Here is a 288358-nt window from a genome sequence, read left to right on the forward strand (position 1 = left end):
CATGGCCACTGATGGAAATTTGCATGGAGTTTTTAAGGATCCCTGTGCACTGATTTGTTCAGGGTTTTACATATGCAGCCTGGGGCTATCAAAACAAATGGCATTGTTGTCATATGGGAAGGGGAAAAGAAATTCCTCAAACCTGATACAGAAGAAGGTATCAATGCATGAAAAGGTGTGTAATCCTCTCTGAGAGTCATTTACCTGTCTGATACCTGATAGGGATCTGGAACATCTAGTACTATCAGCCTTGGGGTTTATTTACTAACCGTCATAGTTATTCTTTTCATTACCTCCACAGTGTAATGGTTATTTTATGAAGGCTCATTAAATTTAATGAGACACCACCAGATTTTATTGCCTTCTAATAAAATGGGTAGGGGGAGCTGTTTTCTTTCTGATTCATGCAGCTCCAGAGTACCTTAAAATAGTCAGGTATTCAGCTGGGTTATGAGCAGGGCCCCTAACATTCTTTCTGCTGGTCTCCTCAGGGGATGTCAGAGATTAACATCTATTCAAATAAAGATGTGTACAGGGAAATGCCTGGACAGGTAAAGGTTTATTTTACATACACACTCATTTTATATATTTACATATATATATATATTAGACCTGGGCACTTTTTTTTTTTCCAGTGGAAGATGTTTCTACCAAAATAGAAAGGTATTGTTGGAGTATCTGGTCAGGAGCTTGTCAGCTCCCAGAAAAAAGACACTTGCCAAGGTCATCAAGGTGACCAGCATATAACCTGACAAAGCAAGGATAGTTTCTCCTAGCAGAGAATCAGATTCATGACTGCTTGGCTCATTCATTTATTTGTTGCATAGTTGTCCAATGCAAGTATTAATTTTATTTTTTTGTTTCTGGAGGTTTTTTTTGGTTGGTTGGTTGGTTTGCATTTTTTTTTTTTAATTGTGGGAGGTAGATCTTGGAAAACTTTGTGGAAAAAATGCCTAAACCTAAGGAAGAAACCAAGCAACATCTTCTATGAATATCTTCTCGTGACTTGAGCAAGAAGACGGACCATAGAGCTCCTCTTCCAATGCGATATTGACGGAGAACATCATGTCACTTAAATAGGCAAAAAACCAAACTCACAAAAAACTGAAGTGAGTTTCTTGATAAGCTTCTTGATAAGCTAAGCTGACTGGGAATGGAAAGTGCAATCCGTGGCTTGTGTCTGAATCACCTGCACTACAGGGAAAACAGAACGTGGGGCAAGTGCTCATTTGGATTAGTCCTGATGGATATATTTGGGAAGAATTTGGCTGGCTCAGCCAGAAGCTAACTCTGGTCTGCAAAGGGTCTCAGGGTGAGATGAGAGTCTCAAGGGTGGTTGTGGGGGCACAGCAAGAGGAAACAGTGATGTAGCATGCAGGGATAGCAGGACACCAGCAGCATCTAGCAATAATACTGTTTTAATAAAGCAATACATTTAAAAAAAAAAGGGCAAACCCCAAAAATGCTACTACAGCAAGTCCCTCTCCTACTGATGTTTTATGCTGTAGTTGGAAGCTATGAGTGTCTGAAATCACTGCATCAAGACAGAAAAATATATACATAAAATAGCTTGGAATCTGGTGTTTGTATTGTAACTTAAGTAACAGAACAACCAGATTTAGGAATTGAAGGCTCTCTGAAAAATGTGTAGTGATGCAGCCTTGCTGCCTCCCAAGTGAGCAGCCTGAGGAAATTAAACTCTTTCATATAAAACTGGTTGAATTATTCATTATAAATAAATTATCCAATAAATGTAGCCCTTTCAGTGATCATAAATAACTAACAACCCAATCCTGATTTCAGTAGATGTTTTTGGTACCCAGAGGTATGTGAAGAAGGGGCTGTTCCCAGGCTGTTTCTTTTGAGGGTACCTCACTAGGTATTGCTGTGCCGTTCACACTCTCTTCTTTTAAGATTAAAATAACACTAGTGACCACATGCTGTGAAGTGATAATTCAGATTTTTCATTGTTTAGTCTGGCACATAAGCTCCCCAGATCTCTCTTATTCACCTCTTTCCCTCTGGTGACTTGCCTGGTGCTCCAGCACCTTCCTGTGTCTCAGTATTTCTCAGCCCTCAGATGGTTTGCTTTTCCTGGTGACTCCAGTCACGCTTCCATGGTGAGTCACAGTGGGAGCTTTAGAGTATGTTCTGGTGCTCCTGGGCAATTGTTCTGGTGAAATGGTCATATTGGGAACATAAGTCACACCCTTATCCCTGCATATCAGTGATTCATCCAATACCTGTAGTTTAATAATCAATTAACCCTCATTTCTAGCCTGATGTTCTGGCTTGATTTTATATGTTGAACTGATTATGAATTTTCACTACAATGCTGGATTTTGCTGGGAAAAATATCTGCCAAGCCACATTTTTCCCCTAGGAACCATAATTTGGGTTAAATTCTCCCATAGAAAGTGTGCATGAAGGAGATTGGAATTATGCATACAGTTTGGGAAGACATCAGGGATGAGAGTCTTGGTCAGCTAGAGGCCTGGCAGTGAGGGTATTTCCCTGAAAAAAAGGATATCTGGCCTCTCTACTCAGCTCTGATGTAGCTGCTGACTCAAAGATGAACAGCTCCATCCAGAGAGAAGTACACACCAGAGTATCCTGCAGCCCAGCAGATGGGGGATTGCATGGGAGAAAAGAGACACAGGTAGAGATCTTTACTTTTTCTCAGAGGAAAAATGGGATTCAAACCAAGGTCACTCATTTCCACGGTCTCTTCTGTCTGGATTTTTTTTTTAAAGTAAACTTCTGGGGAAAAAAAAAAAAAAATCTGGATTTTTCAAGTGCAAAGTGCAAACTCACAAACGCTTTCCAGATCAGGACCTGCATTCCCATTTGGTTCAGCACTCCTGAGCGAAGTGTTGTGGAGTTTTCCAAACTTGGCTTGTTGGCTCTGTGAGTTGGCAGTATCAGTCCTGGGAAAGTGCCTCACGGACCATGAGCCCTGCTGACTTCAATGATCACACCTCCAGCATGCACATGTGGACATTGAGGCTGGTGTTCCGCAGAGCAGAGCAGAACCCTGGGATCTCTGTGAGGGGACAGAGGAAAGAGCAGCAGGAAGCCCAGATGCCCAACCTTGCAAGCAAAAAAAGAATTCAAACGAACCAAGAGCTGTATTTATACCTTTCCAATGTAAAGCCAGAGGAGCTCCTGCAACTTGATTTGTGGAACTGACAAGGTTTCTTCTCTGATACATACCCCGTATCCTTATCATAAAAGGGAGCAGTTAAGAGATGTGAAAAAAAACAAACCTGTCTCTCCTCATTAAAGTTGAGCATAGTCTATTTTTGCTTTAATGCAGTAATCTAATTAACCTTTAGCCAGAATTAAAATGACCTTGAATTGGCCTTCTGACCTCCAATGCTTAATGTTGTTAACTTTAAACAAGCTTTTTGGGGTGGTCAGAAGCAGCATCTGTTAAAATGGCCAAAAGGTCGAATCCATTTACTTAAATACACCTCCTGCACACATTGCTGGTGGGCGTGCTGCCTGCGTTTATAAAGGGGATAGACGATGTACCTTTGAGGAGAAAGGACAGTTTTTCTATGAGAAACCATATGAGGAGGGTGAAAAACAGCTCTGAAGATGTGTTTTCACCATCTCGTTTTGTTTTCTCGAGCAGTAAGCTTCTTCGGGTTTCAGTTCCGAGTTCTGCTATGTGCAGATGATTACAGTGTGGAAAATGCTGCTGCTCGGTGGGCTCTGCAGCTGAGGTTACTGTTTGCAGAGGAAGGTGTGAGGCCGGTGGCCACTTTTCAGGGGCAGGAGGTGCCCGGTGTAGCAGCAGTGTCACATTTTTGGCTGAGGTTTATGTTCCAGTGGCGTCCGAGAAATATCTGTTCATATTTAAAAAGAAGAAGATGGCCAGTGTCTAAGAAGAAGTAGATGCCCGGCAGATTTCCTGGACTACAAGGTCACTGGTGGAAATTACTTTAAAAAACCAAAATCAAACCACACCGTCAGGGCGAGGAATTTAAAAGGCAGCATGTAAGGATTTAAATGAGAACAGTCTGTTCAGGCGCCTCCTCTGATGGATATTAAGGTTCCGGGACGTTCTGTACAGAAGTCGTTTTGGCTCTCGGCGCGGTGCACGGCCCCGCGTGTGCCGATGCCGAGGCCGGGCGGGGGTCCCGGGAATGGTGCCCCGAGTGGGGCCGCAGCGGGGTCATCTCTCCCGTCACCGCCACAGCGACATTACTGTCGGTAACGCTGTGGGTAACGCTGTCGGTATTGCTGCGGTCATCCCGGTTCCCGGAGCGCTTCCCGAGGCTGCTCCTTTCTTTCCCTGCGCAGCGCCGGCCCTCGCACGCAGGCTGTCTGCAGTGCATTACCATAGTACATTAACATTTGTAATGCGGAGATTATTTTACATAATCGATACCATCAAGTTCCTTTTCTTGGGGACCCTCGTGTTTATTTACACTTATTCCACACACGTCAGTTCCCATCAGGAGCAAAACCGATTTTCTTGTCCTACATCTGCTGTCGGGATAACCTTAACTCACGGTAAATCTGTCGGCGCTCCCGCCGCCGCAAACCCGCTGCGATTTGGGGGCGTGGGGAGCGCCCCGGCCCCTCCGGCCCGAAACCGGCCCAGAGCGCAGCCGGACGGGAGGGAACGGGGCGACTGCGATATTAATTGTTGTTATTATTGTTCATTATTATTTTTATTGCGGCAGTTTCTGTTTATGGCGTGATGCATTTGAGCCCAAACACATTAGGTGCGTTATTCATTGGGTACATTTGTCAGAACATGCATGTGTATAAAGAACTAATGATCCATATTAAATTAATGACACTATAAAAAAGAAAAATACCCCATACACGCAGTTTATGACGGCAACTCCCGACTTTGATAAACCATAGAAAAGACTTAATCAGATGAAGCATTGGACTGTTCCGTCTCCAAAATTACATTTCTCGAGATGTGCTTGTACACAGTGTTGGTTTTATTAAAACAAATTAATTCAGTCATTAAGGAATCATACGGCAAGTGTCTCATAAGTCAGGACCTCCAGTGTAACAAATTGATTAAATGACTGTGTAATAGTCTCTTTAAACAAATCTAGTGTAACAAGTTAATAGATCTGCTCAATTACCATGCTGGGGTGATGAGGATGTGGGCAACTCTCTCATGAAATCCGGGATAGACTTGGGGGGTGCGGAGGGGGGCGGCGCGGAGGTGCGTGTCGGTGGGGCAGGGCTGCGCTCCCGCAGCCACGGCCAGGAAGGGAGCTGGGAAGGTGCTGGAGCTGGGGCCGGGCGGGGATGGCTGCGGGCTCTGGGCAAGACCGCCCCACGATCGCCCCGGCGGGGTCCTTCTGACACCCCAGAGCCGGGGGAGCGGGCGGAAAATCTATTACCCCACTGCCATTTTGTTAAGTGTTTGCTCCCCGTTGTGACCCTGCCACTTTATCTGTTGATTTTTATTTTCTGAGTGCATGTTGCCCATATGTTACTCTAATAGTTGCTATAATTCTTGAGCAATAGGGCTCGTATTTTGCTGAGCTGAATTTAAAAGAATGCACTTTAATAAAAAACCCGAGCAATACACTAATGGCTTGACATTGATGTATTTGCATAAAGATGAATTATATGGGCTCGCTTGACACGACTTTTAATAAATGATCGAGGACGTTATTACAGGGATGCACTTGGGTGTGCGGAAGCGGGTTATTGCCGCGGGGCCGGTGCCAGGCACTCCCCGCAGCCCGCCGGCCCCGGAGGGCAGTGCAGGCACCGGCCGGCACCGCCGAGCGCCTCCCGCTAGCCCCGGGCCTCCGGACAAGGCTTGAACCGCCGGGAGCTATGGAGAGGAGCTCTGCTGCCTGCTCGTGCCCTTGCATCAATAACTTTATCCATATCGAGAACGTCGGCTGAGGCGCGGAGCCGCTGCCGGGCCCGCGGAGGGTGCGGGGTGGTGCGGGGTGTCCGCTGCTCCCCGCCGCAGCGCCGCCTCCTCCTCTTCCTCCTCCTCCTCCTCCTCCCCGGCAGATGTTTGCAGCCCTCACGGAGACTTGTAACCGCTGTTGGAGACAGCTGGCAAACGGCGCCAGAAACGTGTATCTGGGAAATACCTATCCGTGCAGAAGGTAAAGGCGGAGCTGCAATTAGGAGGGAGCAGTTCATCTTACTTTTTAATTTGCGGCTAGCGACGCCGGCTCTTAAACGGTGGATCCCGCAGCAGCAAGCGCCTCTCCCAGCGGTGCCTCTACGGGAAAGGACTCGGAGTGTCCAGGCCGGGGGTAAAAGCCCATCACCCTCATTTTAAGCCCCGGGTTCTCTGTCCTGCGGGACGACTCATGTCCCGAGGGAAGGGCTGCCTGAAGCAAAGCCTCGGCGCGGCTGGCAGGGGTACAACGAAAGTCTTGCACGAAACAACATCACGGCAGCAAAGGGAGGGAGAGCGAAGGGAAGATGGCGTGTGTGTAATATGAGAAGTGTTAAAAATTAATAGCACTGAGAAGTGATGAGCGATAGGGGGGATTTCAGGAGCTCCTCAGAGGAGACAACGCGTGAGGGAAAGGGCGGGAGAAGCCATCGCTCGCTGGAGTGGTCGCTCTGTCCCCCGCATGGCTGTCCGTCTGGCCATCCCTCTGGCAGGGTGTAGGCACTGCTTTGCCTGCTGCCTACACCGGGGGCTCTGGGTGGAAGTTGCCGAAGGAATGAGAGAGCCCGAAGGCCTCCGGGCCGTGACAGGCTGGTGTAGGCCCTTGTCAGGGGCCGGGTGACAGTGGCCTACGGACTGAGCTTCCCCCCAGGGCACACGCCCCGAGTAGAGCGACCCCTTCACTACCCCACGGGCGAAGAGCTCTTCATTTTCCCCCTCCCTGCGGCCGCTCCCGCCCGCTCGCCGGCCGTGGGCTTCCCTTTGTAACCAGCCGTGCGGAGCCTGCCCGTGCCCGTGTGTCCACATCCATGCGCGTATGTCCCGCAGACAGCAGCTGAAGGCCGGGAGCGGGGTACCGGGGACGGGGTGGTTCCCGGCCTCTCTTTTGCTTCCCGAACCTCCCCTGCCTCCCTCCCTGCATCTCTCCCCGGCGTCCCGCGGTGCCCACGGCTATTGCAGGGCGCGGAGCAGGTCCTGCGCCTGGGGCGCTTCCACGGGGAAGAAAAAGTTTTTTCTCTGCCCACTGTGATGCTCGCTGGAGCTGGAGGCGGACGGCAGCGAGTTCCCTTTGCGGAGTACTTCGACAAAGCAGAGGCGTTGGAAAAGCAGGGAGGATGCTTTGGGCACTCTGGGTTTGCACAGCCGGGTACTTCTGTACCACAGAGAAGACACATGGCAGGGACCGAGACAGGGTAAACCCAGAGCAGCCGCCTCTATTTCCCCTGGGCCGGGAAATCCCAGAAACAGCCTCTTTTTTTTTTTTCCGCTGAGCCTGGAAATCCCGCTCACGGAAGGGAGTAGGGTTTAAAGCCGATGGCTCTGTGACAGGAGAGAGCCAAAAGCTGTGTGCGAAGGGAGCTGTCGGGACCGGCCTGCCGTGGTCTCTCACTGCTTAGGCAGGGACCCGCCCGCCCAGCTCCGCGCCCGCCGCTCCCCCACGCGTGTTCGTGGCCGCTTACTCCCCGTGGGGTTTCGGCCCGGGCCCGGGCTCGGGGCGGATGTCGGGAAGCGGCTCCGCCGGTCCCATTCCCTATGGACATGGTTGTGCAGCGCTTTTTAAATGTCGTTATCCCGGAGTTCACCCAGCTCCGCCACAAATTCCTGCCTGCACGAAGGACTGAGCCCAAACTGCGGCTGATCGCAGCCGGGCCCTGGCTCACGGGGGGGCCCCCGAAGCCCGCTGACATTTGTCTTTGAATTGTACACCGTGCTGTCCGTGGAAGCGATCCCGAGGTTAGCCATTGAATCTCTTCCTAAAAAGTCCTTTCCTGGAGGAGAGAGAGCCCAGCCGGTTTTGGCATCCAAAACATGTCCCGAAAAGGGGGGCCGTGAGCTCGTGTGAATCCCCTGCTCTTTCTTCCAGCGCCCCAGACAAAATCAGCCTAACCAAGCGGGCAGTGCTGGGCTCTTTTCCCTGCGATTCTTCTTTGACGGTGCCAACTGCAACTGGTGGCCAACTGGGTCTCTGTGCAGAAGTAAATTAACTGGAAAGCCTCAGTCGGTGCTGCGGTGAACTGGAAAAGAGGCCGGGGAGAGCCCGAGCACCCGCGGCACGTCCGGGGGCACTCGGGAGGGAGCGGGCAGAGGCTGGGACCGGGCTGCAGGGGAGTGGGGCCGGCCCAGTGGCCGCCGGGGGAAGGGACTGAGGGTGTACGGGCGGTTCTGTCCCGGCCCAGACCCCAGCCGGGCTCCGGCAGGTCCCCACCCCTGCCGGTGATCCGGGAGCCGTGCTATTCTGATTTCTCTCCCGCCGCCCCGCAAAACCCGCGGGGAGACCGTAAAGGTGTGAACCGGCAGGGCCGAATCAGCTCTCCGGGAAAGGACCGGCCTTTCCCTTCCTGCCCTTACAAGCATTCGGGAAAGACGGGGGTAGGGGTGGGAGTGTATATGGACTATGGGCAGCCCCCGGTACCCCGGCCACGGAGAGCTGAGCTAACCGAGCCGAGGCAGCCGCAGAGCGCCGGGCTCGTTCCTTCCTCCCGGCCCCGGCATTGTGTACGCCAAAGAGGAATAAAACCCTGCTCTAATTTTTTTTCTTTTTTTTTTTTTCTTTTTTTTTCTTTTTTTTTCTTTTTTTTTTTTTTTTTTAATTTTCCCAAATAGACTATTGGGTTGCTTTTTTTTCCTCCAGAATAACTAGCCCTTTTTCTCTCTCAGCGATTCTGTTTGCTCTGCTGGTCCTTGGAAAAAAAAAAAAAAAAAAAAAAAAAAAAAAAAAAAAGCGATTGTTTCTGGACAGTTTAGATATGGAAATGATCGTGTCGGATAATGAGTTTCAATTTAAACCAGTTGTTCTGGTATTTGGTCTATTTGTTTAGATGCTTAGCCGGGCTCTTATTTTATCCACTGTTTTCTTGTTGAAAAGTGGCTTCTTTCCCATAATAACGGTAACACTGCCGTTAATAAAACCCTGCGTCGCCCGCCTCCAAGAAAGTTGAAACAGCCTAATTTAGGTTGAGCCGAACAGCTCCAGTGGTGGAAACTGCCTGCCCGCTCACATCCCCAAACAACCAGCGGCTTATTTTATTCGTATCCTTCTTCAACTCCCACAGCAAAATGGTCAACTTCTATTCTTAAAAAAAAAAAAAACCCAAACAAAACAAAAAGAAAAAAAAAAAACAAAAACCCGCCCAAACAACAAAAATCTTCCAACAAAACAAACAACAGAAAACCCTACTACTAAGAATCAATAAAAAAACATGAAAATTATCTCTTCTTTTGTTTTCCTCCCCCTGTACTGTGGTTTCATTATTTAATCTCTGATCAAATGAGATTATCTGTACCCTTTAGTGAAGGCAGCAGACGTCTTTAAACTGGTTTAATTGATTTATCGTTTTGTTGTTTTGTTTTGTTTTTTTAAACAGAAAGTGCATTACATTTAACTGGTCTTGCAAAGGGCTTTTCTTCTCTTTACAAACCGAATTATTTTTAATATAAATTAATAAATGTTAAGATGCTATATCACGATATATCATCGTTATTATCTTAAAAAAGAAAGAATGAAAACAATTTACATTCTCTAGTATTCCGTATGATACAAAAGAAAGCACACTTTAAATTCAAATACAGCAACTAAATGAATTTTATATTTTGACTGACAGTGGCTGTGACAATTCCCACCAGCTACTTTTTCAACACGCAGTTGATTGGAAACGGTGTAAATGAAAGCAAACTTTGTCCCTCCGCCCTCTCCCACACCCCCTCCCCCGCACGACGACCGCAACAGAAAGTGTTTCAAAAATACTAATAAATAGCACGTGGGGCCGCCGCAGTTTCGGCCCGCGGGAGGAACCGCTGGCGACCACGGCGGCTTTTTCCTCGGCGGTGCCGCTGCCGCCGTCTCGGGGGCTCCTGCGGTGCCCCCGCTGCTGCCAGGGGCGGGCGGGGCGGCTGCGCCCCCGGCCCCCGCTGTACAAAAAAAAGAAGGTATTTTACATTTTAAATATTCACAGTAAGGAACGCCTATGGTCGCGGTGACTCACGGTTTATTTACAAAGAGCCGGCAAAGACGCGGCCGCCGCACGGCCGGGAGCGGGGCCGGGGGTCAGGGCAGCCCCCGCCGCTCCCCTCCGCCCGCCACCCTACAACAACACGCGGCGCCGGGGACCGGGCGCGCCCGCCGGGGCCCGCTGCCCGCAGTCCTCTCTGCTCCCCCTCCGGCGTCTCCTCCTCCTCCTCCCGGGCGCGTAGAGTCTAGAAAAATAGATCTGTACATCTCCGAAAGCGGCGGCGGGCGAAGCGGGCTAGACGGAGGCCTCCCCTTCCGGGGGATGCAGCAACAGCCCGCCGCCCCCCGGCTTGTGTTTCTTCAGGAGCTGCGTTATCTTCTCGTCGTCCGAATTGGGGTCCAGGGGCTTATTGTAGTCGTCGTCCTCCTCCTCGTTCTCCGAGGAGCCCTTCAGCCGCTCCGTCTCCGAGTCCTGCTTCTTCTTTGCGGTCGCCATCTCCGCCGCGTGCTTCTTCCGCCACTTGGTCCGTCGGTTCTGGAACCAGACCTGCCCCCGCCGCCACCGTCACCACCACCGGCACGGCCACCCGCGGCGGCTGGACCAGGCCGCTCCCGCCCCGCTGCCCCCCAGTCCCCATCCCCGGCGTGCGGCAGCGACTCCCGCTTCGCCGCCCTTCGGGCAATTTCCCCACAACGAAAGCGGCCGAGCCCCGCTCCCGGCAGCCTCCGACACCCAGCGTAAGCCGACAGCCGTCCCCCGCTCCCCCGGGGCCCGCGTCGGGCCTGGGCAGCTCCCTGCCATCCTGTCTGAGGCGGGGAACACACATTCGGGGCCGATCCCTCTCCCTGCCCCCCTGCCCCGCCAGATGTATTTACTCTCCGGCAGGGCGCTGCCAGAGGAGGGGGGCATTTTCATTGTAGAAGCTGCAATAATTTATTCGCAGCCATCGGGACGTATTTGCAGTGACAAAGGAGGCTCTGAGGATCAGACTGAAAGCGTGAGCACCTCCAAGGGGCCCCTCTGGCCCGGTCCGCCGGGCAAACGCCCCTGCATGTCCTCGGGGAGCTCAGCCCACTCTCCCAACCCCTCACACCTCCGCTTTGCCCAAAGCGCAGAGTTTTTAACCAAAAAGTATGAGTGCGGGTGCGACAGCGCAACATCTCAACATCACCCTTTCTCTGGCTTTCCCAGTAAGCTGGCCACCCCCATGGTGTTCAGGGCTTCTCAGTTTCGCTTGGGTTTATTTGGTTCAGTTTGTTTGGTTTTTAAAATGCTTTAAAATAACCTTCTCGGCCCCGCAGTAAGACCATAAGGGGAGAAGTGCCGGTGGCTGCCGGGGAAGCCCTCGCCGTGTGCCCGCAGGCTCGGCCACGCCAGCCCGCAGCATCTCCGGCCGGTTCAGACGGACCCCGTTTCCGCGGTGGGGCCCTTTTGTTCCCCGCTCCTCCAGCCCCGCACCGCTCGGTGCGTGAGCCGCCTCTCTCACCTTGACTTGGCTCTCCGTCATCCCCAGGGAATAGGCCAGCCGGGCTCGCTCCGGGCCCGCCAGGTATTTCGTCTGTTCGAAAGTCTTTTCCAGAGCGAAAATCTGCTGGCCAGAAAAAGTGGGTCTTGTATGTTTTCTCTTTCCGTCCTTATCCAGCAAAATTGAGCCTTGATCTGGCGAAGGGAAGGAGGAAAGAAAGGGAAGGCAGGGACAGACAAGTTAATCTACGGATTTGGGAAAGCGCTTCATTCTCAAGCAGCCGCAGGGGACAGAAGGGTCTATACGCGGCGGGTGCGTATGTGAGAAAACTACTGCCTAAGCAAGGCGACAGCTCTGGCCTTTCGGCTCTCCCTGATTATTTTTCCTGTAAGGATCAAAAAATCTGAGCGGGAAAATGATATTTAAAAAAAAAAAAAAAAGGCCGCGGCCGGTGCGAGCGGGCGGTAAGAGAAAGTCCTGCTCGGGGAAAGTTTGTGCGCGCCCCTAAAGCCAACCCCGAGAGCGCCCAGCAGCGACGGTGGCAGCGCGGCCACCTTCCCCTCGGAGAGCTCCGCTCTTCGCAGGCGATAACCGGCGACATATTACAGAGTTTTGCTCTGACCGAGGGGACAGAGAAGGCAAAACGAACTTAAGAAACGAAAACAAATTAAATCGAGGCAAAGCCAGCCCCCTAGGCTACGGCCGGGCCCTGGGTGGAGGGGCAGGAGGGTGTCACAGCGATGCCGGGGCGCGGGGACTGCCCAGCAATGGGAGCGGACTCCCGCCGGGGCTTCCCGGACTCTCTCCCCCCGCTGCCCCGCGGCGCTGGGTACTCACGGGGGGCGCAGGCGAGGCGGGCATCCCTCCAGGGTGGGGTCTGCATTACCCCCGGCCAGAAGATGGGCGTCCGGCCGGGCAGCTCGGCCAGCGGCTTGGGGTAGCGCCCGGCGGCCACGGCGGCGGCGGCGGCGGCGGCCCCAGGGCTGAAGTAGAGGGCGGGCGGCGGCGGCGGCGGCGGGCTGAGGCTGCCGAAGCGGGGCAGCCCGGCCAGCAGCCCGGCGGGCGCCGCCGAGGAAGCGGAGGGCGAGGCGGAGGCGAGCGCGGCGCCCGGCAGGGGCATGGAGGGTCGGCTGAGGATGTCGTTGATGCCGTGTGGGGTGGCGGCCGAGAGCTGCGGCGGGGCCGTGCCCAGCGCCGAGAGCCCGCCCGCGGCGGCGGCGGAGGCGGCGGGCGCCTTGAGGCCGGGGGAGCCGAGCGGCGGCGAGGGAGAGGCGGAGGCTGGCGAGGCGGAGGCGGAGGAGGAGGAGGCGGGCCCGGCGGGCAGGGGGTACGCGGAATACAGCGGCGCCTTCATCTCGGCCATGCTGTGCAGGGCGGCCAGCGGCGGGCTGCCCAGCAGGAAGGCGCCCTGCCGGGGCGCGCCGTCCATCTGCCCCAGCGCCAGCATCCCCGCGCCGCCGCCGCCGGCCCGGGGCGGGGGGCCCGGACGGCCCCTAGCGCCGCGGGGCCCCGGCGGCCGGCCCGGGGGTGCCGCCCGCACCGGCGACGAGCATCCAGCCCGCGGGGGCCGCCGCCTCTAGCGGGGAGCTACGCACCCGAGCGGCGGCCCCGCCGTCCCGCCGGGCATCGGGGCTGCGCCTCGGAGGACGCTCTCGGGGCGGAAAGCGGCGCTGCTGTCGGACGGCGGCTGTATGCGTCTGTCCGCGCAGAGGCCGTGCGCCTACACGGAGGTACCGCCGCTCCCGCTGCCCGCCGGGGGCTCACAGCGGCGCGGGGGCCGCGCTCGCCGCCCCTGCCTCCTCCCCGGCGCCCCGCATCCCTCCCAGCGCGGTTCCCGCTGGCTGCTGTCGGGGCTGCGGGCGCGGCTCAGGGCGCACTGCCGCGCCGCCCCGCTCCCTGCCTCCTTTAGCGGGGGCACGGCCGGCAGCGGGCGCGGCGGCGGTGGCGGCGGCGGGACGGGGGCGGGGCGGCCGCCGGCCCTGCCCACCCGCGCCGCGCCCGCCCGGCCGCCAACTTCGGGCTCGCCTGGCTCCCCTCTCCTCTCTTCTCCCAGCTTTTCTTTTATTTCCCCCTCTTCTCTCTTCTCCTTTTCCCCTCTCCCTTTTCGTCTTTTTCCTTTCTATTTTTTCTTTTCCCTCTTCCTTTTTCTTTTCCCCTTTCTTTCCTCTTTTTCCTCTCCTCTTTCTTCTCCCTCTTTTTCTCCCTTTTGCTCTCCCTTTTTTCCCCCCTCTCCTTTTTTCTTTTATTTTTAATTTTCTTCCTTGCTTTCCTTTTATCTTTCTTTTCTCCTTTTCCTTTCACATTTTATTTTTATTTTTAAAATTTTAATTTGTTTTTCTACATTTTATTTATTTTCCCTTCACTTTCTCCTTTCCCTTTCCTCTTTCCTTTTCTCTCTTCTTTTTTTCTTTCCCTTTTCTCATTTAGTTTTTCGTATACCTGTATTCACCTGTCTTCTTTCTTTCTTTCTTTCTTTCTTTCTTTCTTTCTTTCTTTCTTTCTTTCTTTCTTTCTTTCTTTCTTTCTTTCTTTCTTTCTTTCTTTCTTTCTTTCTTTCTTTCTTTCTTTCTTTCTTTCTGTCTTTCTTTCTTTCTTTCTTTCTTTCTTTCTTTCTTTCTTTCTTTCTTTCTTTCTTTCTTTCTTTCTTTCTTTCTTTCTTTCTTTCTTTCTTTCTTTCTTTCTTTCTTTCTTTCTTTCTTTCTTTCTTTCTGTCTTTCTTTCTGTCTTTCTTTCTGTCTTTCTTTCTGTCTTTCTGTCTTTCTGTCTCTTTCTCTTCCTTCCCTTCTTCCTTCCTTTCTCTCTCTCTCTCTCTCTCTCTCATTTTCTCTCTCTGTCCCTGTCTCTGTGCCTCGGGAGCGCCTCCAGAGAGTGGAGCCGCTCGAGTCCCGCTCGGGCCGGGCCTGCCCCGGCGCTTCCTTGGGATGCGGGTGGTGTGAGCTGACTCTGCCCTTCCCGCACGCCTCTGGACCATGTGGATGCTCTCTGTCCCCGCTGGAACCGGGGTGCTGGTGCAGCCGGGCCCGGCCGCTCCGGCCCGGGCACTGCCCGGTGCTGTACACCCGAGGCCCTCGGTGACAGCGATCCCCCAGGACCTTTGTGCCCAGCGCCCCCGGCTGCTCACGGCTCTTCCCGTAGCCTAAAGCTGTAAGGGAAAAAAAATCCCATGTGTCCCTTCCAAGGAAGACTGAAGCGAAATCACCCTGAACATTTTTTTTCCACTGTGCTGTCTGTACGAGGAAAAACAGCATGGTGTGAAAATTAATTTCATTTTAATTACGAATCTTAGCTAAAGTGGAGGCACGTCGGTCCTCTACCTGCAACGATGTTTCCTTCTATTTCTAAATAATCTCTTGTTGCTATGAATTGTTTTAGTTTAAATTATAAAGCTGTGGAATACACTTGATGAAAGGGTGCGTAGGATCTTGTCTTGCTTTAATTTTGGCACAGTCACACAAAGGGCACCTCCGGGAAGCTCGAGTTAAATCTCCTAGTTTGAATTTTTAAAAAAAAATTATTTCGTCCTCTGACTTCGCCAATAGTCTAAAAGTAAAACCAAAAAAAGTGCTCTCCTGCTGGTTGCAGAGGAGCCAGCCAGTTCTTGGTCGCGGCAGCCCCGCACGGCCAACCCCGCAGCCCCGGCCGCGCCCAGGCTGGCTCCGGCAGCAGGCGTGGGGAGGGGGGAGCCGCCTCTGAAAGACACCGATTTGCATTTGAATTAGGGGGGAGAGAAATGCTAAACCGCGTTTGGAAGTGCTGAGGCAGGCGTGGGGCAGCCCCGCTGTGTGTCCAGCACCCAGGGGAGTCTCTTTTCCTCCCTCCTGCAGAGGAAATGGTGCGGAGGCAGGGGCTCCCCCGGGCCCGGACCTGCTGTCCCCCTCCTCGCAGCGTCCCGAGGGGCTCTGTCAGGGCCGGCTACCGGCAGCAGTGGCAGCTTCAGCCGCGGGTCCGCTCTGGCACGGGAGAAGCGGGCCCTAAGGCCCCAGCGCGGTCGTGCCGGGCCGGGCCGAGCTGGGGTACCGCCCGGGGCTGTGCTCGGCCCGGCCGTACCGCCGGTATCGGCCCTGCTCCCTCGCTCCGCGCCTCCTTCCCAGCCCGGCCAGGAGTTCGCCGCCAGGCTTGCCTTCTAGCTGAAGAAAAACAAAACAATCCCTCCAGCACAAGCGCTTTTCTTCCCTCTCTACTGTAAGGAACTGATGGCTTATTGGGAGAAAAAAACCCCGAGTGTTTGCTTGGCTGACTCCTCGCACAACTTCTTCCCTAAAGATAGCATCGCAGGTGGGATGGCGCCCATAGGGCTGCCCCTACATGAGAAACGGATTCAAAAGCAGAGGCCAGAATTACCTCCTCTCTGTCTTTAATAAACGAAATATTAATTTTTGGTTCTTTTTCCATACTCAGCTTCTGTTCTCCCTAAGTTAGGGCAGCCAGTCCCTAAGCTAAAATATTCAGGCAAAGTAACTCAGGAGGCAGCCGGTGGGGGACACGGTGAGCACCTCAGGCAGCGGTGGGGGTGAAACCCACCCCAGCAACAAACTTCACTGACGGGGTGAGCAGGGCGCAGCCTGGAAACGCCGCAGCCGAAGCAGATGGGGTTACTGACCGGAGTCGCTGCAGGCGGGGCTGCTCACCAATACCCGGCTGCGTTTCACCAGTTTCACGGGGTCACATCGTCAGCGCTTCGCCGCTTCAGATCGAACAACGACCAAGTCCAATAATGAACGAGAGAACAGCCGCCAGGGCGAGCGAGAGGTGCGGGCGGAGAGGAGGAGCGAGCGGCCGGCCCGAGCCGGGGCAGCGGAGAGCAGGGGCGGCCGGCATCCCGGAGGATGCAAAGCCGCCAGAGGGGGACAGCTCCTCTAGAATCCCCTCGGGGCCTCGGGGAAGCAGCCCGCAGAGCCCCGGGGACGGCAGGGTAGCAGGGACAGTGGGTCCTGGGCTGAGAGGGGTGGGGGCTGTGGCCAGGGAGGGGCCGAGGTGCGATGGGGAGCCCGGCCTCCCCGGACGAAACGAAGACGTGTGAATGAATTCACAGGTACACAGCAGAAACGTTGTCAGAAAACAAAAAAACAAAACAAAAAACGAAAAACAAAAGAAAACAAAGACCCAACAACAACAAAGCGCTGCAGTTATTAGTTTGCTTGTTCGTAGGAAGTACGAGTGCTGGGAGCAGCTGTGCCTCCAAAATTGACTTCCAGTGGAATGGTCCCAACGTATCTGAAAGGAAAAAAAAAAAAAAAAAAAAAATAAACCAAAAATAAAACCCCAACCAAACCATAAGGACACCTAAAATGAAAAGGTCGAACCTGCATTGCAGGGTCAGATGTTCTTCAAGAAGAAGAGACGGAACTCGCACTGCAGCTCCGTGCCGCCCGCAGGGTCCAGCTGTGCTCGGGGTGCTGCCCTGGAGGGAAGGACTGGCTCTGCCCCACAGAGCTCTTCCAGGTCCCCAGCAGCGGAGACAGCGAACCCCACCTTGCCCAGCTTTCTCCCTACTAAGTCATCGTGGCTGTGAGAGAGGAGCCTGTCTGAACTAAATCAGTCACTTTATTTAGCAAATAAAATATTTTTCCACTACCATATGTTCCTTATTGCAAGCAAGCAGCCGGCTACTTTCCTGAAGCGGTGTCTAGGTATACAGACACCTTTTTTATGTTGTAGCAGCACTGTAAAGCCACTGAATCATTTGTTGCCTGCCCCACATGGTGGGAAGGAGCCAGGAAAGCATAATGTTCTTCTGTGTGCTAATTCGAACTCTTAATCAAGATCTGATTACCAAAAAGGAAGACAGAGCATAAAAGCACTATAAAGATTTAAATTATTTTTCTATCTTGGCCATAACTCAGCCCACAAATGTGTCCATTATGGCATTCACTCTAGCAGGAAAATTGTGATGTTGTTCCAAGATTCCCTACAGCAGAACTGCTGTCAATGATGATGAATAATCTTGGTCCATATGCTAGCTCTATACATCTCTACAGCACCAGCCTGCTCTCGTCCTCTTTCTGCTTCCTCAAATACACGGGATATTTGAAGAAGAGTAAAAGCTAATTAAAAACAGTTACTAGGTTAATCAGACTTGGTCTTATATTTATCTAATGCAGAACACTGACTCTTTAGTGATGTAGTCTGAGGCATTACCACGAGCCAAGAAAATGAATCAGACATCTAATGGAGATATAGAAACGGAAATTTCTTGTAAGACTACAAAATCGCACGCCAATAATACACTAAAATATAATAAAATTATCATTAAAATTCCACGCATGAAATGCCATCCTGTGTCCTCTTGCAAGGCGATAAACTGAGACAAAGCTGGCCAGAAAAGTTTTCGGGAGACGGGCCTGTGGGTACATCTCACCTGCCTTTTAGCATTCGTGTCCCAGAGTGTCTGCCTGCAGACCTTTGGTGACAGCTAAAGTCAGAGGCGTCACTTCTCGTCCGACCCCACTGCGGACTCCCTGGGTTGCTCTTCAGAGCGCCAAGGACCGTGGAACGCTGCCAGCTCTCTCTGGGGTGTGCTGGAGGCACGGCGCCAGGACCGGCACCGCTCTGCTTTGCCTGTTCTGACCGCGCAGGAATGGTTCGTGCGGAAAGCAGCTTGCCCTCCCCGGCGGGCGGCAGATGCTGCGAGCTCTGCCTTTCCCGGGGGCTTCCAGTCATTTCTGAGGACACGCTCCCACCACTTTGCAGCTCTAACGCTGTGGTCTGCACAGTCTGTCCGAATTTCTCTTCGCATTTACACTGAAGCGTATCCAGAGGAACAGGGAGCAGAGGCTGAGACAGTGGGAACAGGACACGGACACAACCTTTTGGAAACCGCTGCAAAGAGGAGAGTGTTGCAGACTGCTGCCTGCACTCACTTCTGTTACCACTTCAATATTTCTTTTGCTTTTCTTAAGTGAAATGTTCAAGCATTTTCCATATCCTCAGGAAGGAAAAAAAAAATCTCCTTTCTGGAACATTGAGAATATTTGCTGCTGAAGCGGAGTAGTTACTTTTACTTTTGATTTGTGATCGCTGGTTCAGCCTGACCCCTGCTGGGGGAAAGCCAGGAGGAGAGGATTACAAGTGCAGAGTGTCTATCCAGAATCCACAGGTTCACCGGAGACCATTCCTGATGCAGTCCTGCTCCGAGCCCCATTCCCACCCCAGGCCCATGCCCTGCTCAGGCTCTGCCCACACTGCACTCTCCCCTCTGGGAAGCACAAACCTTACCTGAAGTTTGTCCAGCTTACTCCACCGCTGTTACACTGCCCTGTGGAAACATCACATAACAATTTCATATGGACACAGGGGTCTGCTGCAGGTGCAGCCACCCCTCTGCTGGCATCCCAGCTCCAAAGCCCTGCTAGCAGCAGCCCTGTGGCATTACTGATTACCAGACCTCTATCTATCCTAATTAGTGCACAACAGATTTCTCAACTTTCCCATGTTTGTGTATTCCTGTGTGGTGCTACTGACCACTGCAGCCAGCACAGATGTGCCTGTGATGTGACCTGGCACTCAGACAAGGCATTTCCCTCTAACTTGCTAAGGACTGAAGTCCTTGAGGTAGGGGTGGTCCTTCTCTCCACCTGAGAGCAGCAGTAACGGGACTGCTGCTGCCTCTGCACTCCTCAGTCTGTGGTGTGATGGCTGGTGAGACGCCGGCTCTATTTCCAGCTGGGAACTCCGTGGGGACTGGATGCATGTAGCTGATGGCCTCAGGCAAGGAAACTGTTTTGGAAACCTGCTGTTAACGGTGTTGCCAAAGTGTGTGTGCTGTAGGCCAGCTGTGCAACAGCAGAGACAAGAAACAATGGTGCTCCATCTCTCTCATTCATCTTTGCCTAAGGGCTGCGAAGGTGCCACTCTTCCAAAGCTACCTTCCTTTTCCCTTCCATTGGGCATTGCTGCGCAGAAAATTCCCACTCTGCAGTGTGTGTGCATAAGAGATGTGGATAAAGACACCAGTTTAGATCCAGAAGTTCATGAACAGAAGTTCACCCATCATCCCCCAGCCCTGGCTGACCAGCTGAGCCTCCCAAGCACCTGCAGGACAGTGAGTGCCCCCACACCTGTTGGACAGGGATCCAGGAACTGCCCTGGAATCCACGTGAGGGATTTCTTGATGTGGATAACCACATACCCCCTATGGCTAAAACTAATGCCTGCCTTTACTTTCGTCCCACATTAGCAGCAAAAATGTATGGAAATCTAATTGGCAGAACTGGAGTTTCTTTCACTCTGACACAAATCTATGTACACTAGGCCATCGCTGCTATTGATCTTTAAGCAGCCCCACCATGGAAATCAGCAGTGAGAGCTTTGCTTAGAAATTGTTGGCAAAGCGTGGTCCAGTGTCAGGGAACTGAAAATCATTAAACTGATTATCTAAATGGGGATGGGAGAGCGAAAGCGGTGGCTATCATTATGTGCATAATTTTATGATTTTTAGAAAATCATATTTCAGCATTTTACATCACATCAAAGGCTGGCAGGGCCGCACTGATTTGCGGATTCAGCCCAAAGGATGGAGAAAACCACTGGCATCAGTATACTTCGTATCACGACTTTGAGAAAAGATTTTGCTCTCTTCGTTTCGGTTTCAGCGGAACCGAAATGAGTGGAGGGATATGGGCAGTGTCAGGAGCACGGGGAGCTCGGGAAGCAGGGCTGGGATGCGGTGCGCCTCGGGGAGAGCCCGGCCATCCTGCGGCTGGTTCCTGGTCCTGCCGTGCTCGCTCCGGCAGCTCCACCTAGCGAGGAGCGCTCGCCGGCCGCTGGAAACCACTGCAAGGTACCAATCCACTCGTCCAGGAAGGACATCTGCCTGCCCCATGCCGGTGGAGGCTGGTGTGAAGTAATGGAACGGGCAAGAGCATCTCCCTGGGTGGGCCAGGGCTGGAGCATCCACCTCTGCTTTTGGTGCGCACAATTCCTGCCTTTGGGACTTCCTAGAGCAGAACAGCCTGGCAGTACACTGAGCAGCAGGAAGGAGCTGCTCCCCTCCCTCCCTCCCTCCCTCCCTCCCTCCCTCCCTCCCTCCCTCCCTCCCTCCCTCCCTCCCTCCCTCCCTCCCTCCCTCCCTCCCTCCCTCCCTCCCTCCCTCCCTCCCTCCCTCCCTCCCTCCCTCCCTCCCTCCTTCCCTCCAAGGTGCGGTGCCTTCCAGCCCTGCAAACTCCACCTTCCTGGCCCCAGCAAGAGCACGTGTGTTTGTTAAAGGGAATTGTGAGTGCTATGCCATAGACTCAGGGGATGTGGTGGCTTCTGTCAGGCTCAACCCCGTTCTCTGGCAGAGGATGAAGTGTTACACACGGCAGAGGCAGCAGGGGATGACTGTGCAGGAAAGCACAGGATGGTTGGACCTGTTCTCCAGAGGTGTGAGGGAGCTGCTGAGGGAGCAGGAAAACCAGTGGTCAGATTTTTCTGTAAGAAGCTGAATCCTTAGGGGAACAGTTCAGAGGTTTAGGGTTATTTTTTCCCCCATGCTTTTCCTTTTCTAGTGAAGGATCAGAGATGTAGACCATTGAAAAGCCTGCATCCAGAAGGGGCAATTTCCCACTATGTGAGTTTGAATCCCAGTTCTTGACTCAGTTTGCAGTGGCAATGCCAAGAACTCCTGGGGTAAAGCATATGGCTGTTTCTTGCCCGACAGAGGAAACTGACATTTTTCTACAGGTCTCTCAGTCATCTCTATCAGCTTCTGCACTGATTACATTCACACTTTCCTTTTCATCTCTCATAACCAGTGATGTCAAATCATGTTCTACAGCTTGCATGAACCTCTAGTGGCATTGGGGACAGGACAGCAGGGAATTCTTGGCTGTAATAAGATATCCAGGTAAATTCTTCCAGTGCTATCTTTGGCTAGGTGTCATGAGGGCATAAAGGATGCTGTTCAGAAAGCACTGTGCTGGTACAGCAGCTGGCTGAAACTGAGTCTTCTTGTGCTGGCAAACAGGGAATTTCTTTAGTTTGCAATTACATGAAAAAAAGTTACCTGGATTGAAGAGAGAGTGAGCCTGAAGATACATTTCTGGACTTCTTTCTCTTGTTTTGGCTTTAGACTGCAGGCTTTAGGCAAGCAGACATTTGTCTGGCACAAAAGTAGAAGCAGGAGAAAGCCACTTGCTATGGTTGCTTTCCATTCCCCTTTTGTGTCCTGCTCTTCTGGTCATAGCTGACTGAGGACCAGCCAGTTTGGTCAGAGCCCCCAGAAGAGTTAAAAATGCTGAAAAGCAGAACTGGTGCCTCTTCTGGGCAACTAGTACCCATTCCTCCTGGAGTTGCAGACCTCTCCTTCACTCTGATCAAGGCAGACAGCCAGCTGAGGGGCTTGGGCAACAGGCAGTAGGCTGATGGAGCCAAGATGCCTTTGTCCATTTAGCACACAGACCAAGTCTCTAGAAGAAGCTTTCCAGGATCAAGTGCTTTCCCAATAAATCTGACACCTTCAGGTAAGGAAAAGAGGCATAAGAAGAACTTTCTGGGAGCTGCCTCTGCATGTGCTGGTGACTTAGGGGGGAGAAAAGTGATATCAGGAAAGGGAGTGCTGTGGCATATATCCAAAAGTCACCAGTCAAGATTTATTGAAAGGCTTTCAACCACAAACGTGGAAACACAGAGGAAAAAAGAGAGAAGGCCATGAGTCTCTGCCTTTTGAAGTTCACTTTGTCTTGGCTCCTCAAGTAAGGAGAAGATGCTTCTCTCAACATGTATCTCCCTAGTAAAAACCTCAGGATCTTGTGTAACACAGTTCCAGTTCACAGGGTTTGGAGAAAGATGGAAAAGATGTATAACCAGCTGGTAATTTCTACTGTATTTTTACAGCTATACCACTGGAAGGTAACTTTCAGAGAATTCATCTAAGTAAATATGTAGCAGCACCTCTGTAAAGTACAAGATGTACCTCAGTCTGAAGACTACCACAACAAAATGGCAGCAAACCAAGACTTTACAGGGCAGCCTTTCCAGATCGTGACTGTAATACTTGGCTTAATTGCATCCTGTCGGCTGCTCACCACTTATAAAATATGCTCTGAGTGTGCCATAATGCTCCTCCTGTCCCTTGAGATAAGATAGTTAGATTGTATTGCTGGCAAAACAGAGTGATATTTCATAAACTGCTAAAAATCAATGGTGATATGCCTGATCATACCTTAGATGAACTTTTCTCATGAACTGAAATGTAATAGAGTGGGTAATACTGGAGCTCAATTAAATGAAATGATATAAAACTTATTGAAAGCAACACAAAGAGGAGAGGAACAAATCCAGTGACAAAGAGCAGAGACAAGTGCAGGCTTGTGTGCTCTGCACCACAAATCCAGTAAATAGTAAATATTTCCCGTGGAAGTTACTCTGTCCTGATATTGCTGAAACTGTCAAAGAGATTTTGCCTTGGCCTAAGATGGCAAAATTCCCTTATGATGGGGCCAGGGCTCAGCCTAATTTCTGACATGTCAGGGAGCACATGACTGTTTTCAGAGGATAAAATGGGGATTGCTCATAGTGTGGTGGGAGAGTCCATTTCCTGAGAGTCATTCACCAGAGAGCATCGTGGTCTGCTCAGTTATGTAGGAAGAGCCAGAGAGACCTGGGACTGAAGAGGGCAGTGAGGTTCGGGCACAAACACTGCTTCCTTGACATCATACAGAAGGGATTATCTCCTGCAGCTTTCTGTAAATTGCAGGCAGTTGTGGTTTAAGGCTGGTGCCAGTCATATATGTGTTAACATAAATGGTCTCCACCTTGAGGGAAACCACTGGGAAGTGACACTGGGTACAATCAGTTTGCTTGGCCTGTTAAGGAGGTGTTGCCAGACAGAGTGATGAGAGCTGTGTAAGAGGCAATCTCCCTCCTGCCTTTCCAGCTGCAAGCTGTGGGTTAGGGCTCTAACCTTGTCCTGTGAAGGATCAGGTGTCTCAGCACCCCGTGAATCTCCACCAGGCTGGTACCACTCTGAAGGTGCTGGGAATCTACCATGCATGGGGTCACCTGAAGGATTTGTTGTGTATTTACTGAGGCCTTTTTAAAAGCATCTTATGAAACCTTTTGCAGAATGGTTTGCTCTTCAGTCCTGCTCAAAGCACACAGAGGGTAAACTAGTTTGTCCAAATACTTTAGACTGAATTTTTTGGGGGACAGCTGATTCTGCCAGTGCTACATTTTGTGGGACTTGTCTAGAATGGAGCCAGCTCCTCTATTTTCTCTGGCAGCCGCCTGTGTTTTGACAAAGTAGTGCCATTTGTCCCTTTAAACAATCCAGTGGTTATCCCTTTAGCCTTTCCCAGCTGGAATTGCAAATGTATAGTACTTACCCTTGGCAAGTCTGTTTCCTTATCAGGCTTGTCTCCACCTTTTTCTGTGCCCACAGCTCCTTGCGAAAAGAAGAGTTGCAAGTTATGGTATTCCAAAGGGAAGCTTGTATAAAAATAAAAGGTCTCTATGGATAATATAACATATAGTGCACGTGTGATTGCACAAGGAGGGTCTGTTGCAATTTCATGGCATGTTCAGACAGCCTCAACAAGCTCAAGAATTAATTATCACGTCTTATGCAAAAATAGCGGCACCCTGCCAAGCATCCACCACATATGAACCCTGTTTTATTTGTTTTGGGTTTTTGGGGTTTTTTTGAGAAAGCATGACCATCCCTGGGATTATGGTAGGAATAAAGGAACAAGAATAACTCAGTAGCTGTGCAATACTCAGTCACTTGGACCAAACAGAAGGTGACAGCTGCCTAGGGCAAAGGTTTCTGCTGCCAGAGCTTTCACAGAGGTCACTAGATTATGTTCCTCAGACTTTGGTGTATAACTTGGAAATAATGAGGTCAGTTTGTTTTGTTGCTTTGTTTTTTCTGGCATACAAGTGGCCTATTTTATAAAGTTCAAATGTACAACTAATAAGCAAATAGTCAACCACAAATGCCACAGACTACGAGGTTTTTATGCCAGACTGGTAAATGTAAACAGATTACACGACATATTAACTAAACACAAAAGAACAATTCAGTGCAGTCAGTGGATTTAAATTACTAAAATATAGATATGTATGCTGTCTTCAGGATGCCTTGGCAAAGTATCACTAGTTCTTGACCCCTGTTAAACCCAGTAAGACAGTATTAGAGTTCAGGCTGTATTCATTTGAAGGGGGGAAAAGCAGCTTCTTTATTGACTCATACAAGCCCATATTTCAATGCGGCTTTCCTTTTTTCTAGCATCTGAGTCTAGCACCTAGAGCTGGAGGAGGATTCATCCCAGAGTGCACAGGTTGTGCAGTAAAGAGCTTCTGACCTGGAATTTCAGCTTTAAGCATATCCTGAACACCTGGGCTTCTGTGCACTGTCTCAAGGCAGCACCAGGCAGTGTTTTGCAGCTCTTGGTTTTGTCAGGGGAGCACAGGGTATTAATAGCTAGCCTTGTGCTCTGGAGAGTAATCATACAGTCTGATTGAGACTGTTGTATCGCTGTTTCCTCCACCTCTTTCTGACTTGGGGTTAACCTCTTTTAAATTATTTAGGGATGCAAAATGATTATAAATTGATTGAATTCAGCATATTAAAATATTTTTCATAATTTATATTATTTAAATGGACACTGAACAGTTGCTGACAAGGCCTGGCATTGCTATCTGTGCTAACCAGTAGGTATTGACATTTTCCACTTGTCACACTTCTGTACATTAGTAGGAATCCATTAAAAAGAAACCCCAAACCCTGCAAACCACTTCTGTTTCTGAAACCACTGGCAATAGAGATCCTCAGTGTTATGACTGCAGACACGCCGTTCTCTCACATGTTTTTTTCACATGTTTCGAGCCAGATACTTTCTGTTCCCCAGGCTCTGAGCGGACAGAGAACCAGTTCCTTCCATTTCCTTCTGCTGCTGCAGCCATGAAGCAGCCCCACTCTGCCTCTTCGCCATGCAAGGGGCTTACTGCTGCTCAGGGGAGCCAGCAGCAGCTCCATGCTGGCTGCCTTTCCAGGAGGCTGCAGCTTGTGTAAGGGCTTATATAACTCTTTTAATGTCAGGGCTCCAGTTTTGCGTCTGTCTGCAGAAAACTCCTCCTTTTGTACGTAGGTCGAGGCAGAGAGCAGAGGCAGCTCCGGGCTCAGCCGGCAGCAGCGAGGCAGACCTGCCTGCTGTGGATAACCGGAGAGCAGGGCAGGGGGCAGCATAGCCGGGGTAGGTGATGTGTCCTACCTGGGGGCAGCTGGGGGAAGTGCAGGGATATTCCTGTTAGAGGCTTCCCTGTGTTGCAGGTAATGTAGAGTAGATAGATGAGTTTTGGGTTTTTTACTGGCAGCTTTGAGCCACTAAATTCAAGTGGGAATACAAGGTAAGACAAAGCAGCAGAAACCTCTGAGGTCTCACACATCAAGACACTGAAATCCATTCAGGAGAGGTGATAATATTTGAATATTAAGGAGAGTCATCAGCTTACATGCTAATCCCTCTGTCCTCGGAGCCCATGGAAGTTTCTGCCACACATTGTGAAACCATGCCCAGTCACAGCATTTGGAGAAGTGATGTTACATTCCAGCCAGTGTAGTTACTTGCCCCAAAGGAACCTGAGTAACAGGGTGTTGACTTGGAAAATTCCCATCTGACCAGTCTAACCGGGTACTGAGTTCCCATGGCTGCAAGGTGCTGCAGCTGAGAAGCAGGACAACCACACTGCCACGATCTGCTTAATCCCTAAGCCCCCTGCCCCACAGCTCTTCTGGGAGCCCCTCGCCTCTTTCCTCTGAGCTGGAGAGACTTGAAATGCTTTGCTGTGATACAGCTGGTTTTGCTGTCCCTCTTCACATTGCTGAGCACTCCGTGGGTGAAAAGGTGCGTGACAGGAGCAGGAGCACCCGGCTGGGAGAGAGGAGTGAAGCTAGGGCTGGATTCCTGCCTGATTCCACTGGGGCCTAGTCCTTGTTTACAATCTTCTCTCTCCCAGTGGCCATGCCCAGAGGATTGTTCAGTCCCTCACCCCACTGTCACCTCATTGCTTGCTGTGCACTGACTCATGTTCTTGAATTTGCCTTGCCTCTGCTCATTAATATGCATCGAGTACTTCACCTTTTCCTTCTTTGACATTATTGCTACTTTCTTCCAACACACCATTTGCTAAACCATTTTTTTTTTCCTCTGAGCTTTTCTAAACAAATTCTTTCCCCCTTCACTGTTTAGGTTAAGGATGGATCACAGATGTAGAAGAAATGGAGGTTCTTAGTCTTCTCCTAGATGGGATGTAAAGATCTGCCTAATGATCTTTACATAGGTATTGAAGGATAGTCTCTGTCTCATCACCACAGAAAGGTTTTTTTGTGGCAAAAGAAATCTAGTCATTCCAGCCCTATATTTTTCACTCCAGGTTTTCCAGGAAGGGCTGTAAGAAGGCATGTACTTCTTCAGCTAGACACATGGTGGAAACAGAGCAGTTTGTGTCCACCCCAATCCGAGCTAGTGACGGATGTGTGGTACCTGCATGCTGGGGGAAACAGCCTGGATGTCTGCTCCACGTGCTGCAGCAGCCATAGGTGGCAAAGCTGTGGGGACCAGACAAACCCCTTCTTATTCTCTCTGCACAGAGAAAATAAATGTTCATGCTTTCCCCCAGACAGCTCCCTGCCTTTGTGGGCCAACAGGGTAAATGCACACCTTGCACTTGAAGTAAGGGCAACTGGTTTCTTCTGAGAGCTTTGCTGGAGGGACACTCACAGGGGAAATTTCTCAACAGGAGAAATATACTGACAGAAGAGAGAGTAGAAAGGATGCCCATTATTCATTGGGGTCCCCTCTGCTCACCCCATATGGTTTAGGTTTCTGACCTGCTGGGGATCTGTTTCCCACTCTCTCATATTTTGAGCAAGGAGAGCTGACTTTTTCCAACTTTATTTATCCCATAATATTTCACTTATGGAGAAATACATCAAAATTATATTTAGCAAGAGCAAAGTGCTGGAGACACCTGGCCATATCACTGACCTGCAGGGGGCTGCTGCTTTCACCTTTGTCCATAAGGGACACAATGCCAGAAACTGTGCTTCTGTGGCCTGGCTTTGGGTCTCTGCTTTGCCTTCTGCTGGACCAGCCCTTCTCTTAGGTTTTTCTCACGTTTTTGCAGTTTTTCTGGGGATACTGAAGACATACTGCCCCCTGACACTGTCAGCAGTGCACAGGTAAAATCTTTCACATAAATTGCTGGTTTTCCAGGATATTGGGGTGTCCACACTTCCTGGCAGCAAGAGTGGAATTGTTTTACTAATGTCATAATCCATGTCCACCCACAGCATCTGTTCTGAACTGGGGCATTTACATTAAAAACATGCCAAGCATACTTTTGGAGAGACATAATAATAATCTTGTTATTGTAATAAAACTAAAAAAAGTGAAATAAAACCAATCAAGCTCAGTGAAGCCAGTCACCATATGGATAATGCAAATGCCAGCAGGAGTGCCTCGACACTGCCTCACAAGAGGTGCTGGCCCTGTGTTTGCAGGCACAGTAAGCCAGTGTGTAGACATGGAGGTGACATCCAGACCGTCTTTCAGGAGTGCTCCCAGGCAGCCCGCTGTTGCCATGGCCAGGCCGAGAGTAGCCATACAAACACGCTGGAGTGGCACAATCACCAGGGTGCTGCAGGAATTCAGCACAGTAGCTGGCCTGGCAGAGCGCTTTTCTCCACTGGGAGCTCCTGGGCAGGTGTATTTCGTTTCTGTGCAGGCTGCTGGCACCACACTCGGCAGGGCACATGGCACGGTGGGGCAGGGACGAGCCTAGCTAGCACCGCACCTGCCTTTACAAATGGACATAGAGCAGGTGGGCATGAGCGTCCCAGAAGGAGACTGCAGATACCCCGGGCTGCAGCAGGGGCGCCGACACGAAGCTAATACCGGGGCTATCCGGAGATGCGTGTCCCAGGCTCCCTGGGGGTTCCACCGCAGTGCTGCGGGCACGCAACGTCCCGCAGCCATTCGGGCATCCAGAAGAGAACAAGCTGGAGCTCCGCGCCCGTGTCACGGGGCTTCGCGGGTGCCCACGGCCTCGGCCCGACGGGACGCACCGGCCCGAAAGCCTCGCGGTCCCGGGCAGTCCCTCCCCGCCCCCGGGGGCGGTGCCGGCGGCGGGGGCGGAGTGCCGGCCGCACCTGGGCGACACCGCCCTCCCGCTCCTCCCCGGCTGCGGCGGCGCGGCCGCTTCTCCGCTCCCGGGGCGCCGGGTCCGGCCGCGCCCCCGAGCTGCGGCGGCGTCCGCAGCCGGAGCGCCGCCTCCTCGGCGGTGGGGACAGCTCCGCGTTCCGAGCGGGAGGAGGAGGAAGGAGAGCCGGCGGGCGGGCTCCGCGGCGCGGCCTCCGCGCCCTCCCCGTCCCGATCGCGGCCCCGCCTGCGCCCGCTCCCCGCCGGCTGCGCTCCCGCGGCGCGATGTCGGCGAGGCGGCGGCGGAGGGCGGCCGCCGAGCAGGAGCAGGAGGAGGAGGAAGAGGAGGAGGAGGAGGCGGCGGCGGAGGCGGGTAGCGACAAGGTGAGGACGCGCGGGGGCGGCACCGCCGGCTTTTGGGTCAGGGGGGCAGCGCTGCCTCCCCCCACGGGCCCGGACCGCGCCTGGGGCTCCGCTCCTGGCTCCGGCATCGGGGACCCTCCCGGTGCCTCTCGGGCTGTAACGCGGCCGCGCTCTCGGGTGGCGACAGTAGAGAAAGGGCCAGGTGCCAAGTTAGGGGTTGTGGGCCCACGCGTGTTTTACCTCCTTGCCATTCTCCCGTGGCGAGACCGAAATGGGAGCGGCCGCGCTCCCTCTGGGCCCGCAGCGAAAGCTCAGCGCCGTAGCTGCGTGTCGTGTCTCACCCCTTGAGGAGGGAGCTGATGGCGTGGTGTAACCACAGCCGCTCCCTCACACCCCTCACTCCTTCCCGCCCGGTGGGATGGGGAGGAGAGTCGGGAAAAATGTAAAATTCGTTAGTTGGGGTAAGGACAGTTGAATAATTTAGATGAAAAAGTAATATTAATGAAAAGGAAGATGGCGAAAAGGTATATAAAAGCCAAGGAAGTGCCAGTGGTGCAGAATACAATTGCTTCACCACCTGCCCAACAACGAGCAGCAATCAGCCTTTCTCAGCCAATACCCCCCAGAAGAGCCTTTGGCCAGGTCGAATCGGCTACTCTGGCCATGCTTCCTCCTGGCTTCTTGTGCACCTCCTCACTGTCAGAGCACGGGAAACAGAAAAGTCCTTGACTTGGGCCAAGCACTGCTCAGCAAAGCCAACACATCAGTGTGTTATCAATATTATTCTCCTGCTAAATCCAAAACACTAGCACTGTTAGCATCTACTAGGAAGAAAATTAACTATCCCAGATGAAACTAGGACATCGGCTCAGGCACAGAGCACACTCCAGTGTGGTTGGGCCAGACCAGTAGCACTGAAACTAACTCAGAACAGTGATCTGCTCTATTTAAAGGCTGTGTCAGCATTTCCTCAGCAGCTCTTTCTGCTTTATGGCCTGTTAAGTGATAGGCATTCACCTCTGGCCTGTAAAGGACTTACAGTATGACATTTCTGCTAAGGCAAGAGGTTTTTGAAATACTAAGTCTGTGCATCAGGTTCATTACAGTGGCAAAACAGCCACAGTGCTGTTCTTTTGTGCTGTGGAGTTAAGGCTTATCTCTACAAAAGCTAAGCACATCACCACATCACAATTGCTAATCATTTGAATAAAATGAAAGAGAAGGTCTCATTTGGGTAACTGGAACTGAAGTTTTAAAAAGAGCTTTCTGATTACTAAATTGAGGTAGCAATACGTGTGTTTTGACTTGAATGGGTAACTGCTTAAATTTGCATGGATGTTGATGCTGCCGAGTGTGTAGTCTGCCTTAGGCATTGTGGCAAGGAACTGGAACGTGGAACTAAAGACTTTTTATTCCTTGTTTTGGTTGCTTTAACTCAAAGCCAATGAACTTGCAAATTTGTAGTGCTGTGCTGTATTGAGGGTTGTGATCACATAAGATAGCATTTAGATTATAGCTGTGCACAGTATTTCTCTGTGGATTAGAATTAACTTTTAAACATAATTTCTCTTCACAGTGTGCTCTAAAACCTTTTTTCTGTGGAGATACTCTGGTTTGCTTTATTTTGCAGAGTAAGTTTATTTCTGAGATGTGAAGTGAGCTGCCTTCAAAGAATTGTTGCTGTTCAAAGCCTCTGCTACCCAGACCTCCAAAGAGTGTCCCTAATCTTGGTTTACCTGTGTGATTTTCAGAGAGAAAAGTGCTGTTCTTACTTTCAGGCCTACTGTGGTTTTGCTCTAGCTGCTTGACAGCCTAGTGTTTCATCCCAGTTTGGATGGTGTTGAGCAGACAGGAGGCTGGTGCTATGTATGCAGCCAGGATGCTGGTTACAGATGGATTTCAATGTGCATTCATTTGTGTTCACTTGAGCAACAGATAAGGAAAGCCTTTTCCACTGCACAAGAGACACGGATTACTTGTGAGACCCTCCGTGTTCCCACTGGGGTTGTTTCACCTATCTGCAATGTGTCCAGCACTGGTGACCTTTAGAGTGGCTCACAAGTGACAGTAAGGATAGATTTTACATGTTAAGCTGGCTTTAGTGCCATTGGTAGCTGTAGAAATAAACTGGTATTTTGTACTGAGGTTTCAATTAGTGGGTCACAGTTTGGGGATCTCTTTTGAATATGAGCACACAATGTCTGCTGTAGGTGATTTGATGAGCAGCATCTGGTCATCAGGATTCACAGGTGTTGTATTATACAGCTTCCTAGATGGTTATCACTCTGCTCTCTCTTGCCTGGGCTTTACAACAAGTGGATACTTTTATTGTCCTCTGGCTATTTTTAGATTACCTTTTTGGTGTGGTGATCCTGTATTTGGACTCAAAACTAGTTCTTTGGTTGATAAGTCATGATGCAGAGGGCTTGCACTGCTTTCTGGAATGCAGCTCAGGAATATCTCTGTCTTCATCACTTGTAATGAAGGAGAAAACTTTTCTTCCTTTGGATCGTATATGCTTCATTCTGCTTCTTCTCTTGTCGGCCCAAACCAAGCCTTCCAGATATATAAAGGCAACATGCACCTTTTTTTTGCCCAAGTAGAGAAGTCCTTTGTGTTTGTTGAAGAACTCCAAAAACACTAAATACATCTGAAAGTTTTTCTGTATTCTACTTCGAGCACTGTTTTCAGTGTGCTATCTGGTACTTTGTATGTTGCACTATGTCCATAGATGCTCATTTCCTACTGAATTTAATTGAAGCTCTTGGGTTTTTTTTTCCTCATTTGCATGCCTTTTTGTCACTAATTGGTGAATTGTAAAACAACTATTTCTGTATTGATGTAGTTTCAAAGGAAAGCTAAATTCCTTGGTTTTGTATGAAGGAATACGATATACCCTTTGTGGAAACTTGAAGTTCCCAAGCTCTGCAAGTCTTGGTGTCTCCAGTTGCTCACTAGCTTGTTGAGCTGGTGACAATTTGCAAAATTGCTGTGAACATGCCTTTGCCTTGAAGGGCTCTGCAATTTCACAAGTTTGTTGTTTTCTTTGTATTGTCCTGTGGCATGCAGGAGTGATTTTTTTGGTTGTCACTTTCTTACTTCCTGCTGCTTGCCCTGGCTGCTCTTTTTCTAAGAACCTTTGGTCAAAGTGCCTTCATAAATACTCTGTGAGCACTGGGAGAAAGAGGAATGACTTGGCATTCAGATACTTAATATGTGTAAATCAATTAAAGATTTACAGGCTGATCTGCATGTGTTCATGATTCTTTTAAAATTTCAACTGTTTGCATTTTTTGCTAAAAAGTAATACAGTGCTTTCAAATGCTTCCAAAACAATTAGTGTATCCTGGAAAAAAATCATACAGTTATTCCTCTTTGTACTGCACAGAGTTGTCACAGTAGGATAGGGAGGGAGAAGTGTGATCATATTGCATTGCTGGCTGTTAATTATTTGTAACTATATCAAGCTTGGAATCACTGAATGGTGCTTCTCTTGTGGTATTGAAAAAGTGGTTTCTGTTCTATGGGAGAGCCCTTCCAGGGAATCAATTGTCAGATAAGTTGCTCAGACCTGTGGAGCTCAGTTTGGCACTTGGACCTTTGATGTCCAAAACTTCACAAACCTGCTGGTAGATAAATGAAATTCCTAATTGCAATATAGCTTATTGTGGATCTGTCTGCCTGCCATGGATCACTTATATACTTCATTGGGATTACTTCTCTTGGACTACCTCAAAAATTGATTTAATTTTCACAGAGAACTCTGACCTCTATGATTTCTTCTACAAGAATGGTAATAATAGTAAGGGCAGAATATTTCAAAAACTCTGTTTTCTTGGAAATGGTGGTGGATTGGTACTAATGCAGAGAGAGAAGGGTCTGTAGTTTCTAGTCATTCATTCAGTATGTGCAGGTCTCTCACCTGTGTTTCTGCATATGTCAGGCTTTAATAGTTTGGAAAAAAAGCTTTCATTATTCAGGATCTTCTGATACTTTGATATCTTGGCTTCAGAGGAAGGTATCAGGGTACACCTAATTCAATACTCTACAGTGTGTCCTAACTGAACTATTGACTTTACTATGGAACTTGTGAGAGAGACTGCAGAAAGTTCAAAGATGGAGGAGTTACCTTCAAGTAACAGACTTATAAAATGACAATTACCGAACTCTTTTGCTCATTAACTTTTTCACATAAGTTGTTGGACAATGGCTTCATTTTTTCAGTTGCTCTTCGTGGAGATGCTACATTCTCAAAGAACATATTTGCTGTCTATTTCGGAGTTCCTTACGGTGTCCTGGAAAAATGCCGTACAAGAGGAGCATTGCAAGTGCCTTTGTAACCAGAATAATTCTGGTGCGTGGTTTGCTTGGCATGTATTAATTGTAGTGGAGGGCGTGTGGTACAAAACAGCAATTCAGAAGTGTGTGGCCTTTTAGATGATGAAAGATGGAGCTGTCTATTTTTTTCTCCATGACACATGGCTGTATTTCATGAGCTGTTGCAAAATAGTTGTCAAGCAGAAATCCACATGGAAGCTTAATTTATGGCAAGATGTCACATGTTCTAAATTCCTGCTATGGAGGCTCAAGCTCTTGACTGGCCGAGTTTCCCCCTTTTTATGGCCAAGTATTTGTGGTCCTGTACAGAAGATTAAGCACAAGGGTGAAAGTCTTGTCTTTTGAGAATACCAAACTTAAGCCATCTACTCCTTACAGACACTTTTGGTGTGAATCAAGCAGCCAGGAGTAGCTCTCTGTGTATAAATGGTTCTGTCACCTGCAGTTTGAAAACTCTAGGAAAAAATCCGAACACCTTGGATAAAACACTCAATTTGGAGTTGGTGTTCCTAGTTCCTAGGCACTTAGGACAGTACAACCTGTGCTGGTTTCAATTAACCTTTGAAAACCTCATAAATACCTGCTGACAATGTGGAACCCACGGCATTTCCCACACACCTTCACAGGTCCTTGATGTTACTGTGTACTAAGCTTGGCCACATCTCAAATCTGAAGAGCAGAAGGAGGAAGGGCTGCTGGGGTTTGTGCTGAACTCCAAAACTGCTTCTACAAAGTCAAGCTGCAGTAGTAAGGCTCTTGGTTTGGTTTTTTTGGGGGTTTCTCTTTTTTTGGTGTTGTTTTTGGGTTTTTGTGGTTTTTTTGTTTTTTGGGAGGGGTTGTTGTTTTTGTTTTTTGTTTTTTGGTGGGTTTTTTGAGTGCTTTTATTACTGATTAATTTAGTGTTTTCCACCATAATGTTTGTTATTATTTGTGGGATCTTTGTAATCAATCATGTAAAATAATTTGGAAAATGATTAGCAAGAAGGTCTCATTCCCCAGTGATGGGGTTCTAAGCACTTAAAGATGCAGAAGATAATTAACTAGTTTTTAGTGAGCAATGTCCTCTTTGGCACCTGACTTTACAAATTAAATGTCTTATTCAAGAAATTGCTGTGGCTGTGATAGCAGTTAACTGGAAAATAAAGCATTCATGGTAATTTTTGAGGTATGTTGCATAGGGAAATTGAAGATAGCTGAGGTGTTGATTCCCACTGGTTATTTTAGTAGTGTGAAAAACTGCACCAAGTTTTAAACAACTTGCAGGTTGCACCAGCCAAACTCCCATGAGCCACTGAAAATCACATTAGATAAACACGGACTCCTACTTCAGGTAGGTTAGATACTCTGAAGAAAGCTGTGCACTTGTGAGTTCAGATGTTAGAAGTAGCAAATTTAAAATATTGCAAATAATGAGGTGCTTTTAAGTGATAGTTTAAGTGTGTTAAAGATCAGAGGGACAAAAGTATGATTTTTTTTCTTTTAATTGTTTAAGCACAATCATTTTCTACAACACCAAAGTGGAATAAAAAAGTTTGGGGATATTCTTAGTTCTGCGTGCTTAGACAAGAGAACATCTCTGCCATCTGCAAGCAGGGATTAATATTAAAGACGCTAAGTCATGGTCTTAGGGCCAGGATTACTGCCTGTCATCTGTGCAGTGAGTAGCGTTTCCTAGGACTGTACAGACAGCTTGCTGCACTCCAGAGCAGCCCTTGGAACACGGCTTTGGGAGAGAGCTGTCATCCCCCCAACTGCATCTATGGTTCATTTCCTAGGCTATGGTACAACACTGAGAAACATCTCAGAATAGCAGGGTTGTGTGTGCGCTAATTTTTAATTTATTTATGTGCTTTTTCAGGTGTTCTACAGACTTTCTGAAGTCTGGACTGCAGCTTATTTGCTCTTGTTACTTGTATTAATTATAGGGAGAGTCTGCCTAATAATTATTCAGCTGTGGAGTTTGAAGGTCTGGGGAAACATTGATCACCTTTTTCAAAGAAATAAATGGTGTAAAATCGAGAATTTCATCTTGGGCATGTGTGTGGTATATCAAGTGAATGAGAAAAGCCCAGGCCTAACTTAAAAAAAGAGGATTTAACCACTTGTCTTGTGCATGTGTATAGTGCCAGCTCACTGTCTCAGGCTCTAAAAGGTTAAGAGCACTGTCTAAGTGGAAAGGTTGATGTTTTCCCCTCGGATCAGTGTCCCTGGAGAGTCTGAGGTTGGATCCTGCCTGCAGCACCCTGGTCAGCTCCTGACCCCTGGCCCCCTCCATGGCCACCTCTGCCCAACCACAGGTTCACCCGTGGCTTTGGGCAACCAACTTTGGAAAACCTTATCTTCTGCCTGTATTGTTTGCAGAGGCCAGACTCTGGGACAGAGGTTACACCCAAGTGCAGTTGCAGGGAAAAGGCCATGGATTAGAAGCAGAGTAACAATGCTGGGCTTGGGTGGGATGGCTGGGGGTGTAGGCACCTAAATTCTGAGGTGTCTTGTAGCGGGGGAGAAAGAGATGATATACCTCTGCTGGCTTAGAAAAAGTGACAAAAATACTCAGAACAAGGGAAGAAAATAATATTGTAAAGGAAAAGTAGGAAAGAAAAGCAGAAATTTCTAATTAATGGAAATAGAGGAGAATGGAAATAGAGAAGAAAGAACGGAGATGAGGAAGTTGGAAAGAGAGGGAGATGGAGAAATAGCATATAGCAATGGGAAAGTTTTAAGGCACAGTTACTTAGCAGTCCCCAGAACTGTTAAGAGCTGGTGAACTTGAGGCAGCAGGGCAGGCTGGAAGCTATTGGAGATTGTAAGGTGAGGTGAGTCAGGGAGGTCAGGAGGAAGTTCATGTCTCAAGAGAGCCAGACACTGAGCTAGAGATTGCTCTCTGCATTACTGCTGTGCCAGGGCTGAGTGCAGATTTCCAGCTCCCTGCTCACTGCTGGAGCCATGGTGTTTGCAACTTTAGAACAAGTGAAGTCACCCTTAGTGTTGGCTTTAACTGAGGGAAAAATAGTCCTGACAGTGTGCTCTGAGAGTTGGTGACAATTTGTACCAAAATATGTAGTGCCTGTTTTGCATTCGGGTTAGACACACAGTCTGTCTACATGACATCTTCTCTAGCAGTCCTCAGCAAATACTGAAGGAAAAATCATAGTGTTGCAGTCACACACAAAATTATTTTAAGTAATACTGTGTCCATGGGACGCTTGGTCCCTTCACAGCTTGGTTTTGGATTGCTCTTTTCAAGCCTGAGGCTTCAAGCCCTACCATATATAAAACTGCCAGCAACCTCTTCTCATTGTAAAGGGACTGTTTTTTCATGCATTACTTTTTTCTTTTTTTTTTTTTTTCTTCTTAACGTGACATTAAATCTTCCCCTTATTCCATAGAAGGGTAGTTTGAGATATAGATGAGGGAACATGTTAGAGGCTTGGAGATTTCTGCCAAACTCCCATAATCTGTCAGCTGGAGTATTTCTGAAAACAGATAGCCATGAAAAAGTGATGCCCAGAATGGGAAGTTTCTTGAATACAGCAGGTACTTCACAACATCCAAGCACGGGCCTTCCTGTAAACATTTACTGGCATACATTTGTCTCCTACAACATCTGCAGTTTCACTAGTTACACCATTGTTGTCTTTAAAAAGGTAATGCAGATATTACCACTTCCTAAAGTAATGTTTGACTCAGAATACTGCTGTCTGACAAAATAGCTGATAATCTTTCATTTTGTATTGAGTTTTCTGATAGTTGTATTTTTTCTTTTTTTGTGATAGGAAGTGGATTTGGAAGAAAGACTTCATGAGTTGGACCTTAGAAGTGATTCAGATATTCCTGATGTTCCTCCACCAACAGACAGCACTCCAGAAATCCTCAAGAAGGCTTTGTCAGGCTTGTCTGCCAGGTACAGTGAAACAAAGAGCTCTCAAATTTAATTTCAGTTCAGTTGGTGGCTAAAATTCATACCAATTATATTGCAGTTTTAGGTCTTACAAATTGTACTGCAGTTTTAAGTTTCATACGGTAGATGTGAAAATTTCAAGGATAAATTGTTTCTGGATGTTATTGATTTATCTATGCTTTGATAGTCCCTTGAGTGGAATGGTTTTTTGCGTACACCTGTATTTACCCATTGTATGCTTTTCTAAGTAAACACAATTTACATAAATATCTACTGAGTCTGAGCATTGCAGTAACATGGGCTAAAGAATTTGAATTACAGAATGATTATTTCTGTAGGTTGCTATAAACTGATTTCCTACTTCCAAGACTGAGAGGGGGATTGGTTTATGAATGACAAGATGTGTAAATTTTCAAGATAAGGTTTGCTAGATTTTTGTGATATTTCCACTTCTAAATAATTTACTGTCCAGTTAAATACATCATAGCTGATAATTCCATACTTTTTTTAAGCAATGCTTATTTTTTTCCTGCTGTTTCTTTTCAAACTTAGGTTTCTACCTCCAGCCTCCCTGGAGCTTGATGGCCAACAAATGTGGGGGGATGTGTATGTGTACAGATAGACAGATAATTGTGTGGACCTGCATATTCATGAAGGCTGTTGGATAAAGTTCCTTGTATAATTTTTTATGCAGTCTCATTACAATACCTGATCAGCCAAACCCTTTCGGGGCAAGCAAGTTGCATTATTTTTTTTTACTAATGCAATAGAAGAGCATTTAGCTGATAGATACCAAAAAACTACCTACTAAAATGAATATGGTTGTCATATATGCATTATGCCCAGAATAACAAATCAGGCAATATACAGTGTATATTTTAGAAGCAATTAGGTCTTGCAAGAGTTGGAAGAAGGATCTCTAATCCAGACTATAATTAAGAACTTCCAAATCCTTGTAAAAAAGCTGGTCTCCTGCAGTTATCTCCAATAGCACCGTGAAATGAGTTTTTTTGCCTTGCTCATTTTCTAATCTGTTGTCTGTTTCTGTTATGTCCATGACCTATAAGAAGCTGTCATGTTTCGAATTTTAAAAAGCCTGTGCCTAAACTGCACCAGCTGTGAGCAGAATGTGATATTCTCCATTGCTATCACACTGCAAGGAGTGTCTGTTTCAGAGTTCTGTCATTGTGTTAAATGTGGAAGTCTTAAGTTTCCAAATCAGACTTGTTCCAAAGGGTATGGTGATATCTCAAAGCCTGCAACTAAGAGGTGCAGATGAACCTTTCCTGTTTCATGTGCTTGAAATTCTTTATTGGAGTGTTTGCACAAAGGTGTACAAATGGTGCTTTGAATGAAAAATTAAATTCTTGGTGTTTTATGAGTGTTAGAGTTGAAATTACCTGCTAATTCTGTAGCCAGCAGTCCCAGCAGAGCCCTTGTCATCATGTGCAACATGAGTGAGTTGCACTGTAACTCTCAGAAATATGGATACTCCTTGTAATTGACCTCTGGATGAAATAGTATCTATAACTTTCTAGAAGAGAGTTAGGATACAATAAATTTGTCAAGTCTGGAGCTTCTTGTCTTACTGAAGTTGTCCTTTCAGTGGTGTGCTTGTCAACACCCTCAAGACACCATGTGGTATTTTAACATTGCTCTTAAAGGAAGCTGAAGCCTTCTGGAGGAGGCTTGCTTACTATGGATGTGCCACCAGGACCAAGCTGCTACTGTGTATCCCACATGTAGAGCAACATAAAATATGTTGTGATAAAGCCTCTTCTGCCTCTCTTCTGATACTTAAGGCAAATCCAGTGGTAGCTGCCATTAACCTGTCAATGAGTCGCGTCCTAGAAAATCAAATTACTGTAGTTAAAGTTTACATTAGAAGTGGAGTCCGGTTCAAAACTAATACTGAATCAGGTGTATCTCCTGATGAAGCAGTGAAACACAAGACTGATGCAAAGCAAAACATCAGAAAGAATGTCTTCGGGCTATAGTAGGGGGCTTTGTGTTTAGCAGTAACTTGTGATTAGTTGCTTCAGCGGACGCTTACAGAAAATGGCCTCAAATTGTGACAAAGGATGTTTAGGTTGGATGTTGCAAAAATTTAATTTAGGGAAAAGGTTTGGAATTAAACCTTTGGAGAGGTTTAGTTTAGGAAAGAGGTCAAGCATTGGAACAAGTTGCCTGGGGAACTGGTACAATCACCATCCCTGGAGGTATTTCAGAGATATGTAGACGTGGCAGTCAGGGACATGATTTAGTGGTGGACTTGGCAGTCCTAGGCTAACAGTTGGCCTTCATGATCTTAGATGTTTTTCCAGCTTAAATGATTCTATAATTCTGTAGTAACAGAAGCTTTTATTCAGTTTTCCTGAGGTGTCCACTCCTGCAAAGGTCTACAAGGACAAAACAGTACACCTAGTTTGATCCATCAACCCCCACTGTCACATATTCTCCTCTCCTGGTTCGAGTGCTCACAAGAGCACAGGGCTGCTTCCAATAGATAATCCTCTACCTGGCAAAAGACCTGCTTTGCTGCTGTAGAAAGTTGGTGGTCACTTGTTCAGGGGTTTTGTTGTGTGTCTGTTACTCCTCAAAGAATCATTTGCTTTTTACCTGTCCATTTACCTTTTTACCAGCCCTGCTTTCCTATGCCAGCCTTTGCATGGTTGGGTCCCCGTCAGTCTTGCAGCTGAGGTGATGCTTGTGGAGGGTCCTGATGTATTTTCACAGCAGCTGCAGTGTGGGGTTGTACCAGTTCATTGCAAATGACATTTGTCAGGGTTGAGGCAGCACAGGGGAAGAAGAAAGGTGTTTAATTTCTTTTACTGTGCATCCTGTTTAGTTGGACAGTTGCTTGATTCTGTGCTTCTTGCTATGCATTGATTAAACACAAAAATTTCTGCTATTCCCACTGTTTCTAACACAGTTTTATCCTAGTTATCAGAGGAAGTGGAATTTATTTTCATTTATAACTGCTTACTTTTTACTTTTATTTTTTAATAGATGGAAAAATTGGTGGATTCGTGGAATTCTCTCCCTAGCTATGATTTCTGGGTTTTTTCTGATTATCTATCTGGGATCATTTATGCTGATGCTTCTGGTAAGTTTATTTAAAAGCATTTTTCTGTTCAAGAATTATTTAATCTCTTCATTCACTATGCCTAAGCTGAAAGGAATCAACTGCATCGACAATTCAGAGCAATTGGTTTTTATTTCTGTAAATGTAAATACTTTTGAAAAACACTTGAGGGATTCAAAACTGGACCTTAGAGATTAAGGACTTCCTATATAGTGTAATTACTTTCTCTTTTTTTTAGGAATTAAAGTAACTCCAAGAAGCTGAATTATTTTTGCCTTACTTAACTACTATCATCAGTTTTATTGACTAGTTTGTATCACCTACTGTTGCACATTGAGGTTGTTTTAAAAATGAAACAAACAAAAAACAGACCAAAACCAACTCAATAAAAACCCCAGACCCACTAACAACAGCAAAAATCTTAAAAAACAAAAATTAAGAGACAGGTGCAATTTTGAGACTAAGGAATGCAGGCAGCCCTGGCCTCCTGTCTGCAACTGGCACTGAAAGGCTTTCCTCAGACATGCTCCTTTAATTCCACATTTCTCTATGGGGCTTCATTGTGGCCTTGCATTTATCTGTAGATTAGAGCTAAATCCCTTTCTGAGGTACGAAGTGCATTTTTAGGTCATGAAGTAAAATTCTGATGAAGATAACAACAAAAAGGAAGTTATAATGTTCTTCATACATGCTATATAGGAAGTCAGCCTTTAGTGCTTCTTTGCACCATTTTAATTGCTGGTATTTTTATGGAATGATGGTTTAACTATATTTTCCAGTCTTGGCAAGGAACAGACAGGAATTTAGCTTTTAATGCGCTGAAATTGGTCCTTCCAGGTAACTGCTTCAATTTCTGACTCTGTTTGTTCAAGTATCAAAATTTATCTTACTTTTGTCTTGGCCTCCTATGAGGCAATTTTAGGATTGTATTCCTAGAAACATTTAGGTTGGAAAATGCCTTTAAAATAATTGAGTTGAACTGTTAACCTAGCATTGCCAAGTCCACCACTAAACAATGTCCTCAAGTCTCCCATCTACCCATCCTTTAAATATCTGCAGGGATGGTGACTCAACCACTGTCCTGGACAACATCTTGCAATGCTTGACAGCCTTTTTGGTGAAGAAATTTTTGTTAATATCCAGTCTAAACCTCTGCTTCCATCTAAATTGAGGCCATTTTCTTTCACTTGTTACTCAGAAGAGATGAACCTGCTCAGGGGACAGGGTAACCAGCTCAACACCTGGTCTAACCATTAAAGAGGCAAAGAAAACATTAATCCTTTTCCTCATTCTTTGTCACTGTGTTTCCTCCTGCATCCAACGAAGGATGGAGCTTCTCCTTAGCCCCACTTTTGCTTCTGATGTATTTATAGGTGTGTTTTTTATTGTCTTTTATGGCAGTAGCAGGATTAAGTTCTTATTGGGCTTTGGCCCTTCTGCTTTTCTTCCTGCATAGCCTCACAACATCCTTGTAGTCATTCTGAGTCACCTGCCCCTTCTTCCAAAGGTCATAAAATCTAGTGTCTTGAGAGACTGGAATGCTGTTTCACCAGCATTATGGTCTGCATTACAGTTTCTACACCTGAATTAGTCTGGTTAATATTTCCTGTTTTCAGATGAATGACATAACAAACTACTAATTCATTGTCTCTTCCATGGAGGATTTTCTTTTTGTGTGTGTGAAGAAACAACAAAAAGAGCAGTTTTGAAGTGCAGGTTTCTGTAAAAAGATTTTTTTTTCCCCCCTGCAATCCTTTCCTTAGTAGTCTGTTACATTTGAGAATTATGATTATGAACAAAAAGGAACTAATTAATTTGCAGGGTGATTTTGTGTATCCATGGTATACTGTGAGATTGCAATCATGGGCAAGCTGTTAAGACATGAACCAAAAAGTAATTGAAGTTAGTTTATAATTGTAACAGAGTTCTTCTTTTGTGCCATAAAGCAAAAAGTCTGTCTTCTAATATAATGAGCTGGTAATTAAGTTTATATTTCAGACTACATAAAAAGGAGAATGGAGGGAAAAAACAGTCTTGTTCAAGAATTATTTAATTTGACTGGGATAAAATAGCTTGTATTTAAATAACAGTTGTCATATTAAAACCAAATCTCAATACTTGGACTGAAAATGCCCAGAGAATTGTAGGAAGAGTAATCCAGTGAGGTTTGGAGGACAAGACCTGAGACGGCTCTAAAGAGCTGGGATGTATGTTCTGCATTTGCTGGCTACTTGGGTAACAGCCTTCCATGGCTTGGACCCTGGCGCCCTTTTCCACTGTAAGGTGCAATCCTGTAATGTTGCTCTCGCCTGTAGCATTTAAGTTTTATAAGGCTGGCCAAGCAGAAGAAAGAACGCAAGGTAAGGGGAGCTTCAAAATTGACTCACTGAGGTTGTGTAAGAGTTTGTGTTCACACGTTGAGCAAGATGAAATGCATTGATGAGTGCAGGCAGTAAGAGGGGTGCTGCAAAGCATGATGTGTTGACACCCGCCAGATGCGTGGGCCAGTTCTTGCTCCAGCCCCTGCACGGGATTGCATCTGACAATTCCATGTCTGGGTAGGGTGATGTGCTCAGAGACTGTGGATTGCACAGAAGTGGCAGAGTCCTTTGAAGCCCAAAGGCATGACAGGACATACTGCCCGACTCAGGCTGGCAACACAGGGGAAGCAGTGAGGTCAGCAAAGCAAAATGAAGGCCTAGGAGGGTGTGACATTCAGACCTGGGTTAGATAACCTTTGTCTTTAATCATAAATGCTAATTATCTTCAAGGAGATGCTTGCAAGTGAAAGACCTGGGTGTCTAAGCTGTGTTGCACAGCTAGGTTTTTTTCCATTGGACCCAGAAAATATTTCTAGAATTAAATGTAAAGATAAAATTTAGCCAAAAGAAATAGGAGAGCTTTCTTTACAGGAAGTGCTTCTGACCTGCTGCTCTCAAACTGTTTTAATGCAGAAAGGTGAGGAGGCTTCCCTTGTTTCATGAGTATATTCTTGAAGCTAGTACAATGTGGGGTTTTTTTCCTTCATGTACAATGGTATGGAGATTTTTTTAAAGTCTTAGATGGAGCTTAGTTTTTCCTTGGATTTGCTTTGAAGCTCTTTTCTGAGTGGAATTTTACTTCAGAATAATGTCTTCCATTAATTCAGGCTGAAGTGCTCTTTACTGCCTGTAAGAAACAACTGCATCATATTTACAGAGTTTTTTACTTTCTTATTTTAGGTCTTAAGCATCCAAGTGAAGTGTTATCATGAAATCATTACTATTGGTTACAGAGTCTACCACTCGTATGATTTACCATGGTTTAGATCTCTCAGCTGGTGAGTAGCAAGCTAAAATATCAGTAAGCCAGGATGTGAAATTGAAATCATCTTCTTGCTCTCCTGTTGTGGTGGAATGACAGCTTTGTGGGTCATGTGCAGACATAAAATCTGACATCAGTCTCTAATACAGAATTTTCTAGTTGTGTTCCCCCTGTGAGCTTAGACAAATAAGTTGGCCTTTTATTACTTATTTTTTTAACTTGTTATAAATAAATCAGTGGGTTTTTTTTTTGTTTTTAAGAATTACATTTAATATATATTGTTTTTTTAAAATAACTTTTAGCTGTTGCATATTGCAGGTACTTTTTGCTGTGTGTGAACTACTTCTTTTATGGAGAGACTGTAGCTGATTACTTTGCTACATTTGTGCAAAGAAGAGAACAGCTGCAATTCCTCATTCGTTACCACAGGTTTATATCTTTTGCACTCTATTTAATAGGTAAGTGCAGGAAATCACAAAAATGAAAGAACTTTGTGCTGCTTTTTCTCATTTAATTAAAAAATATATTTAACTGCTCCCCATCTTTATGCACTTCCAGTTTCTTTTTCCTCTTAATGCTTGAGGAAATTAGATGTTTGCAGTTACATTTTTTTCCTGTGAAAAGATGAGTACAAATTTTGCATTCACTGAGAAGAAAAAAGAATCCTAAACAAGGAGATGATCTTGAGAGAGTTGAGATAATAGTGCTCAAAAGAGGTTGGCAAGCATTACTTTTGATTGCTGAAGACCTGGTGCTGTTTTGGCAGACTGCAGAGATAACTTCTGTGTGTAATTGCTGTGCTGGGTTGATTCTTCACTGTGCAAATGTTCTCCTAGGTCTCCAGTAATAGGATTTACTAATATGTATTTTTAACTGATTAGTCAAAATGCCTGAGTCTTAATTTTGTCTGCAAGATATTCAGATACTTACCTCATGGAAAAATTTCCTCCCTGTCCAAAGAAAAAAAATTTAAAAGCTTTTTTTCGAGGAAGAAGAGACACAAGTTGGCCTTCTTGTGTGGTATAGCTTTGTGAACACATAAATATGTTTTTTTCAGCAATGCAGTTTAGCACAAAATTAAATCAGCTGAAGACTCAGATTGGCTTAGGGGACAGGAGCCTACTGTGCTGCAAATACTTCTAAAGTCTACTAAGAAATCTGATCTTTGTGATGATCTGTCAGTTTTTCTATTGTTTTGTTTGTTTGTTTTTGTCTTAAATAAAAATTCTGCTCAGTGCTTAGATCATAATCTTGAAACCAGCTTTGCAGAAGTTGACCTTTTGCACCTGGCTTTGGCTTGGGGAAACTAACTTAAATTAGCCTTGTGAGCCTCACAAGGCTAAAACAGCCTTGTGAGCTGGTGAGGGGCGACATGACACAAGCCAAGCATGAGCAAAAGAAGGAGGCAGAGCATAGCAGAGCCCCCGGGCATTGGGGTTGTGGGGTCACTTAGGGGCTATCCCCCAGGTTCAGGGTCTTTTGAGGCCCTCTGGCCCCTTGTTGGTGCAGGAAGTTGCCATAAGAGAGAAGAGGTGCTCAATCAGCTACCCAGAAAATTCTTTTTGGTCAGCTGAATTCTCCAACACCTGTGCCTCACACTTGCATTGCATGCAGCCATATGCCTGTCTGGGGGAAAGGGGAAAGCTGGTCTTTTCCTTTCATTTATTTCTGTTAATTATTCAAAACTTATTTGTTGACCTGGCTTTCGAGTGGTTTTTAAAAGTGATGATTTCCTTTGCTAAAAATTGTTGTCCAAAATGGGACCTTGTCTGTGCCTAGATGGATGTTCCTTACTATTGGTTTACTGTTGGTGTTCTTTACTGATGTTAGCTAAACCTGTCCTAAGTCATAATCTTGTATGAGAATAACTCTATATGTACTTTTAACTGAATATAGGCCAACACTTGTAGCAGCAGAGGGATTAAAAACTGCTTCAAAGGAAGAGAATTGCTGGTATATCACAGTTCAGTGTCATTAAATGTGAGATGGTACAAACCACACTTTCTTTGTTTTACAGGATTCTGCATGTTTGTTTTGAGTTTAGTGAAGAAACATTATCGTCTGCAGTTTTATATGGTGTGTATTACCCACTTTGCTGTGGTCATTCATATCATGAATTTCACTAGAAACACTCATGCCCATATGCTCATAAAATAGTTCAGAAGAGGGGTGTGGAAAATGTGCTTAAATTGAGAGTAACATGAAATCAAGTCATGCTGGACTGTATCTGTCCACCTTCTGGATGATGATAGTTAGTATTATTATCATTATTATTTCTATATCCCGGGATGTGGCCTCTCAGTGAGTACAAGCTGTCCTTGGTGAGGCCTTGTGCATGTCCAACATGATATGTTTCCCTTAGTGATAGGCTGATATGAAAGAGGTTGCTAGAGAAGGGGCATGCAACCCCCTGCCAGGTCTGAAGCCAAACAGTTCAGCATTGTGTGGAAAGTGGTTCTTGTGACTCAAGTGTTGCTTTCTAGAGGCTCCACTGAAGTACCATGAGGGGAACTTGATCTTAACTCCTGCGTGGAATATTTATTCTGTGACACTTCACAGCTGTTCTGGTCTTCTGCTCTGCAGTGTCTCAGCAGATCATTGATGTATTAAAAGAAAACAAAATTCTCATCTCTCATACTTGCCTACCTAATAATCTGCATAGTAGCTAAGCAACAGCTTGAACTTTTTTTATGTGTATCATATACTTTGAAAACAAATTCTGTAATATTACTGGTTAAAACCAAAGCAAATAAAACACCCAAAACACCCCATTGACAATACCCCACTTCTATATAAGAGCAATTAGAAATCACAAGGAAAGAGCAGTGCAGTACAGCTCCTGTCTTGAAAGAACTTGAGTAATCAGGCATTGCACAGTTTAAAGATTTCCTAAAGCTTTGGGAATGTGATTAACCCTGCTGTTCCTGCACTGCTTTAGGTAGCCTGTGCCTCAGACTCTAACATTTACCACTGAGGAGCCCCAATTCTAGACTAGGACTTAATTAAGCCTTATAATAACATGTAAAAAAATCTTTTACTCAAAATAATGTACCCTCCTTGTAGGAAAGCTTACCTGACAGTGAGATGCAGCTCTTCTAGGAGGTATAGTCTTTATCTTCTAATGTGCAAAAAAACCCCCTTCTTATCTTCAGATTGGCACAACCTAAATATATTAACTTGCCATGATTTTTTTCCTTTTTCCCTTTCTGGAAAGAAAGTGAAATTGTGTAGTGTCAGTCATGTGACTTGGTGTCTGCCCAGAAAACATTAAAATGTGACTAGCTAGGAATTGCAACAAAACAGAGCAAAGCCACGTATACTGTGTGGCCACACAGTGCTTAGGAAGAAAAGGAGAGTCTATCCCATCCCTGGAAGTGTCCAAAGCCAGGCTGGATGGGGCCCTGAGCAACATGGTCTAGTGAAAGGTGTCCCTGCCTGTGGTGAGGGAGCTGGACCTGTGTGATCTTTAAGGTCCTTTCCAACCAAACTGTTCCATGATTCTAGTAGAGTAGGTATTTGGGTTTAGGTGGTGTTCCAATGTCACTGTACAAATACTAAAAACTTTGCTGCAGAGCTGCGTTAATTAACCAGCAGGCAAAGTTTTCAGAAACCTTTTGCTGTTTCTTGTGCCCTCCCTCCCCACCTTTAAGGCTTCTTGAGTTGTCTTATATGGAAGTAGAGTCTGGCTGCCATAGGTAAACACATGTGATTAGAGAATTAAAGAATTAGAACATTTTGAGTATAAATAGCCTGGACATTTAGAGTGCTTAAGTTTGGTGTATCATGTGAAAACTACCAGTTCTTGATTTAAAAGTGTTTGGAAAACAAAATCTATTGCAGAATCTTTACTCATAACCTACTTGGAAACCACTTTATTGTACGCTGGCTCTACAGATTGAACACCAAGTGCAAACAGTAGTACTGGACTAAATCACCATGCCCTTAAAAACAAACACTTTATTTTTGCGTATCCTGGGATTTTTCATGTTTCATAACAGTATTCTGAGAAAGATCCACATCTGTGTAACATGACTCTTTCATGAGTAGTTCATTGCCATTTTATTGTTACAGTTCTAACATGTCAGTTATATGTATATACAGAATATCACATTGCTTAAACTTCTTTGCTGCTTTCATGCTGGAGGTGTATGTCTTATTAAATCAGATGTTAAAACTGCATGTTAAAAAATTCTGGGTGGAGGTAAGTGATGAAGAGACCTGCTGAAGTTTCAGAACTTGCTTCAGAAAGCCAGCTCACTTGTGATATACTGTATGCACACATTTCTTGCATTATCACTAGACCTGGTCTTCTCGGGGAGCTCCTCAGATGTGCCAGGATTTATGGAGGTGTACAGGTCGGTGTTTTCACTAACTGTTGTGTTGTTGCATTGTTAACAGTTCGCATGGACTCATGTCACTTTGCTGATCACTGTAACTCAATCTCATCTTGTCATCCAAAATCTCTTTGAAGGCATGATCTGGTAAGGGGACAGTAATAAACTGATTTGTACCTCTATCGCACTGGAAGGTTGGTTCGTTTGCATAGATCTGGTTAGGGAATAATTGTGGGAACAGTTAAAGCAGTACAAATTATAGGAGCATTAATGTCTAATAGAAGACAGATCAGAGGAATTGGGAGTGATGAGGTAAAGCATGCAAGAGAGGAAGCAGAAACCTCTTTATCTAGACTGACAGACATAAGTCTGATAGTTTTGAACAACCACTTCATTTGCTTACAGGGAATAGGATCGATTGCATGCTAGGTCAAATAGTTTCCACATCATTTTGCTGAATAGATGAATATCCAGCAATTCTTTTGCAATTACTTGGGAGCTTTGGGTTGCTCAGAGCTATTGAAGTTAGACCATTTAATTTGAAATCCCCAATCTGGCTGTGTTCCCTGCAGCCTGTCCTGTCCAAATAAATTCAGAATACTTAAAATATTTTAAGAGTTTTAATCTTGGTTGTGGTTGGGCAATCTTTGTGTCCCATTTTCAGTGATACATTAAATTTTGGCAGTGCAGTGAAACTTGATTATGTAAAGCCACTCCTCAGAGAGAGGGTGTGTTTTCCTACCCCTCTATTTCTTCAGGGACAGAATAAATTTCAAGTTGAGAAAGAAGGAAGAAGCACATGGAAGATGTTTTGTGTTCTTCCAAGGACATAATGCTGTATGTTCTCCTCTTCCTGATATATGTACATCTGGGGAGATTATGGCAGACAAGGCATACTTACAGTTAGAAAGCCCAAGGTCTTTGACAAAGTTTATATATACAAATTCTTTTTGTAGTGATTATGTTTATTTATCAAAAACTGAACCTTGTTGCTTTGCTAGCCTATTTCTTATTTCTGCTTTTGCTAGACAGTTTGGCAGATGATCAAAAAATCTGACTCTGTCTTATTTAGACTTATTAGTATGTCCCTGCTTTGAAAAGGAGAAAAAAAAAGAGAGCTTAATAGACTTGAATAACAACTTCAGATGCACTCTGCATGCAAAGAACACTTAAAAAGCCTCTCCAAACTGACAAGAGGGGGAAAAAAGTATAAGGAAAACTATTTTTTTTTTTAATTTAGCTGTCATTTAAAATTTTTGAGTAATTTGCTTGTTTTTATGTTACCAAGAACATTAACATGTTTATGTATCTTGATTTCTTCTTACCTATGGTACCAGTCTTTAAGCTTGATAGGAAAAAGCCAGCCTGTTCATGCTTTAAGCTCATGCACCAAAATAACACTTTAACTTGAACTAACATGAATCTGTTATGATCTAGTTTGGCTGAAGACTAAAACCAGTATAGCTAAGTGTGGTGCTCATGGGGGAACAAGGCAAACACATTATGAAACATAATTCCTTCTAAATACTGCAGAAAAAGTTCCCAGAAAGAAATTCTACCCTTTCAATTTTTGTCCTATGTTTAGGTTCAGGCAGTTTTTCTTTGTGAAACTTTTAATGTCTTTCTCTAGGTTTCTGGTTCCAATTTCAAGTGTTATCTGCAATGACATTACTGCTTATATTTTTGGATTCTTCTTTGGCAGAACTCCATTAATTAAGGTAGGTGCTTAGGCACTTCCTCGCTAACAAGCTTTTACAATTTATAGCAATTTTGTTACTTGTTCAAAAACATGTTAATGGAAAAAAATACTTTACTCTGCACTGCATGAGTCATATCTTTGCTAAAGAAGCTGAAACTGACTATCCTGTTCCTGAAAGTTTGTATATGGGAAAGTGGGATTAATGTGAATGTGATATTGGCATTACAGGATAATGCAGTTTGAGCCTATTGCATCATCATTTATAATTGCATTGTTTTTGGATTTCAGATGCAGGTTTGGCTGCATACTTACTGCACAGAAACTGTAATTTGAAATAAGCCACTAGGTCATATATACCTGCTCCTCTTGTTGACCAAGAAGGGCTCAAGCATTAATCTTCCTATTCTGGTAGAATATGCAAGACCCCACAGAAAGCCGTGAATTCTTTTCATGATGTTGCCATGTTAACTTTTGGGGATTTCGTTGGTTCTGATACTAAAATGCTCTTAAATTGAAAATGTGATAGAATTTGGTGACACCTTGGCACACTGTTCTCTCTAGTTATTTGCTGCATTAGTTACCCAGTCTGTCTGCAGAAAGCTGGTATCTCCTGAGAAGCATTCCCAGCAGTGGTTGTGTCACACCCAGGTTCCTGGCACTATCTAAATGGGCACTTGCTTGCAGAGCTCTCCAACTGAGCTGAGGTGTGCTTGTGCAGGTCTCCCAGCCTTCTGCTTGAAGTGACTTCAGCTGCTTAATCTGGGTCAGATGCAGCCAGAGGCCAGCAGCAGCAGAGGGGATGGAAGCTCTCCCTTCCCTCAAACTGGCCAGTGGCACCAACCAGAGCGTGGCTTTTCCCTACCTTGCCTGGGACGGGTCATGGCCATACTCTTCTCTTTATCACATTTGGTGGCTGCAGCTGCTGACATCCAGTATTTCACGCAAACCTTTGAAAAACAAAGTAGGAGCTTAATTTTCACAAACAAGATCAAGAAATAGAGTAAAAAAGGGTGCAGTGATTTTACCGATGGACTAACACTATCTCTTTTGTGCCTAGCTCTCTCCCAAGAAGACCTGGGAAGGGTTCATTGGAGGTTTCTTTTCCACTGTTGTATTTGGATTTATTGTAAGTAACCACAGGACATTCCTAGAACCAAAAAATGCTTGTGTTTGGAAGGACAACCTTTAAGATCATCTCATTACAAACCCTCTGCCATGGACAAGAACTCCTTCCACTACCCTAGGTTGTTCAGAGCCCATCTGACTAACTTGAACATTTCAAGGCATGGGAATTTCCTTGTATAGATTAAGTCTTTGTATTTTGATGTGAAATAACCAAGTTCATCACTAATTTTACCTCAGACTCCTGAAAGCCTCACAGTTAGGGTGGTTTTTTGCCTACAGAATTCTGCCAATTCATAACTGGCTGGAAAGGATAGGCAAGGTTAACCCTCTCCTGAATAGATTATATTGACCTTTTTTTGCTGTTTCTGTTACAGTATCTGGAATAGTTTTATCTATTACTTGCATCCCTATTTTGGAATTGAATTTTATCAATAGCATTATTTATGCTTTGTGAAGTAGTCCTTCTGTGTTACATGCTTTATAATGACATGTCTCTTGGAATCTAATGATAAGTACAGGTGATAATACCAGGATAAGTAATTTGTCACCAAGGTCAGCAAAACTCATAATAGCCAAGCTTAGTAGAAGAGATATTTAAGTTTTAATGGACAAGTGAACTACAAAAAGTTGAGTGGATTACACTTTTGGATTTTCTAATGCAGAAGATACAGTAGATACAAATCTGAGAGATGGAGAACAATTTGGGAAATCATCACTAAACTCATTGAACATCTGCCTTGTTGAGGCATTCCCTAGTTTAAGTAGGCTGATTTTTTTCCATTCTATGTCCCTTATTAGAAAGATTTTTATTACCCTGAGCTAGTGGTGATAAAGACATTCATTAAAGCATGATTTTTGAGTGTAATAACAAATGCCTAATTCAAGAGTTCTTGCTTTGTTTTTCAGTTTTCCTATTTTTTGGCTCAACATCAGTATTTTGTCTGCCCTGTGGAATACAACAGTGAAACCAACAGATTTGTGACAGAGTGTGAACCTTCAGAGCTCTTCCAAATGAAGAAATACTCTGTGCCACCATTGCTTCAGGCTGTGTTGGGATGGGTAAGGAAAAGAACCCAGGCTTTGGTTAAAATTGAAATCATGCCTCCCAGCTTTAGCGGGTTCCCAAACCATTTTAGAAGGGTATGCTGGTAAAGCTTAGGGTTAAGAACTGATTCAATACCATAAGGCTCTCTGTTGCTCATATGAGGGACGTGGTCACACACTCAGAATCACTGCTGGAGTCACCCGAGGGAACGTGCCTGTGTTCTTGCAGCCTGCGTTCCCTTTGTGATGCGTGTGGATGCCACTTAAGCATTTTGCAGACTTATTTTTGAGGAGCAACCTTTGAAATTTTTGTGGGAAGTGGATAAAGGTTTGTTATGGCCTGAATTAGTGGCAACCTGATGTAAGAACTGTAGAAGCTGTAGAACTTAATTCGCTTTTCAGCAACTGTGTAATTGCCCTTAGGATTGGAGTTTTATTCTCTTCACCACACAGCACCATGTTTATTAGTGCCATTACTTCCATGCTGAGTGAAGAAATACTACCAGCAATAGTTACATGCAATGTACTCTCTAACCCTTTAAATATGTAAGCTAAAAATGCCTACAATTGAACATATTGAAACACAGTGTTAATTATTTTTCGTGTAGGAAACAGTGAATATGTACCCATTTCAGATGCACAGCTTTGCGCTGTCAACATTTGCCTCATTAATTGGGCCATTTGGGGGATTCTTTGCAAGTGGATTTAAAAGAGCTTTCAAAATCAAGGTATGTAATGAATCCTGTAAGCCTCTAAGTTTTGTTTTGGTTTTCTCTTTGGATTAGATAAATTGGTAGATTAGGGGTTTTTGAAATCCTTCATTGTAGTTGTGTTTCTACTAAGTTGCAACAATGTTTTGGCTGTTTTTTAGTATCAGAGGCAGGACTTAGGTTTATCAGATCTGTCTCTATGTGTGATATTCTTCAAACTTTGCATAGTCAGCATGTGACTTCAGTGCTGGAAATCTTAAGAATAATTTGGTTACACAGTTTGGTCAATAATTACTCTTACAAATCATGTTGCAGAAGTGGTTTAGACAAGCAAGATGTGAGACATTATACTTGACATAAAAGACAATCTGTAGATGCTTCAGAAGTGCTGACAGTGGCTTACCCTTCAGATTTTGGCTGGCTGGTTTTTACCAGTGGCACTGGGGTCACAGGCAGATGCTGGTGTGTCAGGCTCACCAAAGCATGAGATGTTTGGCTGTCTTTGCCAATACACTGCTGCCTTGTGCATATTGACAAATTATGTGACCTGCTACCCCCTGTTTATTGCAAGGTGTGCACTGTCACTTGTGGCAGTGCTGTCCTTGGCTGGTATGAAATGGCAGCAGGAGTGTGGCAAGAGGGCAGCCCCAAATTTCTCCTGACCTCCTTTATGTCTTGGTAGGACTGCTGTAATTCTTATCCTGTTGTTACCTGGCATGTGCTTTGTACAGAAGTGTGTAAACCTCTCTGTTTGTGCTGAACTCCTGTACATGTGCTTGTACTTACCCCTCTTTGTCATGCTGGTCCCAGCAGCTTGACCAGCACTTTTCTGGCCACATCACTCTTGTACCTGTAGGGCCACACAGCAAAAGACTGTTCGTGTGAAGAAGGAGTTTGGGATGAAAAAAAATGCTGCTGAAAAGCAGCACTTATTCTTAAAGTAGAACATAAAAAATTAGATTCCTTTTAAAACTTCTGGGCCCCAAAGTGATGGGGACTTTAGGACTGTTGGGAAGTCAGGGATATTGTGGAATTGCTGCTGAAGGCAGTGCACTCCATGCCTGCCCTGCACTGGGCAGGATGAGTTTAACTTGCTGGCAGTCACCCCATGTGGCTGACAGCAAGGATGTCTGAACGTATTTTGATTGATAAAGCTGTTATATAGACAAGATAGGTAACACAAAGGTAGTGTATGGAGCTTTGTTTGCATCAGAAATATATATTTTTAAAAAGTGATCATTTTTCACAGTGTTTTTTGATTCTGTTAGATAAATTTATATTGTTTGCACATTTTATGGTCCATGGTAGAGGGTAAAGCAAAAAAGGTATTACAGAGGAGAATTAGCTTCTACAGAGGCAAGGAACAACAGCCAGCAGCTTAAGAGATCTGCCATAAAATGAAGTGTATATAGGCACACAAGTGTTCTCAGTACTGGCACACCTGCACCTGACTTACTGCTGTCTTCTTGTGCGATACTGTGGACAAATTGCTGCTTCTCTTCTTTCTCATTTCGCCTTTGGCTCGCCTTTGTGGTTAAAAACTCCTTCAGCAAAGGAGCCTCTTGCTAACTTTTGGCTCCATGAAGTGAAACCATGGCTTCCTTGCAGCCCTAATGTGCTGCTGCCAAATGATACATCCTGTTTCCTGGGAATCACTGACCATCTTTGGTTTGTTTTTTTTTTCTTCTTTCCCCTTCTTGTCCTTCACACCCAAAAGGATTTTGCAGACACAATCCCTGGGCATGGCGGGATAATGGATCGCTTTGATTGTCAGTACTTGATGGCCACCTTTGTTCATGTCTATATCACCAGTTTCATAAGGTATGGACTTCTTACAATATTAACTACTGAAGCATGCACAGGAGCTGCCATAAAGAATACATAGGAGTTATGTTAGCCTAGCAGAGATTGCAGGATGCTAAATAGGATTTATCCAATCACTTAAAATACAGGACTATTAAGAAAACAATGTCCCTGCCTAGGATTTGTGTTGGGTTCAATGTTTCTCTGACTGCTGTTGAAGGTAACAGAATGTTGAAGGTACATTTCTGTGTACCTGAAATACCAGAAAGTTTTGTGTAGCAGCCTATTAGAAGTTTTACTAGAATTTACTGATTACAGAAAGGTGTAGTATGGGGTTTCAGGCAGGAGGGTTGTTCAGCATCTGCTTTCCCTGTGTGGTTCCTAAAGAGCCTATAGGTTGTGAGACTGCAGCTCTTCCCATGAGTTTCAATATTTCTCAGTTGCTTGGCTTGGGACTTTCTGTTTAAGATGAAAAAGCTTTCAAGAAGAAATCATGGGAATCGCAATTCTCTTACAACAGACATTTTAGCTTCTGAGGCTGGGGTGGTTCAAGGGACTGAATCAAGACATGCCCTTAGTTTTGTAAATGCATATGGCTAAATAATTATTAGATACCTAATTAGCAAGAGATTCTTTGCCTTATATTTGGTTCATTTTGGAAGTAGATTGTAAGTAAGTGGCTAGCTAAAAATGAGGCTGATATTTAGAAAACCTTGTTTTAATTTGCAGTTTTCTTTACTGACTTGGCCAATTTCCCTTTTAGTTCAGTAGTGCATAGCTTATCTGGCAGGCAACAGATACGAAATGAAGATCTGCTAATAAAAAACAGTAATTGCAGTGATAAAGGATGAATCAAGGAATCTTACTTGTCATAAGCCTTTTTAATATCCCCATTTGACAGAAAATAGAAATGCTTTTTGGTTTCTGTTTATATTGAGCTAAGAGTATGCTTTCCTAGTAATGCTGGCCTGTGCATCGTGAGGAGACAGACTGGGAGAAATCCATAACTTGGCACCATCAAGAAAGGGAAGGCATTGTTTTGGAAGAAAGAAGAAATCTAAAAGACTCCTTAGAGCTGTGGTCACTAAAAAAATTTATTTTTTTTCATTAACAGGGGTCCAAATCCTAGCAAATTACTAAAACAGCTGTTGATACTTCAGCCTGAACAACAATTAAGTGTATATAAAACCCTGAAATCTCACCTCGTTGAAAAAGGGATCTTGCAGCCATCTCTAAGAGGGTAGTTTGTCAAAACAGAGGACTAGAAGAAAACTCCATCTACAAGAAACCTGTGGAAAAATGTTGCAGAAGTGCACATAAATAATGGCTAAAGGAAGAGTAGTCTGTGTTCTGAAGAAGGTGAATGTTTGCTGAAATTAATGTGAATGCTATGACTTCCTACTGGGACAGTAAAAGTCTCTTACTCCTAGAATAATTCAAATGCCTACAAAGTAATGGTACACAGGCTGTGTATTTACTTCCTGAGGTGGATGGCAGCAGTCTTTGTTCAGCACCCAGCCTGACACTATTTAAGAAAAAAATAATGAAATCCACTGTAAGTTTTTAATGAATTATTTAAAGCTGTATATCTTAGAAATACCTTTTTGATCTCAAATAGTTACCGAAGAGTAAACACATCAGGGAGGCAGTAACTTCTATATAGGCTGATACTGAAATTACTGTTGACCAGAAAACACTTGTTAGCCTGATCAAAGAAGTGCTTAGAGCCTGCTGTATCAGACTACTTGTATTTACTTACTTGTTATGAAGATTAAACCTAGCTGTATTTTTAATTTAACAGCTTTCTTATGAAGCCATTTCATGCTTTCAAGAGAAAAGTACATTTATGAAAATAAGGTGGGCATTGAAATACAGTTGGGCAGTTTGGGCTGTGCGGCTGCTTTGTTGTTGTTGTTGTTACCCTTACAGATAATAAACAAGTGTGTACCTCCAGGAGTAGAGATTACCTGAGAAAACAGAATTCTTCAGCTCAATAAACAGATCAGGGAGAATCTGAAGCATAAGTCCCTAGTTTCCATGGTGAGGTCAGTGTCTGAAGACAGTAATTCAAGCCTTATTCCTTGTGCCTCTTAAACGTTGTGTAGAATCGGGATATTTCCTTCTTTTTAAAAGCACTTTGAGGTCCTGAGTAAAAAGTGAGGTTTAAGTGGTGTGTATCAGTGTGTTACTCAGTGAAGGCAGAAACTTTTATCTCATGAATGTGCACAGTGCAAGATAGGATGTGTGGTTCTTCTGCTGTGTGTTATTATTTATTAAGAAGACCCTCAGGCAAACTTGGGTAACCACAGAGGGGTTTGAATGGAGAATTTTTATAGAAAGCAGCTATTCTGTAGGCTTGGTGGGGTATATGAGGAGAATTAGTGCTCTATTATTCTCAGTCCTAGTTGTTTTACAACTTTTTTCATCATGTAACATGTCTTGAGGCAAATAAAAATATGAACTTTTTTTGAAATGATGAAAATTACTGCTGTACAAACAGAAAGCACAAATGCTGTTTTCATATACTGTAAATTAATACAATTGCATTTTTCCAATTAACTGTAAATAAGTTTCTCCATGTACCGATGCAACATCTATGTGTGTGTATATAAATTATTAAAAGATGTATGTATATATACTAAAGATTAAATTTAAATGGTTGGTGCTACCTGAGGATACAACCATGGAGAAAATCACTTGGGTGGGTGATAAGATGTATCTGCAAAATTCAAACTGCTTTTTGTTGAACACCATGTAGCTGAGACCACTGTGCACTCTGTTTTGCTCTTGGGCTCGTACAGCTTTTATATGGAAAGGCACACCCTTGTGAAGTCAGCAAAATCCATGTCTAAAGTAAGTCCTGTTGATGTCAAGTACTGACAGAGTTAAATTACGTCTGATCTGGAGATTGCTGTACCTGTATTGAAGGAACACTCCAAGAGGTGAAAAACATCACCTGCTGCTTGTCCATCAGTGGCTCTGTGACTTGACTTATTTAGTTGGAGAGGCTGAAGTTCAGCCCTCACTCCAGATAGAGCATAACCTGAAGTTAAAAGGTAGCACAGCTACCTTTGGAAAGAAGGGAAGAGAAAATGAGAGGGAAACTAAAGTAGAATATCTTCAAAACTAGCTTTTAGATGAGGCTTTGGTTATGTATGGGACTCTGGTAGATGTTATGATAAAACACAGCCATACTGGAGCTAGTATAGCTTTATCCTGGGTATTCAATAAAAATCAAAATATTTAAAAAGTATATAGAGAATATATATGTAAAAGGGTAATTGCTACTTCAGAAACTTGAAATTTTTAGTGTAATTTTATAGCATGTACAATAAGGAAGTTAAAATATATTTTAGTATTTAATACAACAGAGCATTTGAAATTAATTGCTATTTATGTGCACAATAGAAAATTCAACACTGCAATTCCGCTTTTCAATGTTAAAATGAAGATGGTATTCCCTGTGAACTCACTCATCAATTTTTTAGATAGAGTAATAGCTTCCTTCTGGTTTAAGCTTGGTGTAAATATGGCTGAGCAGGATCCATCACTGTGATGTGACATCTGTGCTTGGTTACTATAAAGAGAATTTACCACACTGGCTACTTCTGTTAGTTCAAGCATTGCAACATTATCAACAGGGAACTTTAACTTTTTACACCACTGATTCTTTTCACTTGCACTTTTTTCCAACTGGCTATAATTACCTGCTGAGCAAAAAAGAAAAATGTATATTCTGTAAATATTGTAAATGGTATGAGCACATAATGTCTGTTTTAGTTTGACTGTTTCAATCTTTCATTGAAGCAGGTGTTATAAAAAAAATAAAATAAAATTGGGACAGAAGTCCTCCTGTCTTTTATTTCCTATAGCATGTACGGTGCGTGTAGTTTTCTTAACAAGATTTTTTTATTCCTTTAGATTCCTTACATTTGTGTTCTTAATAGAAAGTCTGCTATTAATTTCCAACCTTTCACCCCTCAAGGCTTCAGACCATCCATGTCTATTGCTAAAACTTGTACAATGTCCCTCATGTCCAAAGATATACAAGCTTATCATCTTTTCCTAAAGGTGTTTACTCCAACAATACTGATATAGACCTGTTAGTATTCACCATTTGTGGTGCTGATGGGATGGCAACTGGCAACTAACTCTCCCTGCTTTCCTTTTCCTTCCCTTTTAAGTCTTGGATTTGACTTCACCTCCTGCAGCCTCAAACAAGCCAGGTAAGACATTAGTCTTATTTCTAAATTACACAGACTATAACATCTGTTAAACACTCACCCTCAGCTAATTGTGTGTCTGCTGTTCACCTCCTTGGGTTTTAGAAAACTTGTGGAGAAGCACAGAGCTTTCCTGTGGTCTGCATCTACTTCCTCATGGTTTTCTGAGGAAAGGAAGGGGAAAATTAGCAGTGAGTTTTCTCCTGCTAGATAGATAATGTAGATACTCTGTGCAAGTAACAGACAGGGACTGTTACTTGCAGAGAATCCTTTTGTCCAGCTACTACTACTACCTGCACATAGCTAAGCTGCCATTTCCCTTTCTCTTGCAAGTAGTTTCTCAATTACAAAATGGATATCTAGTTCCTTGTTTAGCAATTTCAAACTGATGAACTTAGGTGTGAGTCCTGTATCTGAGAGGATGCCAGAAATAAGTGTGAATGTGTCACCCATAAACTCACACCAAATTTAGGTTGGAAAATACCCTTGAGATGATCAAGTCTAGCCATTAGCCCAGCACTCCAAGTCCTCCATTATTGTACAGCTTAGTACTACAGACACTGGGATTGGTTCACTGAATGCACACTGCACCCTGACTTCGCAATACCGATGCTTGTTCCTTGATGAATTACAGAGACAAGTTTTGATCCCTAAAGGAACAGGTGACAAAGACTGGTATTATAAGGATTTTGTTAGCATTCACATACCCATTGCAAGTAATTGTGTAAAGGCAACATATTTTCACAGGGAAGTCAAGGTGTGAAGCTTCAGCCCCCTTTAATTGCCACCAGGTGTCTTGCACTTGTCTGTGTTGAGGTGCAATAGAAGCAATTTGCTTCCTCAAGTGATTGCTGTTCCCAGATGAAGTGACTGGGCCAGTTGTCCCCAGCTCAACAGGAACTTGAGTTTTGAGCTAGTTCCACTCAGAGTTTTCAGAGCAAGAGGCTGGATTTTCTCTTCTGCTGCTGGGACCCCCTCTTTGATTGCAGGAAGTTAAATACTTGTGCTATCTGGCAGATATCATGCACACCTCTAAAGAAAACATACCGAGAGCTCTAATTGCCCAATAGTGGCTTATATTACCTACCTAGCTGGGGCTTATCATTGGGGGTTGTATGTACTTGAAGGGTGTAGCTCTGCATACTTTGACCTTATTTCTAATGTGACAATCTATGATACAAGTATAGGCTATTCTGGGACAGGGAGAAAAGCAAGCTCTTCCAGACTCCATGCTGTGTCATGTCCAGCTGCACAAAACAAGTTTCTGACTAAATTCAGATGGAAGCAAACCTACAAGAGCATGTCTGTTGGCTCCGCTGGTCCCATGGGCACCAAGGATGAGCCAGCCACATCCCTGAGTCAGCATTGTTCGGCCATCACGGGGAGGAGCACCCAGGCCAGCTCAGCACCACCACACCCACAAGCACTGGCCAGGCACCATCTGCTCCTTCCTGGAAAGTGCCCTCAGTGCCAGAAGTGCAGGCAGAAGCTTGTCTGATGTCCACACAGCCCTCTGGAGACAGATCTCCTCTCCTGTCCCTGGCAGGATGGCAACAAAAATCCCTGTCCAGGAGGGCACTCAGGGCTGTGTGCAGGGCATTCCTTGGTACCCACCGACCACGGGAGCAGGAGCAGCAGTGCCCTGCTCCCAGCACCAGGCAGGTGCCTGGAGATGGCTGCTGTGAGCCTCAGCAGCATCCTCTGACAGAGTGACACCGGGAAGCACAGCAGGGAGGAATGCAGGGATAGTGCCTCAGGCATCTGGCTGTCCTGAGGCCATTCTGCTGCCAGACTGTTCTTGGCCATGTCTTCATAACACCAGCCCATGATTCCCCTTCTGACACACTATAATTAAATCTGGTTCATTGTTTCACCACACACATTTTGCAAATAGACTGTGTTTTATATCTATTTGAATATAATAGGTTATACATTTTTCAATAAAACTGTCCGTTTAGCCAAATTAACTGATTTGTGTGTATTAAAAAGAATTGATCCAAAACCAAAAATAATGGTTTTATATGGTTTCTTATATCTTCCATGGAACACCTGCACTGGGAATGGAATCAGGGTCAGGTGCCAGGGCTTTGTGATGAGGGGCTGCATGGTGCCCAGAGACCACTGTGACACTGCAGGACCCTGCCTTGGCCATGGGGCTTTGATGGAGCACTGAGCCGTGGGGTGCCCGCTCTCAGGAGAGCACTTCCCTGCATCTCCCCTGGAGCCCCTGGCAGCTTTACAGCAGAGACTGTCAAGGACAGACATGGAGAACCATTTGAAGAAAGCCAGCACCCGTATGCACAAGAAGCTGCCACGCCTGGACTGGATGCGCCAGGTGGGGGACACGCTGCTGATGGGGCCGCATGGAGCTGCCTGGGGGCTGGGGCTGGGTTTGCTGGCACTGTGAGGGATGCTGTGCCAAGGCAGCTGCCTCCATCCCACTCCTCTTCCTTCCTGGAGGTGGGACAAAGGGAGTCAGAGGCAGCATCTCAGGAGAGCCAGGCCCAGACTTCACCCATCCATGGGGACAGGCTGCCACTGCTCCCACGGAGCTCTCAGGATGGTGAGAACCACCCAAGCACCCTGCCAAGCAAGAAGAGCCCTCCTCAGTGGCTGCAGTGGAATGGCCGGGCCCGTCCCAAGCGCAGGGCTCCGAGGAGAAATGCCACTCTGCCATGGCAGCAGGAGACACTGGAAGAGAACTCCCACAGCAGGAGGAACAGCTTCCAACCCTAACACAGATGCAGGTTGTGATGTGTTGATGACAGCCTGGCCATCCCACTGCCAGACTACTCTTGCCCATGGCTTTGTGAGACCAGCCTATGATTCCCCTTCAGACATGCTATGATTAGATCTGTTTCATATTTTTATTACAAATACTTCACAAATAAAATTCATTGCACTTATCTATACAATAAGTATTAGGTTTTCCTTTTGAATAGGAACCTAAACTGTCAATTTACCCAGTTTATCTGAGTTGTGTGCATACAAAAAAATTAGTTCAAGCCCAAAAAGCTGAGATAAAGTAGTTTTAAATTTCACAGAGTATTTTTATTACCTCTAAAGCAGGTTACAACTTCTTCAGGTATCAGAACTATCAGTCTTATAGTTCTTATATCTGCTTAAGGTGTAAGAACTAAGGGATAAAATGCTTTTGTATAATTTCTTCTGTCTGCCATGGAATATGCGCACTGGGAACGGGATCTAGGCTCATCTGCCAGGGCTTTATGATGAGGGGCTGCATGGTGCCCAGAGACCACTGTGACACTGCGGGACCCTGCCTTGGCCATGGGGCTTTGATGGAGCACTGAGCCGTGGGGTGCCCACTCTCAGGAGAGCACTTCCCTGCATCTCCCCTGGAGCCCCTGGCAGCTTTGCAGCAGAGGCTGTCAAGGACAGACATGGAGAACCATTTGAAGAAAGCCAGCACCCGTATGCACAAGAAGCTGCCACGCCTGGACTGGATGCGCCAGGTGGGGGACACGCTGCTGATGGGGCCGCATGGAGCTGCCTGGGGGCTGGGGCTGGGTTTGCTGGCACTGTGAGGGATGCTGTGCCAAGGCAGCTGCCTCCATCCCACTCTTCCTCCTCCTGATCTTGCTTCCCAAGGGTGTGTTACAGGCAGCCAGAGGCAGCATCTCTGGAGAGCCAGGCCCAGGCCTTCTCCCTCCACGGGACAGGCTCAGACCTCTCCTCCACCCACAGAGCTCGCAGAATGGAGGGAGTCCCCCAGCCATCATGTGAAGCAAGTGGAAGCCTCTGCAAGGGCTGGAGAAAACTGGCCAGGCCCATCACAGGTGCAGGGCTCTGCAGAGGAATGACATCCTGCCATGGCAGCAGGACAGCCTGGAGGGAAAAACTCCTAAAGCAGGAAGGCAAGGAGCAGCTTGTCTCCCTGACGTGATCTTGGTGGCTCTGTGGCAGACCTGGGCAGGTGACTGCCAAGGACAGGATGGGACAGGAGGGGATGGCACCAGATGGGACAGAGGGATGAGCCTCCCTCTGACCAGGGCCAGCTGCTGCACTCTACCACTGCAGCCCCATCATCTCCCACAGCCCTGTCCCAGCAGCTGCTGCTGCCAGGTCTTCAGCAGGAATTTCCTGGAGGGAGCCAGGTGACCTTTACAAATAACAGAATCACTGAACCACATAGAATCACAAATATTAGAATTGTAAGGGATCTCATTAGGTCATCCAGTCCAACACCCTGCCAAGGGAGGGTCACCTTGAGCAGGTTACACACATAAAAGTTCAGGTGGCTTTGGAATTTGTCCAGAGGGGGAGACTCCACAACCTCCCTGGGTATCCTATTCCAGGGCTCTGCCACCTCACTGTAAAGGAGTTCTTCCTCAAGCTGAGGAAGAACTCCTTAAGAAATGCCCCTCTCTCCTTTCTCACCTACCAGGGGAATGCATTTCTCAAACGTGGGCAGCCATTGCCAACAGGCTTGGAGGGATTGGAGGCCATTTCGAGCATGCAGAAGGTGCTACATTGGCTTGAAGTCCATGTTCCCAGTGATCCAGAGCCTCTGGCTGAGGAGGACGAGGACTGTGAAAACAAGATTGACAAGGAGCAGTCCCATGAGATATTGGAAGAGGATATCCCATGTCCAGTGCCCTCAGAGAAGTGGGAAGACAGCAGCCAAAGCCAGGAGTCCCAAGCCACGTTAGAAGAGTACATTGACCAAGAGCTGTTTCAAGGGGAAGAGGATGAGAGCAGAGAAGCAACAGGAGAGGCTTTCAGCAAACTGCAGAGCACATCTCCTGCCCTGACTGGTCCCATGGACACCAAGGATGAGCCAGCCATGTCCCCAAGTCCAGCATCACACCAGCAAGGGAAGGCTGACAGCATCACACCCACAAGCACTGGACAGGCACCATCTGCTCCTTCCTGGAAAGCGCCTTCAGTGCCAGAAGTGCAGGCAGAAGCTTGTCTGACGTCCACACAGCCCTCTGGAGACAGATCTCCTTCCCTCACAGCCATTCATGCCCCAGAGCAACTGCAGCGGCAATCCCTGTTCAGGAGGGCACTCAGGGCTGTGTGCAGGGCATTCCTTGGCACCCACCGACCACAGGAGCAGGAGCAGCAGTGCCCTGCTCCCAGCACCAGGCAGGTGCCTGGAGATGGCTGCTGTGAGCCTCAGCAGCGTCCTCTGACAGAGTGACACAGGGAAGCACAGCAGGGAGGAATGCAGGGACAGTGCCTCAGGCATCTGGCTGTCCTGAGGCCATTCTGCTGCCAGACTGTTCTTGGCCATGTCTTCATAACACCAGCCCATGATTCCCCTTCCAACGTTATCAATAGATCTAGCTCATTTGTATCACACACATTTTGCAAATAGACTGTGTTTTATATGTATTTGTATATAATAGGTTACAATTTTTCTTCAATAAAGTTTAGCCCAATTAACTGACTCGTATGCGTACAAAAACCTGCATTAACACAAAAAGCTGAGAAAAAGTTTTAAATTTCAGAGGGTATTTTTATTACCTCTAAGCAGCAGATAGCTCCTGCAGGCATCAGAATTATCTGTCTTCTAGTTCTTGTATTTGCTTAAGAAAGACCTACAGCAGGAGGGCAAGGAACAGCTCTTGCCTCCCTGACATGGTCTTGGTGGCTCCACGGCAGACCCAGGCAGGTGAGTGCTGAGGATGGGATGGGATGGGATGGGATGGGATGGGATGGGATGGGATGGGATGGGATGGGATGGGATGGGATGGGATGGGATGGGATGGGATGGGATGGGATGGGATGGGATGGGATGGGATGGGATGGGATGGGATGGGATGGGATGGGATGGGATGGGATGGGACGGGACGGGGATGGGTCTCCCTCTGCCCAGGGCCAGCCACTGTGCCCCACCATTGCAGCCCCATGACTGTAAGGCATGTCTGCATAATGTTGAGACATCCTAAATAGACAGCACCAGTACCTGGCCTAGCATGAGCTGAAAATTATGAAGTCAGAAGAGTATTTGGAGTATCCTAAGGAAGGCTCTGGCCTTATACTCTTGGTGTCAACTGCTTAATGTCAATGTTAGTCACAGGACACCAAGCTGAGGCTTGATTGGATTGAATACATCCCGTTTTTGAACGGACCCTCCTTCTAACAGTTCACCTCCCTCCTTAAGCTCAGTTTATAAGACTTTAGAGTGTTAGGCTAAATAATAAGTGTGTGTTACCTGCAAACAGCCACACTTCGTGGACCGGTTTTGTTGCAATTATTCACACTGAACTTGTTTTTTTCCCTCTTTTGAACAGAGTGGTCCAAAGAAACAGACTTTACTTTTTTCAGCAAGCATTTCACCAGATATCTGCGTGAGGCAGCAGATCTAAAACCTCTCCCGGCCGGGCCTCGGTGCCACTAGGGGTCCCCGCGGTCCGCGCATCCCGCCGCATTCCTCCTCATCCCGCCGCCGCGGGAGGACGCGCCTGGCGGCCGAGCTGCGGGATCGGGAGATATGGGAGACCTTATCACTCTCTACAGCTACCTGAGAAAAGGATGCACTGAGGTGGGGGTGAGTCTCTTCTCCCAAGTGGTAAGCAATAGCTAGGATGAGCTACATCAGCGGAACTTGGGTATTAGGAAACTTTCTTCACCGAAAGGATAGCAAGGGACAGCCAGCTGTGGTAGAGGTCACAGGAATAAAGGACAGCTTCTACTGGGCAAAGCTGTGTCTCAGCAGACTTCCAGTTGCACCAGGGATACACCGTTTTGAGGCTAGAAATCTGGATGTCCTAATGTGCTTGGGGATTCCAGGATAATCTTGGTAACAGACATTTTTAAAAATGTTTATAAGAACTGGGTGTTCCAGAATGAGGAGCTGGCAGAGTCAGCTGCAGACAACTTCCTGTACTTCCTAGAGCCCCTTAAATTTCTGGACATAATACAGTGCCTTTTGATACTGTGATTTATGGTGAGGTACCTCCTGCTACTGAAGAGAGAGAACAAATGACTCTCTTGAGAGCCAGGCGAGGACCATCATTCCTTCCACATCCAGCAGTGGGGCAGGGATGCAGCCATCACCCCTCATCTACTCCAGCATACAACAGTGGCCAGCTCAGGTTCCAGGCTCCTTGTTGTCTCTAGAAAACACCTCCATACTGGGTCAGGAATGAGACCCTGTCTTCCACAGTGGCTGTTTGTAGCAGAATCCTGTGATGCAGAGATTGTCTGAGAAGGAAACTCCATGTTTAGTTATCCTAAAGGGCAAGGCACAGACCTCCAAAGCTGCAGGTCCCAACTCCCGGTGCTCTCTATGTCTTGGGAAGCAATCATGTCTTTCTGGTCTCTTCTGGAAAAAGCTGCCATTGGCAGACACTGCATGCCAAGCACCTTAGGCGGGGAGGATGTGGCAGGCCATTGTCTGGTTTTGGTGCTTTCAGGATAAGCATGGATATGCAGGCTAGTCCTCAGGCTGAAAGAGACTCATGTTTTGAGTTGTCCCAGAAGCAGAATTTGGTGAACCTGGAGAGCATTAATTTGATGAAAGCTTGTGGGTATTTGTGCTGTCAAAAACCTTCAGGACCGGTTAGCAGGAATCCTGCAGAACATATATCTGGATCTGGGTACTTAAATACCCCCTAACCTTTCTGTTTGTCTGAGCAAAAGTGACTTCAAATGTATTTTGAGATTATGGCTTCCCAAACATTCAGCAAAGACTGAATGAAACTCTAGATTTCACATTAACTGGAACAGGCTTAATCGAAACATATTGTGTTGATCTGAAAGATTTTTTTTTTATCTTGATGGATTTTCTTCTAAAGGCTTTTATACCCAGGCATTTGAGCAAAGTGGCCAAATTGCTCTTGCCCCATGCAATCAGTACTGATTCAAGGCTAAGCATAGTTGGCAAATAGAAAGGAACAATTTAGGTTTTCAACTTGGGCTCAAAGCTATCTGACACCTTGTTACTAAAGAGTTTTTCCCACACTTGAATGGCCCTCCTCTCTTCAGCAAAAATGAATTTCCAAATCAGTCCCAAGCTAGCTAATTTCAGCCTCAAACAAAAACTAGGGAAGCTACTTGGCAAAGTGAATAGAGGTATTTTTTCTTCAGTTTGCAGCGTCCTTGGCTCTTCTAATGCCAGATGTACTTTCAAAAGCAGCATGTAAATTTGACCTTAGCCTGGTCTGTTGTAAAGTGGCAAATTATAGTCATTACATGACTAAAGTAATTTCACATTGCAAAAATACGTGTTTACAAGCACTTCCTATTCAAAGGGAAAAAGCAGGCACAGATAGAAAAGAAGTTGTAAAATATTTGTGGGCAACATGGAGAGTGGGATTGAGTGCAGCCTCAGGAATTTTGCCAATGACACCAAGCTGTGTGGTGTGGTGGACAGGCTGGAGGGATGAATGCCATCCAAAGGGACCTTAACAGATTTGAGAGGTGAACATAATGTGAACATTATGAAGTTCAACAAGGCCAAGTGCAAGATTCTGCACTTGGATCAGGGCAATCCCAAGCACAGGTAGAGCCTGGGCAGTGAAGGGATTGGGAGCAGCCCTGAGAAGAACTGAGGTTGTTGGTGGATGGGAAGCTTGATGTGACCCAGCAAAGTGCGCTTGCAGCCCAGAAAGCCAAATGTGTTCTGGGCTGCATGAAAAGTGACATGAGAAGCAGGTAAAGGGAGGTTATTCTGTCCCTCTACTCTGTTCTCCTAAGACCCCACCTTGAGTAGCGTGTCCCCAATATGAGAAGGACATGGGACTGTTGGAGGGAGTCTGGAGATCATTGGAGGGCTGGAGCACCTCTCCTATGAAAACAGGCTAAGAGAGTTTGGGTGATTCAGCCTGGAGAAGAGAAGGCTCTGAAGAGGCCTTCTAGCAGCCTTCCAATATCAAAAAGGGCTACAAGAGAGATGAAGAGGGACTTTTTATAAGGGCATAGAGTGATAGAAAAAGGAAGAATGGTTTTAAACTTCCCATGTCTGGAAGCAGTCAAGGCCAGGTTGGATGGGACTTTGAGTCCCTTGCTAGGGTAGCTTTGAAAAGAGTAATAGTCTGTAGGCATTGGTGTATTTGACCTCATTTTTAAACCAAGGACACAGTCCTCTGAAGCTTTGGCTAGAAGACAATGTAGTATTTGCCTTCTGTCTTCTCTTAAACAATTTGTCAGCACTGAGGTTATCATGTTTATTCATCTGGTATGCAGCAAGTATAATGCCACCCTTTTTGAACAGAGACTGTAAGAAAAAACAGCTTGTAGATTTCTGCTGCTTTGAAGCTTTCTTTCTGTGAAAACACCTGTACAGCAAAACAAAAGAATGACCTTCCTGCTGCAGGTGGCATCATCCCTAGCCACAAGATCATAAAGTGTAACTCTCTAGGAGAAAGCCATAAATCATTTTTTATTTATTTACAGTGTAGAAATTCACCACAAAAGGTCAGAAGAAAGTGTTTTTCAGAATCAGACAAGGTCCCTTTGTGTACTTCATGGTTGGTTTTTAATTTGTGCAGAGATTTGGCATGTCTTCAGCACAAGGATGATTTATTCAAGCCACTGATAACACCAACTACAAACAAATTCTGGTTCATGGTTGGTTGGTTTTGTTTTGTGGCCAGAGCATCTGTATACTCACTATATGTGAAAAAGGTCCCAATTATCTGATAATTCAAATGTTCCTGAGGTAAAAGCTTCAAAAACTTGTAAAACAGATTTAAGGCAATTTTGTCCACTCTCTTTCATTCCTGTCCCTTGCCTGTTTGAAGGGCTCATTTAAAAACAGTCAAAAAGAGAATGTTTCCCAAGACACCAAGAAAAACACCAGGTTTTTCTTAACTGCCTCACCTGGAAGTTATCTGCCTTTAGCTGTGCTGTAAGACAGAAACAGCTTCCAATTTATACACTTCCATGCTTGGAAACTTCCACAGGTGAGCATTTATTCTCAGTGATTTATTTTTTTTTAAGCTACTGCCAGACAAAGGTATTTGGAAGGTGAGAACATTGAAAACCTCCCTGGAAGAATCCTAAGAGGTAAGAAGCTAAGCAGTGTAACTGAGCAATAATTTTTACAAGATGTAGCCCTGCAGTGTTAGAATTCAAGGCAGGCAAACCACCACGAGGGTGCAGTGGTAAGGCAGCCTTTGCTGGCAGTGGCAGAAGGCTTTCATTTGCTGCTCCTCTTCTAAGAGGTCAGATGATGATCTTTACACCGTCTCACTGAAGGAAATAATTTAAACATCATTAACTTGAGTTTACACTGAAACTCTTGGGAACATGATGATGTTCAGTTCAAGGGGAGGTTTAACTTGCTCTTTATCAGGGATGTGATATTACTGTTTGAATTAAGACAATTCTTAATTAAACTTGACCTAAGTGAGAACACAGTTGGGTGAATAATATTCCATTTTCTCAGACTGTAGTTTAGTGTATTTCTAGAGTGGAGAAGGACTAATCTATTGTTTTACTAAGGAATAATATGGCAATTTAAAATTATTATTAAATATAAATTTTATATGTATTATATATACTATATAATATATAGTATATATTATTTTATATTTAAAATATTTATATTTAAAATATTTATCTTGTGCCATTCTCCATTGTTTAAGCCTGGTTCTCACATTCTTCTTTCAATAATTGTTTTTTAGAAAATGCATTCTAAATCAACCTTCTCACCATTCAGCTTTGTTCTCTATCTAGCCATCAGTAAACAGGTTATTTTATGTTTGCCTTTTTTAGATATGCTGTAAAGATGGACGTTTGTTTGGGCAGGTTAATTGTGTTTATTTTAAAAAACACACACAAAACCCTAAAGTAGAAATCTCTACAGCTAGACTTTTGAGGAGTGCATTCACATAGGAAGAGACTGACAGCTGAATGCAGCATTTTGAAAACCAGTCCTTGTGTCCTGGACTAAAAAACTAGAATATATTTCGGTAGTTCAAATGAAATTTTAGATGTCTGTAAATGAAGCCAAATGTCTCCTTTAGACAAAAGGACCAAACTAGATGCTTTCCCTGCTCCCAATGTCTTTAGAGAACAAAAAAACCAGACTAGTTTTTTTGAACACTGTCAGATTTGACAAGTACAGTAAGAGAGGAGGAAGTTTGTGTGCCCGCCCCCAGAAGAAGCTGCTTGCAGCTTCATAGAAGATACTGATTTCCTCCCCTCCTGTACTGTCTGTAACCTACAGCTCTCCTGCAGGATCCACCTTCTTGGCTATGAAACACAGATTGTGCCAGGCAATTCCTCTGCAAGGTATTGTAAAAAAAACCTCTTGAAGAAGAGGCAGACGCTTGAGAATGGGGTTTTTTTTGGGTGATTAGGTGACATTCTCATGTTCCAGTCACTCTGAAGGCAAGCCTGCAGACCTTGGCATTTAGGATGGCCTTGAAGAGTGCACCTACCTGGTGATTCCACAGAGCCACGAACAGCTGATCCAGCAGCCACCTGGCCAAGAGAACGCAGTATAATGCCTAAATTAGCTGTATTCACAGACCAAACTCCCCAAACCTGAGGGAACAATGACACTGCCAGAACCAGCTATTTAAAACACCGAGTGAGTTTCTACCGTATGACTCCATACAGGCGCAACAACTTGAAAATCAAGTAATCTACTGAGGTGCTACATCTTTTTCACAAGAGCATGCAAATGTCTCCTGCAGTTTTGGGACAGACCATATTTCTGAATTGGCCACATGCTTCTCACCTGCTCATTGAGCCAAAAAAAAAAAAAAAAAAAAAAAAAAAAAGGCTTTTCTGTATTTTGGGAAGAGAATGATGGAGGAAGAAGTCAAAGGTTTTTCTGTATGGACTGAGATGACCTGAAATGAAAGCAGTTGTACAAAACAGACAGCTCTGAGATCTGTCTCCATGATCAAGAAGAAGCATGCAGCATTTCCCAGCTGAAGCTGGCCAGCCTGGTTGGACATGCTCAAGCACACAAATTATATTCTTCAGGCCATCTCCATTAGAAAACACTGCCATCCCCCAAAAGCTCTGTCCCCTTCCTGGCACCTGTCTCTGACCCCCTGCAATCCACCTTCAAAAAAATCCCCTCTGCAGCCTGCTGGACACAATTCCTCTTGCTCTGAACCACTTTCTGCAATTAAGACAGGGTGAGTCTGGCCTGAGTTTAGCCTTCTGACTGGCAGTGAGAACGTGCTGGGACGCTGTGTAGGCTGGAGATGCTGTTTTGGTGAGCTGGGGCTACTGTGTGGCCATGTTGCATTGCCCTGGAAACAGTGAGAAAGCCCTGCTCTGGAGGCTGCTTCACAAGCGGCTGCTGGTGGCAATAGGACATCTGGAAACCACGTGGAAGCTGCAGATGGTGGAAATGTGGTACGTGGGAAGCATGTGAATTGCTCAGTAAGCCTCTAGGAACAGTGATGGAAACTCCTACATGGCAGAGACCTTCCCCGGGTGTCTCAGGAAGGATTTTATCATCACACTGCAAGCTAGAGCTTATACTCATGCAAAAAATATCAATGTTATTTCTGGATAGGGAGATTGAGTCACCTTTCAATTTTAGGAATTCTGCTGGGCAGTTTGTGTGACAGAGAAGTAGGAATAGAATGGTAATCATAGGTCATGTAATACAATCCCCTACAGCAGGTACAACTACACAACCAAGTCCTGATGACTAAGCAATCTCACCTTTAATTTAGAAGCTTTTTTACTGCTGGAAAATTGTCACAGAAATGTGATTCTCAGACTATTAGGAATCAGCATGTCAGCCAATAATATTTGAGTTTTTTGGTTTTTCTTGCTTTCACCCAGTCTTTAGACAGTCATGGAGGAAAAGACAAATCATGTAACTTAACATTATGTGGATTTTTTTTCCTCAATTAATATTTCTTGTTTAAAATTACATATAAAGGTTAAAATCCCCTAAATTAATCCAATACTGTGATTCTACCACAAATTCTGTTCTTAGTACGAATTCTGCTGTGAACACAGGATGTTGTTCTACGCTTTAGTCCTATATTTGTTTAAATTGTCTTCATTTATCCCTTTCAGTCCTTGTGCCAGTAGAATCTGAACTGATGGCCACTTCCATAGGAGTCTTATCCACAGACTTGCAATAGGTAGGCTTAAGAACCAGCTGTGATTCCCAGGTGAGGAGAATAAGAAGACTGTATCTGGGGGTGATTCCATGGTGAGGGGAAATGAGAAGAATCTGGTGAGTCTATAGCTCAGAGGTTGAAGGCCAGCAGTTTTCTCCTGCAGTCCTTGTCTCTAACCAAAGGTGAGTCATTTTCATAATAATAAAACATTGTGTTACAAATCACAGAATAAACTAGATCCAAGACTTCCTTATGAGGGATAACTGAGGTCTTGGTGGCCAAAAGATTGGCACCTATTGAAGATGCTGGAGAATGGAATTACTGCAACAACTGTTTCTGCAAACATTACCTTCTACTTCTTTGGCTTTAGCAAGAGCAGCTAAGCAGGGCATTCCTCCTAAAAATGTGGTTTGTGGCTTTCCTTCAAAAGGGAGAGAAAAATCTCCTTGCATGATTTGTCATTAGGCAATAGCGAAAAGGAAGAACTCAAGTGTTTTCTGCACAGGTCCATCTCTGTAATAATTAGAAGCAATTTAATTGACATTCATTACTTTCCTCATAAATATCAGTCCTTTACCTTGATTTCCTTACTGTAGCCTCTGCTGAAAAATGTAATGTTTCAGATGTACTAGTAGATACTCCCACTGATCAGCTAGGAGAGGTTATCCCAGCTCTGTTGGCCACTTCCCAGAACACAGATTTTACAGAAACTGCCATCTCTTTGCTCCATTGTGACAGTCAGCATTTTATGCTGATGACTCAACAAGAGAATATCCCCATGCCTTTCTGGTCAGTGCCTGAATGAGGAAATAAAAGCCAGTTGCAGGGTTTGCAGTTTATCTCTTCAGAGGGCAAAGGAGGAAATGATGAGGAGAGCAAGCAAATCTGTTGACAGGAAAGATTTGTGCTACAAATGAAGGAATATACTCTCAGGAAGAGTTTATGGGAAGGGACTGTTTTCCAAGAGTCTTCACTGGATGTTTTGAGAGAGCAGGGTGGCTCTTGCAGAGAAAACAAGTGTGCAATAACGCTCAGGACTGCCTTCTGTCAAAGGCCCGTGAAATTCTGGAGAGTCCTGCACTTGGTTTCTTACTGCTGACAGTGTACAAAGCTGTTGGGTGTTTTGAGGAAGAAAGGATCACATGATGGAGGAGAATAGATGAGAGGATTAAAATGAACATGCAAGCTTGTTTGTGTACTTTTTGATCAGCTTATTTAATGGGGGGAAAAAAACAAGCTTAAAATCATGCAGGAAACTGCTGCCTTTCAGACCCAAGACTTATTTTCAGACATGTTATCCATCTGCAATAAAATAAGTGCATGTGATAACCATAAACATTGTTGGGATGAATGTGCATCTGGCAAAGCGGTGTTCAAACCCCATCCTGTGTGATCGGCCATGTGGCTGACTTGAACTTCAGAAGCGGATTTCATCAAGCTGCAAACACTTCTTCTGCTTCAGGGGGTAGCTGAGGGGTCTGCTTCATTTTCAGAAGCTGACATTCTACATCTGACAGTGGCAGTTGGGTGTTGAAAGATGAAGCCATTCTTTTAGGCAGTGTTTATGTATGAAAAATTTTTAAAAAAGCCTAAGGAAACTGACACCCGCATACTCAGCTGGTGATAGTTTTACTATGGGATATTTGCACGTGTCTTCTTCCAGAACTGGCTAAGCATCCATTTTGTGTATCAAGAAAAACTTCTTTGCAAAAGCTGGTTGGCTAAAGTGATGACATAAAAAAGCCAGGAGTCACTGTTTTCCGCCTGTGACTGAAGGCAAAGTGCCATTTTTACATGTTTAAAGTAGCATATACTGGTGCACAGATGGACAATGGTGCTGACAGATTATCTGCACCTGTCTGCATAAATCAAGGGAAAACTAAGACATGCTACATCTTTTTCTTAGCCCTGCATCGAAAGTTTTGAAATGCATGAGTGCACTGAGCAATGATTGTAGGCCGATGGCTAAAACATTCAGAGGAATTAATTTGGTTTGTAAGGAAATCTCGTGGTATCGTGGCAGCCTGGGCCCAGAGGTTAATGCATCTAGTCATTTGGAAAGCATTGGGCAAGTAATTTTAGAGAGCATGAACTGTGTTTTGTTATCCTCAAGACTCCACATATACACCAGAGCTGCAGCTTATCCCTACTGTAATTCCACTTCTCTGGGCCATGGATATCTGGACCTCTGCTTGCTTTAGCCTGGTGTTTTCCCACTCTTCCCAAAAGGCAGGAACCTAGAGAGTGATCCTGTGGAGATGTGGACCCCGTAGACTGGGTTAATATAAGCCCGCTGACACGGCACGGGCTCTTCCCAGCCATGTTTCCCATGGCTTCCTCAGAAGATTGATTAGTCACTGTCAATCTACTACAGAAAATTCTCATCATCTCCCTTGGGAATAGCCAGAAGTTTGGCTACTAAGAAATCTTTTTGGATCACCTTGCTGGCGTGATTCAGTTACTCAACTTGGAGGTGGAAATTGTGCAAAACCACTTTCATGTGTGAAATAAAATGCCCTTCCCAGACTGTAACTTGAAGGGAGACTGACAATTGAAGTTGCTGTTAATAAGGCTGCCACAGGCACTGACAAAACTTTTTTGTTGTTTCTTAAACCTAGTTTTATATGACATGGCTAAGAATATTAGAAGGGCTTCAAGTTGCCTGATTTCTTCATGGTCAAGGGATTGTCAAAGAAATTACTCCTGTACCGTAAGTTTTGTACACATCTAAAAAATCTAGATTCCCTCCATGTACCCACAAGCAATTCCAATGCTGTTGGAGAGAAAGAAACTCTAAGTTCCTCCAATGCAACATTAGTGATAAAAGGGTCTAGCTCTGTTTTGAATGAAAATGTGGGATTTTTTTAGGAAAAACATGTATAAAGTGGCTAGATACATTAAAGCTATGAACCAAATGGAACATATTCCTTTTCTTTGGTCAGCAGAGCTGTACAATAAATCCTTGGCAAGACTCTGGTCCTTGGGTTACTCCATGAGTTTGAAGCTGTTCTTAGATAAGATTATCCTCCTAGGAAACCGATGGTGTTGCGGGAGTTAGTTCATCTGCAAGAGTGAATTTCATTCCTGGGGTTTTGTGACCACTTTGTTACAAAAATGCTCTGTCTGAAAATGAATATGGTATATGAACCACTTTACTCAGTTTACTTCCAGTGGGAAGCTGACCTGTGGCCCTCAGATTTTCCCTTAGTCAAGGGATAAACAAATTTAAGTTCCCAGAAAGAGCTATCTTTATTACATCTAAAATAGAGCAATGTATGGGGTTTAATTTAATCAGTAATTTCAACCTCTCCAAGCTACCATTATGGCTTTCTGTGAAAGCTTGTAAAAATAAAAATATCATAGACAAAAATAACACTCCCTCATTCTAACACTGTGGAGTGTCTCAGTACATATTTGGCACATCCTCTGAGGCTCTATCAACAACAATCCAAAATAGGCTGATGTAAAAGGCGAATTATAAAAGTAAGTGGTGTTTAGTGTCTGGTCCTGTATCCTCTGAGGCTTCTGACATGCACTCAGTATAATCTACAATGCTCATAAAATAAAATAGTGGGCATTAGAGGCTGGGCACCAATGGTCAAGGTCAAAATCAGTTCTGCAAAAGAAATGCATTGAATTCCTGTTTTGTTAAACTTTTTCACTCAATTTGATAGCAAAAACCCAGCATCTTCATTCTTTCTCAGATATATTTTACAGATTACAAGTTTCTTCTGCTAAATAATAATAATAAATTAATAATAATATATATACATATATGTACATGATTTGTGATAGGAGAGCATTTTGCAATCTGTTGGTGGGAATATGTATAACTTCATCAGAATAAATAAGGTCTATGTTCTTCTCAGATGTGACTTTGTTTGAAGCCATCTTTCCTAAAATTGCCTTAATGACTACATTAATACTTAACGATATCCCTCTTGCGGGCAAACCACAGTAAAATGCACTTTTTCAGCTTGTTTGTTTAAAGAATGGTAGCACCTCCTAACAACCAAAAGACAGCTGCAGGTCTGCATGACTGAACCAGAAGCACCGATACCACTGCAGATGAAGCACACCATCAACATAATCCTTTTTCTTTTTTTTCTTTTCTTTTTTTTTTTTTTTTTCCTCTCTCCAGAGGCACCAGATGGCAGCATTTTTCCCTCACTGAGTGTGATCTCATCCTCTCGGATTCACTCCTGGGATCATCAGGCTTTGAGGCTGTGTAAGCCACAATGACCTCAGCTGAACTGCACCTTCCCTGTTGCCACCTGCTCCTTTTTCCTACTTTTATTGGACGTGCAGAGTCACATTCAGGTGGCCTGAACACAATCCAGGCCCCTTCTGCCTGTGCAGGTCTGAGAGTCCAAAAAGAATCATTAGCATACAGGTACGCAAAAATTTAGACCCAGAGAATATGGCTCTGACCTTTAAATTTTCCATATCCTCTAAATAATAAGCATCATGAAGTTTATTTGATATTCTTGCTAACTACATGCTCTTTTCCATATGCACACAGGCACAATGTAATAATACTTGTTTACAAGCAAGTTTGCAGTGTGTCCATTTCTATCAATGCTTTATTCCTTGAATAATATTTCATTGTACACAAGTTATGTATGACAAGTTATGCACTACTAGATTTGTAACCTCCATAGCAAGAACTCTGTTCTGGACAAATAATCTGAAGCAGGGCAGGGATTTTGAGAACTAAATTGCAAGCTCTGGGGTTTTTTTACAGTTACAGATGTGGCCTAAAGCTTTGTGGGCTGGGAATTCTGTTATCTCACCGACCTCTGTTCTGTTTCTTCCCTTCATCCTCATATTCTTGCTTTCAATGCTGCTTTGTTAGTAGTTTTGTCTTGGAAGAAAAATACCCACACATTATGTCCATCTGTAACAAACTATTCTTAAAACATCCACCTTTAAACTGGGATTCTACAGCACTGGGATGCAAATGTTTATTTATTTGAACTATGTGACTAACATTGACAGCAGAAGAAAGGCTCCTTATCCAAAGTGGGGCTGGATTGCTGGGCCCCAGTGGGTGAAGGAATAGCAGCCCTGGCTGCTGCTTTCTTTGACTCTTACTCCATCAGGTTGCTGGTGTTTCTGCTGTAGTGACTGTGTTAATGCTTTACAAATGCTATGAGCTCAGCAGTAGACTATTTGGGGATTGTATAATTTATTAACTTGTGACAAGCATGACATTATTTTTCTGAAGAACATGTGTGACAGGGGAATTTACTTTTTTAAAATTTTTCGAATTTCAGCCAAATTCAACATGACTGTCACAGGACAGGGGCACTAGACCCTTGACAGCCCCACCCTTCCTCTTATTTAATACCAAAACCTATCTGTAAACAAGCAAGAAGGAGGAAGGGAAGAGTAATTCTCAGAGGAAGTATTAAGAATCCTGTATGATTAAAACATTAGGCTGTGTAAACTTGGGAAGCAGTGCTATTTTCTTATGTTAAAAAAATTCTAATTTAAAAAAAAAAAAAAAAAAAAAGGACTAAAATTCCTTCCATTTTATTTCACTTTCTTGTAGCAATTTCTTTCCAGTTCTGGATTTGCCTGTACTTTGCCACAAACTGGTATATGCAAAGAGGACAGATGTAGCTTTATGCCCAAGATGTGTGAAATAAATGCAATGGAAGTATATGAGCATCTCACCTGAAAGCAGAGTGACATTACACCACTGGAAGACAATTGTGTTGGTTTCACCTTACCCTCTAAAAAAGGACGCAAAGAAATTTAAATATATCTCCACATTTTTTAATGATTGATGCAATCCCTTGTGCACAGTTGCTTCACAAAGTGGAAGAAAGATTAACTGTAAATACTTTCTTTTGTCTAACTATAGCACTGTAATTACTATTTCGCACCTTCTCTGAGACAGACAAGCAGGTGCCTGTGATGAGCTTCGCAAGAGGAGAGATGCTGAGAAGGTAAAAAGAGTGTCTGGTGTCACTCAGTATGGAACATTACAGTTTGCCATTATTTATTTTGGAACTGTGACAACTGACTGAAAAATGGGAACTATAAATAGGAATGCAATGAGCATTAGCTGCACAAGAAGAAAAAACCAGCGTAACTTGCCGTGCAGCAAAACATGTATCTGGCATAGCATACAGCTGTCCCTACAACTCCCACTGCCATCCTGGGGGATTTTGCTGATTTCCCACTACTTACAAGGAATTAGGAACAGCACCATCTCTGTTATCTTTGATTCTTACTCAGTAGAGCTGGCTCACATAAGTCCTGCTAAACCTTTACCTAAGAAAGATGCAAGTCTCCTCCTACACATAAATTACAGGGAGAAGATTGTTTGTTTTGTGAACTGTAACTGCTATGTACCGTTCACAGGCTGCATCTTGCACAGTAAGTGAAATAACTGTTGGAACAAGCTGATGGAATCAGTGCTTCCCTTTGCTGCAGTTCAGAATGAAAACACCAAACGGGGCCAAATTCTGCCTAGCAGAGTTCATTGTGTTTTTGCTTCTAGACTGGCATGGCTGGAGGATGTACCTGTAAAAATTCAGTGCATGTTAGCTTTGAATGGACTGAGATAGAGACCTTGGTGGTTTTGCAGCAGAAACACATTGACTCCTAAGCTTAGCCTTCACTCTAGGGGTAAATTATGTCAATCTGGCATGTGATAGCATGCAACTCAACACACATACCTTTCCTTCTGTGTATACATTGCTACAAGATGCATACAAAACATGGTGAGTGCCCTCAGAACATCATGCCCTGAAAGAAAGTATGTAGTTGAGTGTTTTGGCCATCCTCATTTTCCCTTCTTATCCTTGTAGCATTTCTTATATGGCCTTAGCCACAGACAAACGTATTTTTTTTTTCCATAGCAGACAGTGACAATTACAGGCGTTAGCATATGATGTTGGAATAGGAGGCTGCAAAGAGTGGCTGGGAAGAAGTTGTTACCATGCTCTGTCCAAAAAAATAAGCAAAAGTAAACATTTGATTAGGAGAGGCAAAACAAGATATACATGGAATAAAATTTAAGTTTTCTTGAGAGGCACAAGAATGCTGTCTTAAGAACTTCTGCCACTGATCATATTACAGGTGTTGTGATAGGACTATGGCTGATATACTGTGTGTGATTTCTCTCTTGGTGCCTGTTCTTCATGGATTGTCCTGCACAGAAAAGCTACAGGTATTGTAAAGGGACAGTTGGCTCCATTCCAACCCAAACTATAGCCTGGACTGTTCTCCTGAGCTGGGCTAGATGTGGCTCCTGTCCACACAGTGAATTTTGAATGCCTGAAGATGTCTTTAACAAGTAACAGTAGCACTGTATTGTGTAGGCAAGGATGTTACACGCTTGTCCTTGCTTATTTTGTTTCTCAGTTGGGAGAAGTAGGCTTTCTTTGTTTGGAATTATACTTTTGTCTTCAGTGAGTGCTTCAGTGAATGCTTCTTAGGAGCTGAAGTAGAGCTAGCCTCATTCATGACATACATAAGTTTTAAACAGAGTTTTTCCCACCTGAATGGGACCAGATCATTTCCACTGCCAGCTGAACAGCAGAACATCAGCCAGAAAAAACATTAAGTGCATTTACATGTTTGATGCTAACGGCCAGAGAAGGAAAAACGGATAAATGGTGTTTACTCCATTTGTCCTCAAGCACAACAGAGTACACAGCTTCCTTTAATAAACCTCTGTAGCACAGGCAAGAGGCAATGGTTCTGGTCCCTGGGGCTCATGATAATTTGCCAAAATGAAACATAGAGGTCTCGGATGGTTTGTGCATTGTTTATTGTAGCTTTTACCCCTGTAGCCAGATTCTCCAAACTACTATTCTGTTTTTTCGGTGAAGGCTTCAGAAGAGATTTTATAAACAAAAAAATACCCCAAACAAAACTGCTAGAGGGTGAATGGCTGCTAGCAGCTGATTTCTTAGAGGAGGTACGTTTATAAGTGATTGGAAAAAGGCAAAGGGTCTCTGGTTACACACGTGTGGACACACCTTTGCACTGCTCCTCAGGAGTGTCCACATGGATGAAGGTTGCCTTGGGGTTGCAGTGACCCCCTGCGCTGTGTGCCCAGCACCTGGCTAAACTGATGTCTTGTCCTGCAGACAAAAAGGTGTCCTTCAGCTGCTGGGAATTTAACACAACTTCTGGATTAAGTAGGAAAAGGGTAACTATTTCTGTTTAAACATCTGGATCATTCAGTCTTCTATTCAGTCTATTCAGATTCAGATGAGAACGGTTGGTCAGCACAGACACACAATCCTCCTCCTGGTCGGCACTAGGGATATCCAGTGGACTTTCCCTAGATGCACACTTGACAAAGAGCGAAAAGGAAAGCAACTCAAGCCCTGCTCAAGGGTGGGTTACTTGCTCCGGCATCGACCTGCATTCCCTTCCTCATCACACATCCAAGTTCCTGCCCGGGACGGCTTCTTCTCGCGTGTCAGCTGCTCGGGCCTGTGGCAGCGGGGTAGAGGGCAGAGGACACGGGCGGTCAGCGCTAGAGGAGCAGGAATTCTGTCAGAGAACGGGGAGAACCCAAAGCCACCACTGCAAAAAGTAAGATAATTGCACAAAGCCCCAAAACTAAGGAACGGGCCCGCGGCCTGCCAGCACCAACCGGCTCACCGCGGGCGGCCTCGCCGGGCTGCGGGAGCGACCGCAGCCAGCCGGGAGCAGTGGGAGGAGGAGGAGGAGGAGCGGAGGGAGGAGGCAGCGCTGGCAGCCGGGCGGGGAGGGGGCACTCAGCGCCGAGGAGGAGGACTAAGATGGCCACCAGCCGCCGCGGGGAGCGGCCCCGCTCCCTCCGCGGCCCCCTCGGTGCGGCCCGGCCTTGATGGGGCCGGGACGACCCCGGCGCCCGGACGGTGCAGCAGCGGCGGCGGCGCTGCCTCCCGCCGGAGCCCGCCCGGGGGGAGCCGCCCTCCCGGCCCGGCCCGCACCGCCTGGCCGCGGCCGCCGCGCCGCGTAACCCCCCGAGCCGAGCTCTGCTGGCGGAGAGAGCACAGCGGAGAGAGGAGAACGAGGAGGGACGGAGCGCCCGCCGCCCCCTCCCCGGGCCGGCACAGCGGCACCGCCGGGACCCCGCCGCCCCCCGGTGAGTGCCCGCCGGCGTTTCCCGCCGCCCCCCGGGCCCCGCCGCTTTGTTGCGCCGCCGGCGGGCCCGGGGAGACCCGGCGCCCCTTCGGCCCTGCTCGGCCCGGCCGCAGGCCCCGCTCCCCGGGGATACCGAGCGGCCGGGCCGGGCTGGAGGAGGGGGCGGCGGCGCAGGTGCCGGGGGCGGCCGATCATTGTCACTGCGCGGGCACCCCCCCTCCGGCTCCAATGCACGGGCTGCGCCGGGGCCGCGGTGAGGAGGGGCCCGGGTGAAGCCCGAGGGTCGCGGAGGAGCCCCGCGGGCGCTGGGCCGCTCCGGCCGCCTTTGTTGTGGCTGGGGCGGGTGGATTTCCCGCGGGAGCCCCGGCGGGGTGCGGGAGGGGCCCGCCTGCCCAGCTCCGGGAGGGCCTGCAGGGAGCGTAGGGGGTCGCCCCGTGCAGCCGCAGGCACTGGGCGGCTCACGGGCGGTGGGTCGGGTCGGCTTTTTCACCCCCGCGTTTTATTTTGATTTTTCATGCGAGTACTGATTTTGGCGGCAGCCTCGAGGTGTTGACCCTGCGGTGCTGCAGGGACACTGAAGTTACAGAACCCGACAGGTTTATTCCCGGTGCGTCCCCGGGGACAGGGGGGTCGTGGCTCTCGGAGGGTTCTGAACATAGTGTTGGGGGGATTTGCGGGGTTGCTGAAGTACCTGCCCCTTGTCTTGAGCGTGGTTTTTGCCCTGCAGTTCTGGGAGGTGGTCCACGCAAATGGAGAGGTTTGCATAGAGACCAGTCAGTAATGCTCGGTGCTGAAACCCTGTGTGATGTTCACCTTGAAAGATTAGGACTATAATTTCTAGCTGTGCCTGCATAGCAAAACACTTATGGAAGAGGTGCGGAGGACTATATGTATTTAATTTGGCCTATAGTTTCATAAATGATTTAACTGAATTTTTTTGGTTAACTAGAGTAACTTGCAAGATTTCAGTGTAGAGCTGTGAATCCTGGCCTTATTTTAATGACTGAATTTTGGTTTCTTGCTAATGTAGGTTTGTGATGAGGTCTATGTGTGTCCACATATTGGACCATGAAATTTTACTATGGAAAACAAGGGGTGGGTTTCCTGTTAAGAAAAGTAAATTTTGCGTGTTTTAGCTAACAGAAGTTATTTTTCTCCACCAGAGCTGGGTTGCTGCCTGATGCCTGTGCATGCCTCTGTGCTCTGTTATGGCTGTATAGCTATAGGATGTTCCTGAGCTCACAGACTCTATGGATCCAGTCAGGCTCTGCAGAGAGCCAGCCTTATTGTATCCTTGGCACATTTTGGTGATAAGCTAGCAGTATCTTGAAGTAGGCTATGTAAACAAACTGTACGGTTTGCGTGAACTGACATTTCTGCAATATCTCACTCATCCTGTGCAATCTTTGTAGACATACAGCATTTGAAGATATGAACTTACCTGCTGTGGGAACTGGTCAATGGCAGTAAGCCAGCCAAGTCCATTTCTTTGCTTTTAGCTTATAGGCAGTCAGGCATTGTGTCCTGGGAGTGTGTCCATGTTAGCGTGGCATTGAGTCTTTGTTCCATGGCCCTGGTCAAAAAGTGCTGGCAGTCTAACTTTGGCTGCACGTTTGGACTCTGAGTGGGTGTCTCCTCGCTATGTGGTGCGGGTCTGTTGAGCTCAACTGGAGCCAGCTTTGGCTGGTGTTATCAACACCTTGTTGATAACTAGGTGTTTTGGGTAGAAGAATCCCTCAAATATCAGATTAGAGGATAGTGAATGGTATTCTTCAGTTTGGTATGTGTTTTTAAGGAACTGGACACATTTGCTTTTCTAGTTTGTTGGGCAATTTTAGGCTGTTCGACTTGGAATAAAAATACTGTATGTTTTGGGTTTTGTGGTCATATTGCATCTCTTAGCCAGCTGATTACCTAGTTGAAGCAAGTTAAGCACAGTGCTGCTGGGACTTAATATCTTCAGCACCCACTTGAAAATGTATTACAACTATTCTATATCAAGGTTTAAGTAAGGGTTGGTGTGTCCAGCTCCGTACATCAAGATCACCTACTTGGTAGTACTGGTGCCACACAGTACTATGGGAAAATAATGCTTATCTTTTTATTCAGAATGGTAACAGAAAGATGCTAAGTAAAAAAAAAATACAGTTCTTGATAATTTCAACCTTGACGTAACAAGGCTATATTATCTTGTTGCATCTTGGTACAGGAGTGGTCTGAGAAGGTGATCTGACAGCCATCTGCATGGCTACACAAACCTTGGTACTTAGCTCTGGTTTAGTGGAGCTAAACTGCCAGAAGTGTGCAAGGCAAGCGGGTCTTTAGGATGTAACAGTGTGCTGCTCTTAGAGGAATGCAGCAGTATGTTTCACATCCACCAGCCTTGCATTAACTAATTCATAGTTTTCCACAAGTGCTCTGTGGGATTTTTAGCATTCAGGAAACTTCATTGGTGCTTTATGAGCGGGGAATGGGAGTGAGTGTGGGCAGATGTTCTGCTTGCCCTTTGAAATGCTCAGGACTGTCATGAGATTGTTTGGAAACTTTGGTGTTGGAACATAGTGTTTCACTTCCCAAATGTTGATATTAACTGTTATGTTGCTGGGTTCTGGGCATTCACTTGGGTTTCTGAAGATGCACTAAGCTGAAAAATATAAAGAGAAGAAGACAGTGGTTCCCTCTCGGATGGTTAAATTGCCAAAGGACAAATCTGTTCATGTTAATTAGCCGTTTTGTTCACGTTTGTAAGTGATTTTAAGTCCCTATTGCAAAATAGTGGAAATACTGTTTCAGCAGTGGCCTTTGACTTGCAGGACTTCCTGCCATGAGGAAGTCTTATGTCATTTGTCCAAAATAAACAGATTTTGAAGAATACAGATAAAGTATGCTGCGAGAAACTATACATCTAAGTCACAATTTACCCCCTATTGCTCACTTGCTCTTCTGATAATTCGTACCATGGAAGTCTATTCTTATGATATGTTACTAAAATGTAACTTGCATTTTGTAAGGGGAGATAGAATTTTCTGTTGGTCCACAGTACAATTTCTGGATATGTGTGTAGGTGGAAAACAAATTATTTCCTCATGGCTTTAATACAGAAGCTTTTAACTTCACTGGTTTCGTTCTTGATTCTTTTTTCATGCTTGGTGGTATTGCTGATTGCAATAGTACTCTATTCAAAATGTCCAAGTTATGACACATACTTAACAGTATTAGTTTCTTTGATGTATTTGGGATGCTGATTGCTTTAAAAAGTGCTTTTTTTGTTACTTATCTGTCCTAAGTGACCAACTGCTTGAGTCTGTAAGCCTTCATGTGTCCTAGGACTGAGGTGCATTGGTGTAAGATTGTCACATCTCCTGGAACAGCTCTCTTCAACTTTGTAATTTTGTTTACAGTTTTGTAATAAAGGAGCATTACAAAGGTGAAACAGTTTATCTTTTATCGGAGACTTTGCATCCTGCTGCTAGGCTGTTCATACCTTGTCCAGGCCGGGGAGGAGAAAACAGGACATAATTATAAAGTCCCTGTGCTGTTTATTCGAAGCTGCTGTCCCACAGACAGTGCGGAAAGTGTTGCCGTATCCTTTTGTTGGGTACGAAATCCTGCTGGCAGGATGTAATATTTTAGCTGAAGTCATTGGTGGAGAGGTGAGAGCAGCTTCTTGGCTCAGGTGAGAGCACTGCAAGCTTTTCAGGACTGAGTATGTGTTCGTGGTGATCCAGCCTTGAGAGCATCTGTTTGGCAAGCAACCCATGTTTGACGAGACACTAGTGTAAGGCTTTTTGGTCACATCCTCTGTTCTTCTGGATATTACAGGTAAGTGTGTACAGCACCTCCCTGGTACAAACAGGGGCTTGGTGGCTGCTCTGAGGACTGGATGGCAACATCTTGCTGAGGAGGCCATGGTGTGGTCTCAGGTGTTGGTGTCACTGTTGGGGGAACTTTTCTTACACCTGCTAGGAACTCTTGGCTGGTATCAAGGCTTTCAAAACAAGTGTGAAGGGCAGCTTTGTCCAGTCCAAAGAAGTAAGAATATGGCTTGTTCCTTTTCTATTTGCTTTGCTCTAAGTATGCAGGAGTTTAGGTTTCTTTTTTCTTTCCTATAAGTCTTTTATGAGTGAAGATGAATTATATCTTTTGTTTTTTTCCCATGAAGAGCTCTGGGGCAAAAATTTCTGATTTTTGTTCTGTGTGGAAATGTGTAATTGACATGATTTTTGACAATTGTGCTGATGTTTTTGAAATTTTGAATGACAGCAGAGAATATTTGTGGCTTTTTTTAATGGTGTAATTTTTTCTTTTTTCTCTCCCTACCTGATGAGCAAAGCTGTGATATTGGAAGTAAAACTATATTGAGATTTGAGGGAAAAAATGTTTGATGTTTCTTTGGGATTACTTTATTCAAGTGAGAGCTACACGCCAGCTTTTAGGATCTTTCCCATTTGAGGGAAGAGGAGTTGGACTGCTTTGCTGGTTTTGGTGTTTCATCACTATCCTGTGATGGATTTCTCCTGTCTTAAACATGTGACTTGTAATGCTTCTCACATATCGCAGAATAGGAACAGATTTGCAGAACTTGCACATGTAAAAAAATATCTTCTGAAATTTCAAATACAGTAGAGTTACGGTAGAGTTCAGATACAGTGTTGTGCTAGGAAGGAGGGAATTGTGTGGGAACCATAAACAATAAGGGATGTTGAGTGGTACGAGGGCACGTGGCTTCTAATTTCTGGGCAAATGTTAAGAAATGTCAGCGAAAGATGAGATTGATGCATCTGAATTATAACAGTCAGATATGCATTAATAGAATGTTTAGTTCTTACACCTTCACAAAATTGTTATTTCCATGTGTTTTTGTTACAGTATGGCATGGAAAAAGCTTTGATCAGGTTGGCTAACCTAAGGTACAGACAGTATGTAAATTCGAAAACATATGGAAGAAGTGGATTTCCAGGGTGGCTTATTTAATCCCTTTCTCTCTTGCTCTGCAGAAATTTTTTGTTGCGCTGGAAGCAAGATGAATTCCTGCTTTTTCAGGCTGGATGGGTATTCATCAGTTACGTGGGTAACTTAAGCTTCTTTTTCCCATTCTAAGACACCTACCTTAGAGAAGTCAGACCCTTTTAACTATAAAGCTGGTCCCTCTATTGAATCATCTGTTTTCTTACTAATGGCTGTGACAGTTTTGGTTTTGAATGTGCATTTGATGATTTGTAGTGAAGGATTTCAGAGTTAAGGGGGAGTTAGCAAAATTGATCCTTATCTTAAACCAGCTATATCAAATAAGCAAATGGGAAAAAAACCCCAAACCTTCAGAGCTGACAGTTTGGTAGTGCTAAGATAGACACATGGCTATGGTTAGAAGGAGAAGATACTCCTACACTTTCTTAGGTGTTTTGCTTTTTTTTGGGGTCTTTCAAATTTGGAACGTGATGAATTCAGTGAGAGTGTGGATCAGTAGCTCTTGGGGAAAAACGTACATCGGGCTTTCTATGTCACTGCAGCTTTTGTCAGTTATCACCATGCATTGGGTATGAGAGAGTAGCTCTACCTAATGCTACTTTTCTCAGTATCATCCTGACAGGTGGAATGTGGGTGCAAGTGAACCACGTTTTATGTTCTTGTATTACCAGATGATTTATTATTTTCATATGAAGACATGGTAAAAATCTCAGTGTTGTCCAAAGCAGGATGGTTTAATTTGTGTGAAGTAATGGATGATGGGATGTTGCTTCAAAAAGTGGAATGTGTTTGAATGCCATGGTGATAAATAGTGTTGGTTCTTATCCCTGGTTCTTGTTGAGAACTAAAATCTGAGCTTATAGATGGGAAGTAACAGGAAGAGGGGGTTTGTACAGCAGGAACTTCCTAAAGTTTGTGTTTGGTTATTTGACACTGTAAGCATATCCTTTTTTTTGTGTGTGTTTAATTCAAGATAAGCGGAATAGAAAGAGAAATTGCAGGGCTAGGCAAATACTTACGATATCCAAAAGGTATGTTTAAAGGATACAGAGGGATAAAATATGACAAAATATGAACTTGGCTTGGTAATAAAACTTTCTAAAGACTTTTCAAGTGCTTGGATGATGGGCAATCCCGAAAGGAAGAAAGACTGTTCAGACTGCCTTAGGTAAAGATCCCTGAGAAGGTTAATCAGATGCAAATGCACGTGGCATAATGAGCCTGAGCTTATGTCTGAGGTTTATTATACCAGTGGGGAGTATTGGCCTGTGGTAGGAGAGCTGTTCTAGGGGAAGCTTATTTTTATGGTATGGAGGCATCAGTGGCAGTACCAGTTCATGTGATTCCTGCAGCCAAAGTATGCAGAACAGGGGTGAGCAATTCATGGAAGCAAGCTCAGAAGTTTGGGGAAAAGCCCCAAAAAATGAACAAAAAACCACCCCCAAAATGCCCCAACAAAAAAACCCTAAAATAATGAAAAATCAAACTGAGCACTTGCCTGAGGACAACCAAAGGAGTAATGGGAACCAAGGGACAGGAATTCACCATGTTGATAGCATTCAGAGTGCTATTGATGGTCTTAGCATTTGGTTTTGCATTTGTATGCTTGCCAAGGCTTGTGTACTTCTAATGGGATTTTAAGGAAGTCCTTGGGTCTTCAGGTGAGAGCCAGGGATGAGATGAGGCCTTAGTTTGTATTTGTGTGAGTGTACGTAGTACAGAATTTATCACATGGCAGAATGACAGACTAAACAGTTAAAGATTGCATTTCTTAATGTAAAAGTTGGGTTTTTTGATGTTCTCAGAGTTGAAATGTCATGGTCTAGGCCCTCAGTAGTGAGATTGGTTCAAGTTACAGCTTTTAAAGCATTGAAAACACAAACGAATTTGATTACTTTTTCAATTTTGAGACTTAAGTATGCAGTAGACATTTTTTCCCCACAACTGTGAGGGTTACATCATCTTTGGAATCTTCGCACGGCAAGATGTTCTGGGCTGGGGTGCCACAGGTACAATGAGATTGAGAAAGCTGTGATCAAAGCTGGTAATATTCTTGTCATCACTGGTTTCCTGTCAGATAAAGTGACTGAGAAGGAGTGAAATTTATTTCATTTGGAAGTTTCTTTACACTTGCAGAAGAAAGAATGTCTCTCTGATCAGGCAGAAGTAAACATTTGTTATAATTTTATAAGCAGTCATGTGGAATAAGGCATAGAAACCATTTTGGTATTGCATTACAAGTTAAATACTAATACTTGAGTCAGCAGTTGAGCAGTGACCCACAGTACAAATGCAAAAACAAAGCCTCTGTGGATGTGATCTAAGAGAATGCTAATTTGCTTGTTCATTAGGTTTGCAAAAGTTTCTTTTTAACAGTTTTGAGCAGTGAGCCTAAGCTAGTGACGAATACTTAATTTAGGTTTTGAGTGGGTCATGAAGTAACCAGGGAGTATCTTTTCAAGCTTTTCTTTATTAGAGTGTGTAAAGGCACCATAGCAACATGTCTTACTTTGACTGTAGCAATTTCTGGAGACAGAAATATGTTGCTTTCATTTCTTTCCAGCAACATAGCCAGCCACCTTCCCAGCAGTGTTGGATCAGGATAGGAGAGACCATGGCTTCCCTGCTGTCTGTTGAAAGCTCTCGTAGTCTGACTGGTGATGTTTTTGTACAGACAGGACTCTGGATGTGCTGTATTAAGTAGCAGGATTTTTTTTTTTTTTTTTGTAATTACTTGTACAGTGTCAGGGTTTGTCCCCAGGCAGCAACCAAGCTCTATGTAGCCACTTACACGCACTGCACCAAGAATAGGGAGGGAATCAGAAGGGTAAAAGCTGGGAAACCTGAGCTGTGCTGAGATAAAGACAGTTTAACAGGGAAAGCAAAAGCCACAGGCACAAGCAAGGTGAAACAAGGAATGATTTCCCTGCTTCCCATGGTAGCTGTTCAGCCATCTCCAGGAGAGCAGAGCACACATCACAGACAACCATTTCTTGGGAAGACAAACACCATCACTCCAAAAGTATCCCCTTTCCTTCTTCTTCCCCTCACTTTATATACTGGGCATGGTGCCACATGGTCTGGAATATCCCTTTGGTGAGTTGGGGTCACCTTCTGGGCTGTGTCTCCTCCCACCATCCCAGGCACCCTCAGCTTCCTTGCTGGCATGGCTGGTACAAAGAGCAGAAAAGGCCTTGGCTCTGTCTAAGCCCTGCTCAGCAATAACAATAACATCTCTATATTGTCAACCCTGAGTTCAGAATAAATCCAAAACACACCCCCATACCAGCCACTGTGAATAAAATTAACTCTACCCCAGCCAATATCAGGACATAGAGTTTCTTGGTGTGAATTGGGATAACCTACTGCTCAGTTAAACCCTTAAAGCTACTATAACCTGTTTTTATTTCAGTAAAGCACATAAGTATATATTATATGCTTCAAATACAGATGATGTTATGAATGTTTAGGTTTTTGTTTGTTTGGGTTTGTTTGGGGTTTCTTTTCCCTCATTTTTTTATAAAAGGAAGCAGAGGAGGTGTGTGTGCTGCAAACAATGTACTTGGAAAAATCTTTTTAGTCTAGCTGTGTGTCTTTCCATTGTGATCTTTCTTTATAGAAGGAGATAAATATAGTTGATGTTTTTCTGAAGTAGCTCAGACAGAGTAGAGGATATACCAAGGTGAGGGTTTAGGTTCCTCTGGCACAGACAGAATAAATTTGAAAGATGAAAACTCTCCTTTCCTGTCTATCCTCTTTTCCATCATCCTTTGCAGAATGAAGTTGGAACTTGCCACCTGAGTAAGGATGAACATTTCAAATGAAAACGTGATAGCACAAACTATGATAATAACCTTATTTAATAGTTTAGGATAGTTTAGGAAAAGAAAAGGTTACCATCATTATTAGATGTTCATATTGTGTGGAATTCATCTTAGAATTGTCTTTTTGCATTAAGGTGAGGGTTGTGGTGCTGAGGTGGAAATCCCTAGACCTGCTTTTGTAGTACTCCTAACAATGAGTAGGAAAGTGGAGCACCTCAAGCGCTGCAGGATTGAAATAAATTGAAATACATTTTTTTGACTTGGGTTGTACAGACTGAATGTTGCTGTCTCTGAATACTCTTCTTTATTATGTGATGTGAGGAAGGACTCATCTTAAATTTTAAGTTCACCTGGAAAAGTTTGAACATACCAGACAAATTTTGGTTGGAAGGGACATCTGTAATCGTGATTGAAGCAGGACATTTGCAGAGGCTGGCAGCACAGCACGGTGCTTTTAAAGTCCTGGCTTTTTACAGAAAGAGGTAAGGATATGGGACAAGCTTTTTGTATGCTTTACATGGCAAATGAAAACATGGGAGTCTTTTATCTCCACTGTGAAGGAACAGTGGAACTGAAGCCCAGTGGCAGATAGGCAGAGAGTGATTTTTTTATCTTTTTTTTTTTTTTTTTTTTTTTTTTTTTTATGTGATACTGAAGATAGTAAGATAATTTTTAATGTAGTAGGCTATGAAAGTACTGGATATTTTATTGTAACTGGTTTTTTGTCCACTGTTGGGTTTATAACTGGTCTGTTACTCAGACTTCCGTGTTTGCTCTTGGTGTGGCGGGCAGCAGCGATGTGCCAGCAGCTGTGAGGTCCCGGTAGTGGCTGAGGGAAACCTTGTTGGAAAGTCAGCACAGCTTGTAGAGGGCTCTTACCTCTACCCAGGAGAAAGCAAGCTGCTTTTGTGAATTTAAACAAATTAATTACAAAAAGGTGCCCTTTGACTCTTTTACTTGGGTTAGGGTGGATGTTCAAAGAAGTGACCCTTCACTTAATCATGTGAAGGACAGGAGCTCCATCAGGAGCACCCTGACTTGACTGAAAGTTTACTATTAACTTGGAACATACAAAGAACATTGGTCAGAAGTCGCACTTTATTGTTAAAGCATTAAATAATGTTGGACGAAAAGTCTGTGAACAACCCATGTTTTAAAATGAATTGCACTGTTTAGGGATCATGAATGGTCTTGATATTTAAAGAAGAGAAGTAGGTGCACAGTGTTGCATTTACATACTAACATATGAAGACTCTCCTTGAGTAGTTTTCTGTATAAATGTTTCAGGAAGATTGCCTACATGAATGGAAAATAGATGTGTGATGAAGACTTCTATATTTTCTATGGTTTTTTTCTCTTTAATTCAAATATTGCTGTTATTTTTTAGTCCGGACAAGAGGTATTTGTCTGCATGTATCTTGAATTTTGTAGAATTCTTTTCATCTTCTTTTTAATTACTGTTTATGTGGTGATGTCCAGTTTTCTAGTTAACAAGTAAAAATCTACCAATAAAAAGTAAAACCAGCAAAATAGATCCTTTTCCCTCTGTGCCTAGTTTCTTTCTTAACAACATATAAGTACTAGAAGAAAAAACCTAGTCTGGCAAACAAGACATGAGGATTTTGTTTTGACCATTTTATTGTGACTCTTAGTGTTTGGGTTAAACACAAGTTTTGAGTTGCCCTCCAGGTCTCTCCTCAGGTACTGTTAGAGTAATGCTCAGGCTGAGCTGTGTGGAGTGCATTTGCTTACAGATATTGCATTAATACTGTTTCTTATTCCTCTCTTGCAGAAGGAAAGTAGCATTCTTGCCCTCCCTTTCTTTTTTTCATTGCTATGCTGAAGTATTTTGGTGCTATTTTATAGCATTTTTAATGAGTGCTCACCATCATCTCAGAGATGGGACTCCTCAGACCTCACAGAGGATGTTGAAAAGGTCTGGTAGGAGGATGGCAAAACTTCATCGTGAGCTGAAGGCTTGTACTGAGTGTGTAGGCTTGTACTACTGTGTCAAAATTTATACCTCTTAATAGGTTACTCTCATTTTCTGCTTGTTTTGAAACGTCATGTTGATTCATCTTGAAGAATAGCTAGCCCAGTCTAAATTAATTTTTATTTCAATAAAAAGACATGGTAAAGGAGGAGGAGAGGAAGAGATAAGGACAGAGAGCATGGACATTCCAGAGCAATATCTAAAAAACATGTGCACTGGAGCACTATTATTACAGTACTTGACATCTTTTCTCTCTATGTGGTATCCTTTCTTAGTTGAAAACAACTGCCTTTTGAAGAATCTGTTGCTTCAGTGGTGATGATCAACTTTGGATGACTGAAATGTTTTTTGCAGTAAGAAATGATTATCCACATAAGCAATGCTGCATTGGTTGCAATGTCTTTTATTTCAATGGAGGTCTCCCTTTTTAAAGTGTTCTGTGTAATTAATGGCTATGAGTTAAGGGGGAATCTTACATGCTTAATAATATGTTCTCCTGGCCAGTTACCACTCCTGAGAAGTTTCATTTTCATACTGAAAGTGAGTTTGCTCACCTTTCAGTGTGTGTTGTACATGTTGCCATTATCTGCTTTGCCCAAGAGCCCTGAGCTGTGTAAATATGATCTCCATGCAGAGATGATGACCCAGGCTCTTTTTAACTTTATCTTGACCTTCAATAATAAATTTAGCTTTCAGTAATGAAATATATTTAAGTGTTTGGTAGTCATTTGTATTCTGGTTGCTCTCTTGAGCTATAAGAAGGCTGACCTTTAGATGTCTCAGAGTAAGTAGTCTGGCGTGCTGGTTTATGCCATAATATTTCTTCCCTTCTTTGAAACCCTCCCCTCCTTCCCCAGTTCAGGGATGCCTCCTGCTGCATCTGAGAGTCACGTAACTTTTGTTGCCATGGGCTTGCTGGTTCTTTTGGGATTTGTGCTCGGCGTGTTCAGATCCCTTCTTCCCATTCTGGTTTCTAGCACGTAGTCATGCATTTGGAGGTAGTAAAATGGGTGTCATTGGAAGGTGCCCTGTCTGCAAAGAGGTGCAAATAATTGTATCCAAAAAACTGATTCATAATTACCACCTGCTCCCCTAGTGTGCTCATCCAGGTGCATGAATTACTGGCTTCTGTTTCTTGTATTAGTTGGTGTCCCTTTAATGTGATTAAATGGAGGTTGCTGAGCTGAAGGTATCAGTTTAATGATGCTGAGCAGCACGTGCCGTATCTGGTAGTGAATGAGTATATTCATGTGGAAATACTATGCTTATCTCAAAGTGATCAATTTAATAATACAGGTAAGATAGCAAATATCAAGTCTTTGAGAATGATGAAGACATCTGAACTAAGGTAGCTTGTCTAAATAGTATTATCATAGTCACAATTCAGTCTCAAAATGGTAGAAATTTCATTATTTGTAAGGAGTTGTGATTTTGTGTCTGTTTGGTTTGTGGGATTTTGGTATTGTTTTGGTATATGTTTTCTGTGGTGCTGTGTTTTGTTTTGTTGATATCGGTGTGTGGTTTTTTGTTTTAATTTCCCCTCAATAGTTCAAGCATGTCAGACTATTTCAAAATATGAGGTCCTCCCAGTACTAAATAAGTTTTTCTTTTTGGCTTCCAGCATGCTGGTTGTATTGTCAACAGGGCAGGGAGATGGAAGTGGCAACAAAGCAGTGCCACAGTAGGTCTTGAAAGACAGTTTCTTTTCTGAACTGTCTTTATAGATCTACAAGCTTAAGAAAATTGTGTTGCAATCATCATGCAATACTATTTTCTCATCATCTGATACTAATAATAAAACTAATAAATAATAAATGATAATCTAATACTCATCATCTTTCAGTTTCAGGAAATAGCGCTAGTCAGTCTCACTTGGACATAGGTAGAGAATTGTCACTGCTTTTTAATTGGATGAGAAAGTTTGGTAAATTTAAGAGGCAATATTTCTTTCCTACCTCTGACACTGTTTACTCTTGAGTCACACAGTATTTATTTGTACTCATTGTTGCCTTCCTCCTTCTTGTGGCTGGTTAGTGACACCTTGTTACCCTTGTGCCTGTGGGACGCTTCTTGCTGGATGGTGGAGTTCTCCTTTTGGGCTGATAGAGGAGGAGGTGCTCTCTGAATGTACTTTACATTATCAACATGGCTATAGGTTTTTCAGCCACTTCCAAGCGGAATGCTGACAGGTCTGGACAGGCAGATGGAAGGAATGTGTCAGCTTGCCACAAGTGAGAGAGCCTAGCTTAGTGACCCGTCTGTTTCACAGTTAGTGTTTCTCTTGCAGTGTTTGTTCTTGTAAGTCTGGCATGTAAGTGCTACTGTTGCTCCTGGGAGTGTTTTAAATGAAACAAATGCATTAATTCTCTTTCCTGGGTCAGTGTTTTTGGTTTTTTTTTAATACTTGGCTCTTGCAAAAAATGCTACTTAATGAGAGAAAGCAAATGAGAGTTGTGTGTGTGTCTGTGCTGTTTTAAAGCATTCATTTATCCATTCTGATGGTTTGTGAGATTTTTTTGAGTCTTTTTTTTGTGCAGCATAATCTCAATTGTATGCTGATCCTGATATGCCCTTGAAAGAAAATTATGCTTTATGGACTTTCTGCAGGTCTGTTGCTGATCCAGACTGCTGGGCTTCTGTTTTAAAACAAATGCTTTGGATTCATGCCAAAATATTGCTTGGAAAACGATTGCTACAGAGAATTCCTCTGGTGTCCTCCTGGAAATGCGTCAGAGCAGGGGAGAAACCACACATAGCAGCATGGGCCTGATGCACTTGGACCCATCTCAGAACTTGCTCCTCCTCCCTATTAATTTTTCTTTTTTTAAAATATGTAGATCTTATTAATTATCATTAAAAATCAAAGGGAGAATACACTGAAGACTAAACAGATTTTTTCCCCCTCTTAATTGCTTCTAGTAATTTCGGTTCATCTAAATTCAGGATATCTTTGATGTTCTAAATATTACTGCTTTTTTAAACAAATCATTTGGTGTTGTTTTTGTTTCAGCATATACATGAACAGGTAATTTGGGATCAGCATAATTATTTCTGATTAATAGAATCTGGAATGGCTCCCTTTTGTCCATAGGACTGGTGATCAGTGAGTTAACTTCAGTTTAATGCAAGATATGTAAATCCTAAATCCTAATATTGTTTCTTTGTGTTCATTTCTTGTTGACTGAGGGGATGATGTAAGGATGAAAGTTTCATGATTCTTTTTCCTTGTTTTTTTTTTTTTTTTAAGTTTTATTTTGTTAGGCCAAAACACAGTAAGCTTTGGGATTTCCTAGATTATGCTACTGACAAAGCAGGCAAAAGCCTTTTAATGATTTAAAGAGAAAAAACAAATTACAGTTATTTTCATTATTTTATGCTATTGTTGCCTTCATTTTTTGACCTCTTCTGAAACTAAGCTTTAGGGTTATAAAGCAGGAATAATCAGATTTGAACATCTGTGTTTGAGCTTCTCATGGTTGAAGTAAATAGGTTTTCAGGACTTATATGTTCACAGAATTGTAATCTGTCTTCCATTTTGCATCCCCTTCATGTCTTCTGGATGCATCTCCTTTTTTCCTCCTGCATCCAGAACATGCCTGTTCAATTTTGTAATTTTTTTCCAAGTCACTGATAATTGTGTTTTGGGTTTTTTCCCTCTTTCTTTCTAGTTTGCTCTTTTCTTTCTTCCCTCTTTGATGAAAGAGATAGATTTAATGTAATGGGGAAAATTTTTCAGGACCTAGAATGAACCTCAATTATATTTGTGAAGCCTGAAGACAAATCACCTGGATGTAAAAAGCCTGGAGTCTTAGGAGGGGTTCTGCAGTGAGTCTGAGTTAGTTGTGTGTCCATTCTTCATTGGAAAAGAGATCATTATAGACTTGAAGTATCTGATAGTGGATGTGGGTGATTAAGTTAGGAGAAACTGCTCATCAGCTGAGCTACACAGAGGGTGGAATTCACCTCTCACAAGTGTGCGAACCCAGCTGTCCAAAATCAAGACAGAGTGTGGAATGCCCTTACAGCCTTGGGAGGAAATAGTTGTCTTTTGCAAGTACTTAATTCCCATTACCTTAGGTGTTGTTTTGAAGATCATACTTCCAGAGAGCAGTTCAGTCAGAAATTGTCAACTCTAGAGCAACCCTAGCCACCTAAGAAGTTGCTTTTGAGTCAATTGTCTGTTTGATCTGTGAGTTTACTAATAAGACACATTTTTATGTAAACCATTTCTAATGAAAGGGAGTAGAAGAGTGAGGAGCTTTGGAAGCTTAGCTGTGAAATTTACTATTTACTTAGCTTTTAGCATTTTAAGTATCTGTTTTACGAGTAAATTTTTTACACTGCCAGATTTTTCTTGTTGGAGTCCTGGAGCATTTTGTATTTGTGTTTTTTTTCTTTCTGCTCCTTCGTTAGCACCAAGTCCAAAAGGAATGGGAGAGTGGGTGAGATTTTCAGATCTTCCTTTGTTTTCCACAGGGAAGGGCATTCCACTTTTTAGCCACAATAGCTGTTCCAATTGCACTTGGATTAGTGTACAGTAGTGTCTTGAGAGTTGCCTTGTGTTGCTTTACTCTTTGAGCAGGTGAAATGACTCCATATTCAACTCCCTGAATATGAGAATTATTCAAAGCATTTGCCAGAGCCAGGAGGGGAGTGAGGGGACTGCTGATGAAGTTGGTGTAAGGGGTGCATTTTGCAGAGCAGGTCATTAATCAAAATTGTGAGTTGTTGCAGAAGCATTAGGAGAGGTAAGTGGCTTACTTAATTCAGAACTGAGACATTATGGATAAAGCTATGCTGTTTTGTAGCATATTCACAATAAGGGGTTTTAAGTATTATATTATTGCCATCTGCATCAGCCCCTGATAGGAAAAAAAAACCCAGAAAAAAAGTATAAGAAAGGTGGAGTTGGAATGTGCTGCTTTCCTGTTAAGGTGTTTGCTAATGGAATGCTGCTGTGACCTGGCCACTGCTTCTGGAGTTGTAACTGGTCAAGGCAATCTGCTGAGTGTAGTGAGCCTGGTGAGGCAGAGCAGCAGCTGCTGCATTTTCCTGAGGCAAGTTCAGCACTCGTGAGTTACGAAGAGAGGAGTGGGACTTTCTCTAATTGCTGGTCGATATCTTGTATATCAGGGCGTGGCCAGCATATTCCTTTGCGCAGGCTTTCAGGTTAGCAATTTCCTTTCCCTTCACTAGGGATGGTGCCATTCTCATTCTGTCTGCTTATCCAGGAGCTGACAGGTTGGCATTAGAGGCAAGAGGAATACAGGTTAAGGTATTTCATTCTAAAATTGGTCTGTGCTTCCACTGCAATACAGATCCTCATATTTCCACTTCTCTGCTAATCCCTGCAGTCGTTTCTGGAAGTGGTGTGTGCTGAGCACAGGAGGTAATGCTTGGGGTTGTAGGGGTGAGTAGCAGAGTGAATATTTGTTCTGTCTTTGCACAATCAGTGAATTTTGCAGTGTTCTAGACACTAGCTGGAAAATAACAGCAGGACATAAAGTGTCAAGAGGCTATCTTAGTTGTCATCATTGTGGGTTCTTAAAACTTTTTTCTGAAATGCCATGGGCTTCTGAATTTTATCTGGATGGCTTTCAAAGATTGGCAGCAATGACATGTACATCCACATCAAAAGAAATTCAGGAATATTGCTGCATCATGTCTTTGCTGATTCTGCAATGCAGTGGCTTTGGGCTGTGAGCCCAAATCGTGGTGAAAAGATGCAAAACTTCTGACCCAGAGGTAAGAAGAACCAAATGGACAAGACTTGGAGCAGAAGAGAGATAGTCACAGGGAAATGCAAATTTTAGATGAGGAGATAGAGCTTTTTGTTCTTTTGGCCCAAGTCCTTAATGAGAGAGCTATATAATTAGGCTAGAATTAACTTTATGGATTCAGTGCTGGCAAACTGAAATTCAACTGCCTCTTAATTAGCATGCAGTATCTTTGTGGCCTTTCACTCTTGAATCAAACTTCGCTTTCAGACTTCATGTGATGCCTCAGTGTCAGGTCTGCACAATACATGACCACTCAGGAAAACCTCTTTCCTGCTCATTCTTCAGTGATGTCATTCCTCATAAGTTGATTTGTCTTCATTTCTCTAATATTACACTGGTTCTCCTGTAAGCTATCTGCAAAATACCCAGTTGGACAATTAGAATCATCTTAGTGCTCGGGATATTTTTGTAGTTTAGAGCTTTGGTTCAAATGCCATAATATCCACAGAGTTCATAAAGTTCTAGAGCAGCAGGAGACGTGACATGTCATGCAAGCTGGCCTTAAGGACAGCTTTCACACATGCAGACATGTCTTCTGAGAGCAGGGCTGGAAAAGCCAGGTTGTAAATTCTTGTGGCTTGGCACTGGCTTTAGGACATGTTGCTTTTAGAAGAAATAGATGTTTTCAGCAGCATAAAGTCAACATAGAGTTTGATGTTTAATGTTTCAGTAAGCTAAAAAGTAATGTTTGAAACTACGGAGCACTTTCTCTTTAGTAGACTTCACACGTGGTATTTAATTTATTAGCTTCCGTGCCCTAAAAAGACTTTTGTTGCTTATTTGTTTTCTTAATTATGAGAAGGGCAGACATTGTATAACTTCTCAGGCAGCAGCGATTATGCAATTGATCCTGTTATTGTGGAGCCAAAGTCCTTCCTAGTCCCTGAGCACCAGCTGCTTGAGTTCTGGTTGCTGCATTTTCCTTTTCTTTCTACCCCCCCTTCCCCCCCTCTCCCCAGGCCCCCACCCCCCTTCTGATTTATTTGTGAACAAGTTTGGCTTTTTTTCCCATGTTGCTGTTTCCTTCTCTTTCCAGTGCCAGTGAGACAGTGGCTTGTTTGGGTTCATTCTTCAATTCACTATGCTGCAAAATCAAACTGCCCTTATACATCATGGGAAATATTAAATGTATAAGGAAATAAAATAGTTTGATACTTTATGGGTACATAAGAAAAGGCATTTGCTTGGATCTAAATGAAATACTGCAGATGGCCTTCGCTGGAATTCAGGTCAAAAGTTACAAGTTCATGTTCTCATGATTTTAGAAACATGTAAATAACTGGTGTTTGTTTAGTTTGTTGGTTGTTTTCCTCTTCCTTCTATGGGTGGGCCTGAGAGAAATTTTAATTCTCCCCCCTGGCCCTGCCCTGAGATCATCAAAAAAAATTAAGTACTTCTGTGTATAAGATGAAGTAGTTGTAAATCTCATGCTTTTACAGCCAAGTCTCACTTCAGTATAATAAAGGCAGTTAATATATTGTAAAAATGTTTGCCCTATTCATACTTCATTTTCAATTCCCAGTTTTATGTCATGTCATTTCCATTTTGTGTTACATGGCTTCCTGTGAGCGTTAGTGACCAAGGCAGGCTGTTTTGATCCTTGATAAAACATTTAGGCATGGGAGAAGAGATGGTAGACTTGTAGACTACAGTGCTATTCCCTGCTTACAGATGAACTGAGTATACCATCTACAGGTCCCAGCAGAGGAGAAATAAGAGTTGATCTGTGATACCTGTGCACTGTTGGCTGCACTGCTTGTTGTCGTGTCAAGTGTGATCTGCATCAGTCATAAATAGGCTCTAGTGCTTAGTGTCCTATATCAGGAAATAAATTGGGGTTAAGGGTTTAAGATCCTTACTTAGTTTATAAGTCTTATGCTAAAGATGTTATAGGGAGTGCAGAGATTGTGTTTTCTTGCTCACAGTATCTGTACTGTAGATTGAATATTTGGAGAGGTGGCAAGGTCCTGTCATTTGTAGGAAATTTGGATCCTTTCTTCTGGGCTCTTTTTGATGGAATTTCTTTTCCTTCAGTGGCAGTCTGCCCCTGTCTGCTTTAAATAGACCAGGCACAGAGAAGATACTCTCTTTTGCCACCAAAAGACTGGATGTATAGCATGTATGCTTCAGACTTGTCAACTTATACCTCTCCCCTCCAGTTTCCTATGACAGAGACATCGAGTTCTGGCTTGGAAGAGACTGTATGCTGTAGCCACGTTTATGACAGACTTACTTGATTATTTCCTTCGTTAGTGAAGGTTCTGCTAGAATTCTTGCCTCAGCCTTGCAGTTCTGGCACTGTGAATATGAGAATGTTGTATTTTATCAGAGACCCTGGTATTCGAGAAACCCAAAAAGTAGTGATGAGAAGGGAAGGTTTGTAAAGATTTTTCTGGAAAAATACATAAAACCAAAAAACCAACCCCCCCAAAAAACAAACAAACAAACCACCAACAAACAAACAAACAAAAAAAACCACCAACAAACAAACAAAAGCCAAAACAAAAAACAACAACAACAAAACCCCAAAAAATCACCAACTTGATATTGTGTCTAATTCTTTGCCAGCATGGTGGTGGTAATGTCTTGGTCTAATGCAAAGTTCACAAAAGCAGTGCTTTTGTAAGGTAGAAAACTTGATTGGGAATTTTGAAATTGCTTTCCACACCTTAATGAAATATTCTGTGCTCTTAATAGCAGCATGTTCCTGGAGTATTTATTGCTTGCCTCCATGTCTCTGCTTTTTATATGTAGTTTTTCCAACTGATCCATCAAGGGTTTAAGTGATATGAACCCTGAGAAGCATTTAACAACTGTTCAGCTGTTTCACTGAATATGTGCATAAATTATTGTGTGACTAGATGACAAGGTCTGGTGTAGACTGGTAACTTAAAAGACTTGCTTTTTCTTACTATTGTTTTCAAAAGATGGTCAACAGTTGAGTTAGAAATCCTACAAATTGAACAATTTAGGAGGAAGATCTTTCTTTCCTTTTTACTTTGGAGACAAGATTTCTTGTTTGTTTTTGTTTTTAAATCTGGTGGTTACTTTTTATTTTTGCCATTGCCTAAATCTCCCCTTACTGCAGTGCTGAGTTTGGTTACTGGAGAGTTTCTCTTCTGTTGAAGGCAATGAAAAATGATAATTCTACACATGCTTCTATTGAATTGCGAGTAAGGGTTGGTTCCAATTTACAGTGATATTAAGAGCACTTTGAAAATGAACAGCAGCTCAAGTTCATTAATATTCTTGAAGAATTTATTTTTCAGTCTGTACTGTCTTCCCTATTAAGCACTATTTAGATTTTCTAATTACCTGCTAAGGATATATTCATGAAATGTTAATTCTCTTAAAAGATATTTCAGACTAATCTGTCCATTGTACCTTTACTGTTACAAGAGGTAAATCTCAATTGTGTTACCTGGTAAGGAGAGACCTGAGGAGAATTTTGATCATGAGTGGTACTTGATCACACTATTTAAAGACTGTTTGCACTTTAAACCTAGATCAAGAAGAGAACTAAGGTGGTAACTTTTCACTGCAAATACAGCAAAATATTATTGCTGGAATTGGCCTCTCTAAAGAAACTAACTCCAACATGACATCTCCTGACAGACTTGGTTGCAATATGAAAAATGATTTTATTTGGACATTGAGAAGCATGAAGGTCTAGTATCTTATCTTGATTCATCTCCTTTTTCTAAAGAAGAACTGAAGCTCTTATAAGCTTGGAAGGTGATGACATCAATAAGCTTAATGACTTGTCTCATACAAGAGAAATATATATCGTGTTTCCTGATACTGTTCTTGAGTTCAGTCTTTAAATGTATTTGACACCCCACAGTGTTCAGCACTGCTCCTCATTTTGTCAGACCAAACCTAAATATTTCTGATTGTGTCATGAAAAGCTCAGTTCCTTCAAAATAAGATCACATGAAGTTTGTTTTTCAATGACATGGACAGCAAGCCAAATACTACATTTCTTTACAGAATGGATAGCAATATAGAGTCATCAAATTATGTCTACCTGGTGTCATTAATGGTATTTTTGAGAGTAACTGTAAAGACACTTCCTTTCCCCTGGAAAAATATATCCAAACACAAATAAACAACAGTTTACTGTTAACAGGTGGCTAAACCTCATCAAGTTTTAGGGTTTAACTTCTTCACTTATTTCTCATGTAGCAGAATGGTAATTAAACTTCATTATTGATTTGAGGGTTTGTTTCTTTTTTTTCTCCATTAGGGACATGGTTTTTTGTACACTTTTTTATGGCACACACAATTTTAGGTAGAATCATACTTTTCTGGTTTACTTTGATTATTCTAGTGCAGATTTTTCAAATGGTTTTAACTTTTCCATAGGAAGAATAATTATGAACAACTTAGATTGCATTTAATATAAGTAGTAGGATTTCTCCATTTGGGAAATACTCCAGACAGGTAATAGAGGAAAAAATTGTAAAAGAGTGATACTGTTGATAGCTCACAGGCAGAGGAAGAATAAGTTCTTTAAGTTGCATTTGCAGCAAGTTGACTAAGAATGGGTTAAGAGCAAGGAAGGATCAAGATGTATCATCAAGTAGCTGTTAGAGTCCTCTTCCTAAATGTTGTCCTCTTTCCCTTCCTTAGGAAAAATCCCTAAATCAAACCAGGCCACCTGCCCCCAATAAAGAGTAAGACAGAAAATCCAGATGGAAACAAAAACTTCATGCATACACAAACTCAGTAACTACAAATCTGTTAGAAATATTTACTAATGAAGATATGATTCTGTGCTTGTGTAAGAGGGAGAGCTGCAACTCTCCCTCTTACACATATTAACATTTCCACAATAACTGTGGAAAATGAGTTAAATTTCCGATTTGTTGATATTTTCTCTTACATGCCTTCATGTCTATCATGTCTTCATGACTGGTCATGCAGACCACACAAATATTGAGGTTACTGCATGAGTGAAATGACATTGTAATTTCATATTGGCAAGTGACACTTCCTTAAGTCATTCAGTATCTGTAACTTTTTTTTCCCCCCTGTGTGTTAAATATAGGCATTGAAAATGGTCTGGATCTGAAGTTTACGTCCATGTGTTTTTACAGATTTTGCTCTGAATATTTACTCATGGTATTTTATGTAAAGACATCATGTGTGAAGTCTTGGCAGGAAGATTTTTATGTGGAATGTCAAAAAGAAAACATGGAAAACTAAATCTATTATCTGCTTTCTTACAATTTCAGCTTCTTAGGACTGCTAGGCAATACATCAAGTTATACTGTTACTTGGAGGATAAAAATGGATATTACTTACTCATCTGAATCTGATTTAAGTTAATAATGATCAGGAGTGGATATTGTGACATCTTTATTGGCCTATGATCTCTCTTGGATCTAACATTTCAGAAAAAAGGGAAAAAGGAATGAATGAGTTGAGGAATGAAGGAATAGTCATGGGAGACACTTTTGAGAAGCAGACTGGCATGTTTCAAGTAGTGAGTGCTGCTTTCTGAAAGAAGTACAATTTTTGCAGATGATTTTAAGAGTGACTCTGTTCAGACACTTATTTTTTCTTGTAGGACCTGTTCTGAAGTACCTTATTTTCCCTTTGGTTCAAGGAAAAAGAGAAGTCAATTACCTCAGTTTATTAAGTGGCAGTGTTGAGCTGTATGGGGAGGTCTGACCCCCATTTGTGGGGAGATGTCTGTCCAACTTGGGGGTCACTAAATAAAAAGGTGACTTTTTACTTTGGATACTCCTTGGTATCACATTGCAGACTGAAGCAGTTTTTGGGATACTCTATCATTTTAGTCTGCTGATGTTTATTGAGATTTTTAAAAATTTTACTTCTAACCCTTGTATTAGCTGGGCAAGGCAGAAGTTTGATTCAAAATGAGATCCCGGATGGCTGCCAAAAAGGCAGAATCCAAATATGTGAGGACTTTGCAGGCAGTCTGCAGAACAAGCTCTCCCAGGAACACCATAAATGATCTTGGATGATATTCAGAATATCTGTCTTCTCTCAGGGTGGTGGCTGTAGTTGAGTGAATTTCTTTGTTTCCATGCAGTTACTAGAATAAGGCATCATCTCATTTACTGTCAGGTGCTGCTAAACTGTGCAATAAAATCGGCATTTGTTCAAATCGTTGTCCTAATGTTTCTTTTCCAACATGCCTTATTACCTCTTTTAAGTTGGAAACTGGACCTGGAGAGAGCTGCCCAAATGTATAGCAGTCTTGCAAACTTGCAGAGTACAAACAACTGGTTATAGGTGGGAGTTCAAGGTGAGTAAAAGGAGGTGAGATGAGAATCAGAGTTCTGCAGCACTTTCTTGAGAGGTGAAGGCTGGCAAATTGTGGTGGTATGATTATTACCACAATGACTACAAAACATTTTATAGCTGTACGTGGGCCTTGGAAACAGAATCTGGGAGCTTAAGATTCATAGTGGAGTGTGTGATGGAATAAACAAATCTTTATTATTAGGATCAACTTTGACTTGTTCAGTTGCAGTGTTGGACAGAATCCTTAGGCTGTTCATAAGCATTTAAATACATACCAATCTGTTCTTTTGGTGGACAGACTACTTACTGCCTTAATTCTTATCTGAGCTGGCAAAATTCTCTGTCAAAAAGAGACGTGACCCACAGACCTTTTCAGAACAGTAACATTTAATTTAACAACAGGGAAACAATTTATTGAAATACATGCCCTTCAAGGCTTGGAGTTGAGGGTCACTGACCAAAAGAGAGTTCTTGCAGAACAGGAATAGCTATCTGGAAACACAGAAATGGAAGCTCTGCAGCAAATCTGTTTCTTCTGATCGCTGGATATACCTGGATACCAGCTGTGCAGCACACAGCCTGGGAACTGTGTGCTGAGCCCAGGGCAGGAGCGCTGGTGGGTTGTGTGAAGTGGCTGGACAGTTACCTGGAATTCATCTTGCTCTCTGCCAGCTGCCCTAATTTTCCTTTCTTTCAGCACCCTGAGCAAGCGGCCCAGGGCTGTGCATGCTGTGAGTGGCTCAGTGCTGTGTTTGAGGGTGAGGACACTGTTGAGGAGGTGCATGTGGGCTAAAGCTGCTCTCCAGGAAGCACAGCTACAGCTCCATTAGCTGTGGGACGATTTCTCCATGTCGCAGATGTACAAAAGCAGACATTCACAGATGCAAGAATTAACTTGATGCAAGACAGCTCTTGCCTTTATTAAAATGTTACCTGAAGTACAGCACCATGCAAATGTTTTTGCTGCTGTCAAAAGCAGCTCCCCAGGACAGGTGCTTTTGGGTAGTACCCTAGTCTTGACTCCAGGCAGGACCACCAAAATGTTGTCATGCGGAGATTCTCTGTGATCCTTGTTAAGAAAGGGTTGTTAGCACAGGCCAAAATGTTGCTCCTACACTGCAGGTGCTGGAGAAAAACTTGTCACAGGACTCATGTGCTGGTCTGGGTGATTGGTAGAGCTCTGGAGGAACCTGCTTGGAACTTGTAGAGCTGGATGTGAAAAAGACAAAAGACACTGCTAGTCAGGAGGTCTGTATGCTTGGGGAGGGCCTGTCCTCTGTCCAGTTCTATAGTCTGTCTGCTTTCTGACTTTTTCCTCCTGTTTTTCATGTACTGCAGATTTAGTGACTGGTTTTCTGGCCCTCAAGTAGATGTCTGGAGAGAAAATTGTGTCCACTCATGAAGGGTTACATTCCCTGTTGTAAAGTGTCAGGATAGGCAGGAAGCAGAAGGCTGCAGAGTGAAAAGAATCCATGCAGTTGGGAGCTGTGGGAAAGCAAGGCAGCAGGTCAGCTGACTTTGCATGTTAAATGTTAGAATGGGACTGCAGTTAAGACTCACTCTGTACATGACAGTGGGGAAGAGAACCTCTCCAGGCCTCTCAGGTTGGGAGGAGGTTTGGCAGGGCTGTAGTCCAACCTCCTGCTCGCAGCTGGACCAGCTCTCAGATGAGACCAAGTTGTACTGGGCTTGATCCTGTCATGTCTTGAAAACCTCCAAATCTGGAGACAGCACAACCTCTCTGGGTCCCATTCTGGTGCCTCTCTGTCCTCAGTGGGGGAATAAAGCTTCTCTTATGTGCAGTCTGAACCTCTCTTGTATCAATTTGTTTCTGTTGTCTTTTTTCCTCCCACCATGCAGTGCTGTGAAAAGCTTGTCTTCATCTTTGGTTTGCCAATAGCCTTTGGCACCTTTAATATAGGTCAGCCTTCAGTCCTTGTTAGGAAATCGTAACTTTGTGATTAATTAAAGTGAATAAAAATGCATATGAGCTTGGAATTAATGGCAGGAATAACGTAGGGATAACATATTGATTACATTATGCAATATAGCATCAGTGAGTGTAGCTATATTGAGCCAGCTAGCATGTAGACACTAATTGAGAGGGGAAAAAAATCTTTATTTACTTTTGACTGTACTGTTTACAACAACTTATACACTTATCTTTGTAAAAGAAACAAATAACTATACACCCACGTAGTGGTTTAAATTCACCAATTTGAGTTTCCCAGCCAAAACACCAGATAATGTGGGGGGTTTTAGCACTGGCTAAAATCACCAGGGCACTTACTCATTTTTTGCTGTAAGATATGGATTAAGAGATGGGCAAAACAGGCTTAAAACTTAAAAGGTATAAAGAAACTTTATTAACAGGGCTGCAAGAATGAGAAGCATCAGGATAAAACCTCCAGAACACCTTTCTTCCTCCTGCCCAACTTTTTCCTTTCCCAACTGACAACATGGAGACAAAACCTGGGATGATAAACCAGTACCAACTGTACAACAGTCTTTCATCAGTTCTTGTAGGGAGAGGAGTTTTCTCATGCTATGGAAACGTCTCCACAAGAAACAGTTTTCTTGTGGCTTTTCATTTCCATGAATAGCAGCTGCCCGAGCAAAAAGTTCTGCATCATGACATTTCCTCCCATTTTCACAGCCCTCCCAGAGCTGTGTCCATGGGCCATGAACTCATGGGGTATTATTTTAAGGATGAGCTGTTCAAAGGCAAGGGTTCTCTTCAACTGTCTCTGTGATCATATTTGGGAATAGAGGTTTTCTTCTTCTCTGCCTGGGGGAAAGGGTCTTCATCAATTCTCATCTCTCTGTTCAGGTGTTTCATGGGATCACAGCTACTCCAACATCTGCTTGGCTTTATTAATGGATGCCTCTCCTCACATCTACAGTTTGAATGCTTCATCCCCCCCATACTCTCTCATGAATTGAAGGAGATATTTTGTCCATCTCCATGGTACTGCCAAAAGAATTTTCAGCCCATTAGAGCATCTCCTCATCCTCTTTCCATCTGAGGCTTGACTCCTTTTACTGACCTTGGTGTTTTCATGTTGTCCTTCTATGTGTTGATCGCTCTTTTCTCTCCCTGGGGGTAAAACCAGTTCTGCAGGTCTCATCTGTGTAGTGAAAGGGTTAAATCTCTTGTTCAGACCTGCGGATGGTTATGTGATCTCTGCCAGGGCAGCGGCCGGAGCTGTTTATGCTGGATGATTTTGGGTGGCTGCACTGGGATCTCAGCAGCCAGGCCAGCCCTCAGAGGCAGCACACCGCGGGCCGATGGCTTCTCCTCCCCTACCCGGCACTTTCTGGTGAAACTCAGCGGCAGCAGAATTTCAGCCGAGCCGGGGCCGGCCTGGCCCGGCAGTGCCGCTGGAAAGGGCTCGGCTCCCCTGGGAAGGGGCTTCTGCCACCCTGCTGGAGCGGGACCCAGAGGGCTCCCCGGGAGGGGCCAGCACCACATCAGAGCCCGACCTGGCCTAGCAGGGGCCAGCCCCAAGTTACCTGTTCAAGGCTGGAAGCTAAGAGAGAAAAGTTCCTGGGTTTGTGGTTTTTAAAAGGTGGAATTCAGAGAGGTGGATCTAATTTCTAAATGGTGCAAAATGTTGTCAGGTCTCAGAACTAGCCAGCTATTGGCCTGTCCTAGGCATAGAGGAAGCTTCCAGCAGCCTCTCTTAGAGAAATCACTCCTGTGGTGTTTTTTTTTTACTCCTTTCCCAAATGTCCCAGACCACCACCATCTGTGGGGGAATTGAATATAGTATTTAAAATTGTGTTGCAAGCCTCCAAATACCAAGGTAACTGATTTGTTCTTAGGAATGCCAGAGCATTTGTCCTCCAGGCAGGTATTTGCCTTTTGGATTTCAGAATTTTAGAATTATTTTTTCAGTCATTTAGATAATCAGGGTTTGTCTCTATATCTGGAGGGTTTTGTTCATCCTGTGGCAACCTAAAGAGCCAGGCATTAGCTTCCTGAACTAAACAAAGAACCCCACTCTATTATTCTGGTCTTTATTTCCCATTTGATTAAGCAAAATGTTATGTATGTTCATGTCGGTTTATATTACTAGTTCATAAATAAAATAGTGGCTTGCATAAAAAATACTTGCACTATTTCAGTGTGTACCTGACTGATCTGATTAAGGGCCCTGTCCTCGGATATCTGATCAACTTATAAAGTATCTCTATGGTCACTAATCTGTAATTCAGAAGAGATGACCACTGTAGAAAGTTTGACTATCTTCTCGGAGATGCACAGGGATAGGAAAAGAGGTGTTGGACACAAACAGCACAAGGCCAGTTACAAGTAGAGTAGAAATACATACCATGAAGGTAAACAGCACAGCTGGTTTCTCAAAGGGGCAGTGGGATTTCCACTCTTGGAGATGCTCAGAGCTCATGTGAGCCACTGATCTAAGCTGCCCCTGTGCTGAGCAGAGGTTGGACCACACTGAGCTTCACACAAGTCTTCCATCCTATGTCATTCTGTATTTACATTCAAACAACATCCGGTATTTCAGTGACAGAGATCATCGTGCTATTACATTAAGACCCAGTTTCTTAATTTGAAAACCTCTATGTAAAAAAGGCAATACTTCTTATCAAGCAATATAAGTAATAAAATTTTATATCACAGGTGACCTGCAAGCCAGTTCAGCATGTCTATGTAGGGAGCATCTGGAGTTTAGCACTGACACATTGTGATTTATTTCTACAAGAAGCACTTTTCTTTGCTATTAAGAGCAGAAGATTGTTTATGTGTGACTGAATTGCATCCTTGGCAAAGACTTTTGTAAATTGAGGATTGAGTACAGTAGGTGAGAGAATTCTGAAGATAACTTGAAATAAATTTTACTAATCTATTTAGATGTACGTGGTTTTGATGTTCGTTTGCAGAGGGAATTAGCATTTATTTCCATTTGGAGCATCAACTTATGATAGTAGATATTATCAAAGCATGCAAATTTAATTAGGGAGTAATTAAAAGGTGAAGTAACATGAAGTGTGTGTGACAATTTCTTGTTCCTCTTTCAGACTAATTTTGGCTTTGACTTAACATAAATGCAGTTTATGGAACATTTTTCTTTCCAGTGGAATAGAAAGCAGGTGTTCCATTAAGTCTTCCAGACTTCCAAATGATTGCAGTTATACTGAAGCAAGATTTGGGCTGCCCAACAGAGCTTGCTCGCAACAAATGAGACTAGATTTATTTCGTTGACTTAACCATTGTCTTGCTTTAAAAAACTTTGAATTGTTGGTGTTAAACTTTCCTTGCTTTTAAATTGTACCCAGTGCCAGATTGTTGAAGTTCTTAGTTTGCATTCTGCCTCTCTGTATAGAGGATGCTTCTGGAGGAGATGTGAATGCAGCTGCTGCTCAAGCAGTTTCTCTAGGGTGATGTCTCCTTTTATTGTATCTGGTTGGCCATTTGCATCTACATCTTAAGCTTTGCTGTATTGAGAAGCTCCTGGCTGAAGGGCAACACTAGAATTTTTTAGTGTAAGGAGGAGCTTTTTTACAGATGTAGAGTGCATGGTGCCCAAGAATCTGTCAGGAGTTTCTGGTGTTTGTGTTTGGCTCTTGGACAACTTCAGGGAAGAGGAGCAACATTTAAGAGTTGTATATAGTAGGGTGGCTGTAATAGTCTGTCATTAACACCCCTTTTGTGAGGATCCTTCCCTTTGCTCTTGAGTGTGAGGGTATTTTGTGGGTTGCCTTGGAACTTGGCATGTTGTTGCACAGAGTGGGGTATCTTCTTTTTTTTCCCACCCAATTATTTTTTATCTGTCTAAACATGATTAGTTGTGGTTATATATTCCCCTTCCACCTCCAGAAAGTTGTATTTAATCTGCGGTGGTGTTGCCTCTGTGCTCACCACTGGTATCATCTTTCTGTTATTTCCAAGCTGTGTTACACTGGGTCTTGGGGACAACAAGGACACAGAGTTATGGGTGTTCAACCATATTCTAATTTGAAAATGGATGGAATAATAGTGAAAAATTTTTAAGAAGTCTGTTGTGACAAGGTGTCTGTAGACTTGGATATGCCATTTTTTCTGTTTTTTACTGTGAACCTCTGGGGCTGATGTCGAGATGAAATACAAGGGATGGGACGATGATTGAGATTGAGATGATTTATTGCTCAAGTAGCTCGATAAGGTGTCAGTCTCGAGGCATGAGGTTTGGAAGCAATACGTCAGCCATAGGCTTAAGAAGTCACGAGTTTCTTCTCCACATGGAAATATGTAACTTTTTAGTCCAACAGACGGTTGACACGAACTTTGTTTTCACTTATTAACCTATCACTGTTACTTAATTTTGCTGCACTGCATCTGTCTTTTAACTAATAAGCGGACAGGTCACATATTCACACACACTTCTGTTATAGTTCCTAGATTTTTAACTTACTCTGTAAATCACACTATTACAGTTTAAACTTCAAACTATTTAACCTAATATCATTTCTTTCTTACTCTAGGCATATTCTTACTTGAACCTATAGGAATAAAAATTTATAATTTCTCTACCCAATGTCTGTGTACTTTCATTACTGCATCAATCCAAGTTCTTTCCAAGGCTGCAAATTGAACTCTTCAGTATATGTAGAAGTTTCTATTCCTCGGTTTCCAACAGGCTGATCTCTGAAAAGGTGAAGTGCATGCCTTAATGCATTCCTTCATCCTTTCTGAGCAGGAGGAGGTTAGTGGAGTCTTCACTAGGGAGTATGCATTCATTTGGAAGTATGACAAGATTGCTGAGAGTTGGATTTATAAACAAAAAGCAAAAGAATCCAGGAATACTGGTGAGGAGAAGTACTCAGGTGCTGAAGTAGTGAACTTTACTAGAAACATATGTGGTACCTTTCTTATTCCTGGATGCAGTTTTACAATACTACAGCTTGTTTTAGCAGAAATAGTGAAGAAGAAACAGTAATGACAAGACAGTTTTGGAGAGAGCCAGAAAATCAAGTTTTTTACTTCTTTGAGGTTTTTGTTTGTTTTTTACAAATGGGGCTGACTCTTATGTTGGCTTTTAAGGTCCTGTCTTTGTCAGAGGGAATCATCTGTCTCTTTCATCCTGATCCTACTGTTAAAACAGCTGTAAGCACTTATTGCTCACATTTGTATTTCTTCTCTCAGATTTTATGTACAGGAGAAATATGTTGTTGCCAAAGTTATTTCTCATCATAGTAGGCAGTGTGAATTCAGATCCAGGCTCCTGCTGGTCTGTGGTCCTGACCTCTGACCTCATCAGGCTAAAGGCAGGCTTTGACATCACATCCCTTGCAGTGTGTCTGAAAGTGAACCAGTGAGACTGAGAAAGCAGAAGTACACATCTCTGCTAGAAAAGGCAGAAAAAGTACTTGGCTCACATAATATTTATGATCCCTTTGATTTCTTTCCATCAGAGGCAGGATTTTTATCTCTATCGGATGTGGAGTAAGTGCTAGCACTTAGCTACTGTAGTTCCTATCAACAACAGTTTATATGTAATATCTTCCTTGACTCCTCTTTGATGTAACATGTGAGTTTTGTAACTTTGCAAAGCATGGAAGCAGGGTGGAAAATGACTGGTTAGGTATGAATAGGTTTCTGTTGAACACCTGTGTTGTGTGTAGGCACAGAAGAAACCTTATGCTTTTGTAGGGCTTTCATTTTTTAATATTTTGATGGCACCAGTATGGTATACATTAAGTTGATAAACATAGTTTGTCCACAGAGAAGTACTTGGAAAATAAAATAAGGGGTAAGCATTTAAGATGGAAATCTGCATAACATTTGTATTTCTTTTTCAGAAATAAGATGTACATAGAAGCAAATTTTAGTGGTGTTATTTGATCAGGTTTCTTCTTTGCAGGAACCAAGTAGTTTGTGATTGCTGAGGTTTTGTTATATAGCACTTTTTGTATGATGTCTGGTGGGGGTAGCAATCAAATTCTATTTGATTTGTTAAGCTCTAGAAGTAGAGAGTACTGAGCTACTGAGGCAAAATAAAGAGACCTAAAACACCTGGTTGAATACCTTGTGGGATGCAGGTCTGGAAACGTTTGTTACAGCAAACAAATTATTTAAAGGACAAGAACAAAGGATGGCAAGAATGGCAGCTAAAAGAAGTTATTCAAGTCATAAATACATATTATTAGAGCTTGATTTAAACTTTTTAATGTTAGTTCTGAAGAAGTATGTTTGGATAAGAAATAGTTCAGGTTCTGCTGACACTGAAACAAAAACATGCTCATGCAAAAAAACCAACTTAGAATGCAAGAGTGCATTTGTTATAAAATGCATGCTGACTCAATGGACTTTGCATTTAGAAAAGCCAAAAAGCTTTTATTCATATGATGGAAAAATATTTTTAATTACCTATGTAAGTATGCAGATTACCTAAATAAACTCTTCAGAAATGCCTGTAGATTGGGACTCATCTGAAAAAGAAGATGTCTGTTAAAATTGATGGTAACTGCTATGAAGTGTCACTTAGGTTTTTATTGGTCACGCTCAAACTGGCCACCCTAATATTACATTTTGAGAAAATAGTTGCAAATTATATGTTCCAACTCTTTGAACTAAAGGAAGGCCCTTCAGTGCAGCAGGGAACTTTATGTAAGACATGGGTGGGGGTGTTTTTGGTGGCTGAAACTTGTTTGCTGAATGACACTTGGATTCTGGAAAATAATAGATGTGGCTGCTGCCAGGGTTCAGTGGTGGGTCATGAGGTGACGCAGAGCTGGCGTCGGCTGAATCAGATGCTGCCTGTGCGTGCAGCATTCTGGGGAGGAGAAATCACCACCCATTTTGTTTTGAACTGCAAGTGGAACCACCATAACTCCCTGTTGTTACTTATGGTGAACTTTTTCGTGAGGTATTGCCACTTGGGATGCTTTTGAAGTAGTCAGAAGCAGACACCAAATATGGAATGGGCAGTTTGGTTCTTTGCTCTGCTGCTTTTCCATTGTGGGTTTGAGCAGTCTTTGGATAGTGTGTGATCTGCAAATGGGAAAGCCATTAGCCAGAGAACAAGGTGCTGCCTGTCTGGAGAGGTTCAGGGTGTGTTTACATTCCTTTCTGTACCCTTTCAGTGGGCAGAGGTGGGTGAGGAAGCCTGTAGCAGCACAGCCATGGAGTACCATATTGCCTGTGTGCCACCAAGAGATCCATTGTCCCTATGGAATGTCAGGAACTATCAACCTTCAGATGTAGAGAGGGTGAATGCCCTTAGAAATCATGTAGTAAATTAATCTTATTTGAAAAACATAGATACTTTCCTCCAGGAAAAGTTTTGTTGAACATGCCAGTCAGTATACTTCCCAGAGATATTTCTCCATTACACTGGATACTCAATAAGGCAGGAAGGGTGACTAAGCTATGCTGCCCCCTTGACAGTGACCAGAACTGGTTCTCCTTTCTCAGAACTTGCAAAACTGACAGGTTCTGTCAGAGTAGCTGCCAGTTCTTCTTGAGGGGTTCTGTGCCTTCAGTAGGCTGGGTGATGTGAGGAGACTGGAGTCATTTGGGCTGTCTTTGGTGCTTCCAGAGTTTTGCTCTTTGTGACTGGTGGGTTCAAAACAAACCTATTTTGTTACTTAGTTTAGTTACATTTCTTTGGAGGATGTTGGTGTTTTGGGATATTCAACGTTGAAAACATCTTCCTTTTTCTCATAGCTGCAGTATAGATGATGTGTGCTATTGGTCTTGCAATCACTTTTGCTAACTGATGACCACAGGGAAAATTAAAATTTGGGCAATACTGAAGATTTGATGATGAAAGTAAAGTAGGAGTGCTTTATTTATTTGGCACCGCAGAAGGCATTTAGTTCTTGTTAGCTATGTTTAAACAGGACCTCCTGCTCCCCTGTGTTTATTGGTTTTGAGGCTGCAAGTCAAAACAATTCACTTTGTGTAGATACATTTAATAAAGTCTTTCTCAAGCTATTGTGACCCTGACAAAATATGGAAGTAGGATAAATTTAAGGGAATCAGGACTTTGAGACAAGGCATTCCAAATATACTGTGGGAATATAGATAAACTTTTGGTTCAGGACCAAGTAAATAACACATATGAAAGAGGGTTGAAAGCTGTCTTCAGGGTTGTACTTCCTTATGGCCTTTTTTACAGTTTTACCTGGAAAACATGCTGCTACTACCCTTTAATTTCTGTTCAAGGAAGCTTGTAAGTTTTGAGTACTTGTAGTGTAACTGGTCATTTAAGCTTTACAAATATAGTAAGTGTTAATTTAGTGCAATCATGGTCTGATCTGATTTGGAGCCTGAGACCTCCATTGTCTGTATTTAAAAACAAAAATCTATCATTTCGAACTTGAAAGGCAGTTGGTTATATAATAAATTTCTTAATAGGGTGAAATGAAGATAGCTGAAACTGCAGTTCCTTATTTGTTTTAGGGTTTGTCCAGTAACTGTTCCTATGACAAAAGGACCATTAGTTTATCATCTTAGTTTAAATATTTACTTGCTTCTGCAGAGATAAAATCAAAGTGCTCTCCCTACTTTTGGTATTTCATGGTCCAATTTCTACAGTTTTATGTGCTGTGCACACATCTGGTATTTGGTTCTGGCTGGTAGCTCCTTATTTTTCCCCATAAACAGATGGAACTGGAGGGAGAAGGTTTCATACTCATGGATGTTGGAGTTAGGTGAGAAATTCTCCTTTAGTTGTTAATGCTGGACACTTGAACTTGCCAGCAAGTTATTTAAGCTTTAAAGCATAGAACAACATCGTAACAAAATTTTATGTTGTTTTAACCTCTGCAACATCTCTGTGAGCAAGATTTTCAAATTAGTTCCACCTTTCTTAGAAAGCCTTTCAAAGGTACCTGATGCTGTGCTTTTTTTACCTAAGTCAATTTCCCCCCACCAAAATATTATCTGCTCCTATTATGGACAAAATAATAAAACAATAAATTATATAAATTATATTATAAAGTTTTTCCAGTTGCTTTAGGTATGCCTGTAGTGTGTAGTGCACGGGAGTGAAGGAATGCTGTAGTAATAGTGCCAGATGGGGCTGACTGGAAATCAGAGGTGAAATTCTCAGAGGTCTGCCATCTCATGGCTTATAATCAAGGTACAGCTTTTCACCTAGTTATTTGCCAGGTCCTATTTGCCAGCAGTGGCCACTGCTGGGTTTATTGCTTCTACCACTTGCCTAGGTTATCTGAAAACCTTGTGATGGATTCATGGAGTTGTTCTGAAGTGAGCTCAGACTCATGCTCTTGTTGGCTTGAGTGTGTCTGCTTGCAAATTCTAATATGAATATTTTGTAACTCTGAAAATAACAGGCAGACAAACTAGGGGAGAGGCTGGGGAAAAGTTCGGTAGCTTCACAGTTGCTCTGCTGGGTTAGTGTGAATGTAGCTTAGTTCTTATTCCCCTGCTGTAATCATCAGAAATCACTTGGTTCCTCAGAGGGATGTTCTTGCGGATCATGGGCTGTCAGTGCATTAATTACTGGATTTGCACTTTGTATTAACTCTTTTAGCAGTTCATGTGCTCTCAGTGAGTATCATTTAATCAGAGAAATACTGCTGTGTGTCAGTTTCTAGTTTGCTACAGTTCCTTTTCACAGTGCTATTTAAAAGATTTCTTAGTTTCTGAAAGTCCAGTTGTCATAGGAATGACTCCTCTTTCATTTCAGAAGAGCTGAGCTCTGTGACTTTATTGTCACATTTATATTCTAACCTTTTTCTCTTTTACCTAGTGAGAGAGCAGCTTTGGTGTTGAAGAGAAACCTCGGAAAGGAATGGGCCCTGTTCTCTTGAAGCTGTTTGCCCTGATCCCAGGAATGCTGTAGAGGTTAGTGATGTGAATGTTGAAGAGCTTTTGTGGAAATTGTCTTTTGATTTGTAATTGGCACACTCTTCAATAAGTTCTGTGTGAAGCAGTTAATTTGCCTGTCACAGAAAGGGAGTTAATTGAGGCACTGTCAGGACATAGTCAGCTTAAAATTGCTCTACCCAAACAAAATTTAGGATTCTGTTTATCTGTGGAGATGATGTGGAAATACATTGCCGGTGGTCACAAAGTTGTGTGGGTGTGATGCATGCTCAGAGACAAGCTGCATTGAACTTGGAGGTTTTAATCAATAGGTTAAAAGGAAGGGTAAGAATGATAGTAATACATGAGGCTGTAGTGCCTGATTCTTCTTTGAATTTCTCAAGTCTCATTTTTACTTTGAGAGAAGAATACTACTGATCTTCAGTAGAATTTAGAAGCTAGGAAGAGTTCATTCTGTACCTACACAGAGATAGTGTCATCTCCACTTCTGCCTCAAGTGACTTGTATTTCAGTCACTTATATCCTAGTTTATTTGGGTTTGTACAAACTGTATAGACTGCTTGCTGTGAATGTTTTTCCCCAGAGCTCTATAGGCCTGCTACAAATATTGTGGCCTACAAGAGGCTTCCTTTTGCAACTAGGACATTCAGTCTAGTTTACCTCCATGTTTTTTGGAAAGCTGGCAAGGATTAAGTAGATTTATCACCTAGTGGGTTACTTTTTGACTAGTGAAGTAAAAAAAAAAAAGCTTGTATTACTGCTAAATTCAGTAAGGGTTGGTTTTGATGATGAGAAATTAATGTAGCAAGTAAAATTAGATGGAGTAGTGGGAGGGGAAGGGGGAAGAGATAGGCCTGTTGAAGTGCTCCTAAAGCAGAGAGGTGAATTTCCATAGGAGCAGTTGAGTTAAAATCTATTAAATCTGGTTTAATGTAAAGGATTCTAATCTTTGTTAGCTTACTTACAAGCATAGGTGCGTGAGTGTGGTGTGGCTACTGAAGAGTAACGTCCAAGCTTTGCTAGGACACCCTTTGACATACAGACCCGTTTGGAGCAAATAGAAAAACAACACAGTGAAAAAAAGGCTTCAGCATGTCACAGACACTGAAAGTGAAGAGGTGACTCAGTGGGAAAAGACAAGGAAATGTTAGTTGGCATCTCTCTTTGAGGCATGTAGAGCTCAACAACTGCAAGTGCTGCCACTTCTTATCAAGAGCTTTAGTCATTGATGTATTCTCACCATCTTTATCTTGTTTCATATAAAACTGAGAGTTGTAAAATGTTCAAGGGTGCAGTATCACTTCTAATTTAACAAAATTTAATTTAACAAAAGCATACAGAAAGACAGAAACCCCAAAAGCACATTTCCATGTGAAATCCTGCACTCCAGCATCAATGCTTTCATTCTAGCACTGTCCTGCTGCTTTTGTTTCCAATGTTTTATTCATTAACAAAAAGCACAAACCTGACCACAAAGAGGTCTGACAGAAATATGCCTATTTTTTACTTTAATAGAAAATACCTAGTTAATTTCAACCTATTGTGTTTTGATTTTTTTTGAGACATACATACTACTTTATGGAGAATAAAAGAGGATGAAAGATTAATCTCCTCTCATGGTAGTCTTCCTCTTGACTTGGTAAAAGCAGTTGGTTTCAAGCAGCCTGTTGAATGCAGACTATTTTGTGAATCTGTGAAGACTGTCTTGTTAGAATCCCAATCTGCTATTCAGATACTTATGTAGGAAATATTTCCTTGGCACTTCATGCATCCTGTTCTTCCAGTTCTGAGGACATGCAAGAACTGGCAGAGCTTAACAGCTTAGTTTTAGGGTTGTACTTATGCTCCTTTCAGACCTGAACCTGCTATATTTGATTTGGTTAAGCTCTCTGTAGGGCCATGTCGAGTTTCTCTCCAGCTGTGGCATGACTTAACTGCAGCTACATGGATAATAGTAAAAATTGTGGTGCAGTTTGTGAGCACATAGGAGATAATGAGATAAGGGAAGACAGCCAACCAACATAAATTTGTGAGGGAGAAAATTGTGTCAAACTGATTAGTTTGCTTCCTTGATGGATGAATTAGATTAGTGCATAAGGAAGGCAAAGGATTGAAGCGGTACAAATAGAAGTGTATAAGGTTTTGAAGGATGTTCTCTTGAGTGTAATATGTGCAGTGTTTTGGTTTTTTTAAGTGGGAATCTTCCTTGAATTATTATATTGCAGGAGCAAAATTTATTAAAAATGGTTCTGTGGAGCACTTAATAGGGATTTGGGATCACTTGGAAAGGCATTTGAGGGAGGCTTCCATACTAGGTTGTCATGGTTCAATTTGTCAACAACATCCATGATTTAGAGTTTAGTACATGGAGTAGAGTTTACTTAAGAGCTGTGCAGGTGATGTCAGTTTGGGAGTAGACAGAATGGGCAGCCCAGCGTGTTGATACAAAGCTGTTTGTCACTGGGGTAAGCAAAGTGTGTGAGTTTGCTTTACCTGACTCACCCTGTGCTTATTTGTTACACCACATGAGCTCAGTCAGTGTATATAACCTAATTATGCTGAGTTTACTTTGTTGGATGGCCTCTTCCAACACTCACAGCACAGCTTGTGGTACTTTTCTATCCTTTAGTAAACTGCAGCACTGAAACATACAACTTGAAAGGAAGCGTTTAGTTGTAGCAGTTTTCTTTATTTTGCCACAGGGAGAAAATTTATGAGCAAGAAGAAGTCACCATATTTTTTAAGAGCTTTTGTAGAATAAGATGAAATACGGAAATAATTGTCATCTTGGGATGGTGCTGAAGAAGTCTGTCATACTGCTTTGTTTTAAATTCCCTGTGATAGAAAGGGTGTTTGTGTGCCATGCTCTTGTATACACAATGCTCTTCTCATAGCTGTCAGGTTATCATGAAAGATTCATTTCATGGCTCCCTTAGAGGTAAACACCAATATTTCACATTGGGTCAGTAATTTTTGCTAGCAGTAGATTAATACCTGAAACTCCCTTTGACATGTTCCCATCTGTGATGCCATAGTTTCTTACAGATGGAAGCATAGTGAGGCAAAAAAATTTAAAAAAATAAAAATATCTATTTAGGTTGTCTCTGTGGGGATGCTATTCTCTTTTCTGTGATCCCTGCTGCTGTTTTCCTGACTTCTTGGGCGTATGGCTTTCTCCTTGGTATCCTAGCAAATGTTTTTCTAGCAAAACTACAAATTAAGAAGGTACACCTTAGCAGCAGAGGGTGGTGCACCAGTGGTGTAATTGGAATTACAAGAACGCTGTGAAAGTTTTGTGCCTCATCTTCTGTCCCAAAGGGAGGGGGGATATTGGAAGAGCTACTGCTGATAAGCCATAGCCTGTGAAAGGCAAGCCTTAGGCAGTCCCTTGGAAGGACTTTTAAGTCCCATGAATTGAAACAAACTGGAGGCACAGCAAACCTAGTTTTAGAACTTTCCCTTGTTTGATTTTAATTTCAAGAAGCTGCCTGGGAGAAATCTCAAAGGCACATTCTTGTAGATGCAGGAATAGCTGTTCAAAGTGCTGGGAGATGAAACTGATGTGCAGCAATTTTTAAAAGTGAGGAAATGATAGTGCTGAAGTGGGCTACCACCTGCCTGTGTTGAAGTACTGTTTACTCTTTGGTATTGCTGAGAGGTCACCTTAGAAGAAGACAGAGAAGTAAAATCAAATTAAAGAGAGAAATGCATGATAAAATTGTGAAGGAATATATGGATGTATAATAGAAGAAGCCTTTGCTGTGACTTTTATTGCAATTAAATCTTAGTATTCAACATTTATTTACCTAATTCTTTCATGTGCCTTTGTCAGCATATTGCTGGGTTTCACTTTGTTTGTTGCGTTGTGTTTGTCTTAAAAAGAGTAGTTTTCCTTATTCTGTACACTGCTTACTGTCAAAGCTTAAAAGGGATACAAAACCAGAGAAAAGGGTGAAAAGGTCTTGTTTTCTCTCTTGTGGGAAGCAAGTTCTGTCCCCAGGTTCTCTGCATCCAGGAGCAGCCAAGCACGGTGCAGGTCATCTAAGTGAGCCCATACACTTTCACAGATGCACTGCAGAAGCAAGGACTTGCATTAAATAACTACTCAGAGATTTCTGTACCTGTAGATGACGTTACAGTGCATTTGATAGATAATTACTGTCTCTCTTTTTGTTTTCTTCTTGATGTATTTTCCTCCAGCAATGAAGTCTATTTCCTTAGTGTGAGTATTGTGTATCTATATATGTGTAGGTGAATCCAACAGAAAAATATGAATAAACTCCATGTCAGTAGTCGCGTTTTTACTAAGTGGATATTCAAGCTCTCTTCTGGGATAAACTTAGTTGTAAAGCAGTGTCCACTGTAGTCATGTGGGTATCATTCTGGGAGAATTCTTTTCAGAGAACTGCAGCTTCAATCATAATTTGTTTTCTGTACTCTTAGTTAGTACTAGGGGAATTGACAAGTGTAGTGGTGAGACAACATGTGAGTTTGGATAACATAATGTATTTCCTTGGAAAATACTACCACTTCTGAATAGTTTTTGGTATTAAAACAAAACACCTGGCAGTCCTAGGTTGTATGGTGCTGTGCATGAAAATAGCATTGCAAGCTAGAATAGTGAACAGTGTTAAAAAACACAACAAAACAAACTCCTAAAAAGCAGAAGAGTTAATCAAGAAAATAATCATTACATCTGATCTAGTTTCTAGTAAGGAGTGTCTCTTGTCCTTCATTTATTTTTTTCCCCAGAATAATTAGTTCTACTGTAACCCAAAGTGAAACGTATTTACTTTCCTGTGAGATAAGAGAAGCAGGAAAGTGTCATCTTGCAAATTAATTTGTAAGCCACGATGCATCATTCTCCTTTGCAGTGATTGTGCTCCTGACCAGATGTCGTTTTGCTCAAGCACACAGTTTTTCATCTTGATCCAGCTCTTGTGTGATTTTGATTTTTTCTTTGTGAAGCAGCTGTGTCAGTGACTGGGGCCTGTGCATTGCAAGGAGGAGGGATCCCTTCCCTTGGTGTCCCAGCCTGCCGGGAGGGAGCAGCTGCTCCTTGCGCACAATCTCTCCCGCCTGGGCACTGGTACAGTCGGCGCGGGAGGCTGGCAGCGCAAAGCTCGGCAGAGCTGCCTGACTGCCGCAGGGATGTTTACTGATCAAGGGCTGGCAGCGCCTTGGAGACATGGGAGCTTGTCTCCTGTCTCTAGTGTCTTACAAGGGGAGGACTTGGAAACTAAGATGCTGGCACTGGACTTTAGGAATTCAAGGTAGGATGAGACCTAGATGAGTCCCAGCTACTCTTTACTTCTTTCCATGATACTTCTACCCCCCTAGACTAATTCCACAACTAGCACATGTGAAGTTGTACCTCTTATCAGACTTGCTGTTATAGGAGAAGCTGAACCAAAGCTGAGATTGATCAGAGATTTAATCAAATTCTAGTGGTATTTTTGAATAAAATGAGTAATGTACCAGTGCATAATTTTCTGTGTTTAGAATGTTGGCTCTAGAGAAATAAGGCAAAAGTAGGTAGTTTACATTTAGCATCCCAGCTAAGGAAGAAAGTAATTGATTTTAGTTTGTCATGTGTGTAGTTTTCAAAATACAGCTAATATGAGCCTTGAGTGCAGTAGTTACACTGTGAAGTAAGCTTGTCATTGAGTTATGTTACACACATTCTAAGAAATCTAAGAAAGTTGGAGAAAATAGTATTAAGGTTGTATTTTCCCTGTCTCTTGAGTGCTATAGGCTTCTTTTTTTCCCTTTGAATAAGAGAAACTCACTTTTGGAGAGATTTCTAGCTGTCCTGTTTAATCTTGTAATACACTGCAAACTGGTGTAGAGAAATCATTTATTCACTGTGAAATACAGCTTTTATTTTGGCACTATTGCCAAGCAGGACTAGAACATGAGTAATGAAGAGAAAAAAAAATAGTCTTGAAAGTAGTTATGGTAAATAGTAAATATACCAACCTCTTTGTTGGAAATCAAAAATAAGCAAAATAAGTATGGGTTTTCTAAAATGTTGCAGCTTTTTCCCTTTATGAGAGACACCAACTTTGGTCATTTAATAAGTGTGCCATTGAAAAAAGAATTCTCCAGAGAGCTGGAAAAATCCATTCATTTGAGTAATTAATATTGTTTTAAAAGTCTGCAGTTTCAGTCTGCTTTGTAGGTTTGTGGGTTTTTTTGTTAAATGTTTATTTTGTGGGGGGTGTTTTGTCTTTTCCTTCCCCTCTTTTATTTTTTCCTGTTTAATCTTTTATCTGACCCATTCCCTGCTGGGGGTGGAAACCTTGTAGCTCTGATGGGCTACTTTTAAATCCAAGTATCTCAGTCCTGCTTTGGATCTGTCCCACACTTTCTCTGCAGGACAGTGTTCTGGGAGAAAGTCTCCCGTGTTACTGGGGAGCTAGGGCTGTTTTCTGTAAGGAAAGATTCACAATCAGCTCTTTTGTCTTTACTCTTTGCTCCATGTGAGACTCCTGAGAAGTGTTTCCATGTGCAGTCTGGTGGAGCTGGATCCAAAACCAGGCTGGGAGCCCAAGATGTAATCTAGCGCTACCTGCAATCCTCAGGTGTTTGAAGACTGAAGATGAGTCTGAGGGGGGTTGAACTGCTTTTACTTGCAATTTGTGACTGTCATCCCCAGAGGATCTTCTGCCACCCAACAGAGAGGGGTCAGGAGAAGGAGAAGCAGAAGAGAGGGAAGGTGAAGAGAAAAAGACAGTACTTTTCTCCCATTATTACAATACTTGCTTAGTTACACAAAGCATAGGAGTCTTCACTGTTTTTCCCAGTGGTGGTACCTCTTATGAGGAGCAGCTGAGGGAAGTGGGATTGTTTAGCCTGGGGAAAAGAGGCTTGGAGAGGACCTTACTGCTCTCTGCAACTACCTGAAAGGAGGTGCTAGTGAGGTGGGTGTCAGTCTCTTATCCCAAGTAACAGGATGAGAAGAAATCACAGAATCATTAGGGTTGGAAGAGACCTCTGGAGATCATCCAGTCCAACCCCCCTGCCAAGGCAGGGTCACCTGGAGCAAGTGACACAGGACCATGTCCAGGTGGATTTGGAATGTCATCAGAGAAGGAGACTCCACAATCTCCCTGGGCAGCCTGTTCCAGGGCTCTGCCACCCTCAGTGTAAAGAAATTCTTCCTCCATGTTGACTTGGAACTTCTTGTGTTTTAATTTATGGCCATTGCTCCACATCCTGTCACTGCCAGAGAGCCTGGCACCATTCTCTGTGCACCCATCTTTGTGATATTTGTGGGCATTAATGAGATCCCCTTCAGTCTTCTCTTCCCCAGACTAAACAGGTCCAGCTTCTGCAGTCCCTCCTTATGTGAGAGGTGATCCATACCCCTCATCATCTTTGTGTCTCTCCTCTGCAACCTCTATAGTAGCTCCTTGTCTTTCTTGTCCTAAGGAGTCAAGAATTGAACTCAGCACTCCAGATGTGGCCTCACTAGGGCTGAGTAGAGGGGCAGGATCACCTCCCCCAATCTGCCGGATGCACCCCAGGATCCCATTGGCCCCAGCCGTCAAATGTCCTCAAACTGTGTTGGGGAAAGCTTTGATTGGCTGTTAGGAAAAAAATTCTTCACAGAAGGGATTATCAAGCATTTTAATAGGCTGCCCAGAGAAGAAGGCTGCTCCAGTCACCATCCTTGGAGGTATTTAAAAGATGTGCAGATGAGGCAGTTGGGAACATGGTTTAGTGGTGGAGTTAGCAGTGCTGGGTTAGATGTTGGATTTGGTGATCTTATGGGTCTTTTCCAACCTAAATGGTCCCTCGGTTCTGTACTGTATGGTATGCAGAACTTGATTCCAGTGGAGCTCAGTGGATGCCTTTGGACCATCCTAATTTCAGGCACTAGATATGTGTATGCAAATATTTCTGCTGTTTTTCCATTCATCTCTGGTCTGAATTGCTAATTATCAGGTCTTGGGCTGTTGTATTTTGTTTTGCACTTAGGAATACTATGAACATGCAGTGTAAAACATTGGGATTATTCGCCCTTATTTACTTCCTATTGCTTCAGAAATAAACAAGCATTTGTGCCCAGGCTTTAATGCTGATTTAAATACAGATACGCTGCTGGTTTTGTTACAATCTTTCTGCCTCAGTGCTAGCAGAGAGGAATTTTATTACATCAGCCAAACATGTGCTGGTAGGATCATTTTGTTGTTTTTCTTATCCATGTTGTTAGAAACAAGGGTGGCTCTATGGAGACAAATTTTACAGGTAATGGGCTTCTACTTATTGCTCCTTCATATGCAAATTTCCTGAAGGCAGAATAAATATTTTCAGTGTATAAATGGCTGGTTTACATGGTTGCAGGAAGTTTTTGCTTTAGATTGCCGTTGAGAGGAAAACCCACTACCACCAGCACCACAAATGCGGACCATGTTCCTGTTAAAAAAGTTTGTTAGCTTTTTTAGTTAAATATGAGAACTGTGCTTAGAGTCACTGTTCTTATTACTGAATATGTCCTGTTTGGGGCTACTTTGTTTCCTGCATGGTCTTACTGTGAGGATGTACAGGCTCTCTGTCTCCTGTTCCAGTTTTGCTGTTTTCCTTTCCCATCTTCCTCACTGCACCCTCTCACTCCACATTACTCTGAAAGGTGAATAGACCAAAGCTCTCTTCCCCATGCTTGATGGTGGCTCATTGTTTCACAATTGATTCAAATGCAATAGCTTTCCTAGGGAGGCTTTTTTGCTTTCCTTGTTTATTGCGCGTGCAAGATCCACTCTCCAGAGCAGTATTTTTATTCCTCTGCATTTGTTGATGTCTGCATGCCAACCAAGCACAGCTTGTCTCTTCAAATCCCAGATTATTTTGCTTTTTTGTTTGTTTTTGTGTGTGTGTGTCCCCTCCCCTCTCATTCTCTCACCCCTCTTTTGTTTTCTAGGGGCTTCTTACCACCATTTTCTCTCCTGAATTTCATGGTTTGTCATTGCCATGCAGTTTAGATCATCAAGCTAAAATTTCAGTTCTGCTCTATTCCCAATGGGCTGTTTGTCCAGTTAATAAAAATCAGTTTATTTAGGCCTTTTGAAAACAAAACAAAACCAGAAAACCAACTTTCAAAGATACTCGAGATATTTTACCACAGAACACGTAAAGAATTCAATTAGAAGTTGCTCTCCAAGAATATTGACAAAGCAAATATTCTGTTCTGTTTTGGTTTGAGTTTTTTAACCAGTTGTTACCTATTTTCATAGTATTTTGCATAGTTTTCCTCATGCTGCATAGGTTAGTTGGTTCATAAGCTTCCGATAAAATGTTCTGATTGATTCCTCCATTTCAGATGATTTTGCTGAGGTGCAAATGTTTCTGAGATGTTTCAACTCTGCCAGCATATGTTCAAAACCAAAATGATGTTTCAGTACTTACTTTTCCTCAGTGTGTTTTGCAGCTCTGGGTGTTTATAGCAGCACTGAGGTTTGCAGGATGAGTTTGCTTATCTACTGTCTTGCCAACCAGCAGGTGTGAATGGGGATCATTCCCACCTCAAATGTCCAGTTTCAAAGTTCCAGATTAACATTTATCTGACAAATTTTAGGTTCCAGAAGTAATCTGCGGGGTTTATAATGTATTCATACTGGTTACACTGAAGAACAGAATTTCTGTTCTCTCAGTCCAAAACCTGTTAACTTACTAGGCATCATTTTTCTATAAATAAGTGCTTCAAAAATATATGTTGGTGAGAAAAGTCTCTATTTTTGTCATGTTCTGTGTCTGCTCCAGCCAAGTTGGACTTCGCTTCTGCCTGTCAGGATTTTTGTGTTACACATATTTTTGTCTCTGGTTAGCATATTTTTCTGGTTAAAAATGTCCTTTGCATTCCTTGAGTAGAGGAGGAATAGTATGTCCAGAGCTAGTTCAGACTTTGTGGCAGTCAGAGCTGGATTGCCGGCTTCCAGACCACACTGTAACAAGCCAGAAGAGTGGAAAAAATGCCTCAGTGGTATGCTTGCACAAGCATGGGCTAAAGGTTTCTTGGAGCCTGGATGTCTATGAATGAACCACCTGAAGGTGCTAATGCTGGTGTCTCCTTTCTAACATAATACCTGTACAGAGCCCTGTACTTTGATCTTCACTGTAACTGATGATTAGGGATAATGAAACATGGCAAGATTGATTTCCTTTCTGGAATGACCATTCCTCATCTCATAAAGCAGAAAGGCTTCTTTTATACATGAAGAGTTTTATTTGGTCCTCAGCCCTGCAATGGAAATATATTTCTGCCTTGCACAAATTATTGAAAACCTTTTTCTGGTATAAATATTGTCCTTTTTCTCCAACCTAAGCAGATACCATGGAGCAAGAGCAGTTTGAAGTATGGAATTTTCCACCTTCTTTGACAGATAGCAAACCTAAACTGGTTTTTGGAGATCAGATCTGTGTTTGTATGCAGATGAGGTGGTTTTAGACTTTGCATTGAAATTCAGAGATGAAAGTGTGTAGAACCCAGCAGTCAAGTATGGATTTCTGGTAGCCTTAGGGTTGGTTGGATGGTATTTCTTGGTCTTTTGTGAAAAGATGAAGGACCATCTGTTACAGGTACCTCATAGATGAGGTTTTCTGCACCTCCTAGTTGGATGCAATATTCATTATGTGCCATTTGGCTTCTGGAAAGTCAAAATTACTCTTTCAGTTCTCCTGACCTTTTTCAAATGCTGCCTTTAAACAAGTGGTGGATATAACTATTCAAATGTTACAACAGCAGATTTACCTTTTGGTTCTCAGGATTATGTGTGATAGTTCAAGACAAAATAAGAATCTGTCTTTCATTTTAGTTGAAAAAGATGTAAAGTGTAAAAAGACACCTTAAATCAACATGTCTCCAGTCTAAATAGTCTGTATTTGAGCTTTCTGGCAGTTTGCTTTTTTGGCATTTTCAGTTGTTAAGCTTGGTTGTCAGTTTATTATTGAGCTGAGAAAATGGAAGTCCTTAAGTCTTCCTTAAAGAAAAGCAGTACTTAGAATTGGGTTCATGGTGATGACAGATCACAATGAGTGCTAAATAAAGATGTAGGAAGTGGAATTATCATCATCCAGACAAAAATCACATTCTAGGTGCAGTGGCACAGATTTGTTCCTCATGGGAAAAGGTGGCACACATTTGCTGCCTTGTGCACTGTTTAATCTTTATGCTCTGTCAAAGTAACTTGTAGCTCCCTTCTGCTTCATCAAGGTGTGAGTTTTGTGCACCATCCCCAGTTGTCTGTGAGCAATGATTGCAGTCACATGCTTTGCCTCCACATGTGCATGGCTAGTCCTTCATGCTCTGAACAATGATGTTGAAGCAGGTTCTTCAGTCGCGAGGGCAGTCTGGATGGTGGGACTGCACTTGAGGTATTGGAGTTGTCTGTGCTTTTCTTGCTCGGAAATAGCAACGAAGAAAAGTGATGCAACTTCAGCTGCAGTTTGGAGGTTTTCAGCTGGGGTAGGATTTAATACTTTGGTTTCCAGGCTTTATTTTTTAGAGGTGGCAGAAGAAGTATTTGTAGTTGGGAAATGTTTTGTTATAGTAGTGCAAGTAATTTTGGGAAATGTGGTTATTAAAGCATTAGAAAATGCAATGACAGAGTTATCTTCTAGATACAAGCTTTGCATGGTAATTCAGGAGAAGAATAGGCTATTTGTAGAAGTTGAAAGCAGTACTTTATTTTCTTATTTGAACAAAATGAAGTGCAAAAAATTTGTTTGTAAAGGTCATTTTCGTTTAAGTTATTACTAAGTAAGAATATGTGCATTATGAGTCTTAGCAAGACAGCTCTCCTCCATCCCTGCAGCATAGGTCAAAAGTATCACTGTTATTTAATTGTTGTCCTTTACACTGAATATAAAACATTAACCTTCAGGAAATCTACTCTATCAGTATTTGCTATTATGTGTCATCATGAATAATTTGTGGGAAATGGAAGAAGACTGATAGTCCATGTTTTATATCTTTATCTTTCTCAATAAACAGTTACTAAAGTTCTTCATATTTGTTGAAGCACTAGGAATTTTTGTTTGCAGAGATTTCAAGGCATTAAGGTCAGATTGAGCATAAGAATGGCATTTATATTATTGCAAATAACAGAAAAATTGTATCTTTAGCTGTTATCTGACTGGAGTCAGAGAACAAGAAAAACATGTCCTGAATCAGGATAACAAGACATTTTTGTTTGTTTGTTTTTTCCTTAGAGATGTTAAAGCAAAAAATAGCTGCATTGAATTCTCAGGTTTGGATACTACACTGTGAACTGAGGCATCTCTGTAAGCAGCTCTTCAACCTGTAGAAACAGACTAGTATTAGCTCTTCTGTTCATCTAAAAAAGTCAAGATTAAGTTTTAAGGTGGTAACATAAAGTTCCTCAAGATAAGTTTTGAATTATTTCAGTGCAAAGGAGGAAAAAATCAAGCCATACACACAAAAGTCATGACCTTGAAATAATAGTGTGACCTTGAAAATCCTTGCCTGCACACCTACCTTAACTTCCTTAATGATACTTAGCAATGCAAAAAAGTGGAGTGGGAGTTACTGGTGTTTTCCTGTTGGGGGGATTTCTCAGTGAAATAGTTCCTGTTTCAGCCAGATGACTGGATGTTTAACAAGAGGAAATAATAGTGTGGGAATAGGCACTTTTATTACTGGGGCAGAATATGGGATTTGCTTCAGGCTGTCTCTTAGAAGGACCAGGCAATATTCCCCAGAGGCGAGTGTGCCAGTCCAGTCTGTCAGGGAGAGCTCATGGCATCCTTTTCAGCAACACAGCTTGCTTGTGCATGATTTTCTTTGTGTGTGAGTAGTTGTTTTGTGTTTGGTGGCAGGATTGGTGGGGGGAAGGGAATGGGAGGAAGTAGTTGTGTTACTCGCTGATGTTTTTGTCTACAAAGAGAATTTTTTCATTCCTGCTCAGCTCTAAGCACAAATGGATATGTATCTAGCCAGTAACAGCTCTTTATTGTTTCCTTTGAAGGCCAGACAATGTCTTTTTGAATAGTGCATATTGGTGATCATCTTTAGAATGTTAGTATTTACTACGTGGGTAGGGAATCTGAAATTCAGGAAAGAGGTAACAGACCTAGTGGGGAGGGAACTAATAGGTGTGGAATTTACTGATCCTAGTGGACTTGTGTGATTGAATATGGCAAGAAGACTTAAATTTTATTTTCCTGAGATAGTTGGGGTGGAGGTGTCCCATTATAATCTGCAAAGAAAGAAGTTGATTCCTGTTTCACTGCTAAGCTGCTGATGTAATACCAATATAGTGCCTGGAGAAACACTTGTGACTGTAATTACTAAGCAGATAATTACCTTGCTGCTTATTTAAATAACATCCTTTTGGAACTAGATGCGCAGCTTGGACCTATAATAGCTGTTGTGAAAATGAGTGTGTCTCATGAAGCTTCTGTCTGTCTACTTTTTTTTTTCACAAATGTTTTGATAGCTGTAGTACTATTACCCATACATTATCATACCCTAACTCAAGTTAATGATTATGTGTGTGTGTTGTTTTTCTTGAAGTGTCTTTGAGCTGTGTGAGTTGATATTTTCTGTAATGTAATTTATGACCATTTTTCCCACAGCTTCTACTAACAGTAGAAAACACTTTAAAATATTTTGAAGGGTAGAAGTTAGCTCTTACACTAACTCCAGTGAAATTTCTGGAGAATCTCATGAGTTCATCTTGTGGGATTCCCATATAAATTTAACAGAAAAGTGAAGAACCTTGGTGAATGGCTTTATATCAGAGCTGCTCAAATAGGTCAGCCTTGCTTATGCTCATGGGGAAATAAATGTGCAGCCATCCGACAGCCTGTGGAAAAAACTAAAGGACTGTTTTTAAAGTTAGGATGCTTATGCTGTGCTTTCACTGCTTCATTTCTTCTCACATGGAAGATTCTTCTGCTTTTACTGCTAAGAGAAAACTGTAATGTTTATTACAAGAGCAGTGGTTTTATTGTGCATATTTGTAATCTACTTATCAAGTGTCTTAGTTTTGTTCTGTACAGAACATGATGCTCTGCAACCACCATTAGTTAACATTTTTAGCTCTAGTAGAAGAAAGTGGGTACAATAGACTGAAATGCTTCAACTCTTGATAAACTATGTGCCTGTCACAGTGGGGCTGTGTCACAGAACTTCCACTTGCTTTGTTTGTTTTTTCAAAATAACTTCTAACTTCTTCCTCAGCTTAATAAAGCCATACACCCAACAGCTGGAGTGTTCAACTGGTGTGCCTGCTTGGACCTGCTGGGGGAAGAAAGTCATTAGGGCTGTGTAGTAAAGAATGCGGGGCAGCAGTGGGATGTACATGCCAGAAGAGGGAATGCGAGGCAGGGAAGAGACTCCTGTGCTGAGAACTGGTTTCTGTCCTTGCTATTTCCACAAAACTCCTCTTGAGGTTTTTGGAGCTGCCCTCTAATTGCATCCTTTGTGCACTGGGTGTTTAGCTCTGAGATCACACGCTGAGAGGAGAAGGACATCAGCTGGTCTCTAAGGGACACAGCGCAAGCAAGCAGAAAGATTCATGCATTACAAGGTTGTAGGATTAGCTGCTCTTCAAAGTATCTTCCAATAGATACCATATTATTAGACATCATCAGTTTTAGCACAAGGGAGGATGCGTGTGTTCATTGTGTGGATATTGAAGCTTTTGCAATGCCTGTGCTGTGGGGCATATCTGTGAAAGGAAGTTGGTTTATTAGTTGTGATGCATTCTGATCTGGCAGAGCTGAGTGGGACAGAATCCCTGAGGAAATGCACTGCTGGGTGTGCACAGCAGCATTTCAGTCCAGGTTGTAAGAACCAAAGTGTAGCATCTTGCTCAGAGGGATGAAGTAACAAAATATTGACCAGCTGCTCATGAAGCATCTGTGGAAAGAGGCAGGAGCCTCTTTGAGGGCTGTAGGAAGTGAGCGTGCAGTGTAAGACTCTACTGCAATGCATGTGCAGAGCCAGGCCAAAATCAAGCTCTACAATAATTTACAAGACTGTTGTTCCCTAACTTTGGGGTTTGCTTCTCTTAATTACTGTGCAGGGTGCTTGATTGTCATGTGCTGTAAAGAAGCAGCTGTGAACAGGTCAAGTGACTGTTACTGAAAATATTGGAATATTTTCATTTTTGGCATTAAGGAGTCTGCCAGGTCTTACTGCTGAATTGAAGTCACATGTGATGGTTGCAACTGACTGAGGATTGTGCAGATGCTTTCACTTAGTAGAATAGGAAGACTCTTTTCTATTAACTTTTTGTTCATAGGAAAAGATTTAGGTGTACTGCTTTCTCTTCTGCAGGTCTTATTCTAACCAAAGAAAACCTCAGTCAAAATGATTGTAAAGGACAAAGTAGCAGTATAACACTGTTCTTTCACTGTTTATTTTCACATGTCTAAGATTTGGGCCTAATGCTAGAGGTCCCAGAGCTGACAGCTTTCTTCCCTAGATAGATAATCTGTGCTGTGATAATCAGAGAAAATATCACTGGATTTGGGCAGACAAAGATAAATCACAGAAATTCTTTCAGCTTTCATGTACAATGTATTTCAGATGACATTGCATAGCTAGCCCACACTAGTGTTTTTTTCTAATAGGAGAGAAACATAGGAGGAGATAACTCTGGAATAATTCCAGAAGTAGTATCTACTTTGGAATTAGGTTACTTCAGGCAGGGGGGTGGGAGGAAAGTTAGGGTTAGCTCCCTCCCCTCCCCTATATTTTATGAATATTTTTTATGAACATGTTCCAGAAAGATACCTCTTTCTTGGGTTAGAGAGATAGTATTTTTCTTTTATTAATATTTCTTATTGATAGTTAATTGCCTTCACTTTTACAGCTCCAGTTTGTTATTGATATTTTCCTGGCTTTAACATCCAGTTACTCTTTCATCACAACTTAATCTTTGGGTTGGAGTTCTTCAGTAATGTCTACTTTCCCTTCGTTGCTCTAATTACAGCATCTTTGGAATCATCACTTCTCATTTTATTAATTGACCCTCTGTGGTAACCTCTCTTTTTGATAATTTAAATAATTAAGTTCTTTAAATTTCTTGCTGCAAGGCATTTTCTACTCTTGAATAATTTTTACAGCTGTTACTGCCCTTTGGTTTTTCAGCTGCATTTAAGCAGTGAGATGTAGGCATTGCAGTTCAGTGGAGAATTTCATTGTTGGTGGCATTTATATATGGAGCAGAAACTGTTTTCCATGTACTCCCCTTACTCCTTCCCTAACATGAACATGGTTGTGAGATTAGTCCATTTTGCTGCAGTGTCCAATTGGCTACATTCATTTCAGGAATTTTTCTGCTCTGACCCTCACACCTTTCATGCAAGGTTCTGCTTAACAGACTTGAGTCGCACAGTTGGAAGACTTTGTCTGTGTTGTTTTGAAGACAGAGGTGTTATTCTGCAAAGCCAGTAGCTGAGGGGTGAGATGAATGGTAGCTCCACTGGATAGTTTTGTCTGTTTGGCATAGAAAAGTCTGGAAAAAAAATCTATGCTTGTCTGTATGATAAAGCCAATGTCTGAGAGAGTTGGAAGATCTTGTGTGATTATATTTTAAAGTCCTGTTTTTATTCTAGAATTAATTTGAGAATAGTTTGCATTATGTAGATAACACTGTTGTAAATGCTGTAGGATGTGCACTAAAGGATCATAGAACTCATCCAATAAAACATACCAAAGCATTTTGCAGTGTTCAAAGCCTGGCCAGCTGTGCTTTCTGCAGAGAGTATTGGATATTTTTCTCTTTCAAGTTGTTGGCTTTAAATCCTCCAGGCACATCCTAATCAATGCCTGGCATATAAAATTAGCTAATGCTCTTAACTGCAGTGTAGTACTTATTGTGAGAGAGGGTGCCATGTATTTAAAGGCTTTGATGGAATAATGCCTCAGTCTCTTGTACTCAGCAAGTTCCTTTTCCTTTCTGAACAGGATACGAGGGAGCTTCCAGAAGTCAGCCAAGATGAATATGGTGAAGAGGATCATGGGCCGGCCCCGGCAGGAAGAGTGCAGCCCCCAGGACAATGCACTGGGCCTGATGCATCTTCGGCGCCTCTTCACAGAGCTCTGTCATCCTCCACGGCACATGACCCAGAAAGAGCAGGAAGAAAAACTTTACATGATGTTGCCGGTGTTCAACAGGGTAAGCTAGGCAATTTGCAGGAAGTGTTTCCTTTATTTGAATTGTCTGTTCATATTTCGTATTCCCAAGACCTTTTGGTTCTAGCACAAGAAGTTTTCTTCCACTGCATCCTTTCAGTTTTCCCCTTTTCCTCACACAGTGCTGTGTTAGGGCATAAACTTACGTTGGAGATTTCCTTTTTATCACTTTTTCTCAAGTGCAATCCACAGATGCATGTAAACTGATGGCTTTTCTGCAGTGCTCACTGCTATTGCAGTCATCTGATTTCCAACCTAAACTTTGGGAACAAGTTTATACCCACTCTTTTTGTGTGACAGTACTCTCCTTGAGTCTAAATAGCTCTTCTCCTTTCTTTGCATTTATTCTACTGATGCATATTTTTAGAGATAGCAATCATAGTATGTCTTGTCAACTTTGTTTGTCTGGGCTACATGAGCTGAACAATTTTAATTTGTCATGTGATGTATTTTCTATGTTCTTACCACCCTTACAGGCCTTTTTCTATGTATTGAGTGTGAACCCACCTTTGTGGACAAAGGAGATTTTGAACAAACAGTCTGTAGGGAGGGTATACAGCCACGTTTACTGTATCACTCGTATTTCACTACTCCCTTGTACTCAGGCACTGAGATTTTGTTTGGAGGCAAAACTATGGTAACTGTCACTGGAATTAATAGGAACTAAATCCTCCTGATGTCTTATATCACTCAGTTACCCTGCCAGGTTATTGTGAATAATAATTTTGATGGTAGTTTAAGGTAGAGATCTAGCTTTCTTTTTTTTTTTTCCCTGCTGTGTGCTCTTACTCGTTACTTTTGGGTGATGGATTTGTGCTTGTATATGCTACCCCAGAGAACTGGAACAATCCAAAAACTAAAAGGATGTTTTGTTGAAAGTGTGGCTTATGAAGGTGTTAGAGGCTGAGCAGCTTGCATGCTTGTGCTGGTTTTGCTGGGATAGATAGAGTTAATTTTCTCTATAGTAGCTAGTGTGGGCTGTGTTTTAGACTTGTGCTGGAAATAATGCTGATAATATAGGGATGGTTTAGTTATTGCTGAGCAGTGCTTACACAGGGGCAAAGCCTTTCTGCTCCTCACCCCACTCCACCAGTGAAGAGGCTGGGAGTGCAAATGGAACTGGTAGGAGACACAGTGACCCCAGCTGACCCAGTGGATATCCCCTACATATGATGTCGGCCTCAGCATATAAAACAGGAGGAAGAAGGAGAAGGAGGTGGGGGGATGTTCAAAGTGATTTGTCTTCCCAAGTCACTGTTACCCGTGATGGGGCCCTGCTCTCCTGGAGAAGAGAAGGCTGGGCACCTGCTTGCCCATGGAAAGTAGTGACTTAATTCCTTGTTTTGCTTTGCTTGCTTATGTGGCTTTTGCTTTCCCTGTTAAACTGTCTTTATCTCAATTCCTGAGTTTTCTACCTTTCACCCTGCTGTTTCTCTGCCCTGTTCCACCTGAGAGCAATGAGCCAGCATGGTGCTTAACTGCCAGCTGAGGCTAAACTACAACAGTACTGTGTAGAAAAATTAATCCTAATGGAGACATAGTATTACTAGGACTTTCAGTCTACTAGGTAGTGTGCTTTAGTGGATGGATTACTTGAGTGCCATTCTGTTGCTCTAGGCCTTATTTCTACTGGTAACCTGTTGTGTGAGTTTGGGAGAAGTAAGCTCAGTTCATATGCCTCCTCTTTAATTTATCTTCTTGGATTATATGCCTCTTAGTTATGGACTTTCTTGATTTGTTTTTACAAATTAGCACAGTAGAATTTTAATCTTGCCTTGAGCCCATGAAGGTTATTTTGATGCAGTTGTGCTTAGAAATCTCCCTCTGGTGGTTACATGAGGCTGATGTTTCTGGAAAATAGAAGTCCCCCACTTGAGCTTCTTCAGCACTTAACTCTGATATGCAGGTGGAGAAGAATTTTTTCTTAGCCTTTGTGGTAACTACTGGCAGAAGCATTATATCTATAGAAATTGCAGTTGGTGATACTACTGGGTTTAAGTAAAACTAGTGTAACAATGCACGTACAGCAATCTAAAGAAAGACTTTGATTAGACTTCTGAGATAAAAAAACACAACAGTTAAGTGTTAATTTCTCCATTGTTTCTGCCTTTTCTCTTTTCTGTTTTCTTTCTTAATACACATCCCCCCCTCTCTTTATGCCACATACTGGCTTGGTCCTAATTCTCAGCTCCTCCTCTGGACTCTGCTGAAGCCTAGTTGAAGTTACTTCATGTCTTTGCACCACTTGTTCTAACTGTCCTTCATTCAGCTCATGTGCTGAAGCATTCTGAAAACCAAATCAGTAGCCCCAAGTTTTCCTTTTACTTCATCAAAATCAGCTTTTGTCTAAATAATCTCAGGTACCATTTATATTTTTGAACAGATTGATGGTTTCTCTGATTTCTATTTGTGTGAATGCATCTTGGCTACTCTTTTCCTCAGTTTTCTCCTTTTTTGTAGTAGCTTTTCCTTCCCCAGGTTCCCCATGTCTCTTCTATTCTTTGCAGAATCCATCTAGTTTTGTTGCTGGGCTCTTTTCTCTGAGTCCTAGAGACTCTTCTGTACCCTTCTTCACTGTGAAGTGAACATGCTGAAGGCACATTCTTATGCCAGATATTTTGTTTTTCAGTCCTGCTTCTGGTTGTTTTCTTCTTCTTTCTTCTTCTCCCCCCACAGTTTCCTTGTTTAGTTTAAACATCACTGTCCTCAAGCTCTACCTGCTTTAAGCTTGTGAACTTCTTGGAGCTGTCCTTCAGGACACAAATACAGGCTGTTACCAGATGTTGTCACTTCAGTTTTCAGTTACAAAAATCTGGATCATAGCTTGGCATACTGAGGAAAGCAGCTGTTGTTTCTGCTCTTTCACTGCCTTTCTTGCAGACCTTGACAACTATTATCAGTCATGGATGAACTGGGATAGTGTACCCCAACAAAACTGATTTTTCTTGATCAGTCAGGTCCTATCCTGTCTCTGTTATAGGGGGATCATGTAAAGGCATTCTTGTTTTCTTGTATTCAAGAGACTGAGCAGTTGTGATGCCATCTATTTCTGCTTTTGCAGTTTGCCTCTTTAGATTCCTGGTTAATGCCACCTTCTTCTTTTGATGTTCACATACGGAGTCGGCTGTGGTTTCCTCGGCTTACCTAGTTTTATGTCTTCAGGAGTGTCAACTCTTTTTGGTACAGCTTGTTTTGGAACAATCCTGCTAGCTTAGTAACTGCAGGTCACAGCAGGACAAGCTCTGATTGGAATAAAAAATAGTATAAGAAAAAAATCTCATTTTCTAAAGAGTCTTGGAAGCTATTTTCAGTGGCAGATACGGTAAATTTTGGTTCACTCTAGAGTTCTGACACAACTTTTCTCTGAGGAGGGACACTTTTGCTGTCAGGAAACACGAGAACATTATTAGAAGTTCCTTTCTAATTTTTTTTCTTGTTTCTCAAACATAATCTTTAGCTGCATATGTTTTAAATGATCCTTAAATAATTTGATTCAAATTCAGACTGCATCCATCCATCAGTTACTTTGCATGGCTATCTTTATTCTGGTCAGGAATTTTAAATGTGATTGAGTACTTTTTCTGTTACTGCCTTAAGAAAAGATTATGAGGGTGTATCATAAGAGCATTTTCTCTCACAAGATTGGGATGTCTGTATTAGGAGGAGAAACTTCAAACAAATTGTGACTCTCAGATCAAAACTTTATGCCATTCTTTAATGTGTAATCCAGAATGTCTCCTGTATGAGAGTGGTGAGCTTTTGGAAGTGGGAGCTGCATGTGTTTGGCTGGAATCAGTGTGTGAGTGTGTGTGCACACAAAATGCAGTAAGGAGTCCTGAGAGAAGTGTTATTTTGGCTGAGCGCAGAGCTCTAGAGTGAAGAAAGTAACTCTGCTTCCCAGAGGCATCCAAGTGGGCAGTAGCAGACAGCCAGTTAAATAACCAGGGTATCCAGGAGCTTTTTTTAGGCTTTCTTGCTTAGCAATGGAGTTGAGGTTTTTTTCCTTTCATCAGAGGTATCTCAAGTTTTGTGCAAAATGCAGCTTCATCTCCTTTTTACTTTTTTTTATTTTGAGGATTATTAATCAGTAAATTCAGTAGAGCTAAAGCATTAAGTCTGGTTTATAGATAGAGCATGTCTCAAACCTGCTGTGCATAAAACCATCTTGATAGTTCTGGTAACGAGTGGGTTTACAAACCATTTATTTTTCTTCATTGTTCAGGGAGGCTTATGAAATGATGAATCACATAGTAATGAAAAGCTAAATTGGTGCATAATTAACAAAAGATCAGCCCCATGGAAGAGCAGTCAAAAGGCTTCTTTCAGAGTTCAGTGAGTTTGTGGAAGCATTGCTTTACCAATGTGGTGGTAATGCTCGTGCAGTGTGTGAGAAAAGTGGATGGAATGATGAAGAGGCTGGTTTTGAATAAGTGGTAATATCATTACATTATCTTGAAAGAGCCTTGCTTTTCCTTATTAAAAAGACGATTTACTGCTAAAATGTGTAAATCCTGCTTCTGGTTTTTACTACTACTTTTAGTCAAAGGGTATATAAATATCCTATGGAGATGCTTATTCTACATTGTGCAAATTTGGTCATGGGGAAACTAATTAAAATTCACTTTACCTCAGTTAACCTTTTACTGTAACTTTGAGTTATCTGCATTTCCTAGGAACTGCTGACAAATCTGAGCAAGCTCAAGACGGGTAACAGGGCCAATAGTTTTTCCTCTTCACTTGGTCTAGGTGTGAAAGAGCTTTAAACAATTAGTGAAGACTAATGTGCATTCTGGTCTAGATAATCTTGTTTATGTTATGTGAACATGCAAACCTCAAGGCCCTCTTCCCTTTTTACAGCCTTGTGGAAGTTAGGGGCTCTTGGATAAATTGGGGGCTTATGCAGACAACTGCAAAAGGAGGTCTTGTGAAATATTCAGGGACACTAGGCATGTTGTGTAGCCTGTAATTCAAATAAGGGGTGTTTTTCTTGGTCTGCAGAAAACAGTTGTCTGGTAATGTAATGTCTGGTCTCCCATTTGCTTGCTTTAATGATAATGGTGGTTGAAATTTCCAGTATGAGAAATATTTAAACCTTTGGTGAAAACTATTTTTATTTTGAGGAAACTGAGCGTTCCATTTCAATGTTTTATTTTTGGCTCCATTTTATCATGACTTTGCAATGGAAGTAGACAGGAAAAATATTTTTGGCTGTTTTGTGATGTGCCAGAGCAACTGATACTAAGCGAGGTAAGAAGTCAAACTTCAACAAAGGTTATTCTCCCTTCTGCCTTTTAAGCCTTCTTCAGTGACTTAGGGCTGGCACCACAGTTACCTTGCATAAGCCAACCGTACCTGTTGGCTGTAATCATGGATTTCACTGAATGTCCCTACACTTGAGAATGACCTCAGCCGAGTATGTCAGCAGCTCAGCTGTAGTAGGATAATTGGGTCACCCAGAGAAGGGATACAAGGGTGAAGCAGATGCTGAGTCCAAATCAACTGTACTGTTGTAGAGCACATCCTCCTTCAGGGAGGCCGACATAACCTGGAGAAGCTGTAGAACTTAACTTTTGCTAGAAAAATACTGTCATCTTTTATGCTCATCAGAGACATTCCTGAATGTTACATAAATATCTATAAGAGAGAAAAATTTATCCAAGCAGAGACTGTTCAGGTGTTTAGCAGGCTATTCTATTTCTTCAGCACTAACACAAGTGATGATACCATATTTGGATAGCATGCTTTGTTTGATAATTAATATCATGGGTTATTGTGACCCCCCCCCCCCCCCCCCCCCCCCCCCCCCCCCATTTTTAGTGCAAGTTTTACATTGGAAACATGGATAAAGACTCCTTTTTTGTGCAGTCTTGAATGAAGAGTAAATTATTGTAGCACCTAGCTAATCCATTTTGAGATAATGTGTTCCACAGCTTAGTGCAATACCACAGAGTTAACACATTTCTCCCTGTTATATGTGATCTAATGCATTATTTAATAACAAAATCAATACTTAATCATTAAAATTAAGTGACAATTTATTTAAAAAAGCCTGTTATGTTCAGGAGGATCTCAAAAGAGGAGAGTAAGTCCTTGATATCAGCAACATGGGAGGCTTCCTGGTATTGTCAGTTTATTGAGGAAGGACATTGCAGGGCAGTTCGAATTCTTAGTCCTTTTAAAAGACTTTACACATGTCATTCTATTGAGGTCCAATAGATGGTAAAGGAGCTGATCTTAAAAACAGAAGTCCTGTTGGAGAATTTGGTCTGGTGCCTGTTCTTGACCCCATTAGGTGCAATCTCAGTCTTCTGGGGTTCTGCAGGGCTTTTGTCTTGCAAGAAAACTTAAAACTTTCTTTTCCCCTCCATTCATCAGATTTTACCTCCTTGAATGAGATCTGAATTCCAACTCTGAACATATCTTAGAGCATGCACTGTGCAAACCACTGCAGTGATGATTGCTGCGGCATGTAAAGAAAAACCTGTAATCTCCATAGCAATATTTCTTCACAGAGGAACATGGTGGTTTGTAGTGATCCTCGTAAAGTGAATGATTTTAATGCATCCATTTTTCTCTTGGTTTAGGTGTTTGGAAATGCTCCTCCAAGTACAATGACAGAGAAATTTTCTGACCTCCTGCAGTTTACTACTCAAGTGTCACGATTGATGGTGACTGAAATTCGACGAAGAGCATCGAATAAGTCCACAGGTATTGCATGGGGCATGAGGGTGGCCTTTTCTACATCAGTGCATCATGATTTTCAGGTTGGTCAGAATGCTATGAGCTGCCATTCACAGCAACTGTACAGGCTCAGAAACGGAATTTTCAGTAAAGAAAATGTATTGTTTTTTGTTCCTTTGGACTGAAAGAGAGGAGGAGAAAGAAGTTTCTTCCCTGGGTTATGGAGAAAGCTGAGTTCCACAAAATTCCATCAGATGAGAGAGAGAGAGGCATGAGCTGAGTTGCATGACCTACTGGGAGAAGGAGGCCGAGAACATGCATGTGAACAGCTTCTTTATCTTGCCTGAGGTGCCTGTTGGTGGTGTGTTGTGTCACTTGGATATGTTAACAATCCAAAACTATGCATTTTAAATTATCTGCTGGCCAGGAAGCTAATAAGATGTGAAAGTACACCAAGTCCCACATTGGGACCAAACAGTGCCAGTCCTAGAAAAATGTCAGTGGACTCCTCCTCTGATTATTAAATGTCAGGGTGAGATTTGGTTCTGTTGACCCCTGAATGTATCAGAACCTGATCTTGTACAGGCAGTTGTGTAACTGAGGACAATGCACCAAGAGGGCAGTTTCATTAGCTTTCCTCTTAGACTTCCTTTTCTGAAGAGGAGTGCTTCCAAGAAGTATCAAGTCTTTGCCTACTAGATAATTTTAAGATCTGTGCTGTGTTCTCAGTTTGGATTTGGTGGTAAATGAGGACTGGAAAAGGCTGTGAAAATTACTGTGCAAGAAGTCAGGAGTCACAAACTGTGCCAATTACAATATATTTCCATTTTAAGTAGAGTGACTAACAGTGAAGCAGTGAAACATTCCAGATGGCTAAACAGATATCATAGACAAAACCTGTTCTTTATGGGTAAACAGCCACAAAATGTCTTTTCTTTGAGTATTAGGGGGAAATAAATGTCCAACAGCCGTGCTGGCAGAACAGAGGTGTTGGCTTGACCTTTTTTCGTGGGGAACATCTGTTATGCCTGCTAGTCAATTGGATTCTGCCGGGAATAACCATTTTTGTGTGTTTATTACTTCAGCCATAGCTCTGCTTGTTGCTCCAAGATAATCCTATCCTTAAAACCTCACAAGTCAGAGGTAGATTTTTTGTTGATGGTGGTGGTTTGGGGTTTTTTTTGTGTTTTCCGGCCCACTTAGAACCTTGACCACAATGACTAAAAAGACACTTTAGTGCTCTTCTAAGCTTCAGTGTAATGAATACCAATATTTCTGTTAAAACAGAAAGCAGTCATTTTTCCTCTGTTATCAGGATTGCTGTTACTCTGCTCAGTAAACCCTTTTTAGACCTCAAAAAAGCCTGATGTGTCCATGTTCTGCAATTGCATTGTGACTCTTGGTGGGACTAGTGAGTTGCAGTTTCCTCTCCAGAAATAACCGATTAACAAGATGTTAAAATTCAGTTTCTAGACTTCTGTGTTAAAATTATTAGAGCTAGATACATACTTCCTGTGATGCTGATTTAAAAAACTATTAATTATTGGCTTTTTAGAATATGTTTTATGTTAGAGACATCATACTGTGTCTGTGGATTGTGAGGACTTTTGCATAATTATTTTTTTTTTTTAAACTTCCATTCTTTTTGTGTCTCAGAGAAAAAGATATAACAGATCTTAATAGTTGTTGACAGATAATTGTATCTCCTAGCATGTTTTTAAAAGTAAAAATATTCAGCAATGACAACATGCAGGAAATGTGTCTCATAAAGCACAAGGGCAACTTCCTGATGGTGTGAAGTGCTCCATGTAAGCCAACAAAATAGCTAAGCCTGTGTTAGAGACAAGCTTTCCATACAATCGAAAGTCAACTTTCGATAGTTAATGACAGGGAAGAAATTTTGCAAGAACTTGATTTCTCTAAGTGTGTTGGCAGTATTTTACTGTGGGAAATGTGGTATGGTTAAATCTTGCCTTCAGTATGTTGGTTGTTGTTTTGTTGTTTTTTTTTCCTTTGCTTTTTATTTTATTTTTTTCCTAATCCATCTGATAATGGAACACAGGGCAATTATTTTCATCAGGCCTTTCAATATTTATGCTAATAGCTATGTGAGTAATGCCTGCCATGGTGGAGGCATATCTCAGTTATTCTTGGCAGACTGTAGTAGTTTTCTCAGAACAGTATTTTGTAATTCAGTAGTAACTGTGCCAGCACCCTGTTTTAAGTGGTCTCTGAACATTGCCATTGTAGTTGTGTGTTCAGCTACAATTTCAGCTGCCTTATTTCTCTGGTAGGGATAGTAAGAAAAATGAAGAAGTTAAATCTGAGTTAAATTATCTTGAAGGTTTCAGTCTTTGCTGTACAACAGTGATGAATTTCAGGTGACAGCAGTAACTGTTTATGAGGATTAGTGAATAGTTTCCCTTACCATGGAGTAACTAGTCTGTTTAGAAGATGGTGCGGTCATGGGTGAGATAGCTCTATATGCTTGAGATTTTCAGCTGCCCCATTTGCCACAAATAAGTCAAATCTTGTGTCTGAATTGATCAAAAAGTTGTGATAGTACTATGTAAAACACATGTTCAAACATCTGTTTCTAGTGTAGTCTCAGTTCTGAAATTAACCTTTCTTTGGGGAGCAAGTGCATCTGGCTCAGAGTTGAAAACAACTTCTGAAAAAAGGGGCAGGGACAGCTGAAACTTGGTAGAACCAATGTGGCCACTAATGGCTACTGTGGCTGGAGAGGAAGCAACACTTCCATTTAATGAATTTTTCTAAAGACATACTCTGGATGCAGTTGGTGGTTCTGTGATTTTGCAGATAATCCAACAGCACATCTTTAAAGTTGCTGGGGAAGGAATTGGAGAATATTCTGAGTTGGAAGGGTGCCACAAGGATCATCGAGTCCAGCTCTTAAGTCAGTGGCCCCTACATGAACTGAACCCACAACCTTGGTGTTATTAGCACAAGGCTCTGACCAACACCTCTCTTTTACTCTAAACAGCTTCTCATCTTTCATCAGTTGAGGGTGTGCAAACCTGTGATTTGGTACCTGATAGCAGTTATTCCATTTTTACTAAAATGAGTTTATAACTCAGTCCTTTCCATTGTCTGCATCTTGAGCACACCAAATGACATCCAGTCAGGGCCTATTATTTAATGCATTAACATTTATCCCAAGGAGATTGAGAATGACTCCCTAAGCAATGGCCAGTCCTGCTACCTGGAAACTCATACTGTAGACAGAGGATGATTAAGTGGTTGTGAGGACTGGAGAAAATGAAGAAGGGTAGAAAACTGAATAATGAGAAAGCAAAGTGGTACATCCCAGGTCTGGAACTTTTTTGCTTCCTTTTGAAGACAGTTTCAAAAGTTTGGTTTCTTTTATGATTTTATTTGGCTAGTTAGTGTACATCACTGTTTTGTGCACCTTATAAGTTCAGTTAAATTGTTTCTCTATTAATTTCAGTCAGTTTTTCATTTCATATTTACAGCATTTTCTGTTTGTTTTTGTTTCAGTATTTAATACTGAGTGCTAAATTTATTTTTAATGTTCTGCTAGGCTTTTCTGTTAATCCTTCCTACCTCCAGCACTTTCAGTTGTTGTTTATACCCTCTGAATGGTGTAGTGATTTTTTCTTTCTAAAAGGTTTTTTTTGGGGGGGGAATGAGGGGTGGGTTGGTTTGTTTTCAGTTTGGGGTTTTTTTTCACCCTTCTTTTTATTTTTTAGGGAATTTTTTCTTTGGTTTTTTTTTTTTTAATTTTTTAGTTTGTAGGTTTTTTTGTGGGGGGAGGGGTTCTGCCCGCAGTTTCTTTCTTTTCCTTTTAATTTCACAGATCTACTCAAACTGTTTCACCACTGAAAATGCTTTTAACCTCCTCAGGCATTTTTCTAGCAGATCTGCTGAAAGAATATCATTATCTCATCTTCAAATCATTTTGGAAGATCAAGTTGATAAAAATTCATCATCATCGCAGAAAACCACATCAGTGGTTTGTATTTGGCCTCTGACAATGCCTGCCTTTATTCTTCTTAAAGTTCCATTAATCTGCAAACTCTGTTTTTATTGTTTTGGGTTTTTTTTTGCAGTTTATCTCTGTCAGTCAGCAGAACTAATTTTCTGTTTGTCCTCAATCCATAGAAGTTAGTATAATTCGTTTAGGTGCATCTTGCATTTGGGTGAATTACAGATGATAGTTGAAGGAATTTTCTGCTACTAAGGTACCTTTCAGGCTCTTCCTCTAATGAAACTAAAGTTTTCCTATAGGGGGGATCTTTGTCAATAAAATAAGTGTACTTAGGGACTGCTTTCAGACTTCTTTGGGTATGTTAACTTTTATTCTGCTGAGAATGAAAGTTGGAAATGATTTCACCTGCTGGGATTGCACATCTTGTTTTTTTCATTACATATGCATGTTTTTCCTGCTCTGTCTGGGACTTTGCTATATGTGGTGACTGTGGTTTGTGTTTATTGAAATTGCTCTGAAAGGGAAAAAGAAGTGTCCTGTCAGCTACTATTCATCAGGAGCCAGTTCTGATCAACAACTTATATATCTTACTGCTTTTGGTCAACTTTCTGTCTCTTACTTTTAGTGCTTTCTACCAGATCTTATGCAAGGCAAGTGTAGTGCAATATAGAGCATTTCCAAGGGATCCAAAAAGGCCTGTTCTTTTATCATCTGTGTTAGTGAGGCTAAAAGCTGGCACAGTCGAGTTGTTTTATCTCTGGATGAGTAGCTCTCCAATTCTGCCCACTGCAAAGGCATCAGCCACTTCATATCTGCCACGTGTGATGACAGCCCAACTCTGCTCCTGGTGATGGAAGGCAGGCTTTGTGCCATCACATTTTTATTTGGTTGATACTTTGTCACAGTATTGTCACAGTACAGCTGGCCTGGACCGGACAAAGTGAATCTGACCATAACACTAATCCAATTCAGCTAGTTCATGCCTGAACATGTCCCTGGATAAGTTACAGAGGACCCTTGGCCAGCCCCATCCAAGCTGAGAGGAAAGCACACCACTGGCCAGGAAGCTGGGCAGGGAGGAAGATCTCAGCCAGTGGCCATCTAGCCCAGGAGATTTGAACTGGGTATTTAAGTGAGTTCTGAATAATAAACGAGGCTGTTTTGTCTCATGAGCACCTGGAGCACGAGTTGTGGATTTTTGTCTCCCCACCCACAACCGTTGTGTTACAGATACTTCTCTCTTGCTATCTAGGTATTTGGAATTATTTGTACTCTGTAACTTTAGGTACCTGACTGTGTCTTGAGGTATTTCCCAAAAGAAGTAGCAAAGACTTCTAGAAGGCTCCATTAGAGAAGGGATCCTTGACTTCAGTTTCACCTTCACTACCCCCTGACACACCCATCCATACCTTTTACTGCACCTCCCCTCCCATCCTTGGCACACGCACAGATATTTTTTCACTAATATTCCCCTCCAGAATAAGCCATCCAGAGGTCTGATGATGGTACTATATGCTGTTTATGGTTCTAGACGATCTAATTAAAAGCTTCTTGTACTGAATTTGCCCTTAGTGCTGTTGCTATAGGAAGCAACACTGTTTGCAGTGCTTGGAGCACTCATTTTTGCTACACATCTGAATGAGTCTAATCCCACTGATTGCTACCTGTTGATTTTCTGATGTCCAGGATGTAATGCATCTCTTACACGTGAAACAAATTTTGTTGTTTGATTCTACGAAGCCTCTATCCCATATATACTGAATCCATGAAAATCTCATTCCATGTTAACCATGTAACCACACAATCATGGTCATACTCATGTGTACATGCTTGCACAGTTGTCACAAAAGGTATCTTGACATATTATTTTATAGGTTTTTCTCTTTGCCTTTTTGCTGGTTTTACTAGTTAGCATATCTCGCTCCTGAATTGGCTTTCTTCTGCAGCAGAAGTGGAAGGGCTAAGGCCATCAGAGTAGGGCACATAGAGGATGTAATATTAAATGATGACTAGGACACTTCAAAAACAGGGAAAAGGTACAAAGAATAAATTAAGTCTAGTGCTGATGATAGAAGTTAATCTTAAATGATAGTGCTATCAAATTTGCTCAGAGCAGATGAGAAGAGAACGTCTTCCAGCACTTAAAATGCTGTCTGTGTTTTAGGTAGTGCTTAATGAAGAGTGACAGTTTTAAAACTGCTATTTATAGTGTTCAACTGCTATGCCAGGATGCCAGCAGCATGGCAACTTTTTCAGAAGCATGGACTTAACCTCTTAGTCTCACTTTCAAAGATGACTGAACGAGCCCTTGTTCCACAGGTGGCTTTGGAGACTCTGCCCAAAGGAGGCTGTGCACACCCAGTTTGCCCAGCTCTGTCTGTGGTGGGATTGAAAGAGAACAGGCCTACAAAATCACACCTCGTGTTGGGCTGGTGGAGCACTGTCCTTGTAGCAGCAGTGCATGGCTTTAGACATGTGTGGCTCTCAGAACTGAGGAAAAATGGCTTTTGTCAGGAATTCTGGCACTTGCCAATGCCTTTAGTGTAGGAAGTGCAGCTATTTCATGGCTGTTGTGCTTTCTAAATTGGCCTGTTCATATTCCCAACCACCTGATCAGTGCTTTGCGCTGATAGTTTCAGGTCAGCATGCTGGGAAGTTCCTACTTGTCTGTGTTTGTGTGAGTTTTATAAACTGGCTTAACTTTCACCTTGGTATTTCAAGCTTTATCTCAGTCTCACGGAGGGAAGTGGTAGGGTCCTTACCTTAAGGAAAAGCCAGTGGTTTGTACAAAAGTCTGTTATGGGAAAAAGTCTGCCAGACAAAAACCTGAGAGAGGAGCCATTGCACAAATGAACCAAACCTGCACAGCTTTGAGTTAAGAAAATTAAGTAATTAAGATTTTAGCTAAAATAGGGGCAACTTAAAAAAATTTAAAGTAAAAGAAACATTTTAAAATTTAAGGTAGGAGCAATATAGGTAGTTAATGATTACTAGATGTAGTTAGTTAAAAGCAAGGCTACATACCTCTTGCTTGTAAAAAAAAAAGTAAAGTAGTAGTAGATTGCCAAAATGAAATGAACAGCCCAAGGATATATATCATTCTGCTTGTCTTCAGTTGTATTTGTAGGAGACAAGAAGGATGGACTATTGTGTAAGAGAAAAGAACCATGTCCATACCTGCAAGCAAGGGATCTGAACTGTGTCCAAGAGAGCCAGGAGAGCTGCCAACAGGACACAGTTGAAAAGTTCAAACCCGAGGAAAAGAAAGGTTTCATTAAAAAGACCCCAGACCCATTTTAAAAGAAGAACTGAGCATGCCCAGAGAGGCATGAAGCTCATTACCATATGGGATGAGAGCAGGAGTCAAGCAATGAATATGTAAAGCTGTATTGTGTAATCCTATGCATATGTAATACTTTGGGGAATAAATAGAGAATAAGGGGCAGTGGGGGACATGCACATCTTTGGGAGATGACTATGGAGTGCTGCCCAGCCATAATAAAGTGTACCACTTTCTAACTTCAAGTAGATAGAGAGTCCTTTGTCCGTATCTTTATTGCTTCAGCTTACAGTGTGATGCTTCAGAAAATTATCTTCTCAATGTAGTTGATCCTACAAGTTTGAGAAGTACGTTGCCATATGAAATGTGCCACCTTTCAAATAAATTCCTTCCCAGATATGTGCTGGGGAATCTTAACAGCAGATGAAGCAAACAAGCCAATATTGAAATCAGATTTTTCTTCAGTTGCAGATTTATTCCTCCATTAGTAATTCCTTTGTAATTTGTTTTTTATGTGATATTATTCACATTCACCTTCCTTTTCTTTCCTAGTTGATGCTAGAAATGCAGGAGAAGATCGATACACAGTTATTAATGAAAAATGTTTTTAGATGTCTCTTAAAGGTAATGGGCAGATATCACAACTGGCATTATAGACTTCTTACATAAGTGTGTATTCAGGCAGCAGTGAAGTAGGGTTGCATTTTCTCTTTATTTATTGAGGCTGATAACTTGTTTGCTAGGCTGAGTATTTGTCTTTGGCTCTGATTGATACAGAATAGCATCCAGAAGTGGCTCTTGATCATAAGAATTATCCATAAGCTATTACTGTTTTCGTTCTCGAAAAATGTAGGATGGGGATGTGGAAATTGCTGATCATAGTCTTAATGTTGCTTTTTTATCTGGTTTTTTATTCCTTTTGTCTTTCAGCACCTCTCCTTCCCTACAATACCCATTATCCTCCATACTGTTGTTTCAGTGCAGTGCTTTTTTTTCAGAAATTTCAGCTATTCCTACGGAGGCCACTAATTGATGATGATTTCATGTCTTTGGAAAAAAGTATGTTGTATTTGATAAAGCAAAACTACTCAAACAAAAGTTGCTGCAGGTTACTGGAATCTCTCTGCTGGTCAAAGGATGATGCATGACCAAAGAATGTACTTTTTGCAGCCTTGCCAGTGTCAAAGCCAAGTGTGTGTTTAAGACTGGAATGTGTGTCTGGAAAGCATAGGCCCAAGCCTAGTTTTTTTTCAAGTGGTGCTGTAAAGGTGAATTTATGCTCAGTGCTTGAGGCTGCTGTGAGGATAAGTTCCCTTCTGCAGACTAGCAGACTGAATTCTTACTGTTTTTTTTCTTTTTACTGTCTCCTACAGAGGCTGCGAGTCGTGCCATAGTCCAGTTTCTGGAGGTCAATCAAAGTGAAGAAGCAAGTAGAGGTTGGATGCTGCTCACCACAATCAATTTACTAGCTTCATCAGGACAGGTTAGTCTGAAACAGCAAAGTTAAAAATAAATTTTGGGGGTGGAAGAGACAAAAACAATAATAAAATGTACTGCATGAACACTCACTAAAAGATGCAACTATATTCTGCTTTTCTGTGTTAAGATCCTCTTTCTCTTATACTGCTACAGGACTTCTGCTTTAGCTCCTTGTGGTTTCAGTTGCCTGAAAAAAAAAAAGTAGTTTTGAGGTTTTAATTTGTAATGTTCTTTTGAATAATGCATGCAACTTTTATTGCTGCCCACAGGCTTCTCTTGCATACTGCTGCTTAGTGCCCCATGAGATACAGGTCACATACAGCACCTAAATAGGCCTTGAACTTTGCACAACTCAGTGGAGGAGGGCCACAGCAGTTGCAAAAAGCAAGGCCAGCAGCAGTGATGAGTGCGTGGTAGTGAATCTTTCTGCCTCTGCTTCTGGTGCTGCCCTCCATCAGAGAGCTGTCTCTGGGCAGCTGTGTGGTTTGTTATTTCTGCTCTAATCTGCCTTTGTAATTCAGCACATCATCTTATCTCTGTTTTAGTATGTCACCAGCCACCATGCCAGTTTGTCTTTTCCTCCCACTGATGCTTTCATATTTTCTTCTACCTTGCTTTCTTAAAGCTTTTTATACCTTCTTGCCAAGTGAGAGCTTATATTGAATAGTCCTCCTCCCACTCCCATTTCTCCTGCTACAAAGAATTGATAGCTGATGAGGGCTTGGCTGAAGGTCTTGTAATTAACTTGTTAACTTCTGTTGGCAGAGATTGACAGGGTTTGTTTGTCCTGTGCAATGACTTTTCTGAACTTCGGCTATGAGGTGGTGTTGTCATGTAAATAAATCAATCTATTTTTAAAATTACTGTTTGGGTAGGCACTCAGGAATAGATGGTGAATCTGTATTGCTGTGTCAACACCTTGCCAAAGGTGTGAGAAAAAAAAGCGTTTCAATCAACTGCATTATTATTATTGATGTTTTGAATATATAATATGCTGAACTGGTATTTTTCGCTGTGTTTTCTTCTTCCTCAGAAAACTGTGGACTGCATGACTACAATGTCAGTGCCTTCCACACTTGTTAAATGTCTATATCTGTTTTTTGACCTTCCGCACGTGCCTGAGGTAGTTGGAGGAGCACAGAATGAGCTACCTCTCGCAGAGCGTCGAGCGCTACTACAGAAAGTCTTTGTACAGGTAAGAAAGGTAAAGTAGATCAGGGAATTTGCAGGAGGAATGCAAATACTTCATGTGAGCAAAGTCTAGAAACTTTTTACTTGAGCCAGGTTCTACTCTTCCTTGATTCTCAAAAAACTGATGGTTAGGAGAGAGGTGCATTTTCCTGCAAGCACAGTTGAGGTTAAATTTCCACTCCTACACTAGTTTTTGTTTTTGACAAATACCTCCTGCAAAGAAATGCATGCAGCGCTTCTGCACAGATACTTCAAAGGAGCAACATGTAGACTGCTATTCTGTTTTCATCTATCTGTCCTAGTACTTGTTATCTTTGGCTGTTACTGATTGAAATAGACATAGCAAAATATGTAAGTATTGATAATAAAGCAGCGCTCTTAAATGAACTGACTGGAATGGGTGATGTTTTAGACCTCCCTGTCCAGTTGCAGACAGACCTCCCCTCCAGTTTCCTGAGATGGAGCCTGAGTTTTTCCTGCAAAAGATGCAAAAGATCAGACATCCTCAAAACATGCAGAAATGGGAGTGCAACATAGTAGCTTCACCTGTATGGCTGCATTTTGTCTTGGTTTTAGTAATTACAAAATTCAGATCCAAGTGCCAGTTACTCAGGTAGGTCTGCAGTTTTGCTGTAGCCTTTCCTGACAAACTTAATTTGACCAAGATGTTATGGTTACTGCTCTGCCAAGAACCCATCAATAGCCTTCTTCCTGCATGAGGAAGGGATACAGCAGTTTGCCTTACAGAGCTTCTCCCCCAGTGCAGAATTTAGACCTGCAAATTAGGCAACTGGCAGGTTCTTCAAGAATGGAATATCATGGTATCCTTGCAAATATGCTGTGTCAGCCTAAGATTTTTAAACTCTGCTTCCAGTCTTCTGGGTAAGCATTTTAAACTGAACTGGGACTTGAAATAATCACGTGTTGAATAACCTTGTCTTATGTTCAAAGTTAAGAAATACACAAAGGGAAAACAGCACATTACCTTTTTTAATATGTTTCTTAATGGAGGAATGTTTCACCTTTTACTAAGTCTATGCAAAATTAGCAATGATAAAGGTATTAATGCTAGTTGTTTAATGACTTCCTGTTTCAGATCCTAGTAAAATTGTGCAGTTTTGTGTCCCCGGCGGAAGAACTGGCTCAGAAGGATGATCTTCAGCTTCTATTCAGTGCAATAACCTCATGGTGCCCTCCCTATAACCTGCCTTGGAGGAAGAGTGCAGGAGAAGTACTAATGACCATATCTCGTCATGGCCTTAGTGTCAATGTAGTGAAATACATCCATGGTATGTGTCTTTCTTCAGTATTATTTATTGGGATTTTTTTCTGCTCTTCTTTGATAATTTTTTATTTGGGAAATAGGCATGAGAATAATAGGGAAGCTTCTAGACTTTCAGTTTGGACATGTACTTATTTACGTACATGTAACATTTCTAAACCCTTGTGCAGTGAGAGAGATGATCTTAGCTGAGCCTGTCTCATTCACATTTCAGTTTGACCTGGAAGGATAGTTTTCTCTCATTTGGTGTAAAGTTTGTGAAAAGCAAAAGGAAAGGCTTTCAGTGACTTCAGTAACTGCCTGTATTGAAAAATATTTGCTGTGAAGATGCATTAATTCTTAACAGGCAGCTGTCTTCCTCCCCTGTGGTCCAGCCCAGCTTTCCCAGCCCAAGGATGTTGTTTTTAGAGCCTGGCCCATGGAGGCTCTTTGTTTGGCTGAGAACCATATCTATGCTGGATGGGTTTGGAGCCCATTTCTCTGTTCTCTCACTGACTGGATTGCTCGCACTTCAGTCAGCCTTTCTTCTGTCATTTCTTCTGCCAGACCCTCATCTTCCCCACCTTGCCTTACAGATTACAGATTGAAGATTTTGTGCATCCTAAAGGCCATGTTAAAGTTATCTCATGGGCTTAATCCAGCCTGTAAGTCACCAAGTGAATGAAACATCCAGAATCATTCCAGTTTCTCTCCTGTCCATTTTTTTAAGACAAGTAGATCCTGGATGTTGCTAGCATGGAAACTGTAGTGTACAGGGACATTTCTGTAGCTGATTACAGATTTTGGTAGCTAATAAAAGTACTCATCATCTGTCTTTGCAAGGAGCTGGTAAAGAGACAGGTGCCAAGCTGGTTCACAACAACTTACAGATGAAAAGCAGTGTTGGAGAGGATATTAGCTGCTTAGAAGCAGCTTTCCATACAAATTCTTCTTTTTGCATTAATTGAAAACTTTATGGGTGTTTAGGTATGTAGGACTAGAGGTAAGAAATCTGATAAAATATGTTTCTAATATTATATTTAAGGCTTTTAGACTGTAGGGCCAAATAGGAAGCATTTGTAGTTTCTAAATTGGACTGACTGTTGGAGTCAACTAACATCCTTATACGTTTTAGCAGTGTACACCTACTGGAAAAAAAGAAACCCACAATTTTGTGTTGCTCACACCCTGAGAAGCAAGTAGCTACAAGGCTCGGCAGAACCATTTTGAGGGTTTATTAAATACATCACCCTGCTCCCACATACTTTACAGAAAATTTCAGTCTGTGTTTTTTCTTGTGTCAGCAGTGTGTTTCTAATTCCAGTCAAAAAGATGTGAATGTACAGTATCACTCCAAAGCACAGCATAGTCACCAGTTGAGTGTTTTTAGACAGGCCTTATAAGATGATAGGCTTCTGGTGGGCTTTTGATGAGTGTAGAAGGTGTACGTATATGTGTGAAAATGTTATTAAGTCCAACAAAAAAAACAACTGGAGTTTTGACTGTCATTTGGCATATTACAGCTGCTACCATTATTGCTTCATCCATAGAGGAGTGAAATTGGCATGTGAAAAGGTACTCTCTAGGCTCCTAAAAAAGTGTAATGGAGTCTTAAAAAGAAAACCAGTCAGCATTGCCTCCTGCTTTTTGATTTAAAAAGTGAACCTGACTTAAGAGATAACAACATAGGTCACAAGGCTCATCTTATAGTCAGGAAAAATTTAAGATATTTCATCATATGCAAAGGAGCATCCTTTCGCCCTCTCATGCTCTGATTTAATATCTGGGAAATTTTGTTATCAGTCTAGCTAGAAGGATTTGTGCTTGTGTTGTGCATGCTGCAAAGTTAAAGTAGGAATTAATTGAAGGAAACATCTTTAAAACAGAGTGCAACTTAAAATCTCACTATAGATTTGAGAAAATCTTTTGTTACTGACATAATGAACTGATGGAATGTGAGAATTATGGAGGGCAAGACAAGCTGTCTGTCTTTGATGCCAGCCAGTGAAATGCTAACCAGAGTAGGACTAAGATGACATCGTGTAAAGGTTTCTATGTAGGGTTTTAGTAACTCTTCAAGTCAGTGCTTTGTATAACTGTGTTTTAAAAGAAAAAAATACAGTTCAGAATTACTTACAGTTGCCATATTAACTTTTTATTCTGTTGAGTTATTTGATCAGACTTTTTAGGTAAAAATTAGTATTTATCTGCACAGTTTCTTCCTTATAAGAGTAAAGGTTGTAAAAGGGAGGAAGGGGTTGGCAAAAAGTGATTAGGATTCTGATCCAAAGCCACTTGAGAATCCTTCTCTTCCTCAAGTGATATTAAGTGTTCTGTGACAAGGGATACTTGAATAAGTTACTTTATTGCTGTGTTTTGTATGTTGGTTATGCCTCTTGCTGTCATTAATGTCAGTAAAATCCTAAATTTCTCCACTGCAATTCTTTTCAGAAAAGGAATGTTTGTCCACTTGTGTCCAGAACATGCAGCAGTCTGATGACCTTTCTCCCCTAGAAATAGTTGAGATGTTTGCTGGACTTTCTTGTTTTCTCAAAGACTCCAGTGATGTATCCCAAACGTTGTTGGATGATTTTAGGATATGGCAAGGATACAACTTTCTCTGTGACCTCCTTCTCAGGTAGGCAAAAGTGCTTGAAGAAATGCAGACAGATCACTGAGCTTTTTTCAAAGAAGTTTTCTTAATGAAGAGTAGATGAATAGGTTTAAACAAATAAGTGATTATAGATCATTATGGAATTATATTAGGACCAAACATTGAATTCTGTGCTTCTCTCCAGTTATGATGTTTAAGTCCTTGTTCTCTAGTACTGGTTTATTACTAAATGTTTCTTGCTTTGTAAAGAAAGCAGTTGCTTAAAAACAACTGGTACTAAATGTTTAGAGAGAATCCAGAACATAAAATTTTGGCTGCAACTAGTGATTTTTCAGTTTAGTTGGAGTTTGTTTTGTTTTTTCTAAGGAGATGGTTTAGTGGTGGGCTTGGCAGTGTTGGGTTAGCAGCTGGACTCAATAATTTTGAAGGTCTTTCCCAACCTAAGTAATTCTATAATTACATTACTGTCTTGTCATGCTATCATAATGAAAAATCATGTATGTAAATGTGGTACATGCTATGAAGGATTTTTTCTTGAATTAAAAGTACTTCTAAGCTGCTAATGGATTAAAAAAATATGGTAATGAAAATGCCTGTCCCCAAAAAATCTTGGGTGTATGATCTATCCATGATCTTTTTTTTCTTTCCATGAAAGAAACACCTTTAATTTTCTGGCTGAGAAAGAAAAGAGTGTCTGTTGCTTTATTTGTGTAAAATCTATGGGCAGTCTGTGTTACTTTGTTTGGATATGAAGTTCTGAAGAAGAATGCTTAGCTGTTGCTGTTGTAAAATATATATATTTTACAAATCCAGGGTACATACTGGGTAACTATAAGTGTACACCTTACAAAGCATATTTGGGTCAAAGACGCCTAAGACATTATTACTGAGAAATGTTAATGATGTTTTCTCCCTATTTTTGGTGTTAGTATGCTGAGTTCGGCACCCAAATGTTTGAACTAAATTTTCCACTATACTGTATACCTCTGAGGGGGATTTTTGTTTGTTTTAAATGGATACCAGACATAGACATGGCATTTGAAATTTTTAATCACACTTTAAATTACTCATAAGTTACCTTTAGTGCCACTAAGGCTAAAGCACCTGTTAAGGAACTGCTATTTTTCTTGTTCTATAAGTGGAGTTTTGGAGTATGTTATATTCACTAATGCATTAATGTAACGCAGTTTAATTCAAATGCAGTTGTTTTCCAGAAACTTTCAGCCAGAGTTTAGGGGAAACATGAGGGGAACGTGCTGTCATGTTATACATTGCAGTACAAAAGTGATTCTCCGTAGGTTATGTGCTTTAAACAAATTCTTTCCTGAGCTTGCTCATCCTTAAATCAAAGAATGGGGGATCCCTGCCAAATGCATAGGAAGAATAGGGATTTGCATGTCATATTGAGAAAGGAGGACACCTGGGATCATCAGGTGACATCAGTAAAGGTTAATAGCATAGGAATGTGTTACCCTCATTTCTTCCTGAGACGGTTTTCTAGGAGAAAATAGTTCCTTTCAAAAAGCAGTGATCTTGAGTAAGCCCATGTATTGGTCAGTGATGGACCACAGTAATGTATTCTCCCTGTTTTGGCTCAAACTTACCCACAGAGACTTGTTCAGCTCTGGGGCACTTTTGTGAAGATAACTGTCATGTGAAGGTATGAAACCTGGACACTGGGTCTCAAGCTGCAAACAGGAAAGGCTTTGGAGCTGGAAAAGCAGAAGGATGTGTGAAGAAGGTGTCTCAGTAAGAAATTGCAGAAGATCTGTGAGGGCAAGAGGAGCACTTTGGTAATTTCACCTGGATAATGTGAAAGGGCAGGGCATGTGGAGGATTAGTAGAATGATAATAGGTGAGCTCAGTGCTTCTGTAGTGACTGTTTGCAGGAAGTTGTTGTTTGAAGGAGGTTCCTTCCTCAGCCAAGTCTGACTGAGAGGAAGATAGAGGATGCAGAATGAGCTGTTTGTAAAGGGCTCCCACAATCACCTGCCAGCAAGAAGCAAAACAGAGCTGGGTAGAAGAATGTGATCCCCAGTTTACTCCTGAGATGTACAGAGTTAGTAAATAATTGAACATGGTTTTATTTGTGGCCAAGTAGCAGGAAAATGAGGATGGTTTTGTGATTCAGAGTTAGTTTTTAGGGTTTGGTCTGACGGTGTGTTCCTGTCAGTACACAGTGGTTGGAATGGGATGATAACAGTTCCATTCTCTTGTGTTCAAAGGTGGTAAGAATTCGTAGTTCTAGTGAGGGTACTTCATCCCAAGCTTCTGTGTGCTAGGTATTTACCAAGATACTACTTCATTAGCACAAATTACTCGCTCTCAAAGTGGCAGATGTAGTCTAGCAAGTTAATTACAGATCTATTTAATTACAGACTAGCCATGTACTTTCCTATACAGTATCTTCATGTCTGTGAGAGGATTTTTAATGTAATTTTCGTGTCCCTTGGTATTTAAGCAGACTGTTAAGTTCAAGGAGAGATTTATGAAGTGAATTCCTGTGGCAAGTAACTGTTTGCTCTTGTAAGTCCAGTGTTGACTGACCTAATGGTATGACATATGAACATGGAAAATACTGCATAATAATGGAAAATACTGAATAAGGCAGTAAAACTGCCTCTAACTGGTCTCTAAACTGATAGGATAAAACAGATCTTACTAAAGTGATTTGAGTTCAGATAAACTACTGCTGCTAACTTGATCCTATTGTATTTTTTTTAGATTAGAACAAGCAAAAGAAGCTGAATCTAAGGATGCTTTGAAGGACTTAGTGAATTTGATAACTTCCTTAACAACATACGGTGTCAATGAATTAAAGCCAGCTGGTGTTACCACAGGAGTACCTTTCCTGCTACCTGGATTTGCAGTCCCACAGCCTGCAGGCAAAGGTGAGTGTGCTTTCTTTTTCTCTCTGTTTGCTTTTTTGTTGTTCTAAATGCAGACAACAAGATAAAGAACAGCTGTATATTGCACAAACCCTTTGCAGCCGAGTCTAGGTTCTTTATCTAAGATTGTGTATCAAATACTCAGTTATTTTGGTCTCAAAGATTTTATTTTGTTGTTGGTACCCAAAGAAGAAAGCTTAGGGTTTTTGGCTTTAAGAACAGGTCCAGCCTCTTCACTGCAAAGCTTAGTTTTCTACATGGAGATTTGAAGAGATTATCTTATTGGAGATATGCGCTGATTTGATTTATGGTGTTTTTAAGCTGCTCTTACTGAACTGATAAGAAAGGATGATGTGCTAATCCTTCCCCCACCCCAGTTTGCTTTTGGCTTTTGTCAGCTCAGGCAAATGTAACTTGTGAGCTGAAATCTGTTATTTCATTACCAGTGTGATCAGACTGATAAAATCTGTGGTGCACTTGAAACCACAGTCAGTTACAATTTGGAGATAAGGTTGAGGAAGTCTTGGGGGAGAAAGGGTTGTATAAAAATAAACTTCAGTTTCATATCCTGTGCCTAAACTTGAAATTCAGGTTAGTCTTGTATGTAACTAAGGAATTTGTAATTTAATAGTGACAGTAGAGCTAGATTGTTGAACATTTTATGGGATATACCACTTCACAAGAAAAGTTTGTTACAAGATGGCATTAACAGATATATAGGCTAATGAATGTACATCCTAGGTTCCATGGATGGTGACTTCTTTTCTCTGGTATAGAGAGAGTTCATTGTTCTTAGGAGTTGTTTTTTCTTTTGCACTAAATAGAGAAAGAAGGTGAACACTCAGAGTTTAATTTCTCTGTGTTTTGATAATAATATCAATTTTTTTTTTTTAGGCTAATCAGCTTTTCTGATACAATATTATGAGAGAACCATGGTCTGTTGCAATCTGCAAAAGAGTTTTTTAACTTTGTGGTATTTGTCAGGACATCTCTGTTCCTTTTACCTGCTTTTCATAATGTTGTCAAATTGTCTTTTTATGAAGAATGTGTTTTCTTAATTTACTCATTTTATCAATTACTCCTATTTAAATCCTTTTCATTTTCGAACTCTGAAGAGCTGGTTAGAATTTGGTTTCTTCGGGGGTCCTCCTAATAATCAAAAATAATTTATTAATCTGCTTGATTGCCTGAAACAACTGTTGGTGCTAACTTAGGATATAAATAGTTATATCTGACACTACTATGTTCCTGTCACATTTAATAAGCCCTAAATCCCCTCATCTGAACATTTTTCATAATAAAGAAAGCATGTAAAGAAGTCCATTCAGAAACAACTTAGTGTGACTCATAATGTAACTAATATTCTTGCAGATGTGAAATTGTTCCATGTTCATTTACAAGGGAGTTTTCTATTGCCTTCTGGAGAAATACTGACATGGAAGGTGGGGAGGCTAGGCATGAAGATAATTGAATTTACTGTTCAACTGGACAGCTTAGTTTACAAAAATGGAGTAGTGTGCCATAGAGAATATGTAATAAATAAGAATTTTTTGTTTATGAAAGAGTTTTCAAATCAGGTTCACAGTTTGCATATACTTGTATTTGAAAAAAATAAAATAAGCTTTTATTCTTAAACATCCTAAATGCTTTGTTTGGAATGTCTTTAAAGTTCTCACTCTTGATTGTTCATTTTGGTTTTTTTTACTGTTTTTTGTATCATGGGATCTGTCCACCATGTCTTGTACTGTTCCTACAGAAGTTTAAAAAGTTGAATTTAAGGCATCTTTTGAGTAGAAAAAGAATAATATCTGCCCATAGAAAAATTTGGGGAGCACTCATAAATGATGCATTCTTTAGCGGAATGAATGAAATTTTAATCAACTTGAAGGTATTTACAAGAAGAAATGTGACTGAGCTTCAAAGATGTGAGATGTTTGTGTGCTAGTATTAGAGCTACTTTGTGCTTTACAGCTCTTTCCCTGTGTTTTAATTCCTTAATTGTTAATAGTTTTGGACTCTGCCAAAGCTTTTTTATTCCCATCTGCAGGGATTGCATTCTGCATTACGGAATACAGAACATATCACTGTTGCTATAGTGAGTTCTCCTATGGCCTGGGTACATGATGGGCAGGCTTTGTTTTGTCTCTAGAACTGTATCACACATACATTTTAACACTGAATCAGTGTACTTATCTATTTTAAAGAAATTATCTTTGATCAGCATCTTTAGCTGCTTACATAAACTCTAACTGTCAAAGATGAAGATGCCATCCTAAAGAAAGTTGTGGAATTTGCAGTGTAAGTGGTTGTACAGAGGCTTTTTTGAAGTTAGTTTTAGTGATATTTTTTTTTAATTAAAAGTGACATCATACACTGTTATTTTATTCCCACTTATTAAAATGTATGGATCATTATTAAAAGTCCATTCATTGTTTATGATGATTAAGAACTTTCTCTTTCCTTTTTTCCTCCCATCCCACTTTGTTTCCTGATTTAGGTCATAGTGTGAGGAATATTCAAGCCTTTTCTGTCCTCCAGAATGCATTTTTGAGAGCAAAAACCAACTATCTAGCACAAATCATCCTTGATGCCATCACGAATATTTATATGGCGGACAATGCCAACTACTTCATTTTGGAATCGCAGCACACATTGTCTCAGTTTGCAGAGAAAATTCCTAAACTTCCAGAAGTGCAGACCAAATACTTCGAGATGCTGGAATTGGTTGTCTTCAGCTTGAATTACATACCCTGTAAAGAACTGATCAGTGTGAGCATCCTTTTAAAATCCAGCACTTCTTTTCAGTGTAGCATCATTGCCATGAAGACACTCCTGAAGTTCACCCGTCATGACTACATCTTTAAGGATGTCTTCAGGGAAGTGGGTCTTCTGGAGGTGATGGTAAATCTTCTTCATAAATATGCAGCCCTTTTGAAAGATCCCACTCAGGCATTGAATGATCAAGGTAGTGTGTCCTTTTCCGTTTTTCTAATACTTGTCTTTTTTGGCTGGAAATAATGGAGTCTAGCATTTAGGAAAAACGAAAGAATCTGAACACGTACCTCAGGGGCTGAATTCTGCTGAGGACTGCTGTGCCATCTTGAAAGCTCATTGAAATTCCTTCTCTCAGTTTAACAAGAGGAGCTCGAGGCTTACTTTAATGAATGATGCTGTACGAATGCAAAGTAGATGGAGCTTGTATTTTCCTTTTTAAATGTTTTTTTGATGTAGTGGTTCAATATTTGTTACTTAACATGAAAAAAGTAAAGGAGCAATACATAGCATCAGTGTTCTTCCTAACAAAAGTACTTTGTACCTTCGTGTTTAGACCCAGCTTTGAAAAAATACTATAGAGTGCATATCTGAACTCTTAAAAGGAGGCTTTTTTATAAGCTGGGTCTACGTTTTTCTAAGCACTAACAAAAGTAAATTAAGATCAGTTCTCTGTAGACTGGAGCATCCCAGATAAGCTGCACAGCTGCTAGGCCTGCAAAGCAGGCTGTGCCACGTGCCGTAGGAGCGTACATGCACGCACAAACAATTTTTTTTACATTCTTCATTCAAACTGCAATTGAGCTTGTGTGCATCAGTGCCACTTAATTTTTAACCACAACTGCTGGATGTTTCACTTGAGTTTAATTGTATGAAGCTTCATTACTGAGTGATAGCTGTAGGTTGGTTAGAAAGCTTTGTTCCCCTCAACTCCATTGAAAAACACATTATGTTCCGGTAAATAAATGGACCAAACTGTCATCTAATCTAATCTGGGTGCATATGTCCTTGTGTTGGGGTTTACTTTTTATTGGAGTAATTTAAAATAACCAAAACCCCACTGTTTTTCCTGGAGTGTTACTGTGTGTACTATGTCACTTGCAGTGTTGGTCTGTTATGCCTGTTGAGCAATCAGCACATTTGCTGATTTGTAGTTATCTGAGTGCAGTTTTCTGGCTGTTGTGTGGAATTTCTCTTTTCAAGTACTGAAGACTGAACAAGAATAGATGCAGTTAATCTTCAGCTGGTGTAGTTTTGTGGCTTGAAGAAACAATAGCTACCATGTCAGGCACTCACAGTGGAGCTCACAATGCTCTAAAACTTCTGTTCAAATTCTTGTCTTCATAAAATTAACTTTTAATATGATTCATGATTAAGCTTTCCCAGGAATGCATGTGTAGACTAAATCTCAACTTACTTTGGAAAATGGTGGGGCTGCATGCTCTCTGGGGAAGCAAGGAAAATAAAAGTATTGGTGGAAAGTATCAAGACGCATCTCTGAAAAGAGGGATATTTTCTGTGACTTTAGCTTTTGAAATTTTTTTGTAGTGGATTCAAGAAACAGTTCATTTGAGGACCAAAAGCACTTGGCTTTATTAGTTATGGAGACCCTGACAGTACTACTACAAGGATCAAATACAAATGCAGGTGAGTAAAGATATGTATAAGAAAATAGCTCAGAAAGTCATGTCTTGGCTTTCTGTCTTCAGGCCAGTTTACAAATACACTGAAATACCCTTTCTCTCTGGCCAAGTTTTCCCAGGAAAGAGAATAGACAGCATAACCTAGAGTGCATAAAATAAAGGAGAACAAGATAGTGTTTAACTTAAATTTCTTTGGTATTGTTTACTTGAAGGCAAGCACCAGACCCCATCACTCTTCAACAGTTCTATAACAGTAGTAATATAATAAGTAATATAAAGAGTTCTATAATAGTAGTACTTGTAACACTGGATATTTAAAAATTTAAGCATATAATTAGAAATATGGTTCAGTGTTCACAGTGTCATGTCTACTTAATGTAATGCCTGTATCTTTAGTTAAAGATGTTTTTTCATTTTTAAAGAGTTATTCCCAGTCAGTAGGTACAAACAGGGCTCTTTTAAAATTGTCTTTTTCTAAATCAGGCAGTTTCTTATTATGCTTCATTAATGAAGACTTAGTGATTTTGGAACCATGGTAGTGTCCACCTGCATTGTGACAAATCCTTGGCTGCTGTTAGATGGCATCCCTGACCTCACCTAGGAAGCATCAATCAGCCATCAGGACCTCCTTGCTGCTTCTCAGGACTGATTTAACCTCTGAATATGCACTGGAGAAACAAAAAAAGGAGTATAAAAACATCAGCACTTTGGGATGATGCCCCAGATGTTTTTGAGGAATCTTGGAGAGTTCAAGGGCCTCATTTCATCAGTAGCTCTTCTCCCAGTTCAGGAGCAGGATAGACCATACAGGGGGAGCTGAGAAACTATTTCTCAAAAAGTTTTGCTGTACTGTCTGTACTGGGATGTGTCCAGAGGCCAGCAGAAGTTATAGGTCAACACAGAAGCATAAGTAGGCACAGCCTTGCAGTGATTCATACCACATTCAGTGCTTGGTTTCTGATCTAAAACCAGTGTCTCTGATAAGGTTTTCAGAGTATTGCATAACTGCTAACTACATTTCAACAGGAAATCTGGGTGTCCAAAGCCACACAGGTTCACCAGATAACTGAGAACCTACACTGAGAGTGAGAGAAATAAAAAATGTTACCTCAGTCTCTGTGAAAACCTGACCACAAAGGAGATGGGCTTTACCTGTGAAGAGGTGCAACAAACTTACCTGTCTCAAGGTCTGAGGCATCTCGTTTTGCACTGAATCCATCTCTGATCCAAAGGACATCAGAGAAAGCAGGAGACAGGAAATGGATAGTAGGATTAGTGTTTGTATATATATATATGTTAAAGGGAATCAACTTGTTAATCCTGAACTTGGTCATTTAAACTGTTCTTTGAGTTTATAGTCACATGGAAAATCATCCCTTTTGATGCAGTAGTTCAGCATTGATCCATTTCCCCTGTCAGTTTTCATCTTCATTAACATAGGGCAATGCCCTAGCTGCTGACACTGTACTAAACACACATTATATATGCCATATGATCTACTTTGGGGTTTGTAATGTCTTCAGAATTTTCATATAATTTTTGGTTATATGCTTACTGGCAGTAGCTAGTAAGCATGAAAGCCATTGTTTGACTTAAGCTTAATCTCTACAGAGATAGATCTTGCCACAAAAAATCTTCTGCAGAATCTTAAAAATTATGTGGATAGACTGAACCACTTCTCAAACAGTGCTCCTATCCAGAAACAGCCCAGTTATATTTTCAGTTCATATTGCATTTAGGTAGTTGCTAAATGTAAGATAAAGAAAACTTAGTAACCTCAGATGAGAAGACAGAAGTGCTCAATGCCTTCTTTGCCTCAGTCTTTAGTGGGAAGATGGCTTGTCCTCAGGACAACTGTCCTGCTGGGTTGGTAGATGGTGTCAAGGAGCAGAATGGCCCCTCTGTTATCCAGGAGGAGGCAGCCAGAAACCTGCTGAGCAGCTTGAGTGTTTATAAATCTATGGGAGCAGATGGGATCCATCCCAGGGTGATGAGGGAGATGGCAGATGAGATTGTGAAGCCGCTCTCCATCATTTACCAACACTCCTGGCTCACTGCTGAGGTTCCAGATGACTGGAAGCTGGCCAGTGTGACGCCCATTCACAAAAAGGGTAGGAAGGAGGATCCTGGTAATTATAGGCCAGTCAGCCCCACCTCAGTGCCCAGCAAGGTAATGGAGCAGTTTATACTGAGCGTCATCACTCACAGGATGGCCAGGGCATCAGATCCAGCCAGGTAGGAGGGGTAGGTCATGTTTGACCAACCTGATCTCCTTTTATGACCAGGTGATCCACCTGGTGGATGCAGGAGAAGCTGTGGATGTTGTGTATTTGGACTTCAGCAAGGCCTTTGACACTGTCTCCCACAGCACACTCCTGGAAAAGCTGGCAGCCCAGTCCTGCTTGGACAGGAGCATTCTTTGCTGGGTTAGGAACTGTCTGGATGGCCAGGCCCAGAGAATGGTGGTGAATGGTGCTGCATCCAGCTGGGGGCCAGTCACCAGTGGTGTCCCTCAGGGGTCTGTGCTGGGGTCAGTTCTGGTCAATATTTGTATTGATGACATGGATGAGGGTATTGAGTCCTTCCGTAGTAAATTTGCAGATACCACTAAGCAGGAAGTGTGTGTTGATCCATTGGAAGGGAGGAGGGCTCTGCAGAGAGATCTGGAAGGGTTGGATGGATGGGCAGAGTCCAGTGGGGATGAAGCTTTAATAGATCCAAGTGCCAAGTCCTGCATTTTGGCCACAAAAGCTTCCTGCAGCATTATAGGCTGGGGACAGTGTGGCTGGACAGTGCTCAGGTGGAAAGGGACCTGGGGGTACTGGTCCACAGCCAGCTGAACATGAGCCAGCAGTGTGCCCTGGTGGCCAAGAAGGCCAGTGGCTCCTGGCCTGTATCAGGAGTAGTGTGGCCAGCAGGAGCAGGGAGGTCATTCTTCCCCTGTACTCAGAACTGGTGAGGCCACACCTTGAGTGCTGTGTCCAGTTCTGGGCCCCTCAGTTTAGGAAGGACGTTGAGATGCTTGAGTGGGTCCAGAGGAGGGCAACAAGGCTGGTGAAGGGTTTGGAACACAAACCCTGTGAGGAATGTCTGAGGGAGCTGGGGTTGTTTAGCCTGGACAAAAGGAGACTCAGAGGTGACCTGATCACTCTCTACAACTTCCTGAAAGGAGGTTGTAGTCAGGTGGGGATTGGTCTCTTTCACCAGGCAGCAACTGACAATGAAAGGACACAGTCTCGAGCTGCACCAAGAAAAATACAGGTTGGATATCAGGAAAAGAAAGGGTGATGAAGTGTTGGAATGGTTTGCCTGGGGAGGTGGTGGAGTCACCATCTCTGGATGTGTTTATAAAAAGACTGGATGTGGTACTCAGTGCCATGGTCTAGTTGAAGTGTTAGGGCTGGATTGGACTTGATGTTCTTGAAGGTCTCTACCAACCTCGTCATTTTGTGATAATTCTGTGATAAACACTACCCTAAACCAGAACAGTATATGGTCTTGACAAAACATGGAGGGTTTGGTAAATCTTTTATTTCATCCTGAGATACTTTGGCCTCTAGCATGGAAAGAGTAACTGCTGTTGGAGTAACAAAATTATTGAGGAAATACTTAGAGCTGACATCCATCCTTGTACACAATGCCTTTAGTGAAAAATTTTGTCAGAAGACATTGAAGTTCTATTTTTATTTGTGTTAGGGGAAAAAAATAGTAGTAAATGATTACACATTTATAGAGCTGAAACTCTGCCCTTCATTCTGTAGAAATGAAAATAAATGCCTTTGTGTTTTGTTGTCATTATTTGCCACTGGTTATATTTTGCTTACTGTTAAAGCACTGACCCTGCCGCCCTCTTTCCGAGCAGGCATTTTCAGGGAGTTTGGTGGTGCCAGATGTGTGCACAACATTGTGAAGTATCCTCAGTGCCGCCAGCACGCCCTGATGATCATCCAGCAGCTGGTGTTGTCACCCAGTGGAGAGGACGATATGGGCACTCTGCTGGGGCTGATGCACTCAGCTCCACCTACAGAACTGCAGCTGAAAACCGACATCCTAAGGGTAGGTGAAGGGTTCTTCTTCAGCGCTCCTGCTCCTAAGGTGTGCTTCCAAGAGAGAAAACACTGAGAAGGGCATTGGATTGAGCTGGATTGGATGGTTGGTGTTAAGCTACTCTATGTAGATTCTCTCTGGAGATGAAATCAAAAAACCTGGATCAAATATATGTATTTTTTATCATCTATCCATGGTAGGCTTCAGAACTGGAGAGTATGTTTTTAGCATCATCACTTTTGTGGGTAGAAAATGACGTTCTCTAGTTATGATAATTTTTCCTCGTGGGGTCTTATTCAGTTAAAAATAATGGGAATATGTATGGGGAAAAAGTGCAAGCAAGCAACATGCATTTATTTTCAGCACTGGTTTGCATTTTCTGTGGCATCTTACTTTACCAATTTGTATCTATGAATGCTGAAATAATTAATATAAATGCAAATTGTAATGATCACTGTAGAAGATCACAAATTGTAATGATCAAAAGCTGAGGAACTTGCTTGCTTAAGCAAAATAGTGGAATAGTAAGAAAGTAAGTCTGGGAGTGGAAAAAAAAGCAAGAAAACTCCTGTCTGTTTCCTGTTGTATTAGGTGCTTTGTTTGCTAATCTAGACCCACAGTTTCCTCTCAGAGGAGCTAATGTTACTTTTTTAAATCGACAGAATACTGATTTATTTTAGGGTAGAAAAGCTAAGGCAAATAGTAGAAAGCAAATGAATCTTAATTGAGACAACTCAGACATCTAGGTTCATCTCTCTTCAAAGGAACTGTAGAATTTCTCTGGCAGAACAGCGTCATAATATTTGAAAAGAGAGAAAGGAAAGCCAGTAATGAAAATATTCATTTATTGTGTAATGTCTATGAAAGTCTTCAGTAATTTTTGAGCATATGTTATTCACCATATTTAAGGGGAGAGAAAAGATATTGCAGTTTCCCAGAGGATTTAACAGAAAATCAGGATTTCTGTCTTTCCCTTGACCTGTTGTACTTGTCTTCCGTTGGTGCTGTTCTCAGTTTTGGTTGTGGAACTGACAGCCCAGAACGGTGTGGTGATGTGTCTCTTAGTGTTCGTTCAAGTTTGTCAGGAAAGGAGATACTGCCTTCAGAGGAATGACAGTCTTGCTATTTCACTACCCATCTTCTGAGTGCTTAAAAAAGCAGCCTGTTTCTGAAGAAGTAAACTTTTGGTCATGGAAAATTCACCCTGGCCTATTTTTCTCTATCAAGAACATTTTTCTGTTGTTAATGATGCTTTCTGTAGGGAGGCTTTTTTCTTCTATATTCTATATTCACATGTGGATAAAACTTCCCCTTACAGATGTTCTTTTTGTTTGTTTTTGGCTGTGTGGAGGGGCTTCTCCACCCCCTGATTTCTTAGATAATGAGTATTATTGTCTAGTACCTAAGTTCATGTATTTTCTGCTGTTTATACATGTTTATATATGGCTTTGCAATTATTTGTACAGCAAGTAAGGTTTTATCCACTTTTGTTTCTCTATGGCTTATTTTTTAACAGAAACTCTTAAAATATATTCTCAGTCTCAATTCAGGGATTTATAGAGGAAAGCTAAAAACAAGTGGGCTTATTTAGCTAATTTTTACTGCCTGAATTTGCTAACCGAGTTGTTATATTTGAGTGGCTTCATAGCTGCCAGGTGCTTCCATGTGTTGATTTCTAGGAGAATTTTATGATACCCCAAGGTTTAGATTTCTCATTGCTGCAAGAAGTCATTTGCCTGCTCTTGTTTGAAATTGTTTATGAAATGTGATGGCAGAGAGGATTCCTTTCTAACACAGATATTCTCTACCTCGTCATTAAGAGAATTACCTGGCAATTTTGGGTTCCATTCTGGGCTTGGTCAAGTCTTTTCTGTTGGAAGATAACGTCTTATTTCTAAATAAGGGGCAGTGTTCTGCTTTTCCCCCTGCTCTTTTTCTTTATTTTGTAAACTTTTGAGTATGAGAATTTTTGTAGTACAAAGTTGATCTTCAGAGACTTTAGGCATTACTAACTTCTGACAAATAACGCAAGGATTTTGCTAGCACAACAATGTTTTGTGGACAAAAATGTTCAACCTTTTTCCAAGCTGTTTGTAATGCTGCTGCTTGTTGTTGCTGTTGTTTCCCTGTTTTGATTGTTTGTTTTGTCCACAGGCCCTGCTCTTGGTGCTGAGAGAGAGTCACCGCACAAGAACTGTTTTTAGGAAAGTCGGTGGATTTGTGTACGTCACATCTTTACTCGTTGCCATGGAAAGATCTTTGTGCTCTCCACCTAAGAATGGCTGGGAAAAAGTAAACCAGAACCAAGTGTTTGAACTGCTTCACACTGTGTTCTGCACATTGACTGCAGCAATGCGCTACGAGCCAGCCAACTCTCACTTCTTCAAGACAGAGATCCAGTATGAAAAACTGGCAGATGCTGTTCGATTACTTGGCTGCTTCTCAGACTTGAGGAAAATAAGTCCTTTGAATGTCTTCCCTTCAAATACACAACTGTTTCAAAGACTTTTGGATGATGACCTAATATCCCTGGATTCTGTATCACCTACTCTAAGACACTGCAGCAAGCTTTTTATTTACCTCTACAAGGTAGCAACAGATTCTTTTGACAGGTATGAACTTTGCTTTTTTTTTTGTTTGTTTTCTTTCATCTTCTCTTCCTGCCCTACACCAGTGTTCCTCAAAATAGTTCTCTTCAGATATCTTCATTGCAAGCTTTTGTTTTTCCATTTTAATCTACTTCTTTCTTCCTTCACTCCACTGAGAGGAGGATAAGTTATCAGCATCTGACTAAATAATGACTTAGCTTGCTGGTGTTCTCCAGGGTGTGCAGCGTTCTCTCTGATGTTGGATGTTTTATTGTGGCAGCAGTTAAGACAGAGATATCAGTTCATGGTTATATTTGATGTGTTGAAGCAACCTATTGGTTGATTGGCTGACAAGCTGCATTATCATCATTAGAACAATTAGATTTTTATGCTTTTATTAAGTGAAATGAAAATTTGCTTGTTTATTGTCATATCTTAACTTCATGTTTCATTTGATACGGAGCTTTAAAGTAAATGATTAAATAATACCAAGATTAATTTAGAAACATATGATCATTTCAGTTGGAAGATACTCTTAAGACCAGGTCTAACTGTAACTTTGGCACTACCAAGTCAATCACTAAACCATGTCCTTGAGTGCCACATCTATATATCTTTTAAAGACCCCCGGGGATGATGACTCAGCTACATCTGAGGGCAGCCTGTTCCAATGCTTGATAACCCTTTTGGTGAAAATTTTTTTCCAAATATCAAATCTAAGCTTCCTCTGGTTCAACTTGAGGCCATTTCCTCTTGCTTTTTGGCTAGTTATTTAGGAGAGGAGATGGATGTTCTACTGCTATGACCATCTCTCAAGTAGTTTTAGAGACTGATAAGGCCTTCCCTGTGCCTCTTTTTCTCCATGCTAGCACATAAGACTGACATCTTGTTTTACATGGATTTGCTTGTTCTTTAAAGTTCTAGGTAGTCTCTAAATTGTTATTTTTTTAAATTTAACTAGGAAACAGTCCCAGAGTTAAGCAACTAGAATTTAAATTATAATGAGACTCAAAATGAACAGAAATGTGTCTTAAAGTTGGTTCAAAACTACAACAAAACTTTGTGAAGTATGTATTGAAGATTGACTTGTCATAAAACTTGTCAGTTTTTGCCCACAATTTAAGGTACAAAATGTAAAACAGAGACCTAAACTTCATATCTGGGACCTTGAAGCTATTTATACCCCAGCCTTTGGTTGCATGTGACCCTGTTCTAATAAGACTTGCCGTCTTGCCCCCAAAGGAGCAGATCTTAATGCTTTTCTCTTCTTTAAAGAAAATTTAAAAAACTAACAGACCAACAAAAAACCCCACCCTAACACACACACAAACACACACTCACACTGTCACACACTCACCTAAAAGCCAACTGCAGAAACCAGTTTATTTGATCTCATTTAAAGCATTATTAAAGCATTCAGGTAGCAGGAGGACAGTTTGTATTGAGAATGTGGTACTCATACTGTAGAAGTTGACATGGGCTAACAGTAGAGAATGAGGAAACAATGGGGTAAGTAAATCCCATGGTGATGTTGCATAAGATACGTCACTAAGTTGTTTTTTTTTGTTATTTTCAGTGATTTTTCTTCCTTTAAATTTTCTATTCATCTTTCATTATTGAATTTACATTGACTTTATTTCTTACCCTGCTGGTTATACCTAATTTACTGAAGCTTTACTTTCTCCTCTGACATTGTGGTGTTGAACATTTTTCTGCTTTGTTGGTATCAGTAAATCTCACCAGAGCAATGAATAAGCAGTGCAGTCACACCACAAGCCACAAGACCTGTGTACTTTTTGCATGTCTGTGTGTTCACCTGAGGCTGTCATTCAGTTTGTCCTTTGTCATCCATGTTGTTTCTGAAGGATGGATCCAAGTAATGATTTTATTGGTGCTTTTGTAAAACTAACAAGCTTATGGCCTCTGGTTTCTTCTCTAACCTCTCTGTACTACCCCTGTCTGTTTTGTCTGTAGTCGTGCAGAACAGATCCCTCCTTGCCTGACAAATGAGACTTCTCTCCCCTCTCCTTGGGGTACGCCAGCTTTGTCCAGGAAAAGGTACCGACCCTTCAAAGAGAAGCTGATCTTTTTTCCGATTTTTCTCTCTTGCTGTTGTGTTTCTTAGTTTTGGGGGGAGGGATGTTACTCTTAAGTTGCTGTTCTGAGGAGTGCATTTTCACTTGTGTATTTACTGGATAAAAAAATGTAAAGGCATGTTTCATAGTGAACCCTAGGCGGTGGTGAGATTAGAGACATCTCCAGATTCCTGTAGCACTTAAAGTTAGGCTTGTATTTCAAAACCAAATAAAGCCTAGTAAAAGAAATTATCTAAGGGAGACGTATATGACACTCTCAGGAGCAGTTTAAAGACATTCAGACTATGCTAATAGATCAATGAATACAGAAGGATTTCTTTTTTCCTGACTAATTTTTCAAGGAAGCTTACTTTTGGTGGAAGGTGAATGGCTTGTGAAGGTGCTCATTTGTTAGTAATTGCAGAGAATAAAAAGGAAAGAATGAAACTGTCAGTACTTGACTACCAAAATGATGCAGAGACATGCTGAATTAAAATGTTTGGAAAGAAAGCACAAATGGCTCAATTCAGAAATCCAAGTACCCACTTTCACTCCCAAGCTACAGTCTTTTCTTATGCATCTTAATGTGTCTGGTAGATTTTAAATTTTTTTTTCCATTTTTTTTTTTTCTTTTTAAATAAAGGTTACTGTCTGAACGATGTTACTTACAGGCTTGTGCAAATGCCAAAAAAATTTTTCCTGGACTCCCAATGGAAGGGAGCAGCCCTTCACTATCTACAGATGTAGGTTAGACAGAGATTTGCATTTGAAAGCTAAAAAGGCATTTAAAAGACACAGGGTTATCTAAAATGCAAGTGCCATGTGTAGAAAATACCATCATTCTTGAGTGGTATACTGCTAAGATATGCCATCAAGCTTTATGGTTGGAATGTAAAATATTGTGCAAAGGAAAACAACCAAAGATGCTTTTGGAAACTGATATGAAAGGAATGTTTATACTAAAGCAGGTTAGTAAAGAGAACCTTTTTTCTTTACTTAGTGATGTTGCCCAAGTCAAACCTGGGTATTCTACGAAGAGTGGCTTGGACAAAGGCACCCTCACAGTAACCCAGAACCTCTTAAACTGTCATTTTCTTTCTTTTCTGACACTGAGGCATTAAAGAACAAATGTTATAGTTTATAGAGAAAAACCTTAGCTGCTGCAGTCTTTTCTGTCATTTACTCTGAAGAAACATGTAAGAAAACAGTGTTTCCCATGGAGGCTCTTTACAGCTTCAGCCCTGCATTAACCTCTAGTGTTGCAGATTGCCCATCCCTTTGCTACAGTTTGCTGTTCTCCCAGGTGTAGCTGGCAGGGCTGCTCAGGTTCACGGAATTATTCAAGCACACAGATATGCAAAGGCTTGCAGCAGAACACAAGCAGTGCTTGCCAAACAGGAGCTGATTCCAGGGTGTGATGAACAAGAGTGCCAGATGGGTGGCTGACGCAGCCTGGAAATTAAACTATAAATACAGTTATATATGAATAGATATGTTAGGCTTCCCTCGGGTTTTTTTGTAGTATTGAAAATGCAAGCAGTTGCTTGAAAACCCGAGGTAAAGGTTGGGTTGTTTAAAAAGTCATTATCCCTGTGGGGTGCTTTCAGCAATTCAGGTAAGCTCCAGTACAATAATGTAGGTACTTGCTGGGGTTAAGTGCCTTTGGAATGAATTTTCACAAACAAAAAAGGCCTTTGGGTTGTAACAAATTGTGTAAGACTCAAAGTAAAAGTGGACAGAAAATAATTATTTTGCCTGGGTGACTTTCAGATCTTTTCTGAAAAGCATGTTTTAAGTAAAAAAATAGAACTAGGCTTTCCAAAAAGTCTGTTTGAACAGCTGTCTGCTTTCTCACAGCATCATGTTTGTCATTCCTAGTGAATTCAGTGGCAGTAGCTGTGATCTTTCTGCTTTCAAAAATAAGCAGCTTGGGGTTTGTAGCCCAATATTATTTTTTTCTCCTCCTAAATGTCAGATACGGTCAGATTCTGTCGAAGTTGACTCTTCCCAGAGAAGTGTTTGCTCTTCTCGTATTGTTTTCTGTCTCCTTTGCTTTGCATCCCTGGGATCTCCCTTATTGTTGTGGCCTGGTTTTTCTGCCTTTTGACTTGTAAGACAGATGCCTGAGGGAGAGCTCTGTTGTTTGGCTAAAAGAGCAAGCAGACACTGTGCACACAAATAATTCTTATAAACAAAAATAGAACAGTTCTGGTTTCTCACACAGTCTAGAACAGTTTTGGATGCACTTATACGCTAATATTCTCTCTCAGACATGTCTGTCACTTCTCAAAGCTGTGTTTCCATGTGGAGTGCTGCTCTCCAAGTGTTCTTCTTTATGGAAGCAGAATAGGTGGGATTCCTGCAGCACGTGTTGGAATGGCAGTACATGGCTGGTCCTCCCTGTTACCTGGAATGCATTGTTCTTCCACACCTTTGTAATTTGAATCAAGAACTACAGCTTTTTCAACTCTTTGATTGTTGTAAATTTTGGCATTCTCTCCTTTTTTTTTTTTTTTTTTTAAGAATATTTTGGTCCTGACAGGTTACAGTAGAGAATAGAATGTAGCTTTGGCTTTGCAATATTTTTAGCCATTGTTTTAAAAGAGTTTGGATGGTGATCACTCTTGGGGAATGATATGCAGAGGGTTTATCTACAGCAAATCTAACTTACTTCTTTCCAGATCAAAATGCTGCTGTAATTTTCATCAAGAATTGTAGCTAATTATAGAACTAAAGTTATATTAATTAACTAATTTTTCTTCAATTTAATTTTTTTATTTAATTAATTAGACAGATTAGACGTATAGATGCATGTCACTGTGTATACACCGCCTTTTTCCATTATCCACTTCTTTTCTTCTTCCTTAAAGGAGTCATATAAGAATGTAGAAGCATGGCTAAATCAATTTATTGCAAGTTCTACCCTGACCCGTAGAACTATAGCATTTAATTAATATTTTGGAAGGACTTTGTAAGATCTGTTTTCTTTTTTCTGTATATAGATATCTTTACAAACTGGGTTTTTTTCCCCTGTTGAATTGATACAAGTATTCCTTATATGGAAAAACTAAAAATACAAGGTATTTTAAAATTTGTGAAAAACTTTCAATAATATATGCTTTAAGATGGTAATTTTTCCTTAGACTTCTAACAGGAGGCCTATTGCCTGTGTTGCCTTTTCAGTTGTATGGAATGTTTCAGTCCAGGTGATTTGAGATCAGGATCATATTTGTGTTTGTGACTCACACTAAGCAGTGTTTTTGTTATGCTCTTCATGTACTATCATTTTATAACCTCACAATTTACCTTACAAGGTGAAGTGCAGACCAGTGTGCTTAAAATTTGTACTTAAAAGTGGGCAGAATGTCTTAGGGAATGGAATTTCACTAGACTGAAGAGAATTCTTAAACATAAATGGATATTTAGGTTTTTTAATTGCATCCTGTTAAACTTGCAGTGAGATGCTCAAGGTGACATTGGAAAGAGGCTGCAGCTTTCTCCTTCAGATGAAGAGCTGTGCTTTTAGGATGCATAAGAAACAATTACCAGTGTTCCAATCTCTGCAGTAAGTCAGGGCAGAGGACAGAGGCTTGAGATAACATCTCTCAGTATTACCAGTTGGTACACTGTTCTTAATTCCATTTATTTTTAGAAGAAACCAGGAAGCTTTCCTTACCTGCTACATGTTTCCATAGGTGGTGGGGCTGACAGAAAAGTTTGGAAAATTAATGGCTTCAGTGTTTGTAAAAAAGACTAGTAAAATTAATTCAGGAAGATCTTTTTCTTAGTGCTGGGTTTCAGTATAATTGCCATATTATTTTCTGTTTCCTGTAAGCATTAGCTGAATGAGCTGAATGAAGCATCAGTAATCTAAATTTTCTTAAAAACTCTCTTTAGAATGGTACTCTTCGGTTGTTCAGGTGCCAAGTTTTTGCTGATCTGCCACAAAGCTTTTAAGTGGGACCTTTTTGTTGGAACATTATTTATTGAACCCATTTTCCAGTCAGCACAAGAAGATTGTGCTGTGGTTCCTGTTGTCCCGTCTTTGGCTGAATAATCCGATGTCTCAGCCTTCCCCCACAGTTGTGTTTCTTGCTGGGGGATTGGGCTTGGTGGCTGTGTTTAGGGCAGAATTATGTTTGCAGCCTTCCTCATCTCCCATCTATGTCCAGTTTTTTCCAGGAGGATGAGATTGCCTTGTTGGAAGTGTCTAAAGGGTGAGGCACAGCAAGTCACTAAGTCTTAACTTGTGTTAGGGTCAGGCTTTGGGTAAATTTCTGTCACTGAGAACAGAAGAGAGGAAATACCTCTTTCAACTGATTTGATAAGAAGAAACCCTTTTCCTTTTGCCATATTCAGCTGTAAAACAAAAGACAATATGTGATCAAAACAAAATTCTTACACAGAGTTTGTTCTATTTCTTCTTACAAATAAGCGTATATGATAAATACCATGAGCTACAGGTGATTTGGGTTGGGATTTTTTTGGGGTTTATGGGCTTTTTTCTTGTGGAGGTTTCTTGTGTGTTTTGGTTTGGTTTTTTTTTTTGTGGTGAGCATGAGTCTTTCAATCTTGCTTTTGCTTCTAATGCATCATCTTGGAAGCATATGTTCAGTAAGCTGCTCATGCTGTTTGTGTGTTGAAACCCTTGCTGAAAGAAGACTGGCATCAAGCTGATACCCCCAAGAGTTTAAATGAAGAATATGTCTGCATTTCTCAGGACAAGTGGTTGGTTCTAAGTCAGCATGTCAAATCCTCTTTTTCCTGGATCAGACTAAAGCATATTAATGTAAAACCAAATTGCCATTGCAGTTATGGAAGGACTGAGAACATACAGATTGCTGGCATGAGTAAACACAGAGACCACCTTTCTATTCCCCTAGGCTGATTAGAGATCGCTGAGAGTTTTGTGATAGCACATTACATAATCAGTTGCTAATGAAAATCAAATGGGGAGACATATATCCAGAGAATAGGAGCAGTGGTAGGTTGCACACTGCAGTTGCCTGCTGCTGCTGCAACTAGAATAAAAAGGAGGCAATAAAAACAAGATCTTTTAAGTTTTGAAACTGTAGCACCTAGGAAACCTGGGGAAGACACTTGCAAGTTCAAGAATATTTGAGAAACTGAAACCTCTTCCGGCTTTAGAGAAACATGCCCAGCAGGTTTGAGAAGAGGAACACTTGTTCTGTCTAGCTGAGGGAAGAGAAAGGAAAATGGAGTAACATCTATAGGCCAGTACAATTTTACAGCTGTTTGAAAAATGCAGAGCTCATAATAGCTGGGTGTTGTAATCATGGGATGTTTTCTGTCCTGCAGGCACGCATATCATTCTGTTTCAACACCTCCTGTTTGCCCTCAGAAAAACATAGCTGATGTGAAACTCCAAGCAGGACCCACATCCATGCAAAGCTCTGATGCAGTCATTATTCACCCTGGTGCTATGCTTGCAATGCTGGATCTTCTGGCCTCTGTTGGATCAGCTACACACCCAGAGGTAGGGGAAAAAAAAAATGCGGTCTGAAGCTTTGAGAATGGCTGGGGAAAAGGATGGCTGTGAGAAACAGGAAAGCTGATGGTGTCCTCTCATTTTGTGCTGAAAAACTAATAAATTTCACAGGCTGAGTTGAATAACTGGTGGCACAGAAGTCTGACAGGAACTGCTTTATTTCATAGGCTTTCTTTTATTTCTCTCTTTAAAACTCTTGGTAGTAATGTAAGTTTAAAGAAAGGTCTGAAGTGGCCATCACATAAGTTTCCAAGCACTGTCATTAATTCATGTTTTCCCTGATGTATCAGGTATTAATTAGTAGTATGAGGAGGACACAGGACTGAACATCATCGTTTGGGCTATACACTGTTTGAAGTAGCTGGAATATGTTCTAGTTCCAAAGTTGTACTAACTGCTTTGTACAATTCCCAACCCAAAATATCTGCTGGTATTTTGTATATGAAGGATTTTTTGGACATTTTTGGAGGTTGCTTATGTGTTTTTTGTTTGAGATGTCTTCCCTGAAGAATACTTGCTATTAAAAAAAAAAAAAAAAAGTTCTGAAAATTTGCAAGAATTACTAGATTCCTCTTTCTTTGTCTCTACTGGGTGATGGGTGTGGTAACTTTCTGTCTTCACAACATAAATTTTGCAATAACGTTGCATATGTCTTCAGTTTCGTAGAAGTTATGGTGGTGGTAGGTAGCAGAATGAAGCCCATGTAATCCAAGGGGAAGTAGTTAGCAACCTGATACACTAGTTAAACACTCACAAATCTATGGGGCTGATGGAATATGTCCAAAGGTGTTGATGGAGCTGGTGGAAGTGCTCACTGAGCTACTTTCCATCATTTACCAGCAGTCCTGAGTAATCAGGAAGATGACAGCTGCCTGGAAATAAGTCAATGTGATCCGCATCTACAAGAATGGCCAGGAAGATCAGGAGAGTCACAGGCCCATCAGTCTGACCCCAGTGCTGGGGAAGGCTGTGGAGCAGATCATTACACGTCCCATGCTGCAGCACTTACAGAACAGTTGTGAAATCTGGCCCAGGCAGCATGGCTTTATGAAAGGCAGGTCCTGCCTAACTAACCTGGTCTTCTGTGACAAGGTGACCCTCTTGGTTGATGAGGGAAAGGCTGTGGATATTGTTTACCTGGACATTAGTAAAGCTTTTGACACTGTTTCCCACTGCATTCTCATGGGGAAACTGGCTGCTCATGGCTTGAGTTGGTGGACTCTTTGCTAGGTTAAAAAATGGCTGGGTGGCTGGGCCCAGAGTGGTGGTGAATGGATTACACCCATCTGGCAGATGGTCACCAGTGGTATTCCACAGGGCTCAGAACTGGGCCAGCTCTGTTTAGTATCTGTATTGATCTGGATGAGGGAATCAAATACACCCTCAAGTCAGTTCATGGATGGCACCAAGTTCAGCTGGTATTGGTCTGCTGGAGTGCAGAAAGGCTCTGCAGAGGGATCTGGGCAGGCTGGATTTATGGGCTGAGGTTCAACAAAGACAAGTGCTGAGCCCTGCTCTTGGGTCACAATATCCCCAGGCAGTGCTGCAGGCCGGGGAAAGAGTGGCTGGAAAAGACCTGGGAGTGCTGGTCTACAGTATGAGCCAGCTGTGCCCAGGAGGCCAAGAAGGCCAATGGCTTCCTGGCCTGGATCAGCAATAGTGTGGCCAGCAGGACCAGGGCAGGGATCATCCCCCTGTACTCAGCACTGCTAAGGCTGCACCCCAAATCCTGTGTTCAGTTCTGGGCTCCTCATTACAAAAAAGACATAAGGGTGCTGGAGTGTGTCCAGAGAAAGGCAGAGGAGCTGAGGAAGGGTCTGGAGCACAGGTCCTGTGAGGAGCAACTGAGGGAGCTGGGGGTGTTCAGCCTGGAGAAAAGGAGGCTCAGGGAGGTTCCTTATCTCTCTCTAAAACTCTCACCAAGTAAAACAAGTGATAGGGTGAGAGGAAATGGCATCAAGTTGTGCCAGGGGAAGTTTAGGTTTCACCAAAAGGGTTGTTAAGCACTTGAATGGGCTGCCCAGGGCACTGTTGGAGTCACCAGGCCTGGAAGTCCTTAAAAGACATGTAGATATGGCACCTGGGGACATGGTTTAGTGGTGGGCTAGACCATGCTGGATTAAGAGTTCAGCTCAGTGATCTTAAAGGTCTTTTCCAACCTAAATGATTATGTTTCTAAGTTAACTTACTAGGAATAGTTTAATAGTCATAAAATTAAGAGTTCCTATTTCTCTTTAAGCTGGCTGTCATTGCTGGTGAAAAGTAGAGCTTAGAGCTTAGTTTAACCATTCTTACCTGAATTATTTTTCTTGACCATAGTTACCAGTTCTGGTAATCCTTTGCCTAACTAGTTACCCTTTTTCGTACAGTGTTTCTTCACATAGACACGTGCACACACATCCCCCAAAACCACACAAATGCATGCATATATATTTAAATATAGATAATTTTGTGTATTTATTGCTAATGGTAGTTTCTTTTCTAATATTATGTATAAAGCCTTTGTTCCATTTTCCTCCTCAGTTTGCACTTTCTCAAGCCCTGTGCGGTTCTCTTTTTCAGCATGCGCTGGATCTCCAGCTGGCAGTGGCCAACATCCTGCAATCTCTGGTTCATACAGAGAGAAACCAGCAAGTCATGTGTGAAGCTGGGCTCCATGCACGACTTCTGCAAAGATGCAGCGCTGCTCTGGCAGATGAGGACCACTCCTTGCATCCACCGCTCCAAAGGATGTTTGAAAGGCTGGCCTCCCAGGCTCTGCAGCCCATGGTGTTGAGGTCAGAAGGATTGCCCTGAAGTTCAGTTGGACTGAGCCCTACAGCCTGCACTGTCCCTGGCTCACTCTAAATGGCTGGCCATGGTAGAGAGCCTTAGTGACCTGATGTGGTAGTGATAACACAGCATCCCATTTTATTTTTCATCAAATAGATTGTCTCTTGACAGAGAGATACTTTTTACCAGAGCCTGTAGTGACAGGGCCAATGCCACGGGTTTTAAACTGCAAGAGGCTGGATTTAAATTAGACATGAGGAAGACATTTTTTACAGTGAAGGAGATGAGACACTGGAAGAGGTTGTCCAGAGAATCTGTGGATGCCACATTACTGGAACTGCTCAGGAAAGGTCAGGTTAGACAGGGCTTTAAACCACCTAGTGTAAGTGAAAGCTGTACCAGCCCACAGCAGAGGGCTTAGACCAAATGACCTTTAAAGGTCCCTTCAAACCCAAACCGTCCTGGGATTCTGTGATCTCAGCTGTAAGAAGGAATGTAATTGTATTATCTCCTGTGGATCACTGGCTGGCTGACCTGCAGTCAGGACAGCTGCTCAGTTCCCTTCACTGGCATGTAGCTGTGTCAGAAGGGATTCTTCAAGGAGCTGTCTTGCTGGTAGTCACATTACAGGGACTTCAGCTTCCCTAAGCATAGACACTGATAGCCTGGGTAGCTCTATGGAGAGATACTATAGTTATCTAGAGATACGGGTATTGATAGCTGTGAAACGATTCCCCCAACCAAACACACTGGGAAAACAAAACTGAGGTCACTTACTTCAGCCTACGATCTACCTCTCCAGAACAGTTCAGCTTGCTGAACATGCATCATCAAATGTCCTGAATGGCCTCCTGCCAGGTTTTTAAATAAGGAGAAGGGAATCATCAAAATTCCTATATTTTATGATAAATTACTTTATTAAAATTGCTTATTTAAAATAGTGTCAACTTTTGAGAACGTGTGTTGCAAAATTAAATCATTTTGAATGGATCAAATATGTTATGGATCATAATTATGCATTGGTTTATTTTCTTAGTTAAAATATATGTTTATTACAAGCAATTAGTCTCTTTTTTAAAATTGCTATTAGATTTGGTGCCACCATAAGCAAATAAATAGAGAAAATTACTTCCAAATTTTTTTATTTTCTCTCTTAGGGAATTTTTACGCTTGGGAAATCCTTTGAATTGTGGAGCCTGGGACAAAAAGCTGTTGAAACAGTACCGAGTGCACAAACCCAGCTCACTGAGTTTTGAACCAGAAATGAGAAGTAGGTGCTGATGTGCTAAAAATGTGTGTAAAGAATGTTTCACTAATGTCCCCCAATTGCATACTTATCCATATAAACCTATCTTTACCCCAGCTTTGTATGAATGTGAAATCATGAGAACAGTTGGACTAGAAAAATTCTAAAACCAGAGGGAATGTAGTACTTATATTGAATATATATTCAGCAAGGTAATTATAGGTTTTTATTTTAAAACAGTAGCTGTTAAATATGGTAACAGTTTGGTTTTAAGTCTTGAGTAGGTCCTGCATTTGTAGTTATTTAATTTTATTTTTTCTCAGCTACATTCATGCGCACAAGTCATTATATATGTGTAGTATCTCTCATGGGTTCAATAAGGTGTCAGATAAAATAACTGCTCAATCTTCTATTATTATCCATGAGTTGTAGAGCTTGGGAGTGGCTATTCATGTAGTATAAGAGAGTCTCAGTAAATTATAATACAAAGAAATTGTTGAAAAGTTTCCAAAGCATGAGATGTTTATTTCTGTGTCAGTTTGGTCATTGTATGGCTGGCTGTAACATATCATTAAAAATACCTTAGTTGAAATTTTTGAGTTATTTAAAAGTAACAAAAAAGTATCTTAGATGAAACTGATTAAGCATTAAATCATGAAATAAAATAACAAAATAAATTAACTGAATTCATGTTATATTATTGTGTTCAGTAAATTTTGAAAGAAGGAAGAAGAGATTAAATTTATCTCTTGGCCACTGCTATACATATATATTTATATTATATATATATGTATGTATATATTTGCATTAGGGTATTATTACTTGGAAAAATAAACAATGAAAATTATGAAAATGTGAGACTAGAAAGTTTTTAGCTTAGGAAAGAGAGACTGCAAAGCGCCCTCTTGAATACCACACGTTATGTTAAATTGCCTAACCTAAGTTTGCTGAGCTGTTCTCCTTACTAAGAGTTCTGAGACTTCTAGCTCAGAGTTATTGCATCTAAAAAGCATGAAGCAGAATTTTCCCTGCCTATTAAGTCAGGTAGCAGGAATACATCTGAAGAGGAGCCTCTGCAAAAAGGATACTGTGTTGGCATTAGGTAATGGGATGGCCTCTTGGCTTTACCACAAACTTTCCTTGGTGTGTTGCACAAGACACTTGTCTTTCTGCCTTGGTTGAGCATTTTTATAATCAAAGCAAATCTGCCCAGCTCATTATCTTTTGAGAGGCTGAACTAGCTGACAGTGAAGACAATCCAGCTATTCCACTGGACTTGAAAGGTCCAGATAAAGAGCCTGAAAATGCCTCCCTTTTTCAATGCTGTGTTGTTTCTTGGTTTCTCCTGTAGATAGCATAGTCACGTCCATGGAAGGTCTGGGTCCAGACAGTGTCTTCGGTGTGCACGAGGACAGCCACTATCGGATAAGCAAGAGCCTGCTGAAGCCGGCAGAAGGGAGCACAGTGCCCCTGACCAGAGTCAAGTGCTTGGTCTCCATGACAACCCCACATGATATCAGGCTTCACGGCTCATCGGTGACGCCAGCGTTCATCGAGTTTGACACATCTCTGGAAGGGTTCGGGTAAGGTCCTGCAGTGCTCTCGAGTAGCGTGGGGCACAGTGCAGCGTTTGCTTACTTCCTTTTTTTCCAAAGGAATGCTTGTAATTTTTAATAGACTGTTTGCAAGAAAGGAACAAATGAACTCTTTAAAGAGGAGAAAGAAATGCTTCAAGTCACATAAATTTCCACCTTCTCATTCATTAATACCTTAATAAAAAATGCCTTCTTGCCCTGTGTGAAAGTGAAAAAATTAATTTATTAATTAATCAATTAACCCATTGATAAGACCCTATCAGTTCTGGGTTTCACATCCCTTTTAAAAGGGAGTAAAGGAATCCAAACATACCCTTGAAGCGTTGCTGGGATTTACTATGACATTTGGATGGCGCAGGTATTCTGAGACCCACTTAAAATTGCTGAAGAAAATGAAAATGTGAAAGTGGGCACATCAGAAGTACAAGTAAAGCAGACAAGGCAGCTGTGATGAGTTCAAATAACTGAATCCCAGTGTTATCAACTGGAGGCATAGCCTGGATATCATGCTTAGCTCATTTTTTCTTTCAGCACCACTTACTTGTTTTTCTCTCTCTAATTAACACCTGCTGAGTGAGGCATTTTATGAGGATCATGTAATGTGATTTAACTATTCAGAAGATGAAAACATGACACCATTCTCAACATCTGTTTAAGGAAAATGTTTGGTCTATTGGTTATAAAAATGGAATAGAATGCTCTCTACATTCTCTTTCCAGCTCTGCAAAGCAAGGATGTAGCTCCCATTCTCCATCTAGCCCTAAGAGCCAATGCAGTCAGGGACAGACTTTTTTTTTTTTAATAAAACAAATGTTCCTCTGAGCTGTGTTCTACATCCTTAGTAAGAGAAAAGAAAAGAAAATTGTCTGGACCTAAGAACTTGAAGTAGACCGGCAAAATGAATTTTCATTATGTTTGCTTCAGGAGATTTGTGGGTGCTGCTAACATGTCCAGAAGTAACTCACATAATGCAGCTGTGACTTCTTGTAGTTTCAGCAAGTCAACTAAGAAGACTTCTATAATAAATTAAAAAAAAATAAAGAACTTTTTTCCTTATATTGATTTCCATTGTGTCCACAGCCTCAGTGGCTCTTTTAAGGACCAAACACAGCTAAATAGGTGGAATATGATGGCAATGTGAGAGCATACTTTCTTAAGATAAGAACATCATTGTCTACAGTTGCTAAATCCTTTGACTATTTAGCTGATCCAATCTCTTCAGAAGGTTCAGAACAACTCAAAGGCTGCTGAAATATGTGGGTGCCCACAAGGGAACATCTTAGGCTATAGAGCCACGTGGGCATGGTCACACCAAAGGCATACACTGCCAAAGCTGTTTGTGCTAGAGGTAATTCAGACTCATCATGAGCAATCTTGAGAATTAATTCCTGTTTTTCATTACTACAGAAAGACACAAAGCATGTGTGCTTACGGTATATTTTCCTAAGCTGTGTTTTGTTTGTATTGAGCTCTGCTTACATTGACTTCTATAAACTCCAGTGTCTCACTGGTCTTGTGTTTAACAGCTGCCTGTTCTTGCCAAGTCTGGCTCCCCACAATGCACCTACAAATAATGCTGTTACTACAGGACTTGTTGATGGCGCTGTTGTGAGTGGAATTGGAACTGGTGAGTACTCCAGTATGACTGGTAACAAGCTGATTTGTATCTGATGTTTAGTTCTCTTAGACTTCTTGGTTAGCCATAAACTGATAGTAAGGTGTTGCGCTGTGCACTCACAATCAAGAACTTCTTGTGTCTTGTTTTTGTGTGTTTTTGTTGCCTGTTGCCCTCAAGACAATGAAAAGCAATATAAAATATAAATGTTTGATTGCTTTAAAATGCAAAGCTTAAAGTAGAAGGCTAAATGGTAATCAACCAAGGTGCATGAATAATAACCCAGAAGGAAGAGGTTGAAGTAGTAGTGTCCCTTAGTTAAAAAAATTAAGTCTAAAAACTAAGGTGAAGGCTTACTGCAGTGAAATAGAATTAGTGGGAGCATCCCGGGATTTTATGTGATATCCTGGGAGTCATATGTGTGTTGTAGAGAGATATTCCCTCAACGGAGGCTTCTTCAGCATCTGAGAAAACACAGCTGATATTACCTGAGCTGATATGAAAAAAGAACAGGATCAAGTAGGCATCCTAAGTACTACCTACTGCAGCTATGTAGTGGGCTTTCTTTTTATTTTTAGGTGAAAGATTTTTCCCACCACCATCTGGTTTAAGCTACTCAACTTGGTTTTGTATTGAACACTTTAGTACACCTCCCAATAATCATCCTGTGAGACTCCTCACTGTAGTGCGGCGTGCGAACTCCTCAGAGCAGCATTACGTCTGCCTTGCCATTGTCCTCTCAGCAAAAGACCGCTCACTGATTGTTTCAACTAAAGAAGAATTGCTTCAGAATTATGGTAAGAGTTGTGCCACATCATCGGCTAATGCTGACCATATAATATAGGGATGCAACAGCAAGTTTATTTTAAACCCAGTATCCAAAAGAATTGTGTGTGCTGGAACTTTCATTGCTGCCTCACCAGTTCCTGATGGGTTTTGATAATGGAAAATGCAAAATGTAAATATTAATTTATGGCGCTTTTATAATTTCCGAAGATTCAATGTCTGTATATAAAAGAAAAATTTTTGCCAAAACCGCAGGTATCATGTATTCAGAGTGGGGATTATATCATTGGTTTTGAAAGGTTTTGCCTTTGATTTGTCTTGTGTCATTCATTTTAGACATCATCTCTTGAGGTCTTGAGGTGCAAATTTTAACTGTCTTTGCTTTGTAGAAGTTTAGAAATAGTAAAGTAATAGGTTGAAGGCTTTTCCAGTCTGTATAGTCCCAGTACTGGGGGGTTTTTTGAAGGCAGTCATTCACTTCATGCTTTCATGCTGCAATCAGTTTTCAGAAACAGTTTGTATCTCCATTCAATATCTGTGACCAAAGGAGCTGAAGATCTAAGTGAAGCTGGTGATACCAGTAAATTTGCTAGAGAGAGCTGTCAGTGCACTTAGGGTCTTGAGGATGAGCTGTCTCCTGTCTCCAGCCTTGTCCTCCATCGGAGCCTCCAAAAGTGGTTGTTTTTGACAGGCTGTTACACACTGAGTCTGTGGAGGAGCTGAGAGGAGCAGGGCAACCTTCTGCTCATGTTTCAGGCTTAACTCTTCACCAGACCAGCCCAAATATCAAAAACCTGTTCCTGCTTCTGTTCTTTACTTTTGAGTAGGCAGACTAATAAAGAATGTATACAACTGTTGTTATTAAAAAAACCTCCCACAAACAGCTAAGCGGACTGTTACCATGAAAATAAGGAATAATCTGTAAGCAGACATTCACATCATTAACTGCAGCAGTCTCTCTTAGTAGAAGTCAGGTTCAAAACCTGAAACTTGAGAGCTGAAAATATATAATATAAATTAGAAATTAAATCTCCTAAATGATGAAGATACTGTCAGTGCTTTCTTTCTTCAAGGACCAAATTCTTAGAGACTGAAGCAAGTTTATCTTCACACTAATTGCTTTAACCTGCACTGAAGCTATAGTTCATGTTTTTAGTTTAGTGAGCACCCTATAATCAAACTCCTCAAAAGAGATTGGATTTGAAAAGGCTTTTTTCAGAGAAGATCTGAAGGTGTCTGTAAAGACTGGTTTTTAATTGAACCAGGATACTTTGCTTCACTCAAGTGCTACCCTGTTGTGTCTAAATCATAGTTGGTGGTGTACTGTTGAGTGCTGAGCAGGTAGGGAGCTGAAGAACTGAGACTGGAATTGCTGTGCACAGCACAGACAGTCTCTTGTAAGAGTAAATGAGGTGATTTAAGGACCCTTCTTGAGAGCAAGAATTGTGCTCAGAGATGTTTGGCCAAGAAAAAGAACTTGAGATTATTTTTGTATCTGAACGTTAGTTCTAAGTGCTCTGCTTTTAACATTTTCCTTGTGCAGTTTCTAAAGAAATGAGTGTTCTCCCTGTGCAGGCAGCTGTTGTGGTAAGAGGATTAATGGATTTTTTTCCTTCAGTATGAAAGAATGAAGAGGAATCTGAAAAGTACCTGGGTTCTATTGAAACATTCCCTGGGTTTTGGGGGATTTTTAAAAATCTTTTTTTCTTTTTTTTCTTTTTCTTTCTTTTTTTTCTGTTAGGACAGCTTTTAAGTAGAGTAAGGGTCATTTTTGTGATGCAAAATTTGGAATAAAAAAGGTGTGACTGTGGGTGTCATCCTCTCCACAGTGTGAGAAAAGTGGAAAATAGCTCTGTTGGTTTGGGGAGACATTGTTTCTTGGTGACTGCTGCTGGAGAAACTTGTTTAGGGAAACAACAAAAGAGCTTTCTGTGACTTGTATGGCAGGATGAGAAAATAAGAACTTGACCCAACTAGTAATTCCAGATAAAATTTTGAAGGGAAGGGGGAAGGTGAAAAGTAAAATACAATTGTCAAAAGTCTGAGTATATCCTGAGATTTTTGACTCCTGTAACATTTCTGCTGGTGCCCACTAACTGGTCCTTTTCTTTAGTTGATGACTTCAGTGAGGAATCATCATTTTACGAAATTCTTCCCTGTTGTGCCCGTTTCCGCTGCGGTGATCTCATTGTGGAAGGCCAGTGGCATCACCTAGTTCTGGTCATGAGTAAAGGCATGCTGAAGAACAGCACAGCTGCACTTTACCTCGATGGACAGCTTGTTAACACTGTTAAGGTAAAATGAATCTCTCAATTGTCATTTTTACTGGTTGGAGTGATTTTTCTCTCTGTGCAATAAAAAAAACTTACAAGACAGAAGAACAAAATAAGCCACTACCACCCCATCCAAAAACAAAACCCCCAACAGAATAGGAAAAAAACCCAACTCAAGCAACAAAAAAAGAACAACGAGCAAGCACCATATTTATTTACAAAGTTCAATACCTCATTGTTAGGTGGAAGAAACTGCAGAGAGCAGCGACGAGCACTGTGGACCTGTCCACTGAGCACAAAATATTCCCAAGCTGTAACAGATACCCAAACATCATTTGACACCTGGCACATGTGGGCTTTAAACTAGATTTTAAGCTGGTGTGGGGTTTTACCTACACATGGTGTAGGTAAAACAGCATGTTGACTTGAAAGTTTACCTCCCAGTATTCCTTTTGCAAGAGGGAGGACTACAGTAACTAGTTATGCTGACAGCTGTAATGCATGAGTGTCTATCTAGCCATCTCTCTGGCTATGCATGACTACATTCAACAGCTGCTAACAAAATTTTTACAAGGCAAATAGAAAAAAGCTGTGTGGTTGTTCCTGTCTTTATATATAGGCCAGGATCTTACTCATGTATTTGTTTAATTACTTGAAAAGTCTTGCTGAAATTAGTTCATCACGTTTGCACTTTAGCTTGAGATGGTGTCATTTCCAAAGGCTAAGAAAGGAGTGAACACTACTTTGAGCACCATGTCTTTAGAATCAAGATACAGCCTCTTTAGGCACAGAATTCTCATGTTCTCCTCCTGTGTTTCCATACACACCTTCATCTTTTGATAGCTACTTCTGGTCTTCTCATTTCCTTTCTGTTTAATGTTCTTCCCTATTTAGTTCAGTACAGGATCAGAATACCCTGTGTTACACAGCAATCATTTGATACCTCCCCTGGCTTGCAAAACCATTTTTGGACAAAATTTCTGATCTTGCCAGCTTACTCTTGATCCCTCACTAACTTGCCTGTGTTTTGCTCCCTCACAGCTTCACTACATCCACAGCAGCCCCAGTGGCTCTGGCTCTGCCAACCCCCCCGTGGTCAGCACAGTGTACGCCTACATCGGCACGCCGCCTGCACAGCGCCAGCTCTCCTCCCTGGTGTGGCGCCTGGGCCCCACACACTTCCTGGAGGAAGTACTGCCTGTCCCAGGGGTCAGCACCATTTATGAGCTGGGACCCAACTATGTTGGGAGCTTCCAAGCAGTTTATATTCCATGTGAGTACATGTCAGGTGGCACCTGGTAACTTGGTCTGGCTGTGCTGGAATCTTTGTGTGCATACTGGCAGAAGAGGTGAGAGAGTATGCAGGAGCAGAGAGGAAAAGCTTGCTGTTCATAGAAAGATTAGCAGCTGCTAAGATCAGCAGCTGCTGAAGAGGAGGATAGAAGTCCAAATTCTTGTACAGAACTATGGTGGAAATGCTTTTATTCTTCACTTTGGTTTTAAACCAGTTAGAAATTTTTAAAGCTGTCATTATTCATACTGTATGCTATATTTATCTGTAGAAAGTAAAATTAGAAAGGATACAAAATTCTAAAGATATGGTTATATATTCTCTTTGAATCTTGAATCTTTCATAGGATTCCAAGGCAATTTTCCTAGCAAACTGTAGTAAAAAAGTAGCCAGTTGTCACAAGCGAAGATGCAGATTTACCAAATGCTTCTCTGGTTTTTGATTGCTTTGTTTTTCCTTCAGAAAGGAAGGGAAGTTTACAGCCCTTAGGCTGGACTATATCACATCTCAGCTATTTGTAAAATCTTCCTTTTGTACCTATTCTGCAGTATAAGTTGCTTAAGATTTTATTCTTCAATTTTAAAAGAAAAACAATGCCATTAGTGAAGGGAACTCCTGTTTTGTCTTTAAGGTAAAGATTCGAAGTCTGAAGGAATCAATCCATCTCCAGTATCTTTGGTACCGGAAGAGAAGGTCTCCTTTGGTCTCTATGCACTTTCAGTTTCTTCATTTACAGTGGCAAAAATAAGGAAAGTTTACAACAAGTTGGATAGTAAAGCTATTGCCAAACAGGTATGTTGGGAAATCAGCTGGTTAATGTGTATGACTTCTTCCTTTCTTTTAACTTACTTCAAGACAATTTACTCAGTGCAGCCAGGAGCAATCTAGTCCAATCCCCGTCCTGTGGGCAAGGACATCTTTCATTGTATCAGGCTGCTCTAAGTGCATTCCAGCCTAACCTTAAGTACTTCCTGAGAGTTTACAGCTTCTCTAGGCCCTAGATGGCCAATCTTAGGGCTTTCTATGGTGGGCTGACTGCATCTGTGGACAAGGGAAGAGTTACAGAAGTCATTTATCTGGACTGCTGTAAAGCCTTTGACATGATCCCCCACAACATCCTTTTCTCCAAACTGGAGAAAGATGAATTCCATGGGTGGGCTGTTAAGATGGATTAGAAAGTGGTTGGACAGTTGCATGCACTGGGTAGTGGTCAGTCGCTCAGAGTCCCAGTGGAAACTGGTGACAAGTGCTGTCCCTCAGGAGTCCATGTGGAGACCAGTATTATTTAATACCTTCATTAATGACAAAGAGGGATCAAGTGTACCCTCAGCACATTCACTGATGAAACCTAAGCTGAGTGGTGCTGTTGGCACACTTCAGGGACAGGATTTTATTTTGAGGGATCTGGATGAGTTCCAGGGTTAGGTGGGCCCAGAGAAGTGAGCTAATTGGAAGTTCATGAGGTTTAACAAGACCAAGTACAAGGTTCTGCAACCGGGTCAGGGCAATCCCTGGTACCAATCCAGCCTGGGGATGAGCAGGTTGAGGGCAGTCCTGCCACGAAGGACTTTAGGTGCTGGTGGAAGAGAGGCTGGACATGACCCAGCCATGAACGCTCACAACCCAGAAAGCCAAACATGAGGGAGGGCCTCACCTGCTCTGCTCTGGTGAGACCCTACCTGCAGTGCTGCATCCAGCTCTGGGGTCCCCAGCACAAGAAAGACATGGACCTGTTGGAGTGATTCCAGAGAAGTCCACCAAGATTATCAGAGGGATGGAGTATCTCTTCTGAGAAGAAAGGCTTAATCTGGATTTGTTGTATGTTACTCCTTATCACAGTAGAAAAATTCATAAGGGTTTTAGGCTTGCATAAAAAGAAACCTCTTCCCTTCAACCCTTGCTTTTTTTTCTTGTTTGCTTCAGCTGGCAATTTCTTCTCATGAAAATGCCACACCTGTGAAGCTGCTACATAACTCAGCAGGGCATTTGAATGGACCAGCACGCTCCATTGGTGCAGCTTTGATAGGGTATCTGGGTGAGTTGAGTACTTTAGAATTATTATGCTTTACAGTTATTAATTATTTGTGAATAAGAACTTAGGTCTGGAAGATAAATCATGTGACTGATGAGTGTTAATAGTGAATCATTGTATTTATTGAACATTTTTATATTTTATGGATAAATTATAAACTTTTTTTTTTCTCACATGGGATGCTTGTTTCAGTTTATGATTCATCATTATGAAATTATATTTAATTACTTTACCTTAGTTTATAAAATATTGTGCTATTTTCTTCACTTCCTCTTCTGAGGTGTCAGAATTCTTCTAGTAACATTCTTTTTAAAATTCAAGTAATGCTAAAATGAAAATTGCTTTCATGTTTTCACAATTATGTCTTGCAAAAATTAATATTTGAATATATTTTAATTCATTTTCTCTGTCTGTGTTCAGGAGTAAGAACATTTGTCCCCAAACCTGTTGCCACTACACTGCAGTACATCGGTGGGGCTGCTGCTATTTTGGGACTTGTAGCCATGGCATCAGATGTGGAAGGGCTCTATGCAGCTGTGAAAGCCTTGGTCTGTGTGGTAAAGAGCAATCCACTGGCCAGCAAAGAGATGGAAAGAATCAAAGGTTATCAGGTGTGCAAGAAATGTCTTAACACAGACCAGGCTGATTGAACTTAATTTCACTGTTTGTCATCACAGTTCCCATGGAAATCTCTAGTTGTGTTGTAACCCAAGTTTCTCTTTTAAAGTTGCTTGAGCTCTTGGTTAATTAACATAGATGAGTTATTTAGGACATCTTTTAAAGTAGAGGGTGAAAAGTTTTTCTGCGAAGCTGTTGTGCACATTTGGCTGCATTGCTGAAACTGAGCCTTCAGTAACAGCACGGAAGAGCACAACATCGTGCTTCAATGATTCTTTTCTTGTGATACTGAACACACCCCTGCAAGCCTTGCAAGTTTGTGTCTCTGATGTACCAGCAAGAGACAGGATAAGGACATATAAAGAAACCCAAACAAGTGAACTCCTAGAAGGATTCTTTTAAGGACACTGCACAGATTTTGTTGTTAGAGCTGTTTCCTTTCAAGCTGAAGACATTAATTCTTCATTGGAATGGGGAAAAGGCAATCAGTTATGCAGAAGGATTGGTTGACTGATTTGAAAACGTCTTCACATGAGCAATGCATTTTATGTTTCTCATGGAGGCTGCTTTACTGAAATGGAAAGTTCTGTGGTTTGGGCTGTGTATTTACAAACCTTGTAATGCTAATGCCTGGTGCAGTTACATCAAAACATACCATTCCAAGGAGCCTGGTGCAGACCTTGGCTTACTGTCACCGAACAAGTCTAGACAGTGTCCTTCTTGTACCATGAGTAGTCAGTGGATCATCACAAATGACTTTACATTCCACTTGTATTGACATCAGCAAATAGTGTGGCTTGAAGGAGATACCCAGAAATCTGTGTTGCTGTAGTGTTTCAATAAAGATGGTAAAGCTGATCAGGCCAGGAATGTTGAGTGTTTAAACAAGTTGACTTCAGAAGACAAGAAACTGTAAGAGTAAATCTGGCAAATGGTTCTTTCCCAGCCCAGATTATAAGAAGTTAGAGTAGAAGTGGGGACTGTAGTCATGCCTAGGGGAGCAAAACGTAGCAAGAAAAAAAAAAAGGCTTATTCAGATTTTATGTTACCTTTTTTCAGGACCAACATATCTCTCATTTGGGCATGCAGTGCTCTAGGCCTGCTCCATTTGTCTGCCATGTCCATGTTTGCTGTCCAGGAACCCAACGGTTTGAGGAATGTGTTGTCCTAAACTGTGACTGACTGCTAGAGAGCTGCAAGGGTGGTGTGTGTCCCTAATACTCAGGGCCTAGATTCTGTCTGTGGTATAAACAGATGTTTTATGAGATGGAGAGTGTCCTGGATATGCCGCTTTTGTAATGAACTGTAATGCCACTTTCAAACTGTTCCATCAAGAGTATCAACCAGCAGACATACTTTAAGGGCTTTCTCAAAAGGGCCACAGATATTTCATCTGGTCTCCTTCATGCTTAGACAACATTGCTGTGTGCTCACAGGACTAATTAATGTTCTGTTTACTTGTTCAAGCTGCTGGCAATGCTGTTAAAGAAGAAACGGTCCCTTCTGAACAGCCACATACTCCACCTGACCTTTTCCTTGGTGGGAACTGTTGACAGTGGGCACGAGACATCTATTATCCCAAATTCTGCTGCCTTCCAGGACCTGCTATGTGATTTTGAAGTATGTAGAGCTGCATGGAAAAGTGATTATGTTGCTGGATAATGATGCTAGATAGTGTCAGGAGCTGATAGTGTACCTTAAATATTCAACAATAGCAAATTAGGTTGTTATCCTGAGAACTTCCTATTTCTTATATAGTACAGTAAAGCAGCTGAGCAACAAGGTTATTGGTAACTTTTCATTTTGAAATGGCTTGAATCACTGCACAAGCAATGGATGGATGCCACAGGTGTTTCTGCTTTTTGTTGTTTTAAAAGATAATATTCTGTAGTTTTCTGCTCATCAATTACTTTCCATCTCTATGCTCTACCGCAGTACATATATCAAGGCATGAAAAATGCCCTGAAAATAAAAGTGGGAAATAAACTTTCAACATAGCACATGGGAATCACTTTATCACACATTTCCTGCAAGGTTAATAGTAAGGGAGTTAAAATTCTGTTTGCATAACCTATGAAATATTTAAATGTTGTGTTGTGTTAAAGTAAGGAAAGTAGCAAACATCAGAGGGAAATGCAAATGCAGTAGAAGCTGATAAAAGATTCCAAGAACTTAACCTTCTGTGTGTGCTTCTTTGGCATTATCTGTACCTGACATAGACTGACTAAAAGAATTTTGACTCAGGTACATTAAAGTAAATAAGTAAAAACCCTACTACTACTGTGAAGCCAGCTATAAGATGCCGACAATATATTGCAAGTCAGTTTTGCAGAAATGACTTAATAGACTTCACTATTTCCTTTTTTAGCTGTCTATTCAAATATTTCAAAGCACTCTTGGAAACCTTATTTAGGAAGAAACTTTCCAAAAGTCTGAGATTTTGGCTGTTGTTTTTTTCAGTTTTTTTAGGTTTATTTAATTATTTTCCTTATTCAGAAATCAGCGACCCAAGTATTTCACTCAATTTGGATAAATTAGATGTTCTTACACATGCAGAACAGGAAAATTAAATTATTTGTTCTCATAATTTTAAATTATAAGATTAGAAGAAAAGCAAAAGCTAGAAAGTTTTTCATTTAAGCCATATTTATACACCAGAGCACAGGTATTAATTATGCTTTGTTCAATAGCAAATCAATTTTAAGATTTGCAGCTGTGACTGTGGGTTTTCTGGCTTTTATATCTTCTATTACTTCTATTGATTGAACAATTGATATTTTGGGTTTTTTGATAGAGAAAATAATTTATTTTGGTAGAGAAAATAAAAAATAATTTAAGTGCAGGAAATACTGGGTAAAAAATAAAATCAGGATAGACCTTGAGTTTAGTATTGGTGGAAGGTAGTAAGTTAATTTTACGAAGATGTAAACCTTCACTTAAACCAAATAAATTTAACACAGCCTTGTAAACCCCAGTAGCTCCTTTGGAGTCATTGCATGGTCTGTTTTAAAGTTGTACAAAAAGACAGTGTGTGACCTTTTGTCTAGATCCCTTTATATGTTTTCAGTATGGTACCCTTACAGAGTGTTTTTGGAGCCAATGGGTCATTCTTCACTGACAGGTAAACAGTCATGTGTATGAATGATTTTAATCTCTTCATAACTTTTGATTTATTAATGCTTGTTTTTAACCTACAAGTTGATTTGTGTACAAAAAATACTGGTTTTTCTGTATTTCAGGTCTGGCTTCATGCACCATATGAGCTTCATCTGTCATTATTTGAGCACTTCATTGAACTCCTCACTGAGTCAAGGTATGCAAGCCTAGTAATGGGATTTACAGGATTAGGTGATATTTAGAGGATACTCCAATTTTAAATGGCCATCTCATTTCTTTTCTTCTTCCAGCGAAGCAGCAAAGAATGCAAAGTTAATGAGGGAATTCCAGCTCATCCCAAGACTGCTGTTGACTCTTCGAGACATGTCCCTGTCTCAGCCCACTATTGCTGCAATTAGCAATGTGCTGAGCTTTCTGCTTCAGGGCTTCCCCAGCAGCTATGACCTACTCAGGTATCCCACACCTGGATAATTCTGTCTTTCTTTGTTCTGTTACCTTGGTCAAAAGTACTTTATGGTCATACTGCTGAGGAGTGTGTGCTCATGTACTGATTTTTGTTTTTTTTCTCTGTGAACTAGATTGAACTAGACATCAGCAATATGTTGAAGCCTTGATTTGCATATGATTTTCAGTTTGCATCTGCCAAAGCATGGTTGAATGATCAAACTAGTTTAATGTTCTACAGGTGAAAAGAGAAGGTGCTGAATTGAAGCCCTTTTGTTCATGTAAAGCACTGAGCACTCCTCCTGAATACCATTTAATATTATTTGAAATGGGCTAAAAAAATACTTCTGGTTAAAATGCTGTTTTGATTACTATCTTGAATGCAAGGTTTAGTTCTAGATTTTTTCTTAATCATCACTGTGTAAAAAGGTACTTAAGGCTGTCAGATATAGTACTACTAATTCTGACTGATGAAAATTACACTAGTTACTGCAATTCATATGTACAGGAGTATTTGAAATGCTTTAAAAATAGTTTAACTCCTTGATAACTTGATTTTTTTCATCTCTCATTTCATTATAATGGTAATGGATAAAATACTGCAGGGTTTTGGAGCTCTTTGCATATGAGTGGACATGTTTTCAGCTTCTTACTTTTAAGCACTACTAGAAGTATCAGAAGCCTCAACCTGAGCATCTTACCTGTCTTTGTTTTAATTATACAGGACAAAAAAATGATTCAAGAATAAAACTATTGATTTTATGCTTAAATGGTTACAGAACAGATTGGAGACCAGTGTTCCCTCTTCTCCTTCCTGGAAATAAAAAATGAAAAATGTTGCATAACTTGGGAGAAGTTGCACTAGCTAGGGATCATTTCAGGCTAGCTGCAGAGGAAAGAGGAATATATTGCATCTCCTTTCTTGGAGTGGTACATCAGTGTCTTGTCATGGAAAACCATGACCCTGTGTTACATAACCTCAAGCTATAGGCATAAATGTTCTTCCAGTGTTGAGTAACCACTGTCTTGATGTAATAATCGTTCAGCTGTAAGGGGTCGAGAATAATGTTTTGTTCTCCTTTAACTTGAGCTGTTTCTTTTACTTGGACTCAGTGGTATCTCCCAGTTCCCTTTCCCAAATCTTAGCATTTTTAGGGTCCCTTACCTTCAGACTTGTCTGCAAATATTCCATTAATTACTATGAGTTAATTTATGTTTTGGCTAGTAACTTTAAATGAAGACCATTTTCATCAATTTTCAGATGTGAAAAAGCAGACATTTTTGAGTATCTCCCTGTCACTGGTGTCATGTCTATATTTAAGGTGAATTATTGGTAGATGAGAATGCATCTGTCGTATCAATGAGTGATGTTTTTTCTTTATATATCAAGGTTTGGACAGTTCATCTCTTCCACTTTACCTACATTTGCAGTCTGTGAGAAGTTTGTGGTCATGGAAATCAACAATGAAGAAAAGCTTGACAGTGGTAAGTGTTGACAGTACTTACAAGCAATAGAATAAAATACTTTGTGGTTTCTTCTATGCTTGAATTTAAAAAAATGTGGATAGTGTCATTAACAATGTTAGTTTACAGTATTGAGTGCAAAGCAGAGCAAAACATTTTTTTTTTGTTTCCTTCATTTAACACTGTATGGTTTTGTTGTCTTTCCTCCACCTGCTCCTTCCAATCAGCTGTGAACCTCTGCTTCTTTATGGGAAAAGAAAGAAAAAAAAAAAAGACAAAAGACTGGTTACTAGGTGCATCAGCCCTCCAGGTGTGGAGGAAGTGAAAGAATTAAGTAAGACAGCCTAGTAACTTTTTTTAGGCAAAAGAAATGTTACCATCCTTCAATAATTCTTACACTGAATTGTTTTGAGACCATTTCACCCTCTGTTTACCTTGTGCAAGTGCATTTTCATTCAGTCTCCCTGAACAGATATGTTTTAGTCCCACAGTGGATATGTGCCAAATGAATAAACAGATTATCTAAAGAAACTCTGTTTCTACATCTCTTGGGAACATACTGGTGCAGAGGGACAAGTGAGAGAGAAGTTTCTTCTTTTACAGTTAGTGATATTGGTCTGGTGTCAAAAAAACAAGGTTTGGGCAGTCTGCACATTCTGGACTTTTGACAAGAGCATGTAGTGCTAGGATAAGGGGGAATGGCTTCAAAGTGAGAGTAGTTTAAGATTGGATATTGAAGAAATTCCTTGCTGTGAGAGTGGTGAGGTACTGGAACAGATTGCTCAGAGAAACTGTGGATACCCCATCCCTGGATGTGTTCACAGCCGGTTTGGATGGAGCTCTGAGCTACCAGAGAAAATCCAGTGGAAGGTGACGCTGCCCATGGCATGCAGGGTAGGAACTCTATCATCTTTAAGATCCCTTCCAACCCAAACCATTCCAGTGGGATTCATTGTTATCTCCCTGTGGCTCACCTGTTCCTTCTGAATACTTTTTCTTTTTGTGCTCTCAAAGACAATTAAATTTGAACTTTTTAGTGAAGAAGACAGTACGGGTATTGGAGAGAGATCCAGATTGGTGTTCTCACTACAGGCCATCAGTTTTTTGTTTTGGTTTGGGGCTTTTTCTCAGTCTAACAGCAGCCTGATCTGTTTCTTGCCTTTGTGGAGGACTGAAGAACCTTGAGGAGAAATTTGGGATGGGGCAGAAATGGGAAGAGAAGCTTTTGAGGCAAAGGGCATGAGATTTTTAGGCTACTGATGTTCACCAGTTCTGTTGTATTTCTGCCATAGAAGATCCTTTGTGTGTGTATCTTGTGCACAAAACCTTGGCCCAGAAATTGTCCATTTGTCTGTCTTAATTTTTACATATGTTGCCTCAAGCTGTGCTTTTTTTTTTTTTTTTTTAAATAATATAAAAGCAGGGTCCTCCTTTGACAGCATAAGGTACAGGAAGAGGGATTTGCAAAGTAGCTGCAAAGTTAGTCCTGAGCTGCATGGATTGGCTTGGTTTCAGTAAATGTGTTTTTCAACTGGTGATGAGCTTGGGCATCTGTTGAAAGAAGGAAACTAATTTTTCTCTCAATTTCTTAGATTTGGGGGGATTTGGGAAGTATCAAGGTATTTTCTCTACAATTTCCACATGCTCCCAACCACTCATTTTTCAAAATGCTTGTTTAGTTGCCATATTTCACAGTTTGGAGAGAATGGAGAGATGGAAAGTGATGGTGTTTTATTGTTTCTGTGTGTCTACCTGCCAGACAGTGACCACCTCAGTTCAGATTATTGTCTCTATGATTCTCTTTTACCTGTTCTTCAAACTACCCAAAGTCTGTGTGACAGTGACCAGGGGGCACCAGACATTTTTCAGCACCATATAACAGGCTGCTTGCGCTTCAGCACGGCTTCCTTGCAGCCTGAGTGGGGATCAGGTTGTATTTACTTATGTATGGAATTTATTAATAGCCTTTAAAATGCACAAGTTCCGAAATCCTAATTTTGCCTTTGTTATTTGTTTGTGGTTTTTTCAATATTTAGGAACAGAGGATGATTTTGGAGGACTTGTTTCAGCTAATCTTATTCTACTACGAAACAGGCTTTTAGATATCCTTCTGAAACTTCTATATACATCTAAAGAAAAGACAACTGTTAATTTGCAGTAAGTACAAGAAAACCCTTGAGGCAGAGAAAGGATATATTTTTTTATTTCAAGGGTAAGAATTACACAGCCTCCATTCAATTCACTAGTTGAATCACATCATTTTATAGGAATTGTTGAGTGATTTATGCAGATGTCACTGAATTACTCTCAGGTATGCTAGTAGAAATGGGATACATGATTAATTTTGTCGTTTTCTCTTAACTTCATGCATGGCTATAGAAAACTGTCAAAGAGAAAACTTTCATTTTTAGGGAAGTGGGTATAGTCAGCTTCTCATTTAAGATATAAAGGCTTCAGTAGAGGTTATTATTAATTAGAATGCTCCTTAAAATTGAAAAAAAAAAAAACAACTTTCAAATGTTCCCAAGTAACTCTTCCCTTAATAAAAACAAATAAAAAAACAACCTTCCTTCATTTTTTAATATCAGTTCATTAAGACGACTTGTGAAAACTTTCTGTTCAACAAAAATATTTCAGTTCAGAATTCCATATTTGTTATCAAAAGCAGCAAGCTGGAGAAATCTTGTGCAAGGGAATTAGTCCCAGAAGCTGTATTTAGTCTTCCCTTTCTTCTAAACAAATGCACATTACCTATTTAATTTAACAAATGTTGATAAGTGGTATTTCTTGTTTGTAGCAAACTTAACTAGGAATTTGCTCCTAAGGTTTGCCCTGCAGTGGAGGACATTGATTTTTGCTGTTTAGAAGGAAACTAAATGCTGTAAAATGTGACCTTTTTTTCCCTCTCACTTTCCATAGGGCTTGTGAAGAACTGGTCAAGACCCTGGGTTTTGACTGGATTATGATGTTTATGGAAGAACATCTGCATTCCACCACAGTCACAGCAGCCATGCGAATTCTTGTGGTCCTGTTGAGTAATCAGTCTATCCTTATCAAGTTTAAGGAGGGTCTCAGTGGTGGAGGCTGGCTGGATCAGACGGATTCTGTCCTGACCAATAAGATTGGCACTGTGCTAGGTAGGCATCTGAGTCCTGCAGGGCCCAGGAATTCCTGAGAGCACCTGTGCTGGGGTGTTGAGCTATGGGTTACTGTGGGGGTGCTGTCTGGCTGAGGCTTTTGTGTTACACTTGTATGTGCTGCCATCAGAGCTGCACCAGTGATTTTATAGAGCCGCCTTTAGCTGACATGATGCAGATGTCATTGTAGGTCAGCTTTGGCTCATCTGCACAAAGCCCAGGTAGCTAATTGGTGTTTTCTTTTACCATCATGGTACGGTTAAGTGTGTCCCATGGGCAGGCATGGCTGAGCTACATGCAAAGCTCATGTACACATGAGCACACAGCTAATAAAGATTCAGTAGAATTTTCTTCTTTGCTTACTTTTAATAGAGCATTGTGCGGTGTTGTATCTGAGCTGCTTTGACTAGTGAGTGCTGTGTCCATCAGATTTACCAGTTTGGATTTTTGCTGTCTTGGAAATTTCTGTGTTCACGGTATCATCTCAGCATATTTTCTTTCCCTCTCCTGCATTCTTGTGTACACAAACACGCTTTCTATTAAAGACTTTTTTTTCCAGGTTCTTAAATCCTCAGTTATCTAGGTTATCAGACCTTTCAGTTACCCCTTGTGACCTAGAATTTTGTATAAGGCTTTAGTGCTACAGGACCTGTTTTGAGCATCTGAGCTATCTGAGATGTATCTCCAAGTGTTTGAAATAACATTTGTCAGTTCTTTATAGAGAGGTGTAGAGGCAATTTCCCACTGACCTATTTTTTTTTTCCAAAAAAAGTAAAACAGTGCTTTTCAGATGAATGTCTATTCAGGCCCTGGTGCAAACTCATTGACATTAAATGAGGGTCTTTCATAAGCCTCAGTAGCCTTTAGATCAGAGCAGTGATATCCATAGGGCTTTTAACTTCATTGTTGTTTCTAAAATAACTGTTTAAGGAGCCACCTGTCTGTTTTGCAGCAGTACATGATCTTTACTGCACTAAAAGTTTTTCTGGATTGGTTTACTATAAGAAAGTAATTGAAGTGTCATTGAAGCGATCTTCCTGCAGGAAGAGGGCTTTTCCTGAAGTGAAAATACAAAAATATAGAAAATATTTCTTTCTGCTTTGTATCTTTGATAGATTTCAAATATAGTATCTTGTTATTTTTTGCTTAAAGAAAACTCTCTTTTTACTGTTTCCCACAATATATCCCTCAGGATATTCAGCTCCGAGCATAGGTTGGCTCTTTGCATCGCCAATGAATTAGAAGGATTAAGGAAAACAACTTTTCAGAAGCTGTAAAACACATGCAAATTTTTATTGTTAAAATAAAAAGCATCTGTTGTTTGGCTCATTCTGATTGAGGTTCTGTGTTTTATTTGAGAAACAATTTTGCGCATGCATTTTCCTTGCATGGTTGGGCTTTAAAAACTTGAAAACCATTGTCATTTTAAGGAATAGATTATTCTTTATTTAATATGTTCTTTAAATGTCCCATAGCATAAACATTTTCTTCAGTCAAAAAATCTTTCTGAAGTAAGTTTTTGATTTACATTTGAAAGCATTTTTCAAATTTCCCTATTTTTCCTATTATAGTATCACTTTAATTGAATCCAAGCTAGACTGTGGTGAAAAAGGTACTTTTAAACTTGAGTCTCATAACCTGATAGTGACAGATTATCTCATTTTTGTACGCTGTGTTTTTTAATAAGTCTTAACATACTGGCTCCAAGATTCACATGAAACGAAGTAGGATGTATTTTTGTTGAAGATTACTGATGGAATTTCCGCAACTGTGTAGCAGATTTTCATTAGTCTGATTCCTGATAGATGTTTTCTGTTTAAAAAGTCAATTTCTGGTGGAAAGTGTATCTATATTTGAGCCTCAGAAAAACCACCTGACCTCTGGCAGTGTCAGAACAATGGTTCACGGTGCTGATGTGGAGACTGAACTGTCATCCTGCCTTTTTCCTTGCTTGAAAATAAGTGTTAATGCCACCCAGGTGTATTGTTGTTTTTTTTCTTTAAGTGGGAAGTTGAAATACATAGGTATAAGCACAGTCAAAAAAGGTGGTTCTGGCAGCACTTACATAAAATAAGACTATTTAATGCTTACTACCAGTTAATTTTATCATTAACAAAACATCTGAAACAAGAGGCTCCTGAGACTTCTCTGATCACAAATTACCTGCCCATAGACCTAAATGGACCATGGGTTGCTGCTTCATTATATAAATCTGTAATTCAGATTAAGGTGATATTTCACGCTCAGCCAGCAAAATACCTATTTTCAGAGACCTGGGTGTTTTAAAAGTCATAAATTGTGGTCATAGCCAGAGAATGGATCTGTGTGTGTGAGCAGTTATATTAAGCAATCTGTAGGAACAGTGTCATCTATGTGCTACTGGACAGCAGTCATTTCCTTTATTTTTTAATTGTTTTTAAAAAATGTGACGTCTGAAGCAGAATGATGTGGTGTGTGTGATAGTCTGTAAGCACACGTTTGTTTTTTACAGCATTAGTTTCTGAGGAGGTACCCTTTGAATCTCACCAGGTGAGCAAGAAGGGTCCTCGCAGGTAATTCCCTCCTAACACTTGGCTTTGTGTCCTGTTTTCTGTCGTAGGGTTCAATGTTGGCCGGAGTGCTGGTGGCAGATCAACAGTGCGGGAGATTAACCGGGATGCTTGTCACTTCCCAGGCTTCCCTGTTCTGCAGTCCCTTCTCCCAAAGCACACTAACGTGCCTGCACTCTATTTCCTCCTTATGGCCCTTTTCCTGCAGCAGCCAGTCACTGAACTGCCTGAAAACCTGCAGGTCAGTGCGCCTGTCATCAGCAGCCAGTGTAATCAGGGTGCCAAGGTAGGGATTATCCAGTAAGATGTGAGTGCAATTCTGTCTGTCATGAAAGAAAATAATGGATTAACCAGGCCCTCTCCTTCTCTGCAGCTGACTCAAGTCATGATGTGTTGTTTAGTGCTAAGCTCTTTGGGGTGGGAGTGTGTAGAAGCCAGCCTCCTGTGGTTTAGTTGCCACTGGTGTCACTCTGGTCCATTATGGGATCAAACGAGAGGCAGATCCCTAGTTCAAGCTGGCATCCCGTTGGCGCTGAAGCAAACATAATCTTTTGCTTGCTTTCTTTGTTTGTGAGGTGGGTTTTTTGTGTTTTTTTGTTTTAAGGAGCGGGCAGTTGCTGTGTTAAAGAGAGTTCATGGGTTACTGACAAAACAAAGTTGCTTTTATTTCAGAAATTCTCTGTGGTTTTATAGGGAGACAACTCAGTTGTTGCTGAAAAATATTGGTAGTTCTTATTCTGAACAGGTTATTTTGGACTTTTTTCAAGTGAGTGAGTAGATATTATATGACCTACAACAGTCCTAGGAAACCCCAGGGTAGTGCTTTATGAAGAAAAGTCACACACACTCCTGATAGACAAGGTGCCTATTTAGAATGGGTGCAGTGGTGACATTTATTTATGAGTGAGAACTTCGAGTAAAACTTTCAAACCTGAAGGTGCCTACCTCCTTTCTCAAGAGGAATACTTGACAGCACATTCAGCACTCTGCTATGGTGAGGTAGAACTCACTCTTCTGCCTACAGTGTTGAAGTATGATGCTGTTAAACTGAAACTAAATTTGACTACTTAGTAGCACTCTTAATGCAAGAGGTGGACATTTGGTCCCTTTTTATTTTTAATTGATTTGATTATTTAGATTTGCTGGAAAATACAACTTGATTTGTTTGTGTTGTTCATATCTTTTTTTTTTTCTGTGGGATACCATGTGGGTTTTACTGCTAGATGTGAGTCAAGTAAGTTGATTGTGCGCACATGTGCTGACAATTCTTTTGTTTCAAAACACATGCATACTTCATGAGAAGTGAGAAGATGAGAGTTGCAGTTTCATTAGGTCATGGTTGAAAGAAATTTTCTTCTTATGACTTATGACCATGTGAAGTTCAGTGATAAATTTTGGAGGATGTAAAACAACTAATTTTTTATCTATTGCCAAATGAGTATATAAATTATACTCTGTAATAAAATAGCAATATACAGTTGCACAGGAGAAAGGGATTATTTCATGACTTTTCTTCTCTTTCACCTCTTACAGTTTGACTTAGACTCCATTTGGACATTCATATTTGGAGTTCCTGCCTCCTGTGGCACTGTTACCTCCTCAATACACAGTGTTTGCACAGAAGCTGCCTTCTTGTTACTGGGAATGCTGAGGAGCATGCTGAATTCTGTAAGCATAAACAATTTTTCTTGTATTTCATTACTGTGTTGTTCAAGTTTTCCATGTGGTCAAAAGCCAAATTAGGAAGGTCAAGGTTTTGTTATGTAATATATATTTTGTTACATAATATATATATGAGATATATAGATATAGATATAGATATGTCATGAAAAAATAAGCTGTGAGCGAGGCTCATAATACTTGTGTGAAAATTGTAATTTTCTTGGGATTCTTTATGTTGCTTTTTCCCAGTATTTGTAAAAATATTTTTAGCCACAAAATTAACACTGCTTTTTCACAAAAAGGCTGGAGTTTCTGTTTAGCTGCAGCTAAAACAAGAAAGCAGAAGGATACAATGTCCTTGGCAGAGATAATTTAATTTCTTTCCCTATTAACATCGTGGGAGAATGTTTGAGACTCTGTATCCCATCTGCTCAGAGCTATGTGAGGGACATATTTCCTTCATGAGTCTTCCCCATGCAGAGAAGTCCCTGACTACAAATCGCCCCATGCCAGAGGAAATGAATTTACTGCCAGAGAAATGTGTCATCTTCTCATCTTTGAATCAATGTCAAGAGTAGGGAAAGTTTGTTTCTCAGTGGGAAAGTTCTGTATTTCCTTGGAGCCAGAATGTGTTATCTGCTGAAAATTGCCTCCTGAAGTGCTTGAAAAGCAGCACCTATTTGGTTGTCACCAGTTGGGTCATCATATGTATGTGATATGCTCTATTGTTTTCATGTTTCTCCCAAGGTAATGTGTCCAGAAGCATCTTCTGGACAAATGTACTTGTTGCAATACCTGTTTGTATTATCACATGTTCTGTCTCTCTGCTGGTGACACATCATGGTGTTTGGTCTTCACCTGTTTGGATACACTTGAGACATGTGCTGTGTCTTGTGTGCTGTCACCAGACATGTTCAGCTGTGCCATCACATTTTGGATTGGCTTCAGTCTGGTCATGTTTGCCAATATTTACGTGTCATTATATGATAGGCACATATTTTAGCTTACGGTCAAGGATATGTTGTAAAATGTGGTTGGTCTCCTGTTTGAGATGCACTTGAAAGCATGCTCTTCCTTTCTGAAGTTAGTTTTCTTTGATTGGTGCTGTCTGTGCTAATCTGGTGTTTGTTTCTCAACTCAGCCCTGGCAATCAGAGGAAGAAGGCTCTTGGCTTCGGGAATATCCAGTCACCCTGATGCAGTTCTTTCGGTATTTGTATCACAATGTACCCGACCTCATATCCTTGTGGATGAGCCCAGAGTTCCTGTGTGCACTGGCAGCAACAGTATTTCCTTTCAACATCCGACCTTACTCTGAGATGGTAGGAAATCCAACTACTTGCCTGTTCTCTTTTTCACATGAGTGTTACTTTTGAGGATTTATCAATTACAAGTCATACCAAGATAAAGCTCTATTCACCTTGCACAAGAGGTCATCATCAGGGCTGAGCTGGATGTTTCGTACTTGGGTTGTGGAACTGAGAAAAGAGTGTGTTAAACTAGGGACAGTTAAACTGCAGGGCAGTTGTTGTGCAGGGACATCAGAAGCAGCATTTTAGGAGCAACAGACAGTTTGCTTGTTTTCTAGTGGACCATTATTTTCAATCATAGAAAAAATTGTTAGCTCAGATTTATAGAAGCAAAAGAGACTGAGTCAGCCCTCTGCTGTGGAGGATGTGATGAAACCTAAAACCTCTTTTTCCTCACACTTCCCATTTCTGCTTTTGTGGCTTAACCACAAAACAGTGTTCTTGTATTTCCTGAAACTACTGAGTTCAAGCCAGGAGAGGGTGTGAATTCAACTTCACTTGCATTGCTGCTTGAAGTTTTCTTTGAGTTTAATGTCATTTGCAAATGATAGTATTTCTAGAATATGATAGAAAGAAAAAAAGCAGATATTGTTAGCTAACATCTGAAAGTAATTTTATTAAGAACATGGAAGGATAAAGGTTGCCGAATGCTAGAACTGTGGAGAGTATGATAAAAAAAATTCAAGAGATGATTACTGATGGTGTGCTATTGTTTTGTTGTCAGACAAAGTGGGAGACCAATTTTTAACAGTGCCTGCTGGTGACTGTCTCATAAAGACATGTGGTTTTTTTCTTTTTTGTTAAACTTGTGTTTAAAGTAGATTCTAGGATCTTGCTCTCTCTCAAAAAAAAGTGCCACTTACAAACTGGTAATGCTGATTTGGCATTCACTTGTACAGGGTTTTTAGAGGAGCCTTGTGTCTCTAAGCAGGCTTTAACTACTAGATCCCTTGTAATTTTGTGTAGCTGCCTGGCAACTTGAGCTCTCTGCTGTTTGAGGGCTTGCTGTTTGGAGTGCTCCTCACTCCAAATTGGTTTACTCCTCCAGTGTTTTTGTCTGCCCAAATGTGTAGCACTAATCAGTGCCTGGTGAAATAGCTGAATCACAGCCAGATTTCTTCAACAAAACAGTATAATCTAAATTCAGCCTTGAGAGAAGATTCTTAAGGTTTTTCAGCTTTTCTGAGATTGCTATTGAAAGTAGAAAGAATATGTATTTGGGCTTCTCTTAATTTCTTGAAAACACTCTCCTTCTAAAGCAGATCAAATGTTCAAAACATTTGGTTATTTGATATGTAAGCTGGTGATGCAAGAAGCCTGTTGAACAAAATCATTGTCTCCTCTTTCATTTAAGGAAGGGAGTTGCATAAATGTCAGTCTTCTGGATTTGACAGCTTTCATTACTGTTTGTGCTTTTGTTACAGTCCTCTTTAAGAGCTAGCCTTTCAAAGGTTTCTGTTCATCAGAAATGGGAAAGCTCTGGAGACCCTTTTTTTTTTCTTCTTCTTCCTTTAGAGATTTTTGGGAAACCGGCTTACCCATAACTGCACTCTGATGAAGGTATTGTATTAAAAGAAAAAAAAGGCTCAGTTCCTTTTTTGTTTTATGTTATGTAAGCTTGATGGCCTTTCTTAGTTGGCTTCTGTCTTGATTTTATTTTAACTGCTTTAGTTAATAATTTTTTCAAAACTTTTTTTTCCTTTTTTCTTTTTTTCTCTTTTTTTTTTCTTTTTTTTTTTTTTTTTTTGCAATGAGAACATTTATTTTTGCCAAGTATCCAAGTATCTAGAAATCGCCCAAGTGATTCTGTTGGTCAGGGAGCATGAAATGTAACTCATGCCAGGTCACTGTTTGCCTTGGGAACCCAAAACTGGATGTTTTCATGTTGGGGAACTGATCTTGAACATCATAATTTTCTAAAAAGGCTTCTTAAGAAGCAAAATATGAGGTGAAATACCCTTAGAAAGACAAGCAAAGAACTGAGAAGTGAAGAAATTGCCATTAATTAGCTGATCTCTACAGTTTTAACATGCTGGTTTTTACAGGTCACTGATCTCGATGATGAAGTTGGGTCCCCAGCTGAAGAGTTTAAAGCCTTTGCTGCTGATTCTGGCATGAATAGGAGCCAGTCAGAATACTGCAATGTGGGCACCAAGACCTACCTGACCAACCACCCTGCCAAGAAGTTTGTGTTTGACTTCATGCGTGTGATGATCATTGATAATCTATGTCTCACACCAGCCAGCAAACAGACTCCACTAGTAGATCTTCTGCTAGAGGTAGAGTTCCTTTGGAGTTTGTGTTTTGGTTTGGTTTTGTTATTGGAGCTTAGTTGTGACATCTTATTTCCCTAAAACATTTTTTTTCTATTACCTTACAAAATTAGGCTAGTGATGAGCCAAGATTCTGTGGAATTGTTATGGAATAAGAGTGGAAAAAAAAAAAAATCATTAGTGTTTCATAAAGAGTAGTTTGTTCAGCTTTCTTTAATGGCTTGGAAAACCAGCATGAGAAGTTGTAGCTTTCCTCGAGTTTTATTTTTGTGGACTATGATTCAGTGGTTAAACACCTTTGCAATAATGACATCTAATGACATGATAGTATAAAACCCCTGCAGAAATATCAGGGGTTCTGTTCATATATTAGATAAAAAGAAATTGTGCCACTGATGGTGCCAGTTAGATAAAAAAGACATACAGGGCCATATACTATAAAACCTCATGAAATAACTGTATTATCTTGCTGCAAATCAACTTCTGAAGTTCATGACACTTGAAGAAAGCATTGTCCTGCTAATGGGGAAGCAGGGAGGTGAGGAGTTCAGTTACTATTTAACTGCTTGCACCTTCAGACAGTACATTTTGAAATGTTCACATCATATCTCATTCTCCTTGACTTATCTGTTAGTTACCTCCTCTTACATGTTGCTGAATCCCCTGATTTTTTTTGAAAGCTGCAGGAATTTTGGACCATGCTTGCATGCTTGTATGTTTCCTAACAAATTTCCTGGGACAGTTAGGCACCTCTTTGCTGTCACAAAGCAAAAACAAATAAAATGTTAGAAGATGTCAGTTATCCACAAACATTGGGAGGCATATTTGAGACCATGTTCAAGTGGCTGCAGTTCTTTACAGCTCTTGTAACTTGTTGTCACTTGTCAGTGTTACTGGCCCCTTAGCATAGATAGGTTTGGGTAGGTACACACTGCTAAAATTATTTTTATTTGTCTTTCTACAGCTTAAACATTTCATCTGTCCCATTTATTCATTGTTTACTGGAGGAGGTGACTTGTGTCAACTGAAGTGATCACAGGTTGACCATATGTTTATAGTGGAGAGTTTCATGCACCTTTTCAGAATGTGTCCTTTTCCGGTTCCTATTATGGCAGAATATAAATTTCCTGGATTTAAACAGGAATAATGCCTACTTTGCAAGACTGCATGCAGCCAATGTAGACTTGATGTGCATGCTTAAATTTTTTGATAAAGCCAAAATTTTTACTTGAGACAGAACGTTTAGAGACAAAAAAAGTAGTTCATGGGAGCTGAGAAAAAAGGAAATCACCTAGAACACCCTCCTGCTCCCTCTTTTTTGCTCAGAGATATTAATTATCTTAATATTATTTTAATACCTTTTTTTAGGCTTCTCCTGAAAGATCAACACGAACCCAGCAGAAAGAGTTTCAGACATATGTTTTGGATGGAGTGATGGACCACCTACTTGCAGCTGATGTTTTATTGGGTAATGAAGCAAAGTTTAATAATCAATCATTTGGACACCAGCTTTTGATTCAGTGACTTTTTGTTTTTCGGTGTTCTGTTGTGTTGCAACTTGATCATCTTAATATTTTTCTCCTGCCCTTTCATTTGATGTCTAAATGGTGTTGATGTGCTTGCATGTTCCTTCCCTACCTTGATTGTGCCAAAGCTGTAAAATAGGTTATTCACAAAAACTACATGGCCTAGGGGGCCTGGTCACATTTCTTGGTGGCTTGCTGGACCTCCCAGGAGCTCTTGGGCTGCTCTGCCTCCATCCCAGGTGTAATGAGTGGCTGTATGCATTTCTGCTCTTCCTTGCTTGTAAGGCTCCCCACAGCCATAATTTGTTTTCCTATGGGTGCAGTGCACTAATAAAATAAATCCAGAATCATGTTTTAAAAATCCAGAATCATTTTTTAAAAGATAAAAGTCCAGAACCATGGTTGCTTACATCAAAGGGAAAGTCCTATTGTAGGGAAGCCATGAGGTTTTAATTTTCATTGACTGAATCTCTTTCTCTTTTATGGAAGTCTAGAAAACATAAAATAATGTGAATGTATTTATGCAGATGTGAATTTTCGATAAATGTAAAAAACTTTGGGGTTTTTTGTTACCTAGGTGAAGATGCATCTCTGCCTATAACAAGTGGAGGAAGCTATCAAGTGCTGGTGAACAATGTGTTTTATTTTACACAGCGTGTGGTAGATAAGCTTTGGCAGGGCATGTTCAACAGAGAATCCAAGCTTCTTGTGGACTTCATAATCCAGCTCATTGCACAGGTAACAGGGCTGTTGTATTACCCTGCCTGAAAAACCATTTTTGCAGGTTATGTTGAAATGCATAGAGTGATGTCGCTAAACCATCCGCTAGTGATACATGTTTGGGTCAGCACAGAAATGTGCTTTTCTTTCTCAGACTGATTATCTTTACTGAGATTTCTTAGCACATCTTTCTGTGAAGACCAGTTGAGTAAGAACGCACATTATTTTTTGGAAGTTCCCCAAAATAAACAATGAAATATGCCTCACGTGAATTTTGAGAAGCTCCCTAAATTTACCTTGACATTCCTCACACACTTTTATTGGAGATCGTTAGAAGACTTACTCTTAGAAGTCAGCAGCATCTTTATAGATGTTTAAGTTCTAAGTGTTAGTCATTAATGTCATTTCAGTCCTTGAAATTCATGGAATTGATACTTACAGTAAAATGCCAATTTGAAAATGAGCTTGGGTCAATCAAGGAAAGATTGTGTGCCAGGAAAATGAGTTGCTGCTACTTCTGATTATGTGTTTTTTACTTCCCATCAGTCAAAAAGAAGATCTCAGGGACTCTCACTGGATGCCATTTATCACTGCCTGAACAGAACCATCCTGTATCAGTTCTCAAGAGCACACAAAACTGTTCCTCAGCAAGTGGCTCTCCTTGATTCCCTAAGGGTCCTTACTGTGAACAGGAACTTAATTTTGGGACCTGGAAATCATGATCAGGAATTCATCAGCTGCCTAGCTCACTGCTTGATTAACCTGCATGTGGGAAGGTAAGTATCTCAGGCAGAAGTACATTCCAGAACCATGGCTGGGAAGTACTAAAATGACCTCTTTTTTTACTCACCTTGCAAGTTTTGGAGGAGTGTTTACAATTTTCCACACAGTGAGTTGCAGGCAAGCTTTAAAGATTTATTTTGAGACAAAATTAGGTCTGAAGATCCTGGAAATAGAGAACATTTTTACCTCCTTTTGCAGAGGTATGTTAAATACTGACAAATATGTTTATCCAACTATTTTGTTGTTAACCTTTTATAAATTGAAATGTTCTAAAGATAGAAGGAAACATTGGTGCTAGGTAATTAATAGTCAGAGGGTTCTGTCACTGGATTTATTGTCTGTTGAATCATTTCATACAAGTTCAATATCTTGTTATTTCTTCGGTATAGCACTGAGTAAGGCCAGTCATGCATTAAATGAGGTGTCCGTGGCAAATGCCGTAGATACCCTGCATTGCTGCAAATGCCAGCCTGTCATTTTCATTTGTTCTTTCCAAGAAGATGCACAACTTGTGTTTCATCCAAAGACACTTGGCAATAGTAATCAAACCCCAGTATTCTCCATTTCTGGCATCATCTGTTTTGTGTTTCTTCAAATACCACCACCTTCCTCTAGTGACACCAGTATCCATGGCACATGATCTCTTCTTAAACCTTCAGTTCAGCTTGTGACCACAGATTGTCAGAACTCAAATGGTCAGAAGTGAAGATGCTTTGCTGTAGTAGTGTGTATTAATCTTTGTCAGTCTGATACATTATCAAATGTTTTATCTTGGCTTGTGTTTTGTGTCTTTTTATTCTGATGGTTGTTAATCCATTTTGTGTTTGTAGCAATGTTGATGGGTTTGGATTGGAAGCAGAAGCCAGAATGACAACTTGGCACATTATGATCCCCTCTGATATAGAACCAGATGGAGTCTACAATCAAGATGTCAGTGAAGGTAATCTGAGAATGACAAAGCTACAGATGTCTCATAAAGCCAATTCTGTATTGTCATCACTAATCTTTTAGCCCCCATTGGCTTGAGGAAGGGGGTTGTGGTATGTGTGTGTTACCCAGTTACTCTCTGGAGTGTCATGTGTGCTGTGTATAAAAAATAGATGAAAAGACTCTTGGAAATATCAAGATAGATACATTGATAATGTACAGTGATAAATGACTGTTTTGTTAAAATAGTAAGAGCTCTTCATTGTTTTCTGGACATGCTTCAGAATTAGAAATACAGTTTTAGATGCAGTCCTTTTAAATGCAATAGAAGTGGCTCATTTTAAGGTAAGAAATGTATGGTATAAACTATACAACTACAATTTCGTGGCATGCTTACAATCTTTCACTCAAAGAAAATTTATGAACTACCTGTGAAAGAAAGTATTCGGTGATTCTTAAAGTGAGTATTTAATATTTATGCAGGTAATTAGGCTCACATTTTATGTAAGAATGCTAAAGCATAATGTATATATAGAATTATATATGTATTTGTAGACACAGACTCCTATAAGATTTTTTCAATGTCATTTTGTTAATAGATAGGTGTGGGAGATGAGTCACAACTCGTCAGAGCCAATGTTTCAAATTCACAGAGAAAAATCTGCCAAATTATTTGTTAGATGCTTTCTGATAGCATACATAATGGCAAAAAAAGGCACCCTGGACAAAGGCATTTCACACATCATGCCAGGGGGGAGAAACTACACTGTAATCAAAGAAATTATTCATTTCACTACTGTAAAAATACTAATTCTGTGAGCACTGTAGAGAGCTTGCTGTTTGTGATCTTGTACTTATGCAGGTCGCCAGCTTCTTTTAAAAGCCATAAACAGAGTATGGACAGAGCTGATCCACAGTAAAAAGCAGGTTTTGGAAGAAGTTTTCAAAGTGACACTGCCTGTCAATGATCGTGGCCAAGTGGATATAACTGTTGCCAGACCTTTTATTGAGGAAGCGAGTTTAAAGTGTTGGCAAAATCATTTGGGTAAGTCTGGACTGACTTGTCTGTTCTGGAGGGTGGATTTCCTCACAATGAACTGTATGCACTGGATATTTTAATACAGGCTTAACTTTTTTGTGGCTGTAAATACTCCATAAACTGGCACTGTGTCACATAGAATCCTTCAGAAACTGGACCATAAACAGGATATTCTTACATTCCAGTGCACAGGGCCCCCTGTGAGTAAGCAAATAGCATACTGTGGATTACAGTGGTAGAGGCATTGTGCTCCTCCCCGTGAGCCCTCGGATTGGGGTGACCTGTGTTACCATTCCCAGGATTAGATGTGTCAGGCAGGGAGGGGGATCCTCTTGAGCATGTCTGGATGTAGCCTGCAAACTCTTGGTCTGGTGATGAGATGGGAGATGGGTGGCTGGGCAGTCCTTCTCTAGCAGCAGCGATGCTGTGACTAATTCTTTGCTGGGAAATCTGTTCTGCATAGGGAGCAGTTAGCTCTGCATCCATGCAATAAGGATCAACTGATGCCTGACTGAATTAGCAGGAGTTTAGATAGCAGAAATTACAATTCCATAGATGTGCCTCATTTGATGATTTCACAATTCAGAAGTAATCGAGGTTAACCTGGATGTACAGAAAACATACTTGGAAACCTGGAATACTTGTTTTTGCAGTTTCTGTATTTCTATGTGTTCATGGGTGATGTTTGTTCAGGATGTTGGTGATGTTTCTCCAATATCTCCCTGATGGCCAGTATATTTGCAGAAATAGTTTGAGTAGAGCTACACCTCTTTGAAGAAAAGATCATTCTATCTAAAAAAATTAGTATAATGGGAAAAGCAGGGGAAAAAAAACCTCTAAAAAGTACTCCCAACACTTTGTTTTTCAGCTCATGAGAAAAAATGCATCAGTAGAGGAGAGGCTTTGGTTCCAACCACACAGTCCAAACTTTCACGAGTCAGCAGTGGGTTTGGCCTCTCTAAACTGACTGGTTCCAGGAGAAACCGTAAGGAGAGTGGGCTGAGTAAGCACAATCTCTCTACACAGGTAATTTCTGTCAAGTAATAACATGCAGTTGAAAATCCAGCAATTTATGTTCAGGATTTGTGATAAACATGCCAAGGTGGGGAATCTTGCAGAGTGTGAAGTAATATCTTGTGCTTGGTTTTCTTTCCCTTTTTTGACTATCCAGGCTGGGCATCTTGCTTCTGTTGTCCTAATTTAATAGGTCCATCTGCATATCTGTAACATTAAACCAAGAGTTAACCCTTTATTGTTGGTGAGACTGCTCAGCTACTTCTGGTTCATGACTGTGGTGGTCTAGGTCTTAAGTTCAGTTTGCAATACTACACTGCAGTGGAAGCTGTGATGAAAATATTGGTCTTTTTTTCCATCCTGCCCTCAAGATGGAAAGAGGGGTTTGAAAGTTTTGTGGAAAAATATGTTGCTAGTTCTCTTTCTGAGCTGAAAATTAGTCAGTGACTTTGAGAAATTAATGAATTCTCAGTGCTCTCAGCTCTTTTCCTGGTGATCAGGCATACAGTGAAAGGGAAAGGGAAGACCTTAACAAACAGAGCTGACAGGAGCTGTTCCTGGTTGTATCAGGAGAGGAAGCAATAAGTGAAAACAGAGATACCATGGGACAAAGTGAGGAGGGATGGGTGTCTTGAGGATTTCCAGCAAACTAGGCACCCACAAAATATTTCTTAAAAGGAAGAAGGGAAAAGTATTCTTTCTCAATGCCAATCTTTGGCTGTTTGGGAATGCTCTGAATGTTCATTTTAAGGAGCTGTTCTTTGTGATCAACTTTAGCAAGGTGATGTATTCATAGACTTTTCATTCAAACTCTTGTTTATAAAATGTTATTCTGTCTGTCACCTTGTTTTTGTCTTAGGAAATTTCCCAGTGGATGTTTACTCACATTGCAGTGGTTCGGGACCTGGTAGATATGCAGTATAAAGAATACCAGGAGGTATGGATGGCTTGCAGCATTAATTACCTGACACTAATACTTTGGCCTGTTAGGTTATACCAATGTGATTTCTCAGTATGAGGCTTGTGAAATACTGGGTTCTCATAGGTGAAATGCTTGGATGTTTACATGCAGTTGTTATTTTTAATAGTTTTTTAGATACAATCAAATAAACAAATGAGGAAACTCACTTTGATCTGGTTGTAGATGAAAACTCTTGTACCAATATCACATGTTAAATATGTTTTTTTTTAAGAAGCTTAAATTCCTTAAAAGTGTAAAAAACAAAGCAGAGAACAAAAAGAGATGGGAAATACACTGTCTTTCTAGAGCATTGTAGAAAAACTGAGAGGAAATGTAGAGAAGCATTGTGTCAAAATGCTACTTCCACAGTAACAAAGAAAATTTTATGGTATCATGCAGTGATAGAAAGTGGCTGGTCTGTGCCTTCCAGAATGAAATTGTTCCACCCTGTGGTGTCTGCCAAACATTTCCAGAGACATTTGGTTCAAACTAGTTGCTGAGCTACGTGCTATAAATCTTAAGAAATAACTTCTGAGAGAAGCAGGTCATTCAAAGCAATCTGTTAAAAAAAAAAAAGCCACCAATCTTTGCTTCATCTAACTTCTGTCTCCTGTGCAAGTAAGGACAGGAAATTTTCCAAAACAATTTCTGCTTTCATTCTTAAAATAATTTTTCAAATTCCATTCATTTTCAAATGTGTTTGTGTTCAGCGTCAGCAGAACGCATTGAAATACGTGACTGAGGAGTGGTCTCAAATTGAGTACGAGTTACTGCGAGAGCGAGGGCTGTGGGGGCCCCCCATCGGATCCCACCTGGACAAGTGGATGCTGGAGATGACTGAGGGTCCCTGCAGAATGAGGAAAAAGATGGTGCGGAATGACATGTTTTATACTCAGTATCCCTACATGCCTGAGGCTGAGCAGGAAACAAACTTGCTGGTAAGTGTTCAGGAGTTTGGGATGGGTGATTATAGGCCCTGTTGCAAAATGCTCCTTTTTTTTTTGGATAGCTTTTTCTTAAGAAATGTATTTTACTCTGCTGGTACGACATTCTCTCTGTCCTAAATGGTTGGTAAATTCCAGTTGTTCCTCATTTCCTCATGATATATTTAGGGAAGGGCCTGAATCACTTGGCTCAAAACCAAGCAAACTTGAAGAAATTGCAACATAAGGTGAGGTGTGGTGAGAGATGCTGCCAGCAAACAGAACAGGCATCTTCACAAGGCTCCAGAGGCTGAAAGTACCATAACTGTGTGAGGTTCAATCTGGCTTCTTGGCCCTCATCTAGATAACGTGGAAAACATGATCTTAAAAAAAAAAGAAAAAAAGGCTACAGGCCTTGGTTTGGGTGCACTTGGGAAATGTACTTTCAACGATCCATGAAAGCAAAGGTGGGCTGTGTAGCAGAAATGTGTGTGGCCTTTGAAAGCTTAGCAGTTAGTTCCTGTTAATTTTGGGGCACTGTTTTCAATAAACGAAGCAGTCTTTATTATATCTTTTTAGGCATGCGTGTATGCATGCAGGATTCTTTTCCCCCAAATTATGCTTGAGTGTCAAACTACTTTAAAAAAAGCAGAGAAAACATAGATGTCAGTCAATTTCAAACTATTAGATATTTTTGTCTGCTTGTGTTCTGACACATTGTAGCTGTAGTGACAGTCTAACTCACATGAAGTAGAGAACATGCCATCATACATTCTTCTCAAAAGTGTTCTTTCTCTGATGCTTATGTAATTGATGCCCTGTTTCCAGTCTGACTTCTCAAGCAGACTTCCTGAGACATCTGATGATACCATTCCTCAAAAGGTAAAGAAACAAGTACACTGACCAAAAGAATGTAAAATAAATACAACTTCTCCTGCATGTTAGGCAGTCTTAACAAGGCTTCTAGGTTTGGCTTTCAACTTCCTCTTTCAGTAAATAATTCCAGACCTAAGGATTTTTTCAGTAATTACATTAGATGACGTTACTGTGCTGTTCTCAACCTTCACCTAATAAAACTTTCTGTAGACCTTCCCTTTCTTTGCTGCACACTAACAGGCTGTGTTGCGCTGTGCTACCATTTTCACTGTGTGGAGTGTTGTGGCTTTGGGACCTGAAACTATTGGTCAGTGGAACACGTTTAGTAATGGGCAACACATCACTTGGAAGCACTTACTGGGGAAGTATTTCCTTCTAAGAAAGGATCTGGGGAGTGTTTTTCCTCCTTTTTGGCCATAATGGGCTTTAAAGGCTGACTTTTGTTAAAGCCCATATTAATTTTGTCTTAGCTGACTCTTCTATGTTTTGCTATTAATAAAATGCACACATTTGCTTAAAAAATATGAATCCTGTCTTGAAAAGAACAGATACTCTTGGAAGTGGCTTCTCTGCAAGCATTTCAGTATTATGCCTTTCTCTGTTAGAGTCACAGTCTTGCCCATCACTAAGTACAGTGTGTAATGTGCATTCACTCATTTTGAATTACCTTCAACAATAAACTAATTCACATAAGTGCAAGTAATTCTATTTTACAGAATATCTAATATAAACTGTTACTGTTTGCCTTTCTTCACCTCAGCAGTGCTATAAAGGATTTCTCTTTATAAGTTTTACATAAGTTGTTTCCACAAATGTTTTAGCCATTGTTTAAGTGGCAATTTTGTGCTGATAAGGAGTGAAGACTTGGTTAAACATAAGTGAGCAAATTAAATTACAGTGCCTTGAATTTTTGATTTTGGGGGCAGGCAATTTGACCTGAATAATAAATTTCTATGTTGCTGATCTTAGTATCTTTATCATCCCAAACATCAACTTTTAATAAATCTAGTTTGATTTCTGTTCTGAATGTTTTTTCCTTAATTAAGTGGGGAATGTAAGAATTACATTCTTACATTCTGTATAATCACATTCTGTGATGGGGGTTGGGACAGACAAAGAGGAAGGAAAGACCATACACACAAAAAATCCCCAAACCCAAACAACAAACACTTAACAAAGCACACCCCCCACCCCCACCAAAAGAAAAGACCAAAAACACCACACAAACAATTCTCAAATAATTACTAAAGGTACATGCATATTCTCATGCCAGTCTACTACCTGTAAGCCATCAGAAACTTTACTAAAAAGAGGCAACTGAATTAGTGAAGGATTTTTGAGTCTTAAAGCCAATCCCTAGGTGCTTTTTGTTCATACCAGCTTCCACATCACTGTATCCTGTTGAGGCAATTTTTTATTCAAATTGCTGCCTAACAAAGAAGTCAGTCGGCTAACAAATAAACTGCATATGTTGGTAGGGAGTAAAAAGATCATAAAATGGCCTTCTGAGCAATCAGTCTTAAGCACAAAAATCCCAACCTTTTATGACAGTTCATAACTGGCTACACTTACTCCCCATGTTGTAGTTTTATCTGCAGGCTTTTCTGCAACCCCATTATTGCTTGAGTGGCTCTGTAGCTTCTTGCAAATTAGCCAACAGATCAGATCTCCTGAAGAGTCTCTGTTCCTGTCTGTGTTGGTGTATGAGCACGCACAAAACACTCTATGGGCATGCACTGTGCTGCACACCCTGTTCCTGAAACACCTTGTGTGAGGGGCTGAGTGAGGAGTTGGCTGACCAAGGGATTTCTTCCATTATTCCCAAGAAACCCGCTCGCTACCGGAGAGCCATCAGTTATGACAGTAAGGAGTACTACATGCGCCTGGCTTCCGGAAACCCCACGGTCTTCCAGGACGCCATAGAAGAGAACACAGTGGGTGAAACAACTCAGCAGGAGCCAGAGCACGGGGAGGACACTATTGCAAGAGTCAAAGGTTAGATGGCTTGGTTTGTCATCTTCTCATGCATTTGCATTAAGATAGGCAAAAGTCCTGCAGGACTCTTCTTTTTCTCTCTTAGCGTTGTGTCAGTAATTTGAAAGATGACAGGTTTTTAAGTTAATTTTTTATGTCTCAGGATTTTATGTATCTGTCTCTGTTCTTTCCCAGGCCTGGTGAAGCCTCCCCTGAAACGATCTCGCTCTGCTCCTGATGGAGGAGACGATGAGAGCCAGGACCAGTCACAGGATCAAATTGTTGAGGGGAGTTCAATTGATGAAGAGGAGAAGACTGACAATACAACTCTGCTTCGACTTCTTGAAGAAGGAGAGAAGGTACTGCGTATTTCAAACACACTAAGAACTTAATGCATTGGAATTTCTTCATTATGTGTCCCAAGCATGAATAAATGTCCTATATACCTTCCTTGATCTGTATATTTCATCATTGTCTTCCTTAAAACATGTACTTTGTGTGTCTAACCATAAAAATACTGTACTGGAAACATTTTCTTTGTTTCGTTTGGGTCTTTTTTGCCTTCTGCCTGCAAGGGAGAAATTCATCTGTCCTGAAATGAAGGCTATGGGCTGTCCCATGCTTAGTTTATTGTCTTGCCAGCTTAATGATGAGGATAGAAAATAAACATAGAAAATATAAGTGCTGAACTTGTCACGCTGTTCCTAATTAATTATTGCCTTCATTAGACTAGGAAACCTTGATAGTATTTTATCCTCATGATTTACCACGCTGTTTATTTGGTATTTCAGACTTTGTTCATCTGAAGTATACCATTAAATAGCATTGTGATTATGGTTGTGTAGACTGCAGGTTCTAAAATATGTTCAGGTAGCATAGTGCAAGTGGATAGACTGGTAAATAGATAAATTTATATCATACCAATGAGGCTTTATCCAACCTCCTCTCCAATCACTAATCACTGGCATTAGGTCCGATTAAAGGAGAGACTAGGATAGGATTTTTGTTGTATGTACAAGTCATAAGGTGGTGTCTGTTACTTGTTCTAACAAAGCAGTGGTCTGAGCCTGTGCTCCTTAACCTGCTTTCCCTAAGCACCTGCTTTTCCTCACAGATCCAGCACATGTACCGCTGTGCTCGGGTTCAGGGCCTTGACACCAGTGAGGGGCTGCTTCTGTTTGGGAAAGAGCACTTCTACGTCATTGATGGGTTCACCATGACAGCCACCAGGGAGATACGGGACATTGAGACACTGCCTCCAAAGTGAGTACATTCATAGAGAGTTTCCTTGATCCTTAGAAGCTGAACAAGAAGTATTCAATGAAGTTTTTGAGGAGTCAACTCCAAGATAATGTAAGATGCAGGAAGACCTCAGGTGCTATGCAATTTGTAGTATAGTATATTGTGAAAATCAGCTGGTTTTGTAACTGGACTCTCATATGAATTAATTGAATAATTCTTTTAATTTCTCTTCTTTTTAGTCACTTCTCACTTGCCTGTTCATGTTTCTTTACAGGATGCATGAGCCAATCATACCTAGGGGAGCAAGGCAGGGTCCAAGTCAACTCAAAAGGACTTGCAGCATTTTCGCATATGAAGATATCAAGGAAGTGCATAAAAGGAGGTACCTTTTGCAGGTAACTTGGACACCATATTTGGATAGGGGGAGGCATATTTGGAGTGTTTTGACAATACAGTTTTTAAAAGTGAAAATCAATACATAACTAATGAGTATTTGGAAAGTGAAGCTATTGACTGTGTTGAAATTGAAGCATTTAGGTTGGGCATCCAGGTTTAGTTCATTGGGTATGTTAGTCAATGTCAGTGGTCCAAAAATAAAACATTTGGTTCCAGTAAGCAAAGTCTGCTTCACCCTAATTTGGTGCCACATGTAGCATGACTAAACTGGTCTGTGCCTGACCTTCAGAGTGACAAGAAAATAAGTTGGTGTTGACATGGGTTTGTCCTCTTTGTTTTCAGCCAATTGCAATTGAAGTTTTCTCAGGAGATGGGCGGAACTATCTTCTGGCTTTCCAGAAAGGGGTTAGAAACAAAGTTTATCAAAGGTACTGTATAATAATTTAGAACATTTAACATTAATGTTTGCAAATACCTGTGTGGAGGCTTTTTTGGTGCCTGCTGGCACCTTACTGCTGCAGAAGCGAGCCACTAGAAGGCACTACATGCCTTCAGTGAGAAGAGGCTCCTGCGATTTTGCTAGAGATGTTGTGGAGCTGCTCAAGAGGAAGTTTGTAACTGTACTGAATGCATGCTGCTTCTCAGGTGATGACATCCTGAGGGCAGAAACACTAACCATAAGCTTTTAACTGCTGCTGCAGGTTTTTGGCTGTGGTGCCATCTCTGACCGACAGCTCGGAGTCGGTGTCTGGGCAGAGACCAAACACCAGCGTAGAGCAAGGGTAAGTGGTTCTGTTCCTCACAACCTCCGTGGCTCCTCAGTTTCCAGTAAATTATGCTTACATTGATGTCAGGATTATCTGGAGAGTATAAGAATTAACGTTATAAGTATACAGATACATTCTGAAAGGAATTAGAGTGCTGAAGCCATCAGATTTATCCAAGCTGTTAAAAATATTTTACTCATCAGCCATCACTTGCACTGAATTGCGTAATTAACTTGCATAATTTTTACAGTGTGTGTTTAGAGTTCTAAAAAAAGGTACTGCTAAAACAAAAAGGATCAGAGACGTGTTCTTCTAATTGTTGCGATTTATATCTTTTAATCTTGACATTTTGGATTGTCTTGTGAAGATGTAGCCCACCTCTTACTGCAAAGTCAAAAAATTCACTTTCTTCTTCCCGCTAGGTCTGGCTTGCTTAGCACTTTAGTGGGAGAAAAATCTGTTACTCAAAGATGGGAAGTAAGTATGGAAATGTTTGGTTATTTTTCATTTTAAAGTCCACATTTTGTAGTGGTACATAAATAATCAGTACACATAAGTTGCATCCTCTTATTCTAACAGGTGGAACGTACTGTTATAGGAAGTGTATCTCAGCATTTAAATTTTAGTATTTCATGATATCATCATGAAATAGGAAATGGTTCTACTGTTGAAAATGCAGGAGGAGGGCTGTAGTAAAAGTAGAGGGAGCATTGCAATATTGAAGTAAGTTTCTGTGTTCGGGGTGGGCTGCACATTGACAGTCTGGCAGGTTGACATTTGATTGTTGTAAAGAGAAAATTTTACTGTGCTGTTATCTGTATTTCTTAAGAGAGGAGAAATCAGTAACTTCCAGTACCTGATGCACTTAAACACTCTGGCTGGCAGATCCTATAACGACCTCATGCAGTACCCTGTCTTTCCCTGGATCCTCGCAGACTATGACTCAGAGGTAAATAAAACATCTTGTCAGCCTTGTTTGTAATCTCTTATAAGTTGGGGGTTTCTATTTTGTTTCTCCCACTTCTCAACAGGAAGAGTATTAGAGAATCTTGGCTGTGCTGATTTTACAGATGTTGTTGGTCTGTGCGCAGGTGAGGGCTGGGATCCAGAGAGAGACATTTTCCCCTCTACCTTGCAGCAGTTCCTGTAAATGTCTGCATTAGCTTTTAACTGAGTATCCTAAGTATGTTAAGCCTCCTTGTCCATAAGACTGTGGTAGGAGCTACTACGAAATCTGGCCCCAGAGTGAAAGAATTTGCTTTTGAAAAAGGAGAAACATCCTATTAATGCTTTTGTGGACAGCCATTGCCACCTACCTGACCATTACATAAAATATTGTTAGGGGGCTTGTTGAGTACTTGTGAAAAAATTAAGGGGAATTGGGGACAGGATGAGAAGAGCAGGGAAAAAGTTATGCAGAGCCCAGATGCGATTTAAAATAAAAGCATGCTGGCTCTCTTGGATCATGCTGAAGGACTGTTTTAAGCATATCCAACACTGCACTTGCTGTGTATAAAGCAGGGATAACAGCCTTAGGAGGTAGGTGGTGTTAACTGTGGTAATCAGCAATGTCGAATGGATGTGGTTTGGTTTTATAAAATTGTTGTCTGTTTTATTTTTAAAGGAGCTGGATCTTACAAATCCCAAAACATTCAGAAACCTGGCCAAGCCCATGGGAGCTCAAACAGAGGACAGGTTAGCCCAGTACAAGAAGCGATACAAGGATTGGGAAGATCCCAATGGTAAGTAATAATCCAACCTGCACAAAGAGCAGAGGAACATGTGCCTGTCATCATGGGAGGAACTCATAGAATTTTTTATAATGTGGGTAAAGAGATCTGGATATGGATGTGCAGAACTCCATGGTTTTTTAGTGACTGTCCAACAAAGACTAAATTAGAACAAACATTGGCTTTCTTTCCGTGTTGTTTGCTTTAAATCTAAATGACAGCTTTGTTTATATGTAAAAACAAAGACAGAACAGTTGCACATTTAGATGAGTTTAACATTTTCTAAAGACTGGAATGGGCAGGCACATGAAGCACACAACCAGCTGTGTCTGCTAATACAGTTTGATTGCTGCTGCATGAAAATTAGCAGTACAATGAATGCAAATGCTTCTGCATTAACAGTATTCCAGCTTTTTCTTTTCTAATCTTAAAGTGTGTTTTTTTGGCTAAGGAAACAGCAGCTTCTTAGCTAAAAAAGCTTCATCATGAGATACAATTAAGTTATCTATTCATGATTTTAGAGCTTCCTCATATATTGAAAATAAAACTTTTGTGTTTGGCAAGACAAGTTTTCTTGTGTGCTTTCATTGAAGATAGCGGCCTGTTTAACTACTGCAGTGCTGTTCTGTGTCTAACAGCAGTAGGTGGCAAAGACATTCATTTCTAGAAACAAATAAGTATTTTCTAAGTGTTCTTGTGCATACATTTTGCCAGGAAATTAAGAAAGTAAAAGCTGTACAAATTCTGTAGGCAACAGTTCTGATACATATTTCTGCCCAAGATTTTAAATCCATAGTAAAAAATAAGACCAAAAATTAAAAAAAAAATATTTTAAAAAATGTTTCTTCAGCAGAAATCGCGGTAGTTGCACTGCAACATTTCAATTAGTTAAAGTAAAAAATCAGTAATCATTCAGTACTGTTTTGCAGAACCCTGTTGAATTAGGGCTACTGCACTGCAGCCCAAACTCAAGTGACAAAACATGAAGCTTTCAGACATCTGAGAATGAAAATTAAAAATTCCAATTTTGAATGTGTCCAAGGCCACAGAGTAATTACTTTAATTACTTTAAAATGCAGTGTTAATTTTTTTTTTCCATTAGTACTGATTCTGTCACCTAACTACTTTATTTCTCCTATGTTTATAATTTTTGATCTGCAGGGGAAACCCCAGCTTATCACTATGGGACCCATTATTCCTCAGCCATGATCGTGGCTTCCTATCTTGTCCGGATGGAGCCTTTTACTCAGATCTTCTTAAGGCTACAGGTAAAAAATACATCACCTCACTTTGAGTTTCTTGTCTGCTGTGTATTTCAGACATCACTGGGAAATAAGATCAGTCAGCTTTGTTTTCAACAAATATCATAGAAGAAATACCTTTTAGCAGAGTTCTTGTTGCCTGGCAGGTTTTTGATGCCTCTTTTTAAAAGATGTGATGGAATTCACCTTTTTTTTTTCCCTTGTATTTTGACCATTTTTCTGAATGTACACAAAACAAACTATCAGCAGACAAAAACCAAAACAAGTTTTATAGTGAAAAGTATTTTGCTGTTTCTCTGAAAGAGACTAGACTTGAAATCAGACACAAGACTCTTTTCTTAAAGTTCTGAATATGTGTATCTGTATTTTCTGTTATCATGTACCTGAAAGTAAGGCAGCTGATTAGTTTGGTTGTGTTAGAGAAAGAAATGTGCTATGTTCTAGTGCCTTCATTTGTCAGAGGATGTTCTAATTTGCCTTCCTGGCAAAGCCTGCCATACCGAGGGATGCTGTTACACTGATGTGCTCCTCTCTCTGGCCGGCAGGGCGGTCACTTTGACCTGGCTGACCGCATGTTCCACAGCGTGCGCGAGGCCTGGTTCTCCGCCTCCAAGCACAACATGGCTGATGTGAAGGAGCTCATCCCAGAGTTCTTCTACCTCCCCGAGTTCCTGCTCAATTCCAACAATTTTGACCTAGGTAAGGAGTAAGAGCCTGATAGCAGCGCTGTGGGTGGGAGAACAGAGCCAGACAGACTTCAGGTATTTTCTCAAGCAGTGAGAAAGTGTTCATTTTAAGCAGTTTATACAAAGTGTCTCGTGAGAAATGCTAAATTAGTCCCTGAAAGTATTTTTGTTTGGAGTGGTGGGTTTTTTGTCAATTTTGGGCTTTCTACCAGTTCAAAATATTTTCCTTGAAGTCTCTCTGCTTTGCATTTTTCTCCATGTAACATATTCCATTATGGGGCTTGCCGTCTTAGTTTATTTTTTTTTAAGCTTCTCAAAATCTGTTTGACAAACCTTCACTTTTAGAACTGCATTTGAAAAATTACTAAAGATTTTTTGAATTGTCACAGCTTTTGTGACAGTGATTATTGAACAGGAGTCATGTAGGAGACCTGTTTGTTGGAGATGCATGTTACTTATTATATGTCACTCTTAACAGTGGCATTAAGCTCTTATATTCTGAGATCTGTGCTGTGAATCTAATAGCAATAATAAAGATTAATCAAATCATAGGTTTTACTGGCCTCAAAGCCTTTATTCAAAATCCATTGCAAGAGATTGGAAGCACAACCTTGCAAAAAAAGAAAAGCTAAACCCAGAGAACATCCTGCAAAACCTCTCCCAGCTATATTTTACACAGAAGAATATGGATATTACTGAAAAATGTTGAGCTCTTGTCCACTTATCTTTGAATCTGATAATTTTGAACTGCAACCATAGGAAATTTTTCACTGAGCATTTGGACCAACAGTAAAAAATGTTTTTTTAGGAATAATTGTCAAACACTGAGATACTTTTGATTGTGGTAATTTGTAGCAATCCTGCTCCCCTTCCTTCCAGGTGAAAAGAAAAAAATACTTGAAGTTTAGTGATGCAAGTAATGTTTCTGTTGAAGCATTGCACTTATTTTTTGTGTGTCCCTATAAAGTTGGAAATTTGTTGGTGTTCCTATGAGTTAATAGGAAGTATGGAATTGTTTCTTGACAACAAGTGACAGAACAAGAATATAACTGAAGAGTTTTACTAAATATATTTTTGATGCTCACAACATGCCACTATTTTATGTCCAGAGTGAGAAGGGGACTGTTCAGAGCAGGGTGGATGTATTGTGCCCAGGCCATGGGCACATCTGGGGAATTACCAGTAACCTTGGGCATGGAGCTTGCAGAGGATACCAGTTAGCTCTGCACTGCTAGGAAATGAGTATTTGGCTACACATAACAGGAGTACAGGCTATTCTCAGGAGTAAAATGACCATTTCATTCTATGATATGATGCTGTCTTCCTCTTCAGAAGCCTTAGTAAGGAGTATTTGGACTCTTTCTGCTGAAAGCAATCTTATATGAACGTAAATGAAGCAGAATTTTTCATGTTTTATTGCCTGACATTTAAAACGAAGATAGCTTTTTAAAGGAAAGACTGAAGTGACTTCCTTTATACATACAAGATATTAGAAATTGTTTTTTGTTTTTCACTTTTCTTTCATCTTCGCTGTTGCAGTTCAGTTTCAGTGCTTCTGTCCAAATTTTTTCCTTTTTTCTGTTTTTTATTAGGTTGTAAGCAAAATGGCACTAAACTTGGTGATGTAATACTCCCTCCGTGGGCAAAAGGAGATCCTCGTGAGTTTATCAGAGTCCATCGGGAGGTAATTTGAATTTTAATGGTGACAGTAGAAAATGTCTGCTGGGACTTTACACTGCAGATTAATCTAAGATCAATTTGTGCAGTCACAGGCCAGTCTGTGAATTCAGGGTTGATGTCTGATTCTTGCCAAGGTCTGTAGAATGAGCATTTCCCTCCCCTTCCTTTTTGGCTACAGAATACTTTGAGGCAAGACTTGCATCAATGAAAAGCTTTATCAAAACATAACAAAAATATGTCAAATCATGTTCTGCATTTTTCCTTGTGGGAAGTGTAGTAAACTGAACTAATGAGCGATTTGTCTCATTTTAATGCATGTCTTCTGAATTTCAGGCTCTGGAATGTGACTTTGTGAGTGCTCACCTGCATGAGTGGATTGACTTGATCTTTGGCTATAAACAGCAAGGTCCTGCTGCAGTAGAAGCTGTAAATGTCTTTCACCATCTCTTCTATGAGGGACAAGTGGACATATATAACATCAATGATCCATTAAAGGAGACAGCTACCATAGGATTCATTAATAACTTTGGACAGATACCAAAGCAGGTATACCCTTCATAGAATTCTTATTTTCCAGTTAACACTCAAACTGAAATGCGTTTATATAAAACAAGAAGGTGTTTTAGGAGTGAAACTTCTTGGGAGTGTTTATTCATAAATATTGTTCCAGTGCTATGAAATCATATATGTTTCCATCATAAATTACACAAACATCAGCTTTGAGCTTTGCTTGTGTGATTAGAAATGTCTTTTTCCCCCTTTACCTCCTTAAAATAAAGGCTCAACTTGAATTATGGCTCAACTCTAAAAATCAGCATAAAAAAAGGGAAGTGTGTTCCTGCTGCAAAGTCATAGGAGAGGAGTGAAAATGCAACTTCAATGTAAAGCTTAGTGCTAGGGTATTTGAAGTTGCACTGGAATAAAATAATTTCTATAATAACTTCTGCTCCTTTTTTTTACCCCAGTCTCATGGGTGATTCAGTCTTGTAGGATAGCTGTAGTTAAAGAGCTATAAAGACCCATTTTTGGTGCCGTTTTAAAGTTTGTGTTCTCTTCAAGAGACTATATTAAATCAATGTAATATTAAATCTAGGGGTTCAGGTTTGGGGGCGGGGGGTCTCAGTGTTGGTTGTTTTTATTTGAGTTTTTTATTGGGCATTTCTTTGGAGTATTTTGCTATCCAGTGAAAATCTTAAATGTCATTGGTGAATATTTCCAAACCTAGCTCTGGTGGAAGCCACAGATATCAGCAATTTGCTGAGAACTCAAGCCATCCATTGGAAACTCTCAACTCAGCACAAAATATTTCAGGACAGCCACAGCATACTTCCTGTGACAACCCACTTAGACCTGTCTTTCATTGCTTGGAAGGAAGGCTAAGAACTGCTCATCTGTCTTCTGTGGCTTTTCTCCTTTCCTTTCCTTGCTCTCTCTCAATAATCTAATTACGTAGTGGCTGTAGAGTTTTCTCTTCTTACATGATAACCAGTCTCTGTGTTGTGATGATGATCAGACATGGCCCAGCTAAAGCCAGATGGACAGACAGGGACTGGGGCAGAGGGCAGGGCAATAGAAGAACACTGCAGCTGAGTCCAGAGCTCTGCCTGAATCTTCAGATGCCAGTTAGGTACAAACCTGTGGTGAAATCTACCAGGAATTGCATGATGCTTTGCTAGAGGAAATAGACTGCAATAAACTCGGGAAACTCAAAACTTCCTTAAGGCTTTGTTGGTGGTGAGTGCTCTTAGAGCACATTTTTATGTAGAGTTTTGCTGTTCCCCTCTGTTATTTCCCATGGGGAATCCAGGGCAGGCTCTCTCAGTGACACAGCTGCTGTGCATTTTTGCACTCCTTTCCTGCATGATGTAACATGCATCTTCTTTATCTCTTCCACTAGTATTGTGCCTGGAAGTTTGGGTTTGTATTTTAAAAAGTTGTGGTGCAAAACATTGCAGAGCTGGTGGTGTGTTTGGAAGAGGGCACTCCCAGACTCCATGATGCCACTCTACTGAGATGCCACAGCCTGAGGGGGTAGAGCAGCTTTGCTCCTTGTTGGTTTTCATATTGTTTGCTGAAGGTCTTTGAAATGTTCACCATGAGTTATTACTGAATACTGACAGCAGTAAAGTAACATTTACTGACCTGCAGAATTTTTAGAAGGTATACTGTGTGTCGTTATGATCTTTTTAAGCTTGTAAAGCCCTTGTAAACCTGTAATTTTTGATGATCATTAGTTTCTTGATGAATTTCAGCTCTTCAAAAAACCCCACCCACCAAAGCGTGTTAGAAGCCGTCTGAACGGAGAGGCTGTGGGAACCTCTGTGCCCCCTGGTTCCACAGGTGACAAGATCTTTTTCCATCATTTGGACAATCTGCGGCCGTCTCTTGCCCCAGTGAAAGGTAAACTTTAAACCCACAGTAGTTATTGCTGTTTCTTTGCCCAAGCATTCAGAGTTTCAGCAAGATGGTACTTGTCCATCTTTTTCTTATTTCTAATATTCTTACTGCCCATAGTTTTGTGAGAGAGACAAGTTCAAAATATCCTAATGCTGTATGATTGTTCTTAGCTACCTTAAAGGAACTTGGGAAACACCATAGCTGCATCAGTTTAATATGACATTTTTTTAAATAGAGGGAATAAATGAAGCCCAAGCATCTCTTTATAAGTTTTAATTTAACAAACAACATTCAGAGTATGTTGTTTCTGGGCCAGTGATCGCCTCTGTTTTTGTGATTTTCACAGCAAAAGGTTTATTTATCACAGTGCTGAGAAATATGAAGAATATTGGCAGAAAAGTGTGGTGCTGGTAGCTGCACTGAGACAAAAGAAAGTGGTTTTTGACTTCTTATCTGACATGAGACTGAACAAAACTTAATTGTCTGCAAGGCAGGTAAATGGTATACAGGGATTTCTTTCCTAGGAGAGTAAAGGAATCTGTGGCTCCGTCCTGTAAAGAGAGAAGGACATTCTATTAAATGGGGAATAGCAGGGCTTAGAGAGAAGACTCTAAGTCAGGAAATTAGAAAGCACTAATCTTTTTTTGGCTCTGCATTTGTTAGGAATGGAGCAAAAGTTGTCATCACTGCAGCTGAAGCAAAGAATGTATAAATAGCCACTATAGAGACCTTGCTCTGGCAGAGCAGCAGGTACTTAAAGAGATCCAATAGTATTTGTTTCTCCCAGCAATAAAACATAACCCCATCTTCTCTTTCAGAGCTCAAGGAGCCTGTGGGGCAGATCGTGTGTACTGATAAAGGCATTCTGGCAGTAGAGCAGAACAAGGTTCTCATCCCCCCCACGTGGAATAAAACATTTGCCTGGGGCTATGCAGACCTCAGCTGCAGACTGGGTACCTATGAGTCAGACAAGGTTTGTAATCTGAAATTTGTTCCAGCAATCAGTATTCAATGGTGAAAAAGAACAACAATGGACATTTATTTCACATGGGCACGAAATAATCTTCTGCCGCATCAGTTTTATTGCTTCCTCTTGAGGATCTTCATCAGAACACTGTCAGAATAACATTAATTCATAGTTTTTTACCAGGTCTTAGTGACTTAATGACTGCAAGGTGGCAACCAGGCTTTTATTTTTTATTCTACAAAGTACTAGTTCTGCAAGTAATTCTTTGATTTCTGTATTTTTAGGCCGTGATTGTTTATGAATGCTTGTCAGAATGGGGTCAGATCCTGTGTGCCATTTGCCCCAACCCCAAACTAGTTATCACTGGAGGAACAAGCACAGCAGTATGTGTGTGGGAAATGGGTGTCTCCAAAGAAAAAGCTAAAGCCCTCACACTGAAACAGGTAAAATACAATAAAACTGCCTTTCATGTAAATAAATGTTATAAGATCAAAGTAATTATGTCATGAGTGTTGCTCACCTTTGAAACCATGAGTCCAGCAGATCTCTGGAGAATGGAGTAGTTGAGATAGGAATCCACACTGAAAGTGGGGAAAAAGCATCTTTAAAATTGCATTGTTTTTAAGAATAGTGGATCACCTGGAGCTTTCTGGAGAGAAAAGGAATTTGGTAATGATGTTAACAAAATTATAGTGAGTTTTATGAAATATATATAGTGAGTTTTGTGAAATGATCTGCTCTGTAGTGTTATGTGTAATACCCCCGTCTAAAACCTGTGTCAGGAAAGACAGTGAAAGGAGGCTGCCTTAAAGGTTAATTTTCCTCTTTTTTTTAAAAAAAATAATTACTTTAATCACAGCACTTTTTAATCTAAAGCAAGCATACATGCTTTAACATCAGCTGCAGCTAAATGCAGAGTAAGTTTTGTGTGTTTACTAAAAAAACCCAAACCCATCAAATGTAAGCAAAAAAACCCAACCAGAACTTCGTCTAAATATTCTAGCAGCTGTGTATCGTTGTTATAGGTTGTGTCAGTGTTCCATTGGCATCTCAACAGTGGGACTCTTTTTTTAGAGGAAGTCTGTACCTCAAATTTATGAAAAGAAATTTAGAGAATTATTTAATAACTTCCCTTGTGCAGTAGTCAGCTGCCCAAAGCTCCTTTTTTAAAGTGTTTTACTTAAAAGCTTTACAAGATGAAACACTGTATCTTAAATTTTGGGGCAGTGTATTTGAATACATTTTCTGTATTCAGCAAGTTTTATTTTAACTGAGTAAGGTGCAGTAATCTGTCTGTATTTCAGACTCTTTTTCCAATAGTTAGATTAAGCCTAAAACGTAAAAATAGGGCCTAGTGTGAGTAGACGCTCCTATTTTTCTCCAATTCACTTTGCCTTTTTGGTTGTAGATCTTTCTTGTCTCTTTTGTTGTCTCTTAGTCATCAGCAGTTGCCATAGGAGTCATTAACTTTTATTTTCAGAATGTAATTTCAGGTGCAGCCTGGAACACTTTCTGACTTTATAAACAGGCTACTGATGCAGAATGGGGTTTTCTTCAGTAGAAGGATCTAACATTAGACCTTGTTTTGTCAGAGTTCTTTTTAAATTGAAAAAAATACTATTTTTACCATTTTAGTTATGAAAATAGTTATCAACTGAAGACTTATAAGGTGGCTGCCTCTTCTATAGGATATTCTGGTTACATAATCTGAATCTTTCAGGTAAGAGGGTTTAATGTGGAATTTTTGTGGTCTCTTCTGATACCTGCTTTTGGTCCTGACTTGTGTTTTGCAGGCACTGCTGGGTCACACTGACACTGTCACATGCTTAACGGCATCGCTGGCCTATCACATAATTGTGAGTGGGTCCCGGGATCGCACCTGCATCATCTGGGATCTGAACAAGCTCTCCTTCCTGACACAGCTCCGAGGGCACAGGGCTCCAATTTCAGCACTCTGTATAAATGAATTAACGGTGAGAACCAAACTGTGTCTACCAGGCTGCAGTGGGAACAGTAGCACGAGTAGGAAATCATTAAACCAACGGAAAAAAAACCCACTAGGCTCTCCTGTTAATTTGGCAGAACTTGTTTAATTCATCTGAAAACTGATTAACAGCTGGTTTAGGGAATAATTTGTGTCATTTGTCCAGAGCCATGGGTGGGTGCATTCCATGCAGAGTGGCTTGAGCTCAGAAGAGGTTATTAACAGTGCTGGAAGCAGTATAGTTAGTGTGACATTCCAAGTGAGCTGCCAGACCTGCCACAGGAGCTAAGACAAGTTTTTGATGCATGACCTTGGTTGGCTTCTCTTGTCTTAAGCTGAATTTAAAGGAAGCAGGGTATACCTGGGGTAAAAATGCAGTGCCAGTTGTGGTGGAAACAGACACAGCCCAAAAGCTTCTGTCCCTGGTGGTTCTGTGAGTTACATGTCGCCATTTATCCGTCTCCCATGCAAGGCCATCAGGGCTGGATGGACCCTGTTGCAGCTGGAACAGATGCAGTGGTTGAAATCAAGACAAGAGCAGGCTCTAATGCAAGCAAGGGGTAGCAAGAGGCACTGTTTATTAGCTGCTGCTGGTCTGGTGGTAGCGCTGCCAGTGCTTCAGACTGCAGCTCCTGTTTCCTTCCCTCTGCACTAGTTTGGACTGTTCCTAATAAGGAAGCAAATGAAATTTAGGGTGGTACATATTTGTGAAAAAGAGCAGAGTCAATATGAGCAGTCTTTGGAAACTGAAAGTAATAAAAATAGGCTGTTGGATTGTTATGCTAAGAAAAGTGGAGGAATTGGTCAGCTCATTCTGTGCTGTAAACAGAACAAATAGGTTGCTACTAAGTGTGGTTTTCTATGTAGAAGTTTTTTTAAAAATGTGCATATAATCCTAAAGGTTTCTTAAACTGGCCAGACTCCCCTTGAATAGAACTTCCTGAAAAATGCCAGCCTTTCAACTTGGCTTATGAATGAACTTGTATTTTTGCTGAAGAATACCTGCAACTTTGTATTGAAATCTTTAGGTGTTATTTGTCTTTGCAGGGAGACATTGTATCATGTGCTGGCACTTACATCCACGTGTGGAGCATTAATGGCAGCCCTACTGCAAGTGTAAACACCTTCACTGGCCGAAGCCAGCAAATAATGTGTTGTTTTGTGTCAGAGATGAATGAGTGGGACACTCAGAACGTCATTGTAACAGGGCATTCTGATGGAGTTGTCCGGGTAAGTATCAGGAATCACTGCCTGGAAAATAAAGTTTATGCCTTGGTTGTAGTAGTATTTAGATAAGTGGTGACTATTCAGGACAGCACAGTGTCCTGGCCAGGACCAAAAGCAATCCTGCTGTACTTGGGAGTTTGACCTGAACAATTCTTCCTCCTTTTTGATGCCCCCTTTGGGATGTGGTAACCAGCAGTAGTCACCAGAGCATACATTTTCCTTCCTGCTCTGTTTTGGTCACCAGCTTTCATGCCTGGAGACTGTTGTTTTGGTTCACCATTTTAGTTTCACACACCTTGAGACAGTTCATTTTGCTGCCTAGTAAGAAAAGAGAAACTTAGTGTCATCTCTGATCACTACAAGTCTAGCTCTATTTTCAGTACTTTTGTGCGCAGCCTTGACCAGAGTCTGCTGGTCAGACAGCTGTGTGTGGAGTGTATTCAGGCATGAACACAGATGTCCTCTTACAGTTTCTAGTCCTCAAAAACAGGATTTAGTATGGAGATGTGACTTGCCTTGCCTCCTACCAGTGTGAATACACAGTTCTACTAAGCCATTTAAACTCTACAAGTAGCTCAGGAAAAAGCCAAGAGTTCAGTAAGTGCCATTCTGCTTATCCCCTGTCCCTCCAGTTCTGGCGGATGGAGTTTTTGCAAGTACCAGAAACACCAGCTCCAGAACCTGCGGAGATGCTGGAAATGCAAGAGGACTGTCAGGAAGCACAAATAGGTATGTCTCCTGACAAGTGCTTGGTGTTTCCCTGTTGTATCTGATCTTTGCTATTGGTAGGTGAGGTCCTGTAGTTATGCAGTGCAGAGTGGAATGATGGAGATTTTACCTCAGAAGGCAGTAGACATCCAGTGGGCACAATGAACAGAGCATCTGAGTTCTGTGTTCAGCACCTTGCTTAAGGTAGTTTCATATTACAAGTGAAGTAATACTGTAAGTAAGGAAAAATGTTGCCTGTTGTAGCTTTTTTCCTTCTGTGAAGGTGGAACTTCTCTCTATGTTTGTTTCTGCTGTTGGCACACTCAGTGGATTGTCCAAAAGCTAGATATTTTTTAGTATGAAATGGAATTAGAGCATAACAGCCAAGTTAAATCTACTGATGGAACAGCTTAAACAGGACAAGCAATGATATCCCTTTCTGCTCTTGGAAGATTTTGGTCTGTGCTTTATGATTGTTTCTTTGAGCCATCTTATCTTTCTCTTGCCCTCGTCATATTGAAGATATGACGTGGATTTGGATCCGAATCTCGTGATACTCATTAGTAATTACTATATAAATACATCTTCTGGTTGTTTTCAGTGTCACTTGGAGTATGAATGTCTTTGGAAATTGCTTTTTTGTGTTAACAAGTCCTATCGTTAATGAGTCTGCATCATATTTTTCAGTCAGAGTTTCAGCATAGCTGACTGTGCTTACTTGTGTAAGTTTTGCTGAAAGGTCTTGCCAGCTTGAGTGTTTCTGAAGTTTTTGCTCCTTTTGTCCATCACAGCCTTCCTCAGAGGGACTATTGTAGGAAATAGCTTCAGCTAAGGAGTATCATTCTCTGGCAACAGAAAAAAAGTGTAAAAAATATGAATGGTGTGATTCCTGGCAGGAGCTGAATCTCTGAAAAGGCTCTGAGATGCAGTGTCCCTCTCTCAGCAGTGTTGGTGCCCATTGGGTTGCAGGCAGCGCAGCAGCAGAATAAGGAAAAGGCTTAGGCCATAACCAGGCTCACTAACAGCACCTTGTCCCCTGTTGTGCCAATCCAGGACAGGAAGCCCACGAAGAGGACAGCAGTGACTCCGAGGCAGACGATCCATGCATAGGCCAGGACACAAAAGTGCAGGAGAGCCAGAGCCAACCAAGCAGCACCAGCCACAGGCCACGGTCATCGTCAGCCAGAGCGGCAGCAGCGTGGTCAGCAGACAGCGGCTCCGATGACTCCAGGCGTTGGTCAGACCAGCTCAGCTTGGATGAGAAAGATGGGTTTATCTTTGTGAATTATTCGGAGGGACAAGCAAAAATGCATCCCCATGCTCAGGTTAACCACCCCCACCCCAGCTATGCTGAAGCACGGCACTACAGCAAGCTCAAACCAGGTAAAAGAAACCATGCACAGCCCTGAGTTTTATTGCTGAGTGAAATGTTATAGAAAAAGAGAAAAACTTGAATCTCTGAGGGAGATTTTGTCCTTACTACAAAGTTGCAGTTACAAGTATGTTGGGGAAGGAGGGAACAAAAATGAGAATGAACAGATTCGCTTTATCCCCCTCCCACTTCCCACTCCTTTGTAGGATATAGATGGGAGCGTCAGCTGGTGTTCAGAAGCAAACTAACTATGCACACGGCATTTGATCGCAAAGACAACGCACACCCAGCAGAAATCACTGCGCTCGGCATCTCCAAGTGAGTAGCTCACACATGAGGACTTCAAACATTTTTGGTGCTGTCAGCAGGCAGTGTGGTACTATTGCTCATAAGGCTGTTTTGTGGTGCTTCTGTTTGGGGCAGCCTTCTTCAAGGACTGAGATAAAAACACTAAAGAGAGGGAGAACTGTTCAGTTGTGCTGTGTTACACCGACTGCCACAGCTCCATTTCTCAGAGCAGGGTAATGGGAGCATTAGTTACCACGCCAGTACTGGAAAAAAAAAAGCTGGAATGCTTTTGCTTTACCTTTCAGGGATCACAGCAGGATCCTGATCGGGGACAGCCGGGGCAGGGTGTTCAGCTGGTCAGTGAGCGATCAGCCGGGCCGGTCCGCCGCCGACCACTGGGTGAAGGACGAGGGCGGCGACAGCTGCTCGGGCTGCACCGTGCGCTTCTCACTCACCGAGAGGCGGCACCACTGCAGGAACTGTGGACAGCTCTTCTGCCAGAAGTAAGCAGCCAACAGCCTCCTTTGGACTCTTTTTCCAAACAGGATTTTAGGTGGGGTAGAGCTGTGAAATACCTCAGAACTCTGGTGAAAGATTGAGGCTGCTTAAATTGTGTGTAGGACTGTGAGGACGCTGATTTAGGGGCCACTAGCAAGCAGCCTCAGACAAAATGTATGACATAGGGGATGTGTGTCAGCTCCCCTTAGCTACAAACTGAAGTGCAAGTCTCCTCTCTGATCCACCAGGTCAGAGATGACATTTGTGGTTTTATGTCTCTGAATCTTAACTGGTGACAACAGCTGTTTTTAAGCTATCTGTCACACAGTCTCATTGCATTGACTCTGGTCATCATTTGAGTTAAATTCCACTTCTGCCACACTGCACTGCATCTCCATGTCAAGGTAAGTTAGAACAGTTTTCTGGTGTTTGAAGTCATGGTGGTAATACCCACAGCTCAATAGAAAATGGGTAGAAATGGAGAGGACCTGTGTTCAGTGATGTTTGTTTTTTTTCTCCACAGGTGCAGCCGGTTTCAGTCAGAAATCAAACGGCTGAAGATTTCATCACCGGTCAGGGTGTGCCAGAACTGCTTCTACAACCTGCAGCACGAGCGGGGCTCAGAGGAGGGGCCCAGAAATTGATGGAGGCCTGGCAAACCTCATCCAGCCCTGCTGTCACTCCAGGAACCAGTGAGAGCATTGGAAGGAATTGGAATATTGTCTGTTTACACTTAGGTTTATACTGCGTTCTAAGCACTAAGAGTAAAAAGGGATCATTGCATTGGTTTGTGTTGACAGAAGGCAGGCGAGGAGGCGAACAGCGTAAGGAGAAGAGCAAGGCCCAGGAAGACATGGTTAATAACCACAAATCCAACAGAACTGGCAGCCCCTAAGCCCATGCTGATGTGGCTGTCGAGAAAATCCTCACTTATCCTAAACACCCCTTCTTGTCTTGTTTTTGTAGAGTTAGTCATCTTAACTGGGGGGAGGGGAGGGCAAGGCTTTTTAGAAGATAGTTGTAAATCTGCCTTCTTCGCAAGCAACTGTGTATATTGTAAATAGGTATAATGGCCTTTTTATCTAAATATGAACTTAACTGCCTGTTACATGGGACTTCAGATTAACCACTGTACTTTGTGTGGCATCTTTATCTCATCTATCAATTTAAATACGAATGTTTAAAAAAAGAAAAAAAAAGAAAAAAACAGAAAACTCAAAGGCATTATGTGTATTTCTGTTAAAAATCCAGTCTGTGCATGTTTGTTCTTTCAGTTGCCCACAGTATCTTAATTTAAGTGAGGCTATTCATAGAATTACATGGATTTTTTCAAAAGAAAACATTTTTGAGAATAGGAACTTGGAGTATTTTATTCTAGCTGTAAGATAACCAGGAACTAAATTGTACACTTGTGTTGCATTTTATACCAAACTATTTACCACCTCAGTGTTGTTCATATTTAATAAGGCCTCTTTTATACATATGTCAGAGCTGCAGTTTTGTTAATTACTTATTGTTCATTAGCAGCTGATTCATGCAGTGCAAGAACCAGCTTTTACCTTCTTTAGTCAATAGCAATTGGCTTTTGCATAGAGGTACAGAATTAATTCCTTGTGCATAATATTTAACCACTGTTGTCCTGTAGCTTCTCTGCAAAAAACCTTTTTGGAACAACAGGCATTGCTCTAAAGCAGGGTGACCTTGGTCATGTCAGAAATGCTCCTCGGAGCTCTTTGTCTTTCAGCACATGCCATCAGCTTGAGGACAGCAGTAGATTTCCATTATGGTTTTTAAGTTTCAAGATGAATTTAATTGCAGTATTTTTTTACTACTCTGTCATTTATTTTGCACTACATATGGGATGAAGTAGAGACACTGATATCTGCTGGGATTGGAGCATGTGGATTGGGATAGGCCCATGGACTTAATTTCTGCATGAGGTCTTGCCAGTGGGTTTTTGTTTGGGCGAGGGGGGAGAGGGAGGGCAGCAGGCAGGCTGGTGGTCGGTTTGGTTTTGTTTTTTAACATATGTGTATATATTTTGTAAATGGGTGACAAACTGATCTAGAGCTAGGTATATTCACAATGGACTCTTTTAAATAGAGGTAAGGATATGACCCAGACCAACAGAAGACAGGTGGCTCTGACAGTACTTGAGTGAATGTTGTCACTCAAAGGGATGAGATTATCCTTCACTTCAAATTACTTGGGCAGGCTCTGGCACTGGGACAGCAAATCCTCAAAACCAGCATTGTTGTTGGAATCGCACCATCAGAAATGCCAGGCCCTCTGTGTTGGGGTGAGCTCCTTCCAGAGGGTCCCTGGCACTGTGGGGGCACCCCTGTCTTCTCTTGATTTGAGCTTTTAGCGGTGAATTTGTTAATTCTGACCACTTAGTATTTACCCTGGTATCACATGTTTATGCACTGAAGGTTAAATATGTATTTTGATACTTGTTTGTTTATTATGTATGTGCTGGTCTGTAAAATGAGATATATTCCTGTTTTGGTATGTATACTAGGTCCCCAAATGAACAGAAAGGCTTCTCTAGAGCCCTTGCACACTGTTGAGTAAATGCAGGTTTGTTGAGCTTAGCTGACCCAAATTTTGGATCCAAAGAGTGATGGTCAAGTAGCTACACTGACTACTGGCTACCTGGCAGATTTGACCCTAAAAACAGGAAGAGGTCCTTAGTAAAAACATGTGCAGAGCACTGGAATTTCTGTGTTCAGCTGTTCTCTCTAATGTTGCCTTCACCCTTCCCAAAATGATGCAAAACCAGCATAGTTCAGAAGACAGGCTAGTGGCCTTAACGTTTTCTGTTTGAAGAAAAGGCTGTTTTAACAACTCTTAAATGCCTTTGAGTCCACAGTTTTCTTCCCCTTGCCTCCAGATTTCCAAATCACCCCCAAATTGAAGGAAGCCTTCTTTTCTGTGGACTGCAGCTTGTACAGCCACGTGGTTAAATCCTAATAAAAGCAAGGCTATGACAACAACACGGATGTGATTCAGCGCTGAAGCCAGGACAGAGTCCTGCTGTGGGGTCCTGAGGATGGGGCTGTCGGCCACAGACGCGTTGTACAGGTGTTGCTCCGTGCCTGTGGCGTTGGCAGTGCACTAAAGAAATCCTTATTCCTTACAAATTCTGCAGTGTGCAGGCTGGGCCCAGTTTACGTTTTCAAGCAAACCACCACAGCCCTCTGACTTAATTCTGTTCCCAAAAAACTATGTGTTTGCTTGTTGGAGGCAGAGGGGGACAAACACACCTGCTTGTATTTCCTCTGGCAGCTGGTGCTGTGGGCAGCTGTGGTGTTCACGTGGGAGTGGGGTTTATTTCCATTTCATTCGAGCTTCTAATGCAAATACTTGCTTTGTTTTCCATGTAAAAATCTGTTGAGCAAAAATATACTCATGTACACTAACATTAGTAGACTGTATTCTCTGCAAGTACCTCACATGTCTTCTCCTGCCTTGTTCTTTGTAGTAAACTTATCCATGTACTCCTAACATTCGTATGTAGTGTGCAACTGTAATGTCATGCTTTGGAGAGGGGGTTGGCTGCCTCCAGCCAACATTCATCAGTTCAATAGCAAAACACTTTAGATAAGTTATTTTGCACTTTCTTATGTATAAAATTGGTAGAAACTTATATTTGCTTTGTATCATTTAAAGACTCCTTTTGTTTCGGTAAATGAACTGTGTATAAAATACTTATGCAGTTAAAACTGTTTTTAGAAAGTATTTTTAATTTCAGCAAGTTTGGTTACTTGTTGCATGACTATTAACACAGCTGACTTTTTGTGTCAGTGCAATGTATATTTTTTTTGTCCTGTTATTAACTTGTAAGCCCTAGTTAAATGGCCATTTATTTGTACAGCATCAGGAGTAAATTGAAGATAACTGGCTAAGACTGGAGTGTGGAATTTTGTACTATATTGCAGAATCCAATATCTGTTTTTTGGTGGTTACGTAAAAGGCCTGACGATTTACTATCTAGTGTGCAATCTGTGATATCTGAATGTTCATTGTATATTTGTCTCCAATGCAAAAAGGTAGAGTAACACAATTACAACAATACATGATTAAATGCAATAGTTCAGGTACTGAAGTATTTTTTTTTTTTTCATTTCAAATAAATACCTGCTATTTACCACCAAAAAGCTGTTTTGAATTTGTTGGAAAGACACTACATTTGCAGTTGAGCAAACGTTTTTAACTTGGGAGTGGTAACTAATGGGTGACGTTTTTCTGTGTCACCATGAGGAGTAAGTTTCTGTTATTACAGTTTTGCTTTCTGAATGTGGGTGTGGCCATCCATGAGGGTGCAGCATGGAATCATGTGCCTTAGTTTGTACTTTTTGCTTTAAATTGTAGAGTGGGAATTCAGCAGAATCTGACAATGTGTCGAAGAACAGGCTCTGCCAATATAGCAAAAGCAGATGGAAATAATTCTTTTTATGTCATGCTGTTTGTGGGCAGTGGGAAAGGAGGAAGTTACAGAAGCTGTTTCCATGGCCTTGCTTAGCCATGTCTTGCTTATATAGGATGGTTATGTCCACTTTGCATAGGTTCAGGTATTTCACACTCAGCCATTTCTACATTTTAAATCTTTCCACACCCTGAAAAAAATGCTTTCTATTCAACAGTTTTGGGGGAGTTACTGTGCTCAGCAGCTGCAGACTTTTGACAGCTGCAGCCTGACTGTCCTTCTGCTGCCAGGGAGCAGGTCATGGATGAATGCCACCAAAGCACTCTGAGCCAGGTAACCATGCCAACTGCAGTTTGTGAGGTCTGGCATTGCCTCCCACTCTATCTGGGGAGAGATTTTCTACCAACAGCAGCACCAGGCTGCTCTGTCCAACTGGGTCATTTACTGTATGCAGTATTTCAGGCTCATTTCTTCAGGCATGGTGGAGAGTGGAGGCGCCAGGAACAAGCATTGGGAAGCAGAGTCCACGATCCTGGTGGACCTTTGGATGGGACGGTGCAGTCCCAGCCCTGTAAAATCCCAGCAGGCATCAGCTGGGCCAGCAGCCAATTTTGCAGTGAAATGAGGCACTTGTTGAGTGACAGGGCAGCTCCTTGCAAGTGCCCCAGCCTTTGGCTCTGGCTCCACCACAGTTCCTGCCAGGTAGAAGCACCACCCAGGGCCAGACATTCCATTTAGTGGGTAAAACCAAATTTGTGACAAATTTGCTGTGACCAAATTGTCTTTCATGACAGGTGCAGTAAGTCAGTTCAGAAAAGTGAGGCTGAGCTGCTTTCCAGGCTCGGTGTTCTGTATAAAATGCATGAGTGTTTTTAAGGAATTCCTGACAGTGGGATACATCTCCATGTCAGGACACAGATCTGATTCACCAGTGAGGTTACAGTGCCACACCGTGTAGGGAGGAGGGTGGGGTAAGCAAGCCCAGGAACAGGGCTGATGTGCTGGGAGCCAAATCCTGCCCTGTCTTCCTGGAGAAGAGTTGCACTGCATTGGATGTGAGCCTGGCCTCCCAAAAAAGGGCAATTTGTAAGGAATGGGACCAAAACTTGGTCACGGATTAACCTTAGTGCCATTTTGCCTACACCAGAGGGTACCAGAGCCCCCGGTGCAGGGGCTGGGCAGGAGCCGAGACAAGCGCTGGGTGGGTGTTTCCACTGTAACACTGAGGGTGGGGAGATGTAGCCAGGCTCTGCCCAACAGCAGTGATGCAAATCCTGTGCGAGTGAGGTGTGGAGAGTGGTGCTCACGCGAGCATCCAGGGAAGAGCTCCCAGCCCCTGCCAGGGGCAGCTTCTGAGAGCTTTAAGCTCTCCTTAAAGCTTGGCTGCTCTGCCTAGAGCATCTTGAAGGTGAGGATGGAACCAGCGTGGTGCCGCTGGTGTTTGGCTGCTCTCTCTCGCAAAGCAGCAGCTCACAGGGATGCCCATTACAGGGTAAGCGCCCCCACTGCAGAGAAACCCAGGAGCCATTTCCCAGCTCCTGTGACAGGGCAGAGATGTCCAGCAGGTTTCCTAACGCCACCCAAGCTCTCCAAATTTACCTGTGTGTAAGATCACCATGGGACATGTGTACTTATCCAAGAGCTGATAAGCTCCAAACTGAGCTGAGATGTGGATTGGCAACAAAGGAGAACAAAAAAGGACTCTGGTCCTAAGAAGAAGTCCTGGGGCTCAGCTGTAGGAAACTGCTAAGACCTCATTGAAGTCAAGGCTGCTGTTTTCAAGGGAAAGAGAGTAAAATAGGTTTGAGCCCAGCTGTGAAAAGCTGTGTTAACTAAAAATACCAGTGATCTCAGGGTTACTTCTGCAGATGAGTTAAAACCCTTGGCTCTTACATTTTCCTTACAGTTTCTTCAATTGTAACAGAGCAGCTTTGAATTTATGCAGCAGCAAAAATATGTTTTCCTGCAGAGGCCCAGTTTGTTTCTTTGCACTGTGTCTCAGGCTGGCATTGCTCACCGTGACAGCCACCCAGGCAGACAGAAATAGTGAGTTAGAATGTGACACCCTGGTGCAGCAAAGCCCAGAGACAGGAGGTACTTTGCATTGGCTATTGCTGGGACAATGTCTTTGCAGGCAAAGCCTAGGTTATCAGAAGCTTTTTATGGCAAGAACTGAGGCCCAGGGCTAACAGGACAGTTGTGGCACAGCTTGTGAAGTGGGAGCTTTTCTGGTAGCTGGCAATGCAGTGGGAGAAGAAAAACCCATTTGTAGTGACATAGCTCCTAGAAGCCAATTCTTTATTGAAAGATCTTGTAAGCATTCCTGTACAGACTTAGCTGCTCTACTGTAGCTTTGAGTTGATGAAGATGAAAAAACATTTTCAACGGAAAAAAAAAAAAAGCAAAATGGATACCTCTATAAAATTTCATAGCAGATGAAATTCAAATGCTGATTACACCAAAGATAAACATCAAACCACAGAAATTACACACAGCCCCAAGGCAAAGCATGTAACAAATGCACACAATTTCACTTAAGTCTGTATGAAAGTTATGACAGGCACGTCAGTTCTGACTGCCCAAGCACTCATTATCCCAGGACAAGAGGGCACCTGATGGGTACCTCTGCATTCAAAACAGCAGTTTGGAACCAAGGAATTCCTGGAGTGTACTGAACATTTGGCTTCTTGGGTGAGTGAGCAATGGCCTGGCAGAGCCCAGCTGAAGGTATTTAAGAGGAATTATTATTATTAAACCAGTTTCACTGGTAGCTATTGTTTTGTGCTTCTCCCTTAGCTAAAAATCCCAGTGTCTTTGACCACAGCACATCCACTGTCTGAGACAGAAAATGTGGCTCATGAAACCCTGATCCCATGAAACTTGGCAGAAATCCTGTGGTGAGTCTAAGCTCCTCTCAATTTCCAAATATGTAAAAAAGCAGTGATATTGCTGATTTCTCTCCACACCTTCATTTTCAGCTGCTCCAGGATTATTCTCCAGCCCTGAGCATTTCAGCCCAAAGGGACTGACTGTAATGAAGGCCTGTAATGAAGGACTGTAATTCATATTAAATTAATTACTGGATCTCTGCCCCATTTCAGTCTCTTGTGCTATGTTCATCATCCAGAGAGACCAGCTCTCCTAAATCCAGGCTGCAAATTACTTTTTTCTGAGTTCCCTCTACAAAGCATGAAACCCCCAGCTTTCCAAGTGGTGTAGACACTTAAATTGGAAATCCATCTGCAGTCACAACACCTCTCCTTGTAAATCCTCCAGCAACATGAGCCCCGTCATGCCTTCCATATCCTCACAGTAAAAATGAATAATTTGCTGCACAGCATTTTTGCCTTTCTGCACCCACAGCACACCCTCCTGCAGTGCCTGTACAGAGAGAGATTCCACTGCACCGGGGGGGATGTTCAGGCAAGAAAATATTCTTATCAAATCAAATGGGTTTCAAATTCCATCCCCTAAAAGGTGGAAAAAAGTGAATATTTGCTCAGCAGGTCACCCATAATGTTTGGTTCAGTCTGTCATAAACAAAAAATACTCTTTTTGTTGAAACCTCAGATGCATGGGAAAGACAGTGATCTAGAGAGCAAACATTCCATTCTGTTTAATTCAAAGTGTGAGATCCTTCACTGTCCTGGAATAATAAATATCTATATAAATATATATAGCTGCTCTCTGACAGGCAGCTGCCATTGTTGCTCTTTGTCTTCAATCTGAAGGAGCTCTGCTGTGCAGGAGGCTCTTACCAGTCCCTTTTGGGGGGATGTACTGTGGAGCTGGTTGATCGAAGAGCTGCCACAGGCTGCAGGAGGAAAGATAACCAGATGGAAAACCTATGGTGTTTATTGGGCCTAGCTGGGATGGAGCTCATCTCCCCACAGCATCCTTACAGTGCTGGGCTGTGTACTGGCCCCTGAAAAGGGGCTGGTAATGTTCCTATTAATTATCTTTATCTTGACCAGGTTTTGGGTTTTTTTTATTTTCTCCCCCCAGCCTCCACCCTGCTGAGGAGGGGAGTGATAAGAGCAGCTTGGTGGGCAACTGATGTCCATCCAAAGTCCACCTCACCTGGTCCTTTTTGGCACCCAGCATGGGACACAGACAACTGCAGCTTTGTATCCAGTGTGTTATTGCTACAACAGCAGCAACTTCCTGTGGGAGTCAGGGAGATTGCTGGCTGCACTGCTTGTCCTTTACAAGGCTGCAGCTGGGAATGTCTTAGTACAACAAAGGCTCTGGGCTGTGTCCTGGCATGGATGGCCTTGCTGTGCTGCAGGAGCTGTCTCGTCTCCACAAGAGGATGACAGAATACATCTCCCTCTCCCCGCTTTGGACTGGTATGGATGATTGTGCAGGTTCCAGAGGTCCTTGTTCATGTTTACATGAGATGCTAATTCTACTAATTAACACCGTTGGCACAAAATGGGGTTGGTGGAATCTGGTGCCATCATGGCATAAGAGAATATTTTTGGGTGAGGTAATACTGAAATGTGCCCTAGGCAGCTGTTCCCTGTCTGGCAGGGTGTGGGGAAGGATTTGGGCAGGTTCCTAGCACAGGTATCACCTCCCAGAGCCTGGGACTTTCCACCTGAACTGGCAACAACCCTGGCAAACCAGGGTGTCACCTGATGGAGGGGTGCCTAGCCCACCCCAGTGAAAAACAGCAACTTTTGCCCCATACTGGGGCCTGGTCTGTGCCTGCTGAGCCTCAGTTCAATGCTCTCAGAGGGCTGGGCTTGAGGCAGGACTCAAACAGCAGCAGCAACTACAGGAATTGCCCCAGGAGTGAAAAAAGAACTGGACAAAGAAAACTAGGGGTCCAATAGAAGGGACTGTGTTATATGAGATGGTGCCTAGGGCTCCTTCCCAACCCAAGTGTTTCTGCAGTAGCAGAGAAGCAGCAATAGCAACCACCAATACACCTTAATCTAATCATCCTCTGTTTCACAGAGCTTTGTCTTATCCCTTCCTTGGTAAAATTTCAAAGAAGATATGGATGAATCCTTCCCCTGAGAAGGATCCCCTTCCCCCCATTAGGAGAAATAAAAGCCCCCCAACAGCAACCATCCTGACCTCAGGATGAACAGGTGAACACTGAACCCCATCCCTGGGGAAAATCTGAGGAGAGAGTGGGAATTAGGATTGTAAACCTGTAGTGCTGTGCTCACTACACTGCCGGCCTGGGCACCAGCATCCAGTACAGCAGAGATTTACACACAGCATTGCAGTTGCAATCCAAATAAATGCATTGCACACACCACATAATACACCAAGTGATGGGACAGACTGCTCTACCAGGCCACTCTAAACACCAAGTACTAAATGCTGTCAGTACAAGACTGTGCTCTGCTGGGCCTTCCACCACAGACAAGTCGCATGGACCGACTGCCTAAGGGGTAACCCTGGGCTAAATGGAAAGGGATAAAAGTAATGAAGATATGTATTTCACATTGGAAAATTAGAATCAGGCCAGGCACCTCAGAATTCCTTTTTTTTTTTGCAAGGTGATTTAGTATCAGGCAACTTCTCTTTCATTTTGTTTTGTTTTTACAATTGTGCTGTTGGAAGCATCCATAGAAGGAAAAACACTGTGGAAAGGCTGAGAAAAGACCAATTCTTCTCTTCCCATATTTCACTGCCATGGGAGGTGACAGCTGATGTGGAATGGAGGAAAGAAGAGGTGAAATGAGCCAGACTGGGACAGACCTTTACTTGTGCTGACATGTCACCCACAGTCATGTCAGAGCACTGATATCAGCTGGATCAGAGCTCTGCTCCTCCCGCGCCTCACTGGACACAAGAAGGGAAGTGGAAACACTTCCTTTAAATATAAAACTCCTTTCTGGTGTCTGAATATCTGACATCTAGAAACAATACCCAAAACTTACAAAAATTACCTTTCATTATTATAAAGCCCTCTCCTTTCTCTACCTTGTTTGGGGCATTTTATACCTCCTTGTGTACCATGGAGAGAGATCACAACTAACCCAGACACCTTCAGCAGAGGGCAGGAAAATCCTCATGTTTTTATGAAGAAATAAGTTGTCTTACACATCAGATCTTGAAGAGTAAACTCTTTGAAATTAGCTTATTTTCTTTATTAAAAAAAAAAAAAAAGAAGAAGAAGAAGAAGAAGAAAGAAATTCAAGTTGATGAGAGTCTCTGGATATCAGAACTGTGCATCTTTTTACCTCCTCCGTGCTTCTGTCAGGCACTGACAGCAAAGAGAAGACAGTGCAAGGGGCTGATGCATGGTCCACAGAGACTGCACAGGCTTTGGACCCAATGGAGAAAGGTTCCCATCTGTCCAACAGCACAAGGCTCCAGCCTGGTCTGTCTCCTTGGAGCTAGGGGATCACAGATGACAGCAGTGAGAGCATAAAGCAGCACTGTCTCAGGAACTTGTACAGCTACACCAAATGCCACTGGCATCAGAACCTAAACATTCCAAAACTTCTCCTTTATTTTTCACCCACTTCTCCTGGAGTACAGGAGTTTTGGGTGGCTGCAGCAGAAGAAGACAACAAACCCTCTTTCTGCCTACCTAAGAACATTGTGCGTTTGTTCCCCTGTGTTTTATAGGACAAGGAAGCCAGCATGTGGCTCAGGGACCCATAGCTGCCAGGGAACTGAGGGTCATGGGGAATACAGGTAGGCATGAAATGACTGTGCACTCCCTCCAGCCTCAGGTGAAAGCCCAGAACCTCATCTGTGTGAACAAAGTGATGTGTGGAGCTGCTGGGGCTACAAACCCAGGGTGCTGCCCCGATGCCACCTGGAATAACACGGGCAGCAAGACACGGTCAGCCGTAAGCAACAACAGGCACTACGCACCAAGGGAGCAGCGGCACCTTCTAACACTGGGAACAGAAGGGATGGACAAGACACTGAGTCAGCCTAGGAACAGATGGAGGTGTTCTCCTGTAGCACGCTGTGTCCAGGTGATGGCAGGAAAGGATCACCAGGGCATTGTCTTCATGCCCACCTCCCGCTGGAAGCGAAACTGCGGCTGAAGGAGAAGGTCATCTCCCCGTTCTTGTACTTGCCCCAAGCTCCAAATGGCACTATGACAACTGTGCTGTTGTCTTCAGAGCCAAACTGCACTGCCTGAGAGAAGAAACAAAGTGTTGGCATCAGTGTCTCTTTTGGAAAGGGAAAGAAGTGTCTGGCTTCACCTGGGACAGCAGGCCTGAGAGTTCCTTACCCCTTCCCAGCCCTGATGCTCCATTCTGGTATGCCCTGGAGCTTCCCATGGGATGTGCCACCACCCAGAACCATGGTTAGAAAGGGGCCATTTCTGTCTATGACAATTGACATTTTCAGCACAGGCCTAAGCTGCAGTTACAGTCCCATGCAGTTCAGTGGACTGTGAGCTAATCAAGCTAATTGATGTGATGCCTGGCAAGGATGTGGTGAGACACAGGATAAGGAAAAGTCTGCCCAGCAGGACTGGTGAATGTCTCAGCCAGCACTGTTCAATTCAGTTGAATGTGTGGTATTGTGTAAATAAAAAACCCTATTTTTTTTTAAAGCCAAACCAGCCCAGCCAGGAGCCCTTGGTGCCCAGAGAAGCGCTGGCATTACCTGCTCAGTGACCACATGGGCAGCCTCAGCAGGGTCGTGGCAGTGGCTGATGAAGTCGCAGATCTCCTGGCTGTTCACTATGAAGTTGATGCCGTCAGTGGTCAGCACCAGGAAGCTGTCGTCTGCGTGGTGCAGCTGCAACAGAGGCACACAGGATTCACGACCCTGGGTGAGTGCTGCAAGGCAAGGGAACTGCCCCCACGTATTTACACTCTTGCAAAGCACTTTTTTTTTTTTTCCCCTAGGGGTGCTGCATGGTCTCCTGCAAAATTTTTCCTGAAGCTGAGGATTTAATGGAAGACACGATAGCACTGCAGCCATCTCCCTAAACCCCTAATGCGTGGCACTTCAGTGGGACCAAAACAATATAGCCCTTGGGGCCCTGGGAGGTGCATTGGGGAAAAGTAACCAACAGAATGCGAGTTGACAGGAGAGCTTCCTGCCAAAGTGGAGGCTGAATACCTTCTGGGTGTTTAATTTGTTTTCTAGATGACTACAGAGCTATGGTAAGACACATGCAGCTGTCCTTTCGTCCCCCCCTCTCAACCGTGCAAATCTCTACAAATCCTACTTTTTTGATGGCAGCCCATCCATATCCCACCCAGTTCTCAGTGATGGTTTTATGCCAACATTAACCTCAAAATGATCCATTTGGCCACAGGGCCCAAACAGACTAATACCTGTAATGCATATCATCTGTTATCTTTCTTTCCTCATCATATATATTACTGTCAGAAGTGGGATTTAGTAGTTGATCTGGTGAATTTAGTACCAGATTCTTTTCTATCCTGTTAGTATTAATCTGAAACAACTTATTTAGAGTTGTTCTCTGGTTACTTCAGTAAAAATAAGGTGGCCATCAGGCTTCACCTGGGCTTGTGTCATGTGGGTACCACCACAGCATCAAATATCTATGAAGCCCCTTAGTCCAAGTGTTGCTGTCCCTGTAAAATTTTACCTGAACCCTTTTTGTTTCTGGCTGGGCTATCACACCACTGTTTTTAAGATCCAAATCTCCTATGCTCCGTGTCATTGCAAGTCTACCATTCACATGAGGCTGTCCCAAACTGTTCCAGGAAATGAAGCCACCACACTTCTTAATCCTGTCCAGAGGCACAAAAGAAAAAGCAAATGAGTTACTGTTTCACACCATTACCCCCATCTCTATCCTCTATTTCTGTCACTAGCTAGAATGAGGAATGATGTATGGAGAGCCTGAGCTGGCTTTAGCTGTTTGAAGGGCTCCATGGAGGGGATGTGTCTTGGTGGGCTGAGCCCTGACCTGGGAATCACAGTGCACTTCCTCAGGTTCTAACTTGGTGACTTTGGACAGGTCTGAACCATGTGGTCATAGCTCTGTTCTAAATCTCAGTAATGCTGATCTTACTGCTGAGACAGTTTTTGCTCATGGAGGCCTTTCCTCTAAACAGGACCCAGTGCATTAACTGGAGCTTACTGCCAGTTCAGAGTGGTCTCAGGGCTCTATATTCAACTCTGCTTTCTTCCTGGCCCAACCCCGCAGCAGAACAGAAGCCCATCCTGACTGAGGCTGTGCTCTAGGAAGCCACATCATCAGCCAGCAGGTACCTTTCCTTCTCCTCCTTTCTCTCTGGAGTATGGTCAATGGTGAGTTTCATGGCCTTTCCCTTCCGGCACAGCAGAGCACGACTGTCTCCCACACTTGCCACAACCAGCTCAATTCCATCTCGGAGCAGAGCCACTGTTGCAGTGGTCCCAGAGTTCAGCAGAGTTGCTACAAATGTCATCAAAGAGAGAGGTTTTAGCACCACCTCAAAGAGTGCAGCCATTATAACAGCAGCAGTTTCAATTGGTAAAATGAAGAGAACTTGTGCTCTACCTAATCAGCAAGTAACTGCTTTTAAGTTTAAACTAAATTTACGCAAACAAAAAAAAAAAAAATTAAAAAAGCAAGCATGCATGCATGTAGGATGGGGGAAGATAAGGGAGGTGGGAAGGATTAAGTGTTTCTGTGCAACAACACGGCTCTATGCAAACAGGGCAAGTGGGATAAAAGCAGTACAAGGTACAGTGGCTTCCTTTCATTTTGCAGCAGTTTTTCAGCCCCATGAGCTCACCTCAAGTTACAGGGTTATTATCCTTATACCTGGCTCAATCACTGCACAAGTAGGTCACCATAAAGGTGATGGCTCTTTCCTTTTGTTAGGTGCTGAAGCAGGCAATTACATAGTAAAATATAATTATAGTTACAGTAATTGTAATTGCATATAGATCACCAGAGGGAAAGCAGTAGATCCATTTGTGGCATCCTCTTATTGCTGTCAGAGCTGTTACACTCCCCCTCTGCTTCCCCCAGAGAAGGACTCAGCAAACAGGCTTCCTGGTTTTTTCCAGGAAGGAGCACTGCTCCCTCCACACCCTGTCAACTTGCTGGAGGGCCCAGCAAAGGCGAAGCTGGATTCTGGGATTCAGCCTTGCCTTGTGCCTGCAAACTTGTGCAGGTGTCAGTGGCTCTCTGGTCAGCATGCCCGGGGCACTGCTGGGATCACCTGACCGGGGTTCATTGTGAGTGCTCAGAGGGCAAAACAGAGCCCTGGTGCTGCCCTCCTTCTCTACAGGGCAAGGAAGTGAGCTGAGCTGAGCTGAGCTGAGCTGAGCTGAGCTGAGCTGAGCTGAGCTGAGCTGAGCTGAGCTGACTGACTGCACTCAGGGACCTGCCTGGATTCACTCATGCAAGCAGATTTAAGGACTTCTCATTTCGACTGCTACAATGGTCTGGAGAAAAAAAAAAAAAAAAAAAATAAAAAACCCAAACAAAAACCGAACAACAACAAAAAAACCCTCTTGAAAAAGAGAAATGCAAGTGTCTATTTCAGGAAAAATATCTTTAGTATCATCTGCAGTGAAGAAAATGCCAGAAAAATTGCTCAGCTTTCCTAGTTTTCTTTGCTTTTTGAAAGGGCAAGTCCCACTTTACTGTTATTATCTTCTCTTCCTGCAAATTCTGCAGAGGTAACCCAGCAGGAGATGCCTGGAAGTCTCCTGCTGACTTGAGCTATTACACTAAAATGTCTGGACAGGACCAGCTACTGCCTGGAACACATTTTTACCTACAGCCAATGCAAATCCCCTTGAAAGGCCCTCTGTAGGTCACCTGCATTCTGGTCTTTTCCAGTTATTCCACTTTTTCAAAGCAAACCAATTCAAGATGAGTTTTGGGCTTGCTTAGGAATGTGACTCCCCAGTTATATTCTTGTTAACATGTCACTGTCTTTCCACCACTGCTTCTGCAGAGATCAGTTACAACTACATATGCTCCCACCTCTGGCCTTGCAGCCCTGACCCTGGAGATACTGGACAGATTTGAAACAGGACTTTGTGTTTGATCCCAAGGAATGCCAGGCAGCCCCAAATCTGACCAGCTGTCAACAGATAGCAACAGAAATGCAAGAGCTGTGAGGTCTTGACAGCCTCCTTCCCCAACCCTGTAAGGTCTCAGCACCCTGTAAGTCAAATGGGGCTGGGAGTAAACTGAGTAAACTGAAGTCACCAAGCCCTGGAAGATGCATTGAGCCTTGTTGTGCAGCGGAAGCAGCGGGTCCATGAATCAAAAAAACTCAAACACAAACCCTCACAAATAGTGTTAACTAAGCTGATATTATTTAAAACAGGTATTATTACTGCAGCAAGGGCTGGGTTTAGCTGAACCCTGAGCCAGCAGGTCAGCAGTGACCATCAGCCACAGTGGCCACAGTCACACCTCAGTCTGTGCCAGGGCTGCACAGGCTGGGACACTGGAAACTGGATGTGGCAGCTTCTGACTATCCAGGTGGGCACTGACATCCTGTTTCTTGTCTGAAGCAAGGACCAGCCCAGTGCAGAGTCACTTTGAGGCACATTATGACAACATGATATTAAAAAGTACCAGTGCAATTAGAAATTTTAGTAGAACCAGTAAAATACCTGTTTTAGCCAACAGTTAGAACAAGTGAAATAGAGCAACCTATGTAAAACTACCTTTTTATTTTACAGAAGATATATTTTATTTGGATATTGAAATTAATGGAGATATTTTCCCATTTCATTCTGTGGTTTTAGAACTATGCTGAGAAATATATAAAAACTTAAATCATAATATTCAGTTCACAGAAGACTGTAAATATTTCAAATTCAGGTGAATCTGCATATTTTCAGTAAAAACTCCCAAAGAAAAAAACTGCTACCACAAAGTCAAGGGCTGGTACTAAAGAACAAGATATTGTTCCGAATTGTAATGGACATGGTGACTAGAACTTTATATGTTTATTAATTAAATAGCACTCCTAGAAAAAAAAAATACATGCTGCTCACAATCTCTTCCTTGGATCCATGCTCTGGGTCAGGATGTGAGAACATGCATGAAGCCAGATGTAGCATTTTGTGATTTCTAGCACAGCTCAAGACCACAGGAATGATGATGGGATAACATTTCTAATGCTTTTCTACAACTGCTGCTAGTTTAACACAATTGGTTTTAACAATTAAAGAATTTATTTTGTTTTCCTGACAATATCACTATAAAACTAAGATCTTTCAATAGGTTCTTAACACTCACTGGACAACTTCTACTGCAAGTCATCTCAACTAATGTGACAAAGAGGATGTGGAAACCTTCCAGTAGTCCAGGCTAGGAACCGCTGGACTCCTTCACCTGGGACAAAATTAAGCAGATCTCTCTTTCCACTGAAGCCCAGCTTAAAGTGTCCAGGGCCTCCAGTTCTAGAGCTGCTGACCAGGTACAGTGTCTGCCACAAATAACACGCACACAGAGGCAAATAGGAAATTCACCCAGGGACTTTGTTCAAACAAAATAAACCTGCAACACTGGAGATGCAAGAATAAGGGCTGCAGAACAGGGGATGGAGACAGTCACTCTCAGATCTGCCTGCAGTGCCCTGTGCAGGTCATGTAGGAAGCACCTGCATCTTTGGCCTTGGTAAATCAACCTCAGTATTTCTGGGGAATTACCACTGTTCTTGCCTTCTTGCTAAAGCTGTGTGACAAAACCAGTTTAAATTCAGCCCAAATAAAATCTAAATTTTGTTACCCCTATGAAGATAAGTAACCAACCAACAGATCAAATGAAGAATTTTATCAATGGTAGAGGGCCAACTGTCTCATATATGGCAAGAGTGGCCATTCTGAAGAACACCTACTCCCTCAAGGTAATTAGAGCAATATGGGGAGTTCAAACCAGTGCCAAATGAAATGGGGCCATCTTAAAGGCACTGAATAGCAGTATATGAATTGTCTTGTCTAATGGAAAAATAGGCAAAATAAACATACCTTTAATATTGCAATTAGTATCTTCTAAACTGATTAGGTAATAATTAGGCCTCTTGGATAAAAAGGCTGCCTTTATAATGCTGATAAATTTATGAAACATTCAAGTACAATTTCTGCAGCTCTCCCTTTTCCTCAGTGTTGCAGGTTAACATATTTAAAGAAATAAAAATATTTTTTTAATGATAACTTTAAAAAAAAACAACAAAACAAACATTACTTTAAAAATTTAATTACTTTAAATAACTTCTGCTGTTTGTCAGCATAATTAGATTCAAGAGTAAGAACCCTTTCAAACATGGGTAGACAAGTTAATACCTGGCTATGTTTTAAGATGGCTATTCCAGAAGTGAGTGGCCAATGTGATTAGAGTCGGATGCACTGAATGTGGAGGTTAATGGACAAACTCCCTCTTGTTTTCTCTGGCTCACAGAGAACAGAAGCAGTAACAATACCTGGTAAGACTCCAGTAGGCCAGAAGAGGGTTTGTCTCACGTTTCTGCAGGGAAATGCTCAAGTTTCCTCAAGCACAGAATTTAATTTCCTATTTCCATCCTTGCTGAGCAAAGCTTTTCAGCCTTTACATTTCAGTTTTTATGGCTGGTAAAAAATAGCAGAAAATTCTGCCTATCTCTGGCAGTTGTCCTGTGGATAATGACATTTGTTGGATGTGAGCTTCCTTTATGTTCTGTACCTAAATTTATAAGTGATTTGAAAGTGACTGACTATATTTAAACGCATGGAAGGGAATGAAAACACATTTTTGAAGAGGTATCAGACACCAAGCTTCAGGGCTCAGGCATAGGTCTAAGCTGTTAATGATTACACAGGATTTAGGCAGAGAACAGATTATCCCAAACTTGCCTAAAGCAAGTTTCTTATGCTTATGTATGAAACAGCAGGTGTAGGTCACTGTCAGAGGGGTTACTGGACCAGGCTCCAGCAGGCCAGTACAGTACTCCAATAGCACTGGTGAACTGCATGCCAGACACAGCAGCAGTACCTGGAACACACACATAAACCATTTTTATTATTGAAAGCTCACAGGAGCTACCATGATATGTATTTTCCATCCCTAATTACAAATACTGTATCACTGTTAAGTGACCTACAGAGTCATGTCCTTGAAGACATAGCTGGGGTCTCCAACAAGGCACATTTCTAGTTGTGTTAAATTTGTGCCTTATGTAAGGTTTTACCCCTTAAATAGTACTAATAACAATGCCTCAAACATGCCATTTTGGCTATTTGATTTGGATTTGACCTGGGGTTTAGTTTCCTTCAAGCACCCAGGTACAAGTTTTAAAGCTGGTTGTGTGTTAGTAAAGACCTGGACATCCTGAATGTGCACAGGTTTTTTTGCAGACACAGTGGAAGGGAGTGAGCCCTGGAAGGGTCATCTGCTGGAACAAGTGAAAGCTATTATTTTGGACTTCATCGTCTATGGCCGGGTTTCAAAAGGAGGTCAGACTTGGGAATACAGCAAGCCACACTGTCACCCACCATCCTCAAGATACTCTAGCAACTATCTTGACTCTCACATCCAGAATAGCCACACTTAATCAGAAATTTTGCTGGCAAACTGAATCAGTTTGGAAACAGGCTTCTAACAAAGACATATGCCAAACACTGAAATTTTATGTAACTTCTAAAACATCAGAAACAACAAAAATATCCACACAAAGCAATCAACACAGTACTGAGTTATTTTAACAACAGATATGCAAGGAGTTTAATCTGTTCAGAAATCCAGACTTGACTTTGCACCCTGTTACTCCATTCTTTGCCTTAGAGCTTGATTTTCAGCCAAGAACAATAGGCTCCCTTAGGGAGAGCCCCCAGGCTCCTGCAAACGCTTGCAGGTGCTCAGCCTACCTGAGAAATACTGAGTGCCTGCCAGAGCATGGACTCCATGGATGTCTGGCAACTCTTTCACCCTCTATTTTGCTTTTTTAATGAAGGCAGCTTGTGCAGTGTCCTGGTAATGTTTTCTGGCATCAAGCAGCACCAGTTAGTTAAATGGTATGAAAAAAATCCTATAAGCAGTTCTAAAATGCTCTGCTTGCTGCACAGTTTGTCTGCCAAATATTATTGTTATCCAGTTCTGTAAGTCTCACCTACAAAGTTATGATTGGAAAGTTTTCAGAAAAACAGAATAATACATCTAGTAGAGTTCTCAATCTATCTCCTCAAGGAGCTGTTCTGACACAGAGGTCACTACAATGAACCAAACCAAGAGCTGTCTTACTCACAAAGGGCAGGGAAGGGGACAGTTAGATCTGAAAATGAAATGGTCTGATCCAGGGAAGCACACAAACTAGTGTCTAGGTCTAAAATGCTGTCTAGGACTTGTGTTGGTAAGAAAATATATTTGCAAAGAGGCTGTGGAATAAAAAGCACATCTGCTTTGCTGATGTCTCTCAAGAACTCAGCTAAAACTCAGCCCATAGGTCAAAACTCTGGTTTTTTTTACCACACAAAATACAATGGGAAAATGACCTTTATAGATGCAATTCTCCTTTTTTGAGGGCTGCATCTCAGGATTTAAGACTTTTTTCCTCATCCCTGGTGCAGGCTAAAGTAAGAGGCTACCTGACCTGCATTTAAGCCTACTTAGATTCATCTAGCAGTTAAATCAGAAAGCCACTCCATTACTTGATTGTATTCAGCCACTGCTTCAGAAAAGCAGCTTGAGAATACAGTATCACTTCAGTCCCTATAGGGCTTCTTGATTTCCAGTCTTTCTTGGAGACATGACTTTTACAGTTTCAGGTCTTCTGGAACAGCCTCAGTTATTTTGCCAGTGCCTGCACCAGCACTGGGACAGTTTTTTTGTTTGGTTGTTTGTGGGGTTTCTGTATTGGTTTGTTGGGGTTTTTTTTCTGCTATGTGTTGGTGGTTTTCTTTTTAAGACTGGCTAAACTGACTCTCAAATTGTATCTCATGGCCAAGAAAGCTCCTGTGACAGAATTGGGACAGACACTTCTATCTCCCTTCTTAAGTTACTCCCTTATAAGCTCCACTTGCTGCAACTGGAACTTCAGATGTACTTAGCCTCTAGACACATAGACAAGAACTTCATTAAAAGGATTAAATGGGAGTCTAAAAGGGCTGGTGCCAGCTTCACCACAGCCTTACCACAGCCAAACTTGTTTTCTTCTTCACTGCTTTTTTCCCTTTCCCACTCAGCTACTCCTGTGATTCTGTTTGTGCAGAAGCAATATCGATTGCATTAATTTTGGCTTACATTCCTCCTCAGGTGCAGCAGCCAAGTTAGGAAGGGGAACTTTGACACTGTTGCTTTAAATTCACAGTAGTAACAGCTTTAAAACAAACAAATAAGCATATAAAAACACCAATTCCCCCAACCCCCTTAAAAAAAAAAAAAGGGGAATCAAAATTACCCCCTCCACATTTCCTAACAGTGAAATTATGGTCTTTGCAAATATAAATCACTCTTTGCTACCTCAACAAACATATTCCCTTTCAGAATCACATTAAGAGAAATTCAATAACATTCAGATTCATAACTCCTCCAGTAAATTTGACTGAGACTTACAGTTGTTATTAATTTTTAAGACATAAAGCATAATTGTTTTATTTGCATTAAGTGACCAGAGCAAAAGCCTGTGTTAAGTAAAATTGTTTTCAAGTGTTTTTCTGGACATTTTACTGCAAAACTACTGAGCAAATAGGACAAACTTTATTCTCTGAACCTGTATGAGTAGAATATTTTTTACCTACCATCTGCAGAGAGATTAGCATGCCTTTCATATGCTTTGTCTATTTCTAGAAAAGCTTTGCTCAAAACATTTTCCAAGTTCTCCTCCTCAGCAAGAAATTCCCTGGAAGCAAGCAAGCAAACAAAGAAATTAAACTTCTTTCCAAGAAATATACACCCTGATCAATCTGTTTCACAGTCTTATCTCCTCCCTGCACCCACTGAATGATGCTGGACTTGAGTGAAAAGGTAATGTGATTTTACTAACTGTGTGAACTGAAAGCATAATACTGTAATTTTGGAAATATCTAAGCTCCTTATCCAGCATCCGGGGATGTGATAGATACAGAAGAGTGTAAGCAAACACAGAGACCCTGTGTGAAAACAGTCAGTCCACACTCTCCCTGTGCTCCAAGACCTTTCCCAGAAAGGGGGTACAGTCGTGCTTTCCTCTCCTGTATTTGTGCACTTGCCCAGTGGGGCAGGCACCACACAGATTTAGTAATTCTTAGCATGTCTGTTCCATCCGGCGCTCCTGCTGTCCCTAAGGACATGCAGCTACATAACCTGAAGGATTGGCTACAATGTACAACCCACTGGCTACCTAAAGAAGGAATCTCGGCTAGAATTTATTTGACACACATTCCCTCGATGAGCACTTACTTAATATATTTTTCCATGTACTTATCGCAGAAGTCTGCAGCTGCCGACCCGCCGTGCCCATCGTACACTGCGAAGTACAGGATATCCTCTGTCAGCTGAGCATAATCGAACCGGTCCTCGTTTTCTTTTCGCTTCCCGATGTGGCTGGCGCAGCCCACGTTGCTCAGGCTCACTTTTGGGATCGGCTTCCCGTACTTTATGCTGGGTGGGAGGAGGATGGGCTCATCGATGCGATTGTCCCAGATGCCGAAGGTGTCCCATGTGGTCGGCCGCCCGCTGCCGTCGGGGTCGAAGCGGGAGGCGCGGCGCTCGCAGGTGGAGATGGAGCAGGCGGCTGCGGGGCGCTTCTCGTCCTGCAGGAAGCGCGACGTGAGCGCGGCTCTCCTTCTCACTTGGAACCCTCCATTCCGTACCAAGCTAATCAGAGTAGCTGTGGACATAACTTGTCCTCGCAGAGATTCGTAGGGAAAAAAGAGCAGGCGCAAAAGATGAGCAGCTGCTGGAACGTCTTGGAGACCAAAAGGAAAACGGTTCAGGAAACAAGAAGCACAGGAAAGGGAATTTTCAGTTGCATCATTCAGGAAACAATGTCACCCTGAGAGCCCGCTGATCATGCGGAGCACCGCACTCACTGGAAGCGACTGCAGCGGGATCTGCGTGACTCATCGAGAAACTATCCCACACTCGGCAGCAGCCCACATCCAGCCCCGGCTCTGCACACAGACCCAGGGAGGCACTTCTGCTGCCCCCTGCAGAATGACATCCCGAATTTTCAAAGGTTGAAGGGGTGAGATGGAACAAATGGGTGTGATGATAATGCTAACATATAAATATGTGAAAATATCCAAGAAGATTGTGAAAACGAGTTTATCTTGCATGCTCTGAAAACACCAGCTGAGATATCTGCACTGTGACTCCCAAGGGGAAAGGAGAAATATATTTGCTTAGATTTTAATTTTTTTATCTGAATTGATATTTGGTTCTGTCACATTTATGGAGGCCCTGAACAATACTTTTTAACGCAGAGCTGTGACGTTAATTGTGATTTTTTTTTTTATGCTAAGAATGACTACTCAGAGTGTATTCATGGACATCCCCAACTGTACACACAAACTTGACCCTCAAAAAACCCCATGCACCTATTTCCTGTTTTGTCTGGCTTGAAGTTCTCTGCCATCTAACCCTGAAATGGGATAACACAGACAGGCAAGATCTTCTGGATTCTCAGATCTCTTTTTCAGTCCAGATAAATTCAAACACACCACTTGGCTCAGCACAGACAAAAATTTGCTGATGATCATTCCCCTAGCATGCTGAAAAGCGTAGAAAGATTGGATTATTTGACCTTTTGTAGAGTAACACCCAACTTGACCCAAGTCCAACAGGCTGAGATTTAGTTTGTAATAATAACATGTTGTTCCACCAAAGTAATTTGAACTGGACCACACAGATCACTGTAACTAACCACACTAAATATATAAGCCCAGTGAGGGATTTCTAACTTAATTGCTCCAAGTTTGCTAAGGGCAAAATTATGAGTGAGAAGAATTATATGATGCAACAAAAGATCTAAAAATACCCAGGCTTATGGTGAATGAAAGGAAGAAAAAAAAAAGAAAAAAGAAAAAAAAAAAATGACACCAGGGTGATCTGACACAACTGAACAGCAAAGAGCAACACTTGTACCCCAGAGACACTTTAGTTCTGGACTGGAGTGCCTTGCTGCTGTCCTTCACCCAAGCCAATCACAACTGCATCTCTATATCTGAAATATTTGTTAAAACTATGTTTTAAAATTGCTAGATAAAAATCTGCATACTCACAAAAAACATGCAATCAAACATAACTTAGCAAGGGGTTGCTTTAGTAGAAAATGACAGTGACAGATCTTTTGTGAGGCCTTCAACAAACGTTGTTCCCAGCTCAAAGCTTGTTGCTTCAGATGCTGTGGGTTTAATTTTCATGCAATTCTTAGGCTGCATGAAAAGAGGAAAGGTCTCTTTACTTAGCACTTAGAGGTTGACTGTTGACTTGATAGAAGGCTGAATGTTCTGGAAATCACTGTTGTTGCACCAGCTGAATATGGAACTACTTGAAATCTTAAGATTTTTCCATTTACTGCAAGGAGATGGCAATATCACATCCTTATTTTTTAGCATACTTACAGGTATTTTACACCTGGTTTACTTCCTTGAGCTGCTTTTTCCTTCCTCCTATCCTTGACTCGTAACAACAGCATGTTAACTTCCTTCTGTGAAACACAGCACGACCAAACCAAAAGCCTGCCAATTAGCAAAACCCACACTTGCTTTCACTTCTGTCAGCTTGAGAACATGAAATGCTTGCTATATTTAGACTACCCTGTATCCACAGCATGAATCAGAGGATCAATCCAAACTCACAAGCTAATTAATGCATTTGTTCCCTATCAAATTCAACTCTCACCAGGCAAGTAAAAATAGTGACGACAGTTTTTCTTTCCAAGAGTCTGCAAGTCAGGAGTAGGAACCTGCTCTTTAGTTTATTATGTAAACAGCTCTGGACACACAACAGTCTGTGCTTTCCCAGCTGATATGTCTGCAAACACTGAGCAGACCCAACCGGGCAAAACAAGGCTGAGGTAATGAAAAGGGGGGCAACTGGTGTTAGAGACAAAGTCCAAGATGGACAGTTCAGGACAGAAATCTGCTTTGAGGTGCTCCATCTGATCCTGTTCATCTGTGCACATTTTCCTGGAGAGAAACAGCTGCCACAGACAGGCACGGAAACACAGCACTTAAGGTGGGATGAGGTGATTAAAACTGTAGTTTTACAGGCTGGCTGCTGCTCGACAGATGGAAATTTTCCAGGCTGCCATAAGAAAAGGGGAAGAAAAGGAAACCCGGAAGAAAGGGAAGGCATGTCTGCTGCCCCAGGGGATCCGACGTGTGCAAAAAGGAATGTACAACTCCAAGTGCACTTGCCTCGCGTTCCTTCCCAACCCCACGGATGTGGGCAGGACCTTACGGTTCTGAGTGTTAAGCTCCTTTTAAAGCAGGTGCGCTGTTGTTTTGTCGGTTGTTTTTTTGTTGTTTTTTTTTTTAAATCCGCGACAATCTAGTCTCGCCTTCCTGCCCGGACACCAAACTGCACATGGACAGCAGCAATTTAAAGATATCTCTCCTGCAGTTTGCTCATCACGAATTACCACAGCCCGCGGTTATTCCGTGTATATCAAAGCCGCGGCGTCCGGCGGCAGCCCCTGCAGAACGCCGGCCGTGCTCAGCCCCGCTCCGTGATGTGCCAGACCCGCTCCCCGACATTTCCAGCCCTTCCCGCCCAGCAGCCGCGGCTGAAGGAGAAGGGAGAGCGGAGCGAGCGGAAGGGGCAACAGAAGGAAACGCTTGTCAGCGCGGCCCCCCGCCCTCCCTCCCTCCCTCCCTCCCTCCCTCCCTCCCTCCCTCGCCCCCGGCCCGTGCCCCGGGCAGGCGGCCCTTACCTCCTCCCGCTCCCGGGCCCGGCGGCGGCAGCGCCCCAGCGGTGCGAGAGCGGCGCCTCCCCGGCCGAGACTGCAGCGCGGCCCCGCCGCCGCCGCCCGGCCCCACCCCCCGAGCTCCGCCGGCCAATCGGGCCCGGCGGCTGCGGCCGCGCCGGCCGAGCCTCCCCCGCCGCCCCGCCCCGCCCGGCCCCTCACACGGGCCTGCGGCTGGGCCGGGGGCAGAGAGACGGGCCGGGCTGCGGCCGGGGTGACCCTGCACAGTCCCCGGTTTCACAGAATCGATTAGGTTGGAAAAGACCGCAAGATCGTCGAGTCCAGCCACGCCCAGTCTTTCCTCAGACACATCCAGCGAGGGTGATTCCATCATCTCCCCGGGCAGCCTATTGTAATCACCCTTTCTGTGGAGAAATTCCCCCTAATTTCACAGAATCACGGAATTTACGGAGTTGGAGAGGCCCACAAGGAGCATCGAGTCCAACACCTGGCTCTGCACGGGTCCAGCCTCACTCTCCCCTGGCACAGCTTTAGGCCGTGTCCCCTCGTCCTGACGCTGCTCGCCTGGAGAAGAGCCCGGCCCCACCTGGCTACAGCCTCCTTTCAGGGCTGGATTCGGCAGGTGGAAGCCCGAGGGCCAGGACAGCCAGGCTGTGGCTGCAGCCGCTGCCCACGGGGTGCCAAGATGCCTCTGGTTGTTCCCCCATGGAACAACTATCCTAAAGATGTAAAGCACAGTTGTGTGCGCTGCTCTCAGGCAGCTGTTTCCATGAGCAAAGCCCTGCTGCCTCCTGACGTGACCCGTGTCCCATCAGGAGTTTAAAGGGATCATTTGCTCCATGCAGTGCTACTGCCAGTCTCTGACCTTTGATGCAATTCGGCAAATCAGTTGGCTCTGATTACAAAAGCCTTTGAAACGCGCCATTACCATTCCACCTCATGCTGCTTGCCGGAGTACTTGAAAACAGACACCTGGGAGAAAAATGAGAGTCAGCACAATTTCCATAGGAGCTTAAGGAGGTCACTGTCAAGTTTGTCCTATATATTTTTGAGGTAAAGAAGCTATTGTTTTGTTGGCGTGAGGTTTCCAGTTGCTGCAGAATGCAGCTACTTCTGGCCAGAAAAGCAACAAAGAAACCTTTCAGACGTCTCACTGTACAGCTCTACTTGTAGAACAAGAGCTTAGGTGAGCATGGCAGCACGTACCAGATTGTTCTGTTTTCCAGATGTGCAGCATCCCACTCAGCATTTAGAATGGAATTTGATCCTGTGAGTCTTTTGGGGATAGCAAGGGTGTCATCTGTAAGTGCAGGTTGTTCTCTGGTTCCTGTTTGTGCTCAGTGAGACAGGAAAAACAAAGCTCTCCTGTCAAGTCTCCTGGCATTGAGCAGAGAGCAGCAGTTGTCCTGAACACAAAGGATTCATACAGGAGTGTATCCAAGCTAGCAGAGTGAATTACTGAGAATAAAACCAGCATATTATCTGTAAAACAGTTATTGCTATTTACAGAGCAGCACTAGTGGGGTCTTCCCAGAAGTGTCAGGGTCCTACACGATATGGAGGCACAAGTGCTGGGAGACAATTTCAGCCCCATTGAGTTGGCAGTGAAAGGCCAGCATGGAAATGATAAATGTTTCATGTTGAGCCCTTATGTGCAGTAGAACTGCTCTTTACAAGGCTTTGGAAGGCGAGTGGGAGGCATCTGGAGAGGCAGCAGGAAAAAATGAGGCAGTGAGCATTAGAATAGCTTTGTGAGAAGGCAGAAGGCTTGAAGACAAGGCCAGGGCACAATGGCAAGGACACACAAAGGAACACGTCATGGCACAGGGCGGGAAGAATGAGCTGCAGTGCAGAATTTGGTACTTTGAGAGGCTTCTGATAGCACTTGGAGGACAGGAGGCAAAAAAAAACAGGAACAGGAAAGGCAGAAACTTTACCATGCAATATTTGGTTTTGGCTGCAAACAATTTGGACTTTCCCCTCACAAGTTTTTTTCCCTGAAGGATGAGTTAAGTTTTCTAGATTCCAGGTCTCCTAACAAGGACTTTCTGCTCCTGCAAAGTTCTCTCTTTCTCTCTTCTGTCTTACTGCCTCTCTTTTTGTCGCTTCGTCATGTTCCTGACCCTTCCCTCCATTGCTGCCTATTCTACTTCATTTTTTTCTCATTTTCATTCATGATTTGCACATATTTTTCTGTGATTATTTCTCTCCTGCTGCCTCTTCCCTTTTTCACTCATCTTTCTTTCCTGCATGCTTCCATCTTCAAATTCTAAACCCTTAATCTGGGACTGTCTTGTGTGACTGGAAAACAAACCAAACTCCTAAGAGTAGGAGCAGGTTGGTTTTCTATGTGCTGTCCTACCCAGCATTGTAATTGAACACACAACAGCTGGAATTCTTGGGAGGGGGAAAAAGAAATGTCTATTGTAATCTCCTTGTATAAGATCTCAAACCAAGCTATAAATGTTCAAGGCAAGCTGGTTCTGGTTGCCATGTCCTTCTCACCAGCACATGACATTGAAGGTTGGAGAATTTACTTTTATGCCATGCTTTTCATCCTCATAAGTGAAGAATTTTTCCTCATGGTACACTCCTGGCTAATTATCTGTCTGTACCATCTAGGTCTGCCAGCAGGTCAGAAGAGAGCAGAAAACATCCTGTGGTTGTGGTGAAGTGCCATTATTTTAACACAACCTTCAAAAACTGACAACAGCTGTAATTTCTCACAGCACTTTTCAAATTGCTTCAAAAAATTCAAAATCAGGTGAGCTACTTTGGGGAAGGTCACCCCTGCCATGGCCATTTGGCTGCCTGTGCTCATGGACAGCTCTGGATAGTCCAGCTCTCAGCATGGACATTGGTGATGAGGAAAAGAGCTGCAGGAAAGTTTATTGGGGATCTCTTTTCCTTGGATGAGGAGCCAAATTTAGGTTCAGACCCTTGCCTTAGCTATGCTCTGTGTGTGTGCCCATGCTTGGCCTTGTACCTCACTGATCCTGTGCTTCCCTGGCTGATGGATCCTCTGTGTTGACTTCCAACCTGGCTTGTCTCTATGGTCATGCTTGGTGGTCCCTGGACTGCAGCTGGCCCCTGTTGCTGTTCCCAGCTAGCCTGGCTCTCCTTCAGGTGCCATGGAGCTGTCAGGGAGGTCCCTGCCTGCCTCACCTTCCGCCTTATCCCCAACCCTGGTGGAACAACCATGCTTCTCCTTGCTGACAAGGGCTGCATACAGTCCTCAGGATGTGGGTGAAAAGCAGCTTTTTTCTTCCAGGGAAATGTGCTTTTTGGCACTCTTGCCAGGTATTGCCCTTACATAAATAATCAGAGTGTTAACACTGAAACATGACTAAGCAAGCTAATAAGCATTCTGTTTAGAAACTAGAAATGAAAAATAATGGTTTTGACATTGCTCAAATGACATGTAACACTTAATTCTCAAGCTCATGCTCTGTACTTTCATGGGTTATGTGACAAATCTGTGCTCAGACTTTGGGACATGGTAATCTTGTTTTCTCTGGTTATCTTACTCAATAAGTTTCTACTTCATTTGGGACTCATGGTTTACACACAGACAGAAGGCATTCTGAAACAGGAGGGCATTCTGAAACAGCAGCTTAAGCACATTCCTAGGACTGCCCAGATCAAACTGCAGGTTCTGCACCAGTTCTCACTCACAGGGAAGGTGGGAGTCAGATGTACATCTGTTCCCACGGGATTCCTCTCAGTTCAGATGACATGGCTTGCTTCTGTCCTGGTGATGATGGAACTGTATCTAAACACTTTGCTGAGAAGGTCAGATCAAGAGTGAAGTGGAGCCACTGCTACTTCCCCTCCTTACTGAGCAGTGCCAGCACTGCCCAGCAGTAGCCAAGCCACTGCTGTGTTTTCAACACCACTCCAGCTACAAATACAAACCACAGTACTGAGGGCTATTACGAGAAAGTTAACTAACCCAATACACTGTGTTTTCTGAAAGTTACAGAAAATGGTTGAATTGCTTATCCTGACACTTTAAATGGCTTTGGAGTACTCAAGCAGTTTATTTGGAAACAGAAAAAAAAATGGTTTGGCTGAGCTTTTTGTGCCCCTTGTGAAGAATATGTCTTCTTAAATGCAGGGAAAAGTGAGTTAGAACAGAATGTTCCTAGCCCTTCACATTGTGCCTTTGGCATTCTCCAATTACAGCATGTTAGCTGTGTAAATTGAATTTCTCCTTGAACTTTTACAACTTAAATGATTATATAAGTCTATTAAGAAGTATCATAAGTTAGAAGTTGTGATATTTCAAAATTATAACTTTGCATGACAATTTTGTATTAGGAATATGCAACTGAAAGATCTGATTTTTGGGATGGCTGCACAGTAGCACAGCTGATTTTGTTTCAGTGTCATAACTTTGGATTTATGAAGATAAAGATTCAGATCAGAATTCAGTCATCTGCCTCCTGAGAAGAACCACTATTTTTGCCTTGATGATTAAAGAATACTCCTAATGATCTGTGAAGAGCTGTTGTAATTTGACAGCAGGAAATGATTGTGGCTTTTGAATATGTAGCAAATATTTTAAAGCAGGCTTTTAAATGGTTTCCTTGGCAACCCACTCTTTAGAGATCGACGCATGCTATTAAGTATCCTGCTGGACTTGGATCAGCCTTGCAATATTAAAGATAGCTGTTTCCAACACTGCCAGGTCATGCGCAGTTCCTCACTGTCCGGCAGTCCTGGAACTCAGAGGGAAGCTCGCTGCCTGCCAGGCTTTTTCGCAGGCGAGCAAGGACACACCTCTTGGTGGTGAGCTGGCGTAGGCATCCCGAGGGGTGGAGGAGCTGGCCGTGCTCACATTGGCTGCGTTATCCAGCAGCCCGGAGGAATGGGGAGTTTATTTCTCATTCATCCACGCTTCACCCCCCTCTGCCCCGCAAGACAATGCTTGTGACTTGTGGCTCCCCTTTAAAAGAGATAGCAAGCACAGCTCTTAGCTTCACAGCCTGCATTTTTTTGTTTGGTTGGTTGGTTGGTTTTGTCTCATCTGTCTGGGGCATCACGTAACTTATCTTTCAACCCTGATAAATAATCAGTATTTATGATCAATAGGAATGTAAAGCCATTAATGATGGAGAATCCTGGAGGCGTCATTAACATAAAGAAGGACATCTCCTGTCCTTCTCCAAAGTTTCCAGTTATGTATTCATTCTGATTTGGATTGGCTTCCTTATTTGCCATGGACATCTGGGATTTAAGGCAGCTTTAGCAGAGCTGAGCTGAGCATGTTCAAGAAAACAAGTGTTTAGGGGAAGTGTGCTAAACAGTGATCCGAATGGAGGGCACTTGCCTGGTGTTTGTCATCAGTCCTGTGGGAGCCTCATCGGATGCCTCAGCAGTGCCGGGGTCTCTCGGGGCAGACTGGGAAAATAGGGTTGGTGAAGTGAGATAACTGCTGACAAGCATCCTTTAAGAGATTCTCATACTTGTGCTTCTTTAGGTAAGCCTGATGTGTAGGAGTAGCTTCTTGCTTGGCCCTATTTTGCTTTCTGGAGCTCTCAAGAGACAGGCTTTTCTAGAACTGATGCAGAAAAAGAGAGTGCTCTCTGAAAGCAGTTGCTACCTTCTATTCACGGGTTTGAAGGCAGAAATCAACACAAATTCCTCAAAGTAGAAATCAAGCAGAAGACAACTCATGCATGACCCAGTCTGTGGCATTATTGTACTTAATAGCCGTTTTTATTTCCTACTCATCTTTGCTTACCAGTTGTTAATCCAGCCACTGCCTGCTGTTATGGGAAGGGTTTATCCTAAGAGCAAATAAGAGTAGAATAATAAGCATTCAGTGTTGTCATGCCACTTCTGTAAGACCAAAACTGAGGCAATATTCAAACTAAATTACATGTTTGTATAAAACCAGAAAAAAACAGGGCCCACATGCAAAATGAAATAATGAAACATAATTTTGAAATGCAAACAATTTCATGAAATCTTGTGTTTACAAGTGAGCCTGAGAACTTGCAGGTCCTAGCCAAAGCATATAGAAATTTCAGAGAATCCTCATGTTGACTTAGCATGGATGGCACTGGGTCCACAGGAAGATGGATGCATTCAAAATCATGTCCAGCATTGAATGGAAGCTTCAGCTGGATGTAATCTTGGTTTTTCACATGAGAGTGTCATGTAGAAACATGTTCTGTGTGTGATCTGAGCTGCTTTGCCATCTACCTTCTGTACAGGCCCATTACAGGCACTGGGAATCTAGGGTACTGTGATCCTGCACTTGCAGAATATCTGCTACCGTCATCTTCTTCCATTTCTGATTATTTCAAAACTCAACATTTGTGCTGATTGAATTAAACAAGTTGTATGGTCAGTTTTTTAAGGAAAAGCCTGCTTAGGTCTCAGGAGAGCTCAATACAGGGAGAGGAAAGAAGAAATATTTGCATTTAGCTTCATTCACAGGGTGAAGGTATGATGGTTACACTGTTAGATGTCACACTGCATTTAATCCACCTGAGCAGGATTAACTACCTAGTCTGATATTTAGGGATGTTACTTGAATGTTTTCAAGACCAACTATAGGGTAGTTCAGAAGCCTGTTTTGAAAATAATTGCTTTGAAAGAAATTATAGTAAATATTGATGAAACAAAAATGAAGAATGGCCTGAATTCTTGGTTTTTCTGTGACAGGAGGTGGCAAAGCCTACCTGTTTTTTGAACCTAGCTAAAGGAATGGTAATTTTTTAGCAGGTAGGCGTATCCTGTCACAGTGGAGGACACACAACCTCAAGACTTGACCAGCCGGGGATGATGTGGTGAGATAATGAAGGACGGGCTCGATTTAGTGACCTGAAAAATAATGAACTTTAATACGAAAAAATCAAAGAGACAATCCAAATAGCATAAAAGGTGCACCAAAATACAAGGCTCAATGGGATACAGTAACTTGTATAAACTAATAGGTTGGGATGGAATCTGAGGGTAAGGGTCCAACAGGAAAGGGTGATTGCGAATATGTAAAACACTGCACCAAACGTGAACCAACAATAGCAGGGGAAACAAAGAACTTTCTGGTAATGTTTACATAAAACTGAACAGGGGGCACTGTGGATAATAGTCTCCTCTCCATAACTAAGAGGGTTTTTCCCACAGGCTTCTGCCTGGGTTCCTATCAACCCCAACAATATCCTGATTCATCTACTGTATTCTAATGCTGGGCAAGCCTGGCCCAGCTATAGTCCTGAATGAAAACAGTATAAGGTTATCCCATCAGTTGGGAAAACTTCAGTAAACATAAGTATTCCCTCACAGGTTCTCATGGGTCCCATCTCCATGTGCCTTCAGTCTCTGCTCCTGGAGACTCTTGTGAGCTGTTCAGCCTTTTACCTTTCAGGTGAGTCACTTTGCACAGTAGCATCTGTGCATGATTATGTTCCATTTCTCTCAGCTGGGGATTCAGGTTTCTCCCAGCCTGTGAATAAGTTTTCATCTTTTTCTACACCACTGTGAAATGACTGTTTTTCCAATGCTTTTTGATCCATGCATTGAATAAGCAAAACCACGTTTTATGCTTGGTGCCACAAAGAAGAAAAATTTTTCCTGTAGCACAGAGCCAGAAAAACGTTTTGCGAGAACACATCTAACTTACTGAATCTCTCCCTTCTCTGGCCCCATTCCCTTCCTCCCTATCATGCTCCAGCTATCATTGGCCCGAGCTCTCCCTTGCAGAGAGCACAGTGTGTTGCCAACACCACTGCAGATTTACAAGGTCTGGTTTTAAACACCCTTGCTACAAACAAAAATGTGTACGTGCTGCTTCTGTACTAACAGCTGTTAACCTAAATCACAGCGTGAACAACCAATGAGATGCTAGAGTCCATCTTTTCCAAAATGCTGCTTTACATCTGGGCCCAAACTGCAAAGCTGGAGTGGAGGATCCTTTCCATATGCAGTGTCTGTAAGCAGACTCTGGGCAGCTGAGGAGCCCCAGCTGTTCTCCAAGATACCACTGCAGGGGCTGAAAAGCAGCACTCTGGCACACAGGAGACATGGAGAGACACAGGCCCTGTGCCTTCATTTTAGGGGAGTCAAGGCCAGCTGTTAGGGTCAGCATTTATGTCCTGTGAAAGGTGAGTGGAATTGGCTGTTGCTCCTGCAAGATTTAGACCTCTTCTTCTCCACAGGCACCTTGTTCTTTTTGCTTGGCCTCCACTTCCCAAAACAGTCGTGATGTACCTGTTGTTTCTGAGTTCAGCATGTCCTGAATTCCTTATGAGCCTTTGGAAAAGCAGCACTTTTAGATTGTCTTTTGACTGATGCATTTTAACTGGTTATTAAGCATTGCTTATCACTTATTGACCACATAGGAACACTTCACCTTTGCATGAACTACGTTCAAAATGCTTGATAAAGCCATGCAAAATATTCTCCCTTCTAAAAGATCTGACTATGAGCAACAGAGAGGAGATAAACAGGACTCCATCCAGCACGACCTGCACAGTAAAATGTCACTTAATGCAGACAGTTTGTTGCCCTCCATTTTACATCTTTCAATGAAAGCTTTGATGCTGTGAGGCTGGAATAAAGGAAAGGCACAGTACCTAGTACAACACAGTGCACAGCAGCAGCAGCAAATTTGATTTGTTTCATAGGGCAGGTAATGCACTTAAGTAATTGCGTAGTACAGCACAGTCAAATTTCACAGACCTCAGTCTGTGACAGTCAGAAATCAGCGAGCTGACAGATGGCCCAGCTCCTTGTTGGGCAACCTCCCAACGTGCATAAACTGGGGAGGTGGGTATCAGTTACAGGTGCACAATCCAGCTGACAGGACAGACCCTCAGGCTCTTTGGAGTCCAACACAGTTAGCTGTGACACATCTGACAGCTTTATATCTGTTCATACTCTCCATAATAACATGACATGGGTTCAAGTGAATATAACAACTAATGAATGAAGGCACAAACAGCTTTAACAAGTGTTCACAATGTTATTTCCAATATTTTAAGGCTCATACATATACCTGAATTCAAGTTCTGCATTACTCTCTTGTTACCGCTGAAGATGAACAGATCACACGAACATAGGTCGAGATGTGGTGAAAGAAGAGCAGTTTATTTTTCCTCTCAGGATTTATAGGTTTTTTGTCATGGCTAGGGATTGGATGGTCAGGATAACACTTTCTCACTGCACTGGCCATGAGAGATGCCCATCACAAGACACGTAACAGAAAGAATGTACACATATCTATGTTTACAGTTACTGTCCTGGGAAAGTCTTTAGAAAACCATGTCAGCAAGCTCAGAAGCTGAGTTTTCAGGGCGACACTCTCTGACAACTCTAAAAGAGTATATTCCAGAAAGATATGGTTAGTAAGCTGTTGAAAAGAATCAGGCAAACATAACCTCCAGCAATGTTTGATGACAATGATTTGTAACCTGGTGTTTCAATTTGTACCTTGATAAAAGTTTAATTGCCTGACACCAAGAAAATCTGTCTTTCAAGCTGTGCAGGTGTTTATCTGGCATGAATATATTGCTAAGGAGATTTTGAAGTAAATAAATAAAACCCATTTGGTTTCATTTGCAGCATTGCTGGGTAAAGATGTGGGCTTTTGATAGTGTCTCTCTTGGGTGCTAAAGAAAATGGACTGGTTAGGACATTGTGGTTAGGGGACTTCTTTGTATCTCCTTTTTAATAACTGAGGCCTCTCACAGAACTGGGCTGTGCTGCTTTTGGCTGGGGTAGAGTTACTTTTCTTCACAATAGCTGGCATGAGCTGTGTTTTGGGTTTGTGCTGGAAATAGTGTTTATAACACAAGGATGCTTTTGTTATTGCTGACAGGGCTTACACAGAGCCAAGCCTTTTCTCACCCCACCCCAGCAGTGAGGGGGCTGGGGGTGCACAAGGAGTTGGGAGGGGACACAGCCAGGACAGGTGATTCCAAATGACCCAAGCAATATCCCAGAGCATATGGAGTCACACTCAGCATGTAAAGGTGAGGGAAAAAGGCAGAAGGGAAGGACATTCAGAGTGATGGCGTTTGTCTTCCCAAGCCACCTGCTCTCCTGGGGGTTACTGAACACCTGCCCATGGGAAGCAGTGACTGAATTCCTTGTTTCCTTTTGCTTGTGTGTGGAGCTTTTGCTTTACCTATTAAACTGTCTTTCTCTTAACCCATGAGTTTTCTCACATTTATGATTCTCTCCCCTTTAACCAGGGAAGAGGAGTGAGTGAGGAGCCTTGTGGGACTGAAGTGCTGGCTGAGGTTAAACCATGACACAGAATTAACAAATGCAGGACCACAGTGGCTTTTCATCATGTCCCTTCCTACTGAAATTCTCATTGACATCTTGGGCAACAGCAAAAGCTGGGGGTGAGATGGCAGGTAAGCTGCAAAGTTATTCTAATGCCCTTTCCTCAAATCTTTGCATGGGCAAAAATCTGTCTCCCCACAGAGCTATTTCCTTGTGTCTGTCTGCACAGGGCAGTGATCACCTGCTCCATTGGAAATGCAATATATCTGTAAATGCATTGCTCACTGACAAAATTACATCTGTGTCTTGCTGCTCATCATCAGGACCAGCTCTGAAATCAGCAGTTCTTCTGAGACCTGTGTCGGCTCATCTGCCTCCCCCATTCCCAGCAAGCATACAAAGGGCACATTAAATATAACCTTGGCCTCTGGTACAGAAATAAATCACGAAACATGACCCTCATGCCAGTTAAAGAAGGAGCATTGCAATTCCTACTGCACTGTTTTGTGAGTATTTCCCTTTCTTTGAAATGACACTGTGAGTGCCAGCTCCACAAAGAAGAGCACAAAGCACGAGTACGAGCCAAGTCCAGCTGAGACTCTGCAGCCTGTGGGTGACAGATGAGATCTTTGCTGTTGTATCCTGTGTCTGGCCAGGGCTGTGGTTTCCCCCATCAGTAGCTCTCACAGGGATTGTCTGCGCAGTGTCACAGGAGCCAAGAGCTGGAAAACACATTTTAAATGAATGATAAACTGAAGCATTTGGTCCCTGAGGGAAACTCGCAGGGTGGTGCCTGCAGGCAGGAGTAGTTCAGGTGTCTGGGTTCCCAGGATATCCCACTCTCAGTAAACTCTGCCATGGCAAAACATGTGCATCGGGTCTCCATCTGTGCATGGGAAAAATGTTCTAGCAGAAATGGGAATTTTTCAACTCCTTAGCTGAGAGAGGGACCAAGATGGTGGAAAATTCACAATAATTCACAAACACCAGAGGTTTATGTCCAAAAAGGAGACAGAGAAGTAATTTTATTTTATTCGAATAAAGGGAGAGGCCATGGGGCATTCCCCTGGGGTTTCTCAGAATTTTGGAGGGCACAGCCTCCTTTTATCCTAATTCTCGGCTGCTTGTCTCTTTTTCCCCATAGGCTGAGGTACTTGAGAGGTCCAGACTTCCCAGAACGCCTGATACCTGGGATATATACTTCCAATGCATAATCCTTTCTTAATTCTTAACTCTTGTGGAATCCGTGGTGCTCTTTCAGTGCCTCTTTCATCTTTCAGTGGAATCTATCCTATTGTTTCTGTTGTCTCTCAGTGATAGTTGCATCTTATCAGCAGACCCACTGCCTGTTTGTAAAGACAAACCCGTCATCCCTCTCACTGGTAACAGTAAGTTGGTTTAAGTATCTCAGAGTAATTGCCAGGTTAGAACTGCCTTCAACACTTGGTCTGCCTGGCTGAAGGAATGGAATGGCTTGGAAGGTGCTTTCCTGCAGGGTCTGCCCAGTGCCTCAGAGCAGACTTTATCGGGAGCCTGTTAACGTGGGACAAAAATCAGAAAATTTCCTCCTCAGAGACTAGGATGTACGTTTGTTTGTATTTATTTACTATAAAGATGTCCAGCAAAAATACCTGTAGTGTATTTGAGTCAAGTGACCACCGTGAAACCTGTGGTTCTCAAGGTGCTTCATTCCTTTCCCCCTCTCTTGGCATTGGGAATTTTTCCTGCCCGGAGGGGGCGATGGAACAGCGTCAGCTGTGATGTAACGTCCCGCGCCGGGACGAGCTCCCCGCGTCAGTTCTCCGCAATAGCGCAGATCTCCCAGAGGGATAAGTGCAGGGCAGTCCAGTGGCTGTGTACCACCAGGATCCGGTGAGAGCAGAGCGATCCAGAGGCTGCGGATCACCGGGATGCGGTCGGGGCTGAGTGCCGCTCCCGCCCAGCGCCGCCCGGCGCCCGGAGTGCGGCACCGCAGCAGCGCCGCCCTCACTGCCGCCGCCTGGTGGCACAACACGGGCACTGCGGCACGGACCCGGCGCGCCCCCTCCGGTCCCTGCGCTGGGATGCACAGTCACGGAGTCCTGCAACTCGGAAAGGACCTTCAGGGGTTAAGATCATCGAGACCAACTGGTAACCCAGCACTGCTGAGCCCACCGCTAGACCGTGTCCCCAAGTGCCACATCTAAACTGGTTATGCATGCCTCCAGGGATGGTGACTCCACCACTTCCCCACACAGCCTGTTCCACAGCCTGACAACCCTTTCAGTGACCTAATTTTTCCTAATTATCCAACCTCAGCCTCCCCTGGCTCAACTTGAGGCTGTTTCCTCTTGTCCTGTCATTTATTACCTGGGAGAAGAGACTAACCCCTGTCTGGCTACAGTCTCCTCTCAAGTGGTTTTAGAGAGCACTAAGGGCTCCCCTGAGACTCCTCCAGACTAAACACCCTTATCTGCCTTATCAGAATTCTGCTCTGGACCCTTCCCAGGCTCCCTTTCCTTTCTCTGGGTTCATTCCAGCACCTCAATGTCTTTCTTGTAATGAGGGATCCAGAACTGAACACAGGATTTGGGGTGCAGCATCAGCAGTGTTGAGTACAGAGAGATGATCCCTGCCCTGGTCCTGCTGGCCACACTATTGCTGATCCACGCCAGGAAGCCATTTGCCTTCTTGGCCACCTGTGCATTCTCAGTTCTCCAAGTGTGCTGAGTTAAGTTTTGGTACTTCTCTAAAAAACGCTGGCTTCACCAGAGGCTGTAAGCAGTGGAGGTGTTCCTCTTCACTGTCCCACCAGACTGGCCCATGGGTATTCCTGTTGACTATCAGGAGGCAGAAGTGAAGGTAAGCCATGAAATGTGGTTTTTATATCCATCATGTCAGACAAAATTATTTTCTGTGGTCAGAACTAGTTATGAAAGACACGTCTACACTAGAACCGGGTTTAAAAGATATGTGTAAAGAGAAAAACTAAGGTATAAATAAGTTCTCACTTTAAATGCTAAAGTCTATTTCATTTCTATTTCTAGCTGAAAGCCTTTGTGGGAAAAGGATTTTCCTTATTTTCCTTCTCCTTATGAAGGAATAAATGTGATTTCCTAGTTCAGAAGCCAGGATGTTTTATGTAATTCCCTGTAAATATTTGGAAACACAGAGGAAACAAAGCCTTCCTTCCCCTCTAGCTTTGTCCATTTCCATGAAACTGCTTAACTGTTTTGAGGTCTTGTCTATACTACCCAAAATTAGTGGCCTTTGTGAACAGCTTTCTCTGTAGTGCCCTTTGCTAATAATTATGATGCAAGATAAGTACAATAGAAGTGCCAGAAACTTTCCTGTTCTCAGCTTCCCCAAATCAAATCAAATCAAATCAAATCAAATCAAATCAAATCAAATCAAATCAAATCAAATCAGTCCCAAGAATCATTATGCAGGTTTAAGAAAGGAGAAGTCACTTCCCTTATCATACACTGCAGACAAAGAGAAGGGCACCTTTAAAGCCAAGGAGAACTAAGAGTGAACAGCTCAGTCAACACTTCAGAATATGACTGTTTGTTCTTTTTTTTAAAAAAGGGGCATGAACGTCTTGTTCAGTCTTGTCCTTTCAGATTTCAGGTCTGAACAAAATGGATTTCTATTAATTCTCTTTAAATGATCAAGCTTTGAATAACACTTTTGCATTGCTACACGAGTCAAAGATACTTTTAAATGTTCCTAAGAAATGCAACCTTGTGGTATCTTTTTTTTAAACCACCAGTGAAAACTTCCAGTTCCAACCAAAACAGACTCTTTTCTAGAAAATATTTTTTTTTTAAAAAATCGAACATACAAGCTAGGGAAACTGTGCTTTATTTAAAATATATTTTTTAATCTACCAGAATAAAAACAAGGAACTTTCTCCATAAATCTGGTAGTAGTGTTGGGCCTTCCTTTCTTTGGAAATATATGCAATCCATTTATTTAAACATGTTTAACTTCTGGACAGAAATTATTTTTAAGAATCCAAGCAAGACTACTAGTTTATTTTAATAAAAGGAAAACCCAAGACACTTGGGCACTAGCTTTTGTTTCTTTCTGTAACTAACTGTTTCTTTTATCTAATATTTATGAATATACTGCACAACAAAATCAGTACTCTTGAGTAAGTTATTTATGAACTTCATGTTTGAGGGAGGAATTATCATAATTTTATTTAGCATCTGAATCAAGAAAATTATTCTTTCCAGATGTAAAAAAGTATCTTCTCTTTTATTCTAGTTGTTGTAAAGCATATATAATACACATTATCCCCAAATTTCCCTTTGCTTTTTACAAGCAAAGTAAAACACAACCTCTTTGTTTTAAATCCTCCTCTCCCCTTCTCAGATAACTCCTACAACTGTTTTTGCACTTCTAGTTTAGCAAACCTTACAGGCAGGGTATATCTACAGAAATAACTTGCATACCAAAAAAGCCAAGCCAGCTCTGCACCTCAGCACAGCCAGATCCTGATGGCCCACTTTCATGGCAAATTCACTTCAGTTAACTTTATATTAAAATACTCTAATTTAGGAAAAATATTTCATTTTGATACGTATTACACTTTATTTTTTGTCTACAAGAAGCAGGTATTAAGGAATAGATTAGTCAAACCTGAATTTCATTGGGAGTAACATTAGTCAACACTTCAGGTGTAATTTAGGCAGAAAAAATCAAGGTCCAAGGACTTTGCCATGCAGTGTTCATTTTTGTGGTGAGAATATGCTTTTTTATAGCATTTCTACAGCCTATTTAGTGCTCTGCTTTTGATTTTGCTTCAAATTTAGATTATTTTACTCACCCAAAGTATTTACAGCACAGTGTAAGTCCAGATGCAGGCAGCCTTATGCCTCATTGGCAACATTTTCTTTAGAGCCCTGGCTCACATGAGAATCTCGCTGCTGTCCTATTTTCTTGCATGGATGTATAATTACTCCTTTTTGCATCCTGGTTAATTAAAAATACTTGAAATAGTTTGGATCCCACGGTAGCAAAACATCATGGCATAACACATAAATTACGAAGAAAAAACTACTGCTAGCATGGATCACTTCCCAGCATTTGTAATAACAGGGAGCACAGTGAATTTCCAGCCCCTCTCAACTCTTGTATTACTCCCTTCCCTGGAAGTGGCCACTCCTGCCCTCTTCCCCAGAATCTCCATCCATTTCTTTCTGCTGCTGCTTTGGAGGGCACTGGCAGAGCCAGAGTCCTAAGAGCTCTCTGGTTGACAGGGCAGAAAGCTGCGTAGACAAAATAATCGTCTCTTAGCAAAATTAAATGTGGCCTCTGTAGGGAATAGAGGCCAGATGTTATATGCTGCCTCCTAATTATTTACTTTTGCAAATTAGACAGTGTGGGGGGACAGATAATGCCTGTGCTCCATAATTCTCTGCTCTTTGAGGTTATGTTTCAGTTGATTGTTCAGATTTACCTATTTTAGGGCATTTTTGTGTATTCTCTCTTATTTTTCCCATTTTTTAAGCCAAGGATTGATTAGCAAAATTTTATTTGTATGCTTCTCAATTCCCTGGTTTTTTTTTCCTGATGTTTGTTAGAACAATATGGAATTCATCTGTAAAATTGCTAGTGAGTTTTCCTGTAACTGGGATATCATGCATCTTTTTATACAAACTTGTTTTAGCTCATTATTATGCTATTCTGAAAGCTCTGATTCTTCTATAAGATATTATTTTGTAAAAGAGCCATACTGAGGTAGTTGAAAATTTTCTTTGTCAGTTATTGCCCACCGAATTTGCCCATAGTGCAGCTTAAAATCTCCCCTTCTCTCTGCCAACTCAGCTATAGTCAATCATGCAATTTAGTCTGGTGATAATTTATTCCAACTAATCATACATGAGACGTAAAAATCCCAAAGGAGGAGTTTGGGAAGCTGGAAATTAGGAAGGGGAAAAAAATCCCAAACCAAACATTCCCACCTTTTTTCCTTGCAAACTCAGCATATCCTATGCTGAAATTACTGAGACACCATGGTGTCCTGCTTTTTCACAGTCTCTTGGTGCTGGAATCACACTTTATATCATTCTCCAAAAGCATGACTTAGTTAGCACTTCATTATGCAAGATGATTACCACTGTGCTGTAGTTGGCAAAAAAAATTCTGGCTTTCCTCATGCGTATTATCCAGCACCCACTTCAAATTAAGAAAATGAGACTTTAAAATTTTTTTTCTAAAAGGCATATATGCCTGCATGTCTATTTACCCAATCATCACATACTGGGTCTATATGTTAAAAATATGAAAGGTCAGATACCACAGCTAAATTAAGATATTTCTTTGATTTTATTTTTTTTTTCCTTCCAAGGAATAAGTATTTCACTGTACAACATTATTTGAAGAGTAGCATGTTTCATCTCAAGGATCAGGAATGGCTTGCAGTATAATTTTACAATGTGGCTCCTTAAATTAATTTATTAAGTGGAGAAAATGATTATTTGCTCACATAAGTGCTTTCAAATTGTGGTTTTCAGACCACCAGCTGTCTGAAGTGTCATAGGAACTGATGCATACGTGGTCCCAGGGCCAAATCATCCCTTTTACAGCTTACATTAAGATGATGGGAGCCTCCAAAATATTTGAGAGAAGCAAGGGATGTAGGAAATCTGGCAGACATGATTTTAGGAAAAATCAGACATGATTTTGAAAAAATCCTTTTTCAAAAAGCAGCAAATACACTTATCACTAGAATAATATTATATCCAGTCCCAAACAACACTCACACTCCTGTAATGCTGGAATTCAAGACTTTAAAAACAAGTGGATACTTAGAGTTATTTTTTACAGCTGAATCTCAAACCCTTTGCTCAGTTTTTGCTTCTTTCTTTAAGCAAGACTCCAGTATGCTATATTTATTAAATTTAAACAGTGAGGTTACATGTTAACATCTGATAACACCTATTTTGATTCTGTATCCTTTTAAGATACAAGTTTAAGTTGAAAAAGAGAGGTTTTTCTGAAGTAGATAAATACCCTTGCCATTCTACTGGAAGTGTACTCAAAATATAAAAGGGGCAAAAATACACCCATGACATTTTCATCAAAATCAGTCCAGCTGCACTACCAGATCATGTAAACCTTTATTTCTACACTTAGACCTTCTTTATTGGATCTTTTTCAGCTAAATACAATGATCTAACTAAAGAGACCTCAGCATATTTCAATATGCATGAGCTTATGCAGAAATACTTCTCAACCCTGGGCTTACGTCTGTAATAATGAGATATCCTGACAAAGAAATCACAGAAATATTTTACAGGAAGTGCCATTAAGAAGTTATCTAGTTCACTTCCCTACTATAAATATTTTAGATACATTCATTTATATAAAATGTTGTATAAAAAGTGCAGTGATTGTCGTAGAAAATTTCTGCTACTCTTGTATTCTTTATTTTTCATCATGTTAACAACACATGGAATATTTTTTCTTCTGATGTGACTGGCTATCAGAAAACATTTGTAAAACTCTTTTTTAAATAACTACTGATGTTCAAAATGAATCATTATCTTATTCTTCAAAAGGAGACAATTTTTAACAAGAACTTGAAGTACTTCTCATTACAAAATAGTACATCATACATTTATAAACTGCCTGTGCACATAGGAAGAAACAATGAAACGGTGAACTTCAGCCTATATTTCTTTAGAAAAGAACAATTCTACCCTACATTAAATCAGGATATTAGTTGGTTCCATCTTTAATCTTCATAACAATGCAGATCCTGATTTGAAAACCGACATCCCCTTGAAGAAAGAAATGCATACAGTCGTACATACATGTTATACAGATTAAGACTGCCAGAAATGTAAGGATTAAGTTAGGTTCATTTCATATGACTAAGTTAAAATGGCAAGTAGCCTTTCTGAGTAAAAACTCAGATGGACAGTGCCCTGAGGAAAGCGGTCTAGCCTGGCCTGTTCAACTCTGATTTCTGTAAAGAACATAGAATCATTGAGTAATTTATGTTGGAAAGTTCAGTCTGGTTGCTCAGGGTTTTATGCATTCAAGTTTTTTTTAATTTCTAAGGTTGTGGATTCCACACCCTGTCTGGCAACATGCAGCAGCAACACCCAACTCCATCCCTGCAGAGCCACAAAACTTCTGTTTCTACTGTTCAGCCCATCCTCACTTCCAGCCCCACACATTTCCTTTTCAGATTTGAAATGAGTTAAGAGTTTCCTGTTCAACCAGTCTGGCTGCCTGCTCTGTACACCCATTTTCCTGTGGTTCTGGGTGGATGGTCCCTGTGCTTTCAGGAGGCTGGCATCCAAAACTGTGGCCCTTTGCCCTTCAGAGCACCTTGCCATGAATCACAGAGTGATTTGGGTCGGGAGGGCCCTTAAGGATCATCTCATTCCAACCTGCCTGCCATGTGCAGAGACTCCTCCCACTAAACCAGATTGCTCAAAGCCCCATCCAGCCTGGCTTTGAAAACTTCCAGGGATGGGGCATCCACAACTTCTCATGAGATCTGTCTGCTGGCTGCCAGAACAAGCCACCAATGCCACTGCTACTTCTACCCTCTGCTTCTGATACTATCTCCCTTCACTTTTGAGAAAAAAACAATATTAAGGGTAGAGCCAGTAAAGCACAAATCATTCAAAACCCAGCAATTTTGAAATTTTTAAAAATAGCTGCTGCATGGTATCCTGTTGTTTTCTGACCATAATGGTGGCATAAGCTTACTCCTTGTTTTCCCATGCATCAGTTTCCATCAGAGAGAAAAAGGTGATGAAACAGCTGCCAAATTATGTCCGTGACTGTGACATTGGTGCTTATGACCTGAGAAAGACGAAAGAGGAAAAAGTAGCCAGTCAGATTCTTCATTCTTCTGTCTCTATGCCTGAGACAAGGTTATGGGTATTTAATTTATGTCTGAATATTTTTAGGCTGCCTTTGAATTTATTATACCCTAAGAGATGTCAAGAGATGTGCTGGCTATTTCTTGAGTTGTAACACTCCCCAGCCAGCTTTCCCCACTGAATTTCAGTGAGAGCAGAGCAGATCTGCTTCCATCTTCCAAATGGAGCACCCCAAAAGTTATCATCTGCTTTCTGTCCTATGATATGCCTCAACATAATTACAACTGCTTGCTCTCTTTTAACCTCTCTCTCTCCATAGAATATAGAACTGGTTTTCCTCCTCTCTTCACTGTGGGTTCGTGGGTTGTCCATCTCTCAGGTTACCTCTAGAGAGGAAAGTTTCTAGACGGAAGATTTAAAATATAAAAAGTTTTCATTCTCAGATTCAAACCCCTCTGAAAATAAAGGTGTTTTCCATCACCATTGAAGGATATTTTAGATAGTTCTCTATATGTGTAAATCTACACATCTCAGGATTTGAGGATGTGTATTTTATTGTAAACAAAAGAAGCAGGCAATTAAAAAAATAATGAAAATGCTGAATTTTGCAATGAAAACACTGGCATTTTGTCAAATACAACCTATTTGGGACTTCTCTAAGTGTGAAGTATTTAAAATATACTCAGTATTTGAGCTATCTCCATAAACTTTGGCCACATCTCCTAGAGAAGCCTTCCTGTTGTGCTCCCAGGTGCAGTGCAGTTGTTTGGATTCATTCTCAGGCAGTTCTTTTGAGGGACAGTTTGCAATATTTCCCCCAATTGCTGGTGGCACCCAGGGGCACTGAAGCAATCCTGGCATCGATAACTTGACCACATTGCACCAGAACTGGTGCAACTCAACTGCCTCAGCTGTCGTATGACAGCTGAGCTCTGCTTCCTGTGATAAAAGCAAAATGCCAGGGAGGAAAGGTCAGAGACAAATTCAGAAATTTCTGCAAGGAGAATGGTTTCACAGAAATAAAGGAATGATTTCACAGAATATTCTGAGTTGGAAGGCTCCCACAAGGATCATGGAGTCCAGCTCTTCAGTGAATGTCCCATACAGGGGTCAAACCCAGAACCTTGGCATTATTAGCACCAGGCTCTGACCAGCTGAGCTCATCTCAGGGTTTTCATTTCTAAACTTGAACTCAGTAATATTCTTCCTTACACTGTGGGTTTTCCATAAGGATCACCCTGTTTGCTGAAGGAATAACCAGGCTTGAGAGGAAATGGCTGAAGGTGGTATAGCAACATGTCAACCCCCTTTTTTCCACGTTATAAATTCAGCTGCCTTGGAGGAAACCACCTCATGACTTGGAGTACTTTTGGATAAACATTAATAATAACAAATTCTAATTGGTCATTATTGCTTGAACAGAAAATATCAGATTTCATTTTCACCAGGAGGAAATGAAAATGTCATGTACTGTAACATGACAAGCATGGAATTTACAGTAGTGATATGTACTTGTAATTACCTGTATATGTGTAAATGCACACAAAGCAGAACACCAAGGAGGCCATTTTACAACAGATTTAATGAAGAGAACATCTACATCTCCTCATAAACTTACCTAAACAACTTTGAAAAAAGAATGGAGTTGATTAGACAGGTTAATGGGGTGATGTCTTTATAAATGACAGATGGCTGTGTTAGAACAGAAAGTTGTTCACTCTCCATTTTTTATTTTATTTTATGAGATTATTTTACCTTTTTTTTTCTTTTACTTATGAAAGCATTGCTCATACATTTTTGATTAGCAGTGTTTCACTGGAAAAAAACCCAACAATTTTCAATGAAACTAAACTTTTAACTGGATGGATGTTGTCATTACGCTTAAGTGGCAGTAATCAAAACTAAAATACAAAATGAATTTTTTTGAATTCCAGGTCTTTATAAACATCCTGACCTCCCCTCATCGGCCTGCAAATGGAGAAAAGTGCTTACAGATTTGCAAGCTCATAAGAACATAACAAAGAAATGGAAACATGCAGAAAACAGCTAGCTTTTTAATGTATAGGGAACCCATTAGTGGTGAATTTGGCAAAGTAATTAAAAATTGCATGGTTTTAAAAAAAGAGAATTAAGTATAATTTAAAAAGTTATTATAATGCAAAATAAGCTGTACTTAAAAAAAGTAATAATATCTACCAGGGCACTCGGAATGATCAAAGTGTAAGATGTGCAATAATGTAGACTGTTCATCTTCCCTCAGATTTACAAGGAGACTGGAGGAAAATCACACAAGCAGTGATAACTGAAGGAGGATTCACCAGGTTTTCACAGAGGCCTCTGCCTGTGTGCTCTGGGATCCCTGGGCAGGCCTTAAGGGGAGGATGTGCAACACCTGATATATCTATTGAAAGCCCCTGAGGCAGCAGCAGTTCTTGGCTCTTTCCTGAACAGCACTTGGCAGTGGTCTGTGTGCTGCCATTGGCATGTGCCATGATTTGGGAAGCTCTGCCTAAGGATTCCCAATGCCTACCTGGCTGTTAGATAATCACAATCATGCAACATTTCTGCACATTTCTGCAGTATTCTCCCATCTGTCTTCTTTACCCGTATGAAAAGAAGTCCATTCCTAAATAGACCAAAAATTAAGAAAATATGATATGCTTTGCTAACCTTCTCTTTTCCTTCTCCTTTGGCATTTTTCACTGATCTGAAGTGTAGAGTTTCATAATCTGATGCAAATCATTGGTTAATCCTATTGAACATCTCTCCATTCATCTTCTGTGAATGAATGTGAGAAAACCAAAGTCCTCTCGAAATTTTCTCTGTGAATTTAGGATTTATGAGAACTACTAGAATAAGTTTAAAAAAAAACTCTGGATCTTTGGGGCCTTTTAAAATGTATTAGGATTGTAGCACCAGAGCCAGAGTGAAACAATACTTAAGTACCTTTGTGAAACTCTGCAGCAGATAGCAGTAATGAAGGTAATTCTAGACAGGATAATGTGGCTGGAGTGCATCATAGTCTGGATCAGAATTTTTGCAATGTTTTCAAGCGCTAGGATACTGCTGGAGCTTTTTTATGAAAGTGCAATAACATATCACAAGTTTAATTTCACTTATCTGGCCATGTGTAAATCAATAGTTTCCACAACGGTGTCTAATCCTCATTAACAGAAATGGATCAGCTTATCCCTTAGGCAGGTGAGTATGCGGCTGGCAGCTGCAGAGATAACAATGGTCTTGCTTTTACCGATAACATTTGGGGGGGGATCATTTGACATCATACTTAAGTCACCACAAAATTCTATCAACTCATGCCGCAAGTCACCTCTTATCAACATAAAGAAGATGAATTTCACACAGAGTATTCGTTGAGTTAACAGCTGGGACTGGCTTCACCTTCCACAGATGAATTGCTGTAACATCGTTAGCACCTCTTATCAATGTATTACCATCTGGTCAAGTGTTACCAAACCAAGATGGACATGATGCAATGGAGATTGTTTAGATCTACCTTTGCTCAATTAATTCCTTAATTCTATCTCCTAATTTCACCTTAATTCTATGTCCTAATATAGGGTCCCTGCTACCAGATTGCAGATTTCCTTCAGATCTTCTATTTCTCCTGAGATAGCTAGATGTTCACAGCATTTTGAGGTGGAAGTACTTTTTTTTTGTTTTCAGTTGGTGCTAACTGGAGTAATCAGATCAGTGGTGGATTGCTGGTTTCATAAATTTAGTGGGGATAGGATATAGGGGATAATACAGAAAGGATTATGTGAAAGATTTTTATCTTCAGAAAATACTGGCTTCCACAGTGCCTGATACTCAACAATAAGCTACTGTTTTACAGCACCTGGCTGCTTTGGAAAGTAGTCAGTTTGAGTGCCTTGATATGCAAAATACCACACCTAATCCAGTCAGACAATCTTGATCACTTTGTGACTCCTCAGGGAGATAAGTAAAAGAATGTTCCTTGGTGCATGACTTCTAATAATCTAATGAAAGATGCTGCAGGTTGGTAAAACTGCAATCTTCTAAATGTTTTATTCCTGTTTTCATTCTGTTCCTAAAGCAGGAACACATTCATTACTGCTCTGTATGGACTATCTCCCTGGGCATTTCCTTGCCATTGATTATTTTTCTCTAAAACAGGCTCTTACTTCCCATTCCTTTCATTTTCTGCTGTTCCATCCTCTGATTAATTCACCTAATTATTTTGATATTGTCCTTCTCCTTCCTTCTAAAATATGAAGATCACCTTCTCTTCCTTGACCTGCTCATCCTCCTACACAAAGCTCTATTAAATTTCCTCCCTCCCACAGAGCCTCCTCCCTCTGAATCCTAGAAAAGCATCAGTTCAGGAAGAGCTACATTGAAAAGAAAATGAGGTAGCAAAAAAATATGTGTGACAGAAAAAATATAAGGAATTAGTAGCTATACTAGAAAGGTTTCAGCTGAGCCAAAATTAATACAGCATCCAAAATGTACATAAACTTTTAAAGCAACAAACAAGCAAATACAGCAAGAATTTTCAGAGACATGCCCTCCTCATTTTTTTTCCCTTTTTGTGTAGCCACCAGTTGTTACGTAGTCTCTGGGAAACAATGACTGCCAAAATCCTCAGGCTTGTCTGTTCTCTTCTGTTTTTTGCTTCAGTGTTCCAGTGATCCAGAGAAATACTAAAAGCCAGAGGGAGATTACACAGTTCCTGTGTCCACTACTGGAGCATCTCTAACCTTTGTAGTTCAAACAGTACAATAAAAGTGAAAGATTGAAGAATCACAATACCTACCAACTGTGAGCTGTTTTTATTACAATAATTGTAATAATTCAAGTTTTTGTTACTCATTCCTTGCTGTGATGTAGCACAGGCCTGTAACTGCATTTACTCCACAGATCTTAATCCAGCCTCTGTGAGAAGCAATTTGTTGGGGATTTCAAAACATCCTCTGAGATCATACTAGAGTTTTATGCAGAAAACCTCTCATAATCCCTCTCAAAACTCTAATATGGAGCTATTTCTGGATCTTATGCTTCTTTTGGAAGGACCAGGCTTGGCTGGAGAGTTTGAACAGTACATGAAAAACAATTGCAGGGCAAGCTGAATGTAATGAGGGAAGGGCTGGGAGCAGCTGCTCCCACAAGTTCACTGAATCCTTTGGGTGCAGCACAGCAAAGCAGGTGAGCACAGGTGCAAAACACCTCCCTCCAGCACACTCTGCAAGTGCACAGATATCTGACCTCATGAATTTAAACGTGTCTTTCAGTGAACAGGGCCTAAGTGAAGAAACATAATTTATAGTGTCTTCTGTTTGCTCATGTCAGGCACCTTTGTTTTGCCCAAAACCATTGTAGGGTTTATTACCAAAGCAGAAAACATGCAAACGTGTCTGGCAGTGCTGCCAGAAGCTGGATTCTTAACAGGACTACAACAACAACAATCACATCTTTTAATACAAATGTGGGAGTGGAAAAAAAAGGCTAAAAAAACAAGGGTGCAGAATCAAAAGGAAAAGTAAAGACTGCTCATTAAGAGTAGTGCAACAATGAGGTGTTTCATAAATTTATTAAGAATTTGCTGTGGTAAAAGTTCCTGACATATTTCCTGACATAACCTGCATAGTGTAAGGAATTACACTGGCATTTTGGGACTCCTTCAAGGTTAAGAGAACCAAAGAAATGAGGTAAAGCAGTTTCTTCAGCTCAGTGCCTGCATAAATTCCTTAGAGAATGGAAATGCATTTTCCAATGCCACCTAGCTGAGACTCAATAGACATTTATTTATTAATTCAGTGCTTTTAAGAACACTGATAGCAGCAATCTACCAATCATGAACTCATGATGGAGACAAATGAAGAGTTATACTGATCACACTTGTAAAGAAAAATGAGAAAAAAAATCATATGCATTTTTAAAAGCACATTATAAAAACATAAAATCCAGCATTATAAAAATGTACCAAAGCACATCTAAAAAATGAAATAACACCATCTAACACATACAAAACCCTTCATATCTAATCAAAAAGAAAGCAAGCTTCCTCTTTAGGCAAGGCTGATCTTTGTTTTGGGGTGACATTGCCCTCTTGAAGTACCTATGCTCTCTGTAGAAACAGAAACTGAGAGGACCTCTCATATTTAAGGTGAACAGTATTTAAAAGTAGGTTTTTAATTTGAATTTTAATATACAGTCAAGGATTTTTAAGGAAGCTCTAAATTATAGAATCGTAGAATCATTTAGGTTGGAAAAATTGCTCTTAAATAATGGAGTCCAACCATTAACCCAGCACTACCAATCCCACCCTTAAACCATGTCTCCAAGTGCCACATTCACACATATCCCTCCAGGAATGGTGACTCTACCACAGGCTGTGGTCAGCCTGTTCCAATGCTTTATAACCGTTTGATCCTAATACTCAATCTGAATCTCCCTGGCACAACCTGCGGCCATTTCTTCTCATCCATTGTTCAAGATTAAGAACCATTTGGTCATAAAATGTTATAAAATTATGCATTACTTCTCTTCCCTCATTTTGCTTAAAGGCAGAGTATTTAGTTGCTTAAATGTACCTAAACCTTTTTCTGATATTGCTAGGTGTCATGAAGCCCTCTCAGACCCGGACAAAACTGAACACCAATTTTGTTGCACTGTGAAAGCAGAAGAAAGTTATGAGTTATCGTGGACCCTTGCTTTCTTATCCTATATGAACTAAATGGAAGCTTTTAAGTAAAAAGATCTGATCCCTGAGCACTGCTCAGATTTATCTGCAGCAATGTAAAGGGTAATGACTTCAGCTGCCAAAAATTACTCTTACAACAGATGCAATGGAGCTGGCAGTGGGTCTGCTCCTCAACTGATGAACTTCACTCCCCCACCAGATATTAATGCACTGTGAAAGACTCACTGAAAAGACCCCCAAGGCTTCTCTTCCGAGCTCCTTCAGGCTCTCCTCCTGCACCAGATGCTTGTGTCTCTTCACCATCTCTGGGGCCTGTTCCAGGACCTGCTCCAGTGTGCCCATGTGCCCTCTGAATTGAGGAGCCCAGAACTGGACACAGCATCCCCAAAGGGGTCTGACCGGTGATAAACTGAGGATTCAGAAGATTTGAATAAAGCTTCTACACCAGCACCCATGGTAATACTTTAAAGGCTATTTAAAGAGAAAGTCTAATTTTTCTTAAAATGGGGCTTAGAGACTTTACTAGTACTTTCCATAAGATCTCATGGATTTCATTCCCAAATGGGGTTTAAGTTAATTTTTAATCCATGCTTTCTGATTTTTCTTTTGGGGTGTAAGGCTTACAGAAAATTTCTGTCTTTTTTTTATTCCCTTAGTGCAACACTTTGAGTTTGCTTTTGAGAGGCAGAACCAGCACTGAGCTTGTAACCACACTTGGGAAGCTCAGGATGACAGGGTTTACTTCCAACACTCAGCTATCTTTTAAATATTTTTTATTTAATCTAATCTAGTCTGTTTCTCCAGATCTTTGGTGATGTGTTTTTGGCACGGTTTCTTGAACATAAACCCAGCCCAAATTGAGATCAACAGGTCAGCTGAAGAGCTTAACACTGATTCTACCTGGTTGAAAAATCAAATTTAAACAATTGTCTATGGAACTCTAAACTGGCAGTCTGCTGAACTTTACTAGCCTTGACTAATGCACATAGTCCACTGCCTTTAACAATCAAGGCCAGTCAGGGAGTATTTATTTATCTCTAAGGAAATAAAGGAAGATCTGACAGGATTCAATGTGACAATGCTGCTTTCCCTGGCAAGCTGGATTTGCTGGCTATTGGAGTATGCAGTTTAGATGAAAACATCTGAAATCCATTAAGCTGGATTTTTGCAATTATTGTATTTATTTTCTTTTTAGTGAGATGTTAAAAAAAGAAGAAAGCAGAACAATATTAACAACAAATGTTATATTCTCTGGATAACAGGAGAGGCCACAAACAGAACATGTACTCCAAGTCACTAGGTGTGTAAAAAATCCCAAACATTATTTCATTTTCTGCTTTTGCCTGGTGGTGAATAGCCTGATGGAAATTTAGGGGCAGCCATGGAGAGAGGGAATACTTAAAAGCAGGCAGATAAAACAGATGTGTTTGTGTACTTAGCCAGTTTAAAGGCTCAAATAAAAGTTCTATCTTCCTTACAAGAGGGAAGATAATACTTTTGCAAACTACAGGTGACTCGGAAAGACAGGGAAGCTCAAGCAGTAGATGTAAGGAATCCAAAACATGCATGGAAAATGCTGGCAGCAGCAAGAACTAAGATTAAAATTTCAGGATTACACAGTGTGTGTGTAGCCACACAAGATCACTGTAGCTTTGCAGAGACTGATTGTGTCAACATTACAGTTCTAAACACTTCACATTCTGAGGAAGAAACTGCAGATGTTTGGCTGCTCAAATTAGAGATTACCATCCCTCCCTAATAATGCCTATGTATGTATGTAACCAAGGAAAATGAGAAAAGCAAGCTAAAAAAGCCGCTTAGTCTTTTTTCAGGACTTGTAAATTCAAACAGGAGAGCAGCTATGAAATGTTCTAGTCTTGACATGCACTCTATAGATAAAAGTAATAATGTGAGAAAATTATGTAGGAAGGGAATGGAAAAGGCATTATAATAGAATGTGTTTTGTCTTGACTGCCTTGTACTTTTTGCCCCAAAACCATGGGAAATTTGATACCTACGCATACTAAGTACGGCATTCTCAAAACGGGCCACAGTTAAAATTTTATATGATGCTGACAATAATATGAATATTAATAGTAATAATACAGTTAGCATAATAATTAATATTAAAAATTGCAATAATATTTGGTATGCTTATAAGGAAGATTGCAGATCACTTCAGAAAAGCATTTTCCAGAAATCTGTAGTTTGAGTTTCCTTCTACCTTTTATTTTTCAGTGTAAACACAGTCAGGGAGGGGTACACCCCAATATGGTGCAGTATCAAATATAAGGAGAAATTTTTATTTCCCATAAAAATGCCAGCTGTCCTTTTTGGAAATTCTTTAATGCCAGATTTCAAAACACAGAAATTTTTACCATTTTTAAGAATCATTCCCTTTCCCTTCACAGAATTACATAAATGACAGCTTTTTATATCACAGAGGATGTGAAGTGTTAAAATGTATATGTGCTTGTATTTGTTTTCTATATCTGTCTGTCTGCAGGTTATGTTCACATTCCTGAAATGATCCTTCCTTTGGAAATCTTTGATGCTGCCATGTTGGCTGTGATAGATACTTTGTTAATAAACCTCAAACACTTGTCTGTGCTAAACAGCTGGTACAAGACCCTATGGCCTTTAGGAGTGTGTCTAATCCTTATTAATACAGGCAGGCCCCTTAAAAATGCACAGTTGAAGACTCCTTGAAAGAAGAGTTTGGAGGACCAGACATTCCCACTTCTTTATTAACAGATACCCAGATTAATATAAAATAAATTAATGTAAAAGATGGAACAAAAGAGATAGGATAGATGCATATTTGTAGCTCCCATCACCCTAGGAGAGAGCACAAAAAGGGCAGCGGTTCTTGTGCTTTATCCCAGCTGTATGTGGAGGTTCTGCCACCCAGCCTGGGGCTCGGTGGGGGCTTTGGAGCACTGGGTTTTGGCACTGCCACTGCTTTGGGGACACCTTTTGGGGCTGGGGAGAGGCTGTGACACCGGCTCTGAGAAACCAAAACAACTGGTGCCACCTCCACAGACTTTTCACCTGAAGGAAGAGAGCTAGTTTTCCTTCCCCCATCCTGCTCCCTTTTTTTCTCAGCTCATCACATCTGGGTGGCGTCTCTCATCACCCACATTTGTGCCCCTTGTGCTCTCCAGAGAGCAGCAGGAGGAGGATGAGGAAGAACGACAGCGCACTTGCCCATGCTGGAGGTTTGGGTGGTGGAAGCCACTCACCTGCCTCCCTGGGATTGCTCTGGTCATGGCAGAAGCTGGAGCTGGACAATCCAAACATTCTCTTCTCCCACACAACCATGGTTTTCCTCTGGGGAAGGTCTGCGAACATGGGGCACCCAGCTGGGGGCCTGCTGCTTGCACTGGGTTTTTTTTGATTCTTAAAAAGAAAAAATAAAAAGACCAAAAACTCCCTTTCTCCAAAACCACCCCTCCCAAAAGAAAAAGAAAATTGCTTCAGGAAGGGCAGACTTCAGTTATTGAACAGTTACAGAATTCAGCCCTAGTGAGGCCACGTCTGGAGGGCCGTGTCTGGCTCTGGGCTCCTTAGGACAAGGCAGACAAGGAGCTACTGGAGGGGATCCAGCAAAGGGGCACAAAGATTATAAGGGGTCTGGAGCATCTCTCTTATGGAGAGACTGTGGGAGCTGGGCCTGTTCAGTATGGAGAAGACTGAAGGGGATCTCATTAATGCACATAAATATCACAAAGGTGGGTGCCCAGAGGATAGTGCCAGACATTTTTCGGAGGTGCCCAGCAACAGGAACAGGAATAATGGCCGTAAGTTAAAACACAAGAAGTTCCACCTCAGCATGAGGAAGAACTTTATACTGAGAGTGGTAGAGCACTGGAACAGGCTGCCCAGGAATGACTCCCACTCTCTGGAGACAATCCAGACCCACCTGGACGTGCCACCTGCTCCAGATGACCTTGCCTTGGCAGGGGGAATGGATCAGATGATCTCCAGAGGCCCCTTCCCTACCAATTCTGTGAACGCTGCAATAGTCTGGGACAAGTCACTGCGCACAGCCTCGAGGCCGGCCGAGCCCACGCAGGCGCTGCATGCCCACAGGTGAGCAGGGTCCCGGGGGATGAGGGGGATGAGAGGGATGAAGGGGAGGGCGCGGCTCCCGCTCACCTGCGCTCACCTGCGCTCACCTGGGCGTGCGCAGCGCGCGGCTCCCGCCCTGCGCCGCGGCCCCGCCCGCGCCCGGCCCGCGCAGGCGCTCCGGGGGCTCCGCGCTGTCATGGCGGCAGCGAGCGGCAGGAAGGAGATGGGGCTCACCGGGACCGCGCTCTGAGGCGGCGGCAGCGGCTGGAACTTGAGGCGCCTTTGGGCGGGCGGAGCGGCGGGCGGCGCGGCGCAGCGCAGCCCGCAGCCGGGCAGCGCAGCCGCCTCTCGGCCCCGGAGCCGCGCGTCGGGCAGCCCGCGCCCCCTCCGCAGCCCGCGGTGAGTACGAACTTGGCGGGGCGCTGCACCTGCCCCGGCCCTGCCCCAGCAGAGCCGGGGCTGCCGCGGGCAGCAGCCGGGCGGGAAGGAGGAGCGTGTTCCTTCTAGGTTAAGAAAAAAAGCAAAAAGCAAAAAAACCAAAAAAAAGCAGATTAAACCCTTGAGGTGGGGGCTCGGAGCGCGGCGGATCCGGGAGCATTTCCGCGGGGAGAGGCGTGAGCGCTCCCGGGGCGGCTCCCGCCGGGCGCGGGGCAGGGGCCGGGACGTGCGGGCTGTGGGCAGCGCCTGACGGAGCGCGGGCTGAAACACACCTCGG

General features: G+C 42.0%; 5 protein-coding genes across 13 annotated transcripts in view; 3 read left to right on the forward strand and 2 right to left on the reverse strand.

The window, feature by feature from the left end:
• Positions 1 to 9848: 9848 nt before the first annotated feature.
• On the reverse strand, positions 9849 to 13439 carry NKX6-1 (NK6 homeobox 1). Of its 2 annotated transcripts, none has more exons than XM_058838143.1 (3): positions 12377 to 13439; positions 11561 to 11662; positions 9849 to 10620 (listed from the first exon to the last, which is right to left on the reverse strand). In XM_058838143.1, exons 1-3 carry the CDS (start codon positions 12984 to 12986, stop codon positions 10481 to 10483), a joined length of 852 nt encoding a protein of 283 aa, XP_058694126.1. In that variant the 5' UTR covers positions 12987 to 13439; the 3' UTR covers positions 9849 to 10480. The 2 variants fall into 2 exon arrangements, with proteins under 2 accessions (XP_058694126.1, XP_058694125.1); XM_058838142.1 differs by having other exon boundaries at positions 11561 to 11733.
• Positions 13440 to 28683: 15244 nt separating this feature from the next.
• On the forward strand, positions 28684 to 58202 carry CDS1 (CDP-diacylglycerol synthase 1). Of its 2 annotated transcripts, none has more exons than XM_058838956.1 (13): positions 28684 to 29040; positions 37134 to 37261; positions 40268 to 40364; positions 43565 to 43662; positions 43965 to 44104; positions 45664 to 45722; positions 48045 to 48127; positions 49611 to 49698; positions 50737 to 50805; positions 51711 to 51863; positions 52457 to 52576; positions 54276 to 54379; positions 55476 to 58202. In XM_058838956.1, the coding sequence occupies exons 1-13, from the start codon at positions 28942 to 28944 to the stop codon at positions 55603 to 55605; spliced, it is 1368 nt and encodes a 455-aa protein (XP_058694939.1). In that variant the 5' UTR covers positions 28684 to 28941; the 3' UTR covers positions 55606 to 58202. The 2 variants fall into 2 exon arrangements, with proteins under 2 accessions (XP_058694939.1, XP_058694940.1); XM_058838957.1 differs by lacking the exon at positions 28684 to 29040 and adding an exon at positions 33969 to 34104.
• Positions 58203 to 80145: 21943 nt separating this feature from the next.
• Positions 80146 to 236795, forward strand: WDFY3 (WD repeat and FYVE domain containing 3). Of its 5 annotated transcripts, none has more exons than XM_058837336.1 (66): positions 80146 to 80162; positions 115264 to 115358; positions 132280 to 132490; positions 139092 to 139215; positions 147812 to 147921; positions 148951 to 149112; positions 150205 to 150397; positions 152821 to 153007; positions 155708 to 155874; positions 158369 to 158836; positions 160192 to 160290; positions 164149 to 164342; positions 166488 to 166945; positions 174316 to 174493; positions 177068 to 177282; positions 178435 to 178547; positions 179875 to 180106; positions 181645 to 181745; positions 182312 to 182530; positions 184633 to 184814; positions 185834 to 186065; positions 186715 to 186875; positions 188007 to 188118; positions 188536 to 188726; positions 190201 to 190353; positions 191973 to 192046; positions 192141 to 192302; positions 193685 to 193779; positions 195795 to 195915; positions 196678 to 196895; positions 199495 to 199730; positions 200978 to 201112; positions 202248 to 202427; positions 204461 to 204694; positions 206057 to 206156; positions 206792 to 206952; positions 207481 to 207710; positions 208548 to 208657; positions 209507 to 209689; positions 210552 to 210709; positions 211557 to 211634; positions 212369 to 212596; positions 213410 to 213463; positions 215284 to 215452; positions 215627 to 215790; positions 216546 to 216694; positions 216948 to 217068; positions 217412 to 217497; positions 217771 to 217851; positions 218259 to 218313; positions 218666 to 218785; positions 219461 to 219578; positions 220728 to 220834; positions 221374 to 221527; positions 223107 to 223198; positions 223528 to 223740; positions 225447 to 225594; positions 226410 to 226564; positions 226843 to 227001; positions 228352 to 228531; positions 229590 to 229772; positions 230402 to 230498; positions 231531 to 231860; positions 232056 to 232167; positions 232443 to 232640; positions 233159 to 236795. In XM_058837336.1, exons 3-66 carry the CDS (start codon positions 132311 to 132313, stop codon positions 233277 to 233279), a joined length of 10500 nt encoding a protein of 3499 aa, XP_058693319.1. In that variant the 5' UTR covers positions 80146 to 80162; positions 115264 to 115358; positions 132280 to 132310; the 3' UTR covers positions 233280 to 236795. The 5 variants fall into 5 exon arrangements, with proteins under 5 accessions (XP_058693319.1, XP_058693318.1, XP_058693322.1 ...); XM_058837335.1 differs by lacking the exon at positions 80146 to 80162 and adding an exon at positions 80340 to 80700; XM_058837339.1 differs by lacking the exon at positions 80146 to 80162 and adding an exon at positions 80340 to 80700 and having other exon boundaries at positions 199495 to 199685.
• A 6387-nt stretch (positions 236796 to 243182) lies between these two features.
• PPM1K (protein phosphatase, Mg2+/Mn2+ dependent 1K) lies at positions 243183 to 257924 on the reverse strand. The gene is made up of 7 exons (XM_058837382.1): positions 257824 to 257924; positions 254346 to 254853; positions 253706 to 253806; positions 246248 to 246413; positions 245619 to 245763; positions 244661 to 244795; positions 243183 to 244183 (listed from the first exon to the last, which is right to left on the reverse strand). The coding sequence occupies exons 2-7, from the start codon at positions 254783 to 254785 to the stop codon at positions 244052 to 244054; spliced, it is 1119 nt and encodes a 372-aa protein (XP_058693365.1). The 5' UTR covers positions 254786 to 254853; positions 257824 to 257924; the 3' UTR covers positions 243183 to 244051.
• Positions 257925 to 287805: 29881 nt separating this feature from the next.
• Positions 287806 to 288358, forward strand: part of LRBA (LPS responsive beige-like anchor protein) — a 367953-nt gene continuing 367400 nt past the window's right edge. For all 3 annotated transcript variants that reach the window (XM_058837408.1, XM_058837411.1, XM_058837409.1), the window contains exon 1: positions 287806 to 288042. The gene's annotated coding sequence lies outside the window, so the exon portion shown is untranslated. The remainder of the gene's footprint in view (positions 288043 to 288358) is intronic.

This window comes from Poecile atricapillus, chromosome 4 (assembly GCF_030490865.1).
Source record: "Poecile atricapillus isolate bPoeAtr1 chromosome 4, bPoeAtr1.hap1, whole genome shotgun sequence".
Lineage (NCBI taxonomy): Eukaryota > Metazoa > Chordata > Aves > Passeriformes > Paridae > Poecile > Poecile atricapillus.

Bases quoted from the DNA above. Each gene is read 5' to 3' on its own strand.
- NKX6-1 (XM_058838142.1), bottom strand. From the start codon at position 12,986: ATGCTGGCGCTGGGGCAGATGGACGGCGCGCCCCGGCAGGGCGCCTTC. The intron at 11,734-12,376 runs GTGAGTACCCAG...TCCCTTCGCCAG, and splicing joins CCGCCTCGCCTGCGCCCCCC to ATCAAGGCTCAATTTTGCTG. The intron at 10,621-11,560 runs GTGAGAGAGGCG...CGGCGGGGGCAG, and splicing joins TGACGGAGAGCCAAGTCAAG to GTCTGGTTCCAGAACCGACG.
- PPM1K (XM_058837382.1), bottom strand. From the start codon at position 254,785: ATGTCCACAGCTACTCTGATTAGCTTGGTACGGAATGGAGGGTTCCAA. The intron at 244,796-245,618 runs GTAAAATTTTAC...CCTCTGTTGCAG, and splicing joins CAGAAACAAAAAGGGTTCAG to CTGCACCACGCAGACGACAG. The intron at 244,184-244,660 runs GTAATGCCAGCG...TTCTTCTCTCAG, and splicing joins CCCATGTGGTCACTGAGCAG to GCAGTGCAGTTTGGCTCTGA.
- CDS1 (XM_058838956.1), top strand. From the start codon at position 28,942: ATGTCGGCGAGGCGGCGGCGGAGGGCGGCCGCCGAGCAGGAGCAGGAG. The intron at 45,723-48,044 runs GTGTGTATTACC...CATTGTTAACAG, and splicing joins ATCGTCTGCAGTTTTATATG to TTCGCATGGACTCATGTCAC. The intron at 52,577-54,275 runs GTATGTAATGAA...CACACCCAAAAG, and splicing joins AAAGAGCTTTCAAAATCAAG to GATTTTGCAGACACAATCCC.
- WDFY3 (XM_058837336.1), top strand. From the start codon at position 132,311: ATGAATATGGTGAAGAGGATCATGGGCCGGCCCCGGCAGGAAGAGTGC. The intron at 215,453-215,626 runs GTTAGATGGCTT...GTTCTTTCCCAG, and splicing joins CACTATTGCAAGAGTCAAAG to GCCTGGTGAAGCCTCCCCTG. The intron at 223,741-225,446 runs GTATACCCTTCA...GATGAATTTCAG, and splicing joins TTGGACAGATACCAAAGCAG to CTCTTCAAAAAACCCCACCC.